General features: G+C 34.8%; 10 protein-coding genes, 1 long non-coding RNA gene and 3 other non-coding genes across 15 annotated transcripts in view; 5 read left to right on the top strand and 9 right to left on the bottom strand.

The window, feature by feature from the left end:
- LOC144451359 (L-arginine-binding protein-like) overlaps window positions 1–2,549 on the top strand; it is a 9,052-nt gene extending 6,503 nt beyond the window's left edge. Inside the window, exons 7-9 of the mRNA XM_078142169.1 lie at window positions 319–455; window positions 1,204–1,477; window positions 2,231–2,549. Coding sequence (XP_077998295.1) covers window positions 319–455; window positions 1,204–1,477; window positions 2,231–2,262 — 443 coding nt within the window. The 3' untranslated portion in view covers window positions 2,263–2,549. The remainder of the gene's footprint in view (window positions 1–318; window positions 456–1,203; window positions 1,478–2,230) is intronic.
- Window positions 2,550–3,057: 508 nt separating this feature from the next.
- Window positions 3,058–8,626, top strand: LOC144451709 (beta-lactamase domain-containing protein 2-like). The gene is made up of 6 exons (XM_078142613.1): window positions 3,058–3,203; window positions 3,981–4,272; window positions 5,360–5,585; window positions 6,194–6,381; window positions 6,833–7,087; window positions 8,358–8,626. The coding sequence occupies exons 1-6, from the start codon at window positions 3,058–3,060 to the stop codon at window positions 8,532–8,534; spliced, it is 1,284 nt and encodes a 427-aa protein (XP_077998739.1). The 3' UTR covers window positions 8,535–8,626.
- Window positions 7,557–7,628, bottom strand: Trnaw-cca (transfer RNA tryptophan (anticodon CCA)). The gene has a single exon. It is a non-coding gene; the product is annotated as a tRNA-Trp (tRNA).
- A 351-nt stretch (window positions 8,627–8,977) lies between the features above and the next one.
- Window positions 8,978–9,049, bottom strand: Trnaw-cca (transfer RNA tryptophan (anticodon CCA)). Its single transcript has one exon. It is a non-coding gene; the product is annotated as a tRNA-Trp (tRNA).
- Window positions 9,050–33,057: 24,008 nt separating this feature from the next.
- Window positions 33,058–125,009, top strand: LOC144451708 (uncharacterized). Its single transcript, XM_078142611.1, has 19 exons — window positions 33,058–33,256; window positions 49,878–49,948; window positions 58,232–58,337; window positions 59,377–59,473; window positions 64,499–64,606; window positions 73,128–73,304; window positions 76,273–76,372; window positions 77,061–77,159; window positions 88,457–88,537; window positions 115,972–116,116; window positions 116,332–116,424; window positions 117,126–117,322; window positions 118,044–118,208; window positions 118,821–118,946; window positions 119,677–120,386; window positions 120,740–120,851; window positions 120,927–121,049; window positions 121,870–122,891; window positions 124,498–125,009. Exons 1-19 carry the CDS (start codon window positions 33,058–33,060, stop codon window positions 124,508–124,510), a joined length of 3,744 nt encoding a protein of 1,247 aa, XP_077998737.1. The 3' UTR covers window positions 124,511–125,009.
- An 8,364-nt stretch (window positions 125,010–133,373) lies between these two features.
- Window positions 133,374–147,197, bottom strand: LOC144451707 (uncharacterized). Its single transcript, XM_078142610.1, has 17 exons — window positions 147,176–147,197; window positions 147,033–147,104; window positions 146,414–146,503; window positions 146,232–146,309; window positions 146,044–146,127; window positions 145,824–145,910; window positions 145,623–145,688; window positions 144,919–144,984; window positions 144,498–144,566; window positions 143,206–143,244; window positions 141,336–141,371; window positions 140,252–140,290; window positions 139,225–139,227; window positions 138,003–138,005; window positions 136,872–136,874; window positions 135,770–135,775; window positions 133,374–133,915 (listed from the first exon to the last, which is right to left on the bottom strand). Exons 1-17 carry the CDS (start codon window positions 147,195–147,197, stop codon window positions 133,374–133,376), a joined length of 1,305 nt encoding a protein of 434 aa, XP_077998736.1.
- Window positions 147,198–147,707: 510 nt separating this feature from the next.
- LOC144451342 (uncharacterized) lies at window positions 147,708–148,966 on the bottom strand. The gene is made up of 3 exons (XR_013482290.1): window positions 148,852–148,966; window positions 148,201–148,314; window positions 147,708–147,821 (listed from the first exon to the last, which is right to left on the bottom strand). It is a non-coding gene; the product is annotated as an uncharacterized LOC144451342 (long non-coding RNA).
- A 3,631-nt stretch (window positions 148,967–152,597) lies between these two features.
- On the bottom strand, window positions 152,598–166,702 carry LOC144451706 (protein brambleberry-like). Its single transcript, XM_078142609.1, has 14 exons — window positions 166,472–166,702; window positions 165,112–165,240; window positions 163,178–163,363; window positions 162,475–162,579; window positions 161,313–161,430; window positions 160,685–160,687; window positions 159,890–160,006; window positions 158,855–159,034; window positions 157,218–157,424; window positions 156,473–156,623; window positions 155,306–155,412; window positions 154,835–154,876; window positions 153,681–154,110; window positions 152,598–152,712 (listed from the first exon to the last, which is right to left on the bottom strand). The coding sequence occupies exons 1-14, from the start codon at window positions 166,700–166,702 to the stop codon at window positions 152,598–152,600; spliced, it is 2,121 nt and encodes a 706-aa protein (XP_077998735.1).
- Window positions 166,703–166,917: 215 nt separating this feature from the next.
- LOC144451539 (fumarate hydratase class I, aerobic-like) lies at window positions 166,918–175,878 on the top strand. Its single transcript, XM_078142415.1, has 12 exons — window positions 166,918–166,985; window positions 168,044–168,203; window positions 168,500–168,627; window positions 168,948–169,086; window positions 169,301–169,401; window positions 169,819–170,025; window positions 170,658–170,784; window positions 172,039–172,229; window positions 172,421–172,531; window positions 172,915–173,121; window positions 173,895–174,014; window positions 174,527–175,878. Exons 2-12 carry the CDS (start codon window positions 168,044–168,046, stop codon window positions 174,743–174,745), a joined length of 1,710 nt encoding a protein of 569 aa, XP_077998541.1. The 5' UTR covers window positions 166,918–166,985; the 3' UTR covers window positions 174,746–175,878.
- Window positions 175,879–176,925: 1,047 nt separating this feature from the next.
- LOC144451184 (prohibitin-2-like) lies at window positions 176,926–184,737 on the bottom strand. The gene is made up of 7 exons (XM_078141983.1): window positions 184,410–184,737; window positions 183,027–183,188; window positions 180,780–180,964; window positions 180,071–180,161; window positions 179,019–179,161; window positions 177,815–177,892; window positions 176,926–177,054 (listed from the first exon to the last, which is right to left on the bottom strand). The coding sequence occupies exons 1-7, from the start codon at window positions 184,534–184,536 to the stop codon at window positions 176,935–176,937; spliced, it is 906 nt and encodes a 301-aa protein (XP_077998109.1). The 5' UTR covers window positions 184,537–184,737; the 3' UTR covers window positions 176,926–176,934.
- On the bottom strand, window positions 177,966–178,272 carry LOC144451882 (small nucleolar RNA U85). Its single transcript, XR_013482313.1, has one exon. It is a non-coding gene; the product is annotated as a small nucleolar RNA U85 (small nucleolar RNA).
- Window positions 184,738–185,746: 1,009 nt separating the features above from the next.
- On the bottom strand, window positions 185,747–192,514 carry LOC144451572 (beta-lactamase domain-containing protein 2-like). The gene is made up of 6 exons (XM_078142453.1): window positions 192,361–192,514; window positions 190,609–190,900; window positions 190,056–190,281; window positions 188,632–188,816; window positions 187,363–187,626; window positions 185,747–186,531 (listed from the first exon to the last, which is right to left on the bottom strand). Exons 1-6 carry the CDS (start codon window positions 192,501–192,503, stop codon window positions 186,343–186,345), a joined length of 1,299 nt encoding a protein of 432 aa, XP_077998579.1. The 5' UTR covers window positions 192,504–192,514; the 3' UTR covers window positions 185,747–186,342.
- A 995-nt stretch (window positions 192,515–193,509) lies between these two features.
- Window positions 193,510–199,673, bottom strand: LOC144451597 (beta-lactamase domain-containing protein 2-like). 2 transcript variants are annotated; one of them, XM_078142486.1, is made up of 6 exons: window positions 199,332–199,673; window positions 197,572–197,863; window positions 197,044–197,269; window positions 195,832–196,016; window positions 194,847–195,110; window positions 193,510–194,044 (listed from the first exon to the last, which is right to left on the bottom strand). In XM_078142486.1, the coding sequence occupies exons 1-6, from the start codon at window positions 199,355–199,357 to the stop codon at window positions 193,856–193,858; spliced, it is 1,182 nt and encodes a 393-aa protein (XP_077998612.1). In that variant the 5' UTR covers window positions 199,358–199,673; the 3' UTR covers window positions 193,510–193,855. The 2 variants fall into 2 exon arrangements, with proteins under 2 accessions (XP_077998612.1, XP_077998611.1); XM_078142485.1 differs by lacking the exon at window positions 199,332–199,673 and adding an exon at window positions 199,137–199,297.
- Window positions 199,674–201,977: 2,304 nt separating this feature from the next.
- LOC144451639 (phosphatidylinositol 4,5-bisphosphate 3-kinase catalytic subunit beta isoform-like) lies at window positions 201,978–234,552 on the top strand. The gene is made up of 19 exons (XM_078142533.1): window positions 201,978–202,117; window positions 209,825–209,975; window positions 217,565–217,793; window positions 218,432–218,664; window positions 219,139–219,318; window positions 220,099–220,332; window positions 221,004–221,222; window positions 221,666–221,956; window positions 223,317–223,493; window positions 224,000–224,121; window positions 224,433–224,576; window positions 225,096–225,195; window positions 225,685–225,869; window positions 226,639–226,748; window positions 227,666–227,744; window positions 228,263–228,439; window positions 229,002–229,119; window positions 229,556–229,704; window positions 230,371–234,552. Exons 2-19 carry the CDS (start codon window positions 209,832–209,834, stop codon window positions 230,636–230,638), a joined length of 3,159 nt encoding a protein of 1,052 aa, XP_077998659.1. The 5' UTR covers window positions 201,978–202,117; window positions 209,825–209,831; the 3' UTR covers window positions 230,639–234,552.
- Window positions 234,553–242,773: the final 8,221 nt, after the last annotated feature.

Here is a 242,773-nt window from a genome sequence, read left to right as displayed (position 1 = left end):
TTTCCAGTCTCAGTAATTTTAGAAAAAGTGTCCTATATGAAATACTAGTAGTTAATTTGTGAATTTAACGGAGTTTTGGTAATAGTTTCTTTTCTATTGTATTTATATTTTTATTACTTTTGTAAATATTGAATGCATTTTAGTCTTTGCCAATTTCTGAGTGTCTGTAAATGGGGTAATCCTGTAGATATCTCAAATAAATAAATAAATAAATAAATAAATAAATAAATAACACTCAGGATGCATATATCGATAAAGGCTAGAAGCCTCACTTCCAGTTTGAACGTCACTTCCGTTATCTTTCTTTTTCTCTTTAAGGTTTCTTCCGATCCTGGCAAAGTAATAGAAATTGTCTCGTTCGTCATCACGTGGTTGGAGTGGAAACTTTGTACCAAAGTCATATCGTTTATTTCGACTCTATTCTTGAAGCTCATCAGAATTTCGAGGATGATAAGGTATCAGCAATATTACAAGGTCTTTCGATTTGTTCCTTCACCCTTCATATTGTGAAATTCTTAACTACCATACATGGTATTTCAATTATTTTGTAAATGTCATTGATTATGCAAATGATTCATTAAAATTAACAAATACATCAACTAGCGATAGAGGATATATCAGAGTATTTACCAAATTATATGAAATTTTAAGCTTGAATTCTTCAGATATTGCCTAATTACCGACAATAATTAATTATGCTCATTAAAATCACAGGCTTCACCAACAAGCTTTAAAGGACACGTGTTTTGTTATCATAAATGAATGTACAAAATTATTTGTAATTTGAAGCTTGTATTCAAAATTCAAGATATTGCCTAATTACCAAAAATTATTAACTATGCAAATAACCTATTGTGGTAGAAAGCTTTCTCTAAAAATTTTATACAACAACTGTGCCGAGCTCTAGATATGCTACCAACATTGTATGTACAGAATTACATAAAAATTGAAGCATTTGCTATTAATATCTATAGCTGTGTTGTCTAAGGACGAAATTCAAATTTAACAAACATGTTAACATACAGTAAACAGATACGAGTATCATTTATCATTATTCTCTGTCTGTCTGTCTGTCTGTCTGTCTGTCTGCTTGTCTGTCTGTTTTTCTCTCTGTCTCTGTCTCTCTCCATCTCTATCTCTCTGTCTGCCTCTCTTTTTTTCTTTCTTTCTTCTATCAACAGATTTTCTTTCTTCTATCAACAGCTAGACGCACTGTTTATGCTTGAATTTCCCAAGTACAGAAAGGAAGTTGCTGATGGTGATGGTGATGGTGATGGTGATGATAAAGATGTGTGGGCTTTATTGGAGATACCTCTGGATCTGGAGCCCATCGGAGATGTTCTGACATGCGCAGAAGGTGTTCACGTAACAACACATAAGGGTAGCCAGTTACTGGATTGGTATGACAAAGCCTTTAGGAAGATAAAGGAAAATGGAAAATACGACGCTCTGTGTCATCGTGCTAAGACAAAACACGGTGAGTCTCAAATAACACAGAGATGACATAAAGATAATTGAAATCTAGACATGATTTATTCATGTATTTATTACATCCATTTTGTATTAAAGGCTCATTTAGTATAATTAGAGAATATATGACGAGTAAATCACATACTGTAACAAACCCAAATTATTTGATGAAAACTGAATGCCTTAAATTCTGTAAGGGTTGGACCACCAAACAATTGGTGGTCTCAATATAGGGGTTGTTGTTCGTATATCCTTTGTTGTCATCAAACAGATTATATACCAAATTATATGACATTTAAAGTTTGCATTCTTAGAAATTCATATAAAACATGTGTTTTGTCATCATCAATGGAGAAAGAAGTTGTATGAAATGTGAAGCATCTTGTTTACTTACCAAAAGTCAGTGATAATGCAAAAATTACAACCGATATGTAGAGAAGCCTTTGATCAGAGAACGACACTTTACCAGTAGTGGTCAATCAAAACTGACTTTGAAAGTGAAAGTGCCGAAATCACGCTTATAACAACACTATCAAGCCAACATACATTACTACAAAAACAATAGGGAGTGTGTCTGATATATGTAGATTCCCGCGATGCTTTTAGCCTTTTGTTTATGTCTGTGAAATTTAGTCATATGGTTTACGATGATATTTTCTTTCAGAGTGTCTATTTTTCTGCCATTCAAACTGTACATTTTCACAATAGTACTTTTCAAATTATAATATATATTAAACTACATGTAATTGTTATTTCATAGGTCACAAGGGGCCAATCCACTGTGAAGATTAATATAATGTACTAACTTCATCCAGTAAGAGTATCCACACAGAAAGAAAACACCGGTACCTGTTTCTAGGTTTCAATGTCAAAGTATAAAATGGGTACAACGAAGACAAGTAACAATATTACACGGGTACAATGAAGACAAGTAACAATATTACATGGGATTATGGGGTTTTAAAAGGAACAATGTTGGGATACAAAATGTATCCGAAATTCGTATTACGTAATTGTGTGCTAGCTAATAAAAATGGTCTGTTTTTAAAATGTCAAAAATGTAACGTTACGACGGTATATCATTGATTTGACCAGGTGAGTCAATATGTGTAAATGTGAATAAAAGACTGATTGTATAGATAATATCACGTGATTCATTTCGATATGCAAATCTTTCATGTGACTGAAGAGTTACACTTATAAGTGTAATATCAAAGGTCTCACATCACATAATTGAGAAGAGAAAGGGAGAGAGAGAGAGAGAGAGAGAGAGAGAGAGAGGGGGGAGAGACTAGAGAGAGAGAGACTAGAGAGAGAGAGGGAGAGAGAGAGAGAGAGGGGAGACAGACAGACATAGGGGCAGCCAGGCAGGCTGGCAGACAGACAGACAGACAAGAGAGATGGGCGAAGAGTTTGTCTTTCTTGTGTAACCTTGTCATATCCAATTTAGCCTAACTGTTCCGACTCACGAATTGGTTTTTAATTAATGAATTCGTCGCAAGTGGCGCTGTTGAGGGAACGTTAGACTGGTCAGATCTGGGGCACAGAACACGCAACGAGAGACGTACACAGGACCATTCACATGAAATGTTCTTCTACATCATTCCCATTGGTATAATAGTGGTAACAACTATTGTGATTGTCGTTGCACGATGTGGGTTTAAAAAGCGAAGACTTGTCAGGGTTGAAGGTTATGCCGAGCCAGGATTCAAACAGGTGTTACGAGTTTTCAGGTGAATATAACTTTTACGCATAGTTCGATACAATTGTCGTAAAGATGCACACATACTAGGATACCAAGTACTTGACGTCACTGGTGTCATTGTCTAAATTTCCTCCCAATATGGTCTTCAATGGTCAACGCTATCTGGTACAGTCCCGTAGTATAAAGCAGTGGTAAACTGTATTGAGGGATGGCCTTCAACTATTGACCCATATTATTAACCTCAGTGTAAAACTTTAACAATAGTTCAACGCGTTATTTCAGGTGAGGCCATTGCACTATTTAGCCGTTAAATAGCTGTTTCCTACTTTCAACGTTGTTCTCACTACAGAACATAGAGACATGCAGAAGCTTTATTGTTTTCTTTGTGTAAAGGTTAAATATAATAACGATGTGACCAACATATTTCCCTGTAGTCTCGATTACCCGCCTCTCATCGCTGGAGGCTCTACTATACCACCCCAAACGAGAGAGCCTCCCCAAGCGGTGAATGTCTGGGTAACCGAGACTAATTTCCCTGCAATTAAAAGAGCATAGATAGTATAGAGTATATGATACATTTGTAGTAGCAGGATTCGTGTGAAACTTTCCTTAGTAGGAAAACAGCAATCTAGGCAATAATACGTCTCCACGTTCTACAGAAGTATATTCCTACATTGTATATATGAAATATGAATTTTTAGAAACATTCTTTTATTCATATAGACGTAAACTAGTATTTAAATTAAACCACGGGTGATTTCTGTAATCTCGCATTTGTATTTCTGCCTTTTTCAAATTATTACAGAAAGCATCATGAGCAAGGCTTGGAAGCAGGTTCGGCATTTTCTGTTTATTACAAAGGCAAGAAAGTGGTAGATTTATGGGGTGGTTATGCTAATGTGGAAGCTGGGGATCCATGGCAACAAGATACCATGTCAACGTTCTTTTCTGCAACCAAGGGTGTGGTGGCGCTGTGTATAGCAGTAGCTGTAGATCGTGGTTACATCGATTATGACCAAAAAGTGGCTGATTTATGGCCGGAATTTGGACAGAATGGGAAAAAGGATATTACAGTGAGGCAGATTCTGAACCATGAGGTATTTGTCTAATAATGCAAAACGTCGTTTTTCTCGATGTTAGATGTGAGAATATTCTTCGGGTATTACTATTAGCTGACAGTTACACACGCGCACGCACGCACGCACGCACGCACGCACGCACGCACACACACACACATACACACTCTCTTTCTCTCTCCCTCTTTCTCTCTCCCTCTCAATCTCAATACACATACACACTCTCTTTCTGTCCCTCTTTCTCTCTCCCTCTCTCTCAATCTCAATCACACACACACACACACACTCTCTCTCTCTCTCTCTCTCCCTCTCTCTGTCTGTCTATCTGTCTCTGTCTCTCCCCCCCCTCTCTGTCTCTCCCCCCTCTCTTTGGCCTCACCTCAATCTCAATCACACACACACACACACACACACACACACACACACCCACACTCACTCACTCACTCACTCACTCACTCACTCACTCACTCACTCACTCACTCACTCACTCACTCACTCACTCACTCACTCACTCACTCTCTCTCTCCCCTCTCTCTCTCCCTCTCTCAATCTCAATCTCTCTCTCTCTCTCTCTCTCACACACACACACACATACATACATACATACAGACATACATACATACATACATACACACATCCACATCCACACACACACACACATCCACACACACACACACACATACACGCACACATACATACACACACACATACATACATACATACATACATACATACATACATACATACATACATACATACATACATACATACATACATACATACATACATACATACATACATACATATACAAAACAAACACACAATCACATTTCAGTTACAAGGTACTGTATATGTTACTTCATACTTAATAAAACATAACAAAAATGTTAGAAGTTTCAACAAAAGAGATATACTCTAGCTGACCGTAGTAAAGTTGGCTATTGTAGAGTAATATGCATATGTCTGAGAATGTTATAATCTAGCAATTGATGTCATGTCTATTGAATATAGTATCCTTTCTTGTCACGATATTAATAGCCTTATGCACAAGCAGATTCACAAGTCATAGCAACTTAACTACGTCATTGATACTTTTAACCAATGATAGGCTGGAATCCCTATGACGTCACAACCACTCGATTTGGACGTCATCAAAGATAACACTAAAGTTGGGAAGATAGTTGCATCAAGTGTGCCTTTGTGGAAACCAGGTGAAACTCACGGATACCATTCTCTTAATTTTGGATTTGTTCTGAGTCAAATCGTTCAACGAGTTGACCCTTCACATCGTACAGTTGGAGTTTTCTTTAGAGAAGAGATAGCCAAACCATTCGGTAACTCACACTATTTTCTTTGATTTCTTCACATTTAGAGATAATATTTCGTCAAGATATGATTTATATTTCGCTCTGAACGAGTCAGTAGGCATTACAGATTGGGCTCAGCAATTTGCCAAATCAGAAAAATTGTTTTACAAAGAAACGTGGGATTATTATTGATATTGTCGCTGGTGGCGCTATAGCTGAGCATTATAACACCATAGCCTTACACGAAACGGATAGGGGCGATAATATTGCACACCATGTATGAGACAGACATCATGAAACAATGAAAGGGAATGAATATATTACAGTTGTTACGAATATATTAAACTACGAATCATAGAAAATATGTACGGTTTCTAGTTCTGTAAGGTTTATGTTGTGTTTCTGTCGAAATAGGGAAGGTATACCAGTGAGAGGATTTTTCGCTCTTTTAGAACTAGAGTGGTACTGGGGGAGAATTTTACTGTTGTCGCAAATAGTCCTGGTGTGCTTACGACGGTGGAATGGAGGATGGGGTGGGGGTGGAGAGACACTCTTAAACATTTATGCGACAGAAGATCCAAGACTTCTTTCGTAGGTAGTATAAATTATACAAATAATGTCTTTATTCGTTACAGGCATAGACTTCTTCATAGGTCTCCCGAAAGAAGACTGTTGTCGTGTGGCTAATATTATATCCCCTAGTCCTCTGTATGATATGGTAAAGATGCTGTGTATTTCTCGGTACAGGAAATTCGCACTAGCAATGTTTAACAAGAACAGTCTTACCTCAAAGGTTTTCAGATGCAACAGAAATATTACATCGGTTAGTTCAGTATTTTATAATTGTCCATTACTTGGGGTGCTAATTACATTTCAAAAAAGAATATTAATGGTTTTTTTTTCATTTTTTTAAATTTTGACATGTTTAATAATAACCCCACGCATACTCCGTCGCAGAGCTGATAAGATTATCGCTACAAACCTAGGTAGTGTCTAAAGCGGTTAGTTTGGCAAAAATATACGTCACTTTATTTTAATATCGTCAACTTTACGAACAATTTTAATCAACCGTTAATCCTTCATCGCTTTGTTTTGGAGGATTCCCGCCAATATCTACGCCCTACTTTATCATCATTATTTCGTTGTTCATAAAAATCGTTATTTGATAGCGAGGCTTCTCATTCTAATTCATTTAGTGTCACGTGACACCAAATTCAAGTTCTGTACAGTCTCATTTACTAATATTTTCTTACTTCTATCAATATTTGTCACAGTTTCAAAAAATGGCGACTGACGAATTTCGTTCGAGCGAAATACCGTCTGTGAACGGTATTGGAACGGCGAGAGGATTGGCCAGATTATACGCAATAATGGCAAATGGTGGTGAATTTGAGGGAAAGAAACTTTTGAAGAAGGAAACTTTACAGAAGATAATTGCAGGTCGTACGAAAACGAGATTTGATGCAATAATGTTGATGGATACACAGTGGTGTCTTGGACTACATCCACACTACAACACAGTGTCAAAGGTCAGGTGGTCTACAGGGTCCTTAGTCAGTTTATATTTATCAACAAATGTGTGTTTCATTTGCCATTTATTAGTTAGGCCTGAAAAAAAAAATTGTTTGATTCGAAATCTTACGAGAAACAGTACTAGTGGATGCGCAACTTAAAAAGACAATATAAAACTGTTCTTCCAATTCTGTAATGGCTGTACATCTGATAGGAAGAAATAAATAACACAGAAAAAAAAATTAAAATAAAAAATCTCCCTATCCCACCAATTCTAAAATTGAGCTTAATTGGAACCACACAATTGTTAGAAATACCAAATCAAATCTGTATTTGACCTCTGTCATGTGTCACCCTGCTGTGCCAATACATCATGGGACTTGGCAGATATACATACTTATAATTTGCACACTGAATATTTATGACTACTTTATATCAATAGTCATGTGCGCATCTAATAAAATAAGTGTTAATATTTCATGCCACTGACCCCGACGTGATTCGAACACGCAACCTTCTGATCTGGAGTCAGACGCGCTACCATTGCGCCACGGAGTCATTCATACAAAAGAATAAAATTTTACATTTTTTATTATTATTTGCGCTTATTTTTAGTTTAAACTTCTCGTATTTTCTATCATATTTAAACGTTTATTTGTATTTCAGTATTAATGTTTTCTACAATTTTTCACAGTACCAGGAGTGCCAATCAGTGCACTCCATCCCTGTGAAAATGTACTCAAGCCACGTAGTGTAAATATAGTGTATTCCATCCCTGTTCAATGCACCCCATCCCTCAACAATGTACTTCACCCCCCCCCCCCGCACAAAGTGGTAGCTCAGCGAAGAAAATTAAGTTTTTGGTAATTTATACTCCGTCTGTGCTTATCTGCAGACATTAACCTGTCGTTGCACTGTATTGATAATTATTTGACTAAACTAAAAATATTTTTTTTTAATTGATAAATTTCGTCATTCAATTATACGTGTATACAATAATTGCAAGCTGGCCTCTTCAGTTCGTCAGCTGAGAATGCTTGAATACAGGACAACAAGACGAATGTATTTTCTTGGGGCGGGGATTCAAACAGGGATGAATTGTCAGAAATAATGAACAAAATGTATTATCCCAAAACTTCAAATGTGATTATTAATGCATATTTAGTAAAAGTAATCAATTTAATCTCTAGATAAAAATCAAAATTGCGATGAAAGATTTACATTATTGTCAAATTATATTCATTTCAAAGTAATAAAAAAGACTGTATTTTTTGTTTGTTTCTACAGCTTAAACTAGATAACGTGTTTGGTCACAATGGCTTCGGTGGACAGGGTGGATTTTTTGATCCCGTGAACAACTTGTCATTTGCCTACGTAACAACAAAACTATCGCCATATGCAGTAGGAGACGATCCTCGCTATAGCTCACTGGTAGATGCAACGTATAACAGTATACACATATGATGTATTCCTGATGTTATCTTTTACTCACACTTTTTATTTGTTTTGCAAATAATTTTCATTTAATCCCATATCGAAACAGTCAGTAAACACTAACAGGATAAAGCTGGCACGTTTTTTTTGTTTTTTTTTACTTTTCTCTTTGACCTACTAGTAGTATTTTACCCTAAATAGTATTGAATCACCGTACCTCTTCAGGAAATAAAGGTATTTTCATCAACACTGTTGCATCATGGGACTTTGCATGCATACATATGGATTCAGATGCATACTGAATATTAATGATTCCTAAGTGCTTATTACCTTATTTCATCAAATTACTAGTATGTTCTGACTGAATAATTATGACTACTAATTGATTGTGATAAAAGTGATAGGGAGTCATGACCATTTAGTGTGCATCTAATAACCATAAGTTTGTGTATTTTGTGAAAAATAAGTGCCACTGACCCCGACGTGATTTGAACACGCAACCTTCTGATCTGGAGTCAGACGCGCTGCCGTTGCGCCACGGAGTCATTCATATGCAAACATAAGTTAATGTTTTTCATCATCATCATCATCATCATCATCATCATCATCATCATCATCATCATCATCATCATCATCATCATCATCATCATCATCATCATCACCACCACCACCACCACCACCACCACCTCCTCCTCCTCCTCCTCCTCCTCCTCCTCACCACCACCACCACCACCACCACCACCATCATCATCATCATCATCATCATCATCATCATCATCATCATCATCATCATCATCATCATCATCATCATCATCCCACCACCACCACCACCACCACCACCTCCTCCTCCTACTACTACTACTACTACTACTACTACTACTACTACTACTACTACTACTACTACTACTACTACTACTACTACTACTACTACTACTACCACTACCACTACTACTACTACTACTACTACTACTACTACTACTACTATTACTACTACTACTACTACTACTACTACTACTCCTCCTCCTCCTCCTCCTCATCATCATCATCATCATCATCATCATCATCATCATCATCATCATTTTCGCTTATTTTCATTTAAACGTCTTTTATTTTCTTCCATGTTCAAAAGTCTATTTGCACTTCAGTGTAACCTTCACTTCTCTTTATTCACAAGTACCAGTAATCTATGGCTTTCAATAATGTATCGCTAAACAGGCCCCCTCAAAAATGTGCTCATCGTGGGATGGGAACCCCCACACCTTTCCCCACCTGCGATCATGGTGATTCTGCCTTTTTGTCCCCAAATCAAGATTTCATGAGAAGGAGCGCTGTTGGCAAAGTATGTCCAAATATAGCCCTATGTGAGATCTCTCCTTACACAGCCCACATCTAATTGTAAGGAATTATCTTTATTATTTATGGACTCTACACTCGATTGCCATTTTAACTTTGTAGTGTACAATATAATTCTACATCTCTTAAATTACGGGAGGGGAGTGCGTACCATTCTTGGATTCGTGCATGAGTTGGGTGCTATGGAATTTTTGAGGGCGGGGTGCAAAAAAATTTTGACCAAAATATGTTCACCTCAAACCCCCCCCCCGTAAATTCTGCTTGTTGCCTAACCGAAACCGCCAAAATATATGGCAAGTTGGATCAAGTTTATTCAATGAACAACTTGATACCCTTACTACACGTACTTTATTACTTCGTCAACAGATTGCCTGACATCATCAACATAACAACTATTGATGGCGTTGTGACGTCTTTCAATGTTTGTTTTGGAGACCTGTAAAAGATCAGGGTAAATAAGTTAGTGTTAGATCCTCGTCCAAGAACCAATTTGTGATTATGAAGAACGATGTCTTTACAGTATTATAACTAAACTGTGTCTCAACACATCGCTTATACTAAAAAAGACAACACTAATCTCGAGATATCAATGAAGCTATTACCATGCAGAAAAGTCTGGTGTGTGGTTTTCATTGTTATTGGACACCGTATGATCGTGACACATCTTACACACAAACCACGCTATTAGATATTGATAGTGACTGAACGTACGAAATCTTCCCCCTGGAATCTTCCCCTTCGATTGTCTTTCAATCTAAGACAGCAATTGCTCCTGACGCTTTGAATTACATTTACACAGACACTGCCTATTGGCGTGTATAATTTGTTAGATTCAATCAGTGATTTCGGGAATAAATGACACTTTTAGGAATTGTGACTGGAGATACTGTATTCTCTTGAATTCGGTGTGTATTATGTAAAACGAAGTTATATTTTATTCAACACTTCATGCATATTAGAAATTAAGTAGTAGTTTGGAGATTAGACCCAAGGGAAATACACAGTACTTTACACTGATGATTCAACACACATCTGATACATTGTATAGATATTGACGTGTATAACAAGCTCTTCAACCTCGAGGTGTCTCAGTGCATTCAATGAATGACTGTAAATGCTCCGTCACGATCAGTTCATGCCGATGCATTTCTTAACCCGCTGGAATCAATAGTCACTATAAAAGCACCCAGACTGTGTATTTATACTCATTCCGATATGGTAGAGTTGTTGCAACTACCGGTTACAAGTTCGGTTTACTCTCTATAGTTTGTTAGCGTGTACACGTACACAAACCAATGTTGACAAATAAGCTGACCGGATTGTTATCAGCCGATCTACTCCAAATGGGTACTGGGGTGATAGTCAATGAGCAGCTTTGTTGGTTTCACACACACTGTGGCATTGTCGGACAATTTACTCGTGTTATTTACGTCCATAGCTGGCAAATTATCCTTTCAACAAGTCAGGTAACTTGAAGAGGTTTGCTTTGATTAATGTATTAAGTTGAGATCACCATGGTCATTTACAAGTCATGCAGCTTTTCAATTTCTCACACTGTTTTGCGATTACTATAAACGGTGAATGTAAACGACGATGCTAAACACATCGGGTCACATGAAAAGAGTTTGTTGTATTCTAAGACTCAATGCACGTATACTTAGGTTACAATTATCAAATCCGTTCAATTGCCCCAACTAAACATGTCATTGACAAGCCTTACATATCGACAGAATCGTATAACATGTCTTGAATCATCAACAGAACTGGGACATGGGGGAATAAGCCGCAGTTTGCATATCGTATGTATACAATCCTAGACCGTTAACAAGCAGATATTGATTGGCCACGTTGTCTTGGAGACGGGATTCTCACTACATCACGAAGGTCTCACATCAATTAACGTGCTAAAGGTTAAGAGATGATTATCTACTTGCATAGATACTAAAATTGTAACATATCATATTTTGAACACGTATAAAAAGTAACAAAACACCGTGATTGTTTAAGTTCCCGCTGCTAAAACTTCAACAGAAAACGAATGTTTTCTCTTCATGTTGAAATAGGAGATATGTGTTTTGCATGCGTAGTGCATAGTGTGTCCGTATTTAGTTTTAAATTCTTAGTTGCACACTTGCACTGCCATACAATGGATGACTCAGTCTTTTATGGTTTGTAGAGATGGCATTTTGAAACGTGTTCTTACAACATTTGTACAAGGCAATCACTGACTTTTTGTTCTTGGCTAAGTGGGCGGGGCCGCAAACGTGAATAGGGAAGTGGATGGGATATTTTCTAATTGAAGGCGGAAACTCCGAGAAAATAAAAAATTGAAAAAATCCATAATTTTTAAAAATTGTCCTTGAAAACTTCACATCTCGTGCCTTGAGAGCGATACATTACTTACACGATGATCACTTCGATAGGCTAATGCGTTGACAATAATAACGGTTCAATATTTCGTCTACAGGATGCGAATCGACACTGCCAAACTATCGCATATTATTATTCACGCTGTGGTAAGTTTTGCTATATCTGAGAACCTTTTCGTATTTCCCCCGTTGGGGGGGGGGGGGAGCTGTGGTATGGTTAAAATTGTCTTGTCTCCGATTAACCGTAACTAGTATTACACACATGTGAAGCTTATTTTGTACTGTGGCGCAAAGAAAACAAATTATTACGCTGTGTTATTGTTGTTTTTTCCTTACGAAAAGATCACCTCCTCGAATTATTTTATAGCACGAAAGGTGCATGTATAGTGTTTCAATATACACTGCCCAAACACTTTAGCAAAGTTTGTTTTGGCAAACTATACCACACAGAAAAGTATGTGACTATATCAGTGTGTATCCGGATGCTATATAGCATGAAGCTATACACAACTTCTTTGTCTAGACATTGCAAGTAATAACCCCCTCCCCCTATTGCTGCGCACAACTCCTTATATCCATCCACGAAATATCTGTCTTTTGTTGTGTGTTTTACAATTTAGCGACTTTACTTTCTGTAATTAATTGCTTTGTAAACTAAATTTGATTGCCTTCAAGAATTAAAACACACCCGTCAAAGATATATAAACAATACTCAGTAAGGGGTTTAGTATAATTGATAGAACAGCTGACGGGCTTGTATCCTAATTTTCTTTTACCTAACGCCTCCCACGATTGGCCGACTATTCAAGCTAGACCAATGAGATCACTTGACACAAAGCATCCATTCAACCATAGTATTCCTACACAAAATGTACGAGTGAGTAATGTTGTCAATTAGTCCAAACACGTTGCCGTTCTGTGGTGAATTTTTACGTATTTCTTCACGTTGAAGTCTATAGCTGTGTGTTTATTACTCCATACAGGTAAGATAGTTAATTACTCCCAATTTTCTCTAAAAACTGTGAGAAGTTAGCGCGTGAACGGTGACTTTTTGACATTCGTTGTTTCTGACTTCTGTGGCTGAACTTGCAACAGTCAGACGGTTTGTATTCACACATCAATTTGTTTTCAGAAGCCGGGTTTACGCTAGCTTCGCATTTGAGATAAAACACATTTGTGCAACTTAAACAGAACGCATTCCAGTAATACCAGATCGGATTTCCATTCTGTGATCCCGGTGTTCACTTTCGTGCCCTGTACCGTTCACTATCAGAGCGCAAAGTGCCGAAGTTGTGTGATTTCTTTGTTTAGGTTTTAGCGTGTGTGCTTTGTCAAATCAACCTCACGTCCGTTCGTTCACATGACCGTAAAAAACTTCCTCTCTTCTAAAAACTCTTGTGTTTATCATAAATTATCAAGATAACACCTCAGGTTAATAATTTCCTGTCACATTTCTTTTGTGTGCATATTTTTTTTTCTCCCTTGGTTTTTCAACCTCTCTTTACTGTGTGTGTGGTGTGGAGAGTAGGGTTGTCTGATAGGTGATTCGATGTATTTGAACAACTGTGTCGGCGGAGCTTAGACATAACACGTTTCCACTTGGATGATTCTGTGTAACCCGTTGTATTGTTACCGATCTGTCGCCTTTTATACCTGTACAAAAGTGGTAATTGTCAATGAGTGTTGTCAGATGAATGGTGTAATAATACTCAGTCAGGGTCATTTAGTCTACCACCCAGCTTAATGTCGATACTCAGTATGCTAACTTACAATCAGTGTTGCAAAAAAAAATACAATAACGGAAAGAAGGGATGAGATGAAAATATAAAAAGCAGCTGCCAACGTTACAATGAATAGTAATTGAGACTGATATTTAATAGGTCGAGAACATGGTACACAAAATGGCAAAATTGTACAGTCTCCAGTTTGGTTTTAATGATTCAATATAAAACTTTAGTTTGATGCAAGTGAATGGCAAAGATCACATATGGAAATATTATATCTCTAAGTTATTGTCACTATGCTGTTGTGGAATAACAAGTCTGTGTTATTACCTCATTTCAAATCTCAAGTGCATTTTTGGGTCATAGTTGCAGCATCTTACATACTGTGTTTATGAGATCATCTTATAGTATCTCAGAGGTCTTTGTTATACCGCAGCTTCAATAGTATTATTTGTGGAATCTTTGGAAAAACCTCTAAACTGTATTTATAATAATAGCAACTGACTGATTAGGTCTTCTGGTGCAGTGAACACATTAAAACCATACAAATGCCGGATCAATTGAATTATACTGAGGGTCAATCCCAAGTAAATATCTATTTTTTATGCATTATTCTCATATTTCAATATGATTATCAGTCAAAGTGCATTTTATGAGTTTGATATTATTAACAATTAGAGAAGAAAAAGGCATAATGAGCATGTATGCAGTTAGTAAATGAAGTGGCCATGTTTATAATTTCCTATATTATAAATGACTGAGATAAGTGGGTAGACTCAGAGTGTGTATTGATGACACTTTAAATGTTAATTTAAGGTCTGTATTCTGTACCATTTCTGCAGGATGTGAAAATTGAAAGAGAAATAAAAGTGTTTTATGTTGTTCTTATAGTTGATATAAAAATGGAGACGTGGGTAAAAAATATTGGAATACCAATTAAATGAAACTACTGCAATAAAACTATGATATGATGATCAAATGGAAGATTATTGAAAGGTGATTGAGTGTTGCCATGGTAACAATGGCTCATTAGTTCACAGATCTTACTTAAGTGTTACTTTTAGAGGAGTGTTGTTACACAGAGACAGTGAAGGACAAGGGTTTCCTATGCCATAAACTAGAAGTGATTGTAAACCAATATATATACAAATGTATACAATATAGTCAATTGGACATAATTTGAACAGGAAAGTTTCACTGAAGATTTATTTGTTCCTATTTTGCTGGAAAATAAAAACACTTAAAATGACTAAATATTTGTATATTGTAAACCTGGAAATTTTCACTAAAGTCATAAAGATTTGTTTTCACTTATTTCACTGGAAAACTAAAATGTGAAAAATAAGTAGTGACTAAAATGTCTTCTTGTACATTTAAACACAATGTACCAGTCTGGTAATTAGTAAAAATAAGTAGTGACTAAAATGCCTTCTTGTACGTGAACATAATGTACCAGTCTGGTAATTTGTAAAAAGTAGTCTTTGAAAACTAGTTGAAGACTGCAAAAACACAAAATTTTCTAGTAGTGAAAATATCTAGGTTTACAGTATAAATATTATTATTATAGTGCACCAGGCTTAGAAATTGGTAAGCATTAGGGTTTGGGAACTAAACTATGTAATTATATTGATGAAATTGTAAAATTTTGTAGTGGTGAAAATATCTAAATTTTCTTGTAGTGTGAAATCATATAATAGATGTTCTACAAAGTACATATGTGATATCAGAATTTCAACAAATATGGTTCTTCCGCTGAAATAATTATTTGTGCTGCTAGTGGTGGTACTAAAATCATTCTGATTAAAATTTGATGTAGTGTACACTCACAATTTCTTTTTGGCTGTTACGTTCACTGTTGTTTGTTCTTTTGTGAGGGTTTGTTACATACATCTGACACAAACCGTTTTCTCAAACCCAATCTTGTACTTACGAGTAGCCAATCAGAATTTGTCTTACAATATAAGTTATAACACTCAATGTTCGAAATTGAAAGAAAGGGAATAACATTGTTGTCTGTGCTCTTTTCGAACATAGCACTCTGAAGTACTGTACCCGTATATTTCGGCATATTACGAGTTTTCATTGATTGAGTGAATTCACTCTGCGCTCTTGTGTGGCTCAGGGAAAATCTATGGTATTGTGTCAGGTGTATGTAATGAGCACTCACAAAAGAACAAACTAGGTAAACGTAACAGCCAAAACAAAATAGCGAGTGTAGACTCCATCAGATTTTAATCAGAAATATAATTACTTATGGTGAATGAATAGATTTTATTATAAAAGAGGCAATCCTGAAGAGGTTTGTACATGTAGTTGTAAAATTTTATGTGTTGATACTGCCATAGTATTTTGTATTGTACTGTTGTAAATTCCTATCAGATGTGTAAATCCTCAATATTCCTTTATATTGTCATGTTACTATACTAGTGCTTTTTAATGATGATGGGTCCACATGGTGCATGTTGGTACAAGCTGTTCCATATTGAACGTAAATGTGTACTGTGTTTTAAAACGATAATGCTTATTGCTCTAGGCTGTGTAACATTAAGAGTTTTCATTTGCATTTATATCAGCTTTTGTTTTAGGTTTTTCAATCGTTGTAAAAAGTTGTTTGTCCAGGAGTGGTTGGTTTTCTTAACCCTAATCCTACCCTGGCCACAGAGTTTTAATTTTAGAATATGTGTATCTTGGAACATAAAAACAACCAATTTAATTTGACTGTGGGGTAAAAGCTGCTGACATTGTGCTACTGCTGATAAGCAGGTACTGACATAGTTCTGTTCATGCTAGGTTCAGTAGGATTTTAGCGTGTGGGAGAATGGATTATATATATGTATGTTATAGTATTAGGCCACTCGTAATTAATTCTGTTTCTCATCATAGCATCCTAAAAATGATGGGTTGGATGATCAATTAAAAAACAAAAAGAGATGTAAAATAGTAAGAATGAGGTAGTCTTCAAGTAATGGTAGTCTAGTTCCTAGACGATATCATTACAATTTACACCTCCACTCACATAGAGACCATGTTCGGCATCCAGACTAGACTACCAGGTTAATGGTAACTAAGTATACTATTTCAGGTTGGAGGACGAGCAAAAATTAAAAAATCGAATTGGCAGTTACAGTGTTAGGATAGCTGAAATAATGTATTTTAGACCATCAAGACTACAGGTGCATGTAGACTGGAACATGGGGGGGGGGGGGGGGGGGGGGGGGAGAGCATGTGCGCTTAATTGTAGACAAAGAAATCGGTTGACTTGTTTGAAGTACATAACCAGGTCTTTTATCCTGGTTGCAATGGTATGTTACACAAGTATAATTTAAATGACTGTTAAAATTGTTATCACATAGATAGACCTATGTGTTCGTACATAGTTAACATTTTATTTATTTCTATTTTGATATCGCTAAAATACTATGGAAATGAAATCAAATGAAAGAGTTTCCTTTGTTTCAGATTTTTACAAATGTTAATATCTGATGTGTTGTATTATTAGGTGATTGTTTGATAAATGATATGGGTTAGTGGCTTATGGAGATATCAGTTGTAAATTCATTGACATAGTCAGGTAGCCAGGCAGACAGCAAATACAAGATATGTATGTAGATACCAGCATATTTACAATGTAACTCTTATTGCATACAACATACACATAAAATGGTCATTAACACAAATATGTGTTATTTCAATCCATGGAAATTATACACACCTGTATGACATTACTAATATTAGATTTTTGAACCTGTTTAAAAAGAAAGATCATATATGTTATTTTCGAACTCTTGTACGGCCCTGTATAATTTAATTCTGGATGTCAGCTTGGTCTCAAAGTGGAGGTATACACATGTACATACATGTAAATCATGCCGATAGGGACTAGACTAGTAGTATAATGTGTAACTTGTTATGGTTTTTGTCATCATTTCAAATTGTTGTTTGATACATTTAAACTCCAGTATTTCTGTCTAAACAGGAATGTAATACAAATATTAATGAGATTATGAATATTAATGAGCATATAGCATGTGCTTGAGGTTGAGAGAACATTGCCATTGTAAGTGTCACTGTTTGCAAATTGTACATTATTTATGAAAACACTTGTACATGATTTATATGTATGTATACATATATAAATGTAATACATGTATGTATATATTTTAATTGCAAGTTGTACAAGTAAATATCAACCCAACACTATTGGTATCACAGCACCACAATTCTATGTTTGGGACAATTTATTAAAATAATGGTCAATTACTGTAACTCTGTCAGTTATTTGTGAATTTGTGAAAATCCTGTTAACTGTTTGGGGTTTGTCACTTGTTGGTCATTAGTTTGTTTCACATATTCTCCATTTTCAGTTGCCCATACATTTTTTTTTTTTGTACAGATGCATGTACAAGTGTAGCTTTCATACATGTACATGTACATCATACTACATGTATACAACTCCTTTCAGATCAGTAAATAGTTGTACACAACTCAGTTCTGATCACTGTTCACATAAAACATACTTTTATCAAACTCAGTTGAGATCACATACAAATGTACACATTAATATTATAGGTAAAATGATGTAGGCTTGGTGTTTCACTCATGACACATTACGTTTTTGACACAGAGCTAGACATATTTTAACTCTAGACTAACAATAACAGAGACACAATAAACTTAGCAGGATCCTTTGCCCAATCACATTGAACACTGATAAGCATTGCTATTCATTTACACTGTGGTACAAACTGGCGTCTAATGAAAACATTACACATAGACTTAATGTTTTTAAAGGCTTCAAATTTTTTTCCCTAACTAATCAACATATCAACTTGATTACTTCTAAATTCCCACTATGCAGGGCACCTATGTAATTGTTTGTTTTGCATTAGAAGTTGTCTGAGGGTGTGTAGTAAATGTCATGTTACATGAGTGAAACCCCAAGCCTACATCATTTTAGCTGTATATTCAACTGGGTTGCTTGGTGAGGGAAGACCTGTCTTGTCAACCTTGAAGCATATACATCCAGAGCTAGGAATAGTAGTAACTATTTGTTGGTGTAGATCATATTACAGGGTCATGTAACAGGAAACCATTAATGAGACAGTGTAGGATATGATGTGTTTTGGTGGTTTATCATTGTCTCTCACTTCCAGACTGAGTAAGTTCAGACGGGAGTTTGTTAGTCTCGCTTATACAAAATTGTAACATCCTATGAAAAGCTATGTACATGTAACAAGTGGCCTGATCCTAGCACACCAGCACTGTGCCAGTAACAAGGGGATTAACAACATGCCCAGTGGTGAAATATTAATGCTTGATGTATTATCTACCCCGGTAACCCATTTTATATCTCTATGACAAAAGTCTCCACTTAGATGACCAAGAATCTTGAAATGGAATTATTCTTAATTTCAAACATCCTTCCTTAGTTACATATGATACATTAGCGTACACCATCATGTTGAATACACTGTCAAGCATACATGTACATACATGTAAGGACATTGGCAGTTTTGTGAGTTTTTGTTCATTTGAGTGAAGACTAAAAGTGAAAAAGATATCAAAAGAGTATACAATATGTGCATGTATAGGCAATAGTTTGTTATTTTACTGTGAGGTCATTAATTTTTATGATATTAGGCAGTATAGTCTAGATCGTATACTGTATTGTTAGCATTTATACCTCTGTTAGAGACCACGTTGGCATCTAGACTAGCAGTACTGGGGTAGGTACAGTTTTGTTGCACAGCTTTTAGCTGGACAGACAAGGAAAAATAACATTTTCAGAATTGATTTCTGATTTACTTCATGTTCCCTGATAATGCGATGTGGTAACATCGCACCGGATTATTTTTGCTATAGACTTATTTTCGCTTATTTAACTTGAAAACAAGACGTTAAAATAAATAGTGACTAAAACACCTTCTTATAGGTTAGAATACAATGTACCAGTCTGGTAATTAGTAAAAATTAGTAGTGACTAAAATACCTTCTTGTACATGAACACAATATACCAGTCTGGTAATTAGTAAAAATAAATAGTTCCTAAATTGCCTTCTTGTACATTAAAACACAATGTACCAGTCTGGTAATTAGTAAAAATTAGTAGTGACTAAAATGTCTTCTTATACATGAGCATAATGTACCAGTCTGGTAATCAGTAAAAATTAGTCTTTGAGAACTAGCTGAAGACTGTGAAATTGCAAAATTTTCTAGTACTAGTAGTGAAAATATCTAGGTTTACAGTATCTTTGTGATCAGAAAATTTACAGTTTTTAGGTTGGATTTCATAGCTAACTGTGTCTCACTTGGTATATCTGATCAAATACTATTCTCTACATGTAAGTGACTGGCTATGGTCACAAGGTTGTGATGATTTGTTATTTTAGCAGACTATGTCAGCCAGTCCCCAGATAGAGTTATTAGTAGCAATTAGTCTGGAGACTCATTAAAACACTAGTATGTGTGAAATGTCATGCTGAGTTACATGATGTTTATATAGCAGAGATTATCCAGCTAGCTAATCCCATTATCCAATGATTTCCATGTATCTAGTTAATTAATATCACACCGTGTTGATAGATAGATTTCATTAGTGTCATAATTCTTGAAGAAAAAAATTGAGTTCACATCTCGTTAATAGAGGTGGTATCTGTTTATTGTTTAGACTGGCATCTGTGGTCTTGATATGGTTTGTACAGTATGGGAAGTGTGAAGGTTAGTTGGAATATCATACTTCAGAAACTATTAGTATTACCGGATATATGTGTGTGAGTCAGATAATGCCAGCCTCCGTTGTAGATGTCAACACTTCCTACCTATTCTCTAATCTCTAACAACTCTACAACTTTGATAGGAGTATAGCATTGATATTCGGTGGGTGGTGGAGGGGATTTGGAAAAAAAAATTGTTGAATGCCAAAAGTGAAAAAAATGTCCAGACTCTGATGAACAGACAGAAACAAAAATTAACTTAATTTTATATATAAATTACTGTAAAGTGGCCATATGGATGAGGATTGGGTATTATTGTTGATTTTTAATTTATAAAATAATTTTATCATGGCTTCCTTCTTGAAAAATCAATGTGAAACAACATATACCAAGTCTTTGTTTGTAACTCAGTGCATTGAAAAAGATTAATGAACATGTAAAATGTGTGCTATTATACGTACAATAATAAATTTGTTACACATTTTTAGCTTTTTGCAATGTATTGAGTTACAAAGACAGACACAGACATGGTCAGTGTTGTTTCACATTAATTTTTTAATTAAGAAACCATGATAACATTGTTTTATAAATCAAAAATAAAAATTAATACTTAATCCTCATCCACATCCACATGGCCACTGTAATCACCCCTCCTAATATTGAATGGTTTACCCCTTATTTCCTCTGTCAATGTTTAACACCTCTTGTTGCACTAAACATGAGAGCTAATTGTTAGTATCATGTAGTGCCTATATAACATTACACTACACTGACACTAATACTAACCTAGAAGACAGGTACTAGTTAGCTTTAGGTACGTGTTTACCCATCAACTTGAATTATTTGGATAAATTTATTTCATCCGTTAGCAGCACAATAAAAATATAAGATATTTACAATATTTTAGTGACTGACAGCAAGTTTTACATGGTTCAACCTCCGAATACACCAGAACCTGGGAATGATATACTGCCCTCTATGGTGAAATTAAGGTACTGAGAGTAGAAATAGTGTTTTCACAGTGAATTTATAGAACCCAAGTTTTACTTAATAAGTATAGAGATCAATTGATAAGGGGAACATATTTAGTTTTGCAATCATCATGAAATGATGAAAGTAAACGGGTGAAAAGGGTTGAGAGGATGGTAAAGTTCTAAATCATAATCTTTGGCAGAACTTGAGAGGAAAGTTGAAGAAAAATCACAAAGTCAAGTAGTACTATAAATAATATATTGAATTTAATTTGTCAAATATTAACTGAACATATTTAAAAGATCATCTGTGTATTAATTAAACTGTGTTGATTTTTGAACAGATGATGTTATGATTGTAATGAGATTGATATTGTACTGTCTGGTTTACTAATAGTCTAATTTTAAACCAGGAAATTTCACGTTAAATTGAATATATGAAAGTAAGTTATTATTAAAATGTCTTCTTGTATACCCATGTAAGGATAATGTACCAGGCTTGGTAATGTGTAAAAATCAGTCTGAAATATTTTGAAGGTATTGTACAAATCTTTACAAAAATTATGTAATCTATATTTAAACAGTTCATTAGGAGAATGATGCATGGAAATGATAAATAAACATTGCATTGTCATCAACCACTATCTACATGTGTATGTACATGTAAGTAGTTGAATCAATTCTTATTATGGGTATGATAAGTGTGCCCTTTACTGTTAACCAAGTTTTGTTTTTGTGAGTCAAAATGAAAAAAACTGGCATTTCTTGTCAGTCGCTAAATTATAATATCATATAGCTAGAGATAGGGGAACACCAAATTCTGGCATATCACTAGCAATTGTGTGCATCAGTGGTGAGTCAAATTGGCTTAGAGGGCACACTGGGTTTGACTAATGTATTACACAGTAAGAAACAAGCACTAGTATTATCACATGTAAATATAACTAATCCTAAACTAAGCACCGTACAATAACTTTAATATTTGATGTGTGGAGCAGCTTTCTCATCTCCACCATTATGCTTTAGACTTAGTACATGTAATTTAATCAGTATTTAAATAGTAATACAGCTGTGTGTGGATCAAATTGATGACTACATTGGATGTCAACGTGGTCTCTAACAAAAGAGTGGAGGCATAAATCGTAACGATACTGTATAGGAACTGAACCACATGAATGGTTGTCACTGAACTTGCAGTAGTTGCTGAATATGTACAGAAGCTATTTCTACAGAAACAAGTCCTGCTAACAAACATACATGGAGATGTACTTTATGAGTTGTCATATTTCTATGTTCATGTGTTGGGAAAGGTGTAAATATAACTAATCCCAAACTAAGCACCATACAATAACTTTAATATTTGATGTGTTGTCATATTTCTATATTCAGGTGTTGTGAAAGGTGTACATGGACATGTACTTTATGGGTTGTCATATTTCTATATTCAGATGTTGTGAAAAGCATCAACAACAGTTTCACTGAATACAATAGGTTAACTGAATGAATTATTTATAAGTATTCTGGTAGTATACTTCCCTTTGTACTGTCCACCAAATTTAAGTGTGTCTGACACATCCAAAAATCCTGGCGTTCCATTCCGCCAAATTTTTCATTCACCAAAATAAATATGTTTACTGTTGGTATCCCCTGTGTGTAATCAAATAGATATGTCATTTTAATTCCATTATAATCAGTGTGCCCTCTAAGCCAATTTGACATGCCACTGACACACACAATTTCTAGTGACGCACCAAAATTTGGTGCTCGCCTATCTCTTACTATGTGGTTAGTGTACTCTCTAAGTCAATTTGATGCACCACTGACGCACACTTTTTGTAGTAACGCACCAAAATTTGGTGTTCCCCTATCTCTTACTATGTGGTGACTCACAAGAAATGCCAATTTCCTCATTTTGACTCACAACAACAAAATTTAGCTATCATTAGAAGGCACACTCACTGATTATAATACAGCTACTGTTTCTGGTCAACGGGAGGAACATTTTATTTATATGATCAATAAACATTTAGTTATTTATCATTGTTTATGACAAGTTAAATCAATTTTTTATCGTGATGACCAGATTTTATTAATATTCCATTGTTGTCAAATCGAAATTAAATTAATAAAATAGATGACTAAATTATATTAGTCTTATTGCACTTCTCTGTTTTGTGTTCAAAATCAATCAATCATTTTATTCCATTTGAGATTTATAAAAAGAAGACTTTATTTAGTCTACTAAATGAAATAATGTTATTATTGTTATAAACTTACAATTAGGTATATTTTGATTAATTTTTATTTAATAAACAGTTTCATTATTTATACTATGGTATAATTGTTTTTAGAAATCAATAAAACTTAAAACAATATTTTTGTTTAATATGAATGGAACTTCCAGTAGTAAAGTAATGATGAACTAATTTATATATTGCAGTATACAAATTCTTTTAAATTGCCCATATGGATGAGGATTGGGTATTTATTTTGGATTTTTAATTTATAAAACAATTTTGTCATGGCTTCCTACTTGAAAAATCAATGTGACACAACATATGTTAAGTCCTTGTTTGTAGTTCACTGAGTTGTAAAAGCATAATAAATGTGTAAAATGTTTATCGTACGTATAATAACAAACATTTTTACACATTTTTGGCTTTTTACAATGTATTGAGTTACAAACTCAGACTTGGTCAATGTTGTTTCACATGGATTTTCAAGTAGGAAGCTATGATAAAATTGATTTATAAATTAAAAATCCAAAATAAATACCCACTCCTCATCCATATGGCCGCTTTAAAAAAAATAAATATAAAATGAATAACAAACGGAAAACATTTGAAGATTATGAGATTAAAAAAAAATCTCCCATGGGACTGTTGCCAGTCTATTTCAGTGCATATGTTACTACATGTATTTATTTAAATTATTTGCAGTATATCATTTCCTTTACAAGTACAAGTAACCATTGATTCATAAGCTTACAGTTATCTTACATGTACAATGTACCGCCACGTCGTTAAGACCTAAACAAAATTATTGTTTGGTTCCGGTTACCCGACCCCCACCTAGCTTTTCACTGCCGACCCTGAATTTTTATTTACGTATTTGAGAAAGAAATAATAAAATCACAAAAATTGTGAAGTCTCGCAAGAAATAGTGGATGTGGAAACTGACATCAACTTAAAAAGACAATATAAAAGTTCTATTCTTCCAATCTGTAATGACTGTACATCTGATAGGAAGAATTGAACAACACAGAGACCATTTAGAAAACAATGGAAAACCTGAACTAGACACTCACACGTGAAAAAAAATATGATAAAATAAGATAAAAAATCTACCTACCCCACCTATTCTAAAATTGAGTGTAATCAGAATCACACAATTATTTTGTTAGGTCTTACATGTGTAATGCACCTCCACATCGTTAATTAAAGAATCTTTATTCAAATCATCTGTGTTGTTACTTCTTTTTAGGGACTGCATTAGATTCAACTTTTGTACCTAATTGATGGGCTATTAAAGTGTACACACTATCTGTGTATTGAATGTTGACATTGAATACAGGATAAAGTGGTCTATTTTCTTAATGTTGGTGTTGATAGTGTGCTATTGGTCATACATAAATATAGCTGGACCTTGAACTCAGTGAACTGTGAATTGAATGAACCTACATTGTACCTACACAAACATTACCATGTGTGACTTTGTGAAAGCATGGTACACCTTAGCAATTGATCATAGATTATGTCAATTTAAACTTTGCTTTGAAAACCATATAATATAGGGACATGGTTTGCAGCTTACAAGTATCAGGTGGTGTATTTTCTATCTTTTTTGTTTCCAAATAAAAGTTGGCTTATATTTTACCCATCACTGTCACTTGTTTAATGTGTAATGACTAGTAGTCACTGGCAAAAGCCCATTATATTAACTGCTGTGATACTTCATATTATATTCATACAGTGTGAGAATACAGTGTCACAGCAGTTAATGTGGTGAGAGTTTTAATTTGTCATTGAACAAGTGACTACTAGTCATTAAACGGGTGACAGTGAAGGGTAAAATATAAGTAAACTTTTATTAGGAAACAAAAATGACAGAAAAAACACCACCTGATACTTGTAAGCTGCAGATCATGTCCCTATATTATATGGTTTTCAAAGCAAAGTTTAAATTGACATAATCTATGATCAATTGCTAAGGTGTACCATGCTTTCACAAAGTCACACATGGTAATGTTTGTGTAGGTAGGTACATTCAATTCACAGCTCACCGAGTTCAAGGTCCAGGTATATTTATGTATGATCAACACCAACATTAAGAAAATAGACCCTTCTATTCTGTATTACAGACTATGTCCCTTATCTAAACGTAAACAGTATTGCTATTACTGTCATGTATACTAAATGTCACAAAGCGTAAAGAGTTAAAAAGAGTATATGCCATAAAAGCCTTCAACCTAAAGAGTGTTAAAGTACATGTATGTCATGAAAGCCTTCAAGGTAACAAGTGTTAACTATATGTCAGCAGTCAGGCATTGTAGATTAAGTACATGTATGTGATTAATTAGACCATGAAATGAAGGCCATATAAATATAGTATTGATAATGTAATGTATCACTGCTAATAGTGTGTGTACCTTACATGCTGATTTGTTTTACATTGATATGGAATGTCTGAATGATAGCTCCAGGTTGACATACTGTAGTCATTGAGTGAATGAATGGATGTATATACAGTGTCATCCTTATACATACCTTAGATATTAAATTGAAAGACAGATTTGTTGACAGCATATTATTAATATCCCGATATACCTTGGGTATATACATTTGTTGATAATCTAAAATATACACATACATACATACATGCATACATACATACATGCGTGCATATGTACGTACATACATACATACATACATACATACATACATACATACATACATACATACATACATACATACATACAGACAGAGACAGACAGAGACTTTAGGACACTTTGGATGGACATTTGGTTAGAAAGTGGGAGTTTTGGAAAAAAAAATTGGTTTTATGCATTTAAATGTTTGTTTGGGATGGGTTAAAAAGTGTTATATAAAACTTAAAAGGTACCTCTGTTTGAGTTATTTTTCAATCTTATCACCCATCAATATAAATACACTTGCTGTCCAAATTCAAAGTGGTCTACAGTATGTTACTATGAAAGTAATTTTTGTTAAAAGCCAACCTTGAGGAGCAGATTTCTTCGTAGGTGTACATTTATGTTGTATGATTGAATCATGCCAAGAGGGTAAAGTTAACTGAATACACTGTAGGTGAGCTGTTTTACAGTAATGGTAATGTACAATTGTGAGCACGTATTTCCCAGTTGGACTTTGGTTGGTCATTTTCACAGTGGGACAGGTAATTGCTTGTGTATGACATTTTATATGTAGGGGTAATATCCAGATATTTCTGTTACCATATCTTGTCAATGTAGATTCTGGTTGACTTGATTGATAATTAGTGAAAACGAAGAACTGAAGCTTTTGTCCACAGCTGTGGACTTGTTCACCAGTCTAATAGTCACATGACTTGTCACTGGAATCATGTGACACTGACAAAAGAATTGTCCAATTATGGTTCACATATAATAAATTATAATTATAATTGTCATCAAAGTTTCGTCCAATTTTAATACATTGTGTAAGTTTCGACCATGTGTAGTTCACATTGATTTTTTCATCAGTGTTTGTTTTGTGCACACGTCATTCACACATAGTTTCCAGCTATTGTTCAGTATTTAAGGAGAAAGTCATTAGTATTAAAGAAGTACTCTTGTTTACATAGTTATCAGTCTATTGTGAGTTAATGGGTAAACAATAGGGGGACAAGATAACAAAGCTTTCATTGTTTTAACAGAGGTTTTGATGTTTTACAACTATAATATCAAGAGAGAGGGAAATCTGCTTAAATTACAAGGGGAGAGGGTTGTTTATAAATAGATTACGATACCACCACAGTTTGGCAGGGAACCTTTCAAGCTGCAGGGAATTCAAGTTGTTTTTACCTCCTTATAGTTCCTTACGAAAACACTGACGCAAAACATACTATCTTTGTTGACTGTTATAGTCACCCTCGATAATCCAGGATTTTACTATTCAAAGTACGGACTAATTTGAATATATGTGTCGCAAACAACAGCATGGAATGTATGCTGTGTTGTACAACAAATCTAACGACATGCAGGTTAGCAGGGATTCCAGCTAAGTTGAACAATACCCAACTCTAAAAGGATTCCATATTGTATTAGTGTGAATAGACTACGGGATTCCAGTTTCCAAATCCAACCGCCGGCTGATTTGCTTCAGGGATTTATCCTTCATTGGCCAAGATTTCCATGTTTTGTATGTCAAGGTAACATACCACCATTTAACTATGAAATCGGAGCATGTTGATTTGGTTTTCTTGATGTAAAATTACGGAAGCTGGCAGAGGAATAAACAGAATAGTACATGTGCCGTATGTTATATGCTTTATTCTGAGCATTTAGTTAGGACAGGGTAAGTAATTGTTCTATTGATCTACTTGTAGTTTGTGCTTTCCAAGACGAATGTACATGTTGCAGATGTGACATATTTGAATCATTGAAATGGATCTAACAAATTGACTTCGCAAAGCAAGAAATGACCACATGAAAACATCCTTAAAAACATTCCTATGTTGTCGATATCACAATAGCTCTTTCTTGTCAGAATACCACAGTCTGTTATAATGTAAAGTCGCAATCACCGTTGTTGGTAGTACTCGATTGTACATCACTTAATGTATACGTACAGTGTGTAATCTGAGTGAAGGCTGTAATCTGAGTGACAATCGATGTACGCCAACTGACGTACATTGAGTGAAATGAATAAACTGTATCAAATTGGTATTGAGATTGGATACACTGTAACAAGCATGCATACAAAATAGTCACAGTGTAGCAGGCTTATTTCAGAATATTCCATTAATTGTCCAGGGGTCACACCGAAAAAAATTCCACACAGGAGAGAGATCGCAGAGCCGTGAGTAATTCTATAGCTTGCCTGTATCAGGGAAGTAAATTGTGTTAGCATCACCACATATTAGGCTATGAGAATATAGTTAAAAGTAAGCGCTATTCATAAAAACATGTATATGAAACGATAGTACATTATTCAGTTATTCAATATCATGATTTAATCTGATTTATGTCAGCCGTTATTAATATGATATCTATTGAACTTTTGATTACAAATGTTATCATCATTTAAGAGATGGATATTCCATTTTCAAAGGAGGGACTGGCGGCAACTAACATTTGTGAAAATAAGAGAAAGAGAGGTTGTTTCAGTCTCTTGCGTGTATTAGAACTAAACATGATCTGCCTTTTACTCTGAGTGTGTCGGTGTTCATCATGGGTTATGGTTTATGAGATGAAATGTCAACAAAATGAAGAGAAACTGGTATTTTGACTTTAGGTTTTCAGCATAGATATGAGTCTAACAAAAGAAATGAATAATTATTGTAGAAAGTGAGTATGATTTGTCGTGGAAAGGTTATGGTAGTAGGGCAATGTATGAGTCGAAGTGTACAGGTTAAATTGCTTGATGTCATAAAGGGTAACATTATGCTATTTGTTCACTGTGATCTATATCAATGGAAATCTCTTTGTTGTCGGGTATAGAAAGAGTCAGGGTAAATATGCATACAGTTGCTCCACTGTGTATATTATCACTTTGTGATCACAGGTCTGTTCATGCGGGCACCAATAATCACCCAATCAATTCACATTACCAGGGATAATAACAAGGCAGGAACACACTGCGTATCGTTAACACGGTGCAGGAGCACATTTTGTAGTGCTGTCTTGAGACGAATGTGAAAAGACAGGTAAAAATAATAGTATAATTCATTTCTTGTAGACACATAAACTACAAAGTGTGCTGAATGGTGATTTAGTGTTGGTACTGTGGCGCTATTAATTGAGGCAGGCGGTACTCAACGTGTACAGTTAACGGCTTTGTTTAGCTTTACAATTCGATGCCCATTCAGTGTAGGTTTATCACAACCTACTCATAATAGATGCATTGATGCATGGTTAGCCCATCAGCTAGAAGGACCCAAGGCTTGGCAGATTGTTAACATTGAGGTGAGCTTGTCAATAGTGTGTTTGACTCGTGTTCTTTTAGCCATATCTACAAATGTACCCTACCCAACAGGGTAATTGACAGCCTGGACAGTTCAGTTTGAGAACTACCTCACTCTCTCTATATAGCTATTAACTGGTTCCTTTGTCAACTATGTGCGTTATTAATGATTGTCGTTATAAAGGAGTCAGGGCTATCACAGTAACGGAGGCATTTGTCTCATATTGATCGCAGATATTAGCTTGTATGTATTCAGTGTAAAGGATAGGAGATTCTTTTGTGTGGCCTAGATGCAACCATACAAGTGTGTTGATGTGCACTGTACTTTGTTTATTTAGTTGAATTTCAAGGGATAAGCTAAGGTGGTAGACTGTTCATGGAAACACAGGACCCAACTACACTGTAAACTGTAAATGGTTCGTCCCAGGAGATTGTACATGTATACTGGGCTGTATATATATGTATATTTGTATGGTGTATGGATCGTCTAACTATCTACATTATACATACATCTATTGTATGTAAGTAAACGTGAAACAGCTTTGTATGAATATTTGATGGTGGTGGCTTTGTTCACTCTAGATACAATGACAATATTGGATGGCTTATCATATTGAGTGAAATAGATCCATTATACACATCTCGGTAAATAAGTATACTTTTATATGTATATCTCTGTAGGTTTATTAGGTATGCTAACTTCCTGTAATCCAGTTTCCCTGGAATTTTCTCCAGGAATTTAGAGAATTATCACAAGCACTTTGTGTGATGACCTGTGTTATTACATAGCAGTACCAAGGGATAAGATCACTAATAACTGCAATCCACATCCACTAGTGTGGGTTATACTATTCATATTGCCTAGTGTGAGTGGAACCATTATGGTTTAACAGCTCTTTTCTGAAGTGTCTACGTCATGTATACATAGACCATATGTATGATATAGAGGAGAGGGATTGCTTTTGCTAAGATTTTAGACATGAAGGGAATTATTGGAACAAAGGGCAGGGGAAGAGGGATCTGGTACATGCACATTAATCATGGAGATAGGAAGGACTTCCAACCTTCTTGATATAATATAGATCTGTATGTCTTGCACCAAACTGTGGTGGGCATACCTGGTTGATTACATTGGGAACTCATGACTAAGTAATATTTCCTATTATCACTTAACATAATGCCATGTACATTTTGTACCTCTTACATTCTTGTAATGTATAGGTGAAAAGTCACCCTGTAGAATGTTGTAAATTTATCACAATGGGGTTGAAACTTTAAAGATAACAACAAAGCATATAGCCAGTAGTATGCCCAATTTATTGGGCCATTGACCCGGAGCGATTTCTTGTGAGATTAAGAGATTGATCGATAATTTAAGTATATATAACCAGTGTGCACTCTAAGCCAATTGATGGGACGATGCAATTTCTTGTGAGATTTAGTGATAACTTATTAAAGTATATAACCAGTGTGCGCTCTAAGCCAATTGATACATGTAGCGGTGTACAAATTTTTTGTGTTCCCGATCCCTTACTTTGTAATGACTCACAAGAAATCTGGTATTTATCATTTTGACTCGCATATAATTAATTGTCTTTTATTACATTAGGGGACACACAGGTTATGACTGTGTGATAGTTCATGCTCTTCAGTGTTCTACCCTGGATAGATTGCAAGGGTGGTGGCTAATTTGCATAATAACGTGATAATTTGCATAATGATCAGCCTATACTCTTGACATGTTCATCATGCAATTGGAAGATCAATACATAAGTTCTCTTCTTCCACTTTTGATTGAGACAGACATGTTTAGGACAATCACTTGACTTGTCCTTCAGTGTTTAACTGGATCTGTGTCTTCTGCCAGAATGATCCAAGTACTCTGTATATGTTTATATTTAACACATGCACATTGGGATCAACCATTTCTCTTCATATGAAAGTACTATGGTAGAAAAGTGCAAAGTATTATGGTCTGGGTGGCAAGCACGGTGTTTAGCAGGGAGAGTACAGCATGGCGGCCTGGGTATGATGGCGAGGATGGTGTTAGCATTGTGCTTTCACTAGAGTGGGGAGAGTACAACATGGCAGCCTGGGTATGATGGCGAGGATGGTGTTAGCACTGTGCTTTCACTAGCGCGGGGATACGCCGCTACATCACAGATTCAATTATGTATGGTAATAGTTTAAGCGACTCCTCACTGATATCTGTACAGATACATCTTTGCAGTATACATGAAGATATCACCATAGCAACATGCTAAGTGCCAATATCAATTACATAGAGTTGATTTAATGAGTATGATAAATATGTACAATTATATGTCTGACCTCTAGTGCTTTCATTATCAACAGTTATTACTAGTAACAGTTACTTTTGATTGTAACATTTCATTGGAGAGAAATATCCGCATTTATATGTTTGGGATGCGATAGAAATGAAAAGATCTGTGGTCACAAAACAGTCATCTAAGAAAAAGTGTGAGGGAGTGAGGATAAACTTTAAATGCATATACTGAAATAGTGAGAGAGAGTCTGTGTGTGTGTGTGTGTGTGTGTGTGTGTGTGTGTGTGTGTGTGTGTGTGTGTGTGTGTGTGTACGTGTATGTACATGTGTATGTACACATGTTCATGTATATACGTACATATGTATGCACACGTTTGTATGTACAGTGTATGTGTGTGTAACTGTGTGTGTGTATGTGTGTGAGTGACTGGGTGAGAGGGAGAGGGTAAAGAAAGGTAGAAAAGGAAAGTGGAGGGGAGATCGGAAAGTTCAAAGTGTATGCTGAGGAGGAGGAGGTTAAGCAGAAAGAGGATGATGTTGGTTTTTTCTCCATTTGGATTGGAAGGATACTAAGCCAAGTATAAGAATATGAAGACATACATTTTGTATTTAGACATACACACATTGTATATCTATAAATTGTATGGATGTCATTCCAGGCAAGTCAGTTTGTAATAAATTCTACTTTTATTGGTATGTACATGTGTTTTATATCTTTCAAGCACATTTATAGCCTTGTATTACCGACATATGTTACTATGTGTGTCTATTCAAAGATTGATAACAATTGTCTATTTCCTTCTACCCTCAGGTCTGATTATTGACAGGCTTACTGGAGAGCATTCAATTCAGGAAGTGTGCAAGTATTGACAACTGGCAGTAGTCAACGTGGGAAGTGTAGTAGATTTGAAGGCAAGTGTTGACACATGTACACTCTCGGATAAGAACAAATCACTCGGTGAAACATTCCATATACCATGGCGGAGAAGAAAGATTCGGAGGAATCGCCCTTAAAACGACGACGAAAAAGTATCCAAGATGATAGAGACTTTGAGGAACATGACGCACTCAGTTCGTATTATGGAAAGAAGATCAGAAAAGGAAAAATTACCATGAATAAAGAAGGAGAAATTGTCTTATTTGTCAGTGATGAAAAAATGAAATATCGACCTGGAGGTAAGTGTACTTTTCACAAGTCGTGTTTTATTGTAAGTGTTAATGGTATTATGATTGGGGTGGGTGGGTGGGTGGGTGTGTGTATGTGTATGTGTGTGTGTGTGTGTCTGTGTGCGTGTGCGTGCATGTGTGTGTGTGTACACGCGTGTGTGTGAGGGAATAAGATGGTGGCAACTTGGCAAGTATCTGTTTCTGTATCAGAATACTGTGTAAACATCTGAGTACGGATTATCACATACACAGGTACATAATACACTGTTGAGGTAGCTGGAAGCAAGTTAGTTGTAATAATGCGAATGTTGAACTACTGACTTGACATCCAGGGATTATAGACACTGTTTAAAAGCAGTACTAGATTGCACTTCCTTGATGTTGATGGGTAAAAAGTTCCATTCAGGAATTGTTCATGGCACGAAAGAGTAACAATATGTATACTATGCTGAATACTATGCCACATAATATGCAGCTGTTAACCCATCCTGGCTGAATAAACACTAAACTCATTAAAGTACGTTGTCTGTATATGTCTGATTACAAATAAAGTGTACAATATTATACCATGAAATGTATGTGACAACTAACAAAAATAGTAAATTGAGTTATTTAGCTCGGAAATTAAATTTACAAATATAACTCAAATATGAAATTAAATATTGATAAGTGAAATTTATTAATTTGTACATTACATTTTTACAATGTAGGAATATTAAATTAAATATTGATAAGTGAAATTTATTAATTTGTACATTACATTTTTACAATGTAGGAATATTAAATTAAATATTGATAAGTGAAATTTATTAATTTGTACATTACATTTTTACAATGTAGGAATATTAGATGAAATATTGATAAGTGAAATTTATTAATTTGTACATTACATTTTTACAATGTAGGAATATTAGATGAAATATTGATAAGTGAAATTTATTAATTTGTACATTACATTTTTACAATGTAGGAATATTAGATGAAATATTGATAAGTGAAAATTATTAATTTTGTACATTACATTTTTACAATGTAGGAATATTATATGAAATATTGATAAGTAAAAATTTCAAATTTATAAAAAATCTAAATGCATGTGTGACTTGATTAGTGTAATGTGGCAATTGCTAAATACAATGTAACTATTGTGTATCAAACTGAATAAATGTATCACTTGTAAAATGAAAACCTTAGTCGCATACATATATACTGTATTTCTTCCATACACTAGGGGAGTACAGTGTATTATTTATTAGTTATCAAATTCCCTGTCATTAATTCATTAATAAATGAAATTGGAATCATCAGATAGTATAATTGCCAAGAAAGTCACCAATACCGTGGCAAAACAAATTATTTAGTGTCAAATTCAGAGTGTTGAGTCGATTGAATTTAGTGTTACGGTAACAGTGACTAAGATTTGAACCACAATTGTGCCTTAGTCAACCCAGCTGTAAAATTGGGGACCTGAACAGTAAGATAGAGATTACAATGTGGATGTTTTAATTTTAATCCCATGCACTTATAAAGAGAGGCTGCAATTGCTTGTATTCTCTCCAGGGAGTTGAGGAAATACAGGTCGTGCCAGGAGTAATAATTGTAAAACGCTTTCAGCACAGTGTAGGAAAGCACTATATAAAAACTAACATTATTAATATTATTAATATTAATGAAGATTCTTTTTTAACTCAAATTATTACACTTTATGAACTCGTCTTTAAATAAAACTTAAGATGGATATATATACTAGTACTATTACTAGTAGCTTTATGATTTATATTCTGATGTCATATCCATGAATTATATAAATGTTTATTGTTTTAATAGTTCACAGCTATTTGACATTTACATCTATATGTTAATTTTAACAATGTGTATTCACTCAAATTAATTGAGTTCCATTAATTGCACTAATACACACATTAGCTATAACAACAGAATATATATACACGTATGTATTCATGAAGTTGTGTATTGCATGTACATTTAGTTATATCAATGTGTATTCACTCAAATTAATTGAGTTTTCAATTTGCATTGTTTATCAAAATACATGTTAGCTATAACTAGAGTGTATGTGTATTCATGAAGTTCTGTATTACATGTACATGTTAGTTACAGCAGTGTGTATTCACCACAATTACTCCACAATTGTAAAAATGACAGGGATGACCTCATTTACATATTGATTTGCATATCATTAACACATTTCAGATCATAATATTTGACCATTAAAAAAAGGCTTAGAATTAATTAAATTCCCATTTTTGGCAATGATCCATTAAACTGTCTTCAGATCAAGTTCATGCAAAAGACAGTTGCCATGGCAGGATTAGAAAAACACAAATGTATAAATAAATTATTTCAGTTCTACAATTTCAAATAGCATAAACCAATTTGGTAAAAACAGAGGGTGGCCAACATAAATAAAGGGGTGGCCAACACAAATAGAGGGGTGGCCAACACAAATAGAGGGGTGGCCAACACAAATAGAGGGGTGGTGCACCCCTCAAAACCCTTTGTGGAGAAACACTGGTTAAAAGTTGTTGTAGATTTGCATTGTACATGTACATGTATGTACAAGTTACTGTTAGCTATAACAATGTGTATTCACCTATACAGTGTAGGGTCTATTGGTTCACCCCATTTGGTTACATGGAAAAGTAAATTGTATTGTATATATGTTCTGTGTATTGATCTAGAAATCTCTGAATTGTTACCATGTTTGATCCTGTATTCAGTGTTGTTGCTATTTTGTATGTAGACATATATAACATAACATTAACCAAGAAGAAAATATCTTGAAGTGTGTGTTCCAGGTTGTCCTGCAAAATGCAAAATGTCTTGTTAAGTGTGTGCCCTAGGCTATGCTGTTAAATGCAGGTGTGTTGATGTAAAACAACATTAATCAATAGTAAAATGTCTTGAAGTGTGTGTTCCAGGTCGTCCTGTAAAATATCTTGGGTAGTGTGTATCCTACGCTGTGCTGTTAAATGCAGATGTGTTGATGTATAAACATAACACTTGTCAATAGTAAAATATCTTGTACTTGTAGTGTATGTTCCAGGCTGTCCTATAATTAGTATAAAAATTAAATGTAAAATACCTTGGGTAGAGTGTACTCTAGGCTATACTGTTAAATACAGGTGTGTTGATGTGTTCCATGTCATCATTTAATAATATGCCTATTTGCAGGCTTAGTAAATGGTCTCATATACTAGGTATACAGGTGTCCTGATGACTCCTGATGTTGAAATTAGTAGGTATGTATGCAGCCAAGGCTTAGTAATGGTGTAATAACCAATCTAATAGTTGTTATCTTATCAAATAATACTATATAATGGAATCCAGATCAGTTTCCATAACCAGGGCTCAAAATTAAAAGTAGTCCCATGCCCACAGACTACCAATTCAGCAGTAGTCCTGTGTCCACAGACTACCAATTCTTGCAATGGGCAACCATAATTTACAGCTGGTAGCCCACTCAGGTTAGCCCACTCAGGTTACCACTGATTATGTGATAAGGATGGAAGATTTAGGGACTTGAAAATATTTTAATAACACATATTTCCAATAGAGGAAATCTGTTTCCAGTTCAGGAATATGGGACTACAGGTCACAAGCCTTAAAGGCTACCACTTTCTATGAGTACAAAAGAAAAAAATGTTGATTTAACTATGTGTTAAAATATGTTTAATGGAATGAATTAGACCTCATCAAAATTTCATCTCCAACGGTTTCAGTAATTGGTTTAGTATTGATGTTTATAGCCTTGAACTTTAGAAAGGTTAGGGTGACAAATCCAAGAGGATTCTCTATCAGTATCTTATCTATTCAGTGATACAGGAAATGAAAGTGATATTTCGTTATTCATTGTGCATGCTGTGTGAAGTGAAACTTACCAATTCATAAACCGGGTTACCGGTTATTTGCTGCTTTTGAATAATTCTATGGATGTGTGATCTAGTTTTTTTCATACCACAATAAAGTACTTCTAATGACATTTCCATATGGTTCTACAGTATTAGGACAAAAATAAATAAAAAAAGAAAGATGTGTTTCCAATAACCCTTCCTGTACTTTTGAGCTACTGACCCTAAACATTTTGTAGACATTTTATTTAAAACAAAAACTTCAGAAATTCTTTGTCTTCTTAACCTCCATGTAAGTATGTCCATTTTCTTTCCCTAGTCATGTCGGTACATATTTCATCAAAGTTTCACAGAAGGGGTATTGTGACTGACATTTTGTTTGTTTTTTGGGTGAAACTATTAATTTTTTTCAAAGGTAATAACAGTTGATGTTGATGATGCTAAGGGATTTTATGCAGGTGTATCTATCCTACTCAATTAATTAATCAGTTGTAATTGCTATGAATTTTACACTGTATTACACTATATTCAAATTTCTTGAAAAAGCTTGCTGATGGTGTGAAACTTGGTCAAGCCATTTTGTATTTTGAATTACTACTAATACACTGTATTACACTTCAATTTAATCAATTTCACGAAACCGACAGAATAAATTATGACCTTTTACAGTTTATGGTTTATGGGAAATTGAAACCTCAGTGTCAACAACAGTTCCATGTGCATCACTTAAATACCCTAGCATTGGTCTTTTTTTGTATGTGTTTGTCAAGCCCATGAAGTCTGCAGATCCATGGGGAAACACAAAAATAACCCTCCCTGCATCACTTAAATACCCCGGCGTTGGTCTTTTTTCGTATGTGTTTGTTAAGCCCATGAAGTCTGCAGATCCATGGGGAAACACAAAAATAACCCTCCCTGCATCACTTAAATACCCCGGTGTTGGTCTTTTTTTGTATGTGTTTGTCAAGCCCATGCAGTCTGCAGATCCATGGGGAAACACAAAAATAACCCTCCCTACTTCAGTGAAGACAAATGCAGAGCCAATTATGAACAAGCAAATGACATCTGCCCCACATACACACTTGCTCTAAAGTACTAAATAGAATGAACAGTAACTGCCATAAATAGTAGATTGAGTGACAGGTTTGTTGAGAATTAAAAAAAAAAATTTGTGCGTTGCACCATTTTAGACAAACTGTCCTGACCAGAAACAATGCTCTTTTTTCTTGGCCTAACAAGCTGACATTGAAAACCATTGATCAATGTGATGGGGGCTACATTAGCAAGTATCTAAGTAGATGTGTCCAAGTATGTGTATACTGTGTCCTGTACTCTGAACCATATGCAATCATGGTCTGTACTTTATTATCGTCATTTTATAATGTGTCAGTAGAAGACAAAGAACTTGCAATATGATAACGTTCAGTCAGACAGAAAGGCAAAATGATATCCGTGACTTGGCATAAATTTTAGATGTATTCATTAATAACCTGAATATATATACCAGTACAAGTTGCTTACTATTCTAAATGACTTTACATGTAAAGGGACACATGCTGAGTTTTTATGTATCAGAGCATAGTTGTGCAGCATATTAAGTAGTTACTCATAGTTTTCTACCTACTGAAGCATACATCAACATCACTTGCAATTGACTGAACTCAAACCTGGTATCAGGATATAACTTATAAACGATCCAATGATGAAATTAAATTTATCATACATATCAAAAATGTTTAGGAAATTCCTAGTATGGAATCAACTGTTCTAACAATGTCAGAAAACAGTCATACTGTTATAGAAGACGTGCATCGACATCATACAGGAATGCAGTTTTATTGAAGTATTTTCACTTGAGTAAGAAGCAGCTTATAAACTTTGCTTGTGTCTCTTTAATCAAAACATATTATAATAACAGTAGTCCCATGCCTACAGACTACCAATTCAGCAGTAGTCCCATGCCTACAGGCTACGAATTCTGGTCATAGGGCTACCATAGTTTGCAGCTGGTAGCCCACTCAGGCTACCACTGATTATGTGATGAAGATGGAAGATTTATGGACATGAAAGTATTTGAATAATACAAATATTTCCAATAGAGGAAATCTGTTTTCAGTTCAGGAATATCGGAGTACAGGTCACAATCCTTGGGCTACCAATTTCTGAAATTGGTAGCCCACTAGGACTACCAAAGAAAAAAGTTAATTTCAAGCCCTGATGTGTAGAGTTAAGTATCATGGAATTTAAAAACTAAATGACAAATAATATCTACAGTAGTCTAGTTCCTATACAGTATCATTACGATTTGTATGAGAGGGGAGTGGGGTTATGATAGCATGATATCATGAAAAATGATCGCAAGTATACGATAATTATAGTTGAGTTCAAAAATTACTGGCAAATAATATCTAAATACATAAATGCCGTATGGCGGATTTTAAAAACTGAAAGCAGATCATATCTGTACTTTGTAACTGTATGTCTCAGTGGGTTTTAAAAACCCATCTAGTACATGACGGAATTGTGCATAGATTGGCATGCTAAAATATTGGAACTATTGAACCAGGTGATAAAAACAGGAATTATGTGAGCTTGTTCAACAGTAATATATAAATATAGTGCTTTAGTCTCTTTTCCATCCAGTACATGACAGAAAATTGGTTAGAAATGGCAGGTGAAGATATTGAACTATTAAACATGGATATAAAAACTGAGTACTGATGTTAACTTGTTCAACAGAATATAAAAATGCAGTGTTTCCTTCTCCCTTTTAGCCCCTAAATGGCAGAATATTGGTTAGAAATGGCATGCTAAGATATTGAACTATAAACATGGCCATAAAAAGACTGAGTACTGATGTTTAACTTGTTCAACAGAATATAAAAATGCAGTGTTTCCTTCTCCCTTTTAGCCCCTACATGTGACAGAATATTGGTTAGAAATGGCATGCTAAGATATTGAACTATAAACATGGCCATAAAAAGAACTGAGTACTGATGTTTAACTTGTTCAACAGAATATAAAAATGCAGTGTTTCATTCTCCCTTTTAGCCCCTACATGTGACAGAAAAGTGGTTAGATTGGCATGTCAAAGCATTTAATCATTAAATGTAGCTATAAAACAGAGCAGTGAAGTCGGCATGTAAACACTTTGTGGTGATTTACAATCACCTGTGTTTAGTAGTAATAAGTATTGTATGAGAGTAGACCGCAAGCAATAAACTTTACAAATTTGTATCACAGAGTCCATTTGTCTAGTTTGCTATATATGCTATTTGTAACTGTGACTGTTCATTACAACTATAGTATTATTTATATAGTCTAGTTCCTTTTAATACAGTATCGTTGTGGTTTAGTTAGAAACCTTGATGACATCCAGACTATCGGTATGGTTTAGTTAGAAACCATTTTGGCATCTGGTTTAGTTATAAACCATGTTGGTGGCATCCAGACTATTGCAACTATACTATTTGAAAGTTTTAGTCTTTTCACCGTAAACAATACAGAAATCTTACAATCAGATAAATACACTAGGCATGTCTTTCAGGTCTTTGTCTTTCAGGTACTGTGGTTGTAAATATGTCAAAGTTAGTCAACTCGTTACTTCAGTCAAACAGTTAGGCTGTCTCCTTCAGACTGTTGATGAATGTTCCTTTCAGACAAAGCAGAGATATAGCTCTTTCACAGTATAGACAGGTGTTAACTGATACTTGGTGTACTGGTCAATTTATCCACCAGAGAGTGGTTAAACCTTTTGTTGTTACCATGACAACTCATTTCTGCGTGTAGAGATGTAGGTACGTGTAATGCATGATGGGAAGTCAAAGTGTAAGAATCTTACAACATCTGAAATCAGTCGATGTAGGTATATATATACTTTGAAACTGTATAAATTATGATTTCTTCAAGTCTGTTGTGCACATTTTTGCGTAACCATGAACACTGCATAATGCATTGATAGGAAGTCAGAGTGTATAATCTTACAGCACTTGAAATCGGTTGAAGTGTGACTTACATCTGCCATATGTCACACAGTAGACAGTTATGTCCAATTAAAATCCAGTCACTTTTTACACCTACATGTAAAATTTGAAATCCCAGTGTGACATTTAAGTCAATATATAGTTAAAATTGTTATATTGTCCAATGTTTCTCTTCTGTCAATATTCTATTTGCATAGCTTTATTAGTCAGTGCAATAATAATCTTACAGTTACTTCAACAGATTGATATTATTAGTTCATTTATCAAACTCTCCTAGACTTTGATCCAGCCCCATTGTTGCTAGGTATACTCAAATCACAGTATCGGTGTACAGTGCTTTCCAGGTTAGTGTGCACTAGGTCTGTTTGATACAACTGCTCAGAAACTAATAAGGAACTGCACCTGCCATACTTCAAGATAATAAGATTGACTGAATATAGCTCCTTGCTACAATTTGTGTAAATGAAATGAACTGCCAGTCATCAAAACATTGTCCCCTGACCCCCCCCCCCCCCCCCCCCCGACAGTGTCTAGTTGCAGTATGTTTAAATAATTTATTTCATGTAAACAAAATGTAGCAAGAAATTATAATCTTGCTATCTGAAAGTGTGGCATATATATAGTTTCTCTACATAGCCAGTGAACAGCTGGGTGGGCTGCATGTGTATGTGTATCATGTGGTTAATTTATTCAATAATGTCCTGTCATCTCTTTACATTCTTTAGATATTTATACATAGTTGACCTTTGACCCGATAGTTAATATTGAAAGTGATGATTTGTAAAATAGTCTCTGTACAAGTAGTAAAGTTATTGGAATCCTGTTTTTTAAGTGACTACGTAGCTTTTGCCCTTGTAGTAAAATGTGAAAACAGACGCTCAAGCAACTGTATCAGTATTTGAAATGGACATAACATCAAATACGATAAATACAGATCAAAAGTCCCACAGGCAACCACCAAGTGTACTCACAGACCAGGGGAAATGTGAATGCTATCTATTCATGTTGTTGCTGGGCATGTGTAGTCTAGTTCCTCTACAGTATCATATCGTTGGCTTCCAGACTAGTCTTAGCTTGAGACACTGTAGTTGAAACATCCATTAAAATGTTTGTATTGTCAGAAATGTAGAACCTGTTGTCTTTTTATTACTTGGTTGAAACTTAAAATATGAAAATTTTGCTAGGATTGACATAATATTTATTCAATAGTTAACTTATCAAGTTGTTCAGTACTGTATTATAAGGAGATTGGTACATGGATATCCTTTCAAATCCATTCCAAGTCATTTCCTACGTACAAGCCCATCCATTGATCATATTAGTCAATACATGTATTTCTATGTTGTCAATTTATTTAGTAGTAATATAACAACCCATGACACACTCAGTGGAAGTGTGGCATACTCCGGGTATTTGCTTGAGTGCTTTGCAGTGTTCTCTGTGGCTGTACTGGAGCATAGGGAGTGAAAGTGTAGCAGAAAACACTGCAGGCACAAGTTCAAATACTCCTGAGTATTCATCACTGAAACCACGGCCTGTTTCACGACAATGTTGTTAACGAAATGTAGTGGTAGAAATCATACTCTAGTTTGCCAGAATGCTGAGTACCAACACTGGAACTCACATGGAAAGGGATTCTGTTATTATTACATATGTTTATCCAAAACATCAAATTTTGGTAAAAAAAAGATATTGTGCGATTGTATGCTTTCATGTACAATGAACATTTGCATTCTCATTTGCATATCATTTGCATGTAAGTGTGTAGTAATGTACTGCACTGAAGTCATACAAAGTTACTAGTTATCTCTTATACATATACATGTATGTAATAATATCCTTTCCTTTCATAGCTATGTACTGATATCAGTATGTAATCATGATCTAGACAGTATCATCTCAGTGACACCCACTCCTTTCCTGTTTCCTATAAATGTTATCTGCAAATTTCAGCTCTAATTACGGTTTAATTATTTGATTATCAGGACTAATATCTTATCAAAAAAACAGTCTGCATCAAGTTTCAATCCATAATTACACCTTGTTCTTGACGAAAGGTCAAAATTTCATTGTGATATTTCAGAAACATTCCTAAGTGTTTTCACTTCTGTATACTACGGCTAGGTATACTTTTATGAAAAGGATAATTTTGACATCGTTTTTAAGTAAGGGTGGTCAAGTTCCATGTACATAAAATCTACCTAAGTCCCCATAGTCTAGTGCCATCTGTGGCATTGAATCTGACGATCTCTCTCTAGTCTAGTACTATCCGTGGCATTGAATCGCAAGATCTCTCTCTAGTCTAGATGCTATACGTGACATCAAATATCAAGATCTCTCTTTAGTCTAGTGCTATCCATGGCATCAAATCTCAAGATCTCTTTATATTCTAGTGCTATCTGTGGTATTGAATCTCAAGATCTCTCTAGTCTAGATACTATCCATGGCATCAAATCTCAAAATCTCTCTCTAGTCTAGTGCTATCTATGGTATTGAATCTCAAGATCTGTCTAGTCTAGATGCTATACGTGGCATCAAATCTAAAGATCTCTCTTTGTAAAGAAATTATTCAATACCATGTTAGCATCTAGACTAAAGTTCCCTATGTTTTGCTGGTGTTCCAAACACCAAGATTTTGAGTAAGATATAAGAAAATCTCTGCAAGATTCACCCTATTGCCCTCTCTATTATCAAAATTCTTCAACCATAACAAAAACATGATCTTCTCTTTCCTAGAACTTATTTCACATGTAATATGGTGTCTTAGGGAAGGTGATAACTTCTTCACTTTCACAGCTGAAAAGCTACTGAAGTGTGTGTGTGAGCGCGCATGCGCGTGTGTGCGTGCGTGTGTGTGTGTGTGCGTGGGCATGTGTGTGTGTGTGTGTGTGTTTTCTGCAGGTTAGCAAGCTAATAGAGCTTGTATTATGATCGATGTTAAATGTTGTTGTAGTCATGTGTACAAAGGTGAATACCATTCTGTAAGTACTTAGTATCAGATTGCTGACACCTGACCCATAACGTAGGTTTATGTGCTTACACTATGTGACCTTTAACCCCAGCATAGGTTTATATGCCTACACCATGTGTAGGTGACTGTAAAGTGCTATAGGTGACAGACTCACAGTATTGGTATGTATTTTGATAGCTAACTATTTAAACAAAGACTCTTTCACCACTATTCACTTGAGAATATTGACATCACAGAGTCTACGTTTCAAATAGCTTTAACTTGTTGACTGTTTTTCTTGCAACTTCCAAAGCACTGGTGTATATTTCTTTATTAATAGCTTGATTACTATTTTAAATATTCATAAAATATCAATGAAATATTATGGATAGTGTTTTCCCGTGAGCATATATGAATGAATGTTTAAATGCGAAAATGTTGTGAAAAGAATAAATTGAGTTGATTATACAGAAATTGACTACCATATACATTGCCTGATATTGTGAAAAAATTTCCCCAAAAGTCACTGAATGTTTACATATTTGGAAATCAATGAAATGTTCTTTGTCTGTGGATTGTTCTTATTCAGTTATACATACATTTACAAGTACAAACCATGTATGTACATTTCTAAACTTGAATGGTTGGGGGCGCTATTCATATCAATAATCTCTAGTCAGCAACGTTTTCTTTTCAAAACCAGTTATTAAAAGAATCATCACTTGCTGTTAATAATACTTATTTTTTCATAACAAAACAAGTTGGAAAAATAATGTTTGTAATGTGTAGTCAGTCAGTCATAAATTTAATGATGTGAAAAATTTTTTGGCTACCACTAATAATGGATCAACAAGTAATGTGATGTTTCCAACAGTAAGATTGACTTCCCAGCTATATGTAGTTAGCCTGAAGTAGATGTAAGGTTTATATACAGGGTATCTAGAGTAGATGTAAGGTCAACATACAAGGTATCTGTAGTAGATATAAGGTCAACATACAGGGTATCTGTAGTAGATGTAGGGTCAACATACAGGGTATCTGTAGGAGATGTAAGGTCAACATACAGGGTATCTGTAGTAGATGTAAGGTCAACATACAGGGTGTCTGTAGTAGATGTAAGGTCAACATACAGGGTATCTGTAGTAGATGTAAGGTCAACATACAGGGTATCTATAGTAGATGTAAGGTTAACATACAGGGAATCTGTAGTAGATGTAAGGTCAACATACAGGGAATCTGTAGTAGATGTAAGGTTAACATACAGGGAGTCTGTAGTAGATGTAAGGTCAACATACAGGGTATCTGTAGTAGATGTAAGGTCAACATACAGGGTATCTGTAGTAGATGTAAGGTCAACATACAGGGTATCTGTAGTAGATGTAAGGTCAACATACAGGGTATCTGTAGTAGATGTAAGGTCAACATACATGGTATCTGTAGTAGATGTAAGGTCAACTATACATGGTATCTGTACATCAACAAATCAATACTTATGCTATGCCAAGTCCTTGTTTGTAACTCAATAAATTACAAAAGATTATTGAATGTATAAAATATTTGTTATTGTATGTATAATACAGTCTTTGATCACATATTTTTGGCTTTTTGCAATATATTGAGTTACATACACACACTTGGTCTACATGTATGTAGTGTACATTGATTTTTCACGTAGGAATCCATGATACAATTGTTTTATAAATTAAATATCCAAAATAAATAGCAATCCTTATCCATATGGCCACTTCAACCTTATGTTTATGAACAAGAAAAGAACAACACAGTATCTGTATATATGTGAGAAATGCCACCACTAACGGCTAGTGATCAATTTACATGTTAGTGTATCTTTTTTCAAAACACTTGTGAATTTATAACTAGATATATTGTAGGAATGCAAAAGTAATGAGTGGAACAATCCTGGTAAATAAATTCATCGCTGATATTTGGAATCAATATATTCTTTCTCGTAGGATATCAGGGCAAGATATATATTAGGTCATCACCTGACTCTGTGTCTGAATGTTAGAAATATTATACCCAGGTTGTAATAATACATTATTAATATTTATCATATCCAATTGAAAAGTAAAGTATGAAAGAACATAAATTGATTGCATTAAGAATTTATAGCTTCATTATATTGCATATTGTGTAGGTCTTGAGTGAGTTGCAATCACATTGCAAGTCTGGTTATAGACTGTTGTTGACACTTTTTTTGTAATTTGTCTTTAATACTAATGTCGCTGAAATTAATAGAATTAAACATAACATGGTGTGTGTTGGACTTTTTCTGAAGTCAAGACGATTGTTCTAACCCATTGGACTTTCATATCTATGAATATTCGTGCGCGCCCTTGTTTGTGGAACATTTAACTCAGATGACTGGTTAACAACTAAGGGGTATTTGAGGAGACAGTACAGATGCTAGATTATATTATTTTATTTGTTTGAATCCTCTGTGAGTATCGCGCGTCCTGTATGTACACTGTACATGCTGACTATTAGATTGTACGTTATACATGTAGGTTATGTATATGCACACAATTAGTATTTTAATAAAAAATATTTTAGAATTTTTTTTTTTGAAATACTACAAAATGTAATCTGCATCTGAATACAGACTAGCCTGGCCATTGTTGTTGTTTGCATTGCATATGCATATATATAAAAAAGATACTTCTAAGTTCTATTGCTACGTGAAATACTTGCATACAATTGAATTACTGTGAATATTTGCACCAACAACTCATGCAAAATCCATGAGGCACTAGTATGTATAATTTGTGTATTCAGGCATCTCACTTGCTCCCATTCCCTTTGCTGAGCACTGTATATGGAATATAGTACTAAATTAATCAGGTGAGAATTCACATGTAACTGATCCTGATAACTATTGAGGCAATAAATATGATTATCAATTTTGGACCAAAGAGGGCGCTGTCCATCTTTTTTATCAACTCTACCATCTGATAGTACCACGTACACCATGACAGCAGTACACCATATTTTGGGGCTAAATGTTAGAATTTGATTGAAATTATACATGATTGGTGTATTTTTTAAGAATTCTCCTTTATAGAAGGAGGAAATTGTTGAATAGTGTAATATTAGAAGTGATCCATTATTTAACAGTCCCTTTCAATATTTGACATGGACATTTTGAGCGAAGCCACATTGTCAATGTCAATACTACAATAGCTGTAAATGCGATTCACTTTCAGTATTTCATGTTACTGTCCTAGCAGTGATTTGCCTTTCTACAAATTAATTTTGTTGGGAAGCCATGCTATATAATGGATTACAAAAATGTATTCCGATTCTGACAGTGAATTATTGTATAGTTTGATTGAAGGTAACACATGTAGCATTGAGTGGTTTGTTTGCTTGTTAAAAGACAAGTGTTTAAGATGACAGACTGCCATAATTATATGTTGTAGTGAGTTTGTTGACAGACAACTGAATTAAGCTGACAGACTGCTAGTTTGTTTGTTTGTTGAAAGACAAGTGTAGTTGTTAAAGCAGATGCGTGTGAGTGCATGTTTTATGGGTGTATGTTGTATGTTCGATTTATTCTGTATACTGGTTGTTTGGTTCTGTTTGGTTCCTCTTATTCCAATGCTGATATAGCCTTTACACTGATGATGAGCCGTAACTCGAAATGTCTGTTATTACTTGTTTAGGTACTGACTAGCATAGTGGGTCCTATTTATTCTGTATACTGGTTATTTGGTTCTATTTGGTTCTATTTGATTTCTCTAATTCCAGTACTGATATAGCCTTTACACTGATGATGGGCCATACTAGGTCAAATGTCTGTAATAACTTGATTTTCAAGGACAGAAATAATGCCTATTAGTATTACTTCCTATACTTAGTAAGCTGGCAGACTGCTACCGGTAGTTAGTTTGTTAAGAGACAAGTGTAGTGGGCTGACAGACTGTTAGAATTATATATTGCAGTTAATTAAAAGATGTGTAGTAAGCTGACATGTACATGCTGCTAGAATAAGGCTGATAGATTAGTGGCTGACAGACTGCTAGAATAGTGGCTTACAGACTTCTAGAATAGTGGCTGACAGACTGCTAGAATAGTGGCTGACAGACTGCTAGAATAGTGGCTTACAGACTGCTAGAATAGTGGCTTCAGACTGCTAGAATAGTGGCTGACAGACTGCTAGAATAGTGGCTTACAGACTGCTAGAATAGTGGCTGAGAGACTGCTAGAATAGTGGCTTACAGACTGCTAGAATACGACTGACAGATTATTAGAATTATATGTTATATTTTGTTGAAAGACAAGTATAGTAACTTAGGTGACAGACAACTAGAATTATATGTTGTAAATTTGAAATGAGTGCTTAAGCCGTTATCAATAGTTTTGTTGTTGTATTCATATGTTAAGAGAGGAGTGTTGTACACTGTTAATCTACCAACAAGCTGGTACAGCTTAAAAATAATAACTGTAGTGAAAACAGAATCTGTGTCTGATGCAAACATTATGAAGGATACAATGTAGGTGGAGTAGGCATGGCAGTGATTAATGATAAAACTATATCATTTATTGTTATTGCTGAAAAAAAGTGTTGTATTAAGGCCAAAAAAGAATTGTTTCTGGTCAGCGCACGCATCACTTAAATACTTAAATTGACAGGCTGTCGTAATGGCTGTACATCTGATAGGAAGAAATAAACAACACAAAGACCGTTTGGAAAACAATGGAAAACCTGAACTAGACACTCACACATGAAAAAAAAATATAATAAAATTAAAAAAAAATCTAACACCCCCCCCCCCCCCCCCCCCCCCATTCTAAAATTGAGCATAATTGGAACCACACATTTTTTTTGTTAGGTCTAAGGGCTGTATCAAGTCATAGAGAGACAAGTGTGTGTGAACCTTGTAAAAAAGACAAAGTGCTACCATCATCACAACAACAGACCAGTGTCTATTACATAATGTGAAAGTGATCTAGGAATGTTTAACATACATCACTGTAATTAGCTGATTGTCACACCTTATTAGTTTTCAATTAGATGCAATTAAGACTTGTCATTTTCATGTCAATTAAGATTCCTTTTATGACAGGAAGGGGTTTAGCTGTCTAGAGGCTAATCCATGGCTTTGAATACCTTCTTAGCTTACCCAGTGAATGCGCTATCTTGAGAATGAAGCCATGGATAGTATCTAAACTATAGATGTAATGATTATATCATAGCTAGTCACTAGGTAAACAGGTGTCAAAGACCAAGTAAGAAATGCCAGTACCTTGAGAGATTTGAAACCACAGATAGTACTGTATCTAGACTAGTGAGATATTGGTTATGTAAGAGACAGTGAGTCACTGACGTAAACACTGTCAGAGACCAAGTAAGAAATGCCAGTACCTTGAGAGATTTGAAACCACAGATACATGTAGCAATGCATCTAGACTAGCGATGTATTGGTTAGATCAGAGACAGTGAGTCACTGACGTAAACACTGTCAAAGACCAAGTAAGAAATGCCAATACCTTGAGAGATTTGAAACCATAGATAGCAATGCATCTATACTAGCGATATGTTAGAGATAGTAAGTCATGTAAACACTGTCAAAGACCAAGTAAGAATACCTTGTAACTTTGCATAGTTTTGAACTGTCAAATAATATGACAGAACCCCATGATGAAAAGATCTGAACCGTACAGCGAATGATAAAATTACGTTATTCGATCTAATCACCAGATAACATTTCTAGGTATACAGTATTATATTCTTTACTAGCTATCCATCCATGTGTAATGATGCATATATACTAACCTCATGGCATGGCTTTGTATTTTTACAGATAACGTGTACATTGAAAGTCAACGAGCCGACACTCCTTATTTTATATGTGGCATTCAGGAATTCCGTCTGGTAAGCAAACTATCAATTATTTTGACTGGCTCCTACAATCTGTAGCCGAGAGACTCAGTTTTCCTGCTTGACAGTGTCGTTTGCCAGAAGCTAGTGTGTTTTATTAGATAGCCAAGCCTCTAGGCTATCTATTCTGTAAAGCACTACATCGCATCCATTACGGTTCATATCCGCAATCATAGATAAAAAGCCTTTTGTGATTTTTGTCACCAGCTATAATATTTTTCAAGAATTTTAACTAAGATGGGTATCTTATTCTAGGGTTTTGATGAAGGTACACTGTGGGACTGTTTCCTTTTGTATAAAACAGAAAATGCTAAAGTGATTGCCAAACTGTTATGCTCAGAAAATTGATACCATGGGATTTCTGAAATGTGAACACAAAATAGAATAATCAAATAGAAATGTGTACAAGGGGCATGATTTATTTAGACTGTGTAAGGTATGCCATGTTCAGCTCTATCAGACTTCTAAACCACTGTAAGATATGTTGTGTTGTTCAGCCCTATCAGACTTCTAAACCACTGTAAGATATGTTGTGTTGTTCAGTCCTATCAGACTTCTAAACCACTGTAAGATATGTTGTGTTGTTCAGCCCTATCAGGCTTCTAAACCACTGAGTGGTAGGTGATAGTGTGGCATGAATGTTTTATCGTACAGGCTAGGATTTCTTGTGTATCATATCATAAATATTCAAGGCAGAAAAAAAATATTTTATCCATATAATGATATATCAATATCATTATGAAACTTTATATATCCCAACATTGAATACAATCGGAATTTGAGACTATATATCAACTGCAATACAAAGAAATCACTCAAATCAAATATCACAATAACTTACACAAAGAGACACAAATGTAACAGGTGTTCAGATTTCAACAGGTCATTTCAAATCCACACTGTGATGGGAACTTGTGGCAGGCTGACCTGGAATTGGGGAACTTGCAATCCAGACTGAGCATGTTCAGACGGAAAGGACTATCTGTGGTTATTGTAATACCTATGGAGCTACTGATAAAATAAACCTCCCACAATGGTCAGGGTGACTATGAATTGATCATTTGTGGTTACAAACAATGTAACATTATTGTTCATAATATAATTGATTAGCATTTATTATCACCTTTCCCATGATTCAACATTCAATATGGCGGGTTCCCTATTGGGGCTTCTGAAAAATCTTCCAAACAGAACCATGTCAAACTATTTCTCAATGCAGGTACTTGTTGTAATCACACAATAGTTGTTTGCTGACGATGAGTATTGTGATTTTGTTTCAATTATTTATTCGACATAATATAATCAGAAAAAAAGATGTAGAAAGATGATAGTTTGTTTATTGTAATCATATAGATATTCAAGACAGAAACATTTTCAATTTCAAATCTCGAAAGTAGTTACTACCCATTGAATATTGCAATAAGGAACTTGCAAATCCGCCATCTTGGATATCCTGAATGGTGCATCATGGGAAATATGAGTCAATCAGTATTGTGAACAATTGTTATTGTTTATAAATACAAATAATGTAGTCATGGTTACCCTGACCATTGTAGGAGGTATATTCTATTGATAGTGCCAGATTAAGTATTACGATAACTACAGATAGTCCCATAGTCCTTTGCATCTGAGTATGCTCAGTCTGGATTGCGAGTTGCCTATTCTAAAGCAATTATTAGACATGGAATAATCACAAGGAAAAAAGTAAAAATGTAATATAAGTGTTTCTTTATCCTAAGTGTACATATTCAAAGGAAGAATTATTCAATTCTTGTAGTAAGGGTACATCGTAATCACATACTAGTTGGTGCCCACTGGGAAATGTAATTTGACAACATTTATTGGTTGTGTGCATCTGATGCAGTAGTTTTAGATAATCATAATTGAAAATGCAAAGAAACGTGGCTATGTGTGTATCGTAACAATGCCAATGTAATCATAGCGATAGCCAAGAATACAACACCTGTCCCAGCATCGTCATAGCAACCTCACATCTCAACTTAGCAGTTTATCACCTCCGATATCATAACCATCGTCTTATTTGCCAATGTCAAAAATAATTGATAAATTTATCAAGAAGGAAATTGCTTAGATTTTTTATTCAAAGGGTTGTCATAGTAACGTTTTCCTCAATTTGATAATTTGACCTCGGTATGAATAAGCTGTATAATAGTATGTAATAAGTCTTTTATGTAGTTAGATGTATCATTAGCACATAAAATACTGGAGGTGTCACGTTTCTATATTATCAATGTTATTACATCTAATTCACCTGAGGTATAGTGGTGTTATTTTCCATTAAAGGCACTTCACAACAAGTCACTGTTATGTATTGCATTACAAGTCTTCAGCATTCTCTTTCCACTATGTTAGAGAAAGCAGAATGCTAATATTGTTATTGCCACCCAGGCTGCCATGCTTAGGTTGGCAATGGTACTTTAAAGGGCTGAAGAAGGAAATTGCATATGCAAACAAAATTCTGACTTTGACCTAAGTAGCAAGGTGATTAAAGTATACCTGGAAATTTTCACTAAAGACTTATTTTCGCTGATTTCACTGGAAAACAAAAACACAACATTGAGTAGAAAGTGTGTTTGGCTGACAGTTTGACAATTTGACAGTGTTTACATGTGTAACACTGTAACTTTGTGTGTGTGTATGTGTGTGTGTGAGTGTGTGTGTGAGTGTGTGTGTGTGTGTGTGTGTGTGTGTGTGTGTGTTCGTGCGTTCATGCATGCGTGTGTGCGTGCATGCATGCGTGCATGTATGTTTGACTGACTTTCTCTGACACTGTCACCATGTCTGTCAGTGTTTGACTGACTTACTGACACTGACAATGTCACTGTTTGAAAGTGTTTGTCTATTAGTCTGTGTGTGTGTGTGTGTGTGTGTGTGTGTGTGTGTGTGTGTGTGTGTGTGTGTGGCAGTATACATGTATGCGTTTGTCTGACCATGTGTTTGACTGTTTGTTTAATATGTCTGGTAGTTTGTAGGCTTGTGTGGGAGAATGTTATCTGTAATGAACATCAATATTTTGCAATCCCTCTATTCATAGATATGGCTCTGGTTGTGAGTGTGTTTCTCTTTGCAATATTTACACACCAAAAGCTGTTACATTTTCATTGAAAGCAGTTTCCAATCCCCTTAGTTGGAATGTTTATTCAATTGATTTGTTAGCCAGAGAGTGGATGTTATAGCATTCATTCTATCATATCGTGTAATCAGTATTAGTACTATGTCATTATAGATTGAATGTACTGGATTTCAATGTCTCATTGCACACAATGAAAATACTGCATTGATAGATTTAGACAAAACCTAGCCAGTTTACATCACAATCTGTGATTTTGCTTAGCTGTCTCATGTGTCTTCTTGTATCGCTTGCAGTGGCAAATGATTAATACTGAATAGCAAACTGATTGGTTTGAAAATATGCACTCTGACTGATTGGTCGCATTGGGGAGTTATAATGTATGTCAGCCTAGTTGACAATATTCAAATGAAGTCATTATGTAAATGAACACTCAAACTGATTGGTCACAATGGGGAGTGATAATGTGTGTCAGCCTAGTTGACAATATTCAAATGAAGTCAATACTTAAAAGTACCCGCATTGAGATAAGCACAAGAGATATATTACTGTATATCAAAATATTATGTAAATATTGATAAACAGGCATGCTGATAATTGCCACTGGGGCATAACTAAATCAATTGTTTAATAATACTTTTAGCTTTAGTAACATTTCAAGCTGTTTGTGAGACAGTGAAGTAAATTCACAGATCGCAATGTAAACAGGCTAGACAAAACCAGACACCATACAAAAACCACACACCCTGAATGTTGTAGTCTTGTGGCTATCTATGGATTTGAATCTGAACCAAAGCCTTGGCGTGAATAGTCTGTAAGGTGGGGCGCCCTCACACATCGGTCAACATCTCCCACGTCAGGTGAGAGGAGGCTGGTGAGGTCGGAATGACAACATATCTTGCAAGTTGCAGTCTATAGTGTGAAGGATAGCCTCAGATTGAGAGCCATCGATAGCCTCTAGACTGTGAATGTTGTAAATGTAGCAAAGTGATTGGTTTGAAAATATGCACTCAAACTGATTGGTCACAATGGGGAGTGATAATGTTTGTCAGCCTAAATTGACCATATTCAAATGAAGTCGATTATGTAAAAGTACCTTCATTGAGATAAACACAAGAGACATTACATTATATGTTTTATTTCTGTACTTTGGCCACAGGCCTATGGTACGACAAATACAAAAATTATGAAAAGAATATACAAAGACAGAGGAGCCATAATTTACTCATACCTCCAACCTTTTCTGGCATCTACAAAATGAGTAGAACACATACTTAGATAAATCCAACAATATAGTAGCATTTTCAACTTGCATTAAACTGATAAATTTCCTGTATGAGTGTTCGTTGTAGACATTACATATATCAAATAATATCCCCCCCCCCCCCCCCCCCCCATCATCCATGACTTGTAAGTTGTAGCGTATTTGTAGGCGAATCACACATCATTGACAGGGTACTGTATGTATGAGTGATCAAACTGTATACATTTAATCTAATGTCCCATATTATCTCTTGTATGCAGGTGTATTTATATACAAATCACACACTATTCAATTGATATACATGAGTGTTCAAAATGCATGCAAATAATGTCCCCATATCTGGTGTAGTACATTTGTAGACAACTGTGAATCATTTAAGCGGCAAATCAAGATCCAGCCCGAGAGTCTTAAATGAATTCTTCAAGATACTGCATATTAATCTCTAATTTCGTACATATGAGAATAACGTAATTCGAGGTTTAAATAGATTTGTAGTGACAAGGGAGCAATAAATTTTGTTGAAAGCCTTCATTAGATTTTAAACCTGTCTTCCCTACGTAGCCACTAAATGAATTAGTCCATCATAGAGAATGTGTGAGATGATACCAAATGATAGGGGTGGGTGTGAGTTTGGCTGAGATATGATGATAAAGCCAATCGTAGTCAGGTGATTGCCGAGTTGAACTGTGTGTTATATGTAGTGAAAGTGTTTGTCTGTATAGCTGTCTTGCATACCGATTGAATTAGGGCAGTGTAATGGCTGAAATAACAGGTGAGATTGATACATTCTTTGTCGGTGTGTATAATACCTACTGTTCAGTTCTTTATTTTCATTCTGTTGATATCTGTTCTCAGGGCAATACTTATGTCAAAAATTGACATTTTCTGTGACCTTATATCCTTAAAAGTTATAATATACCATGGTAATTATAGTAAACTATATGGATTTGTAAGACTGGACTTTATATTACATTGTGTCATTTTTTTTTATTCATGCAGTAGATACGTAAAATCTGCCTGATTTTCCACATTATGGGTTTGACCTCAAAAGTTAATTTGTAATTCATAGGAAATACTAGATCTTAGCAGATTTCCTGTCTTTGTTATACTCAACTATAAAACCCCATGTTAAAACACAAATTGTGATACATTATGTGTAACGTGTGTAGGATGTATACACAGAATAATAACGGCTTTTATGATATCCGTAAAATAAATATATTTTTTCTTGTATTTAATTTCACTATCGTCATTTTCAGTTTGATTTTTTACTTCTAGTATTAGACATTGCTAGAAAGGTACTGTTCTTTGATTTAGAGAATTTTTTTTTCAAATATGTGCTGCATTGTTTTGTGAATATATACATGACAGACTTGTGATTGCAAGAAATTTGTTATTCACGGAAATAATCTGAATTGAATCTGTATGAATAATGGATATCTTGATAGTAGTTGAAATATCAGTTGTGGTGAAATAGATGAACTGCCAGCAGTAGGAAGACTTGAAGTGTCACTTACAGTAAAATCAATCGCCTTCTAACGATATGTAGAGGATCTCTCTAGATAATGTAAGATTTAGGTCACACTTTCGGCTCAATTTGATGTGATATGCAGCTCGGTACCGACTCCATTTATTGCTTTCTGTGATTTATCGTGAGCAATATATAAAATAAATCCTTGCAAATATATCTCTTAAATCTAAGATGATAGTTTAATGCAGTTTTGATAAATAGATCAAATTAATCTTGATAGAATATGAAGACTTTTTTACTCAGCCCAGGTTCATGAGACCATATATATTTATTTGTAATTTTGTATACTCACCAAAAATTCGTTGAAAACCTACAAAACATAATATGATTAGAATTCCATCTTTGAGTCAGATTAACTGAGTGTGTATGTTCCAATAATTGCATATACTCTGTAGAGTTCTCAAAGATTAATGCCTTCACAACAGTACACTTTAATATCAGAGCCTGCCAATATTTCAAACACTGACAATTATTGTCATCTTGGAATGAAGCCATGACCCAGAAAAGGTCCTAAGTTGATGTATATCATGAGTTTGTAAAATTAGCTAAATAAATACACGTACTGTACTGATAAATGACATTGTCAACTTAACCAGCCATGTCTATGTCTGAATCTTGCATCACAGGATTACTCATGATGACAAAACGACTCAAGATGACAAAACAATGATCCATATTTTGTCAAGATCAATCAATCAATCAATCAATCAATCAATCAATCAATCAATCAATCAATCAATCAATCAATCAGTCACTCAATCAATCAATCAACCTACCACCAACCATCCATCCATCCATCCATCCATCCAACCAACCAACCAACCAACCAACCAACCAACCAACCAATCAATCAATCAATCAGATTTGTATCAGAGTTAATTTATTTTTCCTCACACTGAATGTACAATTACCTTTTTCCACTGTAAGCTAGATCTACATAATTGTCAATGTATCATTTTTTTGTTCAAGATGACTTATAAGCCTGATAATAAAATAATCTACCACTACTACTGCTGCTGCTGCTATCAATTAAACAATTTATGCCATGTCTATATCGCTAAAACAACATACTGTAAACAAGCATTTAAATTATAGTTTTACATTTATAAACTTTGCCTCTAGATGTGAAATCAAAATATAGCTAATCTATGGTAACATTTTCCATTCCTTGGAAAGTATTTGTGAAATGATAGGTTCTAATCTTGATCTCAGGTTGATAAGAGTCAATTTTCTCATTCCATCACTTGTATTTTTCCTGACTAACCACAAGAGAACAGGTACAATTTAGTGTATATTACAATTCTCGCTATCTGCAATACAATTCTATGCATCGCTAAGGAGTCAAATGGAACGCAGTCTCGCGAACGCGCTTGCATTTGTCGACACCTACACTTCTAGTCGCCTATGTCAATACACGTGAATGTTTCTTCCAAACAGTTTAATTTGTAACAAATAAGATAAACGCAAGTTTTAAGCTCATATATTTATGGCGGTGGGAAATTTACATATGTACAGTATCTTTCCAGAGCAAAATTACAAGAGATGTCTACAACTGAAAATGGGAAAGAAACATTCCTGTGTATTAGCATAGCCGACCGGAAGTGTAGTTGTCGACATTAGAACGTGTTGTCGCGCGACTTCGTTCCATTTGACTCCACAGTGATGTGTAGAATGGTATTGCAGGTAACGAGAATTGATACAGGTGAAAAAATATCTACAGGCAATGAAATTGAAAGCAAACTCATTTGCTGGAGTCGTGTAGTAACTGTCAAACGTAAAATTGAAAAGGATTAACTGTATTTGACACTTTATTTCCAAGTCAATTAGAATTGAACCATGTAGATAATCAGATGAACGGAAATGAAATTCCAGTAGAGGCCAAGTCCAAAATAGAAAAAAAATGTGGTAATAGGATATTGTAACCCCATTTCCATGGTAACGTCAGGAACTCTGTATCACTTTGACAAGTTCTAATAATAGATGACTTTCGTGTATCTTCGATTAGAATGATATTGTGTTGGGTAATTTATCATTACACTTCATCTTGTGTATGGGATGAGTTATGTTCTAGAATCTTGTTAAAATGTCAAAACATATCGTGCAATTTATGTTATGAAGATGCCACTAGTAGTACATTTGCATGTAGGTTGAATGTTACTAGAGTTTAGTAGATGTACAGATATTAATAAATGCTAACGTACATATACAAATATCATTGGTATGTAGAAATATTAGACAGTTTGAACACTATAGTGTGTTATGTTGGCAGTATGAAAGTGTAAAGTTCATTGTATGTTACGTGAGGTAAATTTTATGAAATAGACTGTATAGATTTTGAAAATATGTTATATGTTGTTTTCAAAATATCATGTTTTCTTTTTTTCCCCATAGAGTAAGAGAGATACACTTCATGTCACTGTCAAGTGGTATTACAGACCATCTGAAGTTCCTGACTCAGTATATCAATTACTTGTACAGGACAGACACATTGAAAACAGTAAGTTTGATACGTTGTATCAATTACTTGTACAGAACAGACACATTGAAAACAGTAAGTTTGATACATTGTATCAATTGCTTGTACAGGACAGACGCATTGAAAACAGTCAGTTTGATACATTGTAGCAATTGCTTGTACAGAACAGACACATTGAAAACAGTAAGTTTGATACGTTGTATTAATTACTTGTACAGAACAGACACATTGAAATCAGTAAGTTTGATATGATATGTTGTATCAATTGCTTGTACAGAACAGACACATTGGAAACAGGTTGTGATACATTGTATCAATTGTTTGTATAGAACAGGAACAATGGTAACAGATGTGATACTTTGTATCAATTATTTGTACATGACAAAATATTGATTAAGTAACCTATGATACATTTGGTCAATTATTTGTATAAAACACAGTGATATAGTGTATCAGTTATTTGTACAGGACAGATACATTGTGATATATTGTATCATTTGTACAGGAGAGACCTTAGTTGACACATTGCCTTAATTACTTGTTCAGTACAGACATATTGTAACATTGTATCAATTATATGTAAACATAAAAGTTGAAAACAATTTTAAGTGCAGTTGAAATCTAAATTCATGGACATTTTATACTTTTGATTTCAAAATTCAGTCCATTATTTAAAATGCTTGGTTTCAAACATTGTTCTTTGAATTGAAGTGTGTGAATTAAGCAAATATAATTTAGAAGGAACCATTGAAGGCAAAAATAGTTTTACTGATAACAAAATATAAAAGTTAAATAATAATGTCACATTTATTCCTTCATTTTCAAGTATACTACTACTGTACAGTATCACCCTGCTCCATGCATGCCAGGCTATTCAGCCAAACTACGTATTGTTGTGATATCATACTGCCCTCTAGAGTTAAGAATTTGTGAATAGGTTAAAGGTCACTGTACTTGTAATGGCTGACGTTTTCTCAATTTCATTGTCTATCAAAGCTGATAAGATTTGGGAAATCTTGAATGTCTAACAAACCCAACACGTCGTCTGCTCGCTTCACAGACTCAGGGATTGCAGATCTTCTCAAAGATCCAGCAATAAAAGGCAGAGAGTTATTTATCTCCGATGCCAGCGACTCCTACCCAGTTTCAGCACTCAGGTAATGAAATGTTTTGATTGTAAAAATTTTGTAGTAGCCGCTCAGATATTTGGTTGTTTTGGACATTGGAATTTTGTAGAAATAACAAACAACAGATAGGGTGTATGAGAAGGTTGTGTGTGGGAAGGTCGCCTAATACAGAGAGAGACTGTGTTATGTGAAGTGCTGCTTCTGTATTATTGATTGAGGTCACGTGTGGTGTCAGACAAAGAGAAGTAGGGAAGTGTTTAAAACGCTTACTGACAGTCAGCACGAACGTTTTACACATTGATATCTACACCGTAGAACAACCAAGCGGTTGGTGTGGGAATTACTCATTCTCAGGCCAAGGTCAGTGTCCATGTACATGTTATTGAACCTTGGTAAGTAGAATTTACACAGTCTCAGTGGTATATGTTAACCTTGAAGACTTTGGAATGTTTACATATATAGAATCAGAACAGGGATATAGCAGTGGTTCTAAAAATATCTCAAAATCAAAATGAAACGATAAACCAAAACAGAAACATTTCTAGAATTTTGATTATTATCAACTTAATGACTCTCTCTCCCCGCCCACTTTCTGGGGTCAAAGTTGAAAGTTGTTTATATCATTTGAATTAAGTTTGATTCAATTTTGATTTTAAATAACTATATTTATCCCATTGGCAATTCTGCTTGGCAAACAAACAAATCTATAGAACGGAGTACTAGAAAAACAAAATCATTACAGGACAGCAAGAGAACTAGAATAACAATTATAACACCACAAAAACCCATCTACTATGCGTTAGTCGTTTAAAAGCCAACCAGAAGAAATGATAATTTCACCAGCATAATGCCACCTAAGATATCAACCAGATGGAAGGACAATAAATTATGTTGTAATGAAGTCAGCATCTAAAATTGAACAATTAGCTTTCCTAGTTTCTTAAATGTAAAGTGATTCCTTTAAGGTTACATGGCAATAATTTATGGACTTCAGGATATATATATTCTTTCTTATCCATTAGACCTTGAGTAATTTGTATGAAACATTAACATTATGATTAAGGGTATAACACATGTATGCATTACAAATTCTTATCACTGTATACATGTAGGTACATAGCCAGCAATTGATTACAAACTATGTATAAAACATGCACATAGCCAGCAATCCACTAATATAGGAAGTGCACATAGCCAGCACTCCACTATGTATACAAAGTGCACTTAACCAGTAATCCATTGTGTATACGATATGCACATAGCCAGCAATCCACTGTGTATAAAACATGGACATAGCCAGCAATCCACTGTGTATAAAACATGCACATAGCCAGCAATCCATTGTGTATACAATGTGCACATAGCCAGCAATCTACTGTGTATAAAACATGGACATAGCCAGCAATCCACTGTGTATACAATATGCACATAGCCAGCAATCCACTATGTATACGATATGCACAGTCAGCCAATCCACTGTGTATACGATATGCACACCACTGTGCATACGAAATGCACATAGCCAGCAATCCACTGTGTATACGATATGCACATAGCCAGGAATCTACTGTGTATAAAACATGGACATCGCCAGCAATCCACTGTGTATAAAACATGGCCAGCAATCTACTGTGTATAAAACATGCACATAGCCAGCAATCCACTGTGTATATAATATGCACATAGCCAGCAATCCACTATGTATACAAAGTGCACTTAGCCAGTAATCCATTGTGTATACAATGTGCACATAGCCAGCAATCCACTGTGTATAAACCATGGACATAGCCAGGAATCCACTGTGTATATGATATGCACATAGCCAGCAATCCGCTGTGTATAAAACATGGCCAGCAATCCACTGTGTATAAAACATGGCCAGCAATCTACTGTGTATAAAACATGCACATAGCCAGCAATCCACTGTGTATATAATATGCACATAGCCAGCAATCCACTATGTATACAAAGTGCACTTAGCCAGTAATCCATTGTGTATACAATGTGCACATAGCCAGCAATCTACTGTGTATAAAACATGGACATAGCCAGCAATCTACTGTGTACATATGATATGCACATAGCCAGCAATCCACTATGTATATGATATGTACAGTCAGCCAATCCACTGTGTATGCGATATGCACATAGCCAGCAATCCACTGTGTATATAATCTGCACTTAGTCAGCAATCCACTGTGTATACGATATGCACATAGCCAGTAATTGACTGTGTATACAATGTGCACATAGCCAGCAATCCACTATGTATACGATATGCACAGTCAGCCAATCCACTGTGTATACGATATGCACACCACTGTGTATACGAAATGCACATAGCCAGGAATCTACTGTGTATAAAACATGGACATCGCCAGCAATCCACTGTGTATAAAACATGGATATAGCCAGGAATCCACTGTGTATGTGATATGCACATAGCCAGCAATCCACTGTGTATAAAACATGGACATCGCCAGCAATCCACTGTGTATATATACATTCATTAGTTGTAACCTGCATAACATATCTATAGCTAATCCATCCTCAGTTGCATACAACACTCCCATATCACATTACTTTATTTATAGATGTCAAGTAATTTATATTCCGTTGACAAGACTCCAGAACAACATTCTCCACCGTTAGCACTGGCTTTTCCACTTCATTGAAAGCTATGAATAAATAATACGACCACTGCATTAATTCTTTAGTGCGATAGGCTTAGCTGCATTTGGGAGTAGTTTTCCTCGACTTACATGTATTTAGAAACCATGATGACTAGCTGTTATTACCCAAAATGAACAAAGTACATTAATTCTGTAGTACAACAGGCTTAGCTGAATTCCAAAGTAGTTTTGAGACATGCGTGTATTGAGTAAGCAAACAACGAGTCGTTATTAACCTATGAAAATAAAAGAACTTCACACATTGAATGCTATTAATCATTTGGTTAGGGCTATGAAATTGTAGATAAAGGTTTTAGAATACTTGTAGACAGCATACACAGTGATGAAAATCATGTCACTTTAAATTCATACATTTGTATTATGTATGTGTTTATTCAATCGTCAATAATTGTGACAAGCTTTACGATTGTGGGAAACCTTGCACATACACACAATTAAAAAGCTTGCTGACATTGTACACAGTGAATTAGTAAAATCCATCTATATATATGTAAATTGTTTAGAAATTTCAATGATAGTCAGTGTTTTTGCCGAGGATGGTAGGTAGGTAGGTAGGTAGGTAAAATCTACCAGAGTTCCCCAGTCATTTTACCTGGGTTCCCTACCAGTGTTTTTGTTAAGGTGGTAAGCAGGTAAAATCTACATGAGTTACCCAGTCATTTTACCAGGTTCCACACCAGTGTTTTTTGTTAAGGGTGGTAAACAGGTAAAATCTACCTGAGTTCCCCAGTCATTATACCAGAGTTCCCACACACAGTTATGACAGATTCTATGATAGACTTGCACTTTTACACCTGTCCCCCTTTCTGTTACCTTGGTTACCCAACCTTAGCAAAAACACTGATAGTTGACAACATTTGGTCTGGGTTCTAAAATTGTATGGACACTGTACTGTTAGATTGTAGAAAGCATGGAGACAGGATTATGTATTTAAACTTTTAAATCTATTCATGTCATGAATTTCCTTGACTCCTTGCCCTAGGTCGTGTGATTTCATTTGAGACATACAATATCCAATACATGTACAAGTTACCTGTGTCTGTGTTTCATGACAAGAGTAAATATGTTTACAATTATTTGTTTGTTAAAACTGAACCTACATCTGTGTGTGATTCATTCCAGGGACAGATAATGTTTTCTGTGTATTTACGTGTTAAAACTAAACCGACATGTGTGTGTGATTCATTCCAGGGACAGATAATGTTTTCTGTGTATTTACGTGTTAAAAATAAACCTACATGTGTCTGTGATTCATTCCAGGGACAGATAATGTTTTCTGTGTATTTACGTGTTAAAACTAAACCGACATGTGTGTGTGATTCATTCCAGGGACAGATAATGTTTTCTGTGTATTTACGTGTTAAAACTAAACCGACATGTGTCTGTGATTCATTCCAGGGACAGATAATGTTTTCTGTGTATTTACGGGTTAAAACTAAACCTACATGTGTGTGTGATTCATTCCAGGGACAGATAATGTTTTCTGTGTATTTACGTGTTAAAACTAAACCTACATGTGTCTGTGATTCATTACAGGGACAGATAATGTTTTCTGTGTATTTACGTGTTAAAACTAAACCTACATGTGTCTGTGATTCATTACAGGGACAGATAATGTTTTCTGTGTATTTACGTGTTAAAACTAAACCTACATGTATCTGTGATTCATTACAGGGACAGATAATGTTTTCTGTGTATGTACGTGTTAAAACTAAACCTACATGTGTCTGTGATTCATTACAGGGACAGATAATGTTTTCTGTGTATTTACGTGTTAAAACAAAACCTACATGTGTCTGTGATTCATTCCAGGGACAGATAATGTTTTCTGTGTATGTACGTGTTAAAACTAAACCTACATGTGTCTGTGATTCATTACAGGGACAGATAATGTTTTCTGTGTATTTACGTGTTAAAACAAAATCTACATGGGTGTGATTCATTCCAGGGACAGATAATGTTTTCTGTGTATTTACGTGTTAAAACTAAACCTACATCTGTGTGTGATTCATTCCAGGGACAGATAATGTTTTCTGTGTATTTACGTGTTAAAACAAAACCTACTTGTGTCTGTGATTCATTCCAGGGACAGATAATGTTTTCTGTGTATTTACGTGTTAAAACAAAACCTACTTGTGTCTGTGATTCATTCCAGGGACAGATAATGTTTTCTGTGTATTTACGTGTTAAAACTAAACCTACATGTGTCTGTGATTCATTCCAGGGACAGATAATGTTTTCTGTGTATTTACGTGTTAAAACTAAACCTACATGTGTCTGTGATTCATTCCAGGGACAGATAATGTTTTCTGTGTATTTACGTGTTAAAACTAAACCTACATGTGTCTGTGATTCATTCCAGGGGTAAATGCAAAGTACATCACTATAAGGACATCTTAGGACTTCAAGAATTTGATACAGCTCAAAGTGATAGTTTCTTTTATATACTTGGATACAATCCAGAAACAAGGTGAGTCACACTTGTCTTAAGTGATTCTTGTATTCCGTACATGTATTTTACTACACTGTACATATATGTTGTAGATTTTAAGACTGGATTCTCTTGTTTGTGTACAGTAGGTGTGTTCTATTTATTCTCTATGGTTATTATGATCTATCTATCCATCCATCCATCCATCCGTCCGTCCGTCTGTCTGTCTGTCTGTCTGTCTGTCTTTCTGTCTTGTCCGTTTATCCGTCTATCCGTCCATCCATCCATCCATCCATCCATTCATTCCATCCATCCAGTCACCCACCCATCCATCCATCTATCCATCCATCCACTCACCCATCCATCCATCCTTCCATCCATCCTTCCATCCGTCCATCCATCCATCCACTCGCCCACCCACCCACCTATCCACCCACCCGCCCATCCATTTATCCATCCATCCATCCATCCATTCCATCCACTCACTCACCCACCCATCCACCTATCTACCCACCCACCCATCCATCCATCCATTCATCCATCCATCTATTTATGGAGGACACGTGTAGAAATCGCTAATTTTAACTGATACCATTTAGTGGGTTGGTTTATCGAACTCCTAATTATTAGTTTGATTTGTACACAACATCACAGATAATACCAAGTGTGTATTGTTTACATTAAACCATTATTTCGGGTCATGAATCATGCTAAATATTTGGTTCATATAGACCAACGTAAATCAATTCACTTCTTAGACACTCTCGATATAAAAATCACCTGTATTTATGAAAATGGAAATGAATACAACATGTCTAGAAAGTTGTCAAGCACAGCAGGTCATGGAAATTTCCCCAAGTGAGTGAATACTCTCAATAGTAAATGGTTCAACAGCTGTTGACAGTATGTTGATATGATAGTAAGGGTGATAGCTGCAAGCACTTTACTGTTCATGTATATTTGCAGTCACTTTACAACTACTGTGTATGTTTGCTGTCCTGATACCTAGGTATACAAGTATACTGACATTATTCAAGTAGTGGTCAGTCTATTACTAATTAGTGGTATTTGTAAAGTCAACAGTTAGTTCATTAATTACATCATCATCATCATCATCATGGAATAAATGTTTAAATATCTCTACATATTTAATATGGCCAGGGAATCAGTCAAATTGCAGACTGGAAGCCATATTGTCTAGTCTCTCTGTCACTTTTGTCATACAATGATTGTAATTGTTAAGCACTTAGAGCACAGAGTGGGAAAGCACTATATAAACACTATTGATATTATTTTTTTTTTTTAATTTCCTTTCCTAAAGTGTATTGCATTCTTGCAAACCAGAGCAATATTTATGTTAACGCAACAAAATGTGAAATATGAAATATGTGGTGGAAAGCATATTTAGAATGGTGCAGTAGAGAGATGTGAGACTTATGATGATGAGTGTACTGTGGAAGTTACATTAGATCAAGACAGTGTGGAAGTTAAACTAATTTGAGAGTATATTAGTGTGAAGAACACATATAGCATTATGGACTCATGGCTAATGACAGTGTGTTTGTTGAATTTTGGAAACCTGCCTGGTAATAAGGGGGAAGGAGGGCTGACAGTGTGGAAGTTAAACTAATTTGAGAGTATATAAGTGTGAAGAACACATATAGCATTATGGACTCATAGCTAATGATAGTGTGTTTGTTGAATTTTGGAAACCTGCCTGGTAATAAGGGTGTCGGGAGGGTTGTCGGGAGGGGTTGCTGGATAAATCTGGTCTGGTCAACTTACTAGAGTCCATATATTGTAACATAATTTTGATGGGGAGCTAACTCCAGTAAAATACTTGGCATACTCGCGTAGTATAAATTTGCCCTGCTTGGCCTAAACAAAGAATATGGTGTCAATTATATCAAATATGTTTCACATTTTTCAAAAACTTTTTAATAACTTAAAAGAAATGTGTAAAAGGTTTATGGTAGTATCAGTAATATATTTGATTAAAAACATCGAGGTATAGATTTTTATAGAAAATAGATATTTGAAAAATGATTTATATATATATATACATCTGTATGCAAGCTGTGTCATTAGATTTATTGACCTGAAAAAAAAAATATTTTGATTAAGAAAGTTAGAAATCATCTCTTCATCCTATGTAATCCTTACCTAGGTATGAAAGAGAATATTGTATTAATTACTTAGAAACAGACTAAATAGTAAAGAATATTTGCTTGTATTTTATATGTGTATAATGGACATTTCTGTTATTCTTAGCACTATCAGGCAGATTCCATCATTGCAAAGTGTTTTTAATATTTACACAATATTGTTCATAATCAGATTAATCTATTTGTCACAGAGATTTAACCTCTGACCTTTGACCTTAGATGTCAATCAAATTAAGAGACTGTCATCTTGTTAAATGGGACTCTTCATCTGATGTCTAACCACAAGGGGTCAAATGTCAACTTTGATATCACTATCAATCAATTACAAGTTATGAATAAGAAGTGTATTTGTATGTAAACTTTAAGCACATATCAGTGTGTTGTGGTAGGCAGTATGTCAGCCCACCTATCAATTGTATGACATGGTGTGACCTTTAACCTTTGTGACAAAGTCAGATTAAACACCTCTGTGACATGCTGCTGTAAGTGAGGATTATTAATCTGCAGTAGGTTGGAGTCAAAGGTCAATGTATACAGCTGGAATTCTAACTTGATGAGGTCACATGGTAAGGACAGCACTGGAATTTGATGAGATTGTGTGCATTACATTTTATGTATGGTGAGTCTATGCGAGATTATAAATGTATGTACCATGAAGTTTTACTTTGACTAGAATCGCTAGTTTTGTTGTTGCCATAGTAGCAGATTAGGACCGAATGTGACTATATTTATACTTAGGTCTTTATATAGTGGAGTATAAAAATAAATGAAATAGTTGATACTAATAGTTTCACTATTCAACTATGCATCTATGTTATCTCATTCTGCAGAGCATGTTGTAGATTTGTCACTTAAGGAAATGGAATGTTCTACAGTTGGCATAGAATCTAGACTATGTAATTCTTGGAGACTCACCGCCTGTAGCTAGCCGGGCTTGTATGTTGTACTGTAACATTACCATAGTGTACTGTAGTGTCTGTAGCTAGCCTAGCCTGGCTTGTATGTTGTACTGTAACATTACCATAATGTGGCATGATATAGCATAGTTCATGTGTAAAATATTTATGTATAATCCCATGAAATCAATGTTAGTTTTACGTCATAATGCTCCGAGTATGATTCCGCGGACTAATACAAATTCGAGCCAGTAGGCGAGAAATTGTAGTCCGCGGAATCATACGAGGAGCATTATGATGTAAAACTAACATTGATTTCATGGGATTATATATTTATCACATAACTAAGTATTTCCCCGTATTTTTCTAAAATTTTAAATCGTATTTTACGAATACTGCATCATTTCATCGCACTATATTCTTCATCGCGTATTAAAAAATGGCGCCCGATGGCTATGCAAATTACATAATCGCGTGACCTGTCGCGAGGTCAAGCTTACCATGTATGGTATCAGTCATACTGTTGTGTGGTTTCTCAACCAAAATTATCGGTTATAACCTTGCGATGTACATTTAATATCAAATTTAGTTTAAAACGTAAGTAGAATTGTCTGAATACGACTTTTGTGCCGTCATTTTAATAATATTTTCTCGGGTTGTGTAAGTTCGGAGATCTGAGGTCGACGGAAAATCGGAAGTAAGCTTGCCGGCTGCTACATCGATAATTTACATGATTTTAAAATAGAATAAAATGTATCAAATAAAAATAAAAGGACTTCTACGTATGAAACTCATGCCATCCAAGGATATGTGTAACGTTACTAACGTAATGTATGCATTTACGTTTTGAAAGCACATAATTATTACGATAAACTTGATCGTAGCGTAGGATTGACTCGAACGGTACGGAGAAAAAATAGTTCGGTAGAACAGGGGTGATATGCTCTGAAATCACCCCTGTTTGACATCACACAGTAGAAGATATGCACGTATTTATGTGATAAAATATAGTATAATGTAATGACATGTAATATGAACATGTAAATGTGAGTGATGACAACTATGTTGCACAATATGGGAGATGGGGGGGGGGGGGTTATCATAATAATTGAAATAATATAATATTCAGAATACCTTCATATAACTGTCAATATAATAAATAACTTAAGGTAATGTTTACCTGTATCCAGTGACTCAAGTCTGTGCAGTCAATTATGTGGTTAGCATTTATAACAGCATGTTTGAAATATGCCATAATTGATTCATTCCGTTTACATTGTATTTAAGTAATTGGTTATTTATAGGTGCCAGGTAGTGAATTAACATACTAACAAATGTCACTGTACAAATATTTTGGAAGCTGTAACTCTGTAACTTGTAAGTCAGAAGTTTCATTTGTAACTATGAAACCAGAGTCCTAAACTGTATGTCGTGTTGTTCAGCGCTATCAGACTTCTAAACCCATGTAAGGATATGTCATGTTGTTCAGCCCTGATGTTTACAAATTTCTAAGCGAGGTGCATAGTGTTTATAAACAAGAAGGCATTTTTGCCACTACTTATTTTCATGTGTTTGTTTTCCAGCAAAGTAAATGAATACTAGTCTTTAGCTAAGTTTCCAGGTTTACAGTGTGCGTCCAAGTGTTGTAATTTATTGGCCCAGGGACTTAGCTATCTGACTCCACATCAAGTCTCACTTGTGTTCTTTGCATTAATGTTAAGCCTGATAAAACCAAGTCTCAGGTATACTACCAAACCAGAGTGACTTTATAATCACAGCAGATCTTTTTTTATGTCTCGCACATGAAGGCTTTTGTGACAAATTAGTAAAACAAAATACAGACTTTGATAACACACAAGGATATAAAATGACATTTTATCTCACTGTGAATACAAATCAACATAAACTAGCTGTCAGATGAAACAAGAAAAATTTAAAGACACTACTACTTTGTATTCACTTTGAGATAAAATGTAACATTTTATGTGCGTGCCTGCTACATTGTATCAATGCATGTATCTTGTTTGTGTGGTTTGTTACAAAAAACATTTTATGTGCGTAACTGCTACATTGTATCAATGCATGTATCGTATTTGTGTGGTTTGTAACAAAAAAACATTATTATGTGACATGTAAAAAGATTGTGCCTCCTAATTGAAACTCTATAGTCTCTCTGGTTTGGTAGTACGTGTATGTCTGTGGACATGATCAATATGTAAGACCGCCATGTGTATATACTGGCAATTGATATTTTCTACCTCCACTTCTAGCTAGGCAACTGCTTATCTCTGCTTAATACATTACAATTATCCAGCACAGATTTTGTGGAATTTACAATGACCCTCAGCCTTTGCTGGCTTTAGCTTGTCAATAGTGATTAATTGGCTTGTATAGCCTTTACCAATTGTCATAGGTTTGCCTATCACCAACATTCTGTCAATAGGCGGTATAGAATACAGACTGTGTTGTACCGTTTGTGTCAATGTTTGTGTAGTTACTAGATGTATTTAACAAAGGGTCAACAGAGAGGAATAACTCTCTTACAATTAAAGAGACATCTATTGTGGTTTTATTTATTGACATATTTTGCTTGCCTACATAAGTATTGTGCTGGATACACTGGTTGTAATGGTCCCGGCCACTTGATAGGTGAATGAGGGTGGAGTCAAAGGTCAAAGGTTAAAGAGAATGATGTATTAGCCATTAGACAGTAATGGCTGTGTGTCTGTCAGCCTGTCTAATTACGGTTCTTTAGATTTAGTATTCTGGCTACAAGTATACTGTTATGTGTAGAATGTAATGGACAACACATCTAGTATGCACTTTTAGTATTTCACACTATGTAAGTATTTACTTGTATGTGTTTATGAGTGTTTATTCAGTGCATGTGGGGTTAATGTACCAGGGTAATCTCTCCTTGGCGATGGACAGTAAGTGTGTATATAGATTGGGGCTTCTTGGACATTTTGCTTGATGTGAAGGTTTGACTGTGATAGAGGTACATGTGTATGTTTATGTATGTGATCAGGGTACAATGAATGTGTATTAAGTGTATGTATGTAGGTGTACTGTATCTCTCCTGCCATAGACAGCAGACTGGGGCTTCTTGGACATTGTACTTGATGTGAGGGTTTGACTGTGATAGAGGTATGTTTATGTATGTGATCAGGGTACAGTGTATTCAGTGCATATAGGTGTACTGTATCTCTCCTGCCATAGACAGCAGACTGGGGCTTCTTGGACATTGTGCTTGATGTTGGCCATGATTTCATGCTAAATGATTGTGGTACATATAGATATATGTGGTCCAGGTATGTGTATGTATGTGATTAGGGTATAAGTTGTTCAGAGCCTGATGATGTAGGTTTAATGTCTGACATGGAAAGCAGACTTGGGCTTAGCTGTACTTGATGTTGGCTAAGATTTCATGTTATGATTGTGGCGTATGTACATGTATGTGTGTATTCAGTGTGTGTAGGTTTAATAATGTACCAGGGTAATATCTCCCGCCAAGGACTGCAGACTGGGGCTTTGCTGTACTTTATCATGTTGACAAAGATTTCTTGTTTTGATTGTGGCATGTGTACATGTATGTGATTCAGGTATGTGTGTATTCAGTGTGTGTAGGGTGTACCAGGGTAATATCTCTCGCCATTGACAGCAAACTTGAAATTTGCTGTACTTCAGGTTGGCTGCAATTTAAGATTTTTTGTTTTGAATGTGGCATGTGTACAGGTACATGTATGTTATTAAATATATGTCATTTATAAATTATGTGATTGAGGTATGTGTACATGATCTTAAAATATGCATGCATGGTATGTAGGTGGATTGAGATAGGTGTACATTGGTACATAGAATATAATAGAATAGAATAGTATAGAATCAAATCTAATCAAATCAAATAAAATCGAATCTTTCTTGTATCAGAAAACTACATTTCTTCATTGGATTTTCTGAAATAATTATTTGGTGCACTGCTAAAACAACCTAAACTACAATAATAATAATAGTTACCAAAAAAAACGCCAAGAAAATAAGGTTTATACGAAAGTGTAAACTTTTGGTTAGATAAATGTAATATATAATTTTTAAATTTTTAAATTTTTTTTACATATGATTGAGGTTTATTTTTTATTATTATAGGCAAGGTTGTACCAGTGTTAGTTTTTTTAACCAAAATATAATTCTCCTAGTTGATGCTAGTGCTATTAGAAAATGGTAATCTGACCTTGATGACTACAAATCCTAACAGATTGCATGGTTATTCTTTCATGTTACAAACCTTCTACTCTTACACATGTATTCTTTCTACAGGGTATTTGAACTATTTCCTTTCTCTGAATAACAGCACTCCAAATGGAGTCAGTGCGACAGACCTTTTTGCCAATACCTTGGGCAAGAGTCACTTATTTCATGCATTACATGCAATATAGGAAAGAAATGTTAACAGCTGTTCCATGTGCTCAGAGGGAGGGAGAGGGTTTAACATGTCTTTCAGGTCATAGTGATCGGAAGATACTGAGATTCTCATGCCGTGAATTGATTAGCACAACTGAACTGAGGTTCAGTAGTGCTATAGGGATTGCCCGGCATCTGTCTGTCTGTCTGTCTGTCTGTCTGTCTGTCTGTCTGTCTGTCTGTCTGTCTGTCTGTCTGTGTGTGTGTGTGTGTGTGTGTGTGTGTGTGTGTGTGTGTGTGTGTGTGTGTGTGTGTGTGTGTGTGTGTGTGTGTGTGTGTGTGTGTAAACAACTTAAAGTCAAAAACCGCTGAACCGATTGCCATGATATTAGGTGGGTCCATTACCTTGGGTGTCTAGTTGGGAAATTGTTCAAATCAAAATGATCGCATCACAGGTGTGTGATTTGGGTCAAAAAATGTGATTTTTGGTCAAAAAACTTAAACTCAGAAACTACTGGGCAGATTGGTGTTAAATTGTTAGCATGGACTAACATATGGATAAACATTTTTAAAAACTGTACAGTTGTGCTACAACGCCATTGGTGGTATTTTTTTTATTTATACATGTGTAGTTTCTAAATGTTAAAAGCAAGCACACTGTGATTATGGATCATGATCACATGTCACTTGTACCCTACATAAATCAAGACTAAGAGCAAGATAAGGTTTCAGAGAAGTAATATTTCTCGTGTTTTACTGACATTTTATCAGTGTACATGAGGAATTGTGGCATATTTTGACACATTTCATGCAGTGGAAGGTTTACTGTGTTTCACAAATGTTTGTCAAACTCACAGGGAGCAATTCTTTTAATTTATACATTGTTTTTGAAATTTAAAAGATGTTCAGCACACTGGGAGAGTTTCAGATATTTGTCACAGCACGTTATTTCCTCTTTTTGTGCAGAGTCAGTGGGGGCAATTGAGATTTATTTAATTTACACAGTGTGTATATATACTATTGTTCATTTTCAGTCATTCATTTGACTTCACAGATCCATATGATTTACACAGCCGGTTATTTTTCATTTATTTTTAGACGTTTGGCCAGCACACAGGGAGAGATTCGGATAGGACCAAGCCATCAAGCAGTACTTCCAAATTTTCAACCAAAGACAGAACTAAATCCAGAAATGGCAACTACACAGAAAGAAGACTTGATCTGGAAGCCATCCGTCAATGACTGCGATCTCATGATGTATTTGAGAGCAGCAAGGTATGATCTTTCACCTTTAACTTATGACATTTGACCTTTACAGTGGTCAGCTTGTGGTTATGAATGGGGGAAATGGTGGACATTTAGGCTAGCCTGTCATGAAGTAAATACTTATATGTGATTTTTTCAATGTATCAGTATTTTTGTTAAGTGAGTGGATGCCATTACTTATCAAATGGGGCTTACACTTCGTGATTAATCAGATAAGAGCTCTGAACGGAAGCACATGGAGAATATGCCTGCCAAAAAATATCAAACACAGGAAAGACAATTATGTGATCCAAAGATGTTATGTTTTTATCTGTAAACTTTGCCTGTGTTAAATGAGTAGTATACTGTAATGGATGAGACCATAAACAGATGTCATTAGATTAATCTGAAGTGTACAACTGTTCATTCACACTCAGTGAGACCACAATTTTGTACCAGTGGATGACTACATATATTATATACCATGTTATTGTGTGCAAACGATTTAGTGTGTTCACTCTCACTCAGTGAGACCACAATTTTGTACCAGTCGATGACTACATATATTATATATGTGATTGTGTACAACTGATTTAGTGCGTTCATTCACACTCCGTCAGACTACAATTTTGTACCAGTGTACAACCACATTTATGTGAATATGTACAATTGATTTAGTGTGTTCATTCACATTCAGTTAGACCACAATTTTGTACCAGTGTACAACCACATTTATGTGAATATGTACAACTGATGTGGTGTGTTCATTCACATTCAGCGAGACCACAATTTTGTACCAGTGTACAACCACATTTATGTGAATATGTACAACTGATTTAGTGTGTTCATTCACATTCAGTTAGACCACAATTTTGTACTAGTGTACAACCACATTTATGTGAATATGTACAACTGATTTACTGTGTTCATTCACATTCAGCGAGACCACAATTTTGTACCAGTGTACAACCACATTTATGTGAATATGTACAATTGATTTAGTGTGTTCATTCACATTCAGTTAGACCACAATTTTGTACCTTGTAGAATGTACAGTTGTGACCTGGTTTTTGTCATATATATAGCTTTTGCCTTAAAATAGACCACTTAATGGGGTTGAAATTTAAGCTGTTTGCTATCACAGCTTTGTAGTAAACATGAAGTAGAATTCTTACATGATTGATGTCATAGCTGTATTAGAGACAACTTGAAATAGAGTTGTGTAAAACTTGCGGGTGAATATGGTCTTCTTTCTGTCTCATTTTGAAATTATTTTGTTTTAATTTTATTTTATCAATTATTATTTCAATGCCTGTTTTGCCTTTGAAGAAATTTGAGGTGCTCTGAATTTGGTACTATTAATTTACAACTAGTCGAGAGGCTGTTCGTGTCTTTGAAGGGTGATAAGAGATCTTAGATTTGAATCCATGGATAACCTTTTGACTAGAACTTATGTGATGTATTGAAATCAACGTGAATGGTGTATGAACTACACCACTAATTTTTGCTGTAAAAATATCAATGTATATTAAAATTAGTTGTGGGAGGGATCATACTGAGGTTTATAGTAAATGTACAGTATCAGTCATCACGTAAACAGTTAGGCAAGCTGTCAGCTGATGTCATCCATCTGTCATTCATAGAAACATTCAGTAATATTCAACAACAATATTGACACATTTTCTCACTGCTGAGGTCAAAGGTCATGAGAGAAGGCTGGCAGTCTGTTCTCATAACATATGATGAGTGAGCTATAATATTTTAATGTGAATTTAGCTGTCAAAGAAATGGCCTAGGGGTATGATAATAATATAGTCGTAAAAAATCACCAAATAATGTAAGTTGTCTCCATTAACAATATTACTATAGCCATAACAATGGATATTTACTACTCATCGCTTTTCGCTCCTAATATTTTATTGAAGTCATCACTGTTTTATGGTTCCTAGAAACACAAACTAGTAATTGCTTACTAGGGAGTGAAACACTTAGTTGGTGAAATTTAAATCAGCAAGTCTTTCACTCGGGTTACAAAATATAAATGTTCGCAATGACAGAAAAAAAACCTAGCAAAAATGAAAATATAAAAGGATGTTTCATTGCACCTTGCATTGACTAATATGTCATTTAGTTTTCTCAAAATGAATGATGACGTTATAATCAAGGTGTATATCCTCGGTGGCACCAAAAGCTCGTTGTGTGAAAATAATAAAAATAGGAAATATGTTGGTGCATGTTACAGATAATTTGCATGTTTCTGCTAGTTATAGCACACCTTCATTTGTGGTGATGACTTGATATTCATTAGTCCTAAACAAAAAATAATTGTTTGGTTCCATTTTCCCGACCCCGCCTAGCTTTTCACTGCTGACCTGTAACTTTTTTTTACGTATTTGAGAAAAAAATAATGAAATCGCAAAAATTGTGAAGTCTCACGAGAAAGAGTGGATGCAGAAACTGACATCAACTTAAGTCAATATAAAACTGTTCTTCCAATTTGTAATTGCTGTACATCTGATGGGAAGAAAAAAACAACACAGAGACCATTTGGAAAACAATGGAAAACATGATCTAGACACTCACACATGAAGAAAAAAAGATAAAATAAAAAATCTACCGACCCCCACCTATTCTAAAATTGAGTGTAATCGGAATCACACAATTTTTTTTAGTATGCCTTATACAACTGCATCCCTATCTCCTTATTTTTACACAGACTCACATTCACATACAAACCAGGTCACAGTGGGTTTGTTGTCAGAGATAATATGATATTAAATCAAATGTTCCACAGAAAACAGACATCTGTAGGATTAGTGAAACTAATTTAAAAAACTACAGTGTACTATCTTGAAATTTAAACTCTTGAGACAATATCCGTAATGTAAAATCTCCATGAGATGTGACAGTTTTGACTTGTAACTGTTACTTCAATCAATAATACTCACAGTGTGTCTGATTAGAATTGACTAGATGTTGACCTTTGACCTATTTTCAGGAGTATGGCTGCCTTTGCTGGTATGTGTGATGGTGGCTCGGCTGAGGAAGGCTGTGAAGCAGCATCTAAAGATGACACCACAATAAATGCTATGAATACAGTAAGCAACGTTTGTGTTTGTTTTTGGTATAATTTGTAAATTGTTAAATCATGAAAAGAATTCAGTGTTTTTGTTGAGAACCAGGTGACTAGCTGTATTTAACAATAAAAGTTTATTCACCTGATGATGCTCTGTTAACAGGGTGAAAGCTAGTGTAAGAACTTTTAGAAATCCTTTGAGTTGAATTTTGTTGAGACCATGCAGTTTTCAAGTGTGTTTTAATACAACAAAAGTAAGGTAGTTAAAGTAAGTTAATATCATAACTAGGCAAAGCCAATAAGCTCGCGCAGGGTGGATTCATTTGTGACCGACTGCCTCATGATGATATTGCAGATAGCACCCTCCGTGTGGAGAATGTGCACAGTATATAGGACACGCATGCATAGTCATTACGCCGCAATGCATCCTTGGGTAATACCACCCAAACAACGTCGCTTTGTATATAGGACATGCATGTGTACTAATCATTGAGCCATTATGTGGCCGATGCATGAGGTATTAGGCCATACAATGGGTTGTATGTCTCCAGCTACACCTTCCCAGACATTTGATTTCATTTGGAATATTTTACATCATTTAAAAAGAAGGATGTAAATCTGTGATTTGATAGTGACTTTCTCAAGATGTCATTTCTCTATTTGTCTTGTGCTGGTCACAACTACTATTTTTTCTTTATTTACCTTCACAGCTGCATGAAAATCACTACGATACTGGTCGGGCTTTGCAAGCATTGGTTAAATGTCCATTACCGAGATCTGTGGATAAAAAATGGACTGAAGAAGAAAACGTAAGTCTCTTTCTGTCATGTTGTCATTTGTAATAAACCATTGATTTTATTACTCTGTTAACCCCTTCAATACTGAAAACATTCCCGCCAAAATTGTTTGGACAAAATTCTTGTTTTATGTAAGTTTTTGGCATATATCAACTTCATTTTAGACTGGAATTAAAGAAATGTTACTTCCTAATAAAGTAATATTATTGTAATTATGAAAATATTCATATAAATTGGGTCCCCATATTATTTAAAACTCGTCTCTAGTCATGAAAGGGTTAAATGAGCTTTCAGTTCTCTAAGATAGACACAAACTAAAACTATTGTCATATATATCAACATCTTGATACAATTGTGATGCGGTATTGAATGGATGTTGGTTTAATTATAGTCTCAGTAGGAAGTTCAAGTTCTATAAACTTGCAGTGTAGTGTTTTGCAACTTCCAATGTTTACACCATCTTGATCACAGGGTGATTAGAATCACACAGCTGAGGAACCACTATCACCCACTTGTGTAATCTACCACATTGAAGACCAATAGATTTAGTTTGCGGCTATCTTAGAAAAAAATCGAAGGCTCAATTACCAGTGTCGTAACTTGTGTATGTCTATACTTGATGGTGTGTGTCACGTACATAATCTTGGCATTGGTTGAGTAGTTTCAAATCAACTGTCGTTGTCCTGAGGGACACATAGGCCATAAAATTGAGTATCCGTCAAGTCTTATCAACGTTTCTCAGTTGAGTACAAGCAGCTGACCCTTGTATCTCTAGGATCGTGTGCCAAGATGAATTTGTATCCAAAAATTGACAACTTTTGTGAATTTATGTCCAAAAATTTGACAACTTAGGTGAATTTATCTATGAAAATTGATAACTTAGGTGAATTTATGTCCAAAAAATTGACAACTTAGATGAATTTATGTCCAAAAAATTGATAACTTAGGTGAATTTATCTATGAAAATTGATAACTTAGGTGAATTTATGTCCAAAAAATTGACAACTTAGGTGAATTTATGTCCAAAAAATTGACAAGTGAGGTAGAAAATAGAGTAAAGTTATGTAGAAAATAAAGGAAATTAGACAATTTTTTTTTTTACAGTTAAGAGTAAAATAAAACCCATGCAGAAAATATGGTAAAATAAAATCAACATCAAAAGCAAATAAAATAATAACTTTGAATTCAAAGATAAATAAAAATGATAAAAAAGCATATAGCATGTCTCTGGTATTCGGGCATTGAATCCTTCTGTTATCTCCATGGCAGTGTTCACTTTTATTTTTGACAAAATTAGGTACAGTAAGCAAGAAAGAGAAATTCTCAAAAATTTGTTTGTGATATTATTATTTGAAAATATGAAATTCCTACCCTTAAGTGTTGCAGGTAAATTGGTCTAGCTATATTTTTATTGCAGTTGTCAATTCTTAGGTGAGGACAATTTCAAGTAACAATTGTACAGAGCTCACTGTGAACAAAATCGGAAAAAAATGATACATTATTAAATTTCATATATGTATATTTTATGCTTTTCTTCTAATGTACTATAAATATATGGAATTTATTATTGTGTCATTGTTCTGATTTCATTCACAGTGAGCTCTGTACACAAGTTACTTGAAACTGTCCTCAAATATGAATTGACAACTTTTGGGGGTGATAATTTAAGTGTTAGGTCCACTTTAATTTGGTAGTCTGTGCAAGTAGAAAGTAGACACTATATGTAAATAGCTGATCCAGTCAGCCCATCATATTCAGAACAAATGTTCTTGACACCTTTCACAACTACTGAATATAGCAATATAACAACTCATAAAATATGTTAGCGAGACTCATTTCCATATAGTAAATGCTTTTACATGTATTCGGGTAGAATAAGTCCATAAAACTCTCCATAAGGGTAGTTGTAAGGTTTACTTTGTATTATTCCAGCCATCATTATTACGCTTAGTACTTGGCACATTATCAGATTTTCATCTTTCCTGTGTAACAGTTGTGCAGCATTAATGTGTGTTATCATGGCTTTAGGGGGCTTACAACTAATGGTCTGTAGTTGTATAGCATTCTATCCATGGCCACTGACTTAAAAGCTTAGCTACATGAAAAGCTGATGGTATTAAAACACATTACTGTTGCTGTACTAGCGCTATAATCGCTTCTGTTGTATAGAACCCATGCTGTGTGGCTAAGGGGTCAAAATGAACATTGCAACAATACCCTTGATGTACCATGAACAGGGCTGTATATACATCTCAATATACCAAATCCCCTGATGTACCATGAACAGAGATTATTTTGGCAGCATTTTGCCACATCCCCTGATGTACATATACCATGAACAGAGCTTATTTGGGGAACCATTATACCATATTCCCAAATCCCTTGGTTTACCATGGCCAGTTTTTGCACCATACACCCGAATGTGCAAATAAACCCCTTCCCATAATATTACACCATCATTTATGTGTCCTTTGTGATGTAGATGTGATGCATGGTATCCCATGATGCATTGTAATAGTCTGTATATTTACGCATTGAATAGTGTTACACAGTGCAAACAAAGTGTACATTTGCTGGTAATATATTCATGAAAGATCTTCTGTTAATAAGTTTTATCGTGGCCATGTTTCTTGTACATGTTAATACAGCCCTAAGCCCTGTGGGCGTTACAAACAGGCTGTATACAAATTACAAGTCATCTGTCATGAGGGGTCTTATGTATGATACCGCCCTCTATGGTAAGATATTACCATATTGTGTTGCTGTCTTTGAATGAAAATATGTCACATTTCTGAACAAAATGATAAATGTTTTGCTTTGTTCTGTCTCCTGTCAAAGTGTCATGTCTATGTTGTTAATGATATGCTGATTCAAGTTTACAAATGAGTTGTGTAGTACTAATAGTGAAAAGAAATGCATATGGAACTTATAAATCAGTCCATATAAATAGATGTAAAATCCGACGTTTCGAATAAATATTCTTTTTCAAAGGAAATATCGGTGAGATACAGAAATGTTAGGTTAACACCTGAACATATCTGAATGTAATAATTAATAGTGTTTGTGCTGGTTTTGATAAAAGGTACTTGGTTTTTCATAAAAGTTTTTGCTGGTTTTGGCAGTACGCTTGTGAAAGTGCAGTAGTATAGTACTAATAGTGTTCAGTTTGTGCTGGTTTTGGTAAAAGGAAACACTGTATTTCTGTAAAAATTGATGAGATGTATAAGATTCCATACTACTGTAAACCTAGATATTTTCACTACTACAAAATTTTATAATTTTAGTCTTCAGCTAGTTCTCAAAGACTAATTTTTACTAATTACCAGACTGGTACATTGTGTTCATGTACATGAAGGCATTTTAGGCACTGTTTATTTTTGTGTCTTTGTTTTCCAGTGAAATAAGCAAAAATAAGTCTTCAGCGAAAATTTCCAGGTTTACAGTATCAGTAGTTGAATATCATATTGGCATAATGACACTAACAGACTAAATATATAGAAGTATAGACAGTAGTCCCCTCCGATGCCTGTAATAGAAGTTTGTCAATTTTACCTTACTTACACCTGTAATATTATCACCCTGAAGAACTACGTTTTACAAAAGATCGTCCCTCCTAATTTTCCAGAGAACTGTCATTTGTACCAGATTTCCCCAAAGTTCTAAAAACCAGCAAACCATTGAATACATTCAAAACTAATATGTACAAGATTTTCGCATCACCATTTGTTAAGTTATAAACCTTAGCAACATATTGAACACAGAGGAAATTAATTTGTACATAGCAACATCTTAAGCATATTGAAAACTAATTTGTACAAGATTTTCGCATCACCATTTGTTATGTTAGAAACCATAGCAACATATTGATCATAGAGTAAAGTCATTTTTACTGTATTTACCCATTTTGCCTCATTCTGTTGTTAAAGTTCTTAACATCGTCAAAAACACCAATCTGTGCAGTGTGCCCTGTAAGCCAATTCGACGCACCACTGATGCACACAACTTCTCGTGATGCACCAAAATTTGGTGTTCCCTTATCTCTAGCTATGTGGTAACTCACAAGAAATGCCAGTTTTTATCATTTTGACCCAGAACAACAATATTTGACTGTCATTAGAGGGCACACTGATTCTATGTGTGTATGATGTAAACCGAATAATATGATGAAACCCTATGACGTGTGATTGCAAGTGTGGCGTACTTGGAGTATTTGCAGTGTTCTCTGTGGCAGTACTCTTGTGAAAGTGCAGCAGAAAACACTGCAAAAATAAGTGTAAGTACCCCTGAGTATTCACACTGTCATCCACATGGCATGGGGTTCTGTTATTATTACATATATTTATCCAACACAACAAATTTCTGTAAAAATGACACTGCAGTCACACACTTTCATATCAAACGAATGATCATGTCCTCATTTGCATATCATTTGCATGCAAGTATGCAATAATGTTTTTGGTATTGCACTGCAGTGCAAATACCACTAGTATGCCAGTGCACCGGTGCAAGTAATCTCTAGTACATATGTAATATTATGAAATATTCCAATGTGAACATAAAGACTTGATTGATTATTGAGAAAAGGGGAAAAGAGGCCCCATGAAAATAAAGGTTGTCGTGTACTGTACATAATGACAATATCTAAATTTGGTATTTTTTTCTTACCAAAATTTATCCCATAATTATTATGAAAATGATATAGAGAACAATGAATTTGATCAGCTTTTCTCCCAATCACTCTCTCATGTCTGTTATTAAGAAGCTAAAACCTTTTTTTTTTTACAAACATGTATGACATATACGTTATAGATTGTAATCTAACTTTGTCATAGAAATGACAAGAATTAGTTACAGTAAGGTTTGATATGGCCTACGGCAACGTGCCTTCATCAATAGTTAGTATATCCAAACCAGGATGTATGGAGCAGGTGTGATACATCGTGTCAAAGGGCAAAGGTCAATAAGTCATAACCGAGTCTGTTACAGCAGAGAAGGCCAACAGAGACCGTCAATATACATTACTGATATGATTATCAGATGTGATTTATAGTGAAGTGTGAAGTATTTGATAGAATTTAGATGTTCTACAGAATTGTAGGTCTTTTTTATTTTCTAATTCTGTGTATTAGTGGCCACATGTATGAGGATTGGGTATTTCTTTTGGATTTTTAATTTACAAAACAATTTTATCATGGCTTCCTACTTGATAAATCAATGTGAAACAAAATAGACCAAGTCTGTGTTTGTAGCTCAATACATAGCAAAAAGCTCAAAAGTGTGTAAAAAGTTTGATATTGTACGTACAATAACAAAGATTTGACATATTTATCAATCTTCTGCAATTTATTGAGTTCCAACCAAGTATTTGGGATATGTTGTTTCATATTCAAGTAGGACACCATGGTAAAATTGATTTGTAAATTAAAAATCCAAAATAAATACCCAATCCTCATCCATATGGTAACTTTAATAAGTTCTTTATAGCGACACAGATCAAAGGTAATCGTGGTGTCCACTCAGAAGATGGTACCTTGTATATTTCATACTGATCAAAAACTTGTTAAACCATCGCAGTTTGTGAAATTGTGATAGATAAGGAAAGGTAAAAGTACACCAAGTAATATCATAGCAAATTCTGTTCAGTAGTACATTCATAAGAATTAATGAATGTAATTTTAACCGTGCTCAAAAAATAAATATTGATGAAGTATATCGCAAAGCAAACAATATAGTGTTCCCTTATCCTAGTTCTAAATTACTATTTATTGGAAAACACATAAATTATATTAGTTTGCCTGAACTTAAATATTATTGTACATTATAATAATAGTGTAGATTACACTTCACTGGAAAATCTCCAAATATTTGACTTTTCTTACACATTGTGTATTATATGTGTCATTTTTTGTGTTGTTGACCCATTAAACTGTCACATACATGTATTTTATTCATTTGAGATGTCTGAAAGTCAATAACTTTATTACCAAACTGTGTCCTTATAAAAAGCCATTAATGAAAAGATCTTTCCCAAATACAGCATGAATTGTACAATATACAAGAATAATTAAAGTGTTAGGTGTTATCAGATTTATGACTAGATACTCTAGATACATAAAATTGCCTACTTTTATTATCATAATTGTACCATTTTTACAACTACTTAAGGAATATTATACTCCCATGATGTTCTACTAAACATTTATTGATGTGTTCATTTCTAGTTTTACTGTTTTGAATCTATATAATGATGTCACAAAAGCCTACTAAAGTGCAAAATTAGATCGAAAATTTAAACAATTTTTGTAGTCAATTACTATAGCTGATTAAAATAGATCACACTGTTGCAGTTCATCAACATATGGACTACTTGTATCAGTGAGTTAGAGTTTGTCAACAAATGAACTACATTGTATCAGTGAGTTACAGTTTATCAACAAATGAACTACATTGTATCAGTGAGTTACAGTTCTTTTCAGTTACTTCAAAAGTTTGAGCATAGGCATTGCTGGCACCTGTACATAGCAGAAAGATTAAACAGCTGGAAGTTATTGTTACTAATACATATATACCACCAAGTTAGTTATGCCAGATTGCTGTAGGCTTGAATAAGGAAGCAAATATGCATGTAATAGAGTTGAAGACAAGCGTCTATGGTTACAATGCCTGAAAGCTCAGTCAACACAGACATCCACGATGTATACCTTCAAGCCCACTCACTCTGTCATTGTAGACATCCACTACCTACCCACTCAATCACTCACTGTTTTGCTTGATTTGTACATCAAAATTATCGACTCAAAAATAATTCTCTGTGTCTGCATTTTTAGGTTTCATTCTTGTACATGATAAATGTAGAGTTAAAAAAACATGAAGAGAATGATGTACTAATTATCGATAAAAGGGTTGCCTGTGTTCTCTATCAGGAAGAGTAGTCAGTATAGTAAATGATTCATGTATGTATGTATGTATGTATGTAGATGAAGTAAAGAGGCCAACATTACAACTAGTGGAGCCACAGTGATTACTTGTGACAGACAGTCTTAGTACAAAGTAATAGATCTTTGGAAAGATTTCACGGTGGTTTGATTTAACTGTTAAAATGTCAGTTGTGCTACTTTTATCTCAGAATAATAGTTTGGAAAATGTGAGCTTTAAATACAACCAGTGACAGGCAAGCATCTACAAGAGCGACTTGTTACAAACAGGGAACATAAATAAATGAATTGGTATAATAACATTTGGCAAAGCCTGTTGGAATTGCAGCAACTTATAGTATGTTTCATGGTTTGATATGAATTGTTTTATAGTGTTTTTAGCACAACTGAACTGAGGTTCAGTAGTGCTATAGGGATAGCCCGGCATCTGTCTGTCTGTCTGTCTGTCTGTCTGTCTGTCTGTCTGTCTGTCTGTCTGTCTGTCTGTCTGTGTGGATGTGTGGATGTGTGTGTGTGTGTGTAAACAACTTAAGGTCAAAAACCGCTGAACCGATTGCCATGATATTTGGTGAGTCCATTACCTATAAAACAATTTTATAGCCTTTTTACATGTGACGTGTGATATATTAGGGGAACTTGAATTTTGTTTGTGAATGTGAGCTATTGTGTGTGAAGAGAGCACAAATCTACCTTTAACAAATCATGAAATGTAATACTCTCTGTACTCTCTAGTTTCAACATCATGAACATGCAATATGCCAAGTATTGGTTATCCAATTAATTTAGTTATTCTCCCTGTGTGTGACAAGTCCACTATGTAAATGTTTACCTGTAGGCAATTGTACTCTGACAGAACCACATTATGTGTGCATGCAAGTGTGGCGTACCAATGCTTGCGGTATTCTCTGCGGCCATACTTTCATGAATGTAATGAGTGAAATTGCAGAAAACACAACACCTCATACTTTTCATAGGTGCAGTAGTTTGAGATCTGTCAATAGGGAACTTGCAATATCCAAACTGAGCATGCTCAGATGCAAAGGACTATGGGATTAGTTATTGTAATATCTTATCTGGAGCTATCAATAAAATATACCTCCTACAGTGGTTAGAGTAACCACTACTAGATTATTTGTGTTTACAAACAATGTAACAAAATTGTTTACAATACTGATTGATTCATAAATTATTTATCATCATATTTCCCATGATGCACCATTCAAGATATCCAAGATGGCGGGTGTTCAACTTCCCTATTGCAAGAAATAATTAAATATGTTGTAGTTTGTAACTACGTAAATAATTGTTTACATAAATAATGGTTTGCATAACACAAAAAATTATAAAACAGACCGGGACAACCCCTTTATATTATAATTTATAACAAAATGATATCTTTGATGTGAATACAGAGTCAGAGTGTAAAATGTTTAACCATAGACTAATAATGTACTCTGTTGGTAATAAAATGACAAAGTCACCATATGGAGCCGAAAAAAATATTGGAAAAAACTAACTTAAGGTTAGCCACTTTTGCTGTAAGCATTATTTACTCAGGATTATATTTCATACAGATGTTAGTCATCAGGAAAAGTGTAGACATTATTTCTAAACATAAATATATTATATCAGCTTTTGTCAAAATGAAGCAAATACAGATACATGGATTGAGGCAAGACATAGTTATTAAATATAATGATATGATTAACCACACATAATACCATTTATACAAAATATGATTACTTTTGTCATTTTTCAATTTCCATACATACTATATCAATTTTATGTTTGCCATATTGTCCAAGTTTTGAATTGAAAAAGTCAATTATTAGTTGTGAATTATTTATATCTATCATAAAAGTGTCATTTCCAATGATGTTTTATTGTTATTAAATGAAAATGAAGTAGACACAAAAAAGTAAAAAATTAGTGTATTAGAATTGATGTGAAGGTCACAAATGTGGTTGGTTTTATAGTGTGACTTTATACATTGTTGTAGATGTCATTTCAGATTAATATTTGGTTTTTAGATAATGGTTGTATGTGTCTGATTGTTCTCTATCACTACCAGCACTTTTAGCTGCATATGTGTTAGATATTAGTAACACTTGGTGCTAAATCTGTCTCAACATGTATGTACATAGTTCAAGTAATAGTTGTAAAAATAATAGTCACGAATGCAGACATGCACACACGTATATTCACACACACACACACACACACACACACACACACACACACACACACACACACACACACACACACACATGCGCGTGCGTGCACGCACGCACACACACAGCATGGACATGCACACACTTGCACAGTTAATACACACACACACACACACACTTGCACAGTTAATACATACATACACACACCGACAGACAAACAGACAGAGAACATGCACATGTACACACCTGCACAGTTAATAAACACACACACACACACAGTTAATACACACACACACACACACACACACACACACACACACACACACACACACACACACACACACACACACACACACACACACACACACACACACATATACACATTTATGTTCCGTGAAGATTAAACTTTGCTAGCCAATTTTCAAGGGACAGGTAAAGTACATTGTAACACTATATCAATCAATATGTGAAATCAGTTATAAGGAAAAGTCCAGTCAGGCTACGCAATTGTACTCAATCTTACTCAATTTGGAAATCTTGTGAAGAAGTCCTACTATACTTGACATGTGTTCAGTCATTTGGACATTTCCAGCAAGGGTTTATGGGAAAACCTCTGGTTATGACATCACATTCACAGCTATCTCTTCATCTGGACAAATACATCATGTGTATATTGTTCTAATGTAGAGTAAAAAGTCATGTAAAAAGCCTAATGATGTCTCAAAATCAAACTTACACTATCAGCTCGGCTGAGCAATATGATAAATGTACTGGGGGTTTTGTGGTGGGTAACACCAATGTGTCTGCACTATGATAAATATACTGCAGGGAGTTTTTGTGATGAGCAGTTCTAGTGGGTCAGCAATATAATAAATATCCTGTAGGGAGTTTTTGTGATGGGGAACACTGGTGTGTTGAGTGTATAATAAATGTACTGCAGGGAGTTTTTGTGATGGTAACAGTATGCACACTGTGTGTCCACAGTATAATAAATGTACTGCAGGGAGTTTTTGTGATGGGTAACAGTATGCACACTGTATGTCCACAGTATAATAAATGTACTGCAGGGTGTTTTTGTGATGGGTAACAGTATGCACACTGTGTGTCCACAGTATAATAAATGTACTGCAGGGTGTTTTTGTGATGGTAACAGTATGCACACTGTGTGTCCACAGTATAATAAATGTACTGCAGGGAGTTTTGTGATGGGTAACAGTATGCACACTGTGTGTCCACAGTATAATAAATGTACTGCAGGGAGTTTTTGTGATGGGTAGCTCCAGTGGGTCAGCTGTATTATAGATGTACTGCAGGGACTTTTTGTGATGGTAACAGTACTCACGCTGTGTGTCCACAGTATGATAAATGTACTGCAGGGAGTTTTGTGATGGGTAACACCAGAGACAAGGTCACCTTCTATGTCATGTTTAATTTTAGTACACACATTTTCTTATCAAAAATATTGCACTTGTGAGGATTACTATGGGGTTGTATGTCAATTGGATTTCTTTATTTATGGGAAGGTTATTATCAAGGGTTAATTGTACACGTTGATATTTTCACTACTAGAAAATTTTGTGGTTTTAGTCTTTACTTGGTTCTCCAAGACTGATTTTGACAAAATACTAAGCCTAGTGCAGTGTTAATTAATGTACAAAGTATACATTTTAATCTCTACACTTATTTTCATATTTATTTTCCAACAAAATAAATGAAAAATAAGTCTTTAGCATAAATTATATTTTGCTTTCCATATGGAATGGTAGAGCTATACCACAAGGAATGGTTTCTATGGAAACCATAACTCAGTAGTCTTTCAGTTTAGGTCATGTTTGTACTTTTCCATGCTATAAGAGCCTTTGCTAAGGCTTTGAAAAGATGTACTATTGATGACAACAGAAAATAGTGAACTTTGGCCTGTAACCTTCGACCCCACAGTTTTTGCCGGATCTTTGAAAGATTGTGTATTTTCCAAGAATGAGATGAGTTTCATTTCACAGACGTTACCATGGAAAACAAAATAGTCTTGTTATTAGTGACAACATTACAAGATATTGTCAATAAACTTGCGTATTTTTTTATGATGTTGCAACAACAAGAGAACAAGAGATTGACACAGTGACAGGGAATGTCAAATTACAATCACTAAAATAATCAGAATATTGTCAAGTGTTATAATCTTTGTTTTTTCTTTTTCTTATAGAAACGGTTTGTGAAGGGATTGCGACTCTATGGTAAAAACTTTTTTCGGATCCGTAAGGAATTACTGCCACACAAAGAAACAGTAAGTATTGAGCAGATTCTCTTAATGTTGGTTTACGTAAGGTTTATGTTCTAAAGTTATTGATGCTATCGAGTTTATGTTATAAAGTTAGGCAAAAAAAGAAAAAGAGAATTGTTTCTGGTCATTGCACGCATCACTTAAATACCCTTGCGTCGGGCTTTTTTGTTTTTGTGTTTGTCAGCCCATGAAGTCTACAGATCCGGGGGAGAAACACAAAAATAACCTTCCCTACTTCACTGAAGACAACTTGAACTGCAGAGCCAATCATGAACAAGCAAATGACATCTGCCCTACATACATATTTGCTCTAAAGTACTCAATAAAAAGAACAGTATCTGCCATAAATAGTAGATTGAGTAACAGGTGTGTTGAGAATTTAAAAAAAAATCGCAGCATCGCACCATTTTAGACAAACTGTCCTGACCAGAAACAATTATTTTTTTTTGGCCTTATTGATGCTATCAAATTATTGTGAAATGTTTGAATGTGAGGAATAAGTATGAAATGTTGTTGTTTGGAGTTATTTGTTGTTGTTGTTGTTGTTGTTGTTGTTGTTGTTGTTGTTGTTGTTGGCGATAGTAAAGATGATTATGGAAATGATTATTATGTTATTGACAATGAAAAGACCAGTTACTAATCAGAATTAGAATGACGAGGATCATGATAATAATGATAATGATGATGACAACTACGACAATGATGATGATGATGATGATGACGATGATGACGATGACGATGACGACGATGATGATGACTATGATGACGACGACAATGATGATGATGATGACGATGATGACGACGACAATGATGATGATGATGATGATGATGATTACAAAGAGACAAATTACTAATTAGAATTAGAATGATGAGGACAACACGACAATATGATGATGATAATATATAATGATGACAGTGACGACAACGATAATGACAACTGATGATAAAATTGATGACAAAAATGATGATGATGATGATGATGATGATGATGATGATGATGATGATGATGATGATGATGATGATGAAAACAAAAAATAATGAAGAGCAGAAGAACATACTGGTGACAAGGAAGATCAGAGTAAGATCAGACCACACAAGGAGATTTTAAGTGCTGTTAATTTTGCTATTTAGGGCATCCTTTATCAATGTTATTAGTCATTAATCTTAAAAGATTCAACTGAATCAGTCTAGAGGAAACCATAGTCATGAACAATATATCTTAGTACTGGCTTCTGTCAGAGCTGTTGTGTTTGTGCACTGTTGGTCTTGTGGTGTAGTGAAAGTGGTGTCTCACTAACCTGGATAATAATGGACACACATCTGTAAAAAAAAATTAAAAAAACAAACAAATCAATATTCATGATATTATGATATGATACAATAAGAGGACTATACGATAGTGTTAAGGAATATTTATAATATTCTTATTTCATATCATAAAGTTAAATCAATCTTCTTATTTCATATCATAAAGTTAAATCATATGAGATACTTTGAATATGATGTTGTCATACTGCGACCATTACATGATATGAATAACAAGTTTGTTAAATTGAGGTTGTCAGCATAATAGTAATTTGACTTGACAGTATATTGAGTGTGGTCTGACCTTTGACCTTTGACCTTTAAGGATTCATTTGTGAGTTTTATGACACCTACTGCCTGCAGCATCTCATTATTTCAAAAGAACATTAAATAGTTGATCACCCTGTGTTCATTAGTTTTAGGGTATAGCAGAACATATCTGCCTCACTATTGAGGAAAATGTTTATATGTTACTGCCAATTTCATCTAACTTTTCCAAATGAGTGTGTGTTACAAATGTATTTTAATGTTGGTTCATGCAATGTTGGTAGATATGGGCAACACTTCAGACACACCAACTCATTACATCAACTAAAGTAATGTTACAATGTAGCCATGACAGTATTACAGTATAGCCAAGTTGGTGTTATGGTGTAGCCAAGTAAAAGTGAACAATGTAGCCAACTAGCAACAGCAGTGTAGCCAAGTATGTGCAACATTGTAGCCAAGTCAGTGCTACAGTGCTATCAAGTCTATTATCTTACATTGTAATATATTGTTAAAAGTAACAGTGTAGCCAGTTCAGTGTTACATTGTAACCAAGTTAGAGTTGCAATGTAGCCAGTTCAGTGTTGCATTGTAGCCAAATTAGAGTTACAATGTAGCCAGTTCAGTGTTGCATTGTAGCTACATATAGGTTTGTTACTGTGTAGCCAAGTCAGTGGTACATGTAGCAGTGTAGCCAGTTCTTAGGTATATTGTTGCCAAGGTAGTGTTACAATGGCGCCAGTACAGCGTAGCTAGGTTAATGTTGGGAGTGTGGTCAGTAGTCAAATTAGTCTACAGTATAGCCATGTAAGTATTATATTACACAGTCAAGTAGCTATCGGTGAATTGTCTTTGAAGCTGCACTAAATGGTGACCTGAAAAATTACATTTGCCTATCTAGCATGTTGTCAGTTCCAGTTGACTAGAGTCATTTATTAGTTAGATTATAAGTAGGTACAGTATATGTAGTGCCCTCGGCTGTCCACACACATAGCCAATTCCCACATGTCTCTAGGCTATTCACACTGACAGCCAATTCCCATGGCTCCATCTACCTGTATTCATGTCTGAAGTCTATTACATAAACATCACTACTATACTGGGGTATACTGTCAGGTGAATCATTCTAAGATTTGAGTGGTGCTTAGTCTGCAAGAAAACACATAAATAATGATATCGGAACTGTGACGGTTACCATGTAAACTGATATTAATTTCTTGTGTACTATGATACACTTTCGTAGGTCAGAATACTAAAAATTGATATTCTGACATAAAATGAATTAATCGTAACCTTTCTTCCTCCTTTAATTCTGACTCACAGATAATGTTGTCAGCATTTCACATTTTTAGGTAATTCCATAATTTGTTAATGACCCATGTTGGATTAGGAGTACTGTAATATTTGAGTGAGTAAAACAGCTTTCTGGCAGCGTGAGAAACTTGTCTCTTACCACTGCGGTCAGGGTTCGAACCCTTTCAGGGTTGTCGGTGGCCGAGTGGGTAAACCACTTGCCTCTTACCACTGCGGTCGGAGTTTGCACCCATTCAGGGTTGTCGGTGGCCGAGTGGTTAAACCACTTGCCTCTTACCACTGCAGTCAGGGTTCGAACCCATTCAGGGTTGTCGGTGGCCGAGTGGGTAAACCACTTTCCTCTTACCACTGCGGTCGATGTTATATAATGTGTTATAGCTGTTGGTAGTTTACTCAGCTACAACCCTAGTAAAAACATCAGTACATTTGCCTGAAATAAGAAAGCCAAGGAAAGGCTTTATGCAAGACAAACTTAGGTAAAAACAATAATCTGATTAATACAAAAACAGCAGCGGGTGCCTTTGATGTAAGTTCACACACACATTTCTATCAGTTTGTTTCTATCTATGGAAGTAATAACATTAATATAGCAGTAAAGAGTGACAGTCAGTATAATGTGTAGTGTTCTATCAGTAAACAGAGTTATGGAGCTCCTGTGGTGTTCATACTTTGATAAGTTACTAACACTAATTACATGGCATGTCTTTGCATGAAACTTGTTAGTCTAGTTCCTATACAGTATTGTTACGATTTACACCTCCACTCATGGTTGTCTCATTCCTGTTTCCCACGAGCAAACAAACGCATCTGGTGTTTTGTTGTGGATTTTGAGGTAGATAAAGTTTACCCAAAATACAGTTAGTTTCTCTCACATTGTTCCCCAAGACACTGTTAGTTTCTTTCACAATGCTAACCAAAACACCGTGTGTTTCTTTGGCATTGTTACCCCAACACTGCATTTCTTTCACATTGTTACTCAACTAGGCGAGTTGAAAATTACTGAGATGGAAATAATGATGTTAGAAAAGAAAAGAATGTAGTGAAACCTGAGATGGTTCGTTGACGTGAAGGTGTAAATAAAGTGGTGTACATTTGTAGTTTGTTGAGTAGATTCCACCCTGTAATTCAATACTATGATGTATGAATACAAATGATTTGACATGTGTGTTTTGTCACCTCCTCAAACCTGTAGTGTATGGCGAACAAACGAAGAACATTTGTAAATGCTGTGATCGGTGAACAAACTAAGAACATCAGTAAATGCTGTACCTTTGTAAAAAACTGTGAGGACTTGGTACATTGCTAAACATGGTAAACAAAACAAAATAGATTGATAAACACAGCTGCTGATAATTTAGGTGAAGGGCTGTAGTCTATTCTTTAAGTGTGTTGACTTCTTGCATGGCCAGTAGAAAGTTGAGACACTGTTTAATAGATAATATTGGTGATGTCAACTTGGTGTATTGCTATTGACAACATAATCAAGCCATGTAAGAAAGTTCAGTTCTTTAAATGACATTGTTGATTGATAGAGAAAACGGTTCTGATATCAGTGACAATGTTGTGACGCCAGATATATTGCAGAGCTATAACGTTGATAGCAAAACAAACCTTTGCAAACATACATGTACATGGCAACGTAATAAAGTCACGTAATGAAGCCACATAAGTTCAGTTTGAAAACATGTTTGTTAATAACTAAACAAACCTTTTCTACTAGTAACATGTACATAACAACGTAATGAAGCCATGAAAAGATCAGACCTAAAATGTCATACCAAATTGTTCCAATATATATGGTAGATACTACAAACATGTTTGAGTGTGAGAGAGAGAGAGAGAGAGAGAGAGAGAGAGAGAGAGAGAGAGAGAGAGAGAGAGAGAACATCAGCGATATTTTTATTCACATTTGCAGTGTGTTTGATGATAATATGATACATTGTTACAAGGTTTTAGTAATCATGATAAACATTTCATATCAATTTGTGATTCAGTGTAGCAACTCAAAAATTTGTATATAAAGTAACAATTCATAAATAGAAATGTATACTGTTACAATAACAATTGATAATTGTTTATTGATAGTGTACAAAAAGTGGTTATTGTTACAATGTAGCAAATGGAAGTATTGTTTGTGAAATATTTGTTTATTGCGACAGTGTAGCAACCAGAAGAAGGGTATTGTTATATTGTAACAACTAAGGATCATTATTGTTACAATGTAACAAATTAAAGTGTTTATTGTTACAATGTAATAACCTAATTTTGTAAGATACATTAATCATTCTGCAGTAAATTAAAAACAAAAACAGGTTGAATTTCCTACTGGTTTTAGTCTGAAATATATTTTAACGGAAACTGGAGATTTGAAGATAACAAAATAGTGAAGATTTATCTGTTCAATGGCATCATTTCAGACTTCATTTTCCATTGAGGTTGATAAAGACTGCAGTGTTAGTTTACATGCAAGTAGGGACAAGTCTATGCACAATATACAAAAATATGCTCTTGTACTTCTATGCAAGATTTGTGTTTTTTGTCCGTCTTCATCACAAAATAATCAACAAAAGGAGTATATACAGTATGTCTGAGTGTACAATAGTCTAAATATAATCTTCTGTATTCTATATTGTCGTGTTACTTGATATGCTTTCACCATCCATATCTGACCCATCAAATACCATTATCATCACATGATTGGTTGGTAGATACAAATCAAATATGAAACCTAATGAATGCCGCTATCATCACCCTCTTCTTCTCCATCAAATTGAGTTGCTATGGCAACCAAGCCCCTGGCAACCCCATTTGTGGGAAAGAGTATTAGTGTATCTTGTGAAATGAAATTTTACGATTTAATGTCATACCCAAGAACTACAAATTTGCCATGATGGGTGATAACCATGGAATAATTTAAGTAGAAAAATCAACACTTTGTAGATTTGTAGATGTTTATGTTGAAAGACAGATGTCAGTAGACAGTTTTGATGTGTAACTTGACTGTTATGTTTGTGTGTGTGAGTTTATTCATGGTAATGATAGGGTTATGAGAGAGTGTAGGATATACATGTAGTGAACATAGTGAGTTTGTATGGTTCTGAGAGACTGTAGAATATACATGGAGTAAACATAGTGAGTTTGTATGGTTCTGAGAGACTGTAGAATATACATGGAGTAAACATAGTGAGTTTGTATGGTTCTGAGAGACTGTAGAATATACATGTAGTAAACATAGTGAGTTTGTATGGTTCTGAGAGACTGTAGAATATACATGGAATAAACATAGTGAGTTTGTATGGTTCTGAGAGACTGTAGAATATACATGGAGTAAACATAGTGAGTTTGTATGGTTCTGAGAGACTGTAGAATATACATGGAGTAAACATAGTGAGTTTGTATGGTTCTGAGAGACTGTAAGATATACATGGAGTAAACATAGTGAGTTTGTATAGTTCTGAGAGAGTGTAGAATATACATGGAGTAAACATAGTGAGTTTGTATGGTTCTGAGAGACTGTAGAATATACATGGAGTAAACATGGTGAGTTTGTATGGTTCTGAGAGACTGTAGAATATACATGGAGTAAACATAGTGAGTTTGTATGGTTCTGAGAGAGTGTAGAATATACATGGAGTAAACATAGTGAGTTTGTATGGTTCTGAGAGACTGTAAGATATACATGGAGTAAACATAGTGAGTTTGTATGGTTCTGAGAGACTGTAGAATATACATGGAGTAAACATAGTGAGTTTGTATGGTTCTGAGAGACTGTAAGATATACATGGAGTAAACATAGTGAGTTTGTATAGTTCTGAGAGAGTGTAGAATATACATGGAGTAAACATAGTGAGTTTGTATGGTTCTGAGAGACTGTAGAATATACATGGAGTAAACATGGTGAGTTTGTATGGTTCTGAGAGAGTGTAGGATATACATGTAGTAAACATAGTGAGTTTGTATGGTTCTGAGAGACTGTAGAATATACATGGAGTAAACATAGTGAGTTTGTATGGTTCTGAGAGACTGTAGAATATACATGGAGTAAACATAGTGAGTTTGTATGGTTCTGAGAGACTGTAGAATATACATGGAGTAAACATAGTGAGTTTGTATGGTTATGAGAGACTGTAAGATATACATGGAGTAAACATAGTGAGTTTGTATGGTTCTGAGAGACTGTGGGATATACATGTAGTAAACATAGTGAGTTTGTATGGTTCTGAGAGACTGTAAGATATACATGGAGTAAACATAGTGAGTTTGTATGGTTCTGAGAGACTGTAGAATATACATGGAGTAAACATAGTGAGTTTGTATGGTTCTGAAAGACTATAGAATATACATGTAGTAAACATAGTGAGTTTGTATGGTTCTGAGAGACTGTAGAATATACATGGAGTAAACATAGTGAGTTTGTATAGTTCTGAGAGACTGTAGAATATACATGTAGTAAACATCGTGAGTTTGTATGGTTCTGAGAGACTGTAGAATATACACGGAGTAAACATAGTGAGTTTGTATGGTTCTGAGAGACTGTAGAATATACATGGAGTAAACATAGTGAGTTTGTATGGTTCTGAGAGACTGTAAGATATACATGTAGTAAACATAGTGAGTTTGTATGGTTCTGAGAGACTGTGGGATATACATGGAGTAAACAGTGAGTTTGTATGGTTCTGAGAGACTAGGATATACATGGAGTAAACATAGTGAGTTTGTATGGTTCTGAGTGACTGTAAGATATACATGGAGTAAACATAGTGAGTTTGTATGGTTCTGAGAGACTGTAGAATATACATGGAGTAAACATAGTGAGTTTGTATGGTTCTGAGAGAGTGTAGAATATACATGGAGTAAACATAGTGAGTTTGTATGGTTCTGAGAGAGTGTAGGATTTACTTGTAGTAAACATAGTGAGTTTGTATGGTTCTGAGAGACTGTAAGATATACATGGAGTAAACATAGTGAGTTTGTATGGTTCTGAGAGAGTGTAGAATATACATGGAGTAAACATAGTGAGTTTGTATGGTTCCGAGAGAGTGTAGGATATACATGTAGTAAACATAGTGAGTTTGTATGGTTCTGAGAGACTGTAGAATATACATGGAGTAAACATAGTGAGTTTGTATGGTTCTGAGAGAGTGTAGGATTTACTTGTAGTAAACATAGTGAGTTTGTATGGTTCTGAGAGACTGTAGAATATACATGTAGTAAACATAGTGAGTTTGTATGGTTCTGAGAGACTGTAAGATATACATGGAGTAAACATAGTGAGTTTGTATGGTTCTGAGAGACTGTAGAATATACATGGAGTAAACATGGTGAGTTTGTATGGTTCTGAGAGACTGTAGAATATACATGGAGTAAACATAGTGAGTTTGTATGGTTCTGAGAGAGTGTAGGATATACATGGAGTAAACATAGTGAGTTTGTATGGTTCTGAGAGAGTGTAGGATATACATGGAGTAAACATAGTGAGTTTGTATGGTTCTGAGAGAGTGTAGGATTTACTTGTAGTAAACATAGTGAGTTTGTATGGTTCTGAGAGACTGTAAGATATACATGGAGTAAACATAGTGAGTTTGTATGGTTCTGAGAGAGTGTAGAATATACATGGAGTAAACGTAGTGAGTTTGTATGGTTCTGAGAGAGTGTAGGATATACATGGAGTAAACATAGTGAGTTTGTATGGTTCTGAGAGAGTGTAGAATATACATGGAGTAAACGTAGTGAGTTTGTATGGTTCTGAGAGACTGTAAGATATACATGGAGTAAACGTAGTGAGTTTGTATGGTTCTGAGAGACTGTAAGATATACATGGAGTAAACATAGTGAGTTTGTATGGTTCTGAGAGACTGTAGGATATACATGTAGTAAACATAGTGAGTTTGTATGGTTCTGAGAGACTGTAGAATATACATGTAGTAAACATAGTGAGTTTGTATGGTTCTGAGAGACTACATGTTTTCTGTGTTGTCAATATTGTTAGTCTATATAGAGTGTTGTCATCTTTGTTTTCATGGCACGCTTGAAGAGAAAAAGACCGAGATCAAGCAATAATCTGAAGTCGATCCAATAAAGATATCAACTGAATGTATTTGACTAGGTTAAAAGTGTCACTGTGTTTGCGTTTTGTGTGTCTCTGGAAACTGTCTGTGTTAGATATCAGTGTTCAATCGTGTTTAATTCTGTGTTCATAATCAAGCCATGGTTAGAATCGTAATATTTATAATGAGTTGGGCACTGTATGTGTTTCAAATTGTAACTCGCAGAAATCAATGTCGTAGATGGAGTTATTTTGTGTTTTAGATGCCAGGAATTGGTGTCTAAAATTTGTTTTTTTGTGTTTAGGCAGTCAGAAATCAGTCATGTATTGGCTGTAGTTGGTTTTTAGTGTGTGGTTAGGCAGTCAGAAATCAGTGTCTAATAGTTTGTTTTTATTTATGGTGAAAGATTGAGAAATTTTAGAAGGCAATTTAAAAAAAAAAGAAAGAAATAAAAAAGCCAGAAATGAATCCATGTCAATATTTACATTTATGTATTGTCTTTGATCTACAAGTAATACAACAGATGTTATATCTGTAGGGGTAACATCAACTTAGTGTTGCTGTTATCTGATCAGTGACTTTGTTGAGACAATCACCAACCTGTCAATTGTTTGTTTGTGGTAACAAAAATAAAGTGTTTAAATATTCAAATGTCCATGGTAGAAAACAGAAAATAAGTTTAAATATTCAAGCGTCCATGGTAGAAAAACAAAAATAAGTGTTTAAATAATTCAAGAATATACATGGTAGAAAAACAAAAATAAGGTGTTTAAATATTCAAGTGTCCATGGTAGAAAAACAAAAATAAGTTAATAATATTCAAACGTCCATGGTAGAAAAACAGAAGTAAGTTTATATGGCAGCATGGCATAAAAATAAAGATAAATAAATTTCCACATTTACAGTCATACATGGTAGATAAAGGAAAGCAGAATGAGCAAAATATACCACCAATAATTGCAAACAAATATGAAAAGTCGTAGTCATCATATAGTTGTGTTAAAATTATGATCTGATGTAGCAAACATTAACCTTTGTGTGTGTATCAGAATCACTGTATACTATAGGACATGTACAGAATTAGTCAGCAATGTGTAACTAGATTTAAATGTACAAAACTCAATGGGTAATCATCAAATATTCGAGGATTTATCAGAGAATGAATGCACGGCTGCTATTTCACCTAAGGGCAGATGAATCTTCAACAAATATATATACTGTATAGTGGGGAACGTATTAAAGGATTTGGGGTAAAAAAAAGGTAATCCGGGCATATAAATGAGAAGGTTGATTGTGTGAGTGCACAGTGGAATTGGTGAAATAACAAGAAGGCAGTTATATAGGAATACATCTAAGCTTTGACGGCAGACACAAAGCTACATTGTAAATGTGTTCTATGTGATTGGCTGTTAGCTACATAAATTGTAACAACAAACGTCTGTACTGTAACAGTGTATCTAAGCTGACCAGTGTGATTTTAACCAGTTTTCAGCTGTGGCCGGTAATGTACAAATTGTTTGTGTGTGTTGGTGAACCTGTGTGGAGTTTTTAGTGTATGTGTATGTGAGCTGACCTGTGGACACAGTGTGTACAATTGAGGGCACTGTAGCGTTTGAGGAAGACTAGCACTTGATTTATGTAGGCATTACTGATGATAGCCAATACCAGCCGTTGTTTGTTAATACAGTACTGTATGGCAAGTCAGCAGCTCATTGTTTGCACTTACTAACGCTATTGTGTATCCACACTGGTGGCTGTGTACTCTACTTAAATGTGATTTCACTGCTTGAACGCTGCCTGGGCATGATCAGATTCGGTAGCTGTGTTTTGTTAACCCGCATAGCTTTGACTGCCATTGTGAAACAAGTTGGTGAGCGATGTATGTGTGTGTGATTACACCTACAAGAATAGTCGTATTGTCGTATAACCATTACCGACATTGATATCACCAGCCTACATCGTACATCGTCAGATTTTGATTGTGGCTACAGTAAGTATATGTAGTCTTTGCTCTAATTAAGTGATTTACTGTCTATGTTAATGAGCTGGTTGTTGTCTAAGCCACTTAAAAAGCAGATAATAAGCATAGTGCTATAATTGTTTGAGTACAGGTGTGTACAGGTACTGTCATAATATGTTTAGTTCTCGTATGTTAAGGATACAACCCAGTGAACATACTGTATTGAATCAAATGCACTTTTGTTTTGAATTGCTGTGTGGCTTGAATAAGGTGTACCTCTATAAGGGTATCCCACAAATGAGCAAGTAGAAAGGGAGTTGACGGTATTGGAGTTACTCTAGTCCCTGTACGGTATCTTTACGATTTACTCCTTCACTCACCACCCAGACTATATTGGAGAGTGTCTTTCCATATAGTGTAAATCCACTTCTGTGGAGGATGTGCTGTGATAAACCAAGTCTGTAAATTCACTATGGTAGTGTGTCAATTGATACAAAATCAATCATGAAGTCTATGTTGTCATACACTGTGTCCCAAAATCTACCATGGAGCCTGCTGTGTTCCATACTAAGTCCACTATGACATGTGTTATGATACACCAAGGCCCAAAATCTACCATGGAGTTTGTGTTGTGATATACTATGTCTTAAAAACAACCATGCAGTTTGTGGTGTGATACATTGTGTCTCAAAAAACAACCATGTAGTTTGTGTTATGATACACTGGGTCTCAGAATCAACCATGGACTGATGGAGTCTATGTTGTCATACACTGTGTCCCAAAATCTACATGGAGGCTGTTGTGTTCTATACTAAGTCTCAAAATCCACTATGGCATGTGTATTATGATAAACCACAAGTCCCAAAATCTATCATGGTGTTTGTGTTGTTATATACCAAGTCCAAAAAAATCTACCATGGAGTCTGTGTTCTCCAAAATCAATCATGGAGTCTGTGTTATGATACACTATGTCCCAAAATCTACCCCAGGCTCTGTGTTATCATACAGTATTTCCCAAAATCTACCCTGGAGACTATGTTGTCATACACTATGTCCCAAAATCTATCATGGAGACTATGTTGTCATACACTATGTCTGAAAATCTACTGTGGAGACTATGTTGTCATACACTATGTCTGAAAATCTACTGTGGAGACTATGTTGTCATACACTATGTCTGAAAATCTACTGTGGAGACTATGTTGTCATACACTATGTCCCAAAATCTACTGTGGAGACTATGTTGTCATACACTATGTCTGAAAATCTACTGTGGAGACTATGTTGTCATACACTATGTCCCAAAATCTACCATGGAGACTATGTTGTCATACACTATGTCTGAAAATCTACTGTGGAGACTATGTTGTCATACACTATGTCTGAAAATCTACTGTGGAGACTATGTTGTCATATACTTAGTCCTAAAATCTACCATTGAATCTGTGTTGTGACAGTTATATTCCATTGCATAATTCATCAATATTTGTTCCATGTTATTTATCAAATTCAAACCAGTACACCCAAAGTTGAAAGAGTTCACCATATTTGAAATGATTTCATGTATAATTTCAGTGATATTTTATTTTTTCATGATATAATATATAATATAATATACATTTTGTTGTATATAGGACTCGTATCATTAAAATACACAGTTTATAGGTCATTTATGTAACATAATAAGGATTTATGAATATTTGTTTACAATGTAAATAATATTTATCAATTAACTGCCTGGTACTTTGAGAGAAAGTTGATATAATTGAATTACATGTGATTATACAGGGAACTTACTAATTATAGTTATTGCTACAATGTGGATATTGTGGAGTATAAATATGATGAAAGTGGTGCTAACATAATTGTCGTAAAAGGCATTGTATCCACACCTTTATTTTAAAATCATTACATATCTACCTATTCAAAATTACGTACGTCTCTATGAATATATGAATATATCAGATGTTGGTATTTTGTGTAGTCTTTTGTGATATAATACTTAAGTATATCGATATTGGTATGTATTATTAAATGTCAGCCGAGACTGACTAGAATTCAGGGGACGTTGGTTCAACTCCTACGCATCACTTTTTCCCTCAAGACCATTTAATTTGAAATATTTGGTTGAGTTTCTTTCTGTGTGTAGTACTGAAAATGAGTCATGAAATATTACTGAAGAGACCGTAGTTTCTTGAGATTACACTTAAAATATTTGGGTGAGTTTCTTTCTGTGTTTCGTACTGAAAATTAGTACTGAAATATTACTGAAGGGACCTTACTTTCTTGAGATTACACTAACATATTTGGGTGAGTTTCTTTCTGTGTGTTTTACTGTAAAGGAGTCCTGAAATGTTACTGGAGAGACCGTACTTTCTTGAGATTATGTAATCTCAAGAAAATATATAATCTCTAAATGTGCAGTTTCTTCAGCAGCAATTTGGTATAACTAACTCACCATTTATCAAGCTATGACAACTGAATATTATATAGGTACATGAATATAATTTACTAGTATCATAGAATATATAGTTGTCTGTAGGTGGTGTGAATTGTAGTTTTGAAAAATTATTCTATCTAAAGCTATGTGGTTGATATATTTGAAAAATATGTACCAAGTTTTACATCATGTGTTACATCACATATATGTACACAAATAGTCACAGTAAAGTTGTTGATTCAACATAGAATGTATTATGACAGGTCTGTGTATTGTTCAGTGATTTGTTGATCATATGACAGGCCTGCATATTGCTCAGTTAGTTGTTGATCATTATGACAGGCCTGCATATTGTTCAGTGAGTTGTTGATCATTATGACAGGCCTGCATAATTTGCATGTACTATATTCATATGTATGTATGTATGTATGTATGTATGTATGTGTGTGTGTGTGTGTGTGTGTGTGTGTGTGTGTGTGGATAAATAACTCAAGTTAAGTAGATTATTTTGCAAACTGTTGATGTTAAATTTGCCGTCTGACCTCATTGTCACTGTCATCTGTTGCCCTTTGACCTTAATATTATGATTTCAAACTTTCACTTTGATCTTTTTCTTGTCAGTTTGTCATTTGACCTCACCGCTGTCGATACTATTCATTGTGCTCTGAACACAGAAATGTCGAGGTGATTAGCATGGCCCTTTAAAAGTCGTTGCATCCAAACCACATACACCTACTCCTAGATGTACTGACACCAAAATAATGTTGTGGATCAGATGGTCATTGGATTTAATCAGTGTGAATGTTGTTAACGTCATTGCTGAGAATCAGCCACTGTGTTTATTAGCACTGCACTGTCTCCGTGTAGATTATAAAGTTGATTATATCCGTAAGGTAACCATGAGGTGACAAGGTGTGTACGACTGCCAATGTTCATTTGGCATGATGTCAGACTTTATGCCCCATGACACACAACTAAAGATTATTCACGAGAAATTTACTTTTTCAAAACCTTTTTGACCTCTTTATAAATTGTGTACAACTGCCAATGTTCATTTGGTGTATGATGTAAAACTATCCACAGGACACCCAGATAAAGATTATTCAAGAGATATTTACTTTTTCAAAATCGCTCTCAGATTGCTGATTGTTGTTGACATCTCTTCATCTCTTAGTGTCTTAGTCTCCAAGAATTTATATTTACAAATGATATCCAAATGTGTGGGGATGGGGATGGTGGTGGGTGGGTGGGTGGGTGGGTGGGTCTGTACCTGGGGTTGTATTTACATAGAAAACCCTGGAAAATCATGTCTCAATGTTTGCTCACGGTCACCTTTCTGTAATAGTTGCATCTCTGAACTTATTAACTGTTATAAGACTCTTTTCAATGTTTGTTACTTTTGTGTAGTAGTAGCCTAGAGTCAAGTCATGATGGGATTTTCACTATTGTGTTTTCCCCTCACATTGTCAACTCAAAATCCCCAAATGATTTGATAATAGGCTTGTCTAGTCTAGAAGTAAAAAAAAAATGAATTAGAAGAGTTGATAAGTTCAGAGAGGTGAATACAAGGTGACATTGAAGGTGAGATTCGACTGTCAACGTTCATTTCACTGTTTATACTATTACAATTACAGAATAGACTTCGCTTATCAGGAATATCAAGTTTGTAGACCTCAACTGAGAAATATAGATCTATTTGATGTTGACCAAAAAAAAAAAATACTCAGCAGTTATTGATTTGGCTTCAAAGTACTATGATATTGTTAGCGAATGAAAATTTCGAGTGACAGAGAATCATAGTTTTAAAAAGTTTTGGAAATGAATTCCAAATATTTGCTGACGTCTTGTCAGGGGTATTACTACATGTAATACCTCATTGCTCCTGGCAACCAAGCAGTATGACCTGGTTTTAGTGTGAATGCGGGTGTATATCTATATGTGAAAATAAGGATGGGGATACAGTTGTATAATGCATATCATCAAGTCATCACCACAAAAGGAGCTATAGTGTTAGTAGGCTATACAACTCGACTCTCACATAGTCGACAGGGTTGTGAACTACTGGTGGCCAAGTGGTTAAACCACTTGCCTCTTACCACTGCAGTTGGTTTCTGAACCTATTCAGGGTTTGATTAAATTTACCACACTGTAAGTAAGAAGAGTGTCGTTCAGTTTGACTCTACCGAACAATGCAGGTTTTCTCCTGGTACTCTAGTTTCCTCCTACATTAACACTGAATCCATGAAGGATAACCCTCACAGGACTTCTTGGGAGACAAGTGTTTATATACTTAAAGAACTATCCAGTATAAATAAAGATTATTATTATTATTGTTATTATTATTATTATGCATAGTATCATATTCATGTCAACTTTTGTCTTGAAATGACTAGAAAATCATAGCATTGACAAGATTTATGGATGTTAGGTTTTTATGTTTATGTTTTGAGTCCACAGATATATAGTTGCACAATCCTCAAAAATAGTTCTGAAATCACCAGCTGTATAGTTTCTCTAAATGCTGTGTCCATGACTATTCCTGGATATACCCAAAATACAACTGCCGACATCAGACCATTGATGGAACCTGTTACAAACAGGGAAAGTAAACAAATGGATTGGTTTAATAGTACTTGGAACAGCAGAGAATTTGATTATGTTATGAAATCATTCATTGGATTTCCCCAAATCCTACATACTGCTTGCCATGTATGTTACATGTGATAATTTCATAAACTATTTTTAAAAATGTAAAAACATTAGCAGATATTTTCATGCTAATTGCCACGTACATTACAAGTTATAATTTTATAAATATTTTTGAAAATGTAAAAATATTAGCGAATATTTTCATTCTAATTGCCACGTACATTACAAGTGATAGTTTTATGAATATTTTTAAAAAATGTAAAAATATTAGCAAATATTTTTCTATAAATACAATAACTGAAATATATGTAACATATAGAATAACGACATATGTTTGAGTAAAAAAGAAAAACAGAAATATGAAACAGAACTTGTGCAGTGGAACATTCACATTTGGAGTGAAGGAGAAATAAATAACATTTTGTGGTAATGTCTAGATTTTTTTCCATTTGCGCACAGCTCAAACAACATAAAGGCATATTTCTGCCTGAGTAAGTTGCTGAAAGCTTACAATGTTTTGTGAGTTTAATTCACTCTTCACACAGCCAGTCTACTAAGGCTGTGATGCGTAGAAGTCACCAAGGTGGAAAATAACAAGCCTACATGTGTTGTATATAATCATTAACCTCTGGATGGAACTCAAAATGGAAAGTGCGGTTCTTGCTACATTGAATCTAAAACAGTGACTGAGTGTAAAATTGATTTCAAAGTCTACTGGCAATACATGTATAGGGTCTTAATTGCTACATTTTATCCCAAAATTAGTTTTTGCTACATTGAATCCAGAATATACAATTTTTGCTACATCTAAACCAAAATATAGTTTTTACTTATTGAACCCAAAATGTTCCATTATGTCGGTGTTCTTATGTATATTTTATCCAAAATAGTTTTCACCATATTAAATATAAAAATGTATTTTTTTAAAAAAAATACAGATCTTGTTACATTAAAGTTCCATTATTTCAACATTTTATCTACATTTTATCCAAAAATATTGCTTCTGCTCTATTTAATTAAAATGTATACTTTTTGCTACATTTTATCAAAAGTGTAATGATATAGCTACTTTGTTTCTGTTTCTGTCAATATGGAAATGAATATGCAAATGAATAATAACTGTTCACCAGAATGGTAGAGTGGATACACATGTAAATGTAAGATGGTCTAACATACGTACAAAACTCTTCCATTTACTTCCATATTCTGAAAGACAGCATACCCCCTAGGGAGGAAATGCTGTAACACAGTAGGTGTGAAAAGACATAGAATTCTAAATGTTACACAATTTTAACCAGCAATACAAAACACCTTTCAAAATTCCAACTAGAATGGTTGAATACTAACATTCAGGTTTAGCATAAAGTAACATTTAAAATAATTTATAAAGAAAAGCATTCAATGTGGTTGTCGTCAAAAGCTTTTCCGTAATTGTGTTTTTTTTAAAAACAAATTCACTTTCGTATAGATTTAGGTAATGTAGAGATGAAATAAGATGACAGATGTTAATGACTGCTAAATGTTAAAGTTAAAGTGAACAACACAGTATTAAATTAATGCCTACTACTCGCAAATCGGCTGAATTTTTGACCAATTTTATGAACTTTTGCCAACAAATATTTTTCAGATGCTTTTGTCAACTACATCTGTCTATTTATTGTAATTAAATTCTCTATTAGTTGATGTCTTCATTGAAAGTGAAATGACTGCTATTTTTGAAATAAATTTGTTATGTAATAACGTGGAGTCAAAATGGTGTGGAAAATATAATACAAATTTGAGCTGACATATGATGAGTTTATTGGTGAATGTGTTGATATCATGTGCCTTGTGTGAGTAGTCGAGTTCCTATACAGCATTGTAACAATTTATACCTTCACTCACCACAGTTAGAAACCACAGTTGGCATGTAGACTTTAATAGTCACTATGTTTGAGACACTGAAATAAATTGTGGAGCTCATTTAGCTAGGACCTTGATGCTTGCTTGTATTTAGATTTGACCTTCTTTAGTGGAGTCTGTTTTCAGTGCTTGTGGTTCTCCACCATCAATATGTATCTCTCTTGCTTCATAATTACGATTTGAAAATTGGTATCCAATAACCTGATTACAACCTTGATGTTATTCAAATGAAGTCATTATGTAAATGAACATGCACAATAGACATATACTTGAACACTGGATTGAACACATGAAGCATGTGAATTGTACCTTTGCATTAATTTGCATGTAATTTGCATGTAATTATGTAAATTTACATACAAATTACAAGGATTTGACAACATACAAGTGTATGGAGATACGGCTCACTGAATCAGTTGTAAACATTCTCAACACAAGCATGATATGAGAGATAAGTAGTCGAGTACCACAAGCACCTAAACAGGCCTTCTTTGATGGATAATATGGTAATCCTTCAACTTCTGTGTCTTTCTCCTTATTTCCTATGTCTTTATATTTTCCTACAAGTGTTAATTGTCTAATTAAACCATAGACAGTTCTTCTCCACTGTTTATGGTTAAACCTGATATCAAACTGGGATTAATTTCCTAAAATTTGAGTTCTTCGTCTGTCATGTTATTCAGTTTGATTTGATATCTACCTATACATGATCGAGATATAAAGTAAATAATGGAATAAACCACAGACATTCTATGAATAACCCAAAACTGACAATCATTTATTAAATAGCTTATATATTGCCTTCTTATAGGGAAGGGAAAAGATGACCTTTTCTGTTTATCAGGGAAAGAATCACAAGCAATACTTCCATTTGATAAACGATAATACTACGGTAGATCCTAAGTACTCTGATACTGATGTTAACCCTTTCAGGACTAGAAACTTTCCCGCCAAAATTTTTGAACAAAAATTCTTGTTTCTCTGTAATTTTTGGAAAAAGATCAACTTTATTTTAGATCAGAATTCAAGAAATATTACTTCCCAATGAAGTAATATTCTTAAATTTTAGAAAATGTTCTTACAATCAAGTTTCTATTTATTCCAATGTCGTCTCTAGGAATGAAAGGGTTAAAGCCGTGGCTCACAGGTCAGCTATGTGACACTTAGGTTGACCTGTTACTGTAAGGTCACAAGCTTTAACCTGACATTAACAATTAAAGTAGATAAGTTGACATCTTACAAGTTGTAAATGCAATAATTCATTTATCTTTCCTGTCATACTTTAGCATTGAAATATGAGATGTGTTGAGCCATATATTGTCAACTTTAGTAGACAAAATAGTAGACTCACTTGCCCAGTATTCGATCTCTACAAGTTTGCCACAAGCCAAACATTCCTTAATAAATTATATATTACTTATGTACATTATTGTTCTACTTCCATGTTTGTAGCTAACCACAACCCTCACCAGTTTCAAATAACATATTTAGTTAAGCCAAAAAATATAAGCTTTTGGGGAGGGGCAAAAAAATGTAAGCTCTATATTGGCTACTGTTTTCGTGTTACTAACTCAATATCAGACTGCCATGACTGCAGTGTAGGCAGAAACAAGGCAGAAATTTGTCAGATGACTGCAGTGTAGGCAGAAACAAGACAGAAATTTGTCAGATGACTGCAATGTACGCCAAAACAGGACAGACAAGGCAGTGTGGGTAGGGTAGGAATAAGACAGAAATTTGTCAGATGACCAGTGTGGGCAGGTACAAGACAGTGTGGGCAGAAACAAGACAGACACATATGATCAGATGACAATAACGTGGGCAGAAACAAGACAGACACATCAGATATCGATCACTTGGGCAGAAACAAGACAGACATGTCAGATGACAATCTGGGCAGAAACAAGACCGACATGTCAGATGACAATCACTTGGGCAGGAACAAGACAGACGTGTAGGATGACTGCAATGTAGGCAAGGGCACAATGTGCAGTGTATACTAGTATAAGGAACCACACAGACAAGTACTTTATACAACAAATCACACAAACAAATCAGTTGTGTCTATCTATTGAATTATAAGCTATTATAACAAGCTTAGTGACAATGCCTACAGATATACAAAACAACAGCTGTTGAATACTTACTTGTACACAGTTTGCCATCATCTCTACTGACATCCATTATGAACATATCTTATTCATGCAAATTGTCTATACGATTTGAGAGAGTTCGTCTATCAACTAGGGTTGAAATAACTCGTAATGAAGCACACATAAAATTATGATATTCACTATATCTTATTGTTTAACTCAAACATGATACAAATTAATCAAGTTTGAATTTATATATTAAAGTCCGACTTTTGAAACAAAGTAATTTTAAAATGAATCCTTTGATACTTGAGACTGTGAAATCAGAATTTTGTCCACAATATTTGAGATATTAATGGAGTGAGTTAAGATTATTTGCATTTTACAATGTCAATACAGACATCTGTTAAATTCATATAGTATATGTATTTAAATAATGGCCATATGATACATTGTAACATAACCATATTAAATAGTGGCCAAATGTTACATTGTAACATTACCATATTGTTTCCAATAGTATTAAAATGTGCAATGAAATCTGAAAACAATTAGACATGATTTTCTAGATTTCTATGCAAAAAAAATCAGACCTGTTGGTAAATAATATTAGTCTATCTTCCCTATGATTTTTTCAACGTATTTTCACTTGGAATTTTGATCAGTACTGTTCAATTTTATGAATGATATCATTTCAGACATTTAGGTATTCTGTTTGGAAATATATTTAATATTGTTTGAAGTTATCAATATTTTCCTTTTTTGAGTGAGAGCAGATTTCATTTACCCAGTTACCATGACAACCAAGTGAAACCACAGGTAGATGTTCATAAAAATATGTCTAATTTAATTTCATATTTTTACCTCTTTCTCTCACTGAATGTTGGATAAGTTACACATTAACCAATTACCATGACAACCAAGTAAAATATGACTTGATAGCAGGTGAAGGGGAAAGATATGTAACTGTATAACTTACTTGATTGATTGATTAAAACATGCATCTGTTTATTAGAGTAGCCAAATGGATGGTAAATGGGTATTTGTTTTAGATTTTGGTGTTATAGTAATACTTCATTCCTTTTGGTATTTGAAAAAAGAATGAAATAACATATACCAAATCCATGTTTGGAAATCAATATAGAACTCCTGCATGGATTTAACAGATATCTGTGTATTAAATATCGTTGTAAATAATGACCAAAAAATGTTCACACTATCACTCCATCAAAGTAGTCATTTATACTACTTAGTGCATTTTGTCCATTAATTCTACTCTTGAGGGTGTAAATTGTGTGTGTTTAATGACAATGTAACAGGTTCTCACTAAAAGCCATTGAGTTTGAAATACTGCATTCATCATCATATTCATAGCATCACGAAATAGTTGTGTTCATGATGTTCAAATTGTAAGCTTGTATTACAACAGTAAATGTTAGACCAGAATGTTACAATGTAACATAACTGGTACAGAATTGTTACAATGTAACATAAATATAAACATGGTATTTAAATTGTAACAGAAGTGCTACAATGTAACAACACACAGACTTCAATATACTATGGTGTTTAAATTTTAATAGAATTGTTACCATGTAATATAGTGACGTGTGTTCAAATTGTAAGCCAATACAGTAAAAATATCATCTTTCCACTGACATTTAATACCATTTCTGTATGTTTCTTGTACTGTAAAATGATAGTCAACTCACTGATTAAGATTCAAGGTAAAAATAATTTGTAAGAGGAATGTATTTCAACATTAGCTACATGTAGCTGCACTGTGATTCTTTCAAAGCATATTATTTTGACTACGTATGGGATTATATAGTTATAGTTTTCATTTTAGTGACCAATGCATGTCAGCCTTTATTTAGTAAATTTGAATATTCCATATACGTGTAGTATTAGTTTTACTACTAGTTTAAGATTCTTGTAACGTATTGTAACCCTCCAGCAACTTACTATCACTCTTATGCTGTCACTGACATATAGTGATGAAACACTTTGATATGATGTTCACACGTCAAAGTTCATGATTCTCAAAGTGAATATAAACTGTCATTTTTATCCGGCATTTTTCTCTATCTTATTGCTTCAGAGGAAAAAATTGTCGTCTATCCCTTGAAGAAACAGTCTGTTATCAGTATGGACTGGATATCACAGAGATAATACAAAGTACATTAATTGTTCCTGTCATAAAGCATTTCTTATTTATTATTTATCTATGCACCTATTTACAATGTCTGTTTTTATCTCTGCACATCAAATATTGATGGTTATGTAGTATATCAGTCGAAATTAATGTGCAGTTTCCATTTGAGAAATCAAACATAAAAGTCTGTTACTGACATCCAATTATTGTGTTGCTAGTGTAGTTATATATTATTTAGCACAAGATGGAGTTCACTGGAGAGTGTAGTTTCTTGTTTTTCTACTTAAAAATACATTGCTACATTTTATCTTGAAGCTGGCAACATTGTGCTACTTTTAAATTACATTGTATAACATTGTATCAGTTTCTTATCATATTTTATCTCTAACCAACTAATAACAGAATTGGAATGCAACATTGTGTCACTTTTTGATTCATTTGTAGTACAATGTAGCAATCATTCATGTTTTATGAGTAGCAACTGAACTGTAAATTTTGCCTCGAACATTAATGCTCTTGCTTGAAACACGATGTTTTCAAATTGCAAGCTCCAGACATTTTACTTTTATTTCAAGTAATCATTTGTCAGATACTATCAGAATAATATAAAATATCAGTGATGAATATTATTCTATGGGAGACTAAATTTTGTACAGTGTGTCAAATTTTATGTTATGTCCCTGTACACTTGCCCCACTGTTGGCTGATTTTCATATATGATAAATTGTTTATATTGCTCATCAGAATGTTTTACCATGATAAACAATATGATTACTGTGTAGCCAAATAGTGCTACAATGTAACACCACGGTCTATCTCTTTGTTACATTTTGACCAATATTTGTTAATGCTCATTTAAATACTATCCCTAATAAGGTACTACTGAACCTTCTCAGTTCAGTTGTGCTAAAAATCATAGCGTAAATGAAAGAGGCTGTTATAAAAAGTGGCTTTATGACATGAATATGTAAATCAGTGGTCATAAAAGTACATACTTCAAGAAATAAATACAGCAAGTGTCATTTTAGTATATCAACATTTGTACACATCGTTGAATAGAATGCCAGGATGTATTGATAGACTGAGAATGAAATGCAGTGCATTGTGGGTAGCAAGGGTAGAAAGACAGATATAAGGCACCCAAGCAATATGATAATTGGCTGTCAGTTTACAGACTTTTAGCTTTGATATCTCAAATGGAAACTGCAAATCAATTTCCACTGATAGCAGACGGTGCGGGGGATGGTAGCCATATTGTTGGAAGTCCAGGAAGAAATTGAGACTGTGTACTAATAGTCAGCAGTGCTTTTGTACAAGATTGAGGTCAGAAATGGCTTTTAAATCAATCTAAAGCTTAGAGTAGTACCTGTAGGTAGGAAGTCTAGTGCATTAATTTGAAGAAGAGCTTTTATACAGTGGGGGACACTAAAAGACACTTTGATGATAAGTATCATAGGTATCAACTCTCCCACTTGCTACACCACTCAACACATTATATGCATGTATATATCAAAGTTAAAACCCTGTTCCATAGTACTGTCTTGTGTAGAAGTGGTTGCTTATCATAGCTGTTCAACTACTTTTTACTGATATTTTTGTGAAACATGAATTTGAAGTAGAACGGTTGCTGCTGCATAGTTGAACTAAAAAGGCTTTTTATGTCATGTATGTGTATATACTAGTATGATGTGTGTGTGTATATCCAGGGTATATGCATGTGTGTGTGTGTGTGTGTGTGTGTGTGTGTATATATATATATATGTATGTGCGTGTATTTGTATGTATGTATGTATGTATGTATGTATGTATGTATGTATGTATGTATGTATGTATGTATGTGTGTGTATGTATGTGTGTGCATATATGTATGTATGTATGTATGTATGTATGTATGTATGTAGTATGCATGTAGGTAGGTAGGAAGGGAGGGAGGGAGGGATGTATGTATGTAGTGAGTGTGATATTATTTGTGCATGTTGGCAACATTGTTTCATCGTCACAACATTTTTTAGTTTATTTTTGGTGAAACAGTTGTCGATCATCGCAAACCGCGACCTGTTTTACAGCAACGTTCTTAACGAGCCTCGAAATGTAGTGGTACAAATAATACCTCTGGTGTGCGAGAATGCAGTTGTCAGGCATTGTCATAAATTCATTATTTTCACCATTTCCTTATAAAGTAAATGGCACCCACATGCTTAGTCTTATTTATGTGTAAGAAAGTAGAGCCGTATGAAAGAAGTGAAATGACAGTCACAGACCAACCTGATGTGTGAATTCTTAAACTATGTTGTTTTTATATATAAATAGAATAAAATGTATCAAATAAAAATAAAAGGACTTCTATGTATGAAACTCATGCCATCCAAGGATATATGTAACGTTACTAACGTAATGTATGCATTTACGTTTTGAAAGCACATAATTATTATGATAAACTTGATCGTAGCGTAGGATTGACACGAACACTCAAACAACGGTACGGAGAAAAAAATAGTTCGGTAGAACAGGGGTGATATGCTCTGAAATCACCCCTGTTTGACGTCACACAGTAGAAGATATGCACGTATTTATGTGATAAAAGGACATATACACAAAGGCAAAGAGAATACCGGTATATATCAACACAGGTTAAATTAGATAGCGTGGTTTTAGTTTTAGAAACTCTACATAAAAGATGCAGTTCGGAATCCCTCAAACAGTTTATTATAAATATGACCTTTATGTTGGAGCTGATTGTAACAAATCACCATGGTAACACTTTGAATCAAACAAGTTATTGATCCTAAGGAAACAAAGGAAGTCTGTAGTGTGAATCACAACACATGTATGTTGTCTGGACATTTGTCCCACTACATTCAGTGCAAGGATAGTCATGAAAAGAGAGCTGGGTAATAATACACAAGTACTGGGTATAAACATGTATTTTATTATCCCTTCACAATAGATCAGTTGTTGTCTTTATGTTCACATAATGACAACGAAGAGATGAAACCCCCTCATAAAATAGCCTAGAGTAGTTCATTCATGATAAATGCCTATTGTAGATGCTACTACAGGCAGACAAAGCTGAAAGCCTTTCACTTTATGTGCACCATTAAATAAAACCTGCATGCAAACCACAGCTAGAGATAGAGCTGATTCGGTTTCTTGGAGAGTTACTTGTACAGTGGAATGGCTACTGTATGTTAGATCTTGTACAACATGAAACATTGATGTTGATGTGCGAGATGGGCAAGAAATGGTTACCACTTCTTATCCAAGTTATACTTGAAATATTTTAGGCCACATTTGAATATTCAATGTCTAAAATGAAGACTAATTGAGGGCATGACTATATTAGTGTATTAACAAGTTTGATTGAGTATTGCCCCTCCCCATCATGAAATAATTGACTAGTACCTAAACCATTGGGTGGGTGTGTTCTTTCACACTGCACATAATCAATTATATCAAAGATAATGTCAAGCTATAAACAAGTTTGATGTTGGAGTAACTAGTTTTGACACACACACTTATCAGACAGTCATTGAAAACAGAGCACTCTATCATAAAGTTTATAGTGTACAGGCTATTTTAGTCTGGATACCAAAGTGGTCTCCAAGTAAATTGTACTAGAGTAGTTACTGTGGTACAGTTTGGATGCCAACATGGTCTCTGAGTGGAGGTGTAAATCATAATGATACCGTATAGGAACTAGACTAGTTACTGTATAGTCTGGATGCCAACGTGGTCTCTAAGTAAAAACCTTAACGATACCATATAGGTACTGGACTAAGGGCCACTATTTATATCCTGTGTGGGTATGAAAACAACATGGTAGCCAACACAGTGGTTGTTTGTAAGTGAAATTCATAGTTTAAGAATTGTGTTCTCACTATTGTACTAGTATATTTACTATAGAATTGGAATTAGAATTAGAATTAGTTTATGTATATAGCGATATGTCAACGAAAACATTATCCACATCAATTTCCAATAATGCACAAATGTAAAATAAGACAGAAGTAACCAAAATTACTATACAGAGCTGTTGATGTATTAAAGAAAGATATACGTACAGAAACAAAGCATAAAGTTGGGTTTGACTATCAAGACAAGGCTGATATGTTCACTTTGCTTTTATGTATGTGACTAGTAATAGTACACTTATTATACATGATAGTTGTTAGCTAGTTGGCAGTGAGGCACCATACTAACAAAGTATATTAGTTTACATCTTGACAACTGTCTTTCACTTTGTGAACAGTATATTGAGCTGACATCCTATGCTAAATCAATTCTTACTGGTTATTAGACACAAGGTACTCTAAAGTCTTGCATTAGACATCATGTAATGACATAGATAGAGTGTGACGGTGACATGTGGTATGCCTTTTTTAACTTTGCCCAAAGACTCATCCTGTTGGTTAAAGCGATGGTGTATTTCAGGCAAACAGAAATGTGAAGTCTTTAGGCTATTTGCATCTAGGATTGATTGTATTCAATAAGGTTGGAGGTCTCAGTCACACAGACTTGAGTGTATGTCACAGACTGACATGGTAATATTAAAAGTTAGTTCCAGCAATGTCACCACGGGGAAAGACAAGTAACATTGTAATTTGTATTGTCTATCACTGCTATACAGCCAAGCAACTTTGTAATTTGTATAGACTACTTGTAGGGGATTAGGCAATGAAGGAGACATTGGTATCATTTGTAGGTTTATTTGCTGATATACTTTATGGCCCATAATTTCTTCACATTGTTAATATTCATACTCATGATTTGTAGTTTTTATCAATGGTTTAGACTCTATAAATCTTTATACTATTAGCTGTCTGTTGGCTGAATCTATGACTTCACTACACTAGGGAATAGTGGAAAGACAGTACCATTTAATAGTCTTAGATTTAAGGTTAGGCCTAACAAATACAAATTGTGTGGGTTCCAATTACGCTCAATTTTAGAATAGTAGGTAGATTTTTATCTAAATTTTATGTAGCTCTATCATTAATTTTGAAGCAAACACTGAAATTTTCTCAAGAAATGTCATCTATCAAAATGGATAACCCAATCTGAGAACAAGAACAATGTCAACATCGTCGTCATCTTGATGATCATCATCGTTATCTTCATCGTCCCCAGCGTCATTGCTGTTGTCATCAACATTGTCACATAATAGAGTCCTACCTAATACTAGAAAGCATGAATGTTGTACTTTTAAAGCATCTCCTGGTTTCAGTTACCAGTCTGCAAAAGTTTTGTACTTTCATGTACAGTTTATACTTCATTTTCTTTTCTTTTCTTTTTCTTTCAATTTTAGGGTGACCTCGTAGAATATTATTATTATTGGAAGAAAACACCAGAAGCATCTAACCAAAGACCTCATCGTAAACATCGCAGACAAAACGTACTCCGAAGGATACGTGGCGGGTCACGAACAAGCCGACCAGCTAGCTCAGAATTTTGTAAGTGGTAATTTTGATATAGTTAGTTATTATATGACTGAGAGTTTGTATTTTTTTGTCTCAATTAATGGGGGGGGGGGGGGTCAGAATGATGTTGACTAGTTTTCATTCTGTTCACTAAACATTATCAGGTCAGACATACACATGATACAGATAGTCTGGAATGTTCTCATTTCATTAACTTTTATACTGTATATTCTTTGATATCTCTCCAGTGGATTTGAGTTCAGCAAGTGAAGAGGAGATTGATAGTGAAGACAGTGAGAAAGATCTTAGTGGTTATGCCTGTAGACATTGCTACAGTACAAGTAAGTTATTGTGATCACAACCTGTGATAGAGCACTTTATATCAACGTTTTATTTGATGGCGACGTTAAGCCTTCAAGGAAGCATATTAATGAAAAATGTGAAATTTTCAGTTAGATTGGTAGTGAACATTTTTTTTTAAATGTGAAATTTTCAGTTAGATTTGGTTGTGAAAAACATTTTTTTTTAAATGTGAAATTTTCAGTTAGATTTGGTTGTGAAAAATGTTTTTTTTTAAAAGTGAAATTTTCGGTTACTTTGGTAGTGAAAAATGTTGTTTTTTTTTAAATGTGAAATTTTCAGTTAGATTTGGTTGTGTAGTTGTTGCATTGGATTTTGCATCATGTGATTATCACAGGTCATGTGACTTACAATTTGTCGTATGATTGGTTGAATGAACAACATATAAGAAATGTAGTTATTTCATGATAGAATATTGTGAAGTGTTTTGATAAACACCAAGTCTGTCACAAAAAATGTCGCTAGAAAACCTCTTCACAAAATGCCTGAAAAACTTACAGAAAATGTGATAATTCTATCATACGGTTGTCATTTGATTATTTGACAAATTGCAGGCTGAAATTGGTATCAGCTCATGTGATCTATAGTAAAAGTCACATGACAGTTGGAGCACATCATGTGATCAATATTTATCCAATCATGTATCAACAAAATAATTAGATGCATGTATTTTTTTTGACAGATTCCAAAGACTGGCATCACGGTGGCAAAGATAAAGTCTTACTATGTACAGAGTGTAGAATATTTTTTAAGAAATATGGTGAATTAAAACCGATAGATAACCCACGCAGTCCACCTCCATTTATGTTTAAACCTGTCAAAGAAAATGATTCCGATGACATCAAACACAAAATGAGAACCAGAAGGAATAGAGACTCTGTAAGTATAAGTCATTTCATTGGTCAAACAGTGATCATGTGACTTGACAAGTAAAGAGATGTATAAGTACATGTTATTTCATTGGTCAAACATATCATGAGATTTGACTAATACTTAGAGACATCAAATGCTAGTCTCGTTTCATTTCATCAAAAAATTGTCACTACTTTTGGATCGGTTTGAGAAATGGAAAAGTCACTGATGATAAGTATGATAAATGCTGATAAATATGTATTCATAGTTTGTGTTTTTGAAATGAAAATTATTCTTAGACTAGAAAATACAATACTCATTATACCATGCATGGGCCAAGTTGAACAAAAAATATGGAACATATACCCTGGATGTTCTATGTCATGACAACACGTGTCTATGTCACTGATTCTGCTGTGTTCGAAATATGAGTCAAAACATTCAAAATTACCATTATTATCCCCAATTTTTCTTTGATATTACTGGTGCTGGTATAATTATGTTATTCTACAATACTTTTCTTCATTCATATACTTCTGACCTAAGGGGCCTTTGTCACTGAGTCGCAAGACGAGTATTGACAAAGGCCCCTTAAGTCGCTTGTATTTTCCTTGGCTGAACGAAGGCAATATGGGAGAATAACATCTGATTATTATATAGAGAAATAACAATAGTATTGTTGATAAGACTTACCTTGGATTCTATGTTGGATATTGATATAATCAATGACTGTTTCTTTGTGTGATAGGTGAGTTCAACTCTTCGTAGTGGTCGTAGTAAATATGGTAGTGAACCATCTAGTCCAATCAATTCACGCCGTTTATCACGTGGTAGTAATCGCAACTCTCCCAGCATGTTTAGTACGTCCAGTGATAGCAGTAGCACTAAGTCAAGTGGACGTGGACGAAAGAAGGTAAAGTGTACATTTCACTTATTCTGTGTATATCTCTGGTCAACATTTTTTATGTGCACACTGTTTCCTCGCACTGCTAACTCTCACTTTCTCTTCTCTATTTCCTCTACTCTATTTCCTTTCCACTCTCTGTCGATCTCTCTACACACATTGTATTTTCTTCTGCCACTCTTTGTCTTTCTCTATCCCCTCCCACCACCCTCACCCCCAATTCTATCCATCTGTACATCCATCCCCATATATCCATGTTTGGAGAAAAGCATATTTCAATAAAGACGATGAACAGGCTGATTTAATAATAAGAATACATGATTTATTAAAACAAAAATGTGACCAAAATAAAATGGACAAATTGCTTGAGTTCACATATCAGTAAAATAAACATGTTGAGAAAAAACCAAAAAGCAAAATAAAAAAACAACAACAGTAAAACAAGAAATGATAATTTGCAATGTTTAAAAGTGTTCATTGCATCTAGTAAGAAGGAAGAGAATGATAGCATAGTTTGATGTAGATTACTTAAATAGTCACTTAGTCTGTATTGTAAACCTGACAGAAAACCAAAGTAGTCAAACATAGCTAATAACTAACTCTGTTTCATAAATCAAACAGAAAATTCGAGAAGACGAGAGTGATGAGATTATCCAGGAAAGCAAGAGACAGTTGAGAGAACGAGAAGAAACAGATTCCAAGGATGAAATAGAATCTGATTCAGGATTTAAGAAACTCAAATCACAGGTATGGTCAAATATTCAGTTTGATGTTGTTGTCATAGAAACAGAGGTCGTTGTCATAGAAACAGTAGAGATCATTGCCATAGAAACAGTAGAGGTCGTTGTCATAGAAACAGTAGAGATCATTGTCATAGAAACAATAGAGGTCGTTGTCATAGAAACAGTAGCGATCGTTGTCATAGAAACAGTAGAGATCGTTGTCATAGAAACAGAATGTTCTCAATGGAACAGAAGCCATAGTTATGGAAATAGTGAAGATTGTTGTCTTTGAAACCATTTTTATGGCTTCTCAATTTAAAAATGACAAAGTTACAAAGTATGTTGTCATCTCAAATTTACTGAAAGCAGTGTTTCTTCAAAAAGGAATTTAGTAAATAAAACTGATATTGGGGTTAGAATCATATATTCACATGTACAAAATGATTTGAATTACAGTGTAAGATGATTTGAATCATAGCATAACATGATTTGAATGATAAATGTAACATGGTTTGAAATATGGCATAACATGATTTGAATCATAGCATAACATGATTTGAAATATGGTATAACATGATTTGAATCATAGCATAACATGATTTGAATGATAAATGTAACATGGTTTGAAATATGGCATAACATGATTTGAATCATAGCATAACATGATTTGAATGATAAATGTAACATGGTTTGAAATATAGCATAACATGATTTACATTAGTGTAACATAATTTGAATGATGTGATTTGTGGCAGGACTCTGAGGAGAGATCTGAAACTCCATCAGATCAAGGTGCCTGTACAGACACCAGTAGTACTATCAATGAAGAATCTGCTAGTACCACAGCACAGGACCAAGATGCTCTTACTAGTGCTTCATCTGTGTGTTCACCTAACCCTGATAATGACAATGAAAGTGATCAAGACCAAGACCAAGACCAGGACCAGGAACAATTTGAACAGTTAGCACAATGCCGAGATGAATTACCCAGAGAGGTTGTCAATCATCCATACAGTATTCCATGTGATAGAATGCCACCCTCAATGTTACCTTTGACGGAATCTATGCAGTCATCATCACTGCCGCCAATGATAGCTGCACCAACGCCCGTCATTGCTCACGTACCATCCACAGCAAGCCTACCACCAGTACCACCATTGCATTCCAACTACGGACCCCCAAACTTACCTGAACATATCCGTAGTGAACCCCGTAAGATGCCAGAACCTGTAAGTGCAGAGCCCCCTAACTTACAAGAAACTATGACTGCTGCACTCCCTCTGTTACCAGAAAGAGTGAAGAGTCCACTGCCATGTGAAAAGCCAATCGTGACTGATATTGTTATTAAGAAAGAAATTGAAGAAGTCGAAGAAGAGAAAGAAGAACAAGAAGAAGAAATGGAGAGGGCGCCCTCACCAGAACCAGTTATTGTTGATCAACTTGTCCATACAAGTCAAACTGCAAGGTAGGTCATCATATTCATGTATATTTCTAACTTCTAAAACATTCTTTTCTTAGCTAGAGGACTTGGCTGAAAATGCAGGGTTGCATGTTTAACAAAATATCGGTGATAGTGGTTTTGCTCAGAGTCGTAAGTAAAGTAATGGCAATTTTGAACATTTTGGCTCGTATTTCAAACACAGCAGAACCAATGACGTAGAATGGCAAGAGTATAATACATTTTTGGTTCAACTTGGCTCATGCATGGTGTAATTTTAGTATGAAACATAAATGATAAAACAAAGCCTATATTCACATGTTGTGGCTAAAAATTAGTCTGTTTGCACTCATTGTATGTCTTTGTGGTCATATTTGTAGTTTTGTCCAGCATTGGAAGAGAGAGTACAATTCGTGTGCAAGAACAGATCTGCTGTTCACGCCCCTTCAGGATTCCAAATTATACAAAAAACGCGCTGAAGCAGCAGAGAAGGCACGAGTATTAAGAGAGAAACAGAAAGAAAAGGAGAGAGAGGCTGAGAGAGAACGGGAAAGAGAACAAGAAAAGGAAAGACGGGAAAGGGAGAAGGAGAGAGAAAGGGAACGGGAGAAGGAAAAGGAGAAGGAGAAGGAAAGAGAAAGGGAAAGAGAGCGAGAGCGAGAGAAAGAAAAGGAAGAAGAAGTTGTTGCGGTAAGTTTACAGTACAAACAAACAAAACATCTTTGTGTGTTTACAAGATGGGCTAACATCCCTATGTTGTATAGTTCTAATGTAATATATGACTTCTTTTCATTATGGCACTCGTATATATAGGGGGGATGGTGAGGGGAGGGGGTTAAGGGTAGAGCTACTTTTTGTATATTTATTTGCACTCTAAACTTGTACCATTATTTACTTTAGCCAGGGGTCAGACACGATTAGCATAGCTATTTTCAGACTCCTGCTATCCGATCTAATTTGCTTTTCCTGTATTTACGTTTGTATTGTACTTATTTTTGATCGGGTAATAAAATATATATCATATCATATCATATCATGATATATTACGTTTGCTGTCAAGATGGAGAAACCTTTACTATGCTTGTGTAGCTTAATGGTAGAACTCAGAATATAAATGATAAGATTATTACGGAAAAATTCTTAGGAGGAATATTTGAATAATAAAAAGAATGATACTAATTTAAATGTGTGACATTTACGTATGGATATGATGTAGTAGTTTATAAAGATACACTGTATTACTATGTATCTATGTATAGCCAAGTCCTTAATTGTAAGTATATTACTATGTATCTAAATCACACAATTGTAACATTTCATATTGTACAGATGTGCTAAAACAGAATGTCCAAATAGTTTCAAAAGTTAATGTTTTTGTAATACCCTTTCTTCTTTATGTGTATAAATTCTTTAAACATGGTTAGGGAAGTTGAGATTCATATGTGCATTGTGTAATTATCTAGCTTTCATTCTATTTTCTTTACTGACAATTATTTATTATTCTTGATAGAAGAAACCTGAGACACCTCCTGAAAACAACAGTGCTGATGCTTTGATTACTGGCCCTTATGGAATGCAGCAAGGACCAGCCTATATATCGCCTGGAGGTCATCACATGCCACCACCAGGTTACGACACACCAGCATTACGAACTCTGAGTGAATATGCACGTCCACATGCAAGAACACCGGGACCAAATACACTAGCATGTCTAACAGGTCCAGATCCTATGCTAAGGTATGGACTTGCACAGGGAGTGCCTGTTTATCCTCCTGGCGCCAGGGAAAGGGATATTGAACTTGAAAGAGAATTACGAGAACGCGAGTTCCGGGAACGTGAAATGATTGAACGTGAGATCCGAGAACGGGAACTCAGGGACAAAATGAAGTTAGATCCACTTGGAACACATTTACATCCAATGGAAAGACATTGGTTGTTGAACAGACACGGACTACCAGGGGATCGCACCCCACAACCATCACCATTCCATGTACCTCATCATCCACTGGAAAGACATGGTGACAGACCCCTGGACAGAGTTCTTCTACCTGGTCATCCAATGGTGCCAGCAGAAACACCATTCACTAATCCTGTTGAAAGAATACAATATGAAAGACTGCAAAGTGAGAGACTGGCATTAATGGACCCTGTAGGAAGACTGCAGTTCACCAGTCTTAATCAACACCAACACACACACTCTCATACGCACCTACATGTGCATCCAGGTGAAACCCATGCCCATATCAATCCAGCTTATCCCATGGATCATCCGGTACCATTATCACCGATGGGACCACATCCATTAGCTGGTACTGCTGCTGCCGCTGCTGCTGCAACTCCATACCCACCAGGAGCTCACCCGTTGGATCCAGCGTTTAGTGGTGCTGTACGTCCAGCACTGGTTAGTCATCCATTTGGTGATGCACTGGCACAACAAATACATCATGAAGCAATGCAGAGACAAATCATTGAACAACAACGGTTTTCACATCTTCAACAACAATTCCTGGCTCACCAAGATAGTCTCATGAAGTGAGTACACATTTAACCCAAAACTACTATTATAAAATAATAATTCAATAGTTACCTTTGCAGCAAACTCAGTGTTTTACTGTTACAAAAACATAGAAACTGGAATAAAGAAAACCCGTTTCTTGTCAGTAGGGTCAAACCTATAAGGTAAGGTACACCATGACGAGGCGCCCTCACACATCGGCCAACGGCGTATTTTACAGTTTGGGTCAAAAGGAACAACACTGTTCTTATCTAGACCTGGTTAATTTAATCCAATAGGGAACTTGTAATCCAGACTGAGCATGCTCAGATGCAAAGGACTATGGGATTATCTGTGGTTATCATAATACCTAATCTGGAGTTACTGATAAAATAAACCTCCCACAATTGTCAGGGTGACTATGAATTGATCATTTGTGGTAACAACATTGTTTACAATACTAATTGAGTAGTATTTATCACATTTCCCATGATGCAACATTCAACATGGCGAGTTTGCAAGTCCGCCATGTTGAATGTTGCATCATGGGAGATGTGATAATAAATACTAATCAAATAGTATTGTAAACAATAATCTACATCTTTTGTAACCACAAATAATCAATTCATAGTTACCGTGACAATTGTGGCAGGTTTATTTTATCAGTAGCTCCGGATTAGGTATTATGATAACCACAAATAATCCCATAGTCCTTTGCGTCAGAGCATGCTCAGTCTGGATTGCAAGTTCCCTATTGACATTAGGTGGGTTTGAGACTGAAACTACATTCATAGTTAAAGACTTCACCACTGACAACTCAACTGCAATGCATATTAAAGTTTGATCATGTTTTATCGAAAATTGTATATACTATGCATAAATATCAACTCCCTGTAACAACACACACATTCCCAAGACATTCACACATCCACACATACCAAATTTATTACCAAAATCACCAGCTGCTCATTTTCATAGAGTAATGTGAGATGTGTTGTTCTCTGTACACATTCAAGTTTGACAATATCCCCCATAAAGTTAGGGGCCTTTAATACCCCTGTCTCACCTTTATGCATATACTGAGTTTTCAACACAACTGAGAATCATTCTCTCTCATAATAAATAACAGCTTAGATTTCAGTATTAGTTGGGCACAATGACATTTGTGCTATTTTTATTTCAATTTTTTAAAACAAAAAAAAGATACATTGAAAACTATGTCAATAAAAATCTTGTGAGTAACCAGACATACATGTATTATGCCAGTAACTTGACAGGAATGTCGTCATTATAAATATTGTTCAGGCAGAAGAATTATTTCTGGTGAGTGTGCGCGTCACTTAAATACCCACGCATAGGTCTTTTTGTGTGTTTGTCCAGCCCATGCAGTAGGCAGATCTGTGGGGAACAGTGACTGAGTAACAGGTTTGTTGAAAATTTAAAAAAAACAAAAAACGGCGGTCATACCATTTTAGACTAACTGTCCGGACCAGAAACATTTTTTTTTTCTTTTTTGTCCTTATACTTTTTGTAAAGAGAGAGTACATTATTCTATGTAACTTATCATTAACTTCACCAAACAAAGTGAATGAAAACTGTGTATGTAGTGAAAGATAACAATTTTCTCTTTTTATGTATTCACAGGAAAGCCCCTTAAGTTACCTTTGATGGCAGATATACACAGTACTGGAGCACTCTAATGAAATGAGATTTTAATGCAGTACAATCATTGTGTGGAGTAGTTGTTACAAACTTTTATAATCTTACATGATATACCAGTACACACAACATAGACAAAACAGTGGGTTGGACTAGTGACAGCACCCTCTAGTGGCAGACTAAACATCACTGCAACTCAGATTAGTGACAGCGCCCTCTTGTGGTGTGAAAACACTCCATGGATTTGTGAGCTATGTTTTTCATTGTGAAATGCAACCTCAAAGTGGCCATATGGATGATGATTGGTATTTATTTTGGATTTTTATTTTATTTTTTTGATGGCTTCTTACTTGAAAAATCAATGTAAAACAAACATAGAATGTTTAGACCAAGTCTGTGTTTGTAACTCAATAAATTGCGAAAGACTTGTGTAAATTGTTTGTTATTGAATGTACAATAAACATTTTACACATTTTTTTTAGTTTTCTGCAATGTATTGAGTTACAACAGAGACTTAGTCAATGTTTCACATTAATTTGTCAAGTAGGAAGCCGTGAAAAATCCAAAATAAATACCCAATCCTCATCGAACTGGTCACTTTAAACACGTGATAACTCTTTCTTGAACTGGTAGTATGGAGGCAACAAGATGGAAATCAATCAACTTTAAATACCTTGTGTTGATGGATAACCTGCCTTGGACGTACATGTTCATCTTGTGAGGTTCAGTTCATGAGGTATCTCTGCATCACAGTAACACCATGGATGTGGGAGATTGAAAAGTTCAACTTGTGAGATTCGTTCACAACTTTTAATAGTGAGTTGTACAGACAAACACTAAAATCTGAATCAGCTGATCTGACATCATTCATCATCACTAAATTTTACTGTTCAAAGCGTACAAGTAAAAGATTTCACTAGTATCTGATATCAGAACAGAATTCTTAAGTTTCTGTTTTTCTGGATATTTTATCACAATCAACATTTCGTACTGTCTCAAATAGTGACAGAAACAGTATTTCATCAGTATCTCTCCTTTATAAAAGGCTCTCATCAGTTCGTGTCATGCCAGCAATTAAGTTTTGATGTACGCCCTCTAGAGTTTGGATTCTTACCAATGAGGTCAAAGGTCAAAATGTGTGTACTCTCTTTCTAAATGTGAGTGAAGATGTCATGTACTATTTAATGTATTTTAATATTGTAAATAATTCCTAAATTACAAAAGAAAGTGGCCATTTTATTTATTTATTGGATACAAAAACCCATGGACCTACCTGTTTTCAGTCAACTTACAGCAAATTTCTGCACTATGCAAAGACTTACTAATATGCTTTGGCCACAACACGAAGTAAAAACTTGGGTGTAAGGACAGCTGTGGATGAGCAAGTGAATGGATTGCCTAGTTTAACTAAATTGATTGTATACATAGATTTCATTCATACAACTTGACACAATGTTTTCAAAAGTCTTATGTTATCATTGAAAGTGGAATAAGGAGATTTTTCGAAGTCCAAGTTGGTATAAAATCTTGGCTATTCAACAAGTTAAGTGTACTAAAAGTGAGTCTGACGTTCATAGGATCAGGAATAAAGTCTTCAATCTTGTATATCTAATGTGAAAGTCTTCAACTGTCAAATTGTGGAAAAAGTTAGTTGACGGCAGATTTGATTACAGTGTAACCATCATGACCCAGTTGGGTGTCGACTGAACAGCCTTACTATGTTTATGATAAGACTATCATATTTACTGACTGAAATCTACCTTATACAATCAATTTAATCTGACTCCATTTCTGTAGTTACACAAGCAGATTCACACACTTGGATGTCCACAGCTGTAATTATTTCAACAGAACTGTATAGGGAGGGTGGTTTTAAAGACAAAGGGTTTCAATAAGGAAAGTTATTTATTATGTTCCCCATGTGGCTGTGTCAGGTTGATCACATGTACATCACATGGTAGGCCATGGCTCTACATGTGATGTGCATGTGACTGTCCATGATATTAACATAAATCTTTGGGTTTTAAAAGCAGGGTGTAAAAATGATGGAAAGCTATTTATTATGTGTGTGACTTGTCTTTTAAGGTGATAGTCTATAAACATACTGTTTACTTGTAAATTAGGGATTGGAATTGAACATTTTCTGGACACTTGTTTGTATTTATAGGTTTTCAATTCTACATGTTGACTGGGTAGCAACCAAATACATGCTTCATTTTACACAACAGTTAATCTAACTGATAAACTCTTTTTTAAAAACAAGCAAAAGTGAAAACAGAGTAAATATTTGTACTTTTACAAAACTAGTAATTATATCCTGCAAGACAAGATTTGAGTCAACACGGTGTTGATAGACGGTAAGTTTGGCCAATTTCTCAACTCTCATCACAAAAAACATGGATCAACGTTGAAAGGACCATGCTCTCTTTCATATTATCAACAATAGTATTGGGGGGAACAAAAACTTTGAGATTGTAAATAGTAGAGTTATTCTGAATATTTAAAGTTTTTAACATAATCAGGATTTCATAACTTAAAAATAGGATGGCGTCATATTTATCAAAATTTGTAAACATTATATGGCTTTCAATTCTATCACTGTTAGTGTGCCGTGTTAAAGTACTAAGACTACTCACATGTAAAAATATGTTTGTCCTGTGGTGGTCAAAAAACTGGCTTCGTATTTAACATGTTTATCATATGACTGTCAATGACTGGTAGCATTGTAAGTTTTGTTTATTAGGTGTCTTTGTATGACTGGTCATGTGATGTACCATGTGCCTCTGTCATGGTTCTTCAAGACCGATCACATGATACATGTTGCCGTCTTTGGCCGATCACTCAAGAAGTATGCGCTTGCCTTGTGGGTACTTTTCTATCACATGCACTTCATATTAGTAGCCCATGGTTTGCTAATGTTTTCAAAAGTTTAAATATCTGCCTATTTTAGTCATATGTTTACTTTATAGAATGAGTGATCTACACGTATGTGACCATCACATGATGTGCATGCATCATACACTGCAGTGCATGTGCCACATACAACACTTAATGTGATATACCATGGTGCATCACACCATGATGTAACGTGCCGCATACATTTCATGTTGTCCACCTTGGTGTATCATTTGTAGACTGTCGTTCATGCCTTTTTTGCTGTTTTATCTAAAACTATTACTAAAGTCGTCGCCTCGCTCTGATCCGGAGCAATACTATAACCATGTGCTGATTATTTAGCAACATCACAGCGTGTGCCTCGACACTCAGTTTCCTATCAGTACATGTTAATATTCAGTGCCATGGAGCGAGGCGACGACTTTATTTTAGATGAAACATAGCAAAAAAGGCACGAACAACTGTCGACAGTCTATATCATTTGCAGCAGTCACAGTCACTGTTTTAACCAGGCACAAAAGCAATAGATCAAAGTTTGTATGCAAAACAGGTTAATTTCCATATCAATATTTTTACTTGGGCCAATGTATGTATATATTATTAAACTTTCTTTGTTTATAAAAAAAAAAAGTGCAGCAAATGGTTTTACAACTCTTTTAGGTCGCACAATACCCCTATAGTATCTCGAGTGACTCACTTTAACTCTATTTGTTGAGACGTTTGTAATTTGGTGTCACGATGACCAAAATACTATTTTAGACCTGCCATATTTGTAGAAGTGAGCTTGTTTATAGCTTAAAATTGTTGTATTTTGAGCAATATTATTATTACCAGTTTTGTCAGTAACTTTCAGCATTGTATTTATGTGTGTACTATAATATGTATGTAAATGAGTTAAGTTGCCAAACTTTGTACCAATTTTGCTGAAATATATTGTTATGATGAAAAAAAAACGATGTGTGTGTGTATGTGACTTGATTTCATTCCTCTAGCATCTTGTTAATCTATTTTGTTAATTCAAACATTGCCAACATTGATACAACCAGATGTAAATTGAATACTAAGCCAACAAGAACAAAACATTAGTCTTTTTCGTTTGCCTACACATTGCAGGGCCCAATCTGAGAAATATAATTTGCCTTCATATCAAACGCTCGTACAGGAGGCAAAATACCAAAGTCAAGTCCATACAACTTACAAGAAGATATGGCACACCATACTAGACCATTGGCGGAGGGTCTATGGGCCCCACCCATAAAAATTGATCCCACACTTCCACACTTTCGTTTATAGACTACTATGAACTACTGTTTATTTATAGGAGATAGTAGGAAACATTACAATGAGTATGTAAGTAAACAAATAGATGAACATTACCAGTCTATAAGTAAACAAATAAACATTACAATGAGTCTATAAGTAAACATTACCAGTCTATAAGTAAACAAATAAACATTACAATGAGTCTATAAGTAAACAAAATAGATAACATTACTAGTCTATAAGTAAACAAATAGATAAACATTACAATGAGTCTATAAGTAAACAAATAGATAAACATTACAATGAGTCTAAGTAAACAAATAGATAAACATTACAATGAGTATGTAAGTAAACAAATAGATGAACATTACCAATCTATAAGTAAACAAATAAACATTACAATGAGTCTATAAGTAAACAAATAGATGAACATTACCAGTCTATAAGTAAACAAATAAACATTACAATGAGTCTATAAGTAAACAAATAGATAAACATTACAATGAGTCTATAAGTAAACAAATAGATAAACATTACAATGAGTCTAAGTAAACAAATAGATAAACATTACAATGAGTATGTAAGTAAACAAATAGATGAACATTACCAATCTATAAGTAAACAAATAAACATTACAATGAGTCTATAAGTAAACAAATAGATGAACATTACCAGTCTATAAGTAAACAAATAAACATTACAATGAGTCTATAAGTAAACAAATAGATAAACATTACAATGAGTCTATAAGTAAACAAATAGATAAACATTAAAATGAGTCTATAAGTAAACAAATAGATAAACATTACAATGAGTCTAAGTAAACAAATAGATAAACTTATCAAACAATACCTTATTGATACAATTGAAAACAGAAAAGATTTTGTTAAAACTCAGACCACTCACCAACATCTTTTAGTGGTCTGAGGTTAAAACAAATATGGAATAGTTTAGAGGTTAGATATTTTTACTAACATTTGAAACGTAGTATTATTCTCACTCCTCTTACCTCCCTTTGGTTTGTTTCTATATATGATTATTCTAGTCATATCTTCTCTAATTCTTTTTAGTAGTGGATGTATTTAAATTTTCTGTTAGTGCTGCTCCTAACATGCTTAGTGAGCTCCTAATGCATACCACTTGATATGGTTTGGTTAGATTTACTTAAAATTAACAAGAATTATAAAATATACATACCTGATTTTTGCCAGGCTTTTATTTTGGCTTTGCAATCTGAGGTGGCGGGGTCAAATTAGATCATGTCAATAACTCTACCTACTTGCAGAAAAGATGATGAAGTTTTGAAACTATTACAACAGCATCAATTCAAAGATGAACAAAGTCTCAATAATCTGCATAAATCAATGTAATATAAAACTTTTAATTTTACTTAAGAAATTTCATGATTGTCATAAATTGAATTCAATCAGACAATCTCAACCAATGTGATTAAAGGTGAACACCCCCTCCCCTCCTCCCCCCCCCCCCCCACCAGGAAATAGACATTTTTATAAACTATGAGTTCTACAGAGTCATTTCATGGTTTTACATCACCTACAATTGTGATTTCAGAGAAAATCAAGTTGATCTTGTGCCTTCATAGGGTCTTTGCTACGGGCTATTGCATCATGGGAGTCAGCAGAAACAATGTATTCAGTGGTTGCACACTGAATATTCATAACATGTTTTACACTGAAATGTATACCAGTTTTGTACTCATGAATATTCTGTGTTCAACTATTCAATTTGAATACATTATTTCTGCTGACTCCCATGATGCAATAGTCCATAACAAAAATACCCTATAACTGCACAAGATCAACATATTTAAAACTCTAAATTGCAAGTAACTGAAGGTGATCTAAAATCATGAAATAACTTTCCAGAACCCACATTTTATGAAAATGTGTATTTCCTGGAGTGGTGTTCCCCTTTACGTCTACTAGGAAAATTGTTTTATTCAAAGTATGTTTCATTTAGTTGTTTACAAATTGATGTGCATATGTATGCCATAGTATGTTGCCCCTGTACCAAGTTTGAAAAAAATCGGTCAAGCCATCTCCAAGAAACAGCTCTGGACGGACAAACGCACCCACGGACAGACAGAACCCAATCCATAAGTCCCCATCCGGACTACGTCCGTTGTTTATTTGCACCATTCACAGTGTCTTATCATGCTTTGTGTAACTTGTAAGCCTAATTGACAACTGGCCAACGGTTTTTACTAGACAAATTTGAAACAAATTTTGCGTCAGTTTGAGGGTAAACCTGCTATATTGACTACCAAACTTAGTTAACGTCAGTTATTTCTACTCATGTTGCATCATTATATATTTACAAACAGTATATATGAAATATGAGAGCCATGTGAAACTTTTTCAGTGCAAAATGGGATGACGATATGAGGGCGAAGTCAGTGCTCCTTACAGCAGTTTGAATTTCCTGCATATGCATATACATCACCCATAATCCTCTTTATATAGTGGACATCTGCCTTTAAATACTTACTACTATATGCCATACTACGTCACAAGTGTACTATTTCCTGATTCTAATGTTCTTCTTAAGATGTGCACACAATCAAATATTATAGTACTTAAAATCAAATATAAAACGTTTTTACACAAATATAATGTCTTCACCTAAATGTGAAGGTAGGTGAAACTGGTTAGTACTTATAAAGCAATTAAAAGTATTACAGCATGATAAAACTTAACATAAATGATACTATCAGTTTTAAAAACAATGGAATAGGCTAAACATTCGTACAGTCTAATAAAAAAAATTGTGTGGTTCCGATTACACTCAATTTAGAATAGGTGGGGCAGGTAGATTTTTTTTTCATGTGTAACTGTCTAGTTCAGGTTTTCCATTGTTTTCCAAATGGTCTCTGTGTTGTTTATTTCTTCCTATCAGATGTACAGCCATTACAGATTGGAAGAATAGTTTTATATTGTCTTTTTAAATTGATGTCAGTTTCTGCATCCACTATTTCTCATGAAACTTCACAATTTTATTATCTTTTTTTCGAATATGTTAAAAAAAAAAGTTTAGGGTAGGCAGTGAATAACTAGGTGGGGTCGGGAAACTGGAACCAAACAATTTTTTTTTTAGGCCTAACTACATTAACAACTTTATGATATTATAAAACTATTTAAATATGATAGTATGATAAAACTTGCAACATAAATGATACTAAACAGTATTAAAAACACTGGAAAAGGCTAAACATTGATAAACAGATAAACCTTACCACATTAACAACTTTATGATATTGTCAAACTATTTAACTATAAAGCTAACTTTGGTTTGATATGTATAATTCACACCGCAAATTAGAATTTGTAATATACCCTTTCTAGAAAGGTTATGATACAAGGTATTCAGCTAGTCTAATGTAGTGTACCATTAATAAAAATCAGTCCTAACTATACCATAGCCATGGACTATGTACAACCCATAACATCAAAGTAAAGCGTTTTCTGTGTGTACCACAATCATTTATAGCATCCATATCAAGTACAACCCATAACATCAAAGTAAAGCGTTTTCTGTTTGTACCACAATTGTTTATAGCATCCATATCAAGTGTAGAAGTATAATGTTTCATTTGCTAATTGACCATATTGGAAAGGCTACATGCTAGGCTTGTAAATAAACCAACTGAAACAGTATACTTTTACACTTGATATGAATACTATAAATGAGTGTAGCATATAGAGAAAGTGCTTTACTTCAGTGTTACTCATTGTAATATAAATACTATAAACCAGTGTAGCACATAGAGAAAGTGCTTTACTTCAGTGTTACTCATTGTAATATGAATACTATAAACAAATGTCGCACATAGAGAAAGTGCTTTACATCAGTTTTTTTTTTGTTTTTTTTCTCTAAATTTTTTTTTTAATTTTTTAATTTTTTTTTTAAAACCGTTTTTTTGTTTTGTTTTTGTTGTTGTTGTTGTTGTTGTTTTTTGTGGTGGGAATTCCTCCCAGTGATTTTCTGTAATGCAGACAAATACACACAAACAAACAAACACAAATGCTACAGAGATCCATTCAGGTTTGGGACTACGTGACAGGGCTATGTAGCACGCTCTATATCACGTTGCTGTGGAATTGTGAAGGCTTTCCCAGTCAGTCCACGGGCTATCCCAGAGTCACCAAGGCCCGGCAAACATAGCACCTGCGGGCTACATGTGAATAATCGTCCCCAACTTTTCGAGTCATTACTCCAGGAGTCCCCCCAAATTCGCACTCGTCTTGTGAGTGAGACACGGCTGAGTGATACAGCATACCCATCGAGTCTGTAGAACACTCACCCTGGGTTTGGGTCGGTCACAGAAAAATCCCCTGTTTCCTGTGACCTCTCGACTGCTAATCCTGTGCGCTAACCACTACGCTACAGGGAGAAAGCGCTTTACTTCAGTGTTACTCATTGTAATATGAATGCTATAAACAAATGTCGCACATAGAGAAAGTGCTTACATCAGTGTTATTTGAATATATTTTTTTGATCAAATAAAGAGGTTGGTTACCAGTACTAATATAATTTTCTAATTTTCTTTTCTTGCTGTACCATACTCTACACACTTCCTTAGAGTTGTGTAATGGTTACTATATATTTGTACGGATATAAGATTCCTGTACTCATACAATGGTCTACATGACTCAAATGCAATCCACACCTATGGCATTGTTGATTTATGCAGCACCAGACTTTGGTCGATGTATGTAATGTTGGTCAGCAAATTCACCGATTAGATCACATCCTCCAGTTGTCATGGAATTGACGATTACAGTAGCATTGGGCAAATACTTGCCTTTGATCAGCTCTGCAATTTCACCCTTCCTTACTACTTCCTGGGAATCATCAATAATGTCCAGGATTATCATTATTTTGTCTTCTCGTGCTGTGAGGATGCTCTCCAGGTGACGTTTGTCAGCATTTGGTAACAGTTGGTCAATGATGACATCTGCAAGTTTCGCACCACCGGAGACTTTTCTTAGATTCAAAGCAAACAAGAGATCATACTGTTTGAATTCTTCACCATCAGCCCAGTCAATAGACATGTTGGTAGCCAAGGCACTACGGTTTCCTAATTCTTGTTCAACCAGTGTCCGCCTTGCGAGATTCTTAGGTAACCCTGTTTTTCGGTTCGTTCCGTTGTGTGACCACAAATCATTATAGTCAAGGTTACTTCTTTGCTGGGTCTTGTATTTACCCCGGAGTACTTCGTCGATATCTGAAAGAGATGCATAATATGTTGATTTCAATTTAACACATAAACAACAACAACGGAAACTAAAAATTAATATCTTTTCTATATTAGCACTTACACAAAGATCATACTTTTAAAGTGGTCTGAAGTTTGGTCGAACAAAACATAACCAATTGAAGAATTTCACATTTCGCTTGATATCATATGTTATATCGTCATATCTTAGATTATTAAAGCACAAGATGTACTCTAAGACTTGTTATCTTGTCATACTTTCTGACATGACTATTAACTGCCTGTGTTATATCCCACCTCCATCATATCTGTAAACACTTCTGTTATCCTACTGTGGTACTTTAGCTGGTGTACATTATTTGTATTTCAACAGACAACATCTTTAATAATTCAGAGAAATGAAATCATAGTGACATAGATGTAAAAACTCAATGATTGTATTCAGTTCATTATTATCTACTCATTGTAGAACTGATAACCTTTAATTTGTAACTTTTTAGGAAAAAATGATAATTTTCAAGATTACCTACTAAAACGCTTATTATCGGATTGATGTAATACTAATAATTCAACTATATCCCTCATTAGTTTCTCTAAAACATTTTCAATTGTCTATCACTTGTCATAATTATGACTAAAATCAGAAAATACTGATCCAGTGCCATTAGTTTGAAAATTTTTAGATAACTGACATTTGCACTCCTATATTATTATTAACCAATGAAAACTCACTGATCTTTAGGATCAATTTAACATGTGTTTTGTTTCATCTAGTATTTTTGTATGGTTTTAGAAACTGTATAACAAGAGAAAAATAATAGTTGTTTGAAATTAATGAGGCATCATTGTAACTGATGAATGACAAGAATATATTATCTACAAAATATTTGCTATACAAAGATATTGCATTTAACAATATTGGCATAAAATAAACAATTCTACTGTCTTACAGTGTAGGTCAGAGGTCAACGGGTCTGGTATACAAAGCTCAGATCAACTTTATGGTGAAAGAATGAATGCAGTTGTTGGGAAATGATCAGGCAGCATTGTAACTGCTCTATAAAAGAGTCAATTTCTCATAAAACTGTCTCCAAAACAATTACAAACAATTCTACGTATAGACAAGGCCAGAGGTCAACACACCTATAGTACACAACATTCAGATTATGTAAACTGGGGCAAACATACAGTTGCAACTGATTGGTAGTAATGACATTTATTAATTTTTATAGTTATTTTTGTAATAATCAAGTCATGTATTTTTTAGGACAAATGTGAACAACTTAAACAAACTACCCTTTGCATGAATAACCAAATATCTTGTGTACACATGTCACATTCCTGGCCAAGGACCAAGACACTAACACTAACATCACTATCCTGACAAGACTACAATATGTAAAGACCAATCATAACACTGGTGGATTTAAACAAAATATCCATCAAACCATTGCTTTGGTTTCTGTTTGTTATATTTGTATCTTTAACAACTGTGGGTATGTTATTTTTTCAGTAAGTAAATACAGCCATTATGAATCTGTCTGTACATAGATGAGGTCCATAAACATAGCTATTGCTACTGAGGTACAATGTACTACACTTTAAAATACAAAACTTCATAATGTATACACACCAATAAGGATTGCAATACCAGGATGTACTTATAATTCCTGCTACATTGACATTACTTCATTTTGCAACTGATTAGAAAGTAAATAATTTATGAACTGTATACATATACTAGACTCTTATGTATAAGTTCAGCCAAATTATACATCACTAATAAATACATCATACAGACCAATTGTCTTCATATCTTCAAACATTACTGATATCATACAGTGTAGTATAGTGTGTACTCACCATAGACTGTAAAGATAGAAAGATAAAGACATAATTACTTTACAAATGAAGTGTACATTAAGTGACTGTACAAATATATAGAATACAAACCATCAACAAAATAAAAATGAATATCATTACAAGGTGTTCACTTTTGATTTTCTTTATTCTTTATCTTTAAAGATCTTTAAACAAAGGTAGTCTACGAATAGATATTGTCAGCCTGTTCATTTCCTTGATTTCACAATTATTCATTACTTTTAAAATATTAAAATTAATTTTCACTTGTTTTTACCAGGAATTATGCAAATAAGCTTCTTGTTTCTTCTATAAAACAGTGAGTTTCATATTGTAACGAATTAATATCTCAGTTAAAAGATACCAGATATTTGCAAAACAGTAATATTGACGGCTTTATGCAATTTCTAGGAATTACACAACTTCTAAAATCATGTTATTATGGGACTAGATTATCTCATCTACTCTATAAACTTTAAAAGTTGTTTTTGTATTAAACATATATTAAGGACAAATCAGAACATTCAATTAAAACAAACAACCCTTTGCATGAATAACCAAATATTGTGTGTACATATGTTGTATTCCTGGCCTAGGACCAAGTCACTATCCTGAATAAAACTTTGACAAGACTACAGTATATAAAGACCAATCGTAACACTGGTGGATTTAAACAAAATATCTATCAAACCATTGCTTTGGTTTCTGTATAATTCAATCTTTGATAACTGTGGGTATGTTATTTGTTCAGTAAGTAAATACAGCCATTATGAATCTGTACATAGATGAGGTCCATAAACATAGCTATTGCTACTGAGGTACAATGTACTACACTTTAAAACTACAAAGCCTCATAATGTATACACACCAATAAGGAATGCAATACCAGGATGTACTTATAATTCCTGCTATACTGAAATTACTTCATCTTGCAACTGATTAGAAAGTAAATAATTTATGAACTGTATACATATACTAGACTCTTTATGTATAACTTAAGTTCCGCCAAATTTATACATCACTAATAAATACACTATACAGACCAATTGTCTTCATATCTTGAAACATTACTCATATCATACAGTGTAGTATAGTGTGTACTCACCAGCTGTAAAGATAGAAAGATAAAGACATAAATACTTTACAAATGAAGTGTACATTAAGTGACTGTACAAATAATATAGAATACAAAACCTTTAACAAAATAAAGATGAATATCATTACAAGGCTTTCACTTTTCATTTTCTTTATTCTTTATCTTTAGAGATCTTTTAACAAAGGTAGACTATAAATAGATATTGTCAGCCTGTTTACTTCCTTGATTCACAATAATTCATTACTTTAAAAATATTACAATTTAAGTTTCAATTTTTTTTACCAAGAATTATGTAAACAAGCTTCTTGTTTCTTCTATACAAGAAGCTTTTGTATAAAACAGTGAGTTTCATATTGTAATAAATTAATATCTCAGTTAAAAGATACCAGGTATTTGCAAACCAGTAATATTGACAGCTTTATGCAGTTTCTAGTAATTACACAACTTCTAAAATCCTTTTATTATGGGGATTAGATTGTCTCATCCACTCTATAAATTTTAATAGTTGTTTTTCTAATAAACATACATTTAGGACAAATCTGAACATTCAATTAAAACAAACAACCCTTTGCATGAATAACCAAATATCTTGTGTACATATGTCACATTCCTGGCCTAGGACCAAGACACTAAAACTAACATCACTATCCTGATAAAACTTTGACAAGACTACAATATGTAAAGACCAATCATAACACTGGTGGATTTCAACAAAATATCTATCAAACCATTGCTTTGGTTTCTGTATAATTTCAATCTTTAACAAATGTGGGTATATAATTTTTTTAGTAAGTAAATACAGCCATTATGAATCTGTATGTACATAGATGAGGTCCATAAACATAGCTATTTCTACTGAGGTACAATGTACTACACTTTAAAATACAAAACTTCATAATGTATACACACCAATAAGGATTGCAATACCTGGATGTACTTATAATTCTTACTACACTGACATTACTTCATCTTGCAACTGATCAGAAAGTAAATAATTTATGAACTGTATACATATACTAGACTCTTTATGTATAAGTTCAGCCAAATTATACATCACTAATAAATACATCATACAGACCAATTGTCTTCATATCTTCAAACATTACCCATATCATACAGTGTAGTATAGTGTGTACTCACCTCCTGTAAAGATAGAAAGATAAAAACATAATTACTTTACAAATGAAGTATAGTGTGTACTTACGTAGAACTGTAAAGATAGAAAGATAAAGACATAATTACTTTACAAATGAAGTGTACATTAAGTGACTGTACAAATATATAGAATACAAACCTTCAACAAAATAAAGATGAATATCATTACAAGGTGTTCACTTTTGATTTTCTTTATTCTTTATCTTTAGAGATCTTTTAAAGGTAGTCTAAGAATAGATATTGTCAGCCTGTTCATTTCCTTGATTTCACAATAATTTATTACTTTAAAAATATTACAATTTAAGTTTCAAATTTTTTTTTACCAAGAATTATGTAAATAATCTTCTTGTTTCTTCTATAAAACAGTGAGTTTCATATTGTAATGAATTAATATCTCAGTTAAAGATACCAGGTATTTGCAAACAAGTAATATTGACAGCTTTATGCAGTTTCTAGAAATTACACAACTTCTAAAATCGTGTTATTATGGGAATTAGATTGTCTCATCTACTCTATAACTTTTAACAGTTGTTTTTGTAATAAACATATATATAGGACAAATCTGAACATTCAATAAAAACAAATAACCCTTTGCATGAATAACCAAATATCTTGTGTCCATACGTCACATTCCTGGCCTAGGACCAAGACACTAAAACTAACATCACTATCCTGATGAAACTTTGACAAGACTACAATATATAAAGACCAATCATAACACTGGTGGATTTCAACAAAATATCTATCAAACCTTTGCTTTGGTTTCTGTATAATTTCAATCTTTAACAACTGTGGGTTTCTGTTTATTAAATTTGTATCTTTTAACAACTGTGGGTATCAGTGTCATTTTTTCAGTAAGGAAATACCAACCATTATGAATCTGTCTGTACATAGATGAGGTCCATAAACATAGCTATTGCTACTGAGGTACAATGTACTTCACTTTAAAATACAAAACTTCATAATGTATACACACCAATAAGGATTGCAATACCAGGATGTACTTATAATTCTTACTACATTGACATTACTTCATCTTGCAATTGATTAGAAAGTAAATAATTTATGAACTGTATACATATACTAGACTCTTTATGTATAAGTTCAGCAAAATTATACATCACTAATAAATACACCATACAGACCAATTGTCTTCATATCTTCAAACATTACTCATATCATACAGTGTAGTATAGCATGTACTCACCTTCTGTAAAGATAACAAAATAAAGAGTAATTACTTTACAAATGAAGTGTACATTAAGTGACTGAACAAATATGTAGAATACAAACTTTTAACAACAAATATAGAGAAATATCATTACACACTTGTTATGTAGTATATGACATGGTAATTTTTCAGTGAATGAAAACATTATTACAAATCTTGTCTACATGAATAAAATCATTTCAGTTCTCAACTACAATATATATGAAACAATTCATGAAGCAATTATTTCTTGATTACACTGTATGCTCTTTCACAGGACTCTTAATTTATATCAAAGTTTGGAGTTGCAAGTCCCAGCATGAATGTTTAGTTTTAATGACCTATTGTGCCACAACTAGTAGTATGACTGTTTTACACTGCTTGGATCACTTATCAAAATTTTTTTTTTTTTAAATCTATGTTTTGAATATGCTTTATGAATGCAACTATTGTAAATTATACATAATGAAGTGAGGAATGTGACAATGTAACCACCACATGTAATGAAACAATGGTCTATAAAACTTTAATCTTTAGGAATATTTACTGAACAAAAAAGCTACTTTTCTCTGTAGATACAGTCACTTCTAAATAGAAATATATTGTTGGTTAAGAGAGAGATTTGCAGTCATATCTTTAATATTTTCCTGATACTTGTATGAATTCTATCTCAAGAAAACTTGACAATATCTCACAACTTTTAAGTTTTTCATTGATAATCTATTGGACAGTCCAGTAATAAAATAATCAGGTTTATTTTATTACATTTTTGTAGTTTTGTACTATACACAAGACTACGTATCAATTACCAATAAGCTGGTGAGGGTCCCAATCCACAATTGGTTGCATATATTTCTGTAACAATTTTTAACTTGCAAGGGAAGAGTTTGTACCATGTTATTTTCAACATTGATTTAAAAATATAGTTGGAGACACTGGTATGGTAAAGAAAGGTTTCACTAGATGTAAGAGGTGGTGTAATGATAATGATGTACCTTTATCAAATACATTAAGTTATACTCACTCCATCTTTCAGACTCTGGGATACTCTTCATCAAGGCATCTATACAACAGAAACAAAATTATAAAATAAATTTTAGTTGTGATTTCTTTAGATATTACATATTCATATGTGTTGCCATTTATTATAAGATAGTGTTTTAAACATTAATTTTTTTTTAAAAAGTGTGCTCACAATATTCCCAACATATACGGTGATATGAGAACACCATAGATTGCCAATTTAGGTTGTTGTTCTGTCTTTCCTCAAATTTTAGGATATGAAATATTGAAGACAATTATGTGTACACAGCTAGAAATCAGATTACAGGATGTGCTTGTAGAAGGCCCTGTGCAGATCCTGTGACAGGGTAATTGTGAAATAAGTGCTATTACAGGGAGGGTTTATATATTTGGTAAGATTCATAGCTGTATTCACTGACATATGTAACAGGTTTGTTGGTACAGGCATGTTTACAGGTGTGTAGTCACTGCTGTGATCACATGAATGAAACAGGGTTGTGCACAGAGATGAATATACACTTCAAATAATCTAATGGCACAGCTATGTTTATTACTGTTTATGATAATCTAAATGAGAACACTCCAGTACTAGATGTGATGAACATAATGTAAACTATAGTATTCTGTTATTGATAAGAACTGGCCACAAAGATTCTCAAATGAATCAAAGGTCTTTAAGACTTCAAGGAGATATAATTGTCATCACAAACAGCCCCTGCCAGTCAATTACCATGTAATATAAAGGAGAGTGTCCTTAATATTTAGACTATAAATATGACTTATATGACGCCTTACCCATCTTAATAGACTGGTTGGAAGGGCTGAAATGAGGCCAGGTTGAGAAAAATGGAAAATCTTTTTCATGGTTTATTAGTTTAGTATCTAAACTGTAGGTTTCGTTTTTATAGCTGTACAACAAATTAAAACAAAACATACTTATTAAAAATAATTAATACATATAAATTTTATTAAACAGTGTAAACAGTAATTATGTGTAATTATGCGAGGGTCAATAAACTTCAAATGTAATATATTTTAACTTGACTATGGTGTACAATGACTACATAAATTAAGTTTATACTTACCCCTTTCTTCACTGGAGAGACTTTTATGTAAGTCATCTGTGTGCATGAGAACAAAACAAGAGAGATTCTAAACACAATAGAATTATCAAATAAGTTGGTTTCTAAGTATGCCATCTAAGTATGTCATCTCAGATGTCAATGGTTATACTTTTAAAATCTACTTTATACTGTCCAATTGTTATGATTAAACTAAGCAGGATTTTCTATAAGGGCCTGTCAGTTAATCTGACATATTAATCTCTTCCACTATGCAGATTTCAAGAATGCAACATAAAGTGTGATAAGACTTTTACATGTAAAGGATTATTCACTCCATAGTTTACAGTTCACACTTTCACAACACATTCTGACATCAAGAATGTTTACAGAAAATATGGTTTCAATTTACCACTGTGATACTTCAAATATAAACAACTAAGACATGATGAATCCTATAAAATTATGTTTGACAGTCTTCTTTTAAACATGGATTTAGTAAATGTAGCTACTAACATGTAAATTATTTATATAAAATGAAGTGGGTATGCATAATTTAATCTATGATTTTTCACAGTATGCACAATTATGTGTACACAACAGTGAATCTTTCAGTCTAAGTCATCTATGGATATATTTCACCAACTATAGGAACACTGCATCCATGTATTGATAATTATGTGCATACTGTGAAAAATCATAGATTAAATTATGCATACCCACTTCATTTTATATATATAATTTACATGTTGATAGCTGCATTTACTAAATCCATGTTTAACAGAAGACTGTCACTCCTCCTTTGTTACAAACTAATGATTTACAGTAGCTAAAAGTTAATAGCCTAGAGTCTTGTCATGTGGAGGTTTTGACTATTGGCATCTCCCCTCAAAATCCCCACATGGCTTGATTCTAGGTTATATAGCTATGTGCCGACACTATATAGTAGACTGTAAGATACATCATGTTGTTCAGTCCTATCAGGCTTCTTTTCATGAAAGTGATTAGTTGATAGTGTAGCACAACATGTCTTACAGAGTTAGAGTCTATAGATGACTGTGAGCTATGAAAACAGAAAAATATGATTGATCCAATGCATGAAAGTATAGAACATTAAAGAGAAATATGTCTACATGACTTATATGTATATGTTATTTGCCAAATACTGCTCCATATTTTGTTGCAAGAGGTCATTTTTTGGTAATAACAGTGAGCTGTTATACCAGAAAAATGACCTCGAGTAGCAAGATGTGGAACCATATTTGGCAAATAATATACTTATATGTCACCTGTGACTATGAATTCATTTTTGAATGTCTAAAAATGCTGTTTCATTTCAAAATAAAAATTACTTCTGCGTTATACTGTTGAGTGTAGTAGTATCACGCACCTCTCCAATGAATAAAATGCAGTTGTTTACATGTCAGCCTAAACTGTATTACCCAATCAGAGTGCGCGTTTGCTCTGTAGTATGACGTATGTTTACTATTTGCATATCACTCAAAATCAGATTCAAACTAATATCCTTCATCTGAAAAATAAGTGCGTCCTTGTTTTGTACACTGTATTCCGCTAAATGTTCAGAAATGTTCACAATGTGCTTTGTTGTTCTAGTTATTGTTAAGCAAAAATTGCACCCGCTGTAATTTTCATATCGTAAATGAATTTAGGAATTTATGTTTACGATCGCATGATGACCGTGCATATGCCGTCACTGGATTTTTTGATTGGTCATTTACACGATATTTTACCCCAGAATTTCCCCAACATCCATACAAATAACAGAATACAAATGTCAAGCATTATGTAGTCTATGTACAAAATATAGATAAGATATATCACATCCTTCTCTTTGATCAGATGTAAATTAATTTCATTTATGATATATACTTACAGCGTTGGTCAGTTGATAAACTTTGCCAAAATTTCGCTGCTGCAAATAAAATTAGAAAAACGGTAATTCCATTGATCTAGAAACAGAAACATTCCAGTATTTTATCCTTGATTTGAACTGAGAATGAGTGGGAATTGTCTTAAATAGAAAGCCAAGTCCAACATTTTCTAACAACAGATTTCCCTCCTGCAACCCAAGACATTTATATGCAGGAATGTTATGTTATGCACCTTATGACGTACCTCAAATGAAAACAAAATTCTACTGGCAATAAAATGAGTTGAATAAAGTCAAACAAGCAGGAGGAGGGGTAATCATATACTTAGTAATGGTAAACTAAATATCGCATATGGTTTTAGCCCAGTTTCAACTTGTGTAGCCTTTTGACTTTGATTTTTTGAGCTGCATATTAATGTAGAGGTTTGTTGATTGTCACATTTTTCTAAGACCCATCTAACAGAATTAGATGCCCCCAGCAGCCAACCAATGTGTTGACTGGGAGTTTAGCATGAACTGGTGATGATGTCACCCTTTCATTTGGCTAACATGTAGAATTTTGTCCCCTAGTTTTTAATCTTTGTTGAGTTAGTGATAGTAATTTAAATCAACCAGGACATTAAGGAATGAAGGCCCAATATTTCTTAAAACATTGTTGAATACAGCTGAGTGGTGCAAGTAGTATACATTATTAAAACAGAATATATAAACTTTCAGTATCGACTACCTCAATCTGATTAAAATCCAAAGTAGTGAAGTCGGTGTGATTTCTTTATTTAGCTCTTATGTTTATTGTCACTTGTTCTTTTTTTGTACTGTGAGCATGTGATATGTACATCTGACATAATACCATAGGTGTTCTTGAGCCACATAAGAATGCAGCGTGAATTTACTCAATGAATCAGAAGGCATAATACACCAAAACATACAAGTACAATACCTCAGAACACTCCGTTCGAACAGAGCTCAAGCACAGAGTGCAGACAATGAATGAGGTTGCTATTGTTTGATCTTTCATTCAATCTCGAACGTTGGATGTATATTGTAAGATGGATTCTGATTGGGTACTCATAAGTATGAAATGTTGCATGTACTATGATATTGTAAGACGGATTCTGATTGGGTACTTATAAGTACGAGATGTGGTCCGAGAACACCTATGGTATTGTGTCAGATGTAGGTATCGAACACTCACAGAACAAAAAAAGAACAAACAACAGTAAATGTAAGAGCTAAATAAAGAAATCTCGTCAAGTTCACTACATCGGGTTGCGGCTATATGCTTTAAGTATTACCTTGATCAGTATTTTCTAATACAGTGGCATCGACAGAACCATCATCCTGACTCTCCGGTAGTAGTTTTTCTACATATAAAAGAAAACAGTTATAATATAGCAAAAAATATTAAAAGACCTAAAAACCTACAAGTTCATGGTTATAATGAGCATTAATATCATGGGAAAGCTTTTTTTTATTCTATACTCTGTAAAATCATCCAAAATGATGCAATGTGCTAAGATATTGAATCAGATATTAAGACAACATTTGTGCTTGGATTTTAATTCTTATGGATTTATAAAATTACAACTCCAATTTGAGACTTACTATTATCAAAAAGGAGCATGAACATAAGTTTCAGCAAAATAACCTCTGGACTGTTTGGCATGCATTGTGGAATACACATTTGAGTATCTCTTATATTTCTTAAGTGCTTACCTGACACTGTACTTGAATTTGAAGCAATTCCACTGTCTGATCCATTACTGTCTTGACTTCCTGTATCTTCATAAAATATAGGTAAGAAAGTAGAATATTAGTGAGAATGGCTCGAGCATCACTGTATACAAGTATTCAAGTAACATTTGCAACATAATGACCAAGGCATTATTTATGACAACAATATCCATCTTTCTGTCAACTGACAGAGAGATAGGTATAATCGTCATAATGCCTTGATTATTCAAGATGTTAACATGTATGAAAGCTGCAAGGTTTCACAGTACTTGCCAGGCCAGGATGTATAATGTGTACACATCTTCTAGACAGTGTTTTCATAAAGAGGGAAAACAGATTCTCGTACCTGTACATACTGAAATCACATCTTTGTTGTTAGGTGATCCTGCAATGTTCTACACTGATATCAATACATCTCCTACAATGACACACACACAAACACACACGCGCACGCACACACACACACACACACACACACACACACACACACACACACACACACACACACACACACACACACACACACACACACACACACACACACACACACACACACACACACACACACACACACACACACAGTTAGGTGGTTCTAGATAAAGTTAAAAATATCAAATATTTGGGTAGTTTTATATGAGAGAAAAGAGAGAGACAATTAGAAAGAGGACACAGTGTAAATCTCTTACCTGTAGGAGTTGAAACCTCACTTTTGTCAACAGGTGATTCTGCATCATTATCCACTGAAGTATTTCCTACAATATTATACACAAATTAAGTTTAGTATTGGATAAATTAAAAGATATCACACACTTTGATAGCTAATCATTAATATGAGAGAAAAAATGAGACGGTCACAAATAAAAAGAGGATCTTCATGAGTTACATACCTGTAGATGCTGAGACCCCTGTCACAATGATATCTTTGTCAACAGGTGTGGATCCTGCACTGTTTTCTGCTGATGACAAGGTAGTTCCTGAAATAAACATACACATACAAAGCTTAGAATTGGATAAACGAAAAGATATCAAACACTTTGATAGCTAATCGTTAATATGAGAGAAAAAATGAGACGCTCACAAATAAAAAAAAGAACAATGAGTGATTACCTGTAGATGCTGAAATCCCCCCTGTCACATCTTTGTCAACAGGTGCGACACCTGTGATGTTATCTGCTGATGACAAGGTAGTTCCTAAAATAAACATGCACATACAAAGTTTAGTATTACTGAATATCAAACACTTTGAGAGAAAACTGAAATGGCCACAAATAAAAAGTGGACATCAAGTGACATACCTGTAGCTGCTGGAACCACTGTCACATTTTTTTCTACAAGTGATGATGCACTTTTATCTGCTGATGTCAAGGTAGTTCCTAAAATAAACATGCACATACAAAGTTTAGTATTTCTGAATATCAAACACTTTGAGAGAAAACTGAAATGGCCACAAATAAAAAGTGGACATCAAGTGACATACCTGTAGATGCAGAAACCACTGCCACAGTGACATCTTTGTCAACAGGTGATGGTGCACTGTTATCTGCTGATGTCAAGGTACATGTAGTTCCTGAAATAAACATACACACACAAAGTTTAGTATTACAGATCACCTTGAACTATATATGGCACCAACAGTTATTGCTTTCTATTTAGAATCTACAAAGAGAGCGCAAGTCTTTTAGCAAAGATTGACAAATAAAGTGCAAGTCTTATAGCATAGATTTTATTAAAATAGAGAAATGGTCATTGCAGAAATTTGGATGGAGTCTCTGTATCACGAACTTCTTGAATTATGAAGAAAAACAAATTTCAGTCATTTGACCTTGAAATTGCTGGTTAAAGTCAAATTTCAAGATCTCATTAGAAAGCTTATTATTGGTAATGTGGGTTTTAGTCACTTGAATGTTGTCTGTATGTTGTAAACTTTCGGAAGAAAGAGGCAAAATGTGTATTTTTAATTTTTTAGGACAAATATGGTCGCTATTTTGTCATAAAAAGATCAAAGTTGCAAAATTAAGTGAGTTGCACATGATAGTGTTAGACATTTTTATGGGCCCACTCTGGGTTGTGTTCATTGGGTTTAATAAAAAAGTTACCTGCTGATCCCTCTTCTAAAGACTCACAGTTGTCTAGTCGTTGTTTTTTACATACTGGTTCTTCAAAATCACCTAGTAGGAAATTAATTAAATGAATTCAATTGATTTGTAAATTTTTGTTTACTTTTTCAGTAACATCATGCCAATTATAACCACAGTATTCATGGTATTTATATTTATGATGTATTATGTGTATTTAATATTATTCACAATTTAAGCAGTAGTTGTTGTTTGATCATCTGGTATTTTGAGACAACATTTTGTCTATGAAATGATTTGAAGAAATTGTGATATAGTACATGCATTGACGATCACATATCTGGCTGGAAATCTCAAACCCAAGGATGGACCAAACTCTAATAGCCCCCCCCCCCCCCCCCCATGTCAAAAATGGGAAATATGCAATTCAAATTCAACTTGTAAAATCCTACTTTATTTAGAATAAAAATTTGAATTGTATCAAAATTATTTGGAACTCACTTGGAGGCAATCGTTGCAGGCTGTGCTTGACTACATAGTCTTCCACAATCTTTTTCAAGTCAGTACATCCAATCTTGTCAAATAATTCTATAAGTAGTGTCACATTAACCTTTGAAATGTGTCCTCTCCGGTAAAGGGTATCAAATAATGAAAAAGCATCACTTGATTCAGTTACTTCACTTCGTTTTATTTGGTTGTTCAGTAGAAGGATGATCAAAGCACGGAAGTCTCCAGGAGTGATATTTTGTTGCAGCTCAAGCAACAGAATGCTGAAGGGATTGAGTGAACTCATTTTGGCATTTCTTCAACCTATGTTAATTAAGAGATATGCAATCCCAACTGAGTAATCAAATGCAAATTACTATGATTATTTGCATTGTGGTAATACCCAGTCTGGGATACCGGATAATCAAATTAATAACCCCTACACCCCATCCCATCCCCAATAGTCAGTATTTGTAATGCCTAATTTGCAGGGGTTAGCCTACTTCCTTGTGAATGGAATGTTACAGTGACAGTCAATCTCATGTTATTTATGTACAAAGTACTAGACACTTTTGGATTGATATCATTCATGAATGAAAATCACTCAGAGAATCATCTATTAATCTTTTGGTCTGTACCAGTCAAGTTGAAAGCACCTGGTACATTAGTTCTTGTAAATTTATAATTATAAAGTCATATTTACCTCCTTATCAGAAGGTCCTGCTGAATTCTATTGACTTGCAGTTTTCAGGCTACAGCCAAATATCTTTTGTCAACTTCAGTCAATATAATATTACATTACAATACAGGAACACAACTGTAAAAAAAAAAGAAACTAGTACGAGTGTGGATTACTTCTTTCAAGTTTCCTAAATGTAATGGCCAGAGTACTATAGTGAATGGACTGTATCCCCCCCCCCCCTGCCGCCAAGGGTGATAATTATATACCCTAAGGTTTTGACCTGTTGTCAATATTCTCCAGTGTGAGCAACATCTGTCATAAACCAAGGGTTATATACCAGTCCCTAGATAACACCTGATCATTTGAATGCGTAGTGACCATGTTGAAACCCACTGTTACTCACAGAGATGCTCTACACTGTGATAAATCATTTCCACACAAATTAAACAAAACATTTTTATAGCTCCATGCTTAATACAGGTTTTTCTGGTGCATATGCATAATGGTCTGAAGTCTAAAAGAGTTTATGTCCACCATCCTGACCCAAAATAAAAGGTGACAAAAATTTATGCTGAAAATACAAGATGCATAGTTAGTACTAGTAGTAGTATTAGTACATTACTGTACGTCATCTCTGAAAATATGACCATGTTGAAACCCACTGTTACTCACAGAGCTGCTATACACTGGTTTCAGTCTTCAAGAGCAATATTCAATCCAAATTAGGAGTACTCGATGATGGTGGTGGTTATTTCCTTCTGTGTATTCAAAATGTTTTCAAAATGTCGAATGGTGTATGTGTACAGAGGTAGGGGAAGTACCAGTGTCACATGACCCAACTCAAGTGTCACACTATTTACATATGAATGCATATGAGGTGTGGTATCTGATTACAGGTTGTAAAATACAACATGCCTTAGCTTGACCTCAGACCCACTGAGGTTAGGTCTATTATGATATGAGAAGGTTCAGCTAGACTGACTGAAGTTGAATAGCTGTACAGACCCAGACCAAGACCCAAATAATATCAACTTCAGTGTAGCTAAGGCATGTAGTATTTTACAATCTCCTGTTATCAGATACCATACTTGCACAAGTTGCAGTGATATATGCAATATGTTGCATAATATATATCACCCCCCCCCCCCACCCCCAGCATTGTTCAGGTGTTGTCTTATCCTTGGGTGACAGAGACTAATGTGTATCGTAGAGTGGTATGTGCTTTGAATGCTACAGAGAAATGCCATCAGATGCTGCAATCCAAGGATCACTAGAGAGGGGGAGGGGAGGGGGAGGCATTGAACTACCTAACATCTACATTTGGCTGATCATGCTGCCACTTAGTGGTCAGCTGTAACTATAATGATAATAATAATAATCTTTATTGTCCATTTGTTAAAAAAAAAATATGGAATTTGTCATGTTCTGATGAGTACTGCCACCTAGTGGTCAGTTGTAACTATGGAATATGTCATTCTGATGAGGATCATCAACCAAGACGGATCGAAAGCTCAATGCTAAGAAACTTTGAACTGCTTGTGTGTTATAACCTTTGTAAATCATATATCTACCAAACTGATGGACATTTTTGGTCATTAAAGACAGAACTGCCCTATATAAAGAGGATTATGGCTAATCTATGCAAATGTGGGAAATTCAAACTGCTGTACAGAGCACTAGCTTCTGGGTCTTGTTTTCAGCATTTTTTCTGTGCTACGAGAAACACACAGGTCATGTATCATGTACAAATTGATTGTGAATGTCGTAGGATGGTAACTTGATACAAAAATTAGTTGAAAATCAGTCTGTTTGTTTCATAGAATGAAAATAACTTTCCAAATGAGACAAATTCCCCTGCAAACAGCTGCTTAGATTGTGTGTCATTCAGGATTATTCAAATATGTGGCATTTGCATGTGAAAAACCCAGATATAGGGAATGTTTATATTTTTGGTGATTACTTGCCAGTGAGTCATCACAAGTTCTCCTTGGCAGTGAGTCATCACAAGTTCTCCCCCTCCAAACATAGTCAGTCATATGCAAAATTGGGTCCCATGCGCTGCCAGTTGCATGTTTAAGAGAACAGTTTCACAATTGCATGAATTTTGAGAAATGCTAAAATAGTATGTGTAAACTACAGTGTACACCCACAAACACCCCTGCCAGCACCCCCCCCCCCTCCCATTTTGAGAAATGCTAATTTTACAAACAAAAACAAAGACAACATTACAGATTAGTGTAACTGTAAATTAAACATTCTCTTTATTTCATAATTACTCTCCTATATAAAATTTAATATAAAAGATTTCACACACAAAACACACGATGAGATCTGAGACCATTGTATTCACATCACAAACATCAAAATTTAAACTTTTAAAAATTTATCTAGGAATTCAAAGAAATTAAATATTGTAAATGGTAAAAACACAAGATTTATATATTTGATGGTTTAATGCTTTGTGTAGACTATTAAAGTGGTCATATCGATGAGGATTGGGTATTTATTTTGGATTTTTAATCTACAAAACAATTTTATCATGACTTATTACTTGAAAAATCAATGTGAAACAATGTTTGCCAAATCCTTGTTTGAAATTTTATAAATTGCAAAAGATTGATAAATATGTGTAAAATGTTTTTTATTGTATATACAATAAAAAACTTTTTACACATTTTTTAGCATTTTGCAGGGTATTGAGACACAGACTTGGTCTATATTGTTTCACATTGACTTTTCAAGTACAAAGTCATGATAAAATTGTTATGTAAATTAAAAATCCAAAATAAATACCCCAATCCTCATCCATATGACCACTTTAATATGCTTTATTGGATGCATATACAAGAATTACAGCCGGTTATGTCTTAGCTAGCAAATGCCATTAAACAATGTAGTAAGATCAGAGAGACTAATCACAAGGCCTCATGTTGAGAAAAACACATTAAAGATAACATACAAACATCACTTACAGTGTCCACTCTGTATTTTATTACATTTTTAAAGTATTTTGCTTTTGTTATCATTAATGAAATACAGAGCAGACACTGTAAGGGATGTTTGTGTGTTATCTTCATTGTGTCTATCACACCATAAAATCTTGGGATCAGTGTCACTGATCTGGATACATCATTTAGTAGTATTTGCAAGCTGAGACAAAACCAGCTGTATTTGTCAGTAAAACTTCACTTTAATACAAATCTGATATGAGAGAACATATCAAGTCTACTTTTAGTTATTCACACACTTTTTGTTTATATCATAAAACTATTGATCCAAGATATAAACCCTCAATGTCTCTAACTGAAGAAATAAAAAATACAGATGTGAAATACGATAAATAATTGTGTTCTTCTCTTTTATCAGACTTCAATCCGATTGCAAATATTTGTGACAAATGCACATCGAAAACATCTTCAAAATAAAATAAATTTGATGACAAAAAATTTAGCACATATACATACACAAACATTGAGAGTTAACATTGATATTTCTTTCAATAGACATTACATTAAAATTTGTTTTATATAAAGTATTATTTAAGTATATGTAAAATCTTTCAAACAATTTTATAAATTTTCAAAGCACACATGCTGCAAATGATTTGGAAGTAAAATGTCTCTTTTAGTCATGATTCACAGGAAGTTACATATTACATTATAAAAGTGTTGATAAAGGGAAACGGCACTTCAGGAAATAATGGATATTCATAAAATTTGTGTTCCGGAGAGTCAAGTCATGATTTCATACCATTTAATTTTTTTCACGATTGCCAGGAAACACACTTTTCACCTTTACTGTTCTCACACTGGTCCACTGTTGCATCATGGGACTTAACATACATTCATATGTATTAGATGCACACTGAATATTCATGACTTTATCTAAAGGTAATATGCATTTAGGAGTCATGAATATTCAGTATGCATCTAATACATATGAAGTTCCATGATGCAATGGTGGAGCAGTGCGAGATCAATAGAGATGAAGTAGAGTTTCAATATTTTATGTTTCCTGGCAAAAAAAAATGTGTGTGATGTGAAATCATGGAATGAGTCTCAAGAATTCAAAGTTTATGACAATACCTTTATTTCCTGGAGTTGCATACAATGACATTGCATCTATGGATTGCACATATTTGTGGATAAACTACATCATAACATTTATGACTTGCAAAATATGAATAAATTTACTACTTACAATTTGTCCTGTGTATTCGTTCTTGAGCTTTCACAGAGAGATAAAGCAAGTGTGTGGATGTGTGAATGTGAAAGAGAAACGGACAAAGAAATATCGAATGATCAAGAGTATCCTCTATCTATGACTGATGTGTAGAGTGTCACACAGCTGATCTCTCACATTCCATCTATGACTGGTCAGTCGTCTTTGCCTGTCACAGCAGATCTCTCACATCCTATCTATGACTGATGTGTAGAGCAGTAGTCTTTGCCTCTCACAGCAGATCTCTTGCATCGAAGTCCTGTCTTGGTTATACCATGGCATGGTCTGCGAGGTGTTCCAGTGGAGCTGACACTACAAAATAAAAATATGTTTATTAACCAGTCATAATGTATGTGTATGATGATAATCATCATTGGGTTACACATCTGCAGTTAATATCTGTCAACTTAGGTGGTACTGTTACACAGGCAACAGACAAAGCAACAATGTTGCATACAATGAATAGCTTTGTCTGTAGACTAAAATATTTACAGCTCATTGCAAGTTACAATTCGGCAGCTGTTTGATACAACCACACTGCAGTGTTCCTGCTAAGTTGTGCGCTACTTGCGAAAGGTCTCCCTACATCTGCTCTCGCAGTCAAATTCATGTTTTCCGCAACCTTTTATCCAAGAATCAGACATAAGATATATACAAATAAAGTATAATTAATGATTAAATGAAATATTGTCAGAGTTTTATTTCTCTCTACTCAGCATCCAAGAGCAGTTAAAAAGTGTTCACTTCATATTGTGAATAAATATATGATTTTGCTTCCTGACTTCGGCTGAAAGGGGGGAGGATATACCCCCTTCATATTAGTGAAGTTACCTTATTGGAATCTACTTTTTGAAGCGACTACGTAGCTTTCATCCAAATCACTCAGACATCAGCGTAATGATGTTATGTTGTAATGGTCAGGTGACCTCCAAGTGGTATCACCTGAGAGTTGACTGTTGTAAATAGGTGGGAGATGGTATCCAGTCATGGTTCAAATACACAGTTGGACTGTATTGAAAGTTAGCATTTGGCTACTGGAGACTGTGATTAGCATTGCCATTTGCTTTGTACAATATAGTTACTATATAGTATAACAATAATTTAAACAAACTACATATTTTTGGGTTTCTTTTTTCATTGAAATTAAGTAAAATGTGCAGTCTGATGGAAATGTTCAGGCTTATGTAGTATTTAGTTTGTATAATTCCATTTTGTTATTCAGCAAGATGTCTCTATAGTACAAAATATCAACCAATAAATCCATGGCAACGCAGTCTTACCTGATATTTGTTGATACACTGGAGATTGAACTCCTTCGTAACCTTGCAGGTGTATCCATGGCAACATCCATCATCTTATCCAGTTGTTTTTTGACCAAATCCAGTGATGGTGATGGTGATGGTGATGGTACTGTACCTAAAGCATCATTATCTTGGACATGTACTGCTGGCATTGGTGTAGTTGTAACCGAGTGTGGTGTCAGAATACTTGAATTGATTGGAGATACAGTAGGACATACCACTGTATTGCTGACATGGTAACTGTTGTCATGGTCACTGTTGTCATGGGTATAGTGCACTGTTGATCTGTCATTCAGTGTAGTGTTCAGAGAAGGTAGATGCAACACATTCATGGAACTTGTATCATCTTGACAACTAGATGAAATCCTGGTGATTTCGGAAGGCGTTGCTTCAGACTGTGTGATGGATTCTATAATATATAAATATGAAAACATGAAATATGAATGACATAAGGACAGCCTCCCAGCGGACATCCTTCAGAAATTGTCTCGAGTATTTATTTGCATCTAAGCTGTAACTTTTGGTACTATTCTATGTGTTATTTATCAAGCCATCCTACTTAAAGTAGATGTCAGGCTATCGGATAGATAGGACATGATCAGGGATGTTGATAACAGCCAGTAGCCGGTAATAACAACCGGATATTCCACAACGTTTGCCGGCTACTTTTTCAGGAATTTATTTGAATATTCTTTGTTAAAAGCTGGTAAATTGTGAAAAGTAGCAGTAATATCTTCCTAATTTTCACAACTTACGAGCTCCTGTTATTAGCTACATCCCTGATGGCTACAACAGAACTAACATGGGGAATGTATACTAAACAGGCAAAGTGAACTGGCTGATTACATAAGTGTAGATACATCTTTAATTTGACGTATCATAGATGACAAGATCTACTTGACGTAGGCCAGATTTTCCAATAAGTATTATATTTAGTATTTAGAAAACGTGTCAGTTAAAAAAGGGAAACACTGATGTGCCATTTTGAATTTTTTCCACATCACAATGTTTTTTGATACTGGTTTTCCACACACAAATATCCTGACATAGATAGTACTGCACAAAACATTAGCAGATTTTGAAGAACAATTCCTCCACCATTTTGAATAGTGCATGATGGGAAATAAACTTACCCCGACATAGGTGGTTGTCTAGACTCCATCCATCCAGTACAACTAAGACAGAAATGAAAGAAATGTAAAATATGAAGGCTTTGTAGCACTAAATCAAAATAAACTAATGATAGTTGGTGGTTGGCTATGATTGAAACAAAACACTAGTAAACATTAACGTTGTAATCAAACAAGGTGCCAACTTCCTAATATCATTGGTACTCATACGATATGTGTACATCCTTATATGCTAATAAAACAAGGTCCCACTCCTACATCCTTATATGGTAATAAAACTAGGTACCTGCTTCCTAATACGGCAATATGTGTACATCCTTATATGGTAATAAAACAAGGTCCCTACATCCGTATATGGTAATAAAACAAGGTCCCTATATCCTTATATGGTAATAAAACTCGGTACCTACATCCTCAATATGGTAGTCAACAAGGTGCCTACATCCTTATATGGTAATAAAACAAGATACCTACATCCTAATACAGTAGTCAACAATGAAAATTGTAAAGCCATACCATTGATGAGTTTTTTCACCTCCTGAGATACAGCTTCTTTCACCACAGCTGTTAATTTCTTTTCACTGCAACAGAAACAAAGTACCAGTGTTAGTTAGTTTTCTCAAAAAAATTTTGGAATGGTATATGGAAAACAACGGAAAACATAACTACCTGAACTAGACACTCGCACATGAAAAAAAAAATGTTTCTTTTTAAATAATCTACCCCACCTATTCTAAAATTGAGTGTAATTAGAACCACATAATTTTTTTTAGGCCTACTATCGAAGGGCTTAAACATATTAATATGTCATATAAGTTTTTTTGTTGTTTTTTTTAATTTTTGTCCTGGGAATTCCTCCCAGCGATTTTCTGTTATGCAGACAAATACACACAAACAAACAAACACAAATGCTACAGAGATCCATTCGGGTTTGGGACTACGTGACAGGGCTATGCTGCACGCTCTATATCACGTTGCTGTGGAACTGTCAAGGCTTTCCAAGTCAGTCCACAGGCTATCCCAGAGTCACCCAGGCCTGGCAAATATAGCACCTGTGGGCTCCGTGCAAGTAATCGTCCCCGACTTTTCGAGTCATTATTCCAGGAGTCCCCCCCCCCCTCCCCCGCCCCCATATAAGTTTCTTGCTATTTTGCCTGATTATGAAAAAAAAATCTTACATATTTTTCATCGTATATCTAGGTTTGTTCATTTGCTTGCATTCATTACAAGAACATTTGTTTTATGAATGATGAACTAAATTAATCTTATGAAGTGTTGCAATTGAAATATAGAGAATACTTGTGGTTATGTTGATACATCTATAAACATACCCTTGATATCCACAGTATACATTAAGTTTAGAAGTCAGACACTTGTACATGTAGCATATGTACACATGTTTCATATTCATGGATTTTAAAATTTTGATGCATGTATTACCATACAGAATGCTTGTGTGTGTGTGTGTGTGTGTGTGTGTGTGTGTGTGTGTGTGTGTGTACAAAGAAAGATGCGGCGCAATTGGTCAATCTCAAATTCAGAATATTAGATCACTCTTCTGTCAAAGCAAAGGATTGGCTGGGACATCCACACATCATTGAAGAGAGCTGTGCTGTAATTGGCTCTGCACATTACACATACCTTTCTGTCAAAGCAAGGCTAGAACCACCACATGACGTCGATAATAAATCTTCAGATATTTGCTGAGAGGTTTTATATCTGTTTTGTTCTGAATTTCTTGACTTGTATCTTTGTTGGATTATTGAATAAACGAAGATATAAAACCAGTTGGCTGGTGGGAAAAATGATGAACAAAAGTCAAGTTATTAACAGGTAAAAACAGGCTACAACTACACCATGTAGAGGGATGGTAAGTGACTGAGTCGTTAAACCCACTTGCCTCTTGCCACTGTAACTTGCTTTTTACTATTGTGACCAGGATTTGAGCCCAAGTGTGGGTTTGATTAAATTTGCCACAATATAAGTAAGAGCATAGTAAACATTTTCACTAATTTTCTCCTGCATTGACTCTGAATCCTGGTATCCACATTTATAGATGTTAGCCACATATGTGGTCTTCCTGTCTGTTGTCAAAGTTTATTAAATAAATGTAAGTAACTAACTTTATATCAATACATATCCTGGAAGGTACATGTACCACTCCTATATATGAACTTACTGTTACTAACAAATCTAGGACAAGTTATGCAAATATAAATAAATGTATATGATATAATACAGGTGTAGATTTAGTGTTTGGCAATAACATAAATGTAAAAATATACATTGAAAGTAATGCCAGGGATAACACAAGAAAGCAATGCCACATATTCTCATTGTGGTCATTGGAAAGATTGGAAAAAAAACAGAATGCAATGACACCTACCCATTATGGTTAGACCTAGAAACCATGACAACGATGCAAAATCCAAACTTTTCTTGTGTTTGATTTCAGATACTGCATTGAGTGGAACTAAAACCAAGAGTACAAATCTAGATAACATCGGTGTTTGTAGAAATGTGACTAAGATACAGGTCATGATGAAGTAGAGGATATGACAGACACATGTCATCACCATGGATAATTGATCACCTACAAATAGAAAACAGGATAATTTTTTAAAGGGTAATTCACTGGTCGATCAGCCAAATTCAATTTTATATAATTCTCGCTACCTGCAATACAATTCTACACATCACTGTGGGGTCAAATGGAACGAAGTCGCGCGACAACGCGTTCTAATGTCGACAACTACACTTCCGGTCAGCTATGCTAATACACAGGAATGTTTCTTTCCCATTTTCAGTTGTAGACATCTCTTGTAATTTTGCTCTGGAAAGATACTGTACATATTTAAATTTCCCACCTCTATAATTATATGAGCTTAAAACTTGCGTTTATCTTATTTGTTACAAATTAAACTGTTGGGAAGAAACATTCACATGTATTGACATAGGCGACCGGAAGTGTAGGTGTCGACAAATGCAAGCGCGGTCGCGAGACTGCGTTCCATTTGACTCCTTAGCGATGCATAGAATTGTATTGCAGATAGCGAGAATTGTATTAAGTGGCCAAATGGATGAGAATTGGGTATTTATTTTGGATTTCTAATTTATAAATAACTGTACTAGGTTTTTCTACTAGAAAAAAGAATGTGAAATAATGTATAACACAGCCTTGTTAGTAACTCAATACATTGTAAAACATTTTTAACACGTGTGAAATATTTGTTATTGTACATACAATAACAAAATTTTAACATTATTTGTAATTTATTGACTCAAAGTTATAAACATGGACTTGATGTTATTTTACGTTGTTTTTCAAGGACAAAAACATACTAAAGTTGTTTTAAATAATTATTAAAAATTGAAAATAAATTCTAATCCAGATGGTCACTATCTATATCAATGAGACATTTTCAACTTTTTTTAACAACATCATGGTGTCAGCTAATGCTTAGACAGTCCATTTATAAACAACAGTGGAGTTGTAATGGTCAAATGGCTACAGTCACAATCTGCAGGTTGTGGATTCAAGCCTCATTGCTCAAGTTTTGTTCTTAGTAGCTAATATCCTTTGACAAGATTTGAACCACAATTATGCCCCAGTCAACCCAACCCTGTTTTGTAATTGGGGACCAGGTAGGATAGAGATGATGCACAATTTCTAGTGACGCACCAAAATTTGATATTCCCCCATCTCTTACTATGTGGTGACTCACAAGAAATGTCAGTTTTATCATTTTGACTCACAACAACAAAATTTCGCTATCATTAGAGGGCACACTGATAGAAATTGCAATGTGAATGCCCTAACCCCATGCACTAATAGAGGCTGCAATGGAATGTATGCTCTACCTGTGAGTTGCGGAAGTCTAAAGGGCCATTGTGCCACTATTGGTCCATATAAGGAGTAATAATTGTATTTGCTGTAAACACTGAAGATTGATAAGTTTCACAAAAATTATGATTGTAGACATTGTCTTTCCTGAAAATTATTTGATAACATGTTTCACTCACCTGTTCCACCAACCATAGTGCTAATCCAACCAAGTTTCTTATCAATTCCTGTTTGCATCTTGGATAAGAATTCCACAATATGGTTGGCTGTTTCATTCATTTTCTTTAAATTAGCTAGCATACTTTCATGGTGCTGTACAGTATCAAGTTGATTATCCATCATTTGTTGGGTACTGCCGTCTGAGTTAATGAAAAAATAGCCGTATTATACATGGTATTCTAAGCGCTAAAACATGATGGTGCACTAAAGTGTTACCTTACAAACTTTGTGTCACAATTTTCCTTTATTTCTTTCTATCATTACTGCTTAGGGTTAATTATCAGTGTTTGAGAGATTAAACCACTTGTCTGTACATTAAGTAATAATAATAATTTTATTCCGTACTGTAGCCCATGCGCCTTAAATGTACATAACTGAACATAGAATAATGATCATGGTTACAGAGGCATGTTCAACATAGTTAAATTGACTGTACAGTAAGTAATGCAGTCAGGGTTTAAGCCCTGGTCTGGGATTGAATAAATTGGCCATGCTGTAAGTGATCAGAGTGTCATTCAGTTTGACTTTCAAACAATGCTGGTTTTCACCGTGCACTCTTGCATCAACACTGAACAATGAGGGATGGTCCTCACTGGACTTCTTGGGAGACAACCATATCCTTAAATTATCCAGAATTGAACTTTTGTTCCAAACATAAACACAAACTTGAAAATTTTACTTTAAATTTTCAACTGCACACCTTCACATTTTGTCAACAAACAGCCCCACTATTCAGTACATGCGAGCCTAATAAGGGGTCATAGGTGCCGGGAAGTTTGTATTGCCCTCTTTCTCTGTTTCAATGAAGTGTGCAGTTGAAAATTTAAGGTAAAATTTTCAAGTTTGTGTTTAGAACAAAAGTTCTATTTGATACTATGGTTTACCAAAACAGATGAATTTCCATCTGAAGATAATTAAAGATTATTAGTAATATTACAGCAATAAAGTTGTGTTGTATGTTGTTACCGTTTCAGTAATAAAATCATATTGCTTACTAATTTTGTGCCAGATTTCAACAGCTTTGTCTCCGATATGTGATAGATCATCTAACAATTGTTGATGGTTAGTTCTTGCATCCATACCGTGTGCCATTAACTGAGTACTGGTATTCTCTGTACAGAGGAAAATGGTTGTTATTTCAAAAAACTACACACGATGTATCAAAGATTGCAACTGATGCAGTGCTTTTCTTAAGTGTGGTAAGCAGGTAAAATCTACCGGAGTTCCTCAGTCATTTTACCGGGGTTACCAAACAAAATTATGGTAGATTGTAATGGAACTATGCAACTTTTATACCTTTCACCATTTCTGTTACTATACCTGGGCTTCTCCAACCTTAGCAAAAACACTGTGATGGTATGCCTGATATCTGAAAACCAATGATTCAACAATTCTTACAGACTGAGAAGGTGTGAAAGTACATGTAGTTGAAATTTGGAAATTGAAAAAAAAAGATGCATTGGATGACAGAGGCCATATGGATCAGAAATTCTTCCCCAAATATAAACAGGGACCAACTCCATGAAGCCCTGGGGACAACTACTATAGCCACACCCCTTCAATTTGTAAAGTATATGTATATGGAATTCTATATTTACACAGGGCTTGAAATTAACTTTTTTCTTTGGTAGTCCTAGTGGGCTACCAATCTCAGAAAGTAGTTGAACATTTCTAAACTGAAAACAGGGTTCCTCTATTGGAAATATGTTTGTTATTAAAATACTTTTATGTCTGTAAATCTTTCATGCTTTAAAATCATCGCATAATCAGTGGTAACCTGATTGGGCTACCAGCTGCAAATTAATTATGGCAGTCCCATGACAAGAATTGGTAGTCTGTGGACACGGGACTACTGTCAATTTCAAGCCCTGTAGTATATTTTACCTAGTAGAGTTTTCAGATATTCTATTCTCTGGGCAAACTCATGATGTGTATACATGTATATTGAATTCTATAAAGTGTGGTATATTTTACCTCGTAGAGTTTTCAGATATTCTATTCTCTGGGCAAATTCATGATGTGTATACATGTATACAGAATTCTATAAAGTGTGGTATATTTTACCTCGTAGAGTTTTCAGATATTCTATTCTCTGGGCAAATTCATGATGTGTATACATGTATATGGAATTCTATATAGTGTGGTATATTTTACCTAGTAGAGTTTTCAGATATTCTATTCTCTGGGCAAACTCATGATGTGTATACATGTATATTGAATTCTATAAAGTGTGGTATATTTTACCTAGTAGAGTTTTCAGATATTCTATTCTCTGGGCAAACTCATGTGTGTACATGTATATAGAATTCTATAAAGTGTGGTATATTTTACCTAGTAGAGTTTTCAGATATTCTATTCTCTGGGCAAACTCATGTGTGTACATGTATACAGAATTCTATAAAGTGTGGTATATTTTACCTAGTAGAGTTTTCAGATATTCTATTCTCTGGGCAAATTCATGATGTCCTGCTGCCATCAATGCCTTTTCTTGAGTTAACGCCTTCAGGTTCTCCATAATATTACTCTGCATCTGAAACTATAGAATAGATTTGAATTGTGTAAAATCACAGGAAATAATAAATAGACAGGGACTAATAAATAAATTTCAACGGGTGTAAAATCATGGGCAGGGCTCGAAATTAACTTTTTTCTTTGGTAGTCCTAGTGGGCTACCAATTTCAGAAATTGATAGCCCAAGGATTGTGACCTGTACTCCGATATCCTGAACTGAAAACAGATTTCCTCTATTGGAAATATGTGTGTTATTAAAATATTTTCATGTCCATTAATCTTCCATCCTCATCACATAATTAGTGGTAGCCTGAGTGGGCTACAATCAGCAAATTATGGTAGCCCCATGACAAGAATTGGTAGTCTGTGGGCAATGGGACTACTGCTGAATTGGTGGTCTGTGGGAAATGGACTACTGTTAGTGTTAATTTTGAGCCCTGATGGGGATGTTTTGTTTTCATACCATACAAGTCACGATGTATATTGAACACATATTGCCTGGCCATGAGGGCTATAGCACCCGTTTATTACACCCGAGGGACTGTGAGTTACCAGAATCATATGCTATTTCCCGAGGCCAAAGGCCGAGGGAAATAGCATGTGATTCTGGTAACTCACAGTCACGAGGGGGTAATGAACGGGTGCTATAGCCCGAATATAGGCCAGGCAATATGTGTTTTATAATATACCTCATGCTGTGAACTCGCGGTGGCAGACGACATCGTCAGAAGGTGCCATTTTGACCTGCTGTGAACGCATGGTGGTCACGTGACCATGTAAAAGTTGATGGGACTATTTCCCTAGGGAAATAGTCATTCTATTTTCCTATCACGTGACTGATTCTAGCGAATCATGGCACAGCATTATCACTAGGTATATTATAAAAACAGCTATGTTAACTGAGACGATGTGTTGTTTTCAATCTTTACTGTGTTAACCTGACCTCTGTCACCTAGGCCTGTATTATAACATATAAACAAATAAACTAAACATACCTGTGTCATTTTCAATCTGTGTTGTTTGTAAACATACCTGTGTCATTTTCAATCTTTGTTGTTTGTAAACATACCTGTGTCATTTTCAATCTCTGTTGTTTTACTACCAACTCCTGTTGTCCTATTGTCATTGTTCTGACTACAGTCTCAGTAGACTCCTGCAAGTCTTCATGGCTGTCCTGGAATCAACACAAGACAATGAGAAGACTTTTAATTTACATGACACTATGTAACAACACTTGACCCCATAATGTGACAAGACACAATGCGACGACACTTGACATAACAGTTAACAGTTAACACTTAGCCACTTTGTGATAACACTTGATGTGAGAAAATGTGACAAGAGATATGACACTGTGATGACAAAATGTGACACAAGATATGGCACTATGTGACACTTGACATGAGAAAATGTGACAAGAGATATGACACTTGACAGGACAAAATGTGACACAAGATATGACACTTGACATGAGAAAATGTGACACGAGATGTGACACTTATGAGAAAATGTGACACGAGATATGACACTTGACATGAGAAAATGTGACATGAGATATGACACGAGATATGACACTATGTGATGACACTTGACATGACAAAATGTGACAAGAGAAATGACACTCAGATTTCTGTTTTCTACGTATGAAGTTCCTTAAATCCTCTTCTGTATAATTTACAATACAAAAGTTAATTTTCTACTACATTAACACATGGCTAATTTGCAAGTCGTCTTGTCTATATCATTAATCAACAAAAGTATTACTATTATACCTGTAGATGTTTCAAGACATGTAGTTGTCCTTCTGCAGTACTGGCCAGTTGATTCACTGTATATTCAGTTTTATACTGGAATTGTTGTTGTCTGACAGAATAACACACAGCTTTAGCTCTGTTACTCATAATATGGTATGCATTCCATGTTGTACCATCCATAGCAGATGTACACTCTGCTAAGCTCTGAAATCAAGGAAAAATGAATTTTACAATATATAGTATACTATAACAGGAAAGAAACTTTCTCCATATGTGTGCAATGATTACAATAAGCCGTTGAAATCTACCGGAGTTCTCCAGTAATTTTACCAGGGTTCCCATACAAATTTGTGGTAGATTGTATGGGCACCAAGGTGTCATTTACCCCTTTCTCTTATCAGGATTAGGAAACTCTTACCAAAAACACTACAATGTAATTGTATACATCTGTACATCACAATTATTGTCAGACAACATATGAGTATAGGCCTTTCCAAAATTTGCCATTGTAGCGCTCTACTTCCTATCTGTGTGTACCTTGGGGGTATACATGGTATAGGTAATACTAGGTTAATCATAGAGCACTGCTGCTTTCCTCAGTGTCTGAACAATGCAAAAAAAACATCTCTGATGTCCACTTCTACAGAATACCAAGGGACAAGAAATGGTACTGTGAGGTGATGATACCCCTATTTGAGCGAGGGCGCTGTATTCTAAATTTCCAGATTGCAGTCTGGAATGGCCTATTGCAAGCTTACAATTACATATACCAAACAACTACAGTAATGATGTTGATCACTTGCCTCTAGTTCAACTTGTACATGTTGATATGGTTTTTCAAAAAAGTCCTTGTTCTGTGCATTGATACTCTCCTCTAAACTTTCAATGAATCAATACTTACAGTTTTGGGGCATAACATGGGATAAGACACAATAGCCTGCCTATACCAGTAGATTTGAAGGACTATGTTTCTACTACACTATTCCGCTATCCTAACTGACATTTTGATTTTTGAATTTTTGCTTGTTTTCCAGGTCTACTCTGACTCCTACTTCCAGCTGGTCTTGAATGGAATTTCATCATAGTCCTTGATTGGTTGAATACATAATTATTAGACATATTTAAATTGCACATTCAGTATATCTAAATATGACTGTCAACACATGTATATTCAAATTTATGCAAATGTTTTACACACATTATGTGCATGGTGGGGTGTGGCTTAATACCAGCTGGAAATGGGAGTCAGTAGATTTGGAAGGACAGTGAAAATTCAAAAAAATCGAAATTTCATTTAGGATAGTGGAATAGTGTAATACAGTGTGCCCTCTTCTGATGATAGCTAAATTTTGTTGTTGTGATTCAAAATGATAAAAAAATGTCATTTCTTGCGAATCACCACCAGTATGCCCTCTAATGATCTATAGCTAAATTTTGTTGTTGCAAGTCAAAATGATAAAAACTGATTTCTTGTGAGTCGCCACATGTATGTAGTAAGAGATAGGAGAACACCAAATTTTGGTGCGTCCACTAGAAATTATGTGTGCATAAGTGGCACATTAAATTGGCTTAGAGGGCATACTGGATAGTCCTTCAAGTTAATAGGTATGTTAAATACACAATGGTTCAAGGTCAAATGGGTCAAGGTAGGGATGGTTATTATTATTATTATTAAACTTTATTTCGGGAGAGAAAAGAATGCCAACACGCTCATAAACATCCCATAGATAAAATCTATACATAAAAAAAAAACATTTAAAAACAAGAAAGGCTTTAAAAAGACAAACTGACAAATACACACATGAACAAATAAAAGCATTTAAAAATACAACAAATTCTCTATACATTTTATGAATCCCTGAATAGAGGATTATATCAGAATTGAGCACCGCTGCAATTAAACTATTTGTTTCCAATACGTGAATATACAAATGTGGAAGAGTAACACTTACCATGTCTTCAGTACAAGTATAAGTTGGTCTTCCCTCTGCCTCTGATTGACAGTTTAGCAATGACACACTCAGTTTAGCCAAATCTTCCTCTGCTATTTCATGGCAAGAACTTCTTAACTTTGCAACAACCTGCATTAAATTGATACAAAGTCTAAAGTTAGTGGGGTATTTAGTGGACAGTTTAGCAGAAACATTTCATTTTAAGTAAATTGTATAAACTGTACATGAACACTGACTCAATTAATGCTTGGCCAGTTTTTTAAATTTATTGCCGATAATTAAAACCTTGATTTTTAAAAATTTAGATTATGTTTACACTTGTCCAACATTCTTTATGAAAAATCAAGTCCACTTTTCCTCAAAAAGTACACAAATATTTTGCTAGCTGTAAATTTATATTGCCACTGTCAACAACTTTTATTTCTGTTAACATTTTTAGTTCACAAAAACAGAAAAATAGTCAATAGTGAAGAAGTACAAAGAATTCACAACTAATGATCAGCAAGAATCCATCCGATGAGTATCAGCAAATATTTCATTTTGCTATGAAAAACTTGCAACTTCATCAAAAATAACCTTGGTTTCCATGGCAATCATTGGTACAAATCATGATGAGTAATATCCTGACTGGGGTTAAAGGTCCAAGGTTAATAATAAGATCATGGAGGCACTATCAGCCCAGGAACTCCTACCTCTATGTTGAGATCAACTCTTAATAAAACAAGGTAACGGTAACCCACCTATTTTCAAGTTTTAGTTTTTTAACTTTTGTATTGTTCCAATGTTTATACTCAATATAAAATAACTATTTATTTGTGCTTTTATTGTTTCAGTGTTTCCACTCTAATAATTTTGAGTACAAACCCATGAAACAAGAAGTGCAGACACAAAAAATACTGCTGCAATTATTACAACTAGATATCACCAGTGCCTATTACAACTTTTGTCCATAAAATTGATAAATGACAAGAATGTAGAAGCTATTAGAATAGTGGGCTGGCTGTACAAAATATACACATTTGTATACAAGCTAGGGAGTTAGGATTAGGGTAAGGCTACAGATAGGAATAGGATAAGACTCCCTAGCATACCCCTGCTTTGTATCTTCACAAATGAGTGGAAACGCTTCTACATTATACAAAACGTGTCCAAAAGTCTAAATGTAGTTTTAGACTGTCTAAATTTTATCGGCTTTTACAATGTCAGAAATTTTTTGTTTTTGTTTTTTGTTTTTTGTTTTTTTTTGAAAAAATTCGTCTGTAAGAAATATAGTTGCAAAATTGATATCGTTTTACACCCTCAGTTCAAGGCTGTAGGCAGAAACTCCACATTGTGACAAATATTACTTTAGAATACTTACTTTGTGGTGGCATACGTCCAGTTCAGACAATTCCGAGAGATATTGTTGTGCACTTGCCACGAACTTTTCGTCCATTGTCTTCATTTCAAAAGGAGCACGGGTATTTTTGACGACAAAGTCTTTCTGCTTTGTTTCTTCTTGTTTTGACTTCGAAGAACCCCAAAATAAGCCATGAACAAGCGGTATGGCTACTACAAGCATGAGAAGTAGTAATTTTGATATATCCATCATCTTTGCAGGAGAATTCTATGTAGTTTTCGACACAAAATATTTTGACGACCTTCTATCCTATGCAACACAAATTGCTTCTGGTGACGACACACATGTGATTCTATTTAAATACAGCGCCTTTTGCCATCTGTAATCTGGTTGGACAACAATAACTTTACAGTTATGGGACCTGTGATTGGCCTGTCAAATCCCAGGTCAAAGGTTACATTACATCTTCCGGAACGTACCACACATTAGCAGCTGACGCCGGTTTCTTAGTTTCAAGAGATATTTACCTTGGAAAGTAAGTATACCGGTTGTTTGTTGAATATATACAATGATGAAGAGTCCTGCATTGACGCCAATGATCAAAATTATGATTATTGGTGCATGTGCGCCTGCCAACTTCTAATTGGCGTTCGTCCGCTACAGTACAGATTACATTTACTAACACTTACAATGGATGTCGAGGCACTTTCCATTTTACGTGCATGTCAACAAATGATGTGTATCACCCGGTGAGCTTGATCGACGATTTCATTCGCATTTTCTGCAATTGCCAAGGAAATAGTGATTTTACAGGGTTAGAATTATGACATGCCATGCTCTTTAAACCTCAAATATCACACAGACTTTGAAGGTTTTCAGTATGTCCTACCTAAAGGTCATCCCTGGGTCACCTTGCACTTGCAGTGTGTCTGTATATGTCTCACAATTCATTTTGAAGTGCATTATATTACTAGAAAGATCAGTCCCATGCAGTGTCTGTTTCAGAGGTTACACTCTGATTGTTAGTGAAATGCAAAAACACATTTTTCCTTTGACTGAGTGTTGGCAGACAGACCCCAGTCCACCACACATGATACAGTGCACACATGAACGTTGCTTTCCAAATATTAATTGAATTACAACACATATATACATTACACGAGTGTGTATTGTGGTTTTACTAACTGGTCTGACCTCGTGTGACCTTTAAATGTACATGTAGCTACAAAGGATTTCAATCATGAAATATTTTGAATTCAGGTTTATCATATTTTATCAATGTTAAATATGTTATTTGAAATCTTGCCAATGTATAAGTGTACTATATCATTGTCAAATACATTGTTATAGTTGAATATACACAAAGGACCTTTGAAACCAAGAATTTGGGTTATGTTAATTTTAATTTTAATTTTTTATCAAATACAAATTTATGATTTGTGTTGTACCATTTAGACAATTCAAAATGTTCAAAGGTTGAAATAGCATGATAAGAATATTTCCAAATGAAACCAAAAATGAATCGCCAAACTCCATAAAGTTACAAACCATACCCCATTTATTAATACAATGTATACCTTTATTTCCTTATAGATGTTTTCAAGACAAGGGGTGGTGTGTGCTCGTCAAGGCTTACTACAGTTTCACAAGATTGTGAGTCGACACAAAGCAACTGCAGCAGTCAAACCATTCCACTATCAAAATGTCTTTGATCCAGAACGTCCACATGATACCAAGTTCAAAAAACTGACAGGTAAAGGAATTTTACTTGTAAACGAAAAATCAAATTTGACGTATTTCTGCCTTTGTATAGTGGTTTTATTACCTTGCATATGATTTGGGGTTAAAAAGTGGCACCTTGGTGACTTTAATCGTCAACTTTGATGTAACTTCTCTCAACATTTGTTCACCAATGCTTGGATTTCCTGCAAGGGTTTACGGGAAAACTACTACGTGGTGATGTGGTGATATACTGATATGTATTGTTTTCCTTGTCAGGTGACTTCTTTTTATTTATTTATTTATTTATTTTTTTTAATACTTTGTCAGGTGACTTTGTATCAACTATTGAAGTTGGTGGTAGGAAAATACTTAATGTGGAACCAGAAGCTCTCACTATGTTGTCATCTCAAGCAATGATTGACATTGCACATTTACTGAGACCAGCTCATTTAAAGGTAGGTAAGACAGGGTCAATATCACAATTACTGAGACCAGCTCATTTAAAGGTAGGTAAGACAGGGTCAATATCGCATTTACTGAGACCAGCTCATTTAAAGGTAGGTAAGACAGGGTTGATAGTACATGTTTACTGAGACCAGCTCATTTAAAGGTAGGTAAGACAGGGTGAATATCACACAATTATTGAGCCCTTCTCATTTGAAAGTAGGTAAGACTGTGATATCACACATTTTACTGAGACCAGTTCATTTGATGGTAATCATCTCACATTTAGTATAATAATGATCGTAATATTGTATTTTGTCTTTGATTCCAGCAACTGCGTAAAATACTGGATGATCCTCAAGCGTCGCCAAATGATAAATTTGTTGCACTGGAATTACTGAAGAATGCTAATATTGCTGCAAGTATGGTGCTACCTGGTTGCCAAGACACTGGAACAGCTATTGTAATTGGTAAGTTACTAGCATATATCTGCCATTTTTATTCACAAGTTATCAGAATGTAACAGCCATTGTGATTGGTAAGTTTATTTGTTCTTTTCAGTCAGAATTTCACTTTAAAAATTGGCATATGTACTTAATATTTCTTCAAAACAGAGTTTGCCGTTTTTACATATCTGAAAAGACAAACATTAACCAAAGTTTTGGCTTGATATCCTTCTTGTAGGTAAAAGAGGTCAAAATGTGTGGACTGATGGAAATGATGAAGAACACTTATCACGTGGTGTATATAACACATATACAGGAACCAATCTTAGATATTCACAGGTTAGATAACGTCAGCATATTGGCTATCACTTCTTCCCATCATGCCCAGTATATTGGCTGTCACTTCTTCCCATCTTCAAAACATCTTACCTTGTACTGTGTTCTCTTCACTTCCAAAATTGATCCACCATGGACTATAACTGGAGCATCTCAGAGCATAAAATAATATTAGTACCATAGTTAGCTATTGCAGTATTATTATTACCTTCAGTTTATGTACTAACTCAGAAAAGAAAGACAAACATACAGAAGTAGGATTGAAACTCTCTCTTACATTCACAGGTAGTACTATTGGACCATAATGTTTTTGAACTGTTGTTACCATAATAAGTTTTTTCATATATTTGCTCAGAATAAAAATAAACTTTTAGATGGCAAACTACAGTACACAGTATTGAAATTCTGTTTTGTTGACAGGTAGCACCACTGGACATGTTCAAAGAAGCTAACACAGGAACTAATTTACCAGCACAGATTGAATTATATGCTACACCAGGCAATCAATATGATTTCTTATTCATGGCCAAGGGTGGAGGATCAGCTAACAAAACATTTCTGTTTCAACAAACCAAAGCTTTACTCACTCCAGAGAAACTACTCAAATTTGTTGATGAAAAAATCAAGGTAAGAATAGAGAGAGAGAGAGAGAGAGAGAGAGAGAGAGAGAGAGAGAGAGAGAGAGAGAGAGAGAGACAGACAGACAGACAGACAGACAGACAGACAGACAGACAGACAGACAGACAGACAGACAGACAGACAGACAGACAGACAGACAGACAGACAGAAAAATGACGTCTCTCAATGTGTCTGTCTGTATGTATGTCTGTCTGTCTGTCTGTCTGTATAGTTGTGAACTTCAGGTGCATGAGTATATATATATATATATATATATATATATATATATATATATATATATATATATATATATATATATATATATATATATATATATATATATATATATATATATATATATATATATATATATATATATATATATATATATATATATATATATGTGTGTGTGTATCCATTTGTATGTATATGTGACTATTCTTGTATTATAATGTTTGTATTTAACACTAAATATGAAACCTGTCTGTGCCATCTCTGTATTAGATATTACATCATCCTGTCACTTTCATACATGTTTTATCTAATTGAATTATTTGAAAAAATTGACACTGACAGTAATTGTTTTATTACCAATTGACCACTTGGCTAAATGAATCTTATTCTGTATTTCATTCTTTCAGACATTAGGCACTGCTGCATGTCCACCATATCATCTTGCTATTGTTATTGGTGGATTATCAGCTGAATTGACGCTGAAAACAGTTAAACTTGCATCTACAAAATACCTAGACAACTTGCCAACAACAGGTATGACCATATTTAGTCAAACCATTGGGTACACAATACATACAGAGTGATAGTAGTCTTGTAACAAGACCTCAGATCTGTACACAATACATACAGAGTGATAGTAGTCTTGTAACAAGACCTCAGATCTGTACACAATACATACAGAGTGATAGTAGTCTTGTAACAAGACCTCAGATCTGTACACAATACATACAGAGGGATGGTAGTCTTGTAACAAGACCTCAGATCTGTACACAATACATACAGAGTGATAGTAGTCTTGTAACAAGACCTCAGATCTGTACACAATACATACAGAGTGATAGTAGTCTTGTAACAAGACTTCAGATCTGTACACAATACATACAGAGTGATAGTAGTCTTGTAACAAGACCTCAGATCTGTACACAATACATACAGAGTGATAGTAGTCTTGTAACAAGACCTCAGATCTGTACACAATACATACAGAGGGATGGTAGTCTTGTAACAAGACCTCAGATCTGTACACAATACATACAGAGTGATAGTAGTCTTGTAACAAGACCTCAGATCTGTACACAATACATACAGAGTGATAGTAGTCTTGTAACAAAGACCTCAGATCTGTACACAATACATACAGAGTGATAGTAGTCTTGTAACAAGACCTCAGATCTGTACACAATACATACAGAGTGATAGTAGTCTTGTAACAAGACTTCAGATCTGTACACAATACATACAGAGTGATAGTAGTCTTGTAACAAGACTTCAGAGCTGTACACAATACATACAGAGTGATAGTAGTCTTGTAACAAGACCTCAGATCTGTGCTCAGAAGGTTGCCAAACAAAAGACAGTACCACTGGTGGTGTGCAAGCTTGGCCAAGCCCTCGACAGTGCCTTTGGTGCTATTAAAGTTAGCCAGACTGGTGGAATACTTACAGACATACCCAATATGACCCGTTGAAAACAAAGTCATACATTAGATTTGAATATTTTGAAAAGATGTATGTACCGGTATATTTCATAACCTGGTTGAAAATGTGGAGTACTTTCTTTACAATTGAACCACAGATTATTTATGTTTCAAATTGAAAAGTCAAACTGACTACTCTGGTTGGCCTTCATCTGGCATGAATAAACCCACTAGATCCTGGGAAGTTGATGAAAGTGTAGTGTAATATATACAACATGATATAGAATATACTTAGTGTTCATACTTATCGAAATAAGAATTGACAGCAATATTGGAACAGTGAATTTGATCACAAAATGATTTGTTTTCAGGGAATGAATTTGGAAGAGCTTTTAGAGACATTGAAATGGAAGAGAAAATCCATGCCCTCAGTCAAAGGTCTGGAATTGGAGCTCAATTTGGTGGAAAATATTTCTGTCATGATGTTAGAGTTATTAGAATGCCAAGACATGGTGCATCTTGCCCTGTTGGTATTGGTGTATCATGCTCAGCTGACAGACAGGTAAGTTGGAACATGTCAAAACCGGTTCAAACTGGTTCAAACTGAAATATGAATGCACTTTGAAATACCATTTAGTTGGACAAGGCAAAACCAGTTTAAACTGGTTGAAACTAGAATGTGAATGCATTTAGCTGACAGACAGATGAGTTTGAGAAGTCAAAACCAGTTTAAACTGTTCTTCGTATTGTCAGGCAATGGGAAAGATAACAGAGGATGGTGTGTTTTTAGAACAGTTGGAGACCAACCCAGTTCAGTATCTACCAGAAATAACACCAGATGACCTGAGTGGAGAAGTAGTTAAGGTCAGTATTAAATGACATCACATGATCTCTCTCTGAAAAGGTTATTCACCTTAGGTGAAATGACTGGAGAAGTCTGCAGAGAAATCAGTTGTGATGTCTTTCTCTCTGTAATTAACGTGAATGAGAGATAAAATACTGAATCAGCCAGTGAGAGATGTTTTTGATATTTAAATACTCCCTATCTTCCTACTAGGTCAACTTAAACCAACCAATGACAAATGCTGTAATAGTTTGTGACTCCCTATCTTCCTGGTAGGTCAACTTGAATCACCCAATGAAAGATGCGACTAATATTTTTATGCTCCCTATGTTCCTACTAGGTGAACTTGAACCAGCCAATGAGAGGTGCTCTAACATGTTAATACTCCCTATCTTCCTACTAGGTGAACCTGAATCAGCCAATGAGTGATATTCTTAAAATGTTATCTGAGTATCCAATCAAAACAAGGCTACAGTTAACAGGTACTCTAGTTGTAGCAAGGGACATTGCACATGCCAAGTTGTTAGAGAGAATGGAGAGTGGTGCTGGATTACCACAATACATCAAAGATCATCCAGTGTATTATGCTGGACCTGCAAAGACACCAGAAGTAAGTTGTAACTGGGAGTTATTATTTATTTGCCAGAGGTAGAAGAAACAACAACCAAATTTACATATCAAGTGAGGAAAATGAAATAATCAAGTAATCACATCAGCAATAAGAAAAAAAAAAAAATATATATATATATGTTATGACAACCCAAAATCATCAACTAGCCCCTGACAGCATTGCAACGAAAACATCTACACTGACATAGCAGCTGTTAAAGTGGAGGCCTTTAAGATTTGATTAGTGAGGTGGAAATGGTCACATAAGTTTTTTGAAAACCTTTGATATGTTTTCACTGTAGTGTTACTTACATACATAGGTCCATCTTCCAACTACAAGGGGGCGGCTTTGATGTGAGATGGACTACACTCTTCATTGACATAGGTCTGGAATTGTGCTCTCACTGTGATGTGTAGAAATATCAGTTTGACGTGTCTTTTCTAATACATTATAAATTATGTTTTATGTTTTGAAAATGATATAACAGTACATATTTGTAAAGTACTTTTCACAGTTGATGTCATGATCATATTGCTGTAAACGATGATCCCAGGCAAGGACCTATATTGGTACAATGACCCTACATTGTATATAACTTCCACATTTTTATAACTAATAAAATCAATTGAAATGAAAGACTTTAACACTAGGTATTAGTGTACTAGGATTATTAGTTTAGTGTCTGTCTATCATGTTATTATTGCCTAGCGTGCTGCAGGGTCTAATGTTCATTAAAACCTTTCCACTGTCTAAAATTCAATTTATTTCATCAGGGCTATGCGTCAGGGTCATTTGGACCAACTACTGCTGGTAGAATGGATTCATATGTAGACCAATTCCAATCTGAAGGCGGTTCTATGATTATGCTGGCAAAGGGCAATAGAAGTAAACAGGTAAGATGCTATTCGGTATCAGAATTCCAATCTGAAGCTAGCTCTATGATTATGCTGGCAAAGGGCAATAGAAGTAAACAGGTAAGATGCTATTCGGTATCAGAATTCCAATCTGAAGCTAGCTCTATGACAAAGAGGGAAAGGTCAATACAGTGAACAAGTAAGATGCTATCTGGTATCTGAATCCCATTCTGAAGGCAATTTTATCTGAGAATCTTTCAGTGTCGTTGATTTCTTGTCAGAGAGGATGTTCTTTTGTCATACCTGTAAACTTTGTCAGAAAGTTGTAAAAGTCAAACTTCTGATAACTGATAAAATTAAGCAAACTTGTACAGGACTTTTGTACAAGCCTAGACAAAACTGCCATGCTGTCCATTATTCTTCATGAATTTAAAGTACAGTATTACTAACATGAAACAAGGTGTTTCCGTTTTCGGAAAAAATGACATATGTATGAGCCTTGTGAATTTCACGATAGAATGTTTGACAAATTATTTTGTATTTTTCAAAAGGTAACAAAGGCCTGTAAGACACATGGTGGATTCTATTTGGGATCCATAGGTGGTCCAGCTGCTATCCTGGCAAAGAATTGTATCAAGAAAGTTGAAGTACTGGAATATCCAGAACTTGGCATGGAAGCTATTTGGAAGGTGGAAGTAGAAGATTTCCCAGCATTCATTGTGGTTGATGATAAAGGAAATGATTTCTTCAAGGAATGGCAAACAGAATAAATTTTTGACAATGGATATTTTTTTTCGGGGGGACCCATGGTTTCTAGTAATGTTGTCATACCACTCTAAGCTAGGGAGTCAGCATTTAAAGGGTTAAAGTTGACCAAATACAGCAGTGTGATGTAAGAACAAGATAGCGATATTTCATCACTCAAGGTGTGGACACGCTGGGTAGGCTAGCCTAGGAATGTTCTATCTCTTAATGCTGGTTGCACTGCACTTCACAATTTTACATCAGCAGTCAGTCTCTTAGGAGTCCTTATCATTATTTGATCTTTACATCATCAAAATTACAGTAATAGTATTTTGTGCATGAAAATGAAGTTCTGGTAAAATTGTAACGAGACACAACAAAATAATTTAATTGTTTATATGAAATCGACACAGCTGTTTGTATTTGAGCAGACTTTAGCCATTTGACCAAAGTGGAGTATTAGCGCCCCCAGTGGCAAAACATCTAAACTATCCCACGTGAATTCATCTGTGAAAGGTTTACCCAGACTGTATTCAAAGATATTGTTTCACCCTTTCAGATGCAAGGGTTCGACTGATGTATGAAAGAGCCCTGGCATTTTACAGACAAAGGTTCACCGAGAACTGACGTGAATAGAGACAGTGGCATCAAATGCATGTACATGGATTTAAATGAACAAACAGTACAAATAAGTTTATATTCAATCAATTTGTAAATAAGCTTATCGCTTTTTTTAACAGGTAACGTTATTCTTTATTTCTCAAAATGTTAAGAAATACATGAATAGTCAATGGAATTACCATGGCTACCAATAATCAATGGAATTACCATGGCTACCAATCTTTTTGCAGGCCTTGTTCTCTTGACTAGAACCTGTACAGATGTGTGAACAATTGTTTGTTTTGATATAAATTAGACTTGGTTCTTGCTGATGTTTAAGAGAAAGGAATTAGAAATTCACAACTATCAGATGAAAATGTATTTTACTGAAAGAGATCTATAAGATAGTTAGAAGGTAAGCTTGAAAGTTCAGAATTTTGTATGTATGACATTATTATTCAAATACTTGGAGTATTAGTCAAAAGAAAGTACCTACATTTGAATCATAGATTTCAACAGTTGTTCAAGTTTGTCTGTCTTGTAAAAATATTGTATTGCGATGAGCCTTCCATAAATCAGTTCTCAGATTTCATATGTGAATCAATTCAGACTGTACATAGAAATTAAAATATATGAGAAGAATCTTCCTATCCTTCCAGCATATTACTTCCATGGGGAAAAGATATTCATTATTGATATGAATACCTTGAATACCTGGGTGGGGGTGGGAGGGAATAGGTATGGGGGGGGGGGGTGGTTGTCCAAACCTTAGTTAGATAACACTGCAATGTGTGGACTCACAGATACCATTTCAAATATGTCGTGGACTAACTGTGGAATGGCTAGTGGTACCACTGCAAGCAGAGTATAACTCATTGTGGTGGACTTGGGGATGCCATTCCAAGCAAATCATGAATCTATTGTGGTGAGCTTAGGGGTGCCATTCCACGTACACCATGGACTAGTACTATTGCAAGTACAATATAGCCTCACTGTTGTGGACTTACAGGTGCTCTCCGAGTGACAAGTCCATCATTGGATTCATTGTGGGCCACTCATTAGTACAATTCCTAGCTGCAAGCATATCACGAACTAAGTTTGGATCCTTGTAGCCCACACTTGCACAATCATAGCTAATGTAGGAGGCACTGTAGATACACAGTCACCATCTGCAGTGCCACCCTAACATCCTGTGTAGGCCATGCAGCGAGGAAATACATTCATGTTATCTGTACTTGGTGCTACCCTTCTGAAACACACACACACACACCTTCTGCATATCACAGATTTGTGCCCGACCTAAACTATGAAGAGCTGCCCAAGAAAGAAACACTGACACAAACATTAAATAAAACTAGTATATTTTATTGCAATATACTGAAAACAATACAGGGCAAGTTGTTCCAAAATGATACGATTTCAAACACAAAAACTGAAAATCTAGTCACCATTTTGATCCCATTTTTTCTGTTCATTTATCTACATTACCAAGCCACTAGGACTGCTTCCCTTACAAACACATTATTTAAACACATGTTTAGAGTGTTGGTAGTTCTGGATTAAGGGTCTGTCATACACACTTGAGACAAGAATTTGTTATTTAACAAACAAACAATCATTTCTTTTTAGTTTGTGGAACTTGTAGCTTATTGGCTGCGTCATCAAATTCCTTCTCTGTAATATTCAACATCAAATTACCAGCACTAAGATACACTCTATTTTGAGATCCAGCAACCTGCAAGATAAACAACAACGATATTAAACATCAATAACAATAAAATTAATATGCGACATTAAGATGTGTCTAAATTACAGGATTTACCTTCATACTGCACCAAAAATTACAATTAGCTCACCAAACCTTTCGCCAGGTATCCACCATGGCTTCGTCAGTGTTTTCTGAAGTCATGACTTATGTGTGACTTCAGACAACTGTCCCAAATTCTCAGAAGTTGGTAAAACACTGACGGAGCCATGGTGGATACACGGTGAAAGTTTTGGTGAGCTAATTGTACATTTCAGTGCAATATGAAGTTAAATCCGTTATTTTAGAGTGAACTTTTTCATCATGTATATATGTACCCACAAATTATTCAATACTGTTGAAGGTGTGCGATATTATGACTAAGCAGGGGTGAACAAATCCACTGGCCCTGGGTCTCGGATTACCGATTTTTTGGGGCGGACCACACAAATTTTACCTTGTCTGGTCCATTGGACCAGTACATTACTGTTAGTAACTATGTTAAAAAGTTGTCTGACTATACAGATTCATAGGCAAGATTTAATGTTTCACATTAGTGGGACCTGGGACCACTAATTCTTTCAGCAGGACCACTGGGTTTTTTAAGGCACTGGTCCGGGGACCACCAGTTTACAAAATGATTTGTTCACCCCTGGACTATGTATGTCGTTGCATCTAACAAAAGCAGTTTCAAAAAATGTACCAGTTGCAACTCAGACATAAAATAATTCATTAAAAGTTTTATACTTACAGTTCTTGCAATGTTCTGTGCGGCTTTAACTTTCCTAAGTTTTAGATAACCTGGATTCTGACCAATGGCTTCACCAATGTGCACAAGGTTATTAAGGGAAATATGTTCAAATATTTAAAATACTTCTGAAATTCAGTTGTCATGGATACAGGGTCATCAGATTACTAAAGATAGATGCCCACTTCTGTCAAGTCAGTTGCCATAGTGATACCACTTTGGTTGCCATAGTGATACCATCCCCACTGATGTTCTGCCACCTGATTACAGAATTACTGTATCTATCGTAATCTGCCCTGCAGGTAATGGCTAAGTATTTCTGTATGTCTGCCCTTACAGTAACTATGCAAGTATCTAACACATAGTCACCAAGATTACAGACACTGGCTGCCTTCATTACTCTGGTTTTTACATTGAAAGTGATTGACAGTGTAGCAACGTTGCAATTCTCATCATATGACCCATGATGCATCAGCATGATCTATGAATAAATTAATCAGACATTATTCTGAATGAATGTCCACAATATACTAGATCAAATTAGCTATAGACAGAAAGATCAGTTGTGACGTCCATGATAATAATAAGCAACAAATTAAAGGGGAATGTGACTACAGGAAACAAAGGGTTTCTTCATAAACTTTGCTAGCCTGTTTACATCAGAATCTGTGACTTTGCTTAAATATCTCACTAACTGATTGTATTGCTATTAAAAGCAACCAATTAATTTAGTCAAGCCCACACTTGCAGTTATCAGCTGTTTGTAGATATTTACATTGTTATCACAGTTAGTGAGACAGAAAAGTCAAATCACAGATCGCGATATAAACACACTAAAACCTTGTGTTCTGGCGTAATTTCATTATTTTACATCACACATATTTGGTGCGATTTCATGATAAGCACTTCACAGGTATGAATATTCATTGTTCAACCATTGCATATACATTACTCGTGACTCCCATGATGCAATAGCCCATAGCAAAGATGAAAGGCATGAGATCAACTTTAGGTTTCTCTGAAATTACATGTAATGCAGGTGAGTTAAAATCATGATAAGACTCCCCAGAATCCTAAGATTATGACAGACCTTCTTGGAATGGCATTACCTTCAATGGAATGTACACAACAACCAATCTTTCAGTCTGTGCCAGCTACAGAAACTATTTCAACAGACATATATTTATCGTGGCAATTTAAAGGATATCATTTTTGCTGCAGTAGCTTCTCCTTCAGCTTGCACTACTTTTCGATTCCTTTCCTGTTTAGCTTGTTCCACTATGAATTGTGCCCTCTGTGCTTCTTGCTGTGCAACCTGTTTGGCCTCTACAGCTGCTGCATACTCCTTGCCTGTACACAGAAATAACACATTTAAATATGTCCATATAAGGTATAAAACAGACACATTTGAATATGTCCATATAAGGTATAAAACAGACACATTTGACTGTCCATATAAGGTATATAACAGACACATTTAAATATGTCCATATAAGGTATAAAACAGACACATTTGAATATGTCCATATAACGTATAAAACAGACACATTTGAATATGTCCATATAAGGTATAAAACAGTCAATAATTAGACAGTACCATATACGCATGGTGTCAATATCAGGGTGTTGTAGTCATTACATGTAACCCATCCAGTTGCTAACATTAACTGGTGAAGTGTTATGCCATCCCAGCATTACACTATGTTGGCCTGGTGTTAACACAAGACTGGTGCAAACACTAACCCTTTCAGGTGCCAACACGATGTTTCACACAAAATGGTGGAGTGTAGTTAGCACTGACCTAGCCTGGTGTTGACATCGGACTGGTGCAAGAATTAACCCTTAAAGTTGCAAACATTAACAGGTTATGCCATCCATACATTAGCAATGAGCTATGATAGTGTTAAACATTAAGGTGGTGTACGTGACTAAACCTTGGTAGATCTGAATGAATGAATGAAATTTATTTCACCAGATAACAAAAATAAGCTACACTTTCAAAAGAAATAGACAATTGTTATCTGATGTTGACCATGGAAATAGTTCAGTGGAACTAGTCTTGTCCATGGCCCGTACATTTTTCTACATTTCAAATCGATAATGGGATGCATGTTACAGGGATGGCAGCAATAACCATTCACCAATTTACCCAGCTATATAGCTAGACATACAGTGAATTTAGTTGGTAATCAAGACACTTATGTCACTTTGAAAACAGTTTTGTAGAAGTTTGCATATATAATACCACAATATACTTACCAAAACTGAGTTCTGTAATAGCAACATCATCTAAAATAATGTTGAAGTCCTTTGCTCTGTCTACCAGTTGTTGCCTTACTAACAAACTGACCTGTGGTAGTAGAATTACAAAACACAGACATAGTCAAGTACAAAGGTATGTTGTCATGGTAACAGACTGACCTGAAGTAGAATTAAAAAGCATAGTCGAGTATAAAGGTACCCATTTAAAATTTTTCATTTCTTGCTTGTGATGTCATTATCATTGAAGTTATCTGATTCATCATATATGACATAATTTCTTTTATTTTTAGGTTAGATTTAAGAAATGGTCACGTCAGGTCATGTATGAGAAGCATGGAAATAAATTGAGCTGCCCTGTTGTTGTATAATTGACCGCTTGACCTCATAAAGTATAGAGCAATGCTAGTTACAGTAGTGTACCTGAAACTTTGAGAGTTGAGTTTTGGTGAGGCCATCTTGTTTAGTAACTGTAGAAATACAAATTTGGGAACAAAACACTTTTGCCAGTAATCATAAAGAACTTGTGTTTCAGTTGTACAGTGTTAAAATTTACCCCATAGAGGGCACTTCTCATTTGAAAGGTCCCTCCCTCTATGCATATAAAACTAAATGTAGATATTTAGCAGTTGTTTGTGTTGCCTAACTTTCTGCCATATGAGGGCATTGTTATCAACAAAGTTTATTTAAAACAGTATGATCAACTTACCGCTGAACGTTGAGTAATAAGTTGGGATGCATTAAACTTTGCTACAACACTTTTCAAGACTTCATTCATAATTGAGGGAAGGACTCTGTCATCATAGTCAACACCAAGAATTCGATACATCTCTGGTAGCATTAATGCATTTGGGCGGTGAAGAACTCGGATACCAATATGAACTACTTGCAAATCTACAAATATATTATCGATGAATGATTATAAAGATTATCTCAATGATTTGATGTTTGAGGAATCATAAACTTTTATATAAATTCTCAAAGTTTCTTTATAAAATTCTCAATTTTCAATATTTCAATATTTCTATCAGTAATTCCTTGCACCGATGCGTACACATACTAGTGGTATTTGCACTGCAGTACATTGTACCGATGTGTACACATACTAGCGGTATTTGCACTGCAGTGCATTGCACCAATGCGTACACATACTAGTGGTATTTGCACTGCAGTGCATTGCACCGATGCATACACATACTAGTGGTATTTGCACTGCAGTGCATTGTACTGACGTGTACACATACTAGTGGTATTTGCACTGCAGTACATTGCACCGATGCATACACATACTAGTGGTATTTACACTGCAGTACATTGCACCGATGTGTACACATACTAGTGGTATTTGCACTGCAGTACATTGCACCGATGCATACACATATTATTAGTGGTATTTGTACTGCAGTGCATTGTACTGACGTGTACACATACTAGTGGTATTTGCACTGCAGTACATTGCACCGATGCGTACACATACTAGTGGTATTTGCACTGCAGTACATTGCACCGATGTGTACACATACTAGTGGTATTTACACTGCAGTACATTGCACCGATGTGTACACATACTAGTGGTATTTGCACTGCAGTACATTGCACCACTGCAAACAAATACATAGGATGGAACCCATCAGTATGTAAGAAATTATGGGATGGAACCCATCAGTATGTAAGAAATTATGGGATGGAACCCATCAGTGTGTAAGAAATGATGGGATGGAACCCATCAGTATGTAAGAAATTATGGGATGGAACCCATCAGTGTGTAAGAAATGATGGGATGGAACCCATCAGTAAGAAATTGTGGGATGGAACCCATCAGTAAGAAATTATGGGATGGAACCCATCAGTATGTAAGAAATTATGGGATGGAACCCATCAGTATGTAAGAAATTATGGGATGGAACCCATCAGTGTGTAAGAAATGATGGGATGGAACCCATCAGTAAGAAATTGTGGGATGGAACCCATCAGTATGTAAGAAATTATGGGATGCAACCCATCAGTATGTAAGAAATTATGGGATGGAACCCATCAGTATGTAAGAAATTATGGGATGGAACCCATCAGTATGTAAGAAATTATGGGATGGAACCCATCAGTGTGTAAGAAATGATGGGATGGAACCCATCAGTAAGAAATTGTGGGATGGAACCCATCAGTATGTAAGAAATTATGGGATGCAACCCATCAGTATGTAAGAAATTATGGGATGGAACCCATCAGTATGTAAGAAATTATGGGATGGAACCCATCAGTGTGTAAGAAATGATGGGATGGAACCCATCAGTAAGAAATTGTGGGATGGAACCCATCAGTAAGAAATTATGGGATGGAACCCATCAGTATGTAAGAAATTATGGGATGGAACCCATCAGTATGTAAGAAATTATGGGATGGAACCCATCAGTGTGTAAGAAATGATGGGATGGAACCCATCAGTAAGAAATTGTGGGATGGAACCCATCAGTATGTAAGAAATTATGGGATGCAACCCATCAGTATGTAAGAAATTATGGGATGGAACCCATCAGTATGTAAGAAATTATGGGATGGAACCCATCAGTGTGTAAGAAATGATGGGATGGAACCCATCAGTATAAGAAATTATGAGATGCAACCCATCACTATGTAAGAAATTATGGGATGCAACCCATCACTTCACTATGTAAGAAATTATGGGATGCAACCCATCAGTATGTAAGAAATTATGGGATGGAACCCATCAGTATGTAAGAAATTATGGGATGGAACCCATCAGTATGTAAGAAATTATGGGATGGAACCCATCAGTATGTAAGAAATTATGGGATGGAACCCATCAGTATAAGAAATTATGGGATGGAACTCATGGTTTACACACAAAATTCAATAAAGATATTTTTATGCGATAAAAATAGATAAGCTTTCAGAAGTTTCAACAATGTTAGAATATTTAATTTTGTATGTCAGTTACCTTTGCTTCCGGTTGGTGATGTAATCTTCTTTGGTCTAGCTCTGATGTCATATATTATGGGATATTGAAACCATGGAATCCTTAAATGTAACCCTTCAGCAAGAATGTCTTTTTGTAAACCACCAACACGATTGAATAAAATAGCTCTGTGACCACCTTCAACTGAAGAGAGAAACACACAATAATATCTATGAATCTTAAAATATATCAACAGCTATACTCCTCTATGTATTCTAGCCTCTCACTTGTATGGTGGTTCTCCGTTCATAACTCAATCACCACAACACAGCCATGCAAACATCTGTATCTCATTCTGTCTTATTGTTTAGCAATGAACAAGACAAAATTTGATTAAGTCACATATCCAAACTTAGTTGGATATTTATCATTTACTGATGAGTGTCTTTGGTAATGTTATCAAAGAAAATGCTTAAAGCCATGATTAGCTGGCCTATAAAATGAGAGATCCTGCCATTCAAAACAATAGACATTTCTATAACTGGTACTAGAAACCCAGCCAAGCACATTGGCTACATGCATCCATATTTAAACATTCAAACCTCAACTGTAAGTTTATTTTAACAATAATTTGGTTGAAAATATATGCTTTTATTGTTCCATTTGCAAACAGTGGAAAAAAACATACAAGTGTTCAAAGGTAGATTTTACAAATGGCCTGTCTCAAGTCTCAACATTGGCTTCTGTACTCAGGCAAACGCCAATTACCCAACTCCGGGTATTACTGGTACCACAGGCACTTGAATCAATGTGTATGATTTTTTTTATAGCAAATTATAGCAAATAATTATTTACTACACATTATTTTTTTTACTTAACTCATACAGATTGATTCAAGTGCCTGTGATTGGTACCTAGATTCATCATGGCCATTTATTTTAGTTCATACACACAGTGATAAATGTTAATTATCGCAGAACCCCCCCCCCCCCCCCAATTTGTTTAAATTCCGGATTTTGTCAGTAATAGTCACGTGGCATTCCAAATAATCGTTTGTGCACGAGAAAAAAGTTCCGAGGCGCGATTTGGGTACTGTAATATCTACCTGATTATCTAAGCCGTAAAGTTGTATCATCATGATCGATTGTGATGTAACAGTGACCCGTAACTGCATCAGCAATGCACACGGTTTGATATCATGCAGACGCGTACACGCTTTATATAGTTTAAAATGTCCATCAACTTACTTCTTAAAATTCACACCCATTCGTCACATTAAGTGATTTGCACATTTAAAACAAAATTACTCAGACACTTATATTTAAAACGTATATGGTTATTAGCGACGCCCAAAATACACGACGTGATTGGAGTTCATTTTCTAACACGTGAGGCAGCCATGTTGGTTCGATATATCTTACGTACCTGTGTACATTGCTTCGGAAATTCCATAGGCTGTGATACCACCTGCAATCAACAGTTTAACTCCAAGTCCCAAACCCGCTGGTCCCTTCCCCATCCTACCAAGTATATCCCCCAGTTTTTGAGCCATTTTGTCGCTTCTTTTCTTGGTTGCACACGACGAACTTAGTCTGACCTCAAACTACACATGGTTTTGTCAGGGCGCATGAGCAGATACGAGATACTGCTGGGGAAATCTCGTTATTTCTCGTGAGGTTGATGCGGCGCTCCGTGATTTCGAAACACCCCGTGACTGGCCATATGACCTTCACCATAGATGCTAGTGTAGTATGCATTACTATAGTGTAGTAGTATATGCATGAAAAACACAATATACTTACACTCCCGCGATAAAGAGCGAAATTTAGCAATGCCACTATTATTCTGGTCTCCTTTTACCTACCTCAAAACATGTATTATTTATTTTGTCTACAAATGTAAAATATAATAAGTAGGTAATAAAGAAGATATATATATATAATATACACTTAGTGTAAAAATTCAGTCTGTTTCCATGCATAAATTTAACTTCATTTTGCACTAAGAAATGAAAAAAAAAAAGAGTTGTATTAGATCCAGGGCTCACATGGTGTTTATACTTAACTTTGAGAATTAAGTTAACAACACTTAGTTCATTCCATATCTTTGCATGAAACTTAATTGTCTTTCATTCCTGCTTAGCAAAAGCAAGCAAACGCACTGGGATTTTTTCACAGGTACACAAATGTGGCTCACTGTGATGGGAGATGTTAAAAAATTCAGAAAATTCAGGATAACTGTCTGAAGTCCGGAAACCCAGCACTGCATATCACATGAGAAGTAAATTTTAATCAACTTATCAACATCTCAGTAGTAAATACAGAAGCTGTTACTATTGAAAGCGTGAAAGTTTTTTTTCAAAGTTTGGTTAGAAGTGCGAAAATGAAGCATTGATGCCAGACCTCTCCCCCCCCCCTCCTAAATGAATGATGTTCGCTTATTAAATGTGTGATATTTGTGCGATCATCCCTCAGAAAGAAATTAACAAGAGCTTTATATAGCTAGCTTTCCATATCAACATCATTGAATACAAAAATTAACAAATCTCATTATGAATAGCTAGTACAACATGGAAATTCACACTGAAGGAATTTACAGAGTAGGGTAAAAGCAATGATACCATGTTGCTCCTGACAACACATGCAGGTGCAGTGTAAATGAGAGATGGGAATGCAGTTGTATATAAATACACATTATCATACAGAATTGATACGTTGTTTTATTTATCATTTATAGCTTATTATTACATATTTGGATCATTATTTAACTAATTTACATATTTTCATTTTCAGGAGAATTTTCTATTTATAAAATACTCAATATACACAAATACATATTTTCCAAGAAATTATCATATATAACAAACTTTCTTCTTACATCTCAGTAAATTATTCTTAGTACCTGCAATAGCCTTTTCCGAGAGCCTTTTATCTTCCAGGAATTTCCCTCGGAATTCCTTCAGCTAATTCACTGGTTGACATTTTCATATCGGTGAGTAATATGTATTTTGGTCGTCAATGGGGTCTCATAAAAATTTGAATGTTCTAAAACAGGGTATTGGTTTTTGGTCGAAATGGGTCTAAAATGGTGTCTCGGGTTGACAGCATTCGCCACACATCCCTATCAGAACTGGCCAGTGGTACCCATCCCACCCCCAACCCCCATCCCCGGGGCTAAAACATGAGTTGGTGACACTAGGTCACTAGGCTAGTTATATGGGTTTATACTTCAAAATGTACAACATAAATCATCAATCAGTCTATGTATACAAACATGTCCTAAAATATCCCTGTTATAGCTATTGCAGATTTAATCAAATAAAGCTATGAAAATTTCTGAACTCGACTTTGAGAAATGACTACTCCTTTTCAATCTTCTTGACACTATCATACAAAGCCTTGATGAGTCCTTGGTATCTTGGTGCATCTCCCATACCCTTAACTGACAACAAGGTGGCTTGGTAACCAAACGCTAGATTGTTGTCGTAATCAAAAAATCCTGCCTGTCCACCAAGTCCATAGTGACCAACCACTCTGTCCATATTTAGCTGTAAATGAGGAAATATAGTATATTATACCATGCACGAGTCAAGTTGATCAAAAAATATGGAATATATACTCTGGTCATTCTACATCACGACAATCAATGAATAATTAAAGCAAATATATGTAAATTATGGCAAATGAATATGTAAACAAGGTAACAATAGCACTGAGGCAAATGAAAATTGCAAGCACATTTACAAAATATGTAAATCATCAAATTAATATGCAAACACGAAAATGCACTGACAAAATATGCAAATTATCAAATTAATATGCAAACAAGAAAATGCATTGACAAAATATGCAAATTATCAAATTAATATGCAAACAAGAAAAGTCATGGCACTGAAACTCATGTGAAAGTGCTTAGACCTTTTTCAAATTGTCCATTTCCTATCCTATAAGGACCTCAAATAGTCTGACACACAGCAACATGACAAAATTATTGACCATTATCAGATTTGTAACATTTTAGTCCAGATATAGGCTTGAAGGGCACAGTTTCTGGGATAATTCTTTGGTCAGCCAAAACCTCTTTGTTAATTTTAAATGTGGAGTAAGAAACATTGCACAGCTATGTATTTCAAATTCAACAGTTCACCGCGGTAAGTGAACCTGCACGATCACAGAAACAAGTGTGATTTTACCCCTTTCATATATAGAAGGCTAAATACGTCAATATTAACGATACTATCAACATTTGATTGTGTTCTGATTGAAATATTGTGAGACATAACTTGGGAAACAAATGCCTGTGGTGTGTACATCATTCTTGGAATACTTTTTCACTGCATAATTATACATGATGAAGATGTTTTGTAAAAAAAACTCACCCCCTCTGGAGCATTGAAATGGTAATGAAAACCTGTGCACCGCCCAAGATTTCCAAACTCCAGCTTTATAACCTTATCAGGACCTTTGCTTTTATCACACTTTGGTAAAGTTTCTACCATTTTCTTAGACAACAACTTTTCCCCTTCCAATGTTCCACCATTTGCCAGTATACTGTACAGTTTAGCCAAACCTCTGGCTGTACCTATACCATTGGATGCAGGACTTTCCAATGCTCTAACAGCATAAGTGTTTATACGCTCAAACTGAAATAAATTTACAAATATAATTAGGGAAGAATGTACCTTGGGAAACAATGTCCTTGAAAATCAAGTTCTAAAAGTCTGTCCAAACTTCACCCAGAGGCTTGTTAGTCACTTCATCTAGTAATCCTACATTCACTTTCTGATCTACTAATCCCACATTCACTTTCTGATCTACTAATCCTGCATTCACTTTCTGATCTACTAATCCTGCATTCACTTTCTGATCTACTAATTAAGAAGTGGTTTATTTACCAAAAATTATAAATGATTACAAAATAATGGTAACAAAAAACAAAAGAGAGAAGGGTAAATGGGGAGTCAAGAAATAGCTTACAGCTAGTCTAGCCTGACCCCAACATTGTACATTGTGAATGATAACAATAAGAGGGTTCAGCCATCAAGGGGACTGAAATACATACATAACTGGGAGAGAAAATAAATAAATTAATGTACAAACAAAAGTCTTATTTTTTTAAATACATGAACAGTCTATACAACAAAGACAAAGTGTATACCTTTCTAAGTTTACAATATAATCATTTGTACTGCTCTACTAGTACTAAATATTGTTTCAAAAATTTCCTAAAAAGATGTGGACAATTTTTCAAATATTAAGCCATTTGTCACTGACCTGCGCATTCCTGCAATAGCAGGAATCCGTGGTGAAAGGGCTAAGTCATGTCAGGCTGTGATTACATCACAGGTTTTCAAGAACAAAATAATATTAATCTGTAGAAAATAAGCTCTTAGAAGTCATGAATATTCAGCATGCATCTAATGAATATTCATGTTTGCTAAGACCCATGATGCAATAGTGTATCACTGAAAGAACAATACAGGTGAGAAAGACTTTCAATTTGATCTTTCTTGGCAACCAAGTGAAAATTATGTGTTGTGAAATCATGAAATGACTTTCCAGAACCCAAAGTTTATGAAAATACCTTTATTTCCTTGGGTGATGTTCCTCTTTAATTTTAATCTATCTAAATGTATCTTTGTACTTACTGGTCCCAGTTCACTACCACTTTTCAATACATTGGCAAGTAAACCATCTGGTTCAGTGAACATGTTAAAAATCATGGGACGTAAATATGGAATAAAAAACATTTGAAAAAACATGTAGGGATTATCCACCAATTTGGCAACTCGGTAATCTTCTTCTTTAGGTAAACCAATAAAAAAATCAATATCTGTAAAGAAATAAAGTTTTGCAGTTTAGAGAAATGTGTGTACTTTAATTAGCATGGGTTATATCATACATCAAGTAAAACTGATGCGAGATATTATATCATACACAAGCCATGTTCAACAAAAAATATGGAATATATACTCTGTGTTCTACATCACAACAATGTGCGTCTATGTCACACAAACATGTGTCTACATCACTGGTTCTGCTGTGTTCAAAATATGAGTCAAAACACTCAAAATTGCCATTATTATCCCCAGTTTTTCTTCGATATTACTGCCGCAGGAACAATTATGTTATCCTCCAATAGTTTTCTTCATTCAGCCGGAAAATACTTGTGACCTAAGGGGCCTTGTCACTACGAGTTGCTAGACCCTTTAATAGGTCACTTGTATTTTCCTTTACTGAAAAATATTAGGAATAACATCTAATTAGTCCTCAATATTTTCCTTTGTTTTCACAAGTGATCTTAGTTCCTGAGTATTTTCAAGTTGAATGGAGAAAAATATTGAGGAATAATATATATAATTATACTGCTCCAAGAATAATTTATAAAAAAAAGTTGAGAAAATTAATGTAAATTCTGAACGTTTTGACTGATATTTATTTCAAATACCTCAGAAGCAGTGTCATAGACATGGATTGTTCTGATGTAGAATGATCAGGGTATACAATCCATGTTTTCTGTGCAAAGACAATAACTTGGCTTGTGCATGGTATGATACACTTTACTGGTCCTAATAAATGAAGAAATTTATTGAATGGTTGCCTAACCACTTAGCAGTGCCTTAGTGCGCTAGTGTTAAAGCTGGAGGAAAACAAAGTACCATAGAAATATGCCAAAGTATCTGTGAAAACTTGTATTGTTTGGTACTACAAACTGACTATCACTCTTCTAGTTAATTTTTAAACCAACCCTGTCAGCACTGGGTGGCTTTAACTCTAGACTGCAGTTGTAGGAGAGACACAAGCTAAGCAGTCAGCCATCAACAACCTGCAGCTGGAATGATTTTTTTTATGATATTTGTTTTTTCTTTATCTTTAAAGTGGCACAAACTGAGTTTATAAGCTTTTCACTAAAGTGAAAATACTTACAAAAAACTTTGATTAACTATTCTACATGTAGTATAATGTTAATGTCAATGTATATTGTCTTCTATGATATTACAAATGTCTTTAATAAACTATTCTAGTTTATTGATTATGTGAATTACATATGTCTTCTATGTTTATTACTTACCAAATGGCTTAGCAATCTCTTCTTGGAGGAACTGTCCAATAGTTCTATGTTTGGGATCAGCACGTCTTAATACCTCTGTTAGGAGCCATCCATAATTGATAGCATGGTATCCGGTTGCTGTACCTGGCTCCCATTGTAGTTCAGATGCTGCAAGAACTTTACCCAACCAGTCCAAATCTTGTAACATAGCTATGGTTGGAGTCTCAGAGGGTACGGGTACACCTGCCTAAAAAGCATAAAGCGAAATACTTCTCATTGAAAAATCTGATCATGAAATATGGTGGTATTAATTTATATTAAAGGGATACAAGCTTTCTACTTGGTGGTTACTCCTGTATTAAAGTGTGGTTACTTTTGTATTAAAGGGGCATATACCTCATGTATCAAGGCTTATGAATACCAACCTTGTGTATCTATGGTTACAAATACATACCCTGTGTAGCTATGGTTACAAATATATTACTTCATGTATCTATGGTTACAAATACATACCTCATGTAGCTATGGTTACAAATAATTATTACTTTATATATCTATGTTTACAAATACATACCTCATGATTGACAAGTTGTTTCAAGGTAATATTTTCTTTTCCTTTCTGTGCAAAATCTGGCCAATAATACGCCACTTTTTGGTTATAGTCCAGTAAACCACGATCAACTGCTACTGCTATGCATATTGCTGCAACACCTTTGGTTGCAGAATAGACAACTGACATAGTATATTGTTGCCATGGATCCTCAGCTTCCACATTAGCATAACCACCCCATAAATCTACCACTTTCTTGCCTTTGTAATAAGCAGAGAATGCTGAACCTGCTTCCAAGCCTTGCTCATGGTTATTTCTGTTTAAAAGATAACGTATCAGGTTTTCTAAAATATTAATAAATCCTTGGCAAATTGATAAACAAATTGCTTGCATTGACAATGTTAGTTCATGCAGTTGTTTAGTTGTCATCAAGGCATTTTTGTAAAATTTGTATTTGCATGCTATTATGTATGTCTGCTGACTCCTATAAGGCAATTTGCGTGTCCATGGCAAAGTGAGGCTAATATGAGCAATGAATGAAAAATAGGTTCACATAGGTTTTCTCAGTAATTATGTGCATATACACAAGGGGTTTAAAATTTGATATAAATCTCAAGAATCCAAGGTTTAGAAAAATTTCTTTTCTGAGTGCCATTTCCCTTTAACTATGAATAGGAAATGAAGTATAGCACCTTGATGACAGTTTCTATACTTGTGGATATGTATCATATCTCAAAAGGTTGAATAAACAGTTATTTTTTAGAACATAATTTGTAAACATCCCTCACTGAACAAAATGCCATGACGAGTACATGTACATACTTAACTATATTAAGTACTGACAAGAAATTATCTTCAGTACAGGTAATTGTACTTTTAAAAAATGTCAATCAAACTTATTACAAATTTAAATTTTTACACTTTACATTACAATATTTATGGCAAAACAGCCTATATAGTGACAGAAAAGATTTACACAAATATAAAAAAGTTTGGTAAAAAATATTACATATCAAATAGTAATAGTATTCAAAAGAATTAGCAACTACTTTGATTTATACAAATTCATATTGTTCAATCTTCTTTTTGCAATTATCCTATAGTAAATTCTATCAAGATCTTGTTGACCTAAATTTCTCTATATGAATAAATATATAAAGAACTGTTAAAATCTGGCATAATCGAATTAAAAAAAGTTGTACATATATTTATGAATATATGTCTGACAATAAGTACACACCTGTACATCACCATCCACAGTCATTTTATACCCAAAAATGGTAGATATATTACATCTACATACATACATACATACATACATACTTACATACACACACACACACACACACATAACATACATGCATGCATGCATGCATGCATACATACATACATACATACACACACACACACACACACACACACAAACATGCATGCATGCATGCATGCATGCATACATGCATGCATACATACATACATACATACATACATACATACATACATACATACTACATACATACATACATACATACATACATACATACATACATACATACATTGCCCACAGTTCAAGTGCTGTACTGAAAAATGTCATTGGATTGATGTTAATTTAATTTATACACGTATTCATGAATATATGATATTCGATTACAACAATACACCTGCTACAACCTTTTCAAAGAAATGAGACACACTGTTTCACGTGTCTCATACATCTTGCGAAACAATGATAAATGTGCACTACTGCCACTAGTAAGTTGTAGTTGTACACATACATACCTGAACACGCGTGCAACTTCCTCAAACCCTGGTTCTACAGTACCATCTACATGCACTGGTAACTGTTTACGAAGTAAAACTGGTAGAAAAGTGACTACTATTGCAGTGATCGCAACTAAAGCAGCGCTTCGTAGAAAAGACATCCTAACTGTTCACTTGGTATATGTAGAGGGGAAAGGTTAAAGGTCACATGTGTTAATGGACCTTGAAAGGTCACACATGGGTAAACGTGAGTCATTATTGGTTGTTAGAACATCATTGGTCAATATGCAGACTCAGGAGTGACCTATAAGTACAATACAGGTCCTTTCAATGTGTCTGTGTATACATTGTCATTGTTACCTTGGTAACAGGACTTGCCAAAGTCAAATAATTGTAGAAAACCTTGTTTCTCAAGTGTTTGAAATCCTCTCTCTTATTCTGAGACAACACAATGGACCCAATGTGAACTTTACCATATAATACAATTAGCTTGCCATGTACATTATAAGGCCTAAAAAAATTGTTCCAACCTTATCAGGTTCATAAGGTTGGAACACATGGTTGGTAAACACATCAAAATATCAATAATACCGGAAACCCAGCACTCAGCATATCACACGAAAAGTAAATTTTAATCACCTTATCAACATCTCAGTAGTAAATGCAGAAGCTGTTACTATTGAAAATGTGAAAGTTTTTTTTTTCAAAATTTGGTTAGAAGTGTGAAAATGAAGCATTGATGCCAGACCTCTTCCCCCTCCCTCCTAAATGAAAGAAGTTCGCTTATTAAGCTTGTGTGACATTTGTGTGATCATCCCTCAGAAAGAAATTTACAAGAGCTTAGACATAGCTTTCCATATCAACATTGAATACAAAAATTAACAAATCTCATTATGGATAGCTAGCACAACATGGAAATTCACACTGAAGGAATTTACAGAGTGGGATAAAAGCAATAATACCACGTTGCTCCTGACAACACATGCAGGTGCAGTGTAAATGAGAGATGGCAATGCAGTTGTATATAAATACACATTATCATACAGAATCGATAAGTTGTTTATTTATAGCTTTAAGTTATCATTACAGTATTTGGATCATTGTTTAACTAATTTACATATTTTCATTTTTCGGAGAATTCTCTATTAATAAAATAATCAATATACACAAATACTTTCCTAGAAATTATCATACATACATAAAACTTTCTTGTTACCTCTCAGTAAATTATTCCGAGTACCAGCAATAGCCTTTTATTTTGTGCTAGCCAAATTTTGTTGTTGTGAGTCAAAATGATAAAAGCTGGTATTTCTTGTAAAGTCACCACATAGTAAGAGATAGGGGAACACCAAGGTAGATAGGCTTGTTATATAGGTTTATACTTCAACATGTACAACATAAATCATCAATCACTCTATGTATACAAACATGTCCTAAAATATCCCTGTTATAGCTATTGCAGATTTAATCAAATAAAGCTATGAAAATATCTGAACCCGACTTTGAGAAATGACTACTTCTTTTCAATCTTTTTGACACTATCATACAAAGCCTTGATGAGTCCTTGGTATCTTGGTGCATCTCCCATAGCCTTAACTGACAACAAGGTGGCTTGGTAACCAAACGCTAGATTGTTGTCGTAATCAAAAAATCCTGCCTGTCCACCATGTCCAAAGTGACCAACCACTCTGTCCATATTTACCTGTAAATGATAGAAATGAGGAAATATAGTATATTATACCATGCACAAGTCAAGTTGAACAAAAAATATGGAATATATACTCTGGTCATTCTACATCACGACAACGCACGTCTATATCACGACAACGCATGGCTATATCACTAGTTTTGCTCTGTCGGAAATATGAGTTAAAACGTTCATTTTCCTTGGCTTTTCAAGAAGAACAATATTGGGGGAATAACATTTTGTGTCAATCAATCAACCAATCAATGAATAATTAATGCAAATATATGTAAATTATGCCAAATGAATACGTAAACAAGGTGACAATAGCACTGAAGCAAATGAAAATTGCAAACACATTGACAAAATATGCAAATTATCAAATTAATATGCAAACAAGAAAATACAATGATAAAAATATGCAAATGATCAAATTAATATGTAAACAAGAAAAATCATGGCACTGAAACTCAAGTGAAAGTGCTTAGACCTTTTTCAATTGTCCATTTCCCATCCTATAAGGACCTCCAATAGTCTGACACACAGCAACATGACAAAATTATTGACCATTATCAGATTTGTAACATTTTAGTCCAGATATAGGCTTGAAGGGCACAGTTTCTGGGCTAATTCTTTGGTCAGCCAAAACCTCTTTGTTAATTTTAAATGTGGAGTAAGAAACATTGCACAGCTATGTATTTCAAATTCAACAGTTCACATTATATCATGTTCTAATACCACTTGGGGTGTACATCATTCTTGGAATACATTTTCACTGCATAATTATATGTGATGAAGATGTTTTGTAAAACAAACTCACCCCCTCTGGAGCATTGAAATGGTAATGAAAACCTGTGCACCTGCCAAGTTTTCCAAACTTCAGCTTTAGAACCTTATCAGGACCTTTGCTTTTATCACACTTTGGTAAAGTTTCTACTATTTTCTTAGACAACAACTTTTTCCCTTCCAATGTTCCACCATTTGCCAGTATACTGTACAGTCTAGCCAAACCTCTGGCTGTACCTATACCAGTGGCTGCAGGAATTTCCAATGCTCTAACAGCATAAGTGTTTATACGTTCAAACTGAAATAAATTTTAAAAAATATAATTAGGTGAAAAATGTACCTTGGGAAACAATGTCCCTGAAAATCAAGTTCTAAAAGTCTGTCCAAACTTCACCCAGATACTCGTTATTCACTTCATCTAGTAATCCTACATTCACTTTCTGATCTAGTAATCCTACATTCACTTTCTGGTCTAGTAATCCCACATTCACTTTCTGATCTACTAATCCCACATTCACTTTCTGATCTACTAATCCTACACTCACTTTCTGATCTACTAATCCTACATTCACTTTCTGATCTACTAATCCTACAAAGATTTCGAAAAAAGATGTGGAGAATTTTTCAAATATTGAATAAGCCATTTGTCATTGACCTGCACATTAATTCCTGCAACAGTGAGAATCTGTGGTGAAAGGGTTAAGTCATGTTGGGCTGTGATTACATCACAGGTTTTCAAGAATAAAATAATATTAATCTGTAGAAAATAAGCTCTTAGGAGTCATGAATATTCAGAATACATCTAATGAATATTCATGTTTGCTAAGACCCATGATGCAATAGTGTTCCACTGAAAGAACAATACAGGTGAGAAATTTGATCTTTCTTGGCAACCAAGTGAAAATTATGTGATGTGAAATCATAAAATAACTCTCCAGAACCCAAAGTTTATGAAAATTTCTTTATTTCCTGGAGTGGTGTTCCCCTTTAAATCCATCTAAGTGTATCTTTGTACTTACTGGTTCCATTACACCATCACTTTTCAATGCATTGACAAGTATACCATCTGGTTCAGTTAACATGTTAATAATCATGGGACGTACAGCTGGAATAAGAATCATTTCCAAAAATATGTATGGATTGTCTAAAAGTTTGGCAACTCGGTAATCTTCTTCTTTAGGTAAACCAATAAAAAAATCAATATCTGTAAAGAAAAATAAAGAAGTTTTGAAGTTTGGAGAAATTTGTGTACTTTAATTAGCATGGGTTATTTTATACATCAAGTAAAACTGATACAAGATATTATATCATACACAAGCCAGGTTCAACAAAAAATACGGAATATATACTCTGTGTTCTACATCACAACAATGTGCGTCTATGTCACACAAACATGTGTCTACATCACTGATTCTGCTGTGTTCGAAATATGAGTCAAAACACTCAAAATTGCCATTACTAACCCTGATTTTTCTTGGATATTACTGGCACATCTTCATCATATATAATTAGTGTGCTAGTGTTAAAGCAGGAGGAAAACAAAATACCCTGGGAAAACCTGTATTATTTGGTCCTGTCAAACTGACTATCACTCTTCTAGTTAATTTCTAATCCAACCTAGCCACCACTGGGGGGATTTAAATACAGACACAAGGAGAGACACAACCTAAGCAGTAAGCCATCAACAACCTGCAGCTGGAATGATTTTTTTTATGATTTTTTTTCTTTACCTTTAAAGTGGCACAAACTGAGTTTATAAGCTTTTTATTAAAGTGAAAATACTTACAAAAAACTTTGATTAGGCCAAAAAAATATATATCTGGTTCTGGTCAGCACGCGCGTGCCCTGAATACCCTCGCGTCGATCCTTTTTTTTTTGATAATTTTTGCTTTCCCATTCCTTATTTATTCCCGATATCAGGAGAACAAGCAGCTGAAATCTACCCTACATGCCAAGACTGCTTAAAATACAAAGCCTAAACTGCTTCGAAGAAAAAGGAAGTTTTTCAAGAGATAAATATGATAGAACAGAGTATGTAAAGTGTCAAAAAAATGTGTATTTCCAAAAAAAAAAAAAAAATTAATAGGAAAAAAAAAAATTTGCATCGTCGCACCACTTTAGTAAGTTTACCCTGACCAGAGCCAGATAATTTTTTTTTTTTGCCTTACCTATTCTACATGTAGTATAATTGTCATTGTATGCTATCTATGACATTACAATTTATTACTTACCAAATGGCTTAGCAATCTCTTCTTGGAAGAACTGTCCAATAGTTCTATGTTTGGGATCAGCATGTCTTAATACCTCTGTTAGGAGCCATCCATAATTGATAGCATGGTATCCAGTTGCTGTACCTGGCTCCCATTGTAGTTCAGATGCTGCAAGAACTTTACCCAACCAGTCTAAATCTTGTAACATAGCCATGGTTGGAATCTCAGAGGGTACTGGTACACCTGCCTAAAAAGCATAAAGAGAAATAATCTCTTAATAAAGTGAAAAATCTGATCATAAAATATGGTGTTATTCATTTATATTAAAGGGATACAAGCTTTCTATTTGGTGATTACTTTTGTATTAAAGGGATACAAGCTGTCTACTTGGTGGTCACTTCTGTATTTGAGTGTTGTTACTTTTGTATTAAAGGGGCATATACCTCATGTATCAAGGCTATGAATACCAACCTTGTGTGGTTACAAATACATACCCCATGTAGTTATGGTCACAAATACATTACTTCATATATCGTTACAAATACATACCTCATGATTGACAAGTTGTTTCAAGGTAATATTTTCCTTTCCTTTCTGTGCAAAATCTGGCCAATAATACGCCACTTTCTGGTTATAGTCCAGTAAACCCTGATCAACTGCTACTGCTATGCATATTGCTGCAACACCTTTGGTTGTAGAATAGACAACTGACATGGTATCTTGTTGCCATGGATCCTCAGCTTCCACATTAGCATAACCACCCCATAAATCTACCACTTTCTTGCCTTTGTAATAAGCAGAGAATGCTGAACCTGCTTCCAAGCCTTGCTCATGGTTATTTCTGTTAAAAGATAACACAATGGTTTTCCAGGTCTTCAGAAATATTACACTGGCACTGACACATAATAGGAAACTTGCAATCCAGACTGAGCATGCTCAGATGCAAGGGACTATGGGATTATCTGTAGTTATCTTAATACCTAATCTGGAGCTATAAATAGAATAAACCTCCTACAATGGTCAGGGTAACCATGACTTAATTAGTTGTGTTTACAAACAATGTAACACAATTGTTTACAATCCTGATTGATTCATTTTATCATATTTCCCATGATGCAACATTCAAGATGGCATATTTGTAAGTTCCCTATTGCTTGCACTGACAGTGATAACTTAGTACATTTTCCGTAGCATCAAAGAAACATTCACATCCTGTCAGACTTATTTATACATTTGGAACACTTGTAATTATTACGGCTATCAGTATATCATCGACCCTAAACGAAATATGATTTTGGATGATTACAATTCTTATTCATCTTCAAATTCAAACCAGTTGAAGCCATGTAGCACTTAAACTTGGCCATTTAGGACATTTCCTGCAATGGCTTATGGGAAACATCTGGTGATGACATCACATTTACAATCATCTCTTTAATTTGTCTCAGCAAATACAGAGTATCAAGACAAAGAGATTGTGTAATAATGTCACCTCACTTGACGTTTCCAAAATTTACCCTTGCAGGAAATTCCCAAATGGCTGAACCAATGCAAAGTGCTATACTGAGCTTCATAATGCAACCAATCTGATTAAAATCTGGCCTTGAAGGCGGCAATCACCCAGAACAAAACAAAGCACACAACACTGATGGAAAGAGAGGTAATTATAGTCTAGTTCTTGACAGACCATATGCTGTACTACGTTAACTTCACACCTATACCGTCTAGTCAAGCCTGTGACTCTCACACATAATTCTGTGTTCCCACCTACAGCGTGCATATAAACATGATGAGTTGCGTCCCCACAGATAGACAGACAGACAGACAGACAGACAGACATTTATGATTATACCATGCCCACAGTTCAAGTGCTGTACTGAAAAATGTCATTGGATTTACCTTAATTTTATACACGTATTCATGAATATATGATATTTAATTACAATACACCTGCTAAAACCTTTTCAAAGAAATGAGACACACTGTGTCAAGTGTCTCATATATCTATTATATAATGTATATGACTCACGCTCACGAGACAATGATAAATGTGCACTAGCATAGACAATTAGATGTCTGTGCCACTAGTAAGTTGTAGTTGTACACATACATACCTGAACACGCGTGCAACTTCCTCAAATCCTGGTTCTACAGTACCATCTACATGCACTGGTAACTGTTTACGAAATAAAACTGGTAAAAAAGTGACTACTATTGCAGTGATCGCAACTAAAGCGGCGCTTCGTAGAAAAGACATCTTGACTGTTCACTTGGCATAGGTACACAGGAAAGGTTAAAGGTTGTCTTACCTGGAATGTGAGGTCAGATAAGACATCTAGATATGATTTAGTCAGTGTAATGAGATAGCAATACGCTGACTCATATTTGACCACATATCTAAATGCATTGACCACTTCATTGTGTCAACATGTCTGTGTACGCAATGGTTCGTTACCATGGTTACAGGACTAGCTAGTACAAACTTTGCTGCTTTGTACGAGCTAGTCCTGTAACCATGGTAACGAACGTAATTCATCATCTCTTTTCATTGTCCCCGTTATTCATCTTCCGTTATTGCTCACAAATTGGTCGGGGTTAGGTCTGGAAATGCTAGCATGTACTCTCCGGGAACTCCGGCCTGATGAAGCTGATGGTTGGAGCCTGGTCGAGTGTTGGTATTCAACACGACACAGTCGAGCGCCTTCTTTGGCAAACTTTAAAGCGTCAGAATATCTTTTGTTTTTAAATTCATCAGCACTAGCCCCATCTACACGTAGGTCGTCCTACCTGAGGTAGGATAGATTTGTGTCTACACGTAGGAAGGTTACAGCGGAGATGTCGCGCCTTCCGTCTTGACAGTACATAGGACGAAGTCAGGAGGGTTTCAGGAAACCTCTCAAAGGTGTCCTAAGTCAGGACAGGTTCAGTAGGACGCGTTTGCGTCTACACGGGCTTCAAACTATCCTGAATCCTACCTCAGTCCTCAGGTGGGATTTTTAGTGCCGTGTAGAATACAGCATCGGGGCACGTATTATTGCTTAGATTGCCGCCCTGGATTGTCGTTTTCTTATGAAAATATCGTACGAATTCTGCTGCTACAAACGTATCAATCTCTATACAGTTTTTACCTTACAGGTAGGAATATATAGTCAAAGGGTTGTTATATTTAGTCTGTAGACCAGGAAAACAACAATCTATGCAATATTACACGCCGTTATGGAATACTGTAACAAATTTACACATACAATACCAATAAATACATGATATAGTAACTCGTGTTGAGATGTATCATAAATGAGCACATTTTCGATTGGGTGATTTGGATATGACGTATAACGTGTAGAAATCCAGGTCTAGATCTGTGGGCATATGTATACATAGCTGTTGAATATTTTTGGTTCATTCTTTCTTCTAGTACGGCGTACCTTGTATCACAGACAAGAAAGTGCTTGTATATTTATGTATAAATTTCAAACCACCGGAATTTTTTTTATTCCATATTTTTATAATGACATTTTTAAATACTTTCTGAACTGATAGACTTATGTTTGTATCATTTATGACGAACACATAAATGCAGACTGTGTTGTTACAGTCAAAAAAGATCTGGTTTCTCTCATGGAATACGATTTTTTTAAGTGACCACATTCTCGCAAACCAGAGCTGTTATTTCTTTCGCGACAGCCTGCGAAATAAACTTCTGGCGGTGCATCTTGGACGGTGCCGTAAAAGAGGCTGTGGTTTACGACCATAAGTGACCCCGCACAATGGTGTACACGGTAAAGTAAAGTAACGAAGTTTCTAATACGAAATACTGTACCAGTTTGGAACTAGACTACCTTTTTGGATGCAAAAATGTTAAGGGTCGGGTAGGTTAGGCGTAAAAAAAATGTGTGGTTCCGATTACATTCCATTTTAGAATAGGTAGGGTAGGTAGATTTTTAAAAAGAATTTTTTTTTTTCTTCATATGTGAGTGTCTAGTTCAGGTAGTTATGTTTTCCGTTGTTTTCCATATGGTATCTGTGTTATTGGTTTCTTCTCATCAGATGTACAAACAGTTTTATATTGTCTTTTTCAGTTGATGTCAGTTTCCGTATCCACTCATGATTTATTGCGAGACTTCACAATTTTCGCGATTTTCTTAATTTTTTTCTCGACTATGTAAAAAAAAGTTTGGCATCGGCGTGAAATACAAGGTGGGGTCGGGTATCCGGAACCAAACAATTTTTTATTTGGCCTTATTATCGGAAATACGCTATTTTTTATTTGGTCTAACATATACAAAGATTTTTACACATTTATTAATCTTTTGCAATGTATTGAGTTACAAACAAGCACTTGACATATGTTGTTTCACATTGATTTTCTCAAGAAGGAAGTCATGATGAAATTGTTATATTTACAATCAAATATAAATACCCCAATCCAGAATAGGAGAGTGTAGTAGTAGGGCGGAAACTTTGCTACTGCCACCAAAATCCCAGTTGAGTGATCGTTTGTTTTTGTAAATAATGGCCTTAACAAAATCACCACTACCAAAACATCAGAGCAAAATACAAAAACGGTATTTTACGTGTAAGTGTGTATTTCTTAAACAGCTGTTAACGATAACTGGAAATGAGTTGAACATATCTCGGAGATATCCGTCACGTCGATGCATGTTATCTGTTCATAAAGTTACCTGAACTTTGAAAATAAAACCGGCTAATATGTCGTGACGTCATTTCACCTTTTCCCTCTATCGCACTTGATATACTTGAATGAGATATTCGTCCGCGGAGTTGTTTACAATCCGATTTTTCAAAATAATAACGTAATTTTGGATTATGACATAAGTTATTAATAATGTAATGTGAAAAATTATGTATGGTATTGTATTTGTGTCGCTATTGCGTGTAATATTATTTTGAACTCAGAACTTGCTTGTTTACCAGCCCTGGCGCGTAGGTTTACGCCTATTGTCTGGTGTGTTGTTAGGCAAAAGTGTGGGTCGTACACCTCGACTCATTTCCGCATCCACATTGGTACAGAATATGCGTAAAATTGTTTGATATAAACTCAATATTTAGCCGACTGGTTATCAGAAATCTATAGGTATGTATTGATCTTTATATGATCCCTTTCATTGTTTATTTGTGACCATCGAATAGTTTTCGCACACTTCCTGCCTCGAGTCATTCACAAAAATTTTCACGGGTACTCTGGGACAGAACATTGGTTGTTTGATAGAGTTGGGCTATGATCTCAACTGATAGTGTTTTGATTGTGGATGCCGGTTTGCCACGAGGCTACCCACTGTGTCATAAATTTCTTCGTGTACCTTCAAGTACGTTTTATCCATTGCTGGTGTAAGTTTCCGTGCACTTGCGTATGTGACAGCGTTTTAACTGTCAGTCGCATTAGTCCATAATCGTTGGTTACGTTACGCTTATCCGTCGGTACAAAATTTGACTGTTCCGTCGAAACAACACAGAGATTGTGACCTTGTAGAAGGCCATACGTCACATTCGGCCACGATATTTTTCTATTGTGCTTTGTCTAATCCGTCTAACCACGATCTCGATTTCTTGATTGTCTGTTTTGAAATTCCTTGGTCGATATAGGTTCATAATTTTACCCCATTTATTTCCCGGTGTATATAAGCTATAACACGAACTACTTTGAGTTCGTGATTACCACACCAAAGGTCATGGCGACAAGAGCAGCGAGTATTTGGGTATCACGATTTCATGGTATTAATGTAGCGAACATTGGACTTGAACCCCAACATTCTCGTATATTTCGATATATTTCAAACGTTGTTTTTGCATAAAATTTTAAGTGCCACTGTACTTTGCGATAAGACTGGAGAGACACATATGAACTACGACCTCCCAGTTTGAAGGTTCCACCCATTCGTATGAATGTAGTGTGCGGAAATAGAACATCCTGACTCCAAACTTTGTACGAGTTATATTAGTACTTGATTGAGAAATTGTGTACAAATGACTTGTTTTATATGGCCATATCTCTAGCAAACAAATCACAAATGTACAGTTACATCCCAATTTGTTGTTTAGAGAATGTGCTAAGACACTGTTGCTTAGTATATATAGTATAGACTCAGTCTGCAATAAATGTGCTTCAAATGTATAGTGATGTTATCAGTACTGTCACAGTATTGTCTATATATATATGCAATTAATATGCTACAGTGATGCTACAAAATATTTGTTATCAGTACTGTCACAGTATTGTCTATATATACAAAAAATGTATGCAACAAATATGCTACAGTGGTCAATGTTACAAAATATTGTTAATCAGTACTGTCACAGTATTGTGTATATCTATGAAATAAATGAGCTACAGTGGTGTGACTAAATATTTATCAGTACTGTCACAGTATTGTGTGTATATATATATATATATATATGCAATAAATGAACTACAGTGGTGTGACTAAATATTTATCAGTACTGTGATGGTATTGTATATATGTGCAATAAGTGAGGTCACAATATGTACATAAACAGCTTTGATATCTATAAATATGTACAGACCATTGGCAGAAATTGCAGTTTTCTAAGCTTGTACCTAATCCACAGAATGACGCTGTTCATCTGTCAGCAATACATGATAAATTTAATCAAAACAAAGTACAAAGTGTCTGTATATTTGTTTGTAGACTATTTGTCAAGTATTGAATTGATTTTTTTGTAAATTTTTGAATCAATTTTGAAGTTATTAATATAGAATACTGGATTATAACAGACTCTCTGAGTAGACATGTTGTAAACAACATAATTTGGCATTGTGCCAACTTTTATTTCTGTGGTGATATTGTTGCCACTATTTTTAGCCAGGTTTCAGACTTGTCTGTTCTCAGACTCTGTATTATACCAGTTTAAGAGCAAACCATTTGAATCACATTTAGTGTCATGTGATTCAGCTTTTTCTTTTGTCTCTAATATTTTGTTAATCGTCAGCAGTTAGAAAATAGCAGGCTGTTAAAATTTTAAATGTATATATACTGTAAATCATACATGCTGATATAAATACACAAGCTGTTTATGTACTATATGAACATACTTTACATTTATGGTAAAGCATACATTTTGTTAACCATATTAAAACTGAAGAAACTTAATCCTGTTTGTAAGAACATTACAAATTGTGAGTAAAATTATTTTTTCACCCTCTTAGGATGTTTATCTTTCTATTTAGTGTATGTATATGACTACACACTGAAAATAAAGTATCAACCTTGATGCCCATAAAAGGATTTTAATGTTTATAAAATGGGTGCTTAATACAGTTTACATTTATTTTGTGATGTAAATCAAGTATATTTTACCATATTGGGCAGTTCAAGGTCAAGGATATATTTCTGTAAATTACCTTTCAATGGCGTCCATAATCCGATATCCAGGTTCTGGATACTGTGTTTGGTATGCCGAGGGAAGCCCGTTGGTGCTGTCATGTTTGCCGAACCGGGGTGACTTCAGGATAGTCTGTGGAGTGATTGGGAAAGCGTTGACAGTTCCACAGCGATGTGATTAGGCGTGTACAACATTAGCCCTATCAAATCTGAATGGATTTCTGTAGAAATGTACAATCGTGTCTATAAGTGTGTATTCAAGTTGTATGAAAAGAAAATCGCAGGGAGCAACTTCTACCCACAGACTAAAAAAAACATTATAAGGTATCCTGTATCATATTATCACCCCACAAATCTCCTAAATTATCCAATACCTAATGATGAATCATACATTAATTACCTTATTTAGGGATATAGAAAGTTTTTACTATTTTTTTTCCACTCTCTGAATACTTAATGAAGGTAATATATGTATTGCTTTCCAAAACATTGTTTATTTCATTGGTCATAAGACCCATCAAGACACAACAAATGAATCTAATGAAAATTTGTACTCATACATTGTACTAAGGAATAAAAAAAAAATTTGAAGTCAATCCCAGATTTTCAGGGATTTGTTATCAGCATAGTCATGGGGTGTACTACAATGGGCTAGCTGTTATATGGAGACACATGAAACAAACTAGAGTGAACTAGAGTGACACAGCTGGGGTTTTGATGATAGGAAATGGAATTCCTAAATTGACAGTCTGGTAAATAATAAATGTCATGTTTCTTCACAAAATTCAGCTCCATTTCATCAATTGCACAACTGTCTAGTTTCTAAATATATTAAATTTATTATTTGGTGTGTATTTGGTTAATGGCATTATTAGTATTATATTTATGGTACTAGCAAGAGAACTGCAACTCATGTCTGAAAATATTGTGTTGATTCTAAAATGCTGTCAAATTGGAGAATTTATTGTTCATGTTCCAAGAATCAGGACAGTACAGTAGTTACTTTGGAAAAGTAAATAGGAAACGAGTGCAACATTTTGATATGAAATTTGTTTGGATGTGTGCTATGTGACTGACAAGTTAATACATGTAGAATGAGTGATGTAGAGAAATCGATTATGTATCTGTATTAGTAGGACAACATGTTGCATGGTACAGAGTTCATACTGTTAAATTATACACTCAGTGCACACACAGTCAATGCACCCACCCTACTTTGTCATGTTGGCAAGACTCGCTACTGTACAGTGTACTGTGTATTGTATTATTTCCTTCAAATGAATGAAAGTATGAAATGATAGTAGAAAAACATTATATCGTAAAATGCATGTGACAAATATAATAATATTTATAAATAATCTCTCTAATTATATTTAGTGTTAGAATTTAAGGTAACATTAATTCTGTATATGGTAATTTGATACCAAAATATTGAATGAAATCTTAACGTTTTCTGTGGATGACACCGTAAAGAAATTTGAATATCATTTGCATACATTATGCAATAATGTTTTTCAGTACTACGCTGCAGTGAAAATGCATGTATGCGTGTGTGAACTCGTGCAAGTAATCACTGGTACATTCATGTATAGTTTACGTCCACTGTTCTACATATAGGTTCCGGTAACGCAATAACCCTGAAATCTGAAATGTGGACCTAACGTAGTAAAAATCCATGCATAATGTACGTGTACGTTGTAGGTGTGTGTATGAAAGACTTGTAAAAATAGTTCAGTTGTATGTTAACATGCTGGTAGACTATAGGGGCAATATTTCAAGGCCATCATCTTTTCATTGAACAACACATTTATTGTGTTCTCATGTATGAAATGATATGTTATCATGATTTGTTTGTGTGTATGTCTTTGCAGATTTAAAGTCTGTGTACATAGATGTCAGTAGAGTTAAAGGCCCATGTTTCAATCCTGAGTTTTTGAGCAGTATTATCTTATCAGTGGAGTTTTACGTATTACATGGGATTATTCTTTTGATCTGGACCAACTTTTCCCATAGTTTTGTCAGATAACTGTTTTCCACACCTAGATTTTAATCCAAATACAAATTGGGCCTTGAAATTTGTTAGTGGGTTTTATTATGTGGGAGAAGTATGGCATTGTAAAGTTATGTGGGGGTGTGTTGGGAGGGGGGGGGTGTTGGGAAGGGGCTATTAAAGCTATTAATTAAGTTTTATTTCGGCAATCTGTTAATTATTCATTCATTCATTCAATCATTGATTGATTATATATATTAATAAGATCAAAACATTAACCACAGGTTGGTTTCAAGTAGGGAAGATACATGTATGAAACAAACACTGAAATTTATATAATTATATTATTTTAGTTTGTCACAATTTCACCATGTAAAATATTAGGGTTGATATGCTTCTTGTGACTAGCTATGAGTTAACAATGTCCTAAGTGTGTATGTATGTGTGTGTGTATGTATGTATGTATGTATGTGTGTATGTATGTATGTATGTATGTATGTATGTATGTATGTATGTGTGTGTGTGTGTGTGTGTGTGTGTGTGTGTGTATGGGGACCTGGTAGGATGTAGGTTACAATGTGAAGGCTTTAATCCTATGCGCTTAAATGGCTGCAATGGATTGTATGCTCCCTGGGGAGTTGAGGAAGACTAAAGGGCTGTTGTGCCATTCTGATCCGAGCCAAGGGTAATAATTGTAAAGTGCTTTGAACACGGCGTGGGAAAGTGCTATATAAGAACCCATTATTATTATTACATTATTATTATTATGTATGTATGTATGTATGTATGAGTATAAGACCTGGGATTGAAACATTGGCCTTTAAACTAGCATAGGTTTCCACACATACCCATTACAAGTCATTACATTACTTGCAGATTTAAATGTATTGTATGTAATTTCAATATGGTAGTCTGTTCAGATATCAATGAAACTCGGTAGATTTTACCATCAGAAACCCTGCAATGTTATTAGAGGGTCATGGTATATGCACGTAATGTGCTGGTAGAGTATAACTGTTGTATACATGTACAAATGTTATGTAACACTGTAGCTTTGAATTTGACCAATACAGCTGATTGGTTGAGTGATTGAAATCAATACAGCTGATTGGTTGAGTGATTGAAATCAAATTAAAAACAACTGTTATAGTGTATTATAAATATGGATTTATACGTACTAGTGTAAAGCTTTAGTTCTTAGAAATATGTCTTATGGATTTATGTGTATGTGTACCATATGTTGTACAAGGCTGTCATTCTTAACAATGTTCTGTATGAATTATACATACTAGTGTAAAGCTTAAGTTCTTAAATATGTTACTTGCAGATTTAAATGTATTAGTGTAAGCTATAGTTCTTATGGATTTATGTGTATGTGTAGTATAAAGCTGTCATTTTTAAAAATGTTACGTATGACTAAATTTATACATGCTGTAGTTCTTAAAAATGTTATCTAAAAGGGAACTATGACTGGTATGATATTGACCCTATCCCAGTATAGATGTTATCACATAAGGATGGTTATCTGTGTGACACATGGTAGGGGTGTGTGGTGGGGGGGGGGAGACCACAATATGCTAATTACATGCTGAGTAAAGTAGTATTTTGTGTGTCTTTATCTAAAACAATAAAAACTCGCCAGCTAAGCCAAGCTAGTAGCCTGTTGTTGAAAAGACTGTATGAATACACTGGGTTATTTAGGCATGTAATTACATGTGTGTGTAATGTATCAAGAATGGCTTGATTAAACAATTGTTTGTTTGTTTATTTATTTCAATTGAATAAGTCCACCAGATTAGCTATGCTGACATCATTGGTTATTGTTTCATGTCAGAAAACATTTCCTGTTTTGATACAAGTATAGAATTCCTGCTGGTTATTGTGATGGTAACTGGTGGTACTGGGCCCACTATCTTTTAAACAATCCATGGTAACTGGTGGTACTAGGCTGCTATCTTTTACCATAGACCCTAAACATGTACATGTAGGGGCTATGCTTCTACAAACAATCCATGGTAACTGGTGGTACTAGGGCACTATCTTTTACCATAGACCCTACACATGTACATGTAGGGTCTATGCTTCTACAAACAATCCATGGTAACTGGTGGTACTAGGGCACTATCTTTTACCATAGACCCTACACATGTACATGTAGGGTCTATGCTTTTACAAACAATCCGTGGTAACTGGTGGTACTAGGGCACTATCTTTTACCATAGACCCTACACATGTACATGTAGGGGCTATGCTTCTACAAACAATCCATGGTAACTGGTGGTACTAGGGCACTATCTTTTACCATAGACCCTACACATGTACATGTAGGGTCTATGCTTTTACAAACAATCCGTGGTAACTGGTGGTACTAGGTCACTATCTTTTACCATAGACCCTACACATGTACATGTAGGGTCTATGCTTTTACAAACAATCCATGGTTGTCTTAGTATGTCTAAGTTTTGTTGGTTCCTTCACAGGGATATGTTATATATAGTCTAGCGTAGGGTGACTCCATTTATTGCTGTTTATTATCATAACGCCATAGAAATTATGACTGAATTAAATTTGAAAAATAAAATGTGTATGTACATGTTGGTGTTGTTTTCAATTCATAATCATATTTCTAACAGTGTAACAGTCTAGTCTAGAAGATATATCCATCTATCTTCACCGTAGAAGTGATTCAAAGCCATGGCTTGCCTCTTAGCCTACTAAGGTCTAGATGTACGTGTACTATTCAAAGTATAAACTATGCATGGTGGCGAAACAGTTTTTCCTGTACACTGTCACAAGATCTTTGAACTGGAGTATGGTCCCCAGACTAGTGAATGTACATGTATGGTTTCACATAGCACTCTCTCCTGTATTGCTGTATGATTAAGGTCTGCAAGTGAAGCCATTTCAAGTCATTTCTCATCTACAACATATACCCAGTAGTTGTTATTAAACTAGAACAGTATGACTTCCATACTAGCTATTAATATTTTAAAACTGGAAAATTCTATCAATGATCAATATTACTGATACCAATCAGAGGAAAGAGAAATGTATAATCCCACGCATGGCTTTTGTAACACACTGTTTACATGATTGCAATACACCATACAGGTCTCATTATTGGGAACCAGTTCTAAACTAAAAATTCAGACAGGAAAAAATAATGGTTTATATATTAATTAGTCAATGTAATTGTTGCTAAATTTGAGATTTTAGTGTAACTGTTTTAGAAATAAGTCGCTAGTATCATGCCTACTTTACAAGGTGTCAACAACATATCTACACTTGCACTGAAAATTGTGGGCCGACTAGATATTTTAATTTGATAAGATTTGGAAATGTACTTAAAGCATTCTACACCTTATGTAGTTTGAAGTATATATAATAGTGTTATTATTACATGAATGGTTGTAAAAACTTAATTTTCTGATTTTCTTTTGTTTGTCTACAGATGAAAAATGCCGCCAGGATCAAGTTTTACGTTTGATATTTGGTCGCAGGATGCAATAGAAGGGAAAGTCACTGTAGACTGTCTTTTACCAACAGGGGTGCTAGTCCTTGTAGAATGTGAGAGAGATGCAACCCTTGATCAAATTAAAAAGGTAAGTTCTGACCTCCTTAGCCCAGCCCCCCCCCCCCCCCCCCCCGCCCCCTTTACAAACCATGTCCAACATCAGTGTTTGCTAACAAAAGACAAAGTCTCTCTTTTTCTTTTTTTCTTTTTTTAAGTCTCTTACTGTAGGTCAAAATGATAAAGTAGGGGAATACCAAATTTTGAGGGTCAAAAGTGATTACTGTACCTCAGTTGTGTGTCAAATTGGCTTTGAGGACACACTGTCCAACCCCCAACCCCTCCCCCACACCCAACCAGTGGTACGAAGATGCAACACTATAAAAAAAAATAAAACATCAGATTTAATGTGTCCATAACTAGCCTGTCTATGTTGCTGAATCTGTGATTCCATTGCGTTTCTTTCACTGTCTGTACTATTTTCATCATTTCACTGGATAGGGAAGTAATTAGAGTGGACCCACAGATCCCAAACACATATTGACAAGCTGATGCAGTGAAATCACAGATTCAGACATTGAGAGGCTATTCCATTACATGTCCCTACTTAGTACAATGTGAACATAAAACTTAAGTGACTTTAAAAAAATACCACACAAACTGACATCAGCAGGAAAACAAAGCTTCATAATGTTATAGGGAGATTAAATTGACACATGTCTTGGAAAAACAAAACTAGTTTTCGAAACTAACACATAATAAATGATTCATTGTTCTGTTAACCTTGATAAAACTGTGTGTGACTAGTCATCACTGTGTTGTAATGAATACATAGTGTATAACAGTTATCTTGTCTGTTGACTAAACTATCTAGTCAATGACAGTGGAATGGGTGTCCTCTTGTCTGTTTACCTAACTGTCTAGCCAATACACTAGATATGTGGACCACAAAAGAGTAAACACAGTCTTTCTATTGAGGTTTGAGAACACTGATGAAAATCAGACAAAAGTATTCCATAGCATAGATTGTACAATAGATTGAAGTGTAGTCAAGTGAATATTAATTTAGAATCCAGTTGTATGGGGATTTGATCTCGGTTTTTCCCAATCTGATTACAATCTGATGTGGTGTATACGGCTAGATGTCTTTATTTACCTCTATTTCAATCTCTTTGTGTTGTTTTGTTTTGTTCTGAGTGGGAATGCTGATCACCCGGATTTTGATCTTGGGTTTTTCCCAATCTGATTACAATCTGATGTAGTGTATGCGGCTAGATGTCTTTATTTACCTCTATTTTGATCACTTTGTATCATTTGTTTTGTTTCGGGTGGGAATGCTGATCACCCGGAACAAAACAAATGACACAAAATGATGAAAATAGTGGTAAACAAAGACATCTAGCTGCATTCACCACATCAGATTTTAATCAAATTAAGTTTTTCCCAACCTTGCCTGGCATTTCACTAGCAGTTGTTTGCTAAGTTCAACTAGAAATCAAGCACAAATTGTTATCGAGATTTAAATTTTTCTTGCTATGAGGTGACATCAATAGTGTCACCATAAAACCAATGTGGATATTCAGCTATATGATGCAAATATAATTAAAATATTCAGTTGTTGTTGCAGGAAATCATAATCTAATTTCAGGTTTGAATAAACAGCCACCAGTGAAATGCCAGGTGTGGTAGGGACATCATCGCAAACCACGACCATTTTATGGCACCATTCTTAACAAGACAGTCCCTACTGGCTCGAAGTGTAGGGGTAGAAATAATAACTCTGGTTTGCGAGAATGGGTAGGGGAAATTGAGATCAAAATGCACACTTGACTGAATTCTAGGCTATGTGACTATAAAATAATAGTAGATTTGATCAATTTACCGACTTAAAAAAAAATATGGTACAAAGTGTTTGACAATACTGTAAGTCTCCCATCTCAGTAAAATGACAAGAACATACTGATAGTTTTGACGCAATTTTCATATTATTTTCATATTTCAAAAAATATTTAAACATGAATGATAATTTGGTATCTCATCAATGATATTAATAATACATATTGTCTTGTCCAAGGGATATGATTCTCTTTAAATGCTGCATGGATAGATGTCATAATATTGATAGTTGAAATGGAACTTGAAAATGCATATTAACTAGAGTGTTGATCAAAGAATTGACCTGTCCCAAGTTTTGTCACACATGAGTGATGACGTGTGTTTTCGACGACATGTTTTCTTTGAGCCGTTTATGTCCAACACAATGGTGTCTACAGTAATGTGTTTTTGTTATCATGGTAAACAAGAGGACATAAACAACGTTACCCTGGGACAAGCAAGTTGTTTACTACTGCACTGGTAAATGGGTACCTAGGGCAAAGCTCCTGCCCAGCAGTGACCATTATCAATTCATACTGTAAAACAATAGGTGTTATTGTGAATCTCTTTGACTTGCCCATAGGGTGAATCACCTGTTACATCACTACACTTGTTTACTACTATCTCTGCTACCAAGGTCAATAACCTTCCTGGCATAAGTCACACTTTATAATTAGCATACAAACAACTCAGCTGTAGGTATTACAATTTTAAGTCATGCACTCCCAGAGTTCCTGTTAACGAAAAGTCTCCACATACACACCAGTGGTAGTACTACAGTGAAAATTATTGAATTAGTCAATATTATTAAATTTAATCTTTATTCACCCGTATCAAACAATTTTGAAGGGTGAGAGGGTAAAAAATAGTCACACTATTAACAAATCTAGTCTAGTTACTCAAATTTTCAAAACTAATAACAGTGACTGCCAGTGCTACAAGGTCTTGTTGGAATAAAACTGATGATGAAGGGTGAATTCTGTCATTGAAGGTGATTACTCTGTGGGTAGCTAACTTACAATTGTTTATTTAGTATCACCTAACTGTCTCTGTCTGTGCAAACTTTAATGACATTGACAGGTCATACATTTTCATTTATTTTTAGCTTAAATATGTAGACACTCTTAGCTGTTACAAAATAACTGTAAACATATTAAAAATGTATGTATACTAGTGAAAATCCCTCCAGGTGAATATAATGTCTGCTACAAAATGTATATCTCTTAAATTAAGCCTATAGAATCCAGTCCTATGGGATTGCCCCCTGTGTAGCCAAAATATACACACAACTAAATTGTAGACTAACAAACCGTGGGAATTCTTGACTTGTGATGTCTTCCATGTATACCCATATTAAAGAGTCTAGTAGTGTTCTCCCTCATCAAATCTTAAATCTTTCTTTCATTGTTCAAATACCACCTTGGCATGCAGACTACACGTTAAAAGGCGAGGGGTAAAAAGTTACCCAACCCAACTCAAGATTAAGTTTTTGATATTACCAGATATTATTATTTCTAATGGTATTTGGTACTGGTTTTAGGATAGCTTTACTTACAAATTTTATCCAGTTAGAGCCCCCAAAAAGCTAGTCTATATGTGGCATCAAGTGTGTGTGTGTGTGTGTGTGTGTGTGTGTGTGTGTGTGTGTGTGTGTGTGTGCGCGCGTGCGCGCGCGTGCATGTGTGTGTGTGTGTGCGTGTGTGTGCGGGTGCATGTGTCTGGGGATACTGGGCTGATTACTTTGATATTTTGTACAGTACAAATGGTCTCTATAAATGCATTGAGATGAGATGTGTAACTCATTAGTCATATGTAAACTACATATATGACCGATACCAGTATTTTTAACATAAATAATATTTTTAATTACACGTTACAATACATTGTAGGTCACCTTGAGAATTTTTCATAGAAACAAGTCATTGTAATCAACAGCTATATTTCCTAGAAACCCCAATGTCATTTTTCATACACAATGTAGGAACCATAACCCTTTTGGTATATACGATAATTTCAAACCATTCCAATTCTCCTAGTGTAATAATCAGTGGTATTGTTTAAAGATTCAAATTAATTACTTCCCAAAAGTAATTCAGTAAAAACCTGACTTTGTAGGGTGTCTTAGCAATTTGTACTTTGTACTTTGTAAGGTATATTGGTAATTTTCAATGAACAAAATTGTCTTGAACAATTTACATAAAAATATGAAATTCAGCGAAGTATTGAACTTGAGGACAGTTATTAATTAGATACCATTCACAGCTATTTTTCTACACTTAGCTCCAAAAAATATGAGTGACATAGGGGGCCTTGTCACTATGAGTTGAAAGATGACAATAGTGACAAGACTACGTGGTTACAGGTAGTTTTCCAGCTGAATTTTGATTGACTGAATAAGAAAAATATCGGGATTAGTTATATTTGTGTATGTATATACGTACATGTATACGTTTATAATATATATGTATATGCCATGCCTGACTGTAAAGTCACATACCATAAGGTGAATAGTCCTTTATAGCAGTGCACACAAACCCAATTACTAGTATCAGTTCATCTGTTCATCTGTGGCTTCAAATTTCAAGATCTCGTGAGAAGAGATTCAAAGTTACGGGTAGTGTATAACATTGTATATACGGTATATCTGACTTTTAATTTGCTCACATCCCTAACTATAAGGTGAAGTGTCCTTCAAAGTGATGCACACAACCCCAATTTATTATCTTCATTTGAAGGTCTTTTTTAATGGCCCCATAATTCTTCCTGTCCGACAAAGGAGCTAATCTTCCTGTTGTTGTACCACGTTTTGGAAAATTAGTATTCTGCTTGTAAAAATAGCAACTAAGAAAGACAACTGTTTTCAATATGTAGTAAGGAGGATTTTATGATTATTTTATTGCCACGATTGCATCTACCTACGTGAAGCCCTGGTACATGCACAATTGTACATAGCTACACATGGAAGCTTAGTGTCCTGGTACATGCACATGCTTAAAATTATTTACCTGTCAGAAACATCTAGTCATGACTTTGAGTTTCCTTTCATTCTGTTGGTTTAAAAGCTATATTTTAGTGTTCTTTAAACTAGATAGAAACTACTGAAGTAATCGTGTCATAAATAATAAGGCATCATTCATATCATAAATATTTAAATATAATATGCTCTAATGTTCAGTTGATTGGAAAGATTGTGGTCATATTTTCCATGGCAAAACGTTTGGGTAGTTCAAAACAAACAGTATTTGATTTACATGTATAATGAGACCAGATTGTTTATTATGATGATAAGTACTGGTAGTTAATTACAAATGATAATTATTGATTATATAATAGTGATTAAACAGAGTAGGTGTTTACTAAATAGATGATAACTAGAATAAAGGCTATGTACCAGCATAAAGTTTATACTTGACGTCAGTGATTAACTGCAGTTTGTGTGTTTACAATGTATGTATGTATGTGTATGTGTATGTATGTGTGTGTGTGTGTGTGTGTGTGTGTGTGTTTGTATGTACAGTATATGTATGTATGTATGTATGTATGTATGTATGTATGTATGTATGTATGTATGTATGTATGTGTTTGGGTGGGTGGGTGTGTTTGGGTGGATGTATGTATGATGTAGGTGTGTGTGTGTTGGTATGTGTGTAAGTATGTATGTGGGTGTATGTGTGCATGTACATGTATGTGTGTGTACTTACATAGAAGTACATACGGAACGAGTAAAACAGTCATGATCAATAAATGCAATCTGACGTTTCAAATTAATATTCTTTACCAAGGATAAAGGCAAGGTATATTAGTAGTTACAAAACCTGACTTACATGTACATCTGTAACTGAAAATTTATGTACGTATGTAACATTGCATTGACCATTGTTCTCTCCAGAGAAATGCCTTATGCACGCATGCATACATACATGCACAACCTACACACACACACACACACACACACACACACACACACACACACACACACACACACACACACACACACACACACACACATTAGGCAGATAATGGCAATGAAATAGATTTAAAGTTAAACCAGGAAATTGGCACCATATGAAATATGCATTGGGAAAACATGTACATGAATTTAGTATGTCGTGATCTTTGAAAACGAGTAAATCATCCAACTTCTGTATACTAGGCCTAAACTCATTACATTAAATGATTATAGATTCGTGAGATTATACCAGATACTGGTATAAAACTATCTTTTAATGATCTGAAAGGAGAACTAGTTTGTATATTTAATGATATAATGACAGCATTATATGTGTATAGTAAAACATGTACCAGGAAATACCAATGATTTCACAGTAGACTAGCTTTACTTCTTGTTTTTAATAAAGTTATTATTATCATAGCCAGTAAGGAGTCTGTACTTACTGAAGGACATTCGACCAATGACAAATGGGAGGGGGTAGGGCTCACCCGCTGTTTACAGTAGTAGGGGCGTGTTGTGCATGGATAAAGCCAGGAAGAACCTTTTTATCATGGTGATTCACCCTTGATGTGTTGTGTAATATCCCTTATAAGCAGGGCTCTAATTTATGCGTGGTAACTAGATTTAGCCAAGTTCACTATATCAGCTACATTTTCTGTTGAATTCCGTTTGACTAACGAACTACCACCTTATAAATTTGGTAGTCTAGATATGATATTTAATAGTGTACAAATCCTAGACTTTCAGCTCTGCTGTAAAGTCTTGTTGCCATTTTATATGCATTCCAAAACACATTGGGTTAAAAAGGAACATACATATATGTGGGCCAACGTTGTCAAAATTATGGTCTATATTCATGCATGTAATAATACATGTATTGAAGCCAGTGGTGTGCACATTCCAGTCTCAATGTTAAATTGCATACATTACATCTGTATGTATTAGAGGTAACTGAATACAAATAGGCATTACGGCTTATTACCCCTTTGTTATTCATTTCCATTCTGTATTTATAATAGTTCACTATGTGGTCAATTGTTGTTTAGTTTTTCTTACCACAAACGGATACATTGTACAATGTAATGTCCGGTCAAAGTCAATAGTATGAACATATTGTGACAGTTTAAACCAGTAAAATACAACAAGTGTATATATTGTAAATACGATTTCTTTGATGACATTAAATTTAATTTCATTGAATTATTTTGACTTCAGTGTGTGTGTGTGTGTATGTATGTATGTATGTATGTATATGAGTATGTATGTATGTTTGTGTATCTGTATCTATGTTGATATGTGTGTATGTACGTGTATACATGTATGCACATATGCATGTATGCACGTATGTATGTATGTATGTACATACATACATACATACATGTTTGTGAGTGTTACGTCTTTCAATCATGTATGTGTCTATACGTAACTGCATGCATCCATGTGTGTGTCTGTGTGTGCACTTATACATGTACATGTGCATGCATGTTGCTCATAAATTATAATTATAATTATTGCTCATTTACATGTGTAAGAGAACAATGGATATCAGCAATAAATTGTTGAAAAATTTACCCTCCCACACACAAATGACAAGTTGTACTTTCTGTTTATTATGTACATTATTGTGATATAATGAATGATGTGTAGTTACTTTGGAATAGTACATTGGAAAGAAACATGATGATACAATCCGTCAAGTATTTTTACCACGCACTTGTTTTATCAAAGAATCAAAATGATGAGAATAAACACCAATATAACTGGAATTGTCATGAATAAATTTTACATAATAATTTCATTTAAAATTGAATTTCAAAAATAATAGGTGTTGCTATTTACTTTATTGTTTACAGGAACTTTGGGTTCAGGCCCGGAACTATCCACTGTTTTCCCAGCTACTAGACATGAGATCCTATGTTTTCATGTGTATTAACCAAACTGCTGAGTTGGAAGAATTGGTGGATGAAAAAAGACGACTATGTGATGTGAAACCATTCAGACCAGTCTTAAAACTTGTCAACAAAGAAGGAAATAGACAAGAACAAATATTGAATTCACAGATCAGTGTTCTCATAGGCAAAGGTATGTATATATTTTGTATAATAGAATGGATACTAGAATGAATGTTGTGGAAACTAGGTTTATAGCGTCAACTATTGTAATGGTAGAATAATGTGACAACAGTCTTTCTACCTGTAACAGTACAGGGTTATCGACATTGAAGATAGGATTTGTGAAATATGTTTAGAAGGTATCGAAGACGAATATTCATACTTGTATATCCATTATATCAAAATTTAAGATGTCTCCTACCAAATTACTAAAGATGTTTTCCAACCCGTGTTAAATATTATAATTTGCTGAGCTCTAATTCCACAACTGTGTTGAGGAATCTTAGTAAATTTGTTTATAAATTTAAGCTAGGGATTTAAGACAAGAATTTTATATGGACACTTGATAAGTTTTACAACCTGTTATACTGTATTCTGTTTTTCATTAAATTATATACTTGTCATTTTGGCCTGTGGCCTAAAGACGAATAAACATAAACGTCTTAAAAAAACAGGGTTATAAATTACTCAATGAACTTAAAATTGATATGTTTGAAATAGTTTGTCAGTCATGAATTTGATATAATCTTTCCACTTCTGACAATGTAGGACCATTAAGTATACAAAATTACCTGTCATAAACTTAAATCAATCTTTTAAAAAAAACAGGTCTCCATGAATTTGATGCAATGAATGAACCCGAAGTGGATGACTTCCGTAAAAATATGCGACAGTTTGCAGAACAGATTTCAATGAACCGTGCCACACAGACGTGGGAAGACAGAGCAAAGTATCTTTATCCACCTGAACTAGAACCATGTGTGGAGTTACCAGAGTATATACAAGCTGCCTTCCGTGGCAATCAACATAATGTTGTCAACGTCAAGTTTGAACACTCAGGGGTAAGTCACGTCATGTTACGTAGCAAAATCATGTTACCAGAATATAAACAAGATGCCTTCCGTGGCAATCAACATAATGTTGTCAAAGTCAAGTGTGAACACTCAGGGGTAAGTCACGTCATGTTACGTAGCAAAATCATGTTACCAGAATATAAACAAGATGCCTTCCGTGGCAATCAACATAATGTTGTCATCATCAAGTGTGAACACTCAGGAGTAAGTCACGTTATGTTACATAGCAAAATCATGTTACCAGAGTATATACAAGCTGCCTTCCATGGCAATCAACATAATGTTGTCAACATCAAGTTTGAACACTCGGGACGTTATGTTACGTAGCAAACGTTATGTATCTGTTTTTATCAGTTTACCAGGGTTCCAAATAAAGTGATATAGTTTTATCAATATTGTATTCATACACGGTGTGTGCCATATGATACTCACCATGTCACTACTGCATTCATCTCTGTACAGTTTGATACCAAGATTAAAATCAGTGAAACCATGTATCCCGCTGATTTAATCAAGTCGGCACTGAAGAAAAAAAGTGTCATGATGAAACTTGAAGAGGAAGAAGACCCTCAAGACTTTGTACTTAAAGTGTGTGGTAGAGCTGAGTATCTACTGGGTGATGCACCATTGAGTCAATATAAGGTAAGAAAACTAATGTATTAGAGTTGAATAAGGTGAGGGAACTTTTTAGTAAAAGTATATCAGAGATAGTTTATTTCAATCCATGCATTGTAAAAGTGTATCTGAGCTAATCACTTTTTAGATCTGTTGGCAGTAGGTAAATGTGAAACCTGTTCTGTTACAGTACTAGTAGTTCATTGATTGCTAGCTTGAAGCAAACAGAAGTATTGCTATATACAATATTACAAGCTTCTAGCAGTGAGAGATGATTAGATCTTGGTAGATTGTGTATTCATACACACAGTGTTACTCTCAGCCCACACCCACTCAATACAACATGTATTCAGTATGAACATATAATTATACATATCAGTTCCATCGACACTATTTCATCAGTTCCATCGACACTATTTCATCAGGTCCATCGACACTATTTCATTTATATGATATCTTTGGGCATTTAATACCTTCATACTCAGTAGTAATTCAGTACGAAAATGACTCAAAATCTTTGACTTTTTTTGCACGTTTAGTGGACTTTTTCAAGAAGATTGAAATAAATTGAATAGAACTATATATGTTCTGTAGAATAAAATAACATGCATGACGCAAAAATGCACATGAATTTTACAAGTGGAACATCTTAAAAGATTGCACATGAAACATCACATCGACACTTTTGTGATATGATATTTGTATATTTGTGTAATGTCACCAACACTATTTGAATCCATGTCATATATTTGTCTAATTTCATTGACACTATTTTAATCCCTGCAATGTATTTATGTTCTTCATCAGTATATTAGACGCACAATAGGTAAGAAGAGTTATCCACCAGAGTTGATATTAGTCCACCGTATAACGTTAGGAGTTGAAGAGTACTTTCAGAATAGAAGTAAACTTAGTCTTGGTAATAATCATCCCCATCCTCCACCTGTACCTCCTAAAAAGACACAGTCGCTGTGGTCAATCAATGAACCTGTCAAAGTTAAAATTATTGGGGCTTCCAAAGTAGCTTCTTCTGTGGACAAGGTAAGTCTTTGTTACAAGTATTGGAACCAAATGACACAGAGACATACATACACACGCACATATGTACATACAATACTTACATACATACATTTGTACATACATACATACATACATACATACATACATACATACATACATACATACATACATACATACATACATACATACATACATACATACATACATACATACACATGCAGAAATACAGAAATACATACATACATATATACAGAAATATATACAGAAATACATACAGAAATACACACACACACACACACACACACACACACACAGACAGACAGACAGACAACCAACCAACAGAAATGGTTATCATTGTTTCAAACAATCTTTCTACTTCAGCCATCAAATCTTTTCCATGCTGTGAACTCTGAAATGCTATGTACTTTAACAACAGAAAGTTTACCTGGTGTAGAATAACCAGAGTGGAAACTCCTGTTCTTTCAATTTGAAAAAGGAATTTTCTTTCTCTACTGTTTGTCACCACATTTGAAATCAAACATTTACTGGTTCTGACCTTGAATATTTCTTGTTTTTGTTAAAAGTCATATACGGAATGTTTCTTTCTTTTTCTCATTTCAGTTTTGTGTAAGACTTACTTTACTTCTTGTTCTTGTTAAAAGTCATTTGGAAATCTTTTTTCTACTTTTTAGTTTTGTGTAAGAGCTGGTATCTACCATGGTGGTGAAAGTCTATGTAAATTATGTGTGACTAAAGAATCCTCTGGTACAAATCCTGTTTGGAATGAAGAGTTAGAATTTGATATTAATCTGTGTGATTTACCTAGGATGGCTAGACTTTGTCTGGTTGTCATGGGGATCACACCAAGTAAAACGAAGAAAGGAAAGAAAGGCAAAGAAGGACGTGATAAGGTATGAAATATTTACTGAAGTCTACACACATTTCTGATTTTCATGAGACTTGATGAAGTCTCTGGGCTGTTTTCATTCCTTATTTGAATTTGAATAAAATCTTTTAAAACAAGACACAAGTGTGTTTTGTGTGTGAAATGATACGTAACCCTGACTAAATGATTGCAATACAGTCAGCTACAGTAGAACCAACCACAGCCTCTTTTACGAGACTGTCCAAAACACACCCTTAATATGTATTTCACAGTGTCATAGAAGAAATAACAGCTCTGGTGTGCGAGAATAAGTAGAACCATTCTTATGGAGATTACTAGTAACTGGAAAAATTCTTCCAAATTTTGTGATATAAGTCATACATATTTCAATCTACCATTGAGAACAGCACAATGATGATGTCAAACACATAAAGCTAATTTCTGAAAATTTGTTTTTTGTCTCCACAGGAAAAAATACCTCTAGCATGGGTCAACACAACATTCTTTGATTATAGAAACCAGTTATGTCAAGGTTTAGTTCAGATGTCAGCTTGGCCAGTTACAGAAGAACTCCCACCTGATTTATTGAACTACATAGGTACTGTGTCTCCTAACCCAACTAAGGAAGCAGCCACAGTTGTGGACATTGAGTTCAATAAATATAGTTCCTGCCAAGTTGTATATCCTCCATTTGAAAAAGTTCTAGAGCGTGCTGCAGAGGCTACAAGTGACAATGATGTAGATGAACAGGAACTACAGGTTAGAGCTAATATAGTTTTATGATTTGCAATAGTCTATTGGTGCTATCAGTGGCTTTGAATCTCTTCTCATGTCTAACTTACTGAGGTGCTGAAATGAAATTTCAAAGTTGTCATGAACATCATGTCTTTGTTGATCAATCACAGAACTGTAAATTAGTGTTTTTTGGGGTATTGATGGTTATATAATGTCCATATGTGGTACATTTGTCATATCAGGATGCTACTTATATATTGTTTACATCATTTTAATTTACATGAACATTTGGTTCTGATTTCTCATTTAGCTATAGGTTGGGTAAAGGGAGATCTTAAGATTTGAAGCTATGGATAGCCTCTATTAAAACTAGATTTGCAAATGATATTAGTTATTTTCCTATATTGTGATTGTGAATGTGTTTGAATCAAAATAATCATTGTCATTTTGGGTCAATTTTAAAGTGGCAAAAACTGGATGTGTAAGCTTTTTACTTCAGGAAAATAATTACATAAAACTCTGATGAAACTATTCCGGTGTAATGTTAATATCTATGCATGTCTTCTATGAATACAATTGTCTTCTGGCATTGTTAAAATAGTTCATTGCATAGTAAATACTTTTGATATTTTTCATAGTATAGTAAATTGCATCATTGAATGGTTTATAAGTTATATCTTAATACTTGGTTTGAGTTTAGTCAATCGTAAGTGATGCGTACATATACTTCAGTAAGTTGAATTCTGCAAGTGTCTTATACTTCACTAAGTTGAATTCTGTGATTGCCTTTTGAATGTGCACCAAAAAGCACACCCAAAAATGTGTCAACTCTGGATTTGTTGTATAGTGTTTATTAATAGACTAATGAGGTAGATTTGGGAAATCCAGTTGGAACCTATAAAAGAGTTTTTATATAAACAAGGAAGTAGTAGTATACTGTAAGGGTTACTTAAAACGAGGACATTGAACAATTTTACATGCACACCCAGTGAAGGCATTTAAAGTTGTTTGTATACCAACTTCCTCATAAGTTATATCGTGACAAGGACGGTGTCATATTATCAGTTTTTGGATAGTTAAAAAGTTTTTGAGAAATACGGTGAAAAACAACCATGAGTCATCACAAATATGTAACTTATCAATCAGGAAGTGTTGTCATGAAATAACCAGAGGACTCAGCTGTGTTTTCTAGCAATCTTGTACAGAGGGCGCTGTTTGGTTTTCAGTACCTGTACATGAATACATGTGTATATGTGTTACTTTGTAACAAGAATAAGATTCTGAGGCAAAGAAAGATTTTACTATTCAGAGTATAGGTATACTATTGTACAGTAATTATTTTATAGATTTATTTAACACTCATTCTCTGTTTGATTCCTTCTAGCCTGATGTATTCGAGAAGCTTCGACAAATCGTAGATCGCGATCCACTTGTACCTTTGGATGACCAGGATGCAACACTGGTATGGAAATACAGGGTTGGATGTCGTTATTATTTATCACATTCATTACCTAAATTATTACGATGTGTTGATTGGAGGAATAGTAAAGATGTATGTATGGTAAGTTTTGACGTGCAAACAGTAGTTGTATGTTCAGATTTCTTCTGTTTCATTACCTTTTGGTTAATACATGTAGATTAACAATGTGTGTTTTATTGTAAATTTAGATAATGACATTGGTACAAATCTAGACTAAAATATTGCAAGTGCAAATTCCCCCCCCCCCCCCATACCAACTCATTGCAAACACAAGTGCAAATCCCCCTGAGTACCAACTCATGCAGCACGCATGTGTCATCGGGTTCTGTTATTACTACATATGTTTATGCATATCTGAAACAGTAAATTTCCATAAAAAAGATACTATGCTAATCTCACCCTCATTTGCATATCATTTGCATGCAGATATACAATAATGTTTTCCATATTGCAATGCAGTGCAAATACCACTAGTATGTGCATGTACCGGTGCAAATAATGTTTGGTACATAATAGTTAACACAGTGGTAAATGTCAGCATTAGAATCAAATGAACTAAGTGAGTGTGCATTTTGTTATAATTTCAGATGCAGGCATTATTACAAATCTGGACTAAATTAGAACCAGAGCAAGCATTAGAGTTGTTAGACTACCAGTATGCTGATGATTCTGTTAGATCATTTGCAGTAGAATGTCTCAAAGATTTCTCGTAAGTACAATTATATTTCCCATGTATATGGTGTGCATAATCATTCCAAAGTTGCTTCCTTTAAGAATTTGTTCCCAGTGTATTTTAGTCTGTAACCATATTGGATTCTAAAAATGGTTTAATTTGATATAATTGTGACATCTCGTGGTATTTTTAAAATTTGAATTTTAAAGTTTTGTCTTGATTTTAACTTAAATGAGTTTTCTTTGACAAAGTGAGATTTTTACAGTGTTTTTTCTGAGACACACATGCTGCATTAAATAACAATTGTAATAAAAAAAATTAAAATGTTTTTGATTATGTGTATCTAGGGATGAACAACTTGTACAGTATCCACTTCAACTGGTCCAAGCATTGAAATATGAATCATACTTAGATTGTGACTTGGCAAGGTTTCTACTCAAGAAGGCTTTGGAGAATCAGAATATTGGACATTACTTCTTTTGGCATCTCAGGTCAGTAGATGGAAGGAGGGGAAAGGAAGAAGTGTGTGGGGGGGGGGGGAGGAGAGGAAGTTGAAGAAATAGAGGGGAGGAAGGAGTGTGGGGGAAGGAGTGTGGGAGAAGGAGGGAATGACTGGGAACAAAGAAGGGGAAGAAGAAATGGAGCAAAGGAGAGATGAAAAGTGTGAGGGAAGGAGGAAGGGAAAAAAGTGGTGTGAGGGAAGGAAGAGGAGGAAGTAGTATGGGAGGGGAGGAAGAAATGTAGGAGGGAAAGGGGTGAAAAGTCTGCGGCAAGTAGGAGGAGAGAAAAGTGAGGGATGGAGAAGGGGTGGAAGAAGTGTGAGGGAAGGAGTGGAGAAAGAATGTTTGTGTTGTGAGTGAGGGAAGGAATTTGTGTAGAAGTAACATAGATAAGTACAAAGTCTATTGTTTGAATCTAGTATACATAATTCTAACTATAAATAGGTACATGGATGTTGATATTATTAATATCGTCAGTTTTATCTTACATTTGTTAATTTGTATTGTTAGGTCTGAAATGCACATTCCTGGTGTTCAAGTAAGGTTTGGTTTATTACTGGAAGCGTACTGTAGGGGATGTGTAGCACATATGAAATCACTACATAAACAGGTAAGTTGTATTCCCTATTATCATTTCATTGTGTGTGTGTTGCAAAGAATTCATGAATATGCAAATGTATATGCAAATTATATGGATATGCTAATGTTTATGCAAATGATGTGTGTGGTTGGAATCCAAAGCCTGTACCAAAAAATATTTTACATATAACAATAAAAGACTCTCAATGTGTGGACATCTAAGTATCTAAATCCAACTATAAAGAATATATGAAAATGTTGAATGATATGATAAAAACTTGTGAAGATAAAATGTCCATGGTCAAAAAAAAGTCTAAAATAGCCAACAGTTAGGGATTAACCCTTCAAAGAGCCAAAAGTGCTTACACTCACACTGAAGTTTTGTGGTGTAGATATTATGAATGGTATCTATTTCACACAATTTAACTTTATTTGAAGCGCTATTTTCAAGTTTTTTCTTCGACCGAGAACATTTTATATATATACAGTTGTTTATGAATTTGATTATTTTATCTTACAGGTGGAAAGTCTTAGTAAACTGAAATCTGTCAATGAAATGGTGAAGAGTGCTAGTGCTAAAGGAAAAGATGTGGTCGAGAAAGCACGTGAGAAGATGTTAGAAAGTCTGGGTCAGAATTCGTATTCAGATGCCCTGTCCAACTTTTCATGTCCATTGACTCCAGTTTATAGACTTCGCCAACTCATGTAAGAATTCATGTCATGTTACTTTACTTTCCTTGACAGTCTTAGTTAGACCTGTTACCAGTTCCAAGATGCATTGCTCAATTCCTCATACAATGCCATGTATTGTGTACGTGCTGAGGGGTTTGCATGTGCTGTTCAGGGCATGGTTCTCACCTGACCGTACCCTGGGTTCACTTGAAAAATCACTGTCTGTCATTGATGGCATTTAGTCTTTGTTCTATAAAATCTCTCATAACCAAAGAGGTCAACATGTGTTTCCATAATTTCCTGATGAAAATGTTATTTCAAACGTAATATAGACAAAACACAACTAAATGTAACAATATAAGCGACATCATCTCGCGCAATGTATCTTGGAACTGGAAAATGGACTATTGCAGCAAATATGTCACTACGCCATCTAGTGGCAGCAAATGAAAAAGGCGAGGTTTTAGTTGAATGATTTCATATTTACAATTGTGTGAAATCAGTTAAAAGCAATCATGGTTCGTGTTTTGATTTTTTGGATGTGGACTCAAATTTCAATTTGATTGGATTAATTGTACCATATTATGTGTACAGCTACATAATAAATACATTTACCCACATGTGATTCAATTCTATGCAGGGTGTATAATTTTATGAATAAGTCATTAAAAAATACTTTTAAGAAGAGTTTCAAAAACTTTTCCAATATAGCTAGTCCAGCTTAAAGTGTTTAATATTTAATACTGTTTTGTATGGAAAGGTTTTTTTTTGTTGTTGACATTTTGTGATATTTTTGTTACAGATTAAAAAAGTGTAAATTTATGAAGTCTAAGATGAGACCACTATGGCTTGTCTTTGAAAATGAAGACAAGATAGGACAAGATATTTTTGTCATCTTTAAGCATGGTGATGGTAAGTTGTCAATCATTATATTATTATTATGACTTACACATATTATAACACACCAGTAGTTCAAAAGTTTTTTAGCATTGAGTTTTCAAACTGTCTTGGTTGATTTTCCTCATCAGAATCACAAACTCCGTAGTTACAGCTGACCACTAGGTGGCGGTATGATCAGCTGATTGTAGATGTTAGGTGGTGTTCAGCTGACTCTATGGATTGTCACCCAGATGAGGATCGTCAACTAAGACAGAATGAAAGCTCAATGCTAAAAAACTTTGAACTGCTTGAGTGTTATAGCCTTTATAAGTCATTTGATCTACCAAACTGTTTTTGGTCAATGCAATGTTGTTCTGGTGATTCAATACTTCCTGTTATGTACAACACTTTAGTCAGTATCATGTGATGTTTGTTTCAAAACTAGATAGCGTCTTCCTCTTTTCACATCTATTTACATTTCCTCATCTATGTCTTACTAATATAGGTAGGTGTCTTTGGAAATAAAGGTCATAAACTTTCACTGTTATTTTATTCGAGAATACTTCAATTCATTGTCAACTGACATCAAGAAAAGAAATCACAGCTCACCATGCAAAATTTTTAAATGTAGGTCAAATGAATGAACTTTAGCCCTCTTTAGTGCCACTGACACACACAATTTCAAGAGAGGTATCAAAATATTGTGTTCCCCTATCTCTTACTATGTGGACAGTGTGCCCTCTAAGCCAATTTAATGTGCCACTGACACACAATTTCTAGAGACGCATCAAAAATTTGATGTCCCCTTTCTCATACTATGTGGTGACTGTCAAGAAATCCCAGTTCTTCTCATTTTGATTCACAGCAAAAAATTTAGCTATCATTAGAGGACACAGTGGCGATAGAATAGTTATATCATTTTACAAAGTAAATTCTGTTTGTGTTCATAGATCTACGCCAGGATATGCTGACTCTACAGATGTTTCAAATTATGGATAATCTATGGCAAGCTGAGGGGTTTGATTTTAGGTGAGAAACTGAATATTTTGATATCAAGTTTTACTTTGAATCTACTATATATTGTACTGAGTTGAAACCAGCTGTGAAACTAAAATGTTTGCCTGTAAACATACCTATAGATACACACAATTGTACTCATACATACACATTACATGGCCAAACAAGTGCTCATACATTCATCCTCACAAGCGCACACACACACACACACACACACACACACACACACACACACACACACACACACACACACACACACATGCATCACACACACACACATGCATCACACACACATATGCATGCTCCATACATACATACATACATACATACATACATACATACATACATACATACATACATACATACATACATACATACATACATACATACATACATACACATTTACAAAATGTGCATACAAAATATTTCAGAAAATTCACCAACATTTGTTATATCTCAAAACCCTTATTGAATAAATGAAATTCATTGAAATGTCTAATTTTTACTGAATTATCTGTTATTATTGTCAGAATGATTCCATACAGAGCATTGTCAATGGGAGACAAAGTTGGCTTAATAGAGGTTGTAACAGAAGCAGAAACCATAGCTGGCATACAGAAAAAGTTTGGTACAATTAAAGCAACGGCTGCCTTCAAGAAAGATGCCCTGTTTTCATGGCTGAAAGTTTACAATGACTCTCCACAAAGGTGAGTAATTTATCAGTTATTTCCTACCAGACATCACCATTACACTAACATCTACCTTCAAGAAATAAGCAATTTTGCATCACTGAAAGGTAACTACCTGGTCACACCATTACCCGCCTAATATCTGCCTTCAAAAAAGAACCCATTTTGCATCACTGAAAAGCCACTGTGACTGTAAAAATGATAGAGACTTGAGTTTAGGCACATTATTGGTCAGGACCTTAAGGCAAATCTTAATGTATGGGTTGTCAGTGGCCGAGTGGTTAAACCACTTGCCTCTTACCACTGCGGTTGGGGTTCGAACCCCATTCCGGGTTCGATTAAATTTACCACGCTGTAAGTAAGAAGAGTGTCGTTCAGTTTTACATTACCGAACAACGCAGGTTTTCCCTGGGTACTTCGGTTTCCTCCTGCATTAACACTGAGCCCATGAGGGATGGCCCTCACTGGACTTCTTGGGAGACAAGTGTTTCTATGCTTAAAGAACTATCCAGTATAAATAAAGATTATTATTTATTATTATTATTATTAATGTATGTTATGTTATGTTTTGTATTTATAGTTTGGACAGAGCAGTTGAGGAGTTCACACTGTCTTGTGCTGGCTACTGTGTAGCTACCTATGTACTTGGTATTGGAGACAGACATAATGATAATATTATGGTCAGGAAAACTGGACAGGTAAGGAAATTCTGTTTTCTAATTACCTTTAGATTTAGAGTAAATTTAACACGAATTATATAACATACATATTGATACAATGCAGGAATGCCCCCTAGTTTTGAATGCATGAATGGAGATAGTGCCCCCTAGTTTGAATATATGAATTGAGAGACAGGGTGCCTCCTATTTTTGAATGCATGGATGGATGGAAAGCAAACTTTAATGTTCATTTTCCATCTAATCTTATTCTAGGTACCATGTAAAATGTGTTTGTATTAGATAGTGCATTCAAGAAATGTAAGAAGGGAGATTTATATCGCATATGTCAGGCATAATGTTCCAAAGAATGATGTGAATGGATATAGCTATAGCAAGTCCTCTTACAATAGGGGTACCCCAATTGATATCTGATTCATTGTCTTGGTTACATTGTTATACTTGTCTTCCTTTTCAGTTGTTTCACATTGATTTTGGACACATACTGGGGAACTTCAAGAGTAAGTTTGGAATCCAACGAGAGAGGGTACCATTTGTGTTAACACATGATTTTGTACATGTCATCACTAAGGGCAAGACTGCAGGGTCCTCAGCAGAGTTTGACAAGTAAGTATAAATTGTCAGTTTGTTTTAGTAACTCTAACTTTTTGCTCTTTTTATGCATTGAAAAATAGAGTTAACTAGACTCTCTCACAGTCCTCGAAGCTTCGCATAAATAGCTAAAACTTGGGTTGTTTTGTATATATCTACTGCATATATTGTACTCATATACTAGTATCCCAGTATCCCTAGCCCTGTACTGTGCGCCCTCATCGATCACATAGGGCTAACATTTTGTTGATGTGTTAGGCAAAGCCTTGGGGCTGTGAGAGAGTCTAAGAGTTAGCATGTACTTTAAATGGTTCATGAACCAGTCATTAATGGTAGTGTGTACACAGGTTTGATGTCCATATGTAAACAGTAGACATAAACTGGTCGGCCTATTTTATCTATTTTCAGCAAATTGTCTGATTCTAATAGTTTTTGATTACTTGGCTGCCCACAGTTAATACAAGGCTAAATGAATAGTTCTGTCCTAGTACCCAGTGATCTGTGACTGCAAGTGTGACATACTCGGGTATTTGCACGAGTAATTCTGTTATTCCCTGCAGCCATACTTTCACAAGGATAGCAGTTTGTTTTGAAGTGGAATCATTTGTTCTATTTACATGAAGACATTTGATTTATATGAACAAACATTTACAATTCTGATCTTTGGTTTCCTTGTTACAGGTTCCGTGAATACTGTGAGCAGGCGTATTTAATTCTTAGAAGGAAAGGAGTGTTATTCATCAATCTGTTTGCAATGATGTTGTCAACGGGACTTCCAGAGTTATCTCGTCTTGAAGACATTGACTATCTTCGAGACACATTGCAATTGAATCTGTCAGAAGAAGAAGCCATCAGTCACTTCCAGAGAAAGTTCAACGATGCCTTAAAGAACAGTTGGAAAACTAGTCTCAACTGGGCAGCACATCACATAGCACATGCTAAAGATTAAACTTAAAAACCCAGTGGAGTGGAGTTCCAAAAGCAACATTTACATGGTGTCATTTGTGAATTATAATACAGTACCATAGAGATATGAACATTTGCTACTTTGATACAACAATGCAAGGAATTATGAATACTACGATGTGTGATACCATTTGATGCAACAATGGATTGCACAATTTTATAGCATTACCAACCAAAGAGATCTGAAAAATGGTCTCTTATCTGACAAATGTTTAACAGCTAACCTTCCAACACTGGACCTGGGTGACATACTTTTCATCAGTTGTTATGGAAACAGTTGAATTCGTAAATTTTCAAGATGTAGTCGACCAAGAACAGCTACAAGTTTAACTGCAGAAAATTGAGACATCCCATTTTTGTCATTTTCTTCCAATTACAGTAATTTCATAGCTATGTTTCTAGTGACTTTGTGTTTAAGTTATGTGATGGCATCACAGTTCAGTTATAAATTATTATACAGTTATCTTCAGTTGCCATATTTCTGTGTACCACCAGAGGGCGCTCACTTGAATGTACCGAAATTGTAGTGAGGTTGCTGGATCTTTGTATGCGTCACAGTAACTAACTGTTAGATCTATATGTTCAGATACGCAAGTGAATTCATTTTACTTAGATAATGAATTTGGGTACAAGATTGTCAGACATTGAACATGGGCCTTGTGTGTCTGTGAGTAGGAAGATTGACATTATCTGAAAATCTACTTGTTCTAATAGCAGCAATTCTTAGCTTGCCCATACAAACTAAAATAAAATACACAGGTACCAGAAATAATTCATGGTAAATTGGGTATATGTTATTTTCAGCGAATATGTTTCAAAGTTTGAATGTGAATTGTTTTCTTTATCTGTATCATTGCTCTGCAAGACTTTCACAAAACGTACAGTAGCTTGTAACCTAAATGACATCAGAATTCAGTAATAATAAGTTTGAGATGTAGTAGAAGTTGAGTGTGCCTTCCATAACAACATAGACCTGTTGCCAGTTCCAGGATGCATTGCGTGTCTCTCCATACAATACCATGTATTGTGTACGTGCTGAGGGGTTTGCACGTGCTACTTGGGGGGATGGTTGTCATCTGACCATACCCTGTGTTCACCTGTAAAATATCTCTCTGTCATTGATTATGTTTAGTCTTTGTTCTAATAAAATCACTCATAATCAAAGAGGACAAAATGTCTTTCCATCATTTCCTGATAAAAATGTTATTTCAAACATAACAAAGACAAATCAAGACTAAATGTAACAACATAAACGACGTCCTCTCGCGCAATGCATCTTGGAACCAGAAAATCAACTATTGTGGTTTATAATAAATGGCCACTGTACTTTGTACATGGATGGAGGGGGTGGAGATGAATAGATGGGAGGGTGGCAGGGGAGGTACGGGTATGGATGTCAAAACTCTTTAAAAAATAGAAGAAAAAAAAGTTGTACAAATTCTGATCTCTTCAAATGGTGCTTATTAGTACTTTCCTTGCAAAGAGAGTGTTACTCCTGCAGTATTTTATAGTCAGTAATTTAATAATATACTCATCGATTATTATGGAGTAAAATTAAAAAACTTACTGATAAATACAGATAAAAATTAAAACTTGATAAAAATATAAAGAGAAAAATGTACTGAAGGATGTGCAAAAATAGACAATTATTTATTAATACAAAGACAGAAAAGGTAAAACTATTTATGAAATGAATGTAATTTCTTGTATGTATACAAATCATGTCATTTGAGATTGTTAGTTGTTGACATTCAAGTCACGAGAACAACCCTTCCTCCCCTATTTCTCACAGAACAGGATAACCCACAGTGAAAGGTTAAGAAAATGTAGGAAATTTCTATTATAAAAGTGGCGGAGGGGAACACTTTTTTATTAATATTTGTCTATGATTTTGTTTGAAATTCATACTTTCCATTACACTGGTAACCCTTAGTTTGTTTATGAGCTTTACCTTCTACCCAGTGTAGATATCCAAATATCATTTCTTAGACCAATATGCCAGTCTTGCTCTGATTGGCTCATACAACTTCATGATGTCAGTGAAATATTTCAAAGATGCCAATAAGAAACCCTCTATATGATAGGACAAGAGCTTTCTAAGCTTTCATCCCATTGGTTGAGGACATTTCCCATTGGACCAATCAGTAACCAGTATTTACATTATGTTATGATTTATTTGTGAATTGATGAGAAACTTGACAGACTGAGGCTATTGTATAGTACTATGTTTTATGTAAGGTTTTTTCACTTCAAATTCAATAATGCCTCTCGTTTCCTTCCAAAGAAATCTATGGAGTTAAGTTATAATAACTTGAAAATTGGGTGTGTATTGGCCACACCAAGGAGCACTCAACTTTGATGTGTGTAACAGCGCCCTCATGAGACAACATGGAGAAGCATAATTGTGTGTTGATATTTGAAGTAGTTAGATGAATAAACCATTATTTTATCTGCCCATCAACGATATTTAGGTTTTTTATAACTAATCGTTTGCGGTCCACAATGGAAAGTTTTCTCACCTCAAAGTTTGCTGTATCTTGTGTTATTATTGAATCATGATGTACTCTATTCAGGAAATGTTTAGACAGTGGAATTTTACAAAACTGAGCTGGGGCTATTAAAATGTGTTGATTTACTAAATGTTTGAAATTAGACCCTCCTCTCGTACTGAACAGGATGATACAGTTGTAATAATGCTGCAGCTTTTACTGCAGTTGTAAAAGTAGCTGCAACAACAAATATGTGACCCAGCTGTGTTTCTCATAGCTTTTTTAAGTACATGTATACAGGATTAGGCTGACTGTGTGTAATACACACCAAGCTACTGTCGTGTTAAAATTGGTTTATGAAATACAGACTACAATATACAGAATATGTAATAACCAGCCACCAGTTTAGAGTATACAAGAATATCTTTGTCTAACCGGGTACAACATACCAGTACACACATTACAATACACAGAATGTAACTTGAAAAGTTGATATTAACTCCGTATCAGAGTTAACAAGTATACAAGAATTATGATAAGTGTAACCAGGTACCAGTATACGAGAATTGCATTACTTGTCAGGTGTTCAAGATAAAGACACCAGGGTTGTATTTATTTGTACTTTTTTTTCTTCTTTTTTTATACAGAAATTTATTGTTTCTTTGCCAAAGAGGTTGTGATTTTATGTTTATCAAAGATACTAGTATATCACTTGGTATTATCATTTCTTCCAGTTTTGATAAACCATGTAACTTTCAACTGTATCTGTGCCAGCATTACACAGTAAACAGTTTACAAGTTATTGTTTGTCTGCAAAAGTCAGTAAAAAGTTTTCCTTCCCCCCCCCCAAAAAAAAAAAAAAACAGTTTACAAATGATTCAGTTCATCATCAATGGAGAGGCAGATTGGCATTTTTAGTGATCACTATAGAATCCGGCATATCTGACACCCTCAAAATGTTACAGAGTGATATTGAATACCCCCCCCCCCCATGATTAATCAAGATATCCACATATATTCTAACAGTTAATATACGTTTGTGAGGAGACATACATCATCTAGTAAACCCCTCTCGTGTAAATAATATGACGACAGCTGCAACTCAGCTGCCATTTGTTCATTCGTTCCTTCATTAATTCATTTGTTCATTCTTTCATTCATTCATTCATTTTGATTGACAAGACATACCTAGCCAAACAGATGTTATGAGTTTATTTTTTAGATACATCCATATTTCATATTCACACCGACATGCAATCCATTCAAATTTGAGCCTATTGTATATAATTTTGATATTTGTTACAAAATACAGGAGATTTATTTTGGTACAAAGTGGGCCAAACTTTACCAATGCCATCTGGAAGTGTAAGTTTTACGGAAAACCTTTTTTTGTGAATATAATAAATAATTAACAGAAAAACTTGTTTGTGTGGTAGTGTTTGTATGTTTGCTATATGTATATTTGTAAGTCGGTCAATGTAAAGCTCATACACTTGCTTCTGTTTATGATATTACACGTGTACGTACGTACCTGTTTCTGCAGCTGCCAAGTCCAGAACCGTACATGCCTTAACCTTAGACAAGGCAAGGCTTAGTACAGTAGTAGGCAAATATTTGTACAAATATGCGATAACTTGGCTGCTTTCAAAATTTCCTTCATAATTTCCCAAAAACTATTCTGTCTCGCTAAGAAAACCACAGAGTTCACTATCACTGCAACTGGGCCATACTCAACGTTCGGAGCAGACGACAAACATCAAAATAAAAACTTGGACGCATGCCAAATGTTCATCGTCACTCATTTTAGACGTGCTAGTTTGATATCTGAACCAATCAGATCTCTTGATACAAGTATTGCAAGTAACTACAGACCAGTCAGTCTCACCAGCATAGTGTGTAAGCTTATGGAATCCTTGATACGGAATTGCCTAGTTGATTACCTTAAAAAGAGCAGACTACTCAGTGACAAACAATTTGGCTTTATAAAAGGCCGCTTTACTGTTCTACAGTTAATTCAAGTACTTGATAAATGGACAGAAATCCTTGATAATGGGTGGCTGTATTGATGTCATTTATTGTGATTTTATGAAGGCATTTGACAAGTTACCACATGGGAGACTACTGCAGATATTATAACAATTCAATATGATAAAAATGTATTCCCAAATTCTACCACTACCAACCAAATATGGATAAATTTGTACAATTATTGAACACAAATAAGACAGAAATTACCCGTAATGTCTACATTAGGCAAGGCCTACTACAGTCAGAAGAGGACCTGTAAGTACATGTAAGTTGATTTGCACCATCAATATACCATACTGGCAGTGGTACTGGTATGATTAGGGTATGATATATGTCAACAATCGTCTTGACTTTGTATGTAATTTATATATTGTCGCTGAAGTTAATAGAATTAAACATAACATGGTGCGTTAGACGTTCCATGAAGTCAAGACGAGATTATATTTCATGTGTTCGAATCCTCTGTGAGTAGCGCAATTGTTATGCATTCCCAAACGTGAACATATTTATTTATATTATGAATAGTGTGGCAGAATGTGAGTGTAGACGAAATTACTAATAAATGATTTTCAATTCATAGGAATATAGGAAATACGAACAAATTGTGGATGAAGTTTACTACTAGTTATTGATAAATATACAGTACCGGCATCATATCTGGTTTGTTTCCCATTAGAATAATTGACGAATTTGACTTCCGTCCCAATAAAAAATAGAATTTGTTTTCTGAGATTTACCATTCTGTTTACTGATAGTATCGACAGAAATTTGTATTGTGAAATTATGAGAGAAAGAAATCTGCCTTTTACATTTTAGCAGTTGAAGAATGAAAAAAAATTAAAAGGAAGGCAGACTGCGCCAGGCAGTGCCGTGCTGGATGCGTCAGGAATCAGGACTAGCAGGTACAGCTCCCCCCGGCGGGCCACAGGCAGGACACTTGAAAGCCTACACAGAAGACAGCACAGTAGTGGAGAGAGATGCCCAAATATACCCACGTCACACACTACACACACTCAGGCGGTTGTGATGACTTCGAAGTTTCAGACTCTACAACCGAGCGCAGAGCATCGGGAGAGATCTGAAGTATATGGATGCGATGAACGGACAATTTACAGGGACACCAATCAGATATGCAGATCAGCCGAAACATCTAGCGATCAATGACATAGACGGATCCCCGGGCGAATAATCTCACGCACACGCATCCATCAATACTGTGGACGCCAGGAGTTATTGTACGAACATTTTCACAATCAATTCCTTTGTACGGTGAGTGCAACTAACGATAGTGAGTAAGCGGTCCCCCAAATTATTTTATGTTGTCAAATCACTATATAAAAACACAAATATTAAAAGAAACACGATATCATGTGTTTATGAAAACATTTCTGGGATAAACGCAAAATTTACGGAAAATTGTTCTCCAGGTCGCTCGGTCTTGAATGTATGCAAATAATCGCTGCTGCAAATTATCATGCAAAACTGAAAATAGCATATCAATGTTTGGCCAATTTAATCTCACATTGTGTAAAATTCAAAGAAAATCACCTTGAACAGTAAAATAAAAACGATGTTTACTTTCGTCGTAGACGAAATCGGTCTTGTGTTGCGACAGCTCAGAAGGTGGTCTCTTCAAGGACAGTGGCATATGGAGACTTCGTAAACATAACAAACTGGAATTGTTGTTGGTGAAAGGTGAAAGGTCAACAAGGGTCATAAGACCGTTTATGTTGGTGTGAATAAATGATATAGTGATCTGTGTTATCTGAAAATAATAATAAATAGTTTTGAAATTTATTGTTAAAAATTACGTTAAAATTTACAATAATTGCTAACTTTTAGGATCTATAAAATATCTTCATCTGCAACAACAAAATACTGATAGTTTTGCTCAGCTACTATACATAAACTGTACAGAAACTTAGGTGGTACTAAGTCCCTGAGCGTCTGTGAGCATCACGTCTGTTGATTGATTGGTGTGAACATGTACATGTATTTCGCTTACACGTACTTTAGTGTGAAGTACAGTTAAGTTTCACTGATCATATATGATCACAATTTAATTACGTAAATTGCAATTCAAGTATGGCTTCCTGTCCTAGGTAAGGCTTCGTATAAATTATTGGTACGTGCTTTACCGAGTGCAGTTTTATTATTATTGTCCTGATCACCACGATATGCGCCATCTTGGCTGGAATCATGAAATTTATCAAACAAGTTTGGTTTTATTGAAATTCATTCCAGTTTGATGTTAAGTCAGAACAGGGGCCCATTGCATTCGTCTTTACAGTAGACGTGATCTTCCTACCAACTACCAGAAGAATAGTCCATTTTTAATGGATAGTTGGTTCTGCACGATTATGGATAGTCATTAAGAGCAGACAACGTGTTTGTGTCAAGTTAGCTGCAATAATTGTAACACGTTTGTTGTGGTTTGGAGTTGTTGATTTCACCATGGATGTATTAGCACTGTTTTTTTTACCTTTTGATAGTATCAACATGTAGCTTTTTAGCTACATGTTTAACTGGAAAACGAACGCTATACAGTTATTGCAGCTATTAAATGTAAAGTTGTTTGTACCATGGATGTATCAGGCAGGAGACACATCCATGTTTGTACTTACTGTTGAGACTGTGAATAAAGCCACACAGTTGGGCGATGATGAAAAAGCATATTTTCCTTTAATTTCACAACCATTATGAATGCATATCTTGCATAAGTTTACCTACATGAATGCATGTATGCAAAAGCCAGTGCTCTTGCTCTAAATCATGGGGTAACTCTACAGTTACCAATATAAATATATGGAAGAAATCGTGCTAATCAAAGACGTACATGACAATATTTATACATTTTGTTTGCATTTGATTGAAAGTACCATACAAAAAGCTGCTGTCCTAATAATTGAATGCAGGGGGAATTCTGGTTATATTTCAAATTGTATCAAATTCCAATAACAAGGGGAGGGGGGGGGGGATTCTGGTAAAATTTGTAGTATTCCATACCTTATACCATAATTTGGTGGCGGAGTATACCTAGGGTACCCCCAGTAAACAACTTAGGAACACTGGTAGATTTTACCTACTTACAATTCTGTACACAGAAAGACTAAAACACTCTACATAATACGTGTATTTTTTTTATTTCATTTTTGACAGATCAACTACAAATCTGTTTGAAGTAAAAGAAGAGAAGCATAGAATGGAATCAGCCAGAAGTTGTCATCCTGGTATATACACAGCTGAGACTGTCAATACAAACATAGAATACCTTCCTCTTAGTCAAGCTGTGTTACATATATTACAATGTGCTAAACCATTCCAAGACTGTGTATCAGAAAGTAACAAGAAACCACTCCTATCCTCGGAGCAGAAGGAAATTTTACAACAAATGAGAGATTTCACTGAGGTAAAATCATTGGCACGGATCGCCTCACATATTGAGGAGTTGCACCCCCTGATATTTGATGATTTGAATGGACCTAGATTAGCGAGTAAAGTGAATCATGATCTGTCAGAATGTTTGACTGTACTGTTCAACTGGCTGTCTAAATCTGGGATCTCTGTAATAGAGACATTTCTTATTCCAGTCACAGAGTATGTAGAGTGTGTTGCTAGAGTTCATAACAACAGCCACTCATTGCTTCTGAGCATGCTCAGTGTAAAGATGTCTGAGTTGAAATGTCTACCCGCTTTTACCATGGTTGATTTCAAGAAAACATCCCAAGCGAAGAAATGTTGTGGCTGTTTGTGTGAGTACAGGAAAAGAAGCCATAGTTGGATTAAGGTTGACAAAGCACCAAAAATGCTTATTATGGTTGTCAAGGCAACTACATGTAATGATGGCACTCAATTAAAACTCCAGCAACCATTGCATCTACCGACAAAAGACGACGTCGCAGTTTACGAATGTCATGCGATAATCTGGCACGACAAGCTCACAGAGGAACATCGCTTTGAAATAATGCAAAAGTCTAATGCAAGTATACCTAACAATGATGGTGTAGATAAAGTCATCACCTTGGAAGAAGCACAGAAGTTTGATGTATATCTCTTTTATGAAAAGAAAGGCTGCAGGGGCTATGACAACGAAGTCATATGTAATCTCACAAACTGTCACAAACCTGTCGGTTCAAGTCTCATAAAGGAAAAAAGCATGAAACGAGATCAGTTCATGAAGAGAACTCTAGTAGGCTGTCAGTGGGTTTGCTCTGCACTAGCTCCAGTCGCTAAACAAAACGTTGCAGAAAGCAAAGAGATTGTAGTTGTTGTTCCCAAGCGTCAAAGTTCACGAAATGTAAAGGTAGCCTCTCCCAGTCATGATGTCAAGTCATCCAAACCAGACATTGAAAAAAGAGAGCATCAACATATACCATCATCCAAAGATGCCTCAAAAGAGATGTTATCTGGTGCACACAATACAACAAAAAAGTGTTTACCCTCCTCAGAAAAGTCAATGAAAAGGCAGCCCTCTATGGCAAAGAAGAGAAAGCAAGACTTTGAGATTCCTAAAAAGGTGAAGAAAGTACACAAGCAAACTGCTGACAATACAATGTATAACAACAAAGGGGCAGGTGATGTGCTACGTTGCCATAGTAATAACGATGAAATGGATGTAAATAAATCTGTGGATACAATGACTTTGGGACAATTACTAATGTGTAAGGAAGACAACATATATGTTCCAACTTCAGATCCTCCAAAGTCAAAAAGTCCTAAAAAACATAAAGTTAAAGAAACACTACTCAAAGAAGAAACTGGAAAAGGACAGAAGATACTTGATGGAATGATACAGGAATGTACAGAGAAGAAGGTACCTGATGTTATGATACAGAAATCTACAAAGAAGAAGGTACATGATGTCACGATACAGAAATGTACTACAAAGAAGGTACCTGGTGGCATCGTACAGAAATGTACCGAGAAGAAGGTACCTGATGTCACGATACAGAAATCTACAGAGAAGAAGGTACCTGATGTCACGATACAGAAATCTACAGAGAAGAACGATGATAGTCTGTCCACCACAACAGCACATGCATCTCAGGGAACAAAGCAATTTCAACACAGGAAGAGAGGGGTTGCTTGGCAACAACCACTGAATGTGAACATGACATTTGTTGATGGCCAGTGGGTTTGTTATGTGGGTGACAAAAATGGCAAAGAGAGGAAGGAAGGATCAACATTAGTGAGTGAACAATTGATCTCCAATGATTGTGTACAGAATAATGCAAGTCATATCAAAGAAGAGAAACAAGATAGTATGGAATACGAACCTGCCAATGAAATGAGAAATAACACATTTCAAAATATTGAAATAAGAAATGAGATGGTTGAGAACAATGAAATGAGAAATGACACAGCTGAGAACAATGAAATTGACATGACCTTATTTGGGGTCAAAGGTGACTTAGGTCATGGCACTCTAAGATTAGACCATTGTGATGTTACCAGCATTGATGTAAAGCCAGAACGACTGAGTTGTGATCACAAACCTAGTTTTAACAACATCTTGCTACATATAGTTAGACATAGTTCAATTTTACAGCAATTATTAGTAAACAGTCCACACAACGATGAACTATGCGATCCTAAAGACTGCCTGTATTGTCTTCTCTTAGCTATATCTCTATCTACTGATATGGACTTGATATCAGTTGCCATGGATGAGATCTATTCTAGTATGTTAGGTGATCACTTCATAGTCGGCGTAGAACATGATATTGAGCCGTACTACAAATCCTTGTTGATCAAGCTACAAACTCTTGTTAGTCGTGTGTTGCTACGGGATACATGTGTGCTGACTTACTCACAGAGTACACTCTGTGATGAGTGTTTCCATAAAGCTGTCATTGAAGTCAACAGTACTGGTTTGACTGTCCAGTGGAATTGCAGAGAAAACTTCCAAAATTCTGTCCTGCATTTTATGACTGAGAGACCCGTAGACGTGAAATGTCTGCAGTGTGGTCATAGCTGTGTTAGAAGTAAGATTACTGTATCACACGCTCCAAGAGTTTTAACAATGACAGTGATTGGAAGTGAAGTTCCTAGTAAGCCGATGTCTACTCAAAGTTGTGATCGTAGTTGTCCAACGTTAGCCTTGTCAGAGAATACATGTAGTGACAGAGCTCAACTTGGAAGTGTTTCATCAAAACTTGGGCAGTGTAGTGATAAAAACAGAGATGTTAATGACTCGTCAATAGAGGGCAGCATTGACAATCCCAGCTGGATGTCAGACAACCAAACAGGCTGCCTACAGTCCATGATAGAATTACCAACCAACCAGGGTTGTCTTCAGTATACATTGTTTGCAGTGGTTGTTAAGGAGGTTTGCCAAGATTACTGTGAACATTATGGTGTGTATGTCAAATACCAGAATGATGCATGGTGTTACTGTAACAGAGATATGCAACAAAGTAACTCACACTGGGACTCTGTCAAATCTAAGACTCCATACATTCTGTTCTTTGAGAAAGTAGACAAGCAGAAAGACAATGTTGAGGAATGTTCTACTGATGCCACCCACAGTACAATATTGAGACAAAGAAGACAGAAGACAAAATTGTGAGACTTTGAAGATGAAAAATTAATATTTTAGTTACATGTCATTTTGATAAACAGTAAAAAATTTCGTTTCCAGGTTAAGATTGACATAATAATTTACAGAGATTCATTTCAGCTAGTACTCAGAAAGGGGTTGAACGATGCATGAGGGCGCCCTGCCATGACATACCTTACAGACTACTGTGGCTTTGATGAGGCTATATTACAACCAGTCCTACCAAATATTGTAACTATATGTTAGAAAGGGTTGTTGTATTCCAAAGAAAAGTTGTGTAAATTACTGTTCCTGAGAAAACAAGAAATTATTAACTGAATTAAGAGGAATTTTGAGTGTTGTGATTTATTAGGATGGGTTTGTGATAGATTGAATGATAGTGACTGTAAAGTTTTTAGCTTCATAAAGGGATATTTGACTTAGGGAAATGAAAAGCTATCCCAAATATCCATGATTTCTTTATACTACTATCAAACAACACAGGTCTTCGCCAGGTATTCCCGTTTCATCCTCATGACGGGATTGGCCAGCACAAACCATGTATCTAGGCTAATCCCTTGAACGTGGACAAATTCCATGTTACCGAATTAATGTCTTATGACCACCCAGTGACTAAATAAACTACCAATCAAGTGGAACAAAAGATAAGCTTAGCGATGAAGGGATTAGGTAGAGCATAGACCCGTGGGTGGAGGGTCTATGGGTAGAGTAGGCGTACACATTTCTCAGTGTACCCCCCCCCCCCCTGCAAACCGTGGGATTGAAATAGTGATATTTGTCAGAGCAATCACCGATTGACAGTCAGTTCACACCTCAAGTAAGGTATCTTTTCATATGGAAATTATTTCGAACCTACAGCGTTTGTGCCAGGGAATCTTGGCATGCTACATCAAGATTGCTTCGTTCAGACATGCACTGAACGTTAATGAAATACCCAGTTCTATGAGCCTGTCCATTCTTGGTAAAATATGGTGGTGAAATACTTGACGATGTGCAAAATTTCAATCTCACTAATAGTAATATGCATGATCCAGTTATCAGA

Source organism: Glandiceps talaboti, chromosome 21, assembly GCF_964340395.1.
Source record: "Glandiceps talaboti chromosome 21, keGlaTala1.1, whole genome shotgun sequence".
Classification (NCBI taxonomy): domain Eukaryota; kingdom Metazoa; phylum Hemichordata; class Enteropneusta; family Spengelidae; genus Glandiceps; species Glandiceps talaboti.
Note: the sequence above shows the minus strand (reverse complement) of the source record. Positions and strands in the feature narration are given on the sequence as shown.

Coding starts and splice junctions, on each gene's coding strand:
- LOC144451709 (XM_078142613.1), top strand. CDS start 3,058: ATGTTCTTCTACATCATTCCCATTGGTATAATAGTGGTAACAACTATT. Junction 4,273..5,359: donor GGCAGATTCTGAACCATGAG/GTATTTGTCTAA, acceptor AACCAATGATAG/GCTGGAATCCCTATGACGTC. Junction 6,382..6,832: donor GCAACAGAAATATTACATCG/GTTAGTTCAGTA, acceptor TATTTGTCACAG/TTTCAAAAAATGGCGACTGA.
- LOC144451708 (XM_078142611.1), top strand. CDS start 33,058: ATGGCGGAGAAGAAAGATTCGGAGGAATCGCCCTTAAAACGACGACGA. Junction 58,338..59,376: donor GGACAGACACATTGAAAACA/GTAAGTTTGATA, acceptor CTCGCTTCACAG/ACTCAGGGATTGCAGATCTT. Junction 118,947..119,676: donor TTAAGAAACTCAAATCACAG/GTATGGTCAAAT, acceptor GATTTGTGGCAG/GACTCTGAGGAGAGATCTGA.
- LOC144451707 (XM_078142610.1), bottom strand. CDS start 147,197: ATGAATACTGTGGTTATAATTG. Junction 145,911..146,043: donor GGGGATTTCAGCATCTACAG/GTAATCACTCAT, acceptor TGTTTATTTCAG/GAACTACCTTGTCATCAGCA. Junction 140,291..141,335: donor TCTCTCCAGTGAAGAAAGGG/GTAAGTATAAAC, acceptor TCTGTTGTATAG/ATGCCTTGATGAAGAGTATC.
- LOC144451706 (XM_078142609.1), bottom strand. CDS start 166,702: ATGATGGATATATCAAAATTACTACTTCTCATGCTTGTAGTAGCCATA. Junction 165,241..166,471: donor TGGACGTATGCCACCACAAA/GTAAGTATTCTA, acceptor AATTTAATGCAG/GTTGTTGCAAAGTTAAGAAG. Junction 152,713..153,680: donor AGTGTATCAACAAATATCAG/GTAAGACTGCGT, acceptor TTTATTTTGTAG/TGTCAGCTCCACTGGAACAC.
- LOC144451539 (XM_078142415.1), top strand. CDS start 168,044: ATGTTTTCAAGACAAGGGGTGGTGTGTGCTCGTCAAGGCTTACTACAG. Junction 169,087..169,300: donor TGGAACAGCTATTGTAATTG/GTAAGTTACTAG, acceptor TCCTTCTTGTAG/GTAAAAGAGGTCAAAATGTG. Junction 170,026..170,657: donor TTGTTGATGAAAAAATCAAG/GTAAGAATAGAG, acceptor TCATTCTTTCAG/ACATTAGGCACTGCTGCATG.
- LOC144451184 (XM_078141983.1), bottom strand. CDS start 184,536: ATGGCTCAAAAACTGGGGGATATACTTGGTAGGATGGGGAAGGGACCA. Junction 180,162..180,779: donor TTATTACTCAACGTTCAGCG/GTAAGTTGATCA, acceptor CTACTACCACAG/GTCAGTTTGTTAGTAAGGCA. Junction 177,055..177,814: donor CACAGAACATTGCAAGAACT/GTAAGTATAAAA, acceptor TTTATCTTGCAG/GTTGCTGGATCTCAAAATAG.
- LOC144451572 (XM_078142453.1), bottom strand. CDS start 192,503: ATGTCTTTTCTACGAAGCGCTGCTTTAGTTGCGATCACTGCAATAGTA. Junction 190,282..190,608: donor AACAACTTGTCAATCATGAG/GTATGTATTTGT, acceptor TATGCTTTTTAG/GCAGGTGTACCCGTACCCTC. Junction 187,627..188,631: donor GTGGTAGTGAACTGGGACCA/GTAAGTACAAAG, acceptor AATTTATTTCAG/TTTGAGCGTATAAACACTTA.
- LOC144451597 (XM_078142485.1), bottom strand. CDS start 199,279: ATGTCTTTTCTACGAAGCGCCGCTTTAGTTGCGATCACTGCAATAGTA. Junction 195,111..195,831: donor GTGATGGTGTAATGGAACCA/GTAAGTACAAAG, acceptor AATTTATTTCAG/TTTGAACGTATAAACACTTA. Junction 194,045..194,846: donor ATTTCAATGCTCCAGAGGGG/GTGAGTTTGTTT, acceptor TATCATTTACAG/GTAAATATGGACAGAGTGGT.
- LOC144451639 (XM_078142533.1), top strand. CDS start 209,832: ATGCCGCCAGGATCAAGTTTTACGTTTGATATTTGGTCGCAGGATGCA. Junction 217,794..218,431: donor CAGTGTTCTCATAGGCAAAG/GTATGTATATAT, acceptor TAAAAAAAACAG/GTCTCCATGAATTTGATGCA. Junction 225,870..226,638: donor TATAGACTTCGCCAACTCAT/GTAAGAATTCAT, acceptor TTTTTGTTACAG/ATTAAAAAAGTGTAAATTTA.